At 41.8% G+C, this 288358-nt stretch overlaps 2 protein-coding genes and 1 pseudogene across 3 annotated transcripts; 2 read left to right on the forward strand and 1 right to left on the reverse strand.

The window, feature by feature from the left end:
- Positions 1-35576: 35576 nt before the first annotated feature.
- SLC44A3 (solute carrier family 44 member 3) lies at positions 35577-216591 on the forward strand. 2 transcript variants are annotated; one of them, XM_063428333.1, is made up of 16 exons: positions 35577-35815; positions 59684-59779; positions 88474-88616; positions 93123-93259; positions 96077-96170; positions 102755-102924; positions 108713-108802; positions 109612-109736; positions 149390-149576; positions 150748-150913; positions 153307-153460; positions 173645-173728; positions 204360-204497; positions 204629-204865; positions 215046-215120; positions 215758-216591. In XM_063428333.1, exons 1-16 carry the CDS (start codon positions 35792-35794, stop codon positions 215857-215859), a joined length of 2022 nt encoding a protein of 673 aa, XP_063284403.1. In that variant the 5' UTR covers positions 35577-35791; the 3' UTR covers positions 215860-216591. The 2 variants fall into 2 exon arrangements, with proteins under 2 accessions (XP_063284403.1, XP_063284404.1); XM_063428334.1 differs by lacking the exon at positions 215046-215120 and having other exon boundaries at positions 215758-216588.
- Positions 216592-220601: 4010 nt separating this feature from the next.
- CNN3 (calponin 3) lies at positions 220602-250146 on the reverse strand. The gene is made up of 7 exons (XM_063428335.1): positions 249975-250146; positions 234099-234220; positions 230239-230305; positions 228779-228916; positions 228077-228193; positions 227106-227252; positions 220602-221214 (listed from the first exon to the last, which is right to left on the reverse strand). Exons 1-7 carry the CDS (start codon positions 250029-250031, stop codon positions 220867-220869), a joined length of 996 nt encoding a protein of 331 aa, XP_063284405.1. The 5' UTR covers positions 250032-250146; the 3' UTR covers positions 220602-220866.
- A 31912-nt stretch (positions 250147-282058) lies between these two features.
- On the forward strand, positions 282059-283667 carry LOC134569144 (F-box only protein 28-like; annotated as a pseudogene).
- The last annotated feature ends 4691 nt before the right edge of the window (positions 283668-288358 follow it).

The raw sequence follows: 288358 nt of genomic DNA on the forward strand, positions 1-288358 counted from the left end.
CACGTTCACTGATCCACTCAACCAAGATTGCCTACACTGCTTATTTAAAACACATAAAATATTTGTTTTTATAAGAGAAATTAAAATTGTTTTTATTATTAGATTGGTGATTAAATGTCTTATACCTTTTTAGAACTTTTCTTTAGCAAATCAGGCCAGAAACTGTGACTCACTGTTCCTAGAACAAATGGCACTCATCTTTGTAGGCAATTATTAGGCCTCTTATAAAAATGTCATCTGTGGTTGAGCACCTCTCACTACAGGTAACTTAGTGGCTCACAGATTCCACACTGACAGTTTTTATCCAGCTGGCTAGTAGAGCACACTTGTTAGTTAGTGTCTCCAGTCGGATCAGCTAAGCACTAAAACATTTTTGTATTTTATTGTTAAATGTATTGCTTTTCATTCACAGTGTTTGAAAGTGTTTTCTTTTCACTTTGCTGCCTCCTGCTGATGATAAAATGAAAGGCCGTTTCCACATCGTATCTTTTTGTTCTGTGTATTGGAAAGCTCTTTCAAACTGTGCAGCAAAGATCCAAAAGGCCCAGCAGTGCCCCCTTGCAATGTGTTGAATACAGCCAACCGAGAAGGCCTCCTTGACCGAAGAAAATATATTATCAGTTGTACTTTGGTTGTAAAAAGTCCACAAATATCAGGATTTGGGCAAATGCCCAGGAGTCCCACCCCAGAATCAGCCATTGGTATTTTGCTAAGTAATTTTATACTTTTACCTCTATGCATGCCATAGAGTGTGACGGAGCTCCTGTACTCCGACCGTGTACCTTCGCCCAGTCCGCTTCCTATCCGCTTGCACAGTGGCGTACACATGACCCATGGGGCCCCGGTGCGAAAATTGATCCGTGGGCCCCCCCCCTCGCGCTTACTCTGCGCGGGCCGGGGCAGCAGCACATGGCGGCGGGCACCTGGTCGCAGGGGTTGCAGGGCTGCGATCGCGGTATGTACGCCAGTGCATGCAGATGCACACACACTTAAAGGACTACTACAGACACCCAGATCACATCAGCTCAATGAAGTGGTCTAGGTGTCAGGTCCCTCTAGTTTTAACCCTGCAGCTGAAAGCATAGCAGTTTCAGAGAAACTGTTATGTTTCACTGAGGGTTAATCCAGCATCTAGTGGCTGTCTCACTGACAGCCGCTAGAGGCACTTCCGCCATTTTAAGACACTGAATGTCCATAGGAAAGCATTGAGTAATGCTTTCCTATGGGCGGTTTGAATGCGTGCGCGGCTCTTGCCGTGCATGCACATTCGGAGCTGAGAGGCGGAGGGATCCCCAGCGCCATGGGAGTCCGGCACTGGAGAAAGGTAAGTGCTGAAGACACACACACACACTCTCACGAACAAATGCATACACACTAGCTAACAGACACACACATTTACTGACAGAGACACACTCAGCGGCAGACATACATACACACTCACTTACAAAACATACACTCTCACTGACAAACACACACTCACTAACAGACATCAAACAGACTCACTAACACACACACAAACACACTCAGTAACAGACACACACAGTAACACACTCACTGACACTCACTAGCAGACACACACACTCTAACACAAACACCAACACTCACACTAACACACACACACACACACTCACACTAACACTCACACACACTCACACACTCACACACACACTAACACTCACTCACACACACTAACACTCACTCACACACACTAACACTCACTCACACACACTAACACTCACACTCACTCACACACACTAACACTCACTCACTCACACACACTAACACTCACTCACACACACACACTCACTAACACTCACTCACACACACACTCACTAACACACACTAACACTCACTCACACACACTAAAACTCACTCACACACACTAACACTCACTCACACACACTAAAACTCACTCACACACACTAACATTCACTCACACACACTAACACTCACACACACTAACACACACACACACACACTAACACTCACACTAACTCACACACACTAACACTCACACACACTCACTCACACACACTAACACTCACACTAACTCACACACACTAACACTCACACACACACTCACACACACTAACACTCACTCACACACACTAACACTCACTCACACACACTAACACACACACACACACTAACACTCACTCACACACACACACACACTAACACTCACTCACACACACTAAAACTCACTCACACACACTAACATTCACTCACACACACTAACACTCACACACACTAACACACACACACACACACACACACACTAACACTCACACTAACTCACACACACTAACACTCACCCACACTCACTCACTCACACACACTAACACTCACACTAACTCACACACACTAACACTCACACTCACACTAACTCACACACACTAACACTCACACACACTAACACTCACACACACACACACTCACACACACTAACACTCACACACACTTACACATGTTTTTTTTTTATTTAATCCCCCAGCCTCCCTACCTTTTGGAGTGCTGAGGGGATTCCCTGGGGTCCAGTGGTGCTGCTGGGCTCCTGGGGGGCGGTCACCCAGCGGGCAGTCAGGCTGGCCGGTGCGCGAGGGAGCACTCTCCCCTGAGTGCTTCCTCTTCAGCTCCCTCGCGCGCCGCGTAGGGATACCGGCGCCGGAAGATGACGTCATCTTCCGGCGCCGGCATCCCTACGCGGCGCGCGAGGGAGCTGAAGAGGAAGCACTCAGGGGAGAGTGCTCCCTCGCGCACCGGCCAGCCTGACTGCCCGCCGGGTGTAAGCAGGGCCAGCCTCGGGGGGGCCCGGAGGTGGCTGGCTTCAGGGCCCCCCAGGAGAAGAGGCTGGCCCCCTGGTGGGCCCGGTCGCAGCCGCGACCCCTGCGACCCTGGTATGTACGCCTCTGCGCTTGCAAGGACCCTGGAGAGCTTCAACCCCGGTTGCCAAGGCTTGACTGGGGTCTCTCTCGAGCTCTTTCACCTGACCAGGCTGCAGTTCTCTTTCCAGGCAGGTATCGTCCCTTCTGCCTATTCTGCTGCAACCCTTCTTCCAAGCAGGTACCATCCCCTCTGCAGATTTCCTTCCAGGCAGGTATCGTCCCCTCTGCCTATACCTCTGCAGCGCTGCTTACAGTGATTACTATTGCCCTTACAAAGGCAGTTGCGGTTCTAAGACCTAGCTCTTTTGATGTATCCCAGGACTCGAGGAATTGTGCAGTCAGCCAACAGGTCTGAAGACTGTCACTGATCCCATAAAATCCACACAGGACACCCAGTTCCAAATAGAACATACAATACTTTATTTTACAACAACATGTTTATAAAGGGATGGGGAAGAAAATAATAAACACATAACATCTCTCCTGCCTGCAGAATTTGCAATATGCAAATATACCTGAAAATGTAACTTGGAAATCCTTGCTATTCAGGTAGTGTATACAGCATCCTTGCAACCAACAGGTGACGCTGTACAGGCTCTACCGACAAATCCACCTAGCTGATTGCAAGCTTTAGCAAGACAGGAGAGCACACTAACATTTAACACTAAATAATTTACACACACCCTACACCTATATTGGGCACAGGGTGACTAAAACAAAAGAATAGTCCAAGGACCTACATAAATAGTCTGCCTGACGCTCCAGGTGATGGTGACTACCGTCACACAGAGCAAATGCGATATCACTCTAGTTGTGCCACGAGCAGAATCTTCGAGGTTCTCCTTAACACAGCTGTAAAAAAAGCCTTTTCCCTGTGCATATTTGCCTTATTACAGAGCACTGAGCTGAGTGGAGTCGAGTAGAATGTCTTGTTTGCCTCAGTGACTCATAGTGTAGTTCAAGCAGTGATCAAATATCATTTTGGCTTCCCTTCCGATAAAAGGTTGGATAATATGCTTTGGTTATATGCTGCAATATGTGACTTTGACCCATTACTCCCATCTTGTTAATGATTAACTTTTTTTTACTTCGTCACTACTGAGTATCCGGTGCAGGATTTCCTTTAAGGATAAAATTATTGTGGAGTACACACAAACATTCTCACTTCATTACATTATTCAGACGGATGATAGTCTGGCCTTAACAAAACCATGTTATTATATGTGGAGGAATTTATAGGTACTAGTGCTGCAACGTGCAATAGCTAACAAAAAAATAAAAAAAAGTAAGAATTTTTATAAAAAAAAAACAAGCAGATTTAATACTTGTGTGTGTAACCTTTCTAAAAAATACACCATAAGAACTTAAAATGATAACAAAAAATAGTGTAGTGCTTATATAAAGTGCAGATAATATCAACGTAGCTGTACCTTTAACAGATCAACAGATATTCATTCCAAATCCAGGTAACCTAAAAATATGAATAATATGCTATAGTGCAAACCTATCAAGAAAATAGGGAAAAAAACGAATAAAATGGAACACTCACAAGTCAAGAGTTAGAAAACCTAGGTTTGGTTGGTATAGCAGCTGGGTCGGATAAGATGACCCACCCCTGATGAATGTAGGTAGCTTTCTTCACCAATCCTTATTAGATAAAATAAATACTGAAGTCCTTCTCTCAGTCCCCAGAACGCGCTTCACCACCGTACAGTGGCTTCCTCAGTTGGGTAGAAATTAATAGTCCTCAGCCAGGTAGAAATCAATAATCAATAGACTTTTGATTTCTACCCAGCTGAGGAAGTCACTTTACGGTGGTGAAGCGCGTTCTGGGGACTGAAAGAAGGACTTCAGTATTTATTTTGGACAGTATTCCTTTGGTTTTATTTTATTGATAATATTTTGGTGTAATACGAAAAATTATGCATGTATATTTTGGTTTCCGGTTTCCTGCGAATCTAAGGAAAGGGAGTGTAGTCCCATACTAAACAGCATGCTGAGATAAATATCTATTGATCAATTAAAGGTACAGATATTTTCTGCACTTTAAAAAAGTGCTACACAATTTTTTTGGGTTACTATGTGATTATATGATTATATCCCATATTAGAGACACAAGCCACACCAGTAGATTCCATTATTACCCACCCATCCACACCTGTAAGTATGAATTAAAGGGAATCCATAATGCTAAAAATTCAAAGTTGTATTCTTATAACTATAGTACCCTATAGTGCCACCCTCGCTCACACAATGCAGATAGGGGTTTAAAAAAACCTTCTGTGACTTACCTGGATCCAGGGAGGATCCCTAAATGCTGTACTCTTGCGCATACTGAAGCACCAGGAGTTGAAGAGGATCCCCTGGCAGAAGATGGTAGCCCCCACAAGAGACTTCTGAAAAAAAAACTATTTGGTGACAGTGTCGCATTAATTTAAATTCTTCAGGTGCTCAGGTGTCCGTTCAAAAAGTGCCACTGATAGTACTAGAACAGCTATTTGGCATCTGTTAACTTCACTCAGCTCTAGAGTCAACATGGGTTTGCATCTCTGTAAAACTCTTTAGATACCTTATGACATAAATTAGGCTGTTGTTCCTAATATTTTGTTTACTTGGTGCTGCATTCACTGGATTGCCAGAATACTTAGCAAATGATTTTAAATAGAAGAGTAAACATAAATAGTAAAAGATAAAACATTTTTCGACTTATTTAGGTGTAGATCTGTCATTCCCTTTGCCTTTTCTTTGCCTTTTCTTTATAAAATTCCTGGTTTAGTGCATGGACTGCTTTGCGTACACTAGTATATCAGTCCTATTTTTACTTGCAATGTGAAGTTGCTTAAGGCTTGAGGAATGTCACACGCAAATGGGAAACAGTGAAGAGGCAGGCAGTACAAATCAGAGAGACAGACAGAAGAAAAACTAACAAGGCTAAAAAAAACTAGTAACGAGAATATAGTTCCTTTAATAGAGCTCATCTTAAATTAACTTGACTTAAAGTATCATAGCAGAAGTATTGAAAAAAGGAAAGAATACAATTTGAAATAGAAAAAAACCCTAGAAATTGGCATGACATTTGGGATGTATTATAAAGCAAGCCAGTTGATTCTGTATATCACATCATGGTACAGTAACATGGTAATAATAATGTTACATAATGTCTCCCACTGGTTCCAAAAATAGGACCAAATGTCAATGGTGAGTGGGAACATAGGAGAAGCACAAGGAAAAAGATGTAACAGAGTAAAAGTAGTGTGTGTACTAAACCGAGACCCGTGGACAAGAGAATTGGAAATTGTTGTAAGCCAAAGCTACCGAGATAGAAAATCTTTGCTATTTAAATGCCTACTGACACGTGGCATGGCTAAACGAGAATAGGAAAATGAAAGCTTGGCTGAATGTAGCAAGCTTGTACTGACACAATCTGAAAATGTAGCTGAACAAAGGTCGAATGTTGTGAACCACCGTGACTATATGGCGTAGCTGAAAATAAGCCGAATGTACCAAACCAAAGTGAATATGAAGTGTGACCGAACAAAGGCTGAATGTACCAAACCAAAATGATTATGAAGTGTGACCAAATATAGGCTGAATGTACTGAACCAAAATGATTATGAAGTGTGACTGAACATAGGCTGAATGTACTGAACCAAAATGATTATGTAGTGTGACCAAATATAGGTAAAAAAAAAAAAAGTACTGAAATAAAGTGAATATATAGCATGACCGATCACACTAAATCAAAACATGAATATGTAATGTGGCCAAGCAAAGGGCGAACGTACAATGTGAAAAGGGAGAAGAAGAAAAAGGGAACAGAAGAGAACTGCGAGTCAGGCTTCCTACTTACGAACACAAATAGATTCTCCTCCACCAATGCCAGAATGCCATCCTAAGTTGGATAGCTGGCGAACTGGAAGCCAAGAGCGATGACCTAGAAATGAGTTTCCAAGACATCAGCAGAATGGCAAGAGGAAGCTGGAAGGAGGCTAGAGATGGGTCGGCAAAACACCACAACTTCAGGCATACTGCCTTTACATATAGATTGAGAGATTTTAAATGTATAGTGCATTAAAATTTGGATATTGTTGATCAGCAAAAAGAGACATTTTGAATCAACAGTTATTTGGGGGGGCAGGGGGGTTTGGAGAGAGAACATGATCTATGTATGTTGTTGTTGACTGACAAAAGTATATTTTGAGTTCAAACGTAGAGTTTTTCTCTTTTTTCACCTTAACATGATGATCTCAGCCATGGAAGCAAGAAAGATGTTGCAAGGGAGAAAATAGGAGTATAACTGCAGTTTTACTCATTACAGGGGGCAGACACCCTGACACACACACACACACACACACACACATTCACTGACAGACACACACATTAACAGACACACACACAGACATACAATGACAGACACAGGCACTCACTCACCAGACATACACTGACAGACAAGCACATTTACTCACAGACATACACTGACACACACTCACAGATATGTACTGACAGACACACACACCAACAGACATACACTGGCAAACACACACACCTTCACTGACAGACACACACATTCACTGACACACACCCTGATACTGACAGACACACACACCAACAGACATACACTGGCAAACACACACACCTTCACTGACAGACACACACATTCACTGACACACACCCTGATACTGACAGATTCACACTCAAACTATTTCTTTATTGTATTAATTTAAATCCACCCAGCCTTCTTACTTTTGGGAGAGCTGGAGTGGATTCTTTCCTAGGGATCCAGTTGGGCTGCTGCTGCCTCCTGGGCTGGCTGCTGCTGACTCCTAGGCTGTCTGGAAGCTGCTAGGCTCCTGTGCAGCAGAGTGGATGGGCGGCTGGTCACTGCAGGCAGAGAGGGAGCTGTAATCCTCCTGCTCAGCTCCCTCGCACGCCACTGAGTGATGCTTGGAGTTGGAATTCCATCATATTCCGGCTCCAGCAACACCTCTGAGTGCGTGAGTGAGCTGAGCAGGAAGAGCTCAGAGAATGGCTCTCCTCAGCCACCCGCCTGCAATATTGGCAGCACCACACCACTGGGGGACCCTGAGGTGGCCAGCCGGCCAGCATTTAGGTCCCCCATGAAACAGGCTAACAAGGCATGTGCCAGGGCACTTAAGGGGGCAGTGTTTTTGGCCGCCCTCCTTAAAGTGCCGCCCAAGGCAAATGCCTTGTTAACAACGCTGTAAATACAGCACTGTGTATATGTGTGAGTGTATATCTAGCGCAGAAATTCGAGCGCTAGAGCCACAAAAATTAACTAATGTTATGAACAACTCAATCGAATGAGCCAGACTTTGCAAGGCGGCCAATGGCTCATTTAAAACATGTCATCTTCAGTACCTAATCAGACAAATCTCCGTACGTTAAGTAGTCAATGTATGTAATATCGTTGAAATTAGTTAATTAATAAAAAAGTTACTGACTCCTCAAACTCTACTCTGAATTGTTGCCCAAGCTGTATATGTTGGGTTGGGTTAGTTGTATTACATGGAGCAATTGGAGTGGATGTATATATAACAGGTTAGTTAGCTGTGTTATATATAGATACCTGCCATTGGAGTAGATGTGTATATATAACAGGTTAGTTAGTTGTGTTATATATAGATACCTGCCATTGGAGTAGATGTATATATGACAAGTTAGTTAGCTGTGTTATATATAGATACCTGCCATTGGAGTAGATGTGTATATATATCAGGTTAGTTAGCTGTGTTATATATAGATACCTGCCATTGGAGTAGATGTGTATATATAACAGGTTAGTTAGTTGTGTTATATATAGATAGCTGCCATTGGAGTAGATGTATATATAACAAGTTAGTTAGCTGTGTTATATATAGACACCTGCCATTGGAGTAGATGTGTATATATATCAGGTTAGTTAGCTGTGTTATATATAGATACCTGCCATTGGAGTAGATGTGTATATATAACAGGTTAGTTAGCTGTGTTATATATAGATACCTGCCATTGGAGTAGATGTGTATATATACCAGGTTAGTTAGCTGTGTTATATATAGATACCTGCCATTGGAGTAGATGTGTATATATACCAGGTTAGTTAGCTGTGTTATATATAGATACCTGCCATTGGAGTAGATGTGTATATATATCAGGTTAGTTAGCTGTGTTATATATAGATACCTGCCATTGGAGTAGATGTGTTTATAACAGGTTATTTAGCTGTGTTATATATAGATACCTGCCATTGGAGTAGATGTATATATAACAGGATAGTTAGCTGTGTTATATATAGATACCTGCCATTGGAGTAGATGTATATACAACAAGTTAGTTAGCTGTGTTATATATAGATACCTGCCTTTGGTGTAGATGTGTATATATAACAGGTTAGTTAGCTGTGTTATATATAGATAGCTGCCATTGGAGTAGATGTGTATATATACCAGGTTAGTTAGCTGTGTTATATATAGATACCTGCCATTGGAGTAGATGTATATATAACAGGTTAGTTAGCTGTGTTATATATAGATACCTGCCATTGGAGTAGATGTGTATATATAACAGGTTAGTTAGCGGTGTTATATATAGATACCTGCCATTGGAGTAGATGTGTTTGTAGCGGAATGCAGTGAGCCTGTCCTGCAAAATGCCTGTGTGACTATGTTTGTATATGTTTTCCCTATGTTGAAATTGCTATTCGTGTGTGTATTATGTGAATTGTATGGTATTCGGTAGTTTCCATCCGTACTATATACTTATGGAAACTACCGAACGGAGGGACCACCCCAGAGAGAAGTGTGCCGGCTATTAAAGTTCACATTCCTTCCAACCGCAAGTTAACCGGCTCATTAGCATTGTATCTGGGTGGCCGCCATTCGGCATGCGTACACGTGGCGGCGGCCATCTTACGCATGAAAATCCCAGCGGTGTTTGGTCGTCGAGTGCCTGGAACTCCAATCGGACACTCAAACAACCAAACACCGCTGAGACCTCCAGAGCTCCGTAACTGCCGAACGGAGAAACATAACGAATCCCCATTCGGTAGTAATAAAGTACCGAATGAGGGAATCACTATCTAGGTGAATGTAAATGTGGATGGCAATTATAAATGCCTGTTTTAACTGCCGAACGGAGACCGACCGCAGGGCCCATTCTCGTGGAACCCTTTTCGGATACCAACTCGTGTGCGGTCGGTCAAACTTCCCCTGCCTGTAACTACCGAACCCCTGGTCCGATCTGGGTGAATTTTGAATATTATATTCACCCAGATCAGGGCTACCTAGCGGTACCCTGATATTAAGGATATGTGATGGTTTAGGGGTACATCCAAGTTTGGGGTAAAGTACTGTACAACTTAAGGGGATTATGACTCACTCTGAGGGGAGGAGATGTGTGGGAGGTAACAAGAATGGTATTGGTTACTGTCATAATTACTGTAGTTCCCTCCCTTGCATGGGAGCAGGCTTTATAAGAAACCTTGGAATAAACGATTGTCAGTTCTACTCCTGAAACTGTGTGTCGTCCAGTTATTGGGAGTGCTGTGGGGATTTCGCTGAACCTTTTTACCTGCTGGAAACTCTGCTGTGGATTTACTAATGACTTGTTCCTGAGCCTCCCTTGGATCTAAAGTGGAGAATAGCTGCGAGAAATCAGCTCTCCGCTACAGTGTTTATAACAGGTTATTTAGCTGTGTTATATATAGATACCTGCCATTGGAGTAGATGTATATATAACAGGTTAGTTAGCTGTGTTATATATAGATAGCTGCCATTGGAGTAGATGTGTTTATAACAGGTTATTTAGCTGTGTTATATATAGATACCTGCCATTGGAGTAGATGTGTATATATAACAGGTTAGTTAGCTGTGTTATATATAGATACCTGCCATTGGAGTAGATGTGTATATATAACAGGTTAGTTAGCTGTGTTATATATAGATACCTGCCATTGGAGTAGATGTATATATAACAGGTTAGTTAGCTGTGTTATATATAGATACCTGCCATTGGAGTGGATGTGTATATATACCAGGTTAGTTAGCTGTGTTATATATAGATACCTGCCATTGGAGTAGATGTATATACAACAAGTTAGTTAGCTGTGTTATATATAGATGCCTGCCATTGGAGTAGATATGTAGATATACCAGGTTAGTTAGCTGTGGTATATATAGATAGCTGCCATTGGAGTAGATGTGTATACATACCAGGTTAGTTAGTTGTGTTATATATAGATACCTGCCATTGGAGTAGATGTATATATATACCAGGTTAGTTAGCTGTGTTATGTATAGATACCTGCCATTGGAGTAGATGTATATATAACAAGTTAGTTAGCTGTGTTATATATAGATACCTGCCATTGGAGTAGATGTGTATATATAACAGGTTAGTTAGCTGTGTTATATATAGATACCTGCCATATGAGTAGATGTTTATATATAACAGGTTATTTAGCTGTGTTATATATAGATACCTGCCATTGGAGTAGATGTGTATATATACCAGGTTAGTTAGCTGTGTTATATATAGATACCTGCCATTGGAGTAGATGTGTATATATACCAGGTTAGTTAGCTGTGTTATATATAGATACCTGCCATTGGAGTAGATGTGTATATATATCAGGTTAGTTAGCTGTGTTATATATAGATACCTGCCATTGGAGTAGATGTGTTTATAACAGGTTATTTAGCTGTGTTATATATAGATACCTGCCATTGGAGTAGATGTATATATAACAGGATAGTTAGCTGTGTTATATATAGATACCTGCCATTGGAGTAGATGTATATACAACAAGTTAGTTAGCTGTGTTATATATAGATACCTGCCTTTGGTGTAGATGTGTATATATAACAGGTTAGTTAGCTGTGTTATATATAGATAGCTGCCATTGGAGTAGATGTGTATATATACCAGGTTAGTTAGCTGTGTTATATATAGATACCTGCCATTGGAGTAGATGTATATATAACAGGTTAGTTAGCTGTGTTATATATAGATACCTGCCATTGGAGTAGATGTGTATATATAACAGGTTAGTTAGCGGTGTTATATATAGATACCTGCCATTGGAGTAGATGTGTTTGTAGCGGAATGCAGTGAGCCTGTCCTGCAAAATGCCTGTGTGACTATGTTTGTATATGTTTTCCCTATGTTGAAATTGCTATTCGTGTGTGTATTATGTGAATTGTATGGTATTCGGTAGTTTCCATCCGTACTATATACTTATGGAAACTACCGAACGGAGGGACCACCCCAGAGAGAAGTGTGCCGGCTATTAAAGTTCACATTCCTTCCAACCGCAAGTTAACCGGCTCATTAGCATTGTATCTGGGTGGCCGCCATTCGGCATGCGTACACGTGGCGGCGGCCATCTTACGCATGAAAATCCCAGCGGTGTTTGGTCGTCGAGTGCCTGGAACTCCAATCGGACACTCAAACAACCAAACACCGCTGAGACCTCCAGAGCTCCGTAACTGCCGAACGGAGAAACATAACGAATCCCCATTCGGTAGTAATAAAGTACCGAATGAGGGAATCACTATCTAGGTGAATGTAAATGTGGATGGCAATTATAAATGCCTGTTTTAACTGCCGAACGGAGACCGACCGCAGGGCCCATTCTCGTGGAACCCTTTTCGGATACCAACTCGTGTGCGGTCGGTCAAACTTCCCCTGCCTGTAACTACCGAACCCCTGGTCCGATCTGGGTGAATTTTGAATATTATATTCACCCAGATCAGGGCTACCTAGCGGTACCCTGATATTAAGGATATGTGATGGTTTAGGGGTACATCCAAGTTTGGGGTAAAGTACTGTACAACTTAAGGGGATTATGACTCACTCTGAGGGGAGGAGATGTGTGGGAGGTAACAAGAATGGTATTGGTTACTGTCATAATTACTGTAGTTCCCTCCCTTGCATGGGAGCAGGCTTTATAAGAAACCTTGGAATAAACGATTGTCAGTTCTACTCCTGAAACTGTGTGTCGTCCAGTTATTGGGAGTGCTGTGGGGATTTCGCTGAACCTTTTTACCTGCTGGAAACTCTGCTGTGGATTTACTAATGACTTGTTCCTGAGCCTCCCTTGGATCTAAAGTGGAGAATAGCTGCGAGAAATCAGCTCTCCGCTACATTGGTTGGCAGCGGTGGGATCCAGACTCACAGAGGAACAAGGATTAATGGAGATTGACCTTTCTACGCTAAAAAGAACCACATTGAAAGACCTTCTGGAAGCGAAAGGTGTGTCTGCCAGCAGCAAATCCAAAGCAACGCTTATCACCGAAGTAATGGCAGAATACAGAGCAGAGGAGGTCCAGGCCACGGAACAAAGACCTGAAACAGAACAGGAGGAGTTCCAAAGGCAGTTACAATACAGACTGGCCTTTTATGGGGAAAACCCACCCACAGAGATCATCTCTAAAACCATGACAGAGGTGCAGGAGTTTGTGAAGAGAAATAGGAGACCACAAACACCAGAAAGAAGTACAGCAGGAGCTGTGGCACAAGAGGGTAAGCCCAAAATTCCCTATCAAGCTTTTAAAACGTATGTGGAAGCAGAGGAGGATATAGATGCCTTCCTCCAGGACTTTGAGAGACTGTGTACACTGCATAACATACCAAGGGAAGAGTGGGTACCCATATTAGCAGGACGGCTGTCAGGAAGGGCAGCGGAAGCCTACCGCACTGTACCAGATGTGGAAATTAGGAACTATAACCGGGTGAAAGAGATTATCCTGGCCCGGTATGCAATAACAGCAGAGGCATACCGGAGACGTTTCAGGGAATTGAAAAAGGTGGACAAAGATTCACATGCAGAGTGGGCTTGCCGACTAGAAAGGGCAGCTCTTGGGTGGATGCAGTCGAGTAAAGCGAGGTCCATGGAGGACTTGTTACAAATGCTGCTGTTGGAGCAGTTTTATGAGGGTATATCCTCAGAACTACAGGAATGGGTGAGGGATCGTAACCCCACCACCCTCACCGAGGCTGCCAAAAAGGCAGATGACTTTATGGATGCTCGCAGACAAACCAAGGCAGTGGGTACCAAACCGGCCATGCGGCCACTAGGGGTAAATTCATTTTCTCCTAACCCTCAACCCCCACCAAGACCCCTTCCTCCACCAGCACCAGCAGCAGCGCAGCAGAGATACCGCACACCTGCTTCTGTGCAATGCCACCGATGCCAGAGGTGGGGACATTACCAGCGAGATTGTCCGCAGTCCAGGGAACGCAACACCTGGATCCGACCAGGGCCTCCACCACCACCACCAAGAGCAGCAGCACATCATTACCAGGACGAGGTACCACTTCCCTACAGCTCTGCCGTTCCAGTCACGACTGTGGAACAGTGGGAAGTGCTGCATGAGGCCAACCCCTTACAGGCACATGCGGATAACCGCCAGCACCATAGGCAGACCGTATATCTGGAAGGGAAGCCTATGCAGGGGCTCCGAGACTCGGGAGCCACTATCACCCTGGTGCAAAGCCATTTGGTTTCGGACAAGGCCAAGCTGAATAAGACTGTGGCTGTCAGGGTTGCAGGGGGAGCCGTGTATCGGCTAGACACAGCCAGGGTACATTTGCATTGGGGTGCGGGGTTCGGGAATGTGGAAGTGGGACTAATGCCGCAATTACCTGCTGAGGTGGTCCTGGGGAATGATCTGGGCAAACTCACCTCCGCATTTGAACCACAAACTACTGAAGAAGCACACCCAGTAGTCACCAGGCAACAGGCCCGCACCCAACAAAACAACGCACTGCCGGAGGTCCAGGTAAGAAATTCCTCCCCTTCCCTAGACTGTATCCCTTGGGCCCCTCCTGACGAGTTTGTAGCCGAGGTAATCACTGACCCTACCTTACAGGTATACCGAGACAAGGTCACCTCTATCCAACCGGGGGCAGAGGGGGAAAGATTTGTATGGGACAGACAGCTATTGTACCGGGAAACAAGTAAACAGATAGATGGGTCAGACCCCATTGCTACAAGGCAGCTGGTGGTACCTCAGAGGTACCGAACCGAATTACTCCGGATAGCGCACGATATTCCGCTATCCGGACATTTGGGGGTCAGCCGTACCAGATATCGATTGACCCAAAGTTTCTTCTGGCCAGGGATTAGCCAGGAGGTACGCAGGTACTGTAATACCTGCGACACGTGCCAGAGGGTGGGAAAGAGGGGGGATAAGCGTAAGGCGAGGCTGCACCCCCTACCCATAATTGAAGAACCCTTTCATAGGGTTGCCGTAGATATTGTAGGCCCCTTCCGGAAACCTAGCCCCTCGGGCAAACGGTACATCCTGACCGTAGTGGACTATGCCACTCGCTACCCCGAGGCGGTAGCTTTAACAAATATACATGCAGAGACGGTGGCTGAGGCGCTGATGCAGATTTTCTCCCGGATGGGGTTACCCAGGGAGATCATCTCGGATCAGGGCACTCAGTTCACGGCAGAGGTTACCCAACAACTCTGGAAGTTCTGCAAAATTAAGCCTATAATTAGTGCTCCGTACCACCCCCAGACTAATGGGCTCTGCGAACGGTTCAATGGCACCTTAAAACAGATGCTCCGAACCTTCGCCGAGACTCACCGAGACTGGGAAAAATTCCTGCCGCACTTACTGTTTGCTTACAGGGAGGTGCCGCAGGAATCTACAGGATTTTCCCCCTTTGAACTGCTGTTTGGGAGGAGGGTAAGGGGACCCCTAGACTTGATTAGAGAGCACTGGGAGGGAGACCGTAGCGTGGACGGTACCCCTATTGTACCATATGTGTTGGCCCTCCGAGATCGCCTGGAAGCACTCACCAAGACGGTAAAGGAAAACCTACAGGCAGCTCAGACGCGTCAGCGCACCTGGTACGATAGGGGCGCCAGGGACCGCAGCTTTCAGGTCGGACAGAAAGTTTTAATTTTAAAACCTGTCCGACACGATAAGCTACAGGCCGCCTGGCAAGGCCCTTATAAAGTGGTAGAACAACGATGTGACACCACGTATATAATTGGCCACTGCGCAGGGAATGGGGGGCGACGCATGATCCATGTGAACATGCTGAAACCTTACCAGGAGCGTTCAGAGGAGGTGACAGCTATCTGCGCCCCCACCTCTGAAGAGAGCGACAGCCTACCCCTCCCCGATCTGTTAGAAGATGGACAGCTGGCTGGGGATTTAGGAGCAGTTGTATTGGGGGATCGGTTGAGCCCACAGGAGCGTATCGAGGTACAACAACTCCTGCAGGAAAAGCAGGAGACCTTTTCTAATGTACCTGGATACACCCCTCTGGCCACCCACCGAGTAGACACCCCCGGTCAACTTCCCATGCGCCAGACCCCATACCGCATCCCTGAAGCGGTCCGGGAGAATATGCGCAAAGAGATTGAGGAGATGATACAGTTAGGAGTGATTGAGCCCTCAGATAGTCCCTGGGCATCTCCAGTGGTCCTCGTACCAAAGCGGGACGGCACGACCCGCTTTTGCGTGGACTACAGGAGACTGAATGAGAAGACCGTATCCGACGCATACCCGATGCCTAGGATCGATGAATTACTAGACCGGATGGCCAGGGGACAATACCTTACCACAATTGATCTGTGCAAAGGGTATTGGCAGATTCCCTTAGCCCCGGAAGCCATCCCTAAGTCCGCCTTTGTCACCCCATTCGGCCTGTACCAATTTAAGGTCATGCCGTTTGGGATGAAAAACGCGCCGGCTACCTTCCAGCGGATGGTGGACCGCCTCCTAGATGGGTTCCAAGACTATACCTGCGCATATCTCGATGATATTGCCATATTTAGCGATACCTGGCAGGAACACTTGGCCCATATAGGAGCGGTTCTAGACAGGATCCGGGAGGCTGGTTTGACCCTAAAACCAGCTAAATGTAGTATTGGGATGGCCGAGGTACAGTACCTGGGCCACAGAGTGGGCTGTGGTAAGCAGAAGCCGGAACCCGCCAAAGTAGAGGCAGTATCACAGTGGCCTACCCCGACAACTAAAACCCAGGTGTTAGCCTTCCTAGGGACAGCAGGGTATTACCGGAAATTTGTCCCCAATTATAGTGCCCTGGCCAAACCCCTCACGGACCTGACACGTAAAAACCTTCCCCGCCAAGTAACCTGGACCCCGGAGTGTGAGCAGGCATTCCAACACTTGAAAGATGCACTTGTTAATGCCCCTGTCTTGGCCGCTCCCAATCCAACTAAACGTTTTCTTGTTCACACAGACGCTTCTATGTTTGGATTGGGGGCAGTATTGAGCCAAGTCGGGGCCGATGGCGGAGAACATCCCGTGGCTTACATCAGTCGCAAACTTTTACCCCGGGAAGTAAGCTACGCCGCCATCGAGAAGGAATGCCTGGCTGTGGTGTGGGCCTTGAAGAAATTGCAACCCTACTTGTACGGACAGGCTTTTTCGCTGCTCACGGATCACAACCCGTTAGTCTGGCTGAACCGGGTGGCTGGGGACAATGCCAGGCTGCTGCGCTGGAGTTTGGCGCTGCAGCCTTTTGACTTTAACATTCAATACCGCCCGGGTAAGCAAAATGGAAACGCCGACGGGTTGTCGCGACAAACTGATCTGGAGAAATGATCCGTGAGCACCCCGGTCATCCCCAAGCCGATCCGTGTGGGATCAGACTGTGTATGCCGGCTTGTGGGCAAGGGGGAGCAGTGTAGCGGAATGCAGTGAGCCTGTCCTGCAAAATGCCTGTGTGACTATGTTTGTATATGTTTTCCCTATGTTGAAATTGCTATTCGTGTGTGTATTATGTGAATTGTATGGTATTCGGTAGTTTCCATCCGTACTATATACTTATGGAAACTACCGAACGGAGGGACCACCCCAGAGAGAAGTGTGCCGGCTATTAAAGTTCACATTCCTTCCAACCGCAAGTTAACCGGCTCATTAGCATTGTATCTGGGTGGCCGCCATTCGGCATGCATACACGTGGCGGCGACCATCTTACGCATGAAAATCCCAGCGGTGTTTGGTCGTCGAGTGCCTGGAACTCCAATCGGACACTCAAACAACCAAACACCGCTGAGACCTCCAGAGCTCCGTAACTGCCGAACGGAGAAACATAACGAATCCCCATTCGGTAGTAATAAAGTACCGAATGAGGGAATCACTATCTAGGTGAATGTAAATGTGGATGGCAATTATAAATGCCTGTTTTAACTGCCGAACGGAGACCGACCGCAGGGCCCATTCTCGTGGAACCCTTTTCGGATACCAACTCGTGTGCGGTCGGTCAAACTTCCCCTGCCTGTAACTACCGAACCCCTGGTCCGATCTGGGTGAATTTTGAATATTATATTCACCCAGATCAGGGCTACCTAGCGGTACCCTGATATTAAGGATATGTGATGGTTTAGGGGTACATCCAAGTTTGGGGTAAAGTACTGTACAACTTAAGGGGATTATGACTCACTCTGAGGGGAGGAGATGTGTGGGAGGTAACAAGAATGGTATTGGTTACTGTCATAATTACTGTAGTTCCCTCCCTTGCATGGGAGCAGGCTTTATAAGAAACCTTGGAATAAACGATTGTCAGTTCTACTCCTGAAACTGTGTGTCGTCCAGTTATTGGGAGTGCTGTGGGGATTTCGCTGAACCTTTTTACCTGCTGGAAACTCTGCTGTGGATTTACTAATGACTTGTTCCTGAGCCTCCCTTGGATCTAAAGTGGAGAATAGCTGCGAGAAATCAGCTCTCCGCTACAGTGTTTATAACAGGTTATTTAGCTGTGTTATATATAGATACCTGCCATTGGAGTAGATGTATATATAACAGGTTAGTTAGCTGTGTTATATATAGATAGCTGCCATTGGAGTAGATGTGTTTATAACAGGTTATTTAGCTGTGTTATATATAGATACCTGCCATTGGAGTAGATGTGTATATATAACAGGTTAGTTAGCTGTGTTATATATAGATACCTGCCATTGGAGTAGATGTGTATATATAACAGGTTAGTTAGCTGTGTTATATATAGATACCTGCCATTGGAGTAGATGTATATATAACAGGTTAGTTAGCTGTGTTATATATAGATACCTGCCATTGGAGTGGATGTGTATATATACCAGGTTAGTTAGCTGTGTTATATATAGATACCTGCCATTGGAGTAGATGTATATACAACAAGTTAGTTAGCTGTGTTATATATAGATGCCTGCCATTGGAGTAGATATGTAGATATACCAGGTTAGTTAGCTGTGGTATATATAGATAGCTGCCATTGGAGTAGATGTGTATACATACCAGGTTAGTTAGTTGTGTTATATATAGATACCTGCCATTGGAGTAGATGTATATATATACCAGGTTAGTTAGCTGTGTTATGTATAGATACCTGCCATTGGAGTAGATGTATATATAACAAGTTAGTTAGCTGTGTTATATATAGATACCTGCCATTGGAGTAGATGTGTATATATAACAGGTTAGTTAGCTGTGTTATATATAGATACCTGCCATATGAGTAGATGTTTATATATAACAGGTTATTTAGCTGTGTTATATATAGATACCTGCCATTGGAGTAGATGTATATATAACAGGTTAGTTAGCTGTGTTATATATAGATAGCTGCCATTGGAGTAGATGTGTTTATAACAGGTTATTTAGCTGTGTTATATATAGATACCTGCCATTGGAGTAGATGTGTATATATAACAGGTTAGTTAGCTGTGTTATATATAGATACCTGCCATTGGAGTAGATGTGTATATATAACAGGTTAGTTAGCTGTGTTATATATAGATACCTGCCATTGGAGTAGATGTATATATAACAGGTTAGTTAGCTGTGTTATATATAGATACCTGCCATTGGAGTGGATGTGTATATATACCAGGTTAGTTAGCTGTGTTATATATAGATACCTGCAATTGGAGTAGATGTATATACAACAAGTTAGTTAGCTGTGTTATATATAGATGCCTGCCATTGGAGTAGATATGTAGATATACCAGGTTAGTTAGCTGTGGTATATAGAGATAGCTGCCATTGGAGTAGATGTGTATATATACCAGGTTAGTTAGTTGTGTTATATATAGATACCTGCCATTGGAGTAGATGTGTATATATAACAGGTTAGTTAGCGGTGTTATATATAGATACCTGCCATTGGAGTAGATGCGTTTATAACAGGTTATTTAGCTGTGTTATATATAGATACCTGCCATTGGAGTAGATGTATATATAACAGGTTAGTTAGCTGTGTTATATATAGATACCTGCCATTGGAGTAGATGTTTATATATAACAGGTTAGTTAGTTGTGTTATATATAGATACCTGCCATTGGAGTAGATGTGTATATATACCAGGTTAGTTAGCTGTGTTATATATAGATACCTGCCATTGGAATAGATGTGTTTATAACAGGTTATTTAGCTGTGTTATATATAGATACCTGCCATTGGAGTAGATGTGTATATATAACAGGTTAGTTAGCTGTGTTATATATAGATACCTGCCATTGGGGTAGATGTATATATAACAGGTTAGTTAGCTGTGTTATATATAGATACCTGCCATTGGAGTGGATGTGTATATATACCAGGTTAGTTAGCTGTGTTATATATAGATACCTGCCATTGGAGTAGATGTATATACAACAAGTTAGTTAGCTTTGTTATATATAGATGCCTGCCATTGGAGTAGATATGTAGATATACCAGGTTAGTTAGCTGTGGTATATAGAGATAGCTGCCATTGGAGTAGATGTGTATATATACCAGGTTAGTTAGTTGTGTTATATATAGATACCTGCCATTGGAGTAGATGTATATATATACCAGGTTAGTTAGCTGTGTTATATATAGATACCTGCCATTGGAGTAGATGTATATATAACAAGTTAGTTAGCTGTGTTATATATAGATACCTGCCATTGGAGTAGATGTGTATATATACCAGGTTAGTTAGCTGTGTTATATATAGATTCCTGCCATTGGAATAGATGTGTATATATATCAGGTTAGTTAGCTGTGTTATATATAGATACCTGCCATTGGAGTAGATGTGTATATATATCAGGTTAGTTAGCTGTGTTATATATAGATACCTGCCATTGGAGTAGATGTGTTTATAACAGGTTATTTAGCTGTGTTATATATAGATACCTGCCATTGGAGTGGATGTGTATATATACCAGGTTAGTTAGCTGTGTTATATATATATATATATATATATATAACTGCCTTTGGTGTAGATGTGTATATATAACAGGTTAGTTAGCTGTGTTATATATAGATACCTGCCAATGGAGTAGATGTATATATAACAGGTTAGTTAGCTGTGTTATATATAGATAGCTGCCATTGGAGTAGATGTGTATATATAACAGGTTAGTTAGCGGTGTTATATATAGATACCTGCCATTGGAGTAGATGTATATATATACCAGGTTAGTTAGCTGTGTTATATATAGATACCTGCCATTGGAGTAGATGTATATATAACAAGTTAGTTAGCTGTGTTATATATAGATACCTGCCATTGGAGTAGATGTGTATATATACCAGGTTAGTTAGCTGTGTTATATATAGATTCCTGCCATTGGAATAGATGTGTATATATATCAGGTTAGTTAGCTGTGTTATATATAGATACCTGCCATTGGAGTAGATGTGTATATATATCAGGTTAGTTAGCTGTGTTATATATAGATACCTGCCATTGGAGTAGATGTGTTTATAACAGGTTATTTAGCTGTGTTATATATAGATACCTGCCATTGGAGTGGATGTGTATATATACCAGGTTAGTTAGCTGTGTTATATATATATATATATATATATATAACTGCCTTTGGTGTAGATGTGTATATATAACAGGTTAGTTAGCTGTGTTATATATAGATACCTGCCAATGGAGTAGATGTATATATAACAGGTTAGTTAGCTGTGTTATATATAGATAGCTGCCATTGGAGTAGATGTGTATATATAACAGGTTAGTTAGCTGTGTTATATATAGATACCTGCCATTGGGGTAGATGTATATATAACAGGTTAGTTAGCTGTGTTATATATAGATACCTGCCATTGGAGTGGATGTGTATATATACCAGGTTAGTTAGCTGTGTTATATATAGATACCTGCCATTGGAGTAGATGTATATACAACAAGTTAGTTAGCTTTGTTATATATAGATGCCTGCCATTGGAGTAGATATGTAGATATACCAGGTTAGTTAGCTGTGGTATATAGAGATACCTGCCATTGGAGTAGATGTATATATAACAGGTTAGTTAGCTGTGTTATATATAGATACCTGCCATTGGAGTGGATGTGTATATATACCAGGTTAGTTAGCTGTGTTATATATAGATACCTGCAATTGGAGTAGATGTATATACAACAAGTTAGTTAGCTGTGTTATATATAGATGCCTGCCATTGGAGTAGATATGTAGATATACCAGGTTAGTTAGCTGTGGTATATAGAGATAGCTGCCATTGGAGTAGATGTGTATATATACCAGGTTAGTTAGCTGTGTTATATATAGATACCTGCCATTGGAGTAGATGTGTATATATAACAGGTTAGTTAGCGGTGTTATATATAGATACCTGCCATTGGAGTAGATGCGTTTATAACAGGTTATTTAGCTGTGTTATATATAGATACCTGCCATTGGAGTAGATGTATATATAACAGGTTAGTTAGCTGTGTTATATATAGATACCTGCCATTGGAGTAGATGTTTATATATAACAGGTTAGTTAGTTGTGTTATATATAGATACCTGCCATTGGAGTAGATGTGTATATATACCAGGTTAGTTAGCTGTGTTATATATAGATACCTGCCATTGGAATAGATGTGTTTATAACAGGTTATTTAGCTATGTTATATATAGATACCTGCCATTGGAGTAGATGTGTATATATACCAGGTTAGTTAGCTGTGTTATATATAGATACCTGCCATTGGAGTAGATGTGTATATATATCAGGTTAGTTAGCTGTGTTATATATAGATACCTGCCATTGGAGTAGATGTGTTTATAACAGGTTATTTAGCTGTGTTATATATAGATACCTGCCATTGGAGTGGATGTGTATATATACCAGGTTAGTTAGCTGTGTTATATATATATATATATATATATATATAACTGCCTTTGGTGTAGATGTGTATATATAACAGGTTAGTTAGCTGTGTTATATATAGATACCTGCCAATGGAGTAGATGTATATATAACAGGTTAGTTAGCTGTGTTATATATAGATAGCTGCCATTGGAGTAGATGTGTATATATAACAGGTTAGTTAGCGGTGTTATATATAGATACCTGCCATTGGAGTACATGTGTTTATAACAGGTTATTTAGCTGTGTTATATATAGATACCTGCCATTGGAGTAGATGTATATATAACAGGTTAGTTAGCTGTGTTATATATAGATACCTGCCATTGGAGTAGATGTATATATAACAGGTTAGTTAGCTGTGTTATATATAGATAGCTGCCATTGGAGTAGATGTGTATATATAACAGGTTAGTTAGCGGTGTTATATATAGATACCTGCCATTGGAGTAGATGTGTTTATAACAGGTTATTTAGCTGTGTTATATATAGATACCTGCCATTGGAGTAGATGTATATATAACAGGTTAGTTAGCTGTGTTATATATAGATAGCTGCCATTGGAGTAGATGTGTATATATAACAGGTTAGTTAGCGGTGTTATATATAGATACCTGCCATTGGAGTAGATGTGTTTATAACAGGTTATTTAGCTGTGTTATATATAGATACCTGCCATTGGAGTAGATGTATATATAACAGGTTAGTTAGCTGTGTTATATATAGATAGCTGCCATTGGGGTAGATGTGTTTATAACAGGTTATTTAGCTGTGTTATATATAGATACCTGCCATTGGAGTAGATGTGTATATATAACAGGTTAGTTAGCTGTGTTTTAGATATAGATAGCTGCCATTGGAGTAGATGTGTATATATACCAGGTTAGTTAGCTGTGTTATATATAGATACCTGCCATTGGAGTAGATGTATATATAACAGGTTAGTTAGCTGTGTTATATATAGATACCTGCCATTGGAGTAGATGTATATATAACAGGTTATTTAGCTGTGTTATATATAGATACCTGCCATTGGAGTAGATGTGTATATATAACAGGTTAGTTAGCTGTGTTATATATAGATACCTGCCATTGGAGTAGATGTGTATATATAACAGGTTAGTTAGCTGTGTTATATATAGATATCTGCCATTGGGGTAGATGTATATATAACAGGTTAGTTAGCTGTGTTATATATAGATACCTGCCATTGGAGTGGATGTGTATATATACCAGGTTAGTTAGCTGTGTTATATATAGATACCTGCCATTGGAGTAGATGTATATACAACAAGTTAGTTAGCTTTGTTATATATAGATGCCTGCCATTGGAGTAGATATGTAGATATACCAGGTTAGTTAGCTGTGGTATATAGAGATAGCTGCCATTGGAGTAGATGTGTATATATACCAGGTTAGTTAGTTGTGTTATATATAGATACCTGCCATTGGAGTAGATGTATATATATACCAGGTTAGTTAGCTGTGTTATATATAGATACCTGCCATTGGAGTAGATGTATATATAACAAGTTAGTTAGCTGTGTTATATATAGATACCTGCCATTGGAGTAGATGTGTATATATAACAGGTTAGTTAGCTGTGTTATATATAGATACCTGCCATTGGAGTAGATGTTTATATATAACAGGTTACTTAGTTGTGTTATATATAGATACCTGCCATTGGAGTAGATGTGTATATATACCAGGTTAGTTAGCTGTGTTATATATAGATACCTGCCATTGGAATAGATGTGTTTATAACAGGTTATTTAGCTGTGTTATATATAGATACCTGCCATTGGAGTAGATGTGTATATATACCAGGTTAGTTAGCTGTGTTATATATAGATACCTGCCATTGGAGTAGATGTGTATATATATCAGGTTAGTTAGCTGTGTTATATATAGATACCTGCCATTGGAGTAGATGTGTTTATAACAGGTTATTTAGCTGTGTTATATATAGATACCTGCCATTGGAGTGGATGTGTATATATACCAGGTTAGTTAGCTGTGTTATATATATATATATATATATATATATATATATATATATATATATATATATATATATATATATATATATATAACTGCCTTTGGTGTAGATGTGTATATATAACAGGTTAGTTAGCGGTGTTATATATAGATACCTGCCATTGGAGTAGATGCGTTTATAACAGGTTATTTAGCTGTGTTAAATATAGATACCTGCCATTGGAGTAGATGTATATATAACAGGTTAGTTAGCTGTGTTATATATAGATACCTGCCATTGGAGTAGATGTATATATAACAGGTTATTTAGCTGTGTTATATATAGATACCTGCCATTGGAGTAGATGTGTATATATAACAGGTTAGTTAGCTGTGTTATATATAGATACCTGCCATTGGAGTAGATGTGTATATATAACAGGTTAGTTAGCTGTGTTATATATAGATACCTGCCATTGGGGTAGATGTATATATAACAGGTTAGTTAGCTGTGTTATATATAGATACCTGCCATTGGAGTGGATGTGTATATATACCAGGTTAGTTAGCTGTGTTATATATAGATACCTGCCATTGGAGTAGATGTATATACAACAAGTTAGTTAGCTTTGTTATATATAGATGCCTGCCATTGGAGTAGATATGTAGATATACCAGGTTAGTTAGCTGTGGTATATAGAGATAGCTGCCATTGGAGTAGATGTGTATATATACCAGGTTAGTTAGTTGTGTTATATATAGATACCTGCCATTGGAGTAGATGTATATATATACCAGGTTAGTTAGCTGTGTTATATATAGATACCTGCCATTGGAGTAGATGTATATATAACAAGTTAGTTAGCTGTGTTATATATAGATACCTGCCATTGGAGTAGATGTGTATATATACCAGGTTAGTTAGCTGTGTTATATATAGATTCCTGCCATTGGAATAGATGTGTATATATATCAGGTTAGTTAGCTGTGTTATATATAGATACCTGCCATTGGAGTAGATGTGTATATATATCAGGTTAGTTAGCTGTGTTATATATAGATACCTGCCATTGGAGTAGATGTGTTTATAACAGGTTATTTAGCTGTGTTATATATAGATACCTGCCATTGGAGTATATGTATATATAACAGGTTAGTTAGCTGTGTTATATATAGATACCTGCCATTGGAGTAGATGTGTATATATAACAGGTTAGTTAGCGGTGTTATATATAGATACCTGCCATTGGAGTAGATGCGTTTATAACAGGTTATTTAGCTGTGTTATATATAGATACCTGCCATTGGAGTAGATGTATATATAACAGGTTAGTTAGCTGTGTTATATATAGATACCTGCCATTGGAGTAGATGTATATATAACAGGTTAGTTAGCTGTGTTATATATAGATACCTGCCATTGGAGTAGATGTGTATATATAACAGGTTAGTTAGCTGTGTTATATATAGATACCTGCCATTGGAGTAGATGTATATATAACAGGTTAGTTAGCTGTGTTATATATAGATACCTGCCATTGGAGTAGATGTATATATAACAGGTTAGTTAGCTGTGTTATATATAGATACCTGCCATTGGAGTAGATGTATATATAACAGGTTAGTTAGCTGTGTTATATATAGATACCTGCCATTGGAGTAGATGTATATATAACAGGTTAGTTAGCTGTGTTATATATAGATACCTGCCATTGGAGTGGATGTGTATATATACCAGGTTAGTTAGCTGTGTTATATATAGATACCTGCCATTGGAGTAGATGTATATACAACAAGTTAGTTAGCTTTGTTATATATAGATGCCTGCCATTGGAGTAGATATGTAGATATACCAGGTTAGTTAGCTGTGGTATATAGAGATAGCTGCCATTGGAGTAGATGTGTATATATACCAGGTTAGTTAGTTGTGTTATATAGAGATACCTGACATTGGAGTAGATGTATATATATACCAGGTTAGTTAGCTGTGTTATATATAGATACCTGCCATTGGAGTAGATGTATATATAACAAGTTAGTTAGCTGTGTTATATATAGATACCTGCCATTGGAGTAGATGTGTATATATAACAGGTTAGTTAGCTATGTTATATATAGATACCTGCCATTGGAGTAGATGTGTATATATAACAGGTTAGTTAGTTGTGTTATATATAGATACCTGCCATTGGAGTAGATGTGTATATATACCAGGTTAGTTAGCTGTGTTATATATAGATACCTGCCATTGGAGTGGATGTGTATATATACCAGGTTAGTTAGCTGTGTTATATATAGATACCTGCCATTGGAGTAGATGTATATACAACAAGTTAGTTAGCTTTGTTATATATAGATGCCTGCCATTGGAGTAGATATGTAGATATACCAGGTTAGTTAGCTGTGGTATATAGAGATAGCTGCCATTGGAGTAGATGTGTATATATACCAGGTTAGTTAGTTGTGTTATATATAGATACCTGCCATTGGAGTAGATGTATATATATACCAGGTTAGTTAGCTGTGTTATATATAGATACCTGCCATTGGAGTAGATGTATATATAACAAGTTAGTTAGCTGTGTTATATATAGATACCTGCCATTGGAGTAGATGTGTATATATACCAGGTTAGTTAGCTGTGTTATATATAGATACCTGCCATTGGAATAGATGTGTATATATATCAGGTTAGTTAGCTGTGTTATATATAGATACCTGCCATTGGAGTAGATGTGTATATATATCAGGTTAGTTAGCTGTGTTATATATAGATACCTGCCATTGGAGTAGATGTGTTTATAACAGGTTATTTAGCTGTGTTATATATAGATACCTGCCATTGGAGTAGATGTATATATAACAGGTTAGTTAGCTGTGTTATATATAGATACCTGCCATTGGAGTAGATGTGTATATATAACAGGTTAGTTAGCGGTGTTATATATAGATACCTGCCATTGGAGTAGATGCGTTTATAACAGGTTATTTAGCTGTGTTATATATAGATACCTGCCATTGGAGTAGATGTATATATAACAGGTTAGTTAGCTGTGTTATATATAGATACCTGCCATTGGAGTAGATGTATATATAACAGGTTATTTAGCTGTGTTATATATAGATACCTGCCATTGGAGTAGATGTGTATATATAACAGGTTAGTTAGCTGTGTTATATATAGATACCTGCCATTGGAGTAGATGTGTATATATAACAGGTTAGTTAGCTGTGTTATATATAGATACCTGCCATTGGAGTAGATGTATATATAACAGGTTAGTTAGCTGTGTTATATATAGATACCTGCCATTGGAGTGGATGTGTATATATACCAGGTTAGTTAGCTGTGTTATATATAGATACCTGCCATTGGAGTAGATGTATATACAACAAGTTAGTTAGCTTTGTTATATATAGATGCCTGCCATTGGAGTAGATATGTAGATATACCAGGTTAGTTAGCTGTGGTATATAGAGATAGCTGCCATTGGAGTAGATGTGTATATATACCAGGTTAGTTAGTTGTGTTATATAGAGATACCTGACATTGGAGTAGATGTATATATATACCAGGTTAGTTAGCTGTGTTATATATAGATACCTGCCATTGGAGTAGATGTATATATAACAAGTTAGTTAGCTGTGTTATATATAGATACCTGCCATTGGAGTAGATGTGTATATATAACAGGTTAGTTAGCTATGTTATATATAGATACCTGCCATTGGAGTAGATGTGTATATATAACAGGTTAGTTAGTTGTGTTATATATAGATACCTGCCATTGGAGTAGATGTGTATATATACCAGGTTAGTTAGCTGTGTTATATATAGATACCTGCCATTGGAATAGATGTGTATATATATCAGGTTAGTTAGCTGTGTTATATATAGATACCTGCCATTGGAGTAGATGTGTATATATATCAGGTTAGTTAGCTGTGTTATATATAGATACCTGCCATTGGAGTAGATGTGTTTATAACAGGTTATTTAGCTGTGTTATATATAGATACCTGCCATTGGAGTAGATGTATATATAACAGGATAGTTAGCTGTGTTATATATAGATACCTGCCATTGGAGTAGATGTATATACAACAAGTTAGTTAGCTGTGTTATATATAGATACCTGCCTTTGGTGTAGATGTGTATATATAACAGGTTAGTTAGCTGTGTTATATATAGATAGCTGCCATTGGAGTAGATGTGTATATATACCAGGTTAGTTAGCTGTGTTATATATAGATACCTGCCATTGGAGTAGATGTATATATAACAGGTTAGTTAGCTGTGTTATATATAGATACCTGCCATTGGAGTAGATGTGTATATATAACAGGTTAGTTAGCGGTGTTATATATAGATACCTGCCATTGGAGTAGATGTGTTTATAACAGGTTATTTAGCTGTGTTATATATAGATACCTGCCATTGGAGTAGATGTATATATAACAGGTTAGTTAGCTGTGTTATATATAGATAGCTGCCATTGGAGTAGATGTGTTTATAACAGGTTATTTAGCTGTGTTATATATAGATACCTGCCATTGGAGTAGATGTGTATATATAACAGGTTAGTTAGCTGTGTTATATATAGATACCTGCCATTGGAGTAGATGTGTATATATAACAGGTTAGTTAGCTGTGTTATATATAGATACCTGCCATTGGAGTAGATGTATATATAACAGGTTAGTTAGCTGTGTTATATATAGATACCTGCCATTGGAGTGGATGTGTATATATACCAGGTTAGTTAGCTGTGTTATATATAGATACCTGCCATTGGAGTAGATGTATATATAACAGGTTAGTTAGCTGTGTTATATATAGATACCTGCCATTGGAGTAGATGTATATATAACAGGTTAGTTAGCTGTGTTATATATAGATACCTGCCATTGGAGTAGATGTATATACAACAAGTTAGTTAGCTGTGTTATATATAGATGCCTGCCATTGGAGTAGATATGTAGATATACCAGGTTAGTTAGCTGTGGTATATATAGATAGCTGCCATTGGAGTAGATGTGTATATATACCAGGTTAGTTAGTTGTGTTATATATAGATACCTGCCATTGGAGTAGATGTGTATATATACCAGGTTAGTTAGCTGTGTTATGTATAGATACCTGCCATTGGAGTAGATGTATATATAACAAGTTAGTTAGCTGTGTTATATATAGATACCTGCCATTGGAGTAGATGTGTATATATAACAGGTTAGTTAGCTGTGTTATATATAGATACCTGCCATTGGAGTAGATGTTTATATATAACAGGTTATTTAGCTGTGTTATATATAGATACCTGCCATTGGAGTAGATGTATATATAACAGGTTAGTTAGCTGTGTTATATATAGATAGCTGCCATTGGAGTAGATGTGTTTATAACAGGTTATTTAGCTGTGTTATATATAGATACCTGCCATTGGAGTAGATGTGTATATATAACAGGTTAGTTAGCTGTGTTATATATAGATACCTGCCATTGGAGTAGATGTGTATATATAACAGGTTAGTTAGCTGTGTTATATATAGATACCTGCCATTGGAGTAGATGTATATATAACAGGTTAGTTAGCTGTGTTATATATAGATACCTGCCATTGGAGTGGATGTGTATATATACCAGGTTAGTTAGCTGTGTTATATATAGATACCTGCAATTGGAGTAGATGTATATACAACAAGTTAGTTAGCTGTGTTATATATAGATGCCTGCCATTGGAGTAGATATGTAGATATACCAGGTTAGTTAGCTGTGGTATATAGAGATAGCTGCCATTGGAGTAGATGTGTATATATACCAGGTTAGTTAGTTGTGTTATATATAGATACCTGCCATTGGAGTAGATGTATATATATACCAGGTTAGTTAGCTGTGTTATATATAGATACCTGCCATTGGAGTAGATGTATATATAACAAGTTAGTTAGCTGTGTTATATATAGATACCTGCCATTGGAGTAGATGTGTATATATAACAGGTTAGTTAGCTGTGTTATATATAGATACCTGCCATTGGAGTAGATGTTTATATATAACAGGTTAGTTAGTTGTGTTATATATAGATACCTGCCATTGGAGTAGATGTGTATATATACCAGGTTAGTTAGCTGTGTTATATATAGATACCTGCCATTGGAATAGATGTGTTTATAACAGGTTATTTAGCTGTGTTATATATAGATACCTGCCATTGGAGTAGATGTGTATATATACCAGGTTAGTTAGCTGTGTTATATATAGATACCTGCCATTGGAGTAGATGTGTATATATATCAGGTTAGTTAGCTGTGTTATATATAGATACCTGCCATTGGAGTAGATGTGTTTATAACAGGTTATTTAGCTGTGTTATATATAGATACCTGCCATTGGAGTGGATGTGTATATATACCAGGTTAGTTAGCTGTGTTTTATATATATATATATATATATATATATATATATTAATGCCTTTGGTGTAGATGTGTATATATAACAGGTTAGTTAGCTTTGTTATATATAGATACCTGCCAATGGAGTAGATGTATATATAACAGGTTAGTTAGCTGTGTTATATATAGATAGCTGCCATTGGAGTAGATGTGTATATATAACAGGTTAGTTAGCGGTGTTATATATAGATACCTGCCATTGGAGTACATGTGTTTATAACAGGTTATTTAGCTGTGTTATATATAGATACCTGCCATTGGAGTAGATGTATATATAACAGGTTAGTTAGCTGTGTTATATATAGATACCTGCCATTGGAGTAGATGTATATATAACAGGTTAGTTAGCTGTGTTATATATAGATAGCTGCCATTGGAGTAGATGTGTATATATAACAGGTTAGTTAGCGGTGTTATATATAGATACCTGCCATTGGAGTAGATGTGTTTATAACAGGTTATTTAGCTGTGTTATATATAGATACCTGCCATTGGAGTAGATGTATATATAACAGGTTAGTTAGCTGTGTTATATATAGATAGCTGCCATTGGAGTAGATGTGTATATATAACAGGTTAGTTAGCGGTGTTATATATAGATACCTGCCATTGGAGTAGATGTGTTTATAACAGGTTATTTAGCTGTGTTATATATAGATACCTGCCATTGGAGTAGATGTATATATAACAGGTTAGTTAGCTGTGTTATATATAGATAGCTGCCATTGGAGTAGATGTGTTTATAACAGGTTATTTAGCTGTGTTATATATAGATACCTGCCATTGGAGTAGATGTGTATATATAACAGGTTAGTTAGCTGTGTTTTAGATATAGATAGCTGCCATTGGAGTAGATGTGTATATATACCAGGTTAGTTAGCTGTGTTATATATAGATACCTGCCATTGGAGTAGATGTATATATAACAGGTTAGTTAGCTGTGTTATATATAGATACCTGCCATTGGAGTAGATGTGTATATATAACAGGTTAGTTAGCGGTGTTATATATAGATACCTGCCATTGGAGTAGATGCGTTTATAACAGGTTATTTAGCTGTGTTATATATAGATACCTGCCATTGGAGTAGATGTATATAGAACAGGTTAGTTAGCTGTGTTATATATAGATACCTGCCATTGGAGTAGATGTATATATAACAGGTTATTTAGCTGTGTTATATATAGATACCTGCCATTGGAGTAGATGTGTATATATAACAGGTTAGTTAGCTGTGTTATATATAGATACCTGCCATTGGAGTAGATGTGTATATATAACAGGTTAGTTAGCTGTGTTATATATAGATACCTGCCATTGGGGTAGATGTATATATAACAGGTTAGTTAGCTGTGTTATATATAGATACCTGCCATTGGAGTGGATGTGTATATATACCAGGTTAGTTAGCTGTGTTATATATAGATACCTGCCATTGGAGTAGATGTATATACAACAAGTTAGTTAGCTTTGTTATATATAGATGCCTGCCATTGGAGTAGATATGTAGATATACCAGGTTAGTTAGCTGTGGTATATAGAGATAGCTGCCATTGGAGTAGATGTGTATATATACCAGGTTAGTTAGTTGTGTTATATATAGATACCTGCCATTGGAGTAGATGTATATATATACCAGGTTAGTTAGCTGTGTTATATATAGATACCTGCCATTGGAGTAGATGTATATATAACAAGTTAGTTAGCTGTGTTATATATAGATACCTGCCATTGGAGTAGATGTGTATATATACCAGGTTAGTTAGCTGTGTTATATATAGATACCTGCCATTGGAATAGATGTGTATATATATCAGGTTAGTTAGCTGTGTTATATATAGATACCTGCCATTGGAGTAGATGTGTATATATATCAGGTTAGTTAGCTGTGTTATATATAGATACCTGCCATTGGAGTAGATGTGTTTATAACAGGTTATTTAGCTGTGTTATATATAGATACCTGCCATTGGAGTAGATGTATATATAACAGGTTAGTTAGCTGTGTTATATATAGATACCTGCCATTGGAGTGGATGTGTATATATACCAGGTTAGTTAGCTGTGTTATATATATATATATATATATATATATATATATATATACCTGCCTTTGGTGTAGATGTGTATATATAACAGGTTAGTTAGCTGTGTTATATATAGATACCTGCCATTGGAGTAGATGTGTATATATAACAGGTTATTTAGCTGTGTTATATATAGATACCTGCCATTGGAGTAGATGTATATATAACAGGTTAGTTAGCTGTGTTATATATAGATAGCTGCCATTGGAGTAGATGTGTATATATAACAGGTTAGTTAGCGGTTTTATATATAGATACCTGCCATTGGAGTAGATGTGTTTATAACAGGTTATTTAGCTGTGTTATATATAGATACCTGCCATTGGAGTAGATGTATATATAACAGGTTAGTTAGCTGTGTTATATATAGATAGCTGCCATTGGAGTAGATGTGTTTATAACAGGTTATTTAGCTGTGTTATATATAGATACCTGCCATTGGAGTAGATGTATATATAACAGGTTAGTTAGCTGTGTTATATTTAGATACCTGCCATTGGAGTAGATGTGTATATATAACAGGTTAGTTAGCTGTGTTTTAGATATAGATACCTGCCATTGGAGTAGATGTGTATATATAACAGGTTAGTTAGCTGTGTTATATATAGATACCCGCCATTGGAGTAGATGTATATATAACAGGTTAGTTAGCTGTGTTATATATAGATACCTGCCATTGGAGTGGATGTGTATATATACCAGGTTAGTTAGCTGTGTTATATATAGATACCTGCCATTGGAGTAGATGTATATATAACAAGTTAGTTAGCTGTGTTATATATAGATACCTGCCATTGGAGTGGATGTGTATATATACCAGGTTAGTTAGCTGTGTTATATATAGATACCTGCCATTGGAGTAGATGTATATACAACAAGTTAGTTAGCTTTGTTATATATAGATGCCTGCCATTGGAGTAGATGTGTATATATAACAGGTTAGTTAGCTGTGTTATATATAGATACCTGCCATTGGAGTAGATGTATATATAACAGGTTAGTTAGCTGTGTTATATATAGATAGCTGCCATTGGAGTAGATGTATATATATACCAGGTTAGTTAGCTGTGTTATATATAGATACCTGCCATTGGAGTAGATGTATATATAACAGGTTAGTTAGCTGTGTTATATATAGATAGCTGCCATTGGAGTAGATGTATATATACCAGGTTAGTTAGCTGTGTTATATATATATACCTGCCATTGGAGTAGATGTATATATAACAGGTTAGTTAGCGGTGTTATATATAGATAGCTGCCATTGGAGTAGATGTATATATATACCAGGTTAGTTAGCTGTGTTATATATATATACCTGCCATTGGAGTAGATGTATATATAACAGGTTAGTTAGCTGTGTTATATATAGATAGCTGCCATTGGAGTAGATGTATATATATACCAGGTTAGTTAGCTGTGTTATATATAGATACCTGCCATTGGAGTAGATGTGTATATAACAGGTTAGTTAGCTGTGTTATATATAGATACCTGCCATTTGAGTAGATGTGTATATATACCAGGTTAGTTAGCTGTGTTATATATAGATAGCTGCCATTGGAGTAGATGTGTATATATAACAAGTTAGTTAGCGGTGTTATATACAGATACCTGCCATTGGAGTAGATGTTTGTATATATACCAGGTTAGTTAGCTGTGTTATATATAGATACCTGCCATTGGAGTAGATGTGTATATAACAGGTTAGTTAGCTGTGTTATATATAGATACCTGCCATTGGAGTAGATGTGTATATAACAGGTTAGTTAGCTGTGTTATATATAGATACCTGCCATTGGAGTAGAGTGTGTATATATACCAGGTTAGTTAGCTGTGTTATATATAGATACCTGCCATTGGAGTAGATGTGTATATATAACAGGTTAGTTAGTTGTGTTATACACACCCTTGCAGTGGATGGGTGTAACTATAAGTGTACTATCAGACAGTAATACCATGCAGTGAGCAGTGTTTATATTTATTTATTATGAATCGATGGCTGGTGCCCAGTGAGGTGCCCTCCCCGCCCAGGTCCCAGCCAGCAGCGCGCGCTCCGGGGAGGTGCGCGTGCCAGGAATCAGCCAGCCCGTGACAGGACTCTCTCACCTGAGGAGCGAAACGGCCACCAACCGCCCTGACCGGGACCCACTCACCGCCCGCCCCAACGGCGGACACCGCCCACACCTGCAGCCAACTCACTGACACCGGAAACTTCCCGGAGTAACCGAGCACTAACCGGACACCGAGCCTGGGACTCAGCCCCCACCGAGAGCCGCCATGCCCTGCTGTGGGGAGTATCAGGTAACACGTGTCCCCACGCACCCCCATATAGTGCACATTAACCCCCTCACTGCCGGCAGCCAGGGGAGTACCGGGTAACACAGGGACATTAACCCCCTCACTGCCGGCAGCCAGGGGGGAGTACCGGGTAACACAGGGACATTAACCCCCTCACTGCCGGCAGCCATGGGGGAGTAACGGGTAACACAGGGACATTAACCCCCTCACTGCCGGCAACCAGGGGGGAGTAACGGGTAACACAGGGACATTAACCCCCTCACTGCCGGCAACCAGGGGGGGAGTAACCGGTAACACGGAACATTAACCCCACTCACTGCCGGCAACCAGGGGGGGGAGTACCGGGTAACACAGGGACATTAACCCCCTCACTGCCGGCAACCAGGAGAGAATATCAGGTAACACAGGGACATGAACCCCCTCACTGCCGGCAACCAGGATAGACTATAATTTTTACTGTATTGTGGGAGGTCCATGAATAGTGCTGCCCAGGATCATGTAGGATTCAATGCTGTCAGAGGAAATCCGTGCAATCCCTGCATTGATTTCATATCCATTTGACAAGTGCTGGGCAGCACTATTCATGTACCTGCTAACATGGTGTGCAGCTTAGTACTGCTCAAGCTGTCTTCAAATGTAGCTGTAAGTGACATGAAGTACAGTTAGGGTGTAATTTTTGTCAGTTTCATGTACAGTTGACAATCTATGGGATATTATGTCAATCAGTGCTGGAAGGTAGCGTGAATGTAGTGGTTTTATTTTGGAACACTTGTAAAAACAAATACATTTTTGTAAGGAAAACTTCAACCAACAGAGCCCTGATGTACTAATTTTATATAGGCATAGTTCTCTGGTGAGGTGTGTTTTATTTGACATATATAATTGCCACCTGATGTTGGCAGGTGCACAAATGTTACTGCCCAGGGGCACATATAAATCACATGCATACTGGTTGACAGGGAAAATGAATATATATATATATATCATACAATACAATGATTTTACAAAAAATGAATAATCAGATTTAAATCTTCCATACGCAAGGAAATGTATTTACTTTTTTTTTTTTTTTTTTTTTTTTTTGTGTGTGCAGAGTAATACAAATAGCTTTGCAAGGCCACAATAGCATTAGCAAGCATACAATAAGACATGCATAAAAGATTCATGGTCTTGATAAGTAAGCACATTTTTGTTAATAAGATGATTGGTACAGTCTAGATAGCATATGTCCAGATTGCTATATTGCAGTAAATTCTCAATTTTGTTTACCAACTCTACTGTAAGAGTAGATTAAGGAACTGTATAATACAACTATTATCAAAGAGAAATGGTCCTCAGTGCACATAGATTGGGTGGTCCTACCAGGCTATCAGGTGTATGTCACGTAGAGTATAGGCTGGCTAGAGGACACATAAATCAGACTTAACTCTCTGAGCAGGGTGGGGGCCATTTAAGTGGGACTGTCATTTATGCGTGAAAACCTGTCATTTTTGCCAGTAGGCAAGTTACACCGAGGTTATTGATTGGAGACACATGTTAAGACTACACAGAATACCAAGAACCAGTCTCAAATAAAAGGGAGAGTTCTAACAGAGTAGTGTAGCAGGGAAAAGTTAGGGTAAAGTAAGGGTGGAAAGAATAGAAACCGTTAGGGTCCCCAAAACAACATGGAACTTTCAGCAGCTTAAATACACAAGCCGAGATACAAATGTCCCATAGCCAGTCAGTTTCAGCCCACACCAACCCGATAGAGGTTAGGTGAGAGTTCCAGAGTCCCCAGAAGGGGTTTGAGCAGGGTCTGCCAGGCTCACCTGTTTTTTTGGGTTTCCCTTCATTCCATACCCAGCAGAGGGAAGAGCCATGTGTCTCTGATTGGGATGCTCAGCTTCCGCAAGAGTGTTATGGGTGGTCGGCTGTGGTAGAGGGTTCGGCAACAGTTGAGGAGCGCCGGTCTTGGGGGGCCAGAGAGTCAGCCAATGCCCTTAATGGGCCACGTTTTGCAGGCTCTGTCCAGGTCAGCTATGGAGCGTGCGTGGTGGATCAAGCCTCTGAGGGCTCCAGGTCTCACTGCCGAGTGGAGTTGAGGCGAGGAGGCTCCCTGGTCCCAAGCCCGTGCCACGGTCTGCCTCTGTGTGCTGCTGAATGGGGGCCCTGCAAAGTCCAAGTCTGGCCTCACCAAGGGAGAGCAGGGTCGGGTCGCGGTCTTTCTGCGCCTTGCGAGTAATTTGCTCCGCTTGCGTGGTCGCTGCCGGGGAGCCGGTTTGTTGGTGATTCCCTGCCCTGGAAGGCGGTTGCCGTTTTTGGCGGGTGCTGGACGCTGTTGGGTGCCGTTTTGTGATCTGCAACCCTTTCTTTCCTCCTGTCTCTGGTCTGTCGCTTGGGGGTCCCGGTTGGGATTTGCTGCTCTTGCCGCCAGCTTCGCCCAGAAGGCCCCTAGTATAGCATTGAGTTTTACCTCTAGGCTCTCCTGGGCCTCCGGTCTGCATTGCGTGTTTAATAGCCTTGTGTGGCTATGGCAGGGGAGTACGTCCGCCATCTTGTGTGTCGAGTTTCTTTTCGCAAGTTTCGCTGTGTGAGTTGTCCGGGCCCATCCACTCCGTAGGCATTGGAGTGTGGACCGGGATATCCCTCCCGGCCCAGAGGGGGGGGAACGGGATTCTGTGTGGTCCCGCCGGGGGAAGAGACAGGGGAGGGGAGATCGGCCGCTTCGCCCGCCCGACGTCCCCTCTAGGCCGCAACCGCTCTGTCTGGTTTTTGGTGGCTGGCATCCCGGTTTTCCGGACCGGAGCGCTCCAGCCGTCGTCTGTGGTAATTAAGTCCCTTTGTGGGTCCAGTTGTGAGCGGCAGGAGTCTCGCTTCGATGCTTGGTCGGGTTTTTGCTCGGGAGCTCCTGCTAGTTGCGACCATCCACCGTGCTGGTCAGGCCCCGCCCCCTCGTATTTTCTTTTTAATATTAAAGATTATTAAACAAAATCTGTGGGTCTTTGTATTTGAGAAACTGTTTTACTAAGTATTTGAAAGTTCTTGACATGCTCCATGGAAGCAAACATAACTTCATTGAAACAAATTGTGTGAACAGTGATACTTTCCAAATTTTGCAAAACAAATACATTTTATTCACTATACCAGGATTTGTGGAGCATTAACAAGGCAATAGTCCTTTTTTTGTCACAGTAAGTGTAGGATGGGCTCTCACTTGATTGTTCTAGTCCTTGAGGTATGGGCTCCAGGACTAGAACAAATTCTAAATCAAGATGCTCTGCATTGAGGGTTCACTGGTATTTTATTAAACCAAGCCATAACATGTGGAACTGGCAAGGCAACACATCCGTAACATAGTACATTGATCACTACGGTACCACAATGTTGTCCGGTCCACCTGTTGTGGCTTGGTTCAAAATACATCACTGAACCCTGAGTGCAGAGCAACTTAAGTTTGAATTGCAACTTTAGGGCAAAATTAACAAATTAGAAAAATTGCTCATCTCTAGCTTTTGCCTAAAATTTGCAATAAATTGATAATTCTGCACAATTCCCAATTTACAGAATTAACCCGTAAAGTTTCTAGCTTTTTTAAATACTCACTGCTCAAACACTAGATCAGGGGTGGCTAACTAGACTGTTTTATATGTTAGCCTATCGTTGCCCCCTCAGCTTATCTTTGCAATTAAAGGCTGAACAGACATATTTGGAAATCCAGCAACAGCCACAGACAAGGGGCCGAATTGTAGATTCCAGAATCCTGTTTTATTTTCCCCTTCACTTATCTTGAAAATGGATCAGGCACAATGGCTCTTTAAACCATAAACACTAAAATTCTTGTATCCAAATATGTTATATATATTTCTTGAGCTGCAGATGTACATAATGTTTCTCACAGGATAATAACTTATGAAGAAAAAAAAGTTTGGACCAAGGAACATCATTTGTTAAAAAGTGTTAACAAATGGTTTAACCCAAAATATTCAATGTGCCTGACCTCTCACTTCCATTCCAGTCTGGGGCTTCAAACAGGAAGGATTGGACAATGCATTGCTGATAGTTTCAGATAATCAGCAGCTCCCAGTTCACAAAATTGAGTGAAAAGATACGTACGTACCTTTCACTCCTTTTTGTGAATGGGTAGCTACATATAGGTGAATGGGTGACTACTGATATCAGCGGTGCCAAAACTGAGGATTACTGTTTGAAGCCTTGGACTGGAACAGAAGAGAAAGGGCAGAGATTATGGATGCTGGATTGAAGACTTTGGAGTTAAACTATTCCTTAAAGTGGCACTGTCACTACCCTGAGAAATGAGTATGTCATAAAGATAAAATCTTTATGAAATACTCTTTTTGACTGTGTTGGCATTTCACTGACTACTTTGTCTCTGTATATTTCCTATGCCTGACACTTCTAGACACTCGACAGGGCTACCGCCATCTTGAAGTGTCAGTCCTCAGCCATTACCAGTGATTGCTGCTGGGAATTGGCTTTATCTATGGAGGATGCTGAGGTGCCAGAAGCTGAAGCGAACTCGCTGGAAGAAGATAGTGGTGACAGGGCTGCTTTTAAAGTTTAACTCCTGAAGATAAACTATCACCCAGGACCTCTTTACACCAAAACTATATAATTCTGCTGAAGTTATTATGGTGCCCTGTGTAGTCTTGCTGAAAGCTTTTGTTTTTTTTTGTTTTTGTTTTTTTTATGAAACCACACACAGCCATATCTGCACATTATGTTATCTTGCAGAAATCCATAAGAGAGCCTATACAAGTTATTTAGAAATTGAAGATTATATTAGCTTTAGTGTACTAATAATCTTAATTTTAGTAATGACAGGAGGCGAATATTTGCATATCTTTCTTTACTCAAAACTCCAGCAGCATAGAAACAGTAACAACCAATCATAAAAAAGATATGCTGCCCATAAAAGGGCCTGTCTATGACATCACTTCCTCTTTCTTTGAGGCGGAAAAAATATAAATAACAATCAAATTACAAACAAGTCATATTAACCAAAAGACAACATATTAGAACAACGGAAAAACTCTGCTATGTCCATGATGCAGTAGTAAGGACGACGAAACTTCATCCCATAGGGAAACGTTCACGCTGAAAGAAAAAAAGTGAAAGGACTCTGGCGTGGTAACCTGTCCGCATATCATCAACAAATAGAACCTGAAGTACCAATGACTATTATGATATCTTTAACCTGAGTATAAACCTATGACTTCTAAGGTAGTAACAATTAACACAAATAAACATAACATAAGTGAGGAAAAACTTGTTCCGATATACACTCTATACATAACCCGACCCGAATCTTAGTAGTAAACTATAATACAAACCTGCATGCTTACCTGAGCTCTAAATGTAATTTGGATAACGTGAGGAAACCTGGGTGGGAAACCTATAGGGCGGGAAATATTCGCCTCCTGTCATTACTAAAATTAAGATTATTAGTACACTAAAGCTAATATAATCTTCAATTTTACCACATGACAGGAGGCTTCATATTTGCATTTTTAAAGCTTCGAATTGACTAGAGTAAAGGAAGCATGGGCGGATTGTCGAAAGTAGAAAGTCCTAAAGGTACTCTCTCGCGACCAATCCGCGCAGCGCATAATGTCAGCCAGGGAGGCGCCGGCCGTTAAGGCTTGGGACGCCGCCGCCCCTCTGACTGAGTGTGCTCCGAAACAAGGTTCGACACCTGCTAAAGATAGTATCCATCTGGCCAGCGTTGTAGTGGACACCGGTCTGTGCGGTTTCACGTAGGAGATTAGGAGTTGGCCCCTCGGGGCAAGTACGCAGAGGGTTTGTGATCTCCGTGTATCTCATTAGAGCTCTGACTACACATAATTTGGGGTCCGATCTAAAATATGGGTATGACACCGATGTTGAGTCAGATTTGGTGCGTCTCAATATGTTGAAGGTAACCCCTTCCGGAGTGAGGGAGAAACCGTCCACATCGAACGCCCTGACGTCTGCCACTCTTCTGAAAGAAATGAGGCATAATAGGAGGGCCAACTTCGCTGAGAGTTGCTTCAGTTATAGGTAGAGGTTGTCCGGCCATTCCCTAAGGAATTTTAACACCACTTCCACCTGCCAGAGGCGTGAGTACTTGGGTGCTGGGGGTCTCGATAATTTGGCGCCCCGCAGCAACCGGCAAACCAGCGGGTCCTGTCCGACAGGTCTGCCTTGTACTGGAATGTGTGCTGCCGAAATGGCGGATCTGATCACATTGAGGGATCTATATGATCGTCCCTGCGTGAACAGATGTGATAGGTAGTTAAGGATCAGCGGGACAGGTGCTGTAAAGGGATCTGAATCCCTTTCCACGCACCAATCGTTCCAGGCTGTCCAAGCGGAAATATAGCATTTCCTGGTGCCGGGAGCCCATGAGTCCCAGAGAAGATCCTTAGCTGGTTGCGATAGGCCGTGGACTGTCCAGGAGCCCCTGAAACCGTCCAGGCCACTAGTTCCAATAGTCCTTCCAGGATGAGGGGGTGAGGCTCTCCCCGAGGTCCCGTCAGGGTTAGTGGAGAGTTGGGGAGCAGAAGCGGGTTCCCGCACGACATTTCCAGGAGGTCTGGGAACCACGGTTGGCTCTGCCAGAGGGGTGCGATGAGCAGTAGTAATATCTTGTGAGTGCGTGTGTATCGTAGCACCCGTGGAATCATGGAGAACGGTGGGAACGCATACGCCCCTTGACTGGGCCAATTCTGTAGGAACGCGTCCGTGGCTTCGCTTTCCGGGTCTGGGAGCCAGCTGTAGTACCTCGGTAACTGGTGGTTGGTCCTGGATGCGAACAGGTCTATTGTGAGTGGGTGTTTCCACCGTCGCAGTTCTTGGAATATCTCCCTGTTGAGTGTCCAATCGCTGGTGTCTTGCCAGTGGCGCGAGAACCAGTCTGCTGTCAGGTTGGAGACTCCCGGTAGATACTCCGCTTGTAGCGTGATGTTCCGCGAGATGCAGAACTTGTAAATGTCTTTCGTGGCTTCCGTCAGAGCTCGAGACCTGGCCCCGCCTAGGCGGTTGATGTACTGAACTGCCGACACATTGTCCATGCGGAGCAGGATGCAGCAGTTCGATTTGTTCTTGGCTAAACTGCGGATGGCGAAGGACCCCGCTATCAGTTCCAGGCAGTTTATGTGGAGTTCGGTCTCGTCCCCTCGCCACGGGCCCCCCGTGGAGGCGTCTGTGCAGTGTGCGCCCCATCCCCATAAGCTGGCGTCCGACTCCACAACGAAGTCTGGGGAAGCGCCAAAGATCGCCTTGCCATTCCATGCTTGAATGTGCAGTAACCACCATCGGAGTTCCGTTCTCACCTCCGTCGACAGTGGGATCCAGCTGTCGTATGAATGTCCGGTGCGTAAGTATTCCGCTTTCAACCTTTGCATGGCTCTGTAGTGCAAAGGGCCCGGGAATATTGCCTGAATAGATGAGGAGAGAAGTCCCACAATCCGGGCGAGCATCCTGAGTGATATGGTGTCCATTTTCAGTGTCCGTCTGATTTCCTTCCGTATCGAGGCCACTTTCGTCTGGGGTAATCGAAGCACGCATTCCTTCGAGTCGATATCGAACCCGAGGAATTGGACTGATTGTGAGGGGGAGAGAGCCGACTTTTGTCTGTTCACCATGAAACCCAAAGATTCCAGCAAGCGAACGACAAATTTCGTCTGCAATCTCAGTCTGGTAGCCGATTCGCAGAAGATCAGCAAATCGTCCAGATATATCAGGCAACGGACGCCCGAGGACCGAATGTGGGCCATCACCGGCTTCAGCAGCTTCGTGAAGCACCACGGCGCCGAGCTGAGGCCGAATGGCAGGCACGTGAACTGACAGAGATTTCCGCGCCACAGGAAACGTAGGAACCGGCGGCTGTGTATGTCCATGGGCACTGACAGGTACGCGTCTTTGAGGTCCAGGCGCGTGAACCAGTCGTTTTTGATGAGAAGATCTTGGAGGAGGTGGATTCCTTCCATTTTGAAGTGCCTGTATGTCACGTAGGAATTCAGTTGTCGGAGATTGATAACTGGCCTGTACTCGCCAGTTTTCTTTTTGACCAGGAAGATGTTGCTTATGAAGCCCTCCCCTCCTGTCGTGTACTGAACCGCGCCCTTCTTGAAGAGTGATTGGATCTCTTTGTCTACCAGGCGCCTTTGTTCCGCCGACGTGTATAGGAGGGGGAAAAGTGGTCTGAAAAGGTGTCGTTGAGAACTCTATGACGAACCCTCTCACCGTCTGGAGTACCCAGGCGTCTTTGGTAATAAGCTTCCAGTTCTGTAAGAAAAGAGACAGGTTGCCTGCAGCAAAATTGGAAACGTTCTGGTATGTAGGTGTACTCACCATTAGAGAAACGGCCGCGGCCTCGGCCCCTGAAACCTCTCGCTCTTCCAGCCCCTCGGTACGAGGATGTTCTTTGCATCGTGGAAGGGAAGAAACTTGGGGCTTGCGTAAAAGGTCTGGAACCTGACGCCCAGAAACGGCTGGTGGCTCGGTTCCTCTGCCGACCAGCCCTCCCAAAAACACCTTGTCCCGGTGTATTGAAAACCTGTTTAAGCGAAGTCTGTGCTTTGTTTAGGGTAGTGAAGAGATTCACATGCTTTTTTAACTCCGAGATAAAGGCGTCACCAAACAAGAGCCCTTGTGCCTTCGGTCCAAATTCTTTGGCCCCTAGATCCAGGAGCTTACTATCGATTCGGATCAATGCCGACCGACGTCTTTCTGTGCATAGAGCAGCATTGGCGTTGCCTAGAAGGCAAACTGATTGTTGGGCCCATTCCCGTATAATATTCGGGTCTAGTTGAGACCCCTGGCTGAGTGCCAGGTCTGCAAAATACAAAATCTTTGCGATGGGGCCGAGTAGGTCTAGCACCTTGTCCTGTGCCGCCTTCATGCCCTTCTCCACGCCCTTACGCGGGTCACGTCCGGAACGAGGCCATCTTCGTCTAGGAACGTCTCCTTGACGAATCTGGAGGATGTGGGGGGTAAATCCTGCCACTCGTCCTCCTCTGATGGCGAGCCGTCCCCGTGCCATTCGTCCACTACGTCTAGAGTGTGTGGTACATAGGAATCCTCCTCGTCTGAGGAATGTAGTGTCCGGGGTGCCGGTGGTCTTCTTTCCGTGCTCTTACTCCGCTTAGCGGGTAGATTGCTTTTTGCTTTTGAGGACGGGGGTGAACCCTTCCTCTGCCTCTTCGGTTTGGAGGGATCGGATCCCGAGGCTTCCATCGGTTCCGGGGGGCTTGCGCCACCCTGGCTCTGGGGTAGTGCCCTCAGTAGGGCTTTTTCTACCGAGGCCGCCACAGCGGCGTTAATCATCGCTTGAAAGTCTTGGCTGGACTGAGTGTCTTCCATGACTCGTAACCTTTCTCTCGTCCTGTAGGGCGAAAGGGAGAGTCAGTGGGGATAGTGTAATACTTATGTATAGTCACAGCCCTCTGGTACAACTGGGGGTCGTCCGCCAGTCAGTAGAGAAGAGGGGAGATGTGAGCCTGAAGTGTAGCGCGTGAGAAAAGGTGTCTGGGTGTATCCAGATTCGCCACAGTTGTATCAGAGTTCGGTGCACAACAACAGGCAAACGTTATGTGATCAGGTCTGGGCCTCTGTGCTTGTAATCGGGGTGTACCCCGGGTGGTGTGCCGTGGAGGACCAGAGGACACCCACATCAATCATATAGGTCAGTGCTTGACCGAGCATGCATGTCTGGGGGGTCGCCCCAGGTGGTGTGCCGTGAAAAATACCCAGAGGACACCCACATACAATGTACGGCAATGTACAGTAATACAGTAAGAACCTGTGTAGGGTGTACGAGTAAACTTTTCCCTGGGCAGGGAGAGTGATAGCAAAAAATCCCGTGAGGGATATGGCAGATATGTTTAGACCCTGCAGGTCTGACAGTATATTCTTGAAGGGTATGGCAGTGTACCATATATTGCCCTAGGTAGGGTAAAGAACTGCCTCTATGTAAAGCACGGAGCCTGTATGACCCTGTGGGTCTGGAGACAGGGAAAAAATAGAAAATTCGTGACTGTCTCTTTAAATGCATGCATGTGGTACCGTTTAGGCAGGGGGGTATAGCAATGTCGTGTGTAGGCAGGTCTGAGCCTTATAATCAGTGACACATCGTTCCTAAGGCTGAAAAGAAAAACACCAAAAAAAACTGTTTGACTTTTTAATCCTCTCCCAAAGTAACCTGCAGGGAGAGGATGTAACCTGGAGAGCCCGGCGGTCGGGTGAGTAACCGATCCGCCGAGCGAGCGGGGAAGGCGGCCGCCCGGTATCTCGCGAGCCGCGAGATCCAAGATGGCCGCCGCCCGCGTGTGGAAACAATAAGTTCCGCGGACCGCGCGAAAACTAGGAAAGCAAGGCAATAAAAAATAATGCAGACTCCTTCTACCCGTACCCTACTAGCCCCCCGAAGACAGAGATAGATGAGCCGGTCTGCGAGGTGCGTGCGATGTTGGAAATCGCCGCGATCGCGGGAACCGGCCGCAGGGGGGAAAGTAAATAAACAAAACTAAAATTTGCAGGGCACAAAAGGAACACAGAAAGGGTGATAGGGAGTCAGATAGGAAAAGGAACAATCCGAAAACATTAAATCCAATTCAAATACAGTAAAGTTTGCCAGAGAGGCAAAATACTCTGACCTGATGTTGGCTGGAGCAGCAAAGAAAGAGGAAGTGATGTCATAGACAGGCCCTTTTATGGGCAGCATATCTTTTTTATGATTGGTTGTTACTGTTTCTATGCTGCTGGAGTTTTGAGTAAAGAAAGATATGCAAATATGAAGCCTCCTGTCATGTGGTAAAATTGTACTGCATGTTCATCCTTGTAGGATTTCTTTATATCACTGCAGCTGCAATAAAAAAAGGATAAAAGCAGGATTGACCTATTTCAATTTTGTTATTTATCGGAATGGTTAATATGCATTGATAGTAACATATTAACTACATGGGCCGAACCACATGGAAATCGGCTTCAGCATCTCATTCTGTGGGTGTAAATATACGGTTAGAATGAATTACCGGTATGTGTGATGTTATCGTTGTTGCCGTAACAGTCTCCACATTCAGGATCTCACTAGATGTTGGACATTGTTGCAGTAAATTGATTTCATGCAGCCACAAGAGCCAAGTTCAATTAGACATTATTAAAGCAGTTCTGTCACCTCACCAAACATTTTGAGCATTTCATTTAATTTCTACATTACTCATGTTGACTGTGTTGGAATTTCATTGGCAAACTATTTTACTATTTCTTTATATATTACAATTTGTATATAGGGACATTGTCATACTGAAACAGGAAAGTGTCTTAAATTGCAGCCCCCATACTGTCAGTACATAATTATCAAGGGTTAATTCTACATTGCTAGACTTCCATTGGAACTATGATCCAAATGATGAAAACCAGTACCAATTATTTCTTGTCAAATAAGCATTGCAATTATTCTCATGGCATCTGCCAAACCCGGGTCACCCGTCAGATCGTAAAGTGTGATCTATCACTCCAAATGCTTGGCATTGCACATGGTGATCTTAGGCTACACTTGGCAATGGAAATCCATCTCCCAAAGCCCAGCAGTCCTAAAGCTGATATTGCTTCCATGTTGGATTTGTAATTCATTAGTGAGCTTTAACCCCTTAAGGACACATGACATGTGTGACATGTCATGATTCCCTTTTATTCCAGAAGTTTGGTCCTTAAGGGGTTAAATAAAGGGCAGATTAAAAATATAATACCACAAACTTTGGAACCAAGTGGTAGTGTTCTGTGACCTTATGAGGTGTTCCATTTGGAGGCTTAGTAATTGTTGTTCCTAGTCTGATTGTTCCCATCTCAAAAGAACTGCTCCTATAGTTTATAAGGGCGGCTCTAGCAGGTATAAGTAGAAGCAACTGACTTGATTGTTGATATTGGACAATTGGCATCATATAATGGCTACTTTTTGAAAGCTTCAGAGTTCTCCTGGTATAGGCAGTTCTACTTCCAAAAAGTGTGTTCAAATAACCCAATCATTTCAATAAAAGAGAAGACTACCTACTTTTGATCATGTAGTGTACTTGTCCTAAGTTGAAAAAGGATTGAAAAATAACATAGGAACTTTGCCCATTACAATAAATTGTTATTACAGTGCCCCGAAAAATTAGTATTTCATAAAGATAGAATCTTTATGAAATACTTATACTAACTGTTTTGGAATTTCATTGAAATTCCAACTTAGTGAAAACATATACTGAGACAAAGTAGGAACATTACTACACACCTGTGCGAAGTTACCACAATCATAAAGTGTCTCTAAATGGCTGCGGAAATATTATCTATATCTATTGAGGATTCCCCAGTCTCGAGGAATCCTTCAAAGAGCATAATGCAGCAGTGAGGTCGGCTCCTGTCACAGAAGCACCAGGAGCTGAAGATGACCCGCCTTCCTCTGCCCCCAGGCCATCGGACCCCCATCGGCGATGTCACCATCGGCCCTTGTATGCAAAGTGTGATAGATACAGAAATAGTAAAATACTTTGCCAATGAAACTCCAACACAATCAACATGAGTATTGTAAAAATTGAATGAAATGCTCAAAATGTTTGGTGAGATGACAGAGCTGCTTTAATAATTGCTAATTGAACTGTATGTATGGAATCAATGTACTGCAAATTATGGTGGTGACAGTTCTACTTTGAAAACCTATCTCATAATAATAGAATGGAGAGTACAAGCGCTTATATGTCTAGGATAAGATCTAGGTTATACCAAATAAATATGCGTGAGCTGCTGTATCACCGTGCTTATCTTTATATCAGAAATAATGGAAAAGAAAGGAATATCCGGTGTAGCGCTCTAATGGCAGTGGATATATAGGAGTAGTGAAGGAAAAACCTTGCTATACCTTAATGGGTCATATATTTATGAGTAGTCCCAATGTTTTCAGGTTTACCTTAAATAAAAAACACAAATGAACATTTTTTCCAGCTGAGGAAGCCAATTTGGTGAAACGCGTCCTGGATGAACAGTGAGCAGACAGAATTGTCTTTTGGACTATAGCCACAAGTGTTATTTTATTTATATACTATTTACTTTTTACATACAATAAATTACATATATACATTTTTTTACACTTACGGCTTTTATTCTTACCTGCTATTATAAAGAAGGAATGTGGTCCTTAACCACATACGTCCTATGAAGCGAGCCGAGATACTGGCTCTGGGTTTGTGAGTATATTGGTATTATTCCATAATATACATCCTATATACACAGACTGTACTACGCTATATGTTCCCTCCTGTACCTATCATCTAGGATACTGCACCTGGAGAAAATTTGGACCAAAAGGAGGGTGAGGGTCGCCTCTACGGACCCTAAGGCGCATATACCTGAGCTAGTGTATTAGCTCAGTAAAGTGTGAGTTAGTTATTGATGCACTTTATTTCTATTTATTCTTTGTATACAGGTTACACTATGTTTTGTACATTTGTGTTTTTTATTTAAGGTAAACCTGAAAACATTGGGACTACTCATAAATATATGACCCATTAAGGTATAGCAAGGTTTTTCCTTCACTACTCCTATATATCCACTGCCATTAGAGCGCTACACCGGATATTCCTTTCTTATCTCATAATAATGCCTATGCCAGGTGAACAATTACATGCCTTAAATTCAGCTTTTGCACTAGTGAATAGAATGTGCATCTCTAGTTTACTAACACAAAACATAGATCCCTCTTCGTTTCCACATTGCAGAATAGGGTAATTGAAATCTCCTGGATGCACACAAAAGAAGGAATCAAGGTTATTTTGCATGTGGCCTTTTGCCTCAAAACAAGTGGAACACTGGAGTTATATATTGTGCCAACTCTTAATAAAATATTGGGTCATTTTTTAAATTCTGTATATTTGTTCCTAAATGCATATCATGCTAAATGGCTTATGCAGAAGCTGAGATTTACTAGCTTGGTATTCTAATACAATTCATGTGACTGAATCACTGCCCTTCTATTCCCAGGATACATTTTTCATTCATAACTGAAGGTATTGCCTTTGGAGAACTTTTGAGAAATGTTGTAGATGTTAATGGATGTAATCAATTTGAAACCCATTAAAAGCCAAAAGACTGGCCTTTTATCGTTCTTATAATATCATTGTTTTGTCTCATTTAAGTGGTTATGGTGCCTGGTGCCAGCATTAGTGAACAACATGGGGGGAATACAAGAAAAGAGGGAGACATACATCTATATAAAGAGCATAAGTGGTTATAGCTATTGCAGTGACCTTTAAGTCAGCCGATCTTACTTGGGTTGGAACCAAATATTGGATCCCATGCTTTTTTTGTGGGTTCATAGGCTACAAACTACTGCTCTTAGTAAAGTATTAATTATTATATTAAGTTATTGTATTAGCACTGTCCTTCTAAATGCAGAGACTGGGATGAGTCTTTGCATAAATCATGTTGCTATTTGTTACATAACAGTCGAATAGTCAGCCACTAATAAAATGTAAAATATGGTCACAAAAATATGCTATGTAATGAGTTTGTAACCTGTCAAAAAAGAGGCACAACGTTAAGGGAAATAGGCAGGTTTGACTGACCGTGTAGGAAACCAGATTGTTGGGGGACATTTAGAACTTGTGTGTGTGTGTGTGGTCTAAATTCTGACCCATTGTTTCTAGACCATTCTCCGACGCGGGACGGAGGAGGTGGCGGAGCTTTGACCCAGCACAGAGGGACATCGGCACTGGGATAAGGTAAGTAAATAAAGGGTTTTTAACCCTTTATTTACTGGGGGTGTGAGTGACGTGAGGAAGGGGGGAGGCAGAGGGATCGTTAGTGCCAGGAATACAGCTTTGTATTCCTGGCACTACAGTATCCCTTTAACTCGGGTAAATAAAGAGCATTTTTTTCATTGAAACTTATGGGAAAATTGCTATTCAATTATCAGAGATAAGCTTATCTCCTATAATAGAATCTTGCCTTTATTGTGTTTGTACTGTGCAAACTGAACTCTAGGCTTTTCTGAATATGTGCTGCTGTAGTCCTCTGGACTTGGGTAACCCTAAGTTGTCTAGAGTCTAAGTTGTCTAGTGCAAGGCATGGATGGTCTGCTCCCACCTCATCTTCAGTGACATACCATGCATTACAGACTCCCTACCAACTCTATTTTCCCTGTCTCTCTTGCATACATCCCAATATAGGGGGATATGCCTTATGTAGACTATTAGTCTGTGCAAAATAGTAAAATGTAAAATATAATAATTTCTAGCCAATAAAACAGCACAGTAAGAAAGCCTATTGCAGAGTTATGTCCTGAGTAAATAAACTTTTCTTTGCAATCAGGGCTGGGCTTCTCTTTGCTTGTGTGATTTTCCTAATCTGGCAGTAAAGAAGGAGCAAGCACACACAAACAATCCGCAAGCTTTAAATATTTCTATTCTGGCAGTACAGCAACTAGTGTGTCTGCCCTGGCAGTTTCCCCAATGTGCTCTCCTGTAAAATACATCCTGAATTGTATCTCTATTTCTGGACTAACCAAAAAAAGCAAGTGGTTTGTTTTTAGGTTCACCAACCTGTGGAGCCAACTCTGGAATCCACTGTAGATATAGGTTTAAATAGCTGTTTCAGTAATTTTCCATCGTGTATAATGGGATGTGTGAGAAAATCTGTCATTGAAAAATGCCTTCTACCTCCTCAAATGTAGTATTGTGACATTCAGCGTTCTTCTAAATTGAACAATTTTCAAATGAATGCTGTTCAGAAAGATGGAGCATGCGCTCTTTGTTGAGTTGTGATATCCCATTATATTTTAAAAGAACACTATAGCCCCTGTAACCGCTTCATAACATCACAGAGGTTATAGTGTCTGAAGTCCTCTGGTGCTATTCTTCCGTTCAGTGTTGTTATTATTGCCATTTATATAGCGACAACAGATTCCGTAGCGCTTTACAATATTATAGTGTTAAACTGTTTTTAATGGTTTAATGCTAAACTAGGGTGTCTCCAGTACCCCATCTCACCTGTGCTGCTCGGATTAATGAAGAAGGATTAGCATGAGCAGCAGTGGACTGCCGCAGTTTTCTAAAAGTGTCAGTTGATCACTCTTCCTATCACAGTCGCCCATATGACTTAGAATTTAGTCCCTGTTTCCCCCACGCCTCTCATGGCAATAAAAGGGTTAAAACACTTTAAAAACACTCACCTTATTTCGATGCTGAGGTCAGTGCCAAGGGGGAACTTGGCGCATATGCGCAGTTTGCTCATTGGGCCTTCCCATCACTGACTCTGTGCTTTCCTATGGGGGACTTGAAAGACACTGGATGTCCTCTGGCACAGCGCGAGGACTTCCAGCATCGTTTCACAGAGTTAAACTCTGTAAAACAACAGAAAGCATCTCTAGTGGTCACCTCAACGTTGCACCCAGGTCACTTCAATGAGATGAGGTGGTCTGGGTGCTAATAGTGTCCCTTTAAACCTACGATGTAAACCTTGCAGTTAGAGATGTCGCGAACATAAAATTTTCCGTTCGCGAATGGCGAACGCGAATTTCCGCAAATGTTTGCGAACGGGCGAACCGCCATAGACTTCAATAGGCAGGCAAATTTTAAAACCCACAGGGACTCTTTCTGGCCACAATAGTGATGGAAAAGTTGTTTCTAGGGGACTAACACCTGGACTGTGGCATGCCGGAGGGGGATCCATGGCTGAACTCCCATGGAAAATTACATAGTTGATGCAGAGTCTGGTTTTAATCCATAAAGGGCATAAATCACCTAACATTCCTAAATTGTTTGGAATAACGTGCTTTAAAACATCAGGTATGAGGTTGTATCGATCAGGTAGTGTAAAGGTTACGCCCGCTTCACAGTGACAGACCAAACTCCCCATTTAACGCACTGCAAACAACCGCAAACAGTCCATTTGCACAACAGCAAACTCCCCATTTGCACAAGGTTGGATACCAAGCTAGCCATGTCCCGTTCCTTGTCCTCACTGATGTCATTGAAGGTCTCTTCCTTCACCCAGCCACGTACAACACCAAGGGTCCCGAAAGGTGACAACAAGCCCCCTGGGACGCCTGCTGTGTTTGGTCTTCCACCTCCTCAAAGCCACCTTCCTCCTCTGACTCCTCTTCTTCAGACTCCTCTCTCTGCGTTATTATAAGGTGTGTTAAGTAGTACTATTCCCATCAGTTTAATCCCTGTTACGTCCCCTATCAGGGGACGTGTATATGGCATTGATTTTAGGAACCGGGAGATGGAAAAAGATGCTTGGTTGGTCCTCCTACTTCAAATTTGGGGCACTGCGCGTGTAATCTAATGTGCCACCAGATAGGAGTGGTGTGTTAAGTAGTACTATTCTTATCAGTTTAATCCCTGTTACGTCCTCCTCATCAGGCCTTTTTTAGTCCAATGTATCGCCCACTGTCAGTCCCTTCGGGATCCATCCCTCATTCATCTTAATAAAGGTGAGGTAATCTAGACTTTTTTGACCTAGGCGACTTCTCTTCTCAGTGGCAATACCTCCTGCTGCACTGAAGGTCCTTTCTGACAGGACACTTGAAGCGGGGCAGGCCAGAAGTTCTATCGCAAATTGGGATAGCTCAGGCCACAGGTCAAGCCTGCACACCCAGTAGTCAAGGGGTTCATCGCTCCTCAGAGTGTCGATAACTGCAGTTAAGGCGAGGTAGTCTGCTAGCTGTCGGTCGAGTCGTTCTCTGAGGGTGGACCCCGAAGGGGTGTGGCGATGCGTAAGACTTAAAAAGCTCCGCATGTCCTCCATCAACAACACGTCTTTAAAGCGTCCTGTCCTTGCCGGCGTGGTCGTGGGAGGAGGAGGATTACTTTCACCTCTTCCCCTGTTAGATTCCCGTTGTGCTGTGACATCACCGTTGTATGCTGTGTAAAGCATACTTTTTAATTTATTTTGGAACTGCTGCATCCTTTCCGACTTGCGGTAATTCGGTAACATTTCAGGCACTTTCTGCTTATACCAGGGGTCTAGTAGCATGGACACCCAGTACAGGTCGTTCGCCTTCAGCCTTTTTATACGAAGGTCCCTCAACAGGCACGACCGCATGAAAGACCCCATTTGCACAAGGTTGGATGCCGAGCTACTCATTTCCCATTCCTCCTCCTCGGTGATCTCAATGAAGGTGTGTTCTTCCCCCCAGCCACGTACAACACCACGGGTACCAGATAGGTGACAACGAGCACCCTGGGATGCCTGTTGTGGTTGGTCTTCCTCCTCCTCCTCAAAGCCACATTCCTCCTCTGACTCCTCTTCCTCACAATCCTCTTCCAGCGTTGCCGCAGGTCCAGCAAGCGATTCTGATAAGGCTGTTTCTGGTGGTGATGGTGACCACAACTCCTCCTCTTCCTCTTCACGCTCATCTACGGCCTGTTCCAGCACTCTTCGCAGGGCACGCTCCAGGAAGAAAACAAATGGTATGATGTCGCTGATGGTGCCTTTGGTGCGACTGACTAGGTTTGTCACCTCCTCAAAAGGACGCATGAGCCTACAGGCATTGCGCATGAGCGTCCAGTAATGTGGCAAAAAAAATCCCAGCAGAGGCTGTCCTAGCACCCCGGTCATACAAATATTCATTAACAGCTTTTTCTTGTTGGAGCAGGCGCTCGAACATTAGGAGTGTTGAATTCCAACGTGTCGGGCTGTCGCAAATCAAGCTCCTCACTGGCATGTTGTTTCGCCGCTGGATATCTGAAAAGTGCGCCATGGCCGTGTAGGAACGCCTGAAATGGCCACACACCTTCCTGGCTTCCTGCTTCAGGACGTCCTGTAAGCCTGGGTACTTATGCACAAAGCGTTGTACGATCAGATTACACACATGTGCCATGCACGGCACATGTGTCAACTTGCCCAAATTCAATGCCGCCAACAAATTTGTTCCGTTGTCACAAACCACTTTGCCGATCTCCAGTTGGTGCGGAGTCAGCCACTGATCCACCTGTGCGTTCAGGGCGGACAGGAGTGCTGGTCCGGTGTGACTCTCTGCTTTCAGGCAAGTCAACCCCAAGACGGCGTGACACTGCCGTATCCGGGATGTGGAATAGTACCTGGGGAGCTGGGGGGGTGCCGTTGATGTGGAGCAAGACACAGCAGCAGAAGAGGACTCAGCCGAGGAGGTTATGGAAGAGTATGGAGTAGGAGGAGTAGAGGAGGTGGCAGCAGGCCTGCCTGCAAGTCGTGGCAGTGTCACCAACTCCTCTGCAGAGCCACGCATTCCATGCTTGGCAGCCGTCAGCAGGTTTACCCAATGCGCAGTGTAGGTGATATACCTGCCATGACCATGCTTTGCAGACCAGTGGTCAGATGGACCCTTGCCCCAACACTGTGTGCCAGACATGCCATTACTTCCTTTTGCACAATTGAGTACAGGTTGGGGATTGCCTTTTGTGCAAAGAAATTTCGGCCGGGTACCTTCCACTGTGGTGTCCCAATAGCTACACATTTTTGGAACGCATCAGACTCCACCAGCTTGTATGGTAAAAGCTGGCGGGCTAAGAGTTCAGACAAGCCAGCTGTCAGATGCCGGGCAAGGGGGTGACTTTGTGACATTGGCTTCTTACGCTCAAACATGTCCTTGACAGACACCTGACTGTGCTCAAGGCGAGAGACGGAGTGGCGGATGGTTGAGAGGGGGCAAGGAGGACAGCAGTGGTTGACGTGGCTGAAGATGCTGGACCAGGAGAAGGATGGCGGCTTTGAGTTTGCGTGCTGCTTGTACTCATGTGTTGATCCCATAGGTGTTTGTGATGTGCGATCATGTGCCTTCGCAAAGCAGTTGTACCTAGGTGGGTGTTGGCACAGGTTGCAAATGGCATCGCTGTTGTCAGAGGCAGACACACAAAAAAATGCCACACTGCTGAGCTCTGCAATGACGGCATTCTGGGTGTGGCAACAACATGCGTTGATTGGCATGCTGTCTGGCTGACCCCGGGTGCCGATGCATGCTGGCTGACTGTGCCACTAGCTCCTTGCGACAACCTCCCCCTGCTTCCAACTCGTCTCCTCCTCCTCTCTGTCTCCCCATCTGAACTTTACCCCTGTTCTTTTTCTCTTCTAGCGGGCATCCACGGACGCATCGTCATCATCAGCCGCTTCACTTGTGTCTGACAACTCAGCAAAGGAAGCAGCAGCGGGTACAACATCATCATCATCACACTGTACGTCCATGTGTGTAATGCTGCCTGACTGAGACATATCCCTGTTATCTACATCCTCTGGCAATAATGGTTGCGCATCACTCATTTCTTCCAACTGATGTGTAAATAACTCCTCTGACAGATCAAGTGAAGCGGCTGTGGGGCTAATGTTGGTGGTGGCGGCAGGCGGGCGAGTGGTAACTTGAGAGGTGCCTGAAGCTAAGCTGGAGGAGGATAGTGCATCAAGGTTCTGAGCGGAAGCTGTAGAAGATTGGGTGTCCTGTGTTAGCCAGTCAACTATGTCCTCAGAACTTTTCGAGTTCAGGGTACGTGACCTCTGAACACTGGGCATTATTCTAGGGCCAAAGGGAATCACAGCACCATGACCACGACGGCCCCTGCGGGGTGGCTTGCCTCTGCCTGTCATTTTTTTTCAATTAGTGGTACTATGCGTGCAAGCTACTGTGGCAACAGATATGAGTGGCACTGTGCACTGGCAGAAGTTGGCAGAGTAGACGCTGTAGGCCTGACACACACGCTTGCAGACAACTAACTGCTATTCAACCTATTACAGTCAAAATTGTATTTTTTTTTTTTTATGTACGCTACTGTTACACCAGATATGAGTTGCACTGGTGTGACACTGTGCCCTGGCAGGCCCTGAAATGCACACGCACGAAGGAAACTGACTGCTATTATTTCACAGTCAAATTTCTAGTTTTTTTTTTTTTAATGTACACTACTGTTACTGCTATTATATTACAGTCAAAACATTTTTTTTTCTTAAATGCAAGCTATTGTGACACCAGATATGAGTGGTGGCACTGGGCAAGTGGGCACAGTATACGCTGTGAGCCTGACACACATGCTGGCAGGCAGGCAACTGCAATTAGATTACACAGAAAAAAAAAAGCAGACTGATGTTCTAGCCCTAAAAAGGGCTTTTTGGGGTGCTGTCCTTACAGCAGAGATCAGATGAGTCCTTCAGGACTGTAGTGGACACTGAATACACTAGCCTAGCTATCGATTTCCCTATTAAATCAGCAGCAGCTACACTGTCCCTCCTCTCACTAAGAATGCAGCTTCCGAATGAATCTAAAATGGATGCTGTCCAGGAGGTGGGAGGGTCTGGGAGGGAGGGTCTGCTGCTGATTGGCTGGAATGTATCTGCTGACTGTGAGAAACAGGGTCAAAGTTTACTCAATGATGACGAATAGGGGGCGGACCGAACTCGCATATGTTCTCCCGCCGTGTCGAACGCGAACAAGCTATGTTCGCCAGGAATTATTCGCCAGCGAACTATTCGGGACATCTCTACTTGCAGTTTCTAGAAAACTGCAATGTTTTTCTTTACAGTGTTAAGAGTACAGGGACACTGCACCCAGACCAAGTGATCTGGGTGACTATAGTGTTCCTTTAAGTTAAAGGGTCATTTCTGTATGGTTTTACTAACCATTTTTAATGCAGAGTATATAGATTATGGAAAAAATGCTTTTACTAATGTAAAAGAAGTTACATTTCTCTGAAAGTCTCTTTCTATGGCTAATCTGTGAACTGTGGGTCCTTAGTAACATCTAGTGAAACTAGGAACTGTCTGTGATCTACAGCTAATTTCCGTCTTTTATTAATTAGTATAGGAAACTTAGTGAGCATGTGTGATGTTATACTCTTCAGTAATTTGCCATAAAAGAGAATGGAAAAATGTGTATAATACATGTGCCCCACTTTTTCTTCTTAAAAGATATTTTGTGAATTATATGTGTGCTATCTTTTTCCATTCACTTGCATGGAAAATTATGTGTGTATTTTATAAGATCTGCAGCTTGAGATTAACTTCAGGGTATTTTAACTAAACACCAAATTGAACTGAAAACAGATTTGTAGGATTCAGATTAATCAGGTTATACATAACCCCCATTCCATTTTTGGCCTATATTTTGAAATTATGTTTTTCAGTATAGTACTTTTCATTGTTTATTGAATATTCAATTAAATTTATTATTAATTAGATAAAGAGATTGTCTTCCAGAATGTAAACAAAGCGGTTTGCATAAAATTCAGTGTTGGAGGTATGGGATCAGGAGCAGAGGTGGGCAGAGAAAATAGGGGCAGTTATGAGGATGGTCAGCATGCAAGCCAGGATTACTGACAGTCTCTTAGGATAGTCCGTACACAGCTTGCTCCTGAAACACTCGAGCATAGGTTGATAGCGAGTTAAATCTTTATGAAATATCACATTGGCTATAACAACAAAGGCCCCTACAGGAGAAAGCGTGTTCTGTTTTCATGTACTTGGTGTATATCCCTGCTATATCCCAGATATACGGGTAAGCAAATTGCATGTGTATGATTATAGCGCTCTACTTTTATATATAGGTTTAGCACTTCTATCACATTTTTACTTATCACATTGACTGTGTTGGGATTTCAGTGAAATTCAAACCCAGTTAAATGATATACTTAGACAAAATAGGGACTACTTTTTCTTACGCTTGAAAAAAGGCAGAGTTACTTTTGACAAGTTTTTTACATTTCCCCCAGCTGTGACTAATGACAGCTGTAGGGAAAGGGCTATTTCTATGAAGGATCCTGTGATCTCACTGGATCCTCCATGAATCTCAGTGTTGCACTATTGAACTGGCAGGAAGACCATGGTGGTGGCCACAAGAGACTGGTTCTGTTAAGCATAACTCCTCTTCCCCTGCACCCCATGGCCACAGAATACCCAGCCCAGTCATCATTGGGGATCTTTGCATATTATGCAAATACCATTGACTGTGAAAGAGCTGGTTTAATCCCATGACCTACCCACTATACACAGCACAAGTATGTATGGTGATGCGCATGCATTGGGTTGATTGGAACTTCAAATTTGTGACATTCCTGCAAAACCTGGGACATTTAGGAGGTATAGCAATGCTTCCTATTAGTCTGGCAAGTTTGTCAATTATCCAATTGGCATGATTGTGTCAATGGAATCTGTTTTTTTTGTTTTGTTTTTACTTGACTTACTTTACTTTTTTAGACCTTGATTTAAAAGTTAACTCTCTCCCCCCCCCCCCCCCCCCAAGATTATTAAATCATTTGAAAAATGCATGCAAAAATAAGTCAAAGCCTACATTAGTTGGCAATCTTTAAATTGTGTTGTATAAATAAGACAAATTGTCCCTTAAATATGAAAAGTATTATCCTATTTTAAAGTTTTTTACTGTATCACTGTCCTGAAAGAGTTAATAACATCCAACCAGCATTAACTAGAGAGTTTCAACTGATATTTGTTTATGCTGTTCTGTAGTTTCCATTTTAATAAAAAAAACATATTCTTACTTTTAATTAAAAGTTACAAATATCATTATTCCATTTTTGAATTTTTATGATTAGCTGTCATATACTGTCAATAACTGTCATAAACTGTCAATAACTGTCACCAGGGTATTGGTTAATCTTAACGGTCATCACTTGTTTCTGCCAGTAACTTAAATTTACAGCTACTTTATTTAGTCAGGCACAAATATTCTGAGTTATATTTTTGTAACACGTGTTAAAAACAATTACAATTTGCTTGACTAGGCATGGTAAGATGGGAGGCAGAGCTTGCAAAATGCTTATTTCAAGTTGATACTTGTATAAATATAATATAACTCTTATTGTGGAATGCAGGACCATATTACATAAGTTTATTTTTACATTGTGGTTAAAATTTTGAATATTATTCATTTAGGTGTCTGAAATACAAAGGCAATGGAGACCACTGATATACCGGAGGTGTACAGATATTGCATGGTTGGTTGTATTTTTCATCTTCTGGTGTGGTTTGGTAAGTATTCAGTCCTGGCTTTCCCCAACATTTATGTTCCTCTTCAATGTAAATGGATTCATGTGTTTTAATATGACAGCCTGGAAAATGTGGAAATCCTTACTGTTTACAAGTAATGTGAAGCTTGTACTTGTTACAAGGTTATGTATCAAGGAGGCCCATTTATCTACATTTGCTTTGATGCTTAACCTGCCCTGGCTGTTCAGCATGGGCAAATGCCATAGATATAGACAAAGCAGTGACTGAGACATTCTAACCAAATTGTTCTATAGTTTGATAGGGTAAAACAAGAATAAATGTGTGTTTTTTTTTTTTTATCTTTTGCTCACTGGTGATGCTTCTCTGAAGGACTTTAGAAGGACATCTCGGAAGAGCACTAAATAAAAGAAAAACACTGCCCTTTGTGCTTTGTTTTCTAAGTAGATGTTTGTGAGAAGTACAAATAAAATATAAAATATACAAATATTTGCTTTTGTTAAACTGCAAACCTATAATGTGCTGACAGTGCTTAGATGATCAGTAAACTATTCTATTTAAAAAAAAAAAATACATTTACTTGTAAGTAATATGTTTTAGTTCAGTTTGGAGATGCTAGGTCACTGATTATCCTGCCCTCACAGTGATGTCACACTCCAGGCTGTTGGCATTGGTTATGGCTTTTGCAGCTGTCATACATGCTCTAGAGGCCAGTACTCGGAACAAGTGTGTGAATTTGTGCCTGTGACCCATGCTCACAGCATACACTGCATTTTCCTTCATAGCTAGTAATGAGTAATAACAGTAACTCTGCATCCCTCACACATATATGTTAAACAAAAACAAAACTCAAAAATATTAAAACAAAGAAGGCTCACTACGTAACACTCAATTCCTGGCCAATCTATGGCAGCATCAATTGGGTAGCTCTCCCCACTGGGCTTTTTAGGACAGGAAATTAAAACTATATATATATATATATATATATATAATATATATATATATATATTACTCCAAACAGGTTCTCCATTTTGTTTCGTCTATGACTGTGGACAGTTTGTCCTTTTTCAAGGTTTTATTGTTTTATTTTATGCTTACCAGACCACTTTCAGAAAAGATCCAGCAAGGAAAGGTCAGTTTCTCTTTTCCTGGAGACTCCATATATGCAGACCTGTTAAAGGGGACTCCATAGATCTACCCCTTTTAGTGATTGGGGGTCTGACCTTACTTCTCTCTTAAGAGATGATAATGGTACATGGGAAAGCCTCTAGTTTAAACATGGTCTGTCTGTAAGTCCACATTGACCCTTGTGTATAAAATGATCTATATCATTGATAATCAGCACCGGGGCATAAACAGGTCTTCCTTGAGGAAAATCTAAGATATACTAGGTTCTGGATATTCAACTATGTGTCTGTAACAGCACAAAAAAATGAGAAAAACGCATCTCTAGTTTATGACAGGAACCTTCAGCCATATATATATACACCATGGGTCAGACAGTGTTTCCTGTGGCCAGTGACGACATCCAGTTCTGTGGAACCCAGAATTCTGTCATGGCAGCTGCAGAAGCTGGAAGTGAATCTCACAGGCCATTCATTGGCTAAGAGCGTCAGCATAGAATTATTAGCCCCAATGATAAGGCCGTAGGTGGAGTTACACCTCTGACTTACTCCATATGTGCAGAGTTTCAAAGCAAAATGGTGCATATACAGACTACAATTACCATGACAACTTAAAATCACATTAGTGGTCATAATGCTTGGAGTAACCCTTTAACTATATTAACCCCTTAAGGACACATGACATGTGTGACATGTCATGATTCCCTTTTATTCCAGAAGTTTGGTCCTTAAGGGGTTAACAGGCATTATTAAGAGAGTGGTATGATATAATATTATATTATTAGCTCTCGTGGCCTTCATCATGCAAACATGCCTCTTTAAGAGAGTGGGAAAGGATTTGTGGCATTGATTCCTGCAAATTTACCTTGTCTATCTTGTCTTCATAAGAGATTGGAAGGTAATCATTGGGTATTGTCTGTTTCTGCATATGTATTTAGTTTAATCTTTGTATATAAACTGGTGTAAATGGTGCCCGGTCCCTAATGAAGAAAAAGATAAGTAAATAAACAGTAGTACTTGGGTTTACAAATAAAAATCCATTGAAAATAATTTCTTGGTTTACAATTTTTTCGCAATACAAAGCAAGTTTCCCCAGGATGCATTGCGCCTGGGAGGTTTATAGCATGTTGCAGTCTGTTGGTAGCATGTGGCGTAGAGTGTGGTGGTGTTGGAGCGGCTTTTGCATCGAGTTTTGAAGCCATTCTGGAAATTTTTTTGCAGTGCTTTTGAGGCTTTTTAGAACTTTCGGTGCATTTCTCATGAGAAACCATGTTTCGATTTACAAATTTTTTGCAATAAGAAGCGTCCTGGAGAACGCACTAAATTCGTAAACCGAGGTAACACTGTATTATGTAATGGGAAGTCTCTACTCCTAGAACATTTTTTTAATGAATATAAATAAACGTGGCCTTTTTTGACAGACAAGAAAATATTGCATTGCAAACCACACTCTGTTAACAGGGCGAATTATTGCAGATCTAATTAGCCACTTCAGATGTGCCGCAACTGTTACTGGGCCTTGTGAATTGATGTCCCATTGAGAAAGACATTTTGAAATCAAAATGGAAGTTTGTAGTTTTCTGTTTTCTCTAAATGTAAAACAATTTAACCTTTCTGCACAATTCTCTGGATTTACATGAAGAAAGATGCTACCAGAGAGCTGGATTTCCATGTAAAGTCCTCTTGGATCAGTAGAGTGTATTAGATACATACTGTTTAGTTAAAAAGTAACCTGTTTTACACAGATTGAAGGTCGATAATTTGTTGGCGAATATTTGTTGAGTGTCACGAATATTTGTTGATTGCATGTTAGAAATATAGCTGAGTCAAAAGAGTGGTCCACAAACTTAAGAGAAAAGATCATTGCCCTTCACAAACTAGGAGCAGGATACAAAAAGATAGTGAAGGCACTGAATGTTTCTAGAGACACTGTTGGAAGCATAGTTCACAAGTGCAAAGTTGGAGGAACAGTGGCTATACTACCTGGACAAGACAGAAAAATGAAGCTATCAATAGTTGCACCCAGATTTCTGAGAAGGCAGGTTGTGAAAAACCCTTGAGTGACTGCAAAAGACCTGCTGCAAGACGTGGTGGCAACAGGCATTGAGGTTGAGTGAGCACGGTAAGACATGTACTAAACGCATAAGATTCCCATGCCAGAACTCAAAGACGTACACCACTACTGACCAAAAAGCACAAGAAAAGTCGGTACCAATATGCTCAAAATCATATAAATAAGCCACAGAAGTTTTGTGATTCTGTTCTGTGGAGCTATGAAACAGAACTGCGGTTACAGCACACAATCCCAAGAATATTACTGAGCAATGGGCCAGGATTCCCTAGGAATGCTGCCAGAAGCTGGTGTATGGCTTTGAATCTCGTTTGCAGCAAGTCATAACAGCAAAAGGGTGTTCTACCGAAGTACTAAATACGCTTGCCATGAAGGGGTTTAATAATTTTGAAAGTCATTATAAGTAGCATTTTCAGATGAATTTGGGGAAACCAAACAGCTGAAAGTCTTTACATTTTGACAATAAGCCTAATTTTGATTACAACTGTAAGTCTGTACAGGATTTGCTACTATATAAAAGCAACCTCATATTTAAAATAAGTCATGCCTGTTTTGTCATATTGTTTTCTAATCTGCTTATGGTATTGTCCTGTTATCATGGTAGATGTCATACAAATGTTTGTATTCCACGTGGAGGCGATCCGGTGTCACAATATCTTTGCTGTAATATCAGGAGACATTGTCAGTGAAATCTTGTTGATGTCTACAGTATTTGATATGACTGTATTTCCTTTGTCTCTGCACTTGTTGCCACTTTTCAGCTACTTTTACTACCGTTGTCTGGCACTGACTGGTAATGGTATATCGCCATATTACTCATAGTTTTTTTGACACAGTCTAACTGTAGTATAATAAGAATATCTGGGTATTTACCCCATCTGTTTAGTTATCCTTTGTAATAATGAGATTTCTTGTGCATTAAACATTACATTGTTATGTAATGTTGTGATCTATACCATACTATATTTCTGTTACCTACAGTGGCGTACATGCAAACCATGGGGCCCCGGTGCAAAAATAATCCGTGCCCCCCATTTCCCCCTGCCCCCCTGACAGACACACACACACACATAGAGAGACACACACATAGACACAAACACATACAAACAGACAGGCACACATATATACATGCAGACAGACACACACAGACACATACATGCAGACAGACACATACATACAGACCGACACACAGACACATACATACAAACAGACAGGCACACATACAGACACACACACACAGACAGACAGGCACACATACAGACACACACACATACAAAGACACATACATAAAAAAAATAGACAGGCGCACATACACACAGGCAGACAGACATACACACATACAAACAGACAGACTCACACACACACAAGATGCACATACATAGATACATACAGACAAGCACATACACATACATACAGCCAGACAGACACACACACAGACAGACATACATACACACACGACGCACATACAAGCACACACACATACATACAGACAGACATACACACATACATACAAACACACAAAATGTTTAAGTCACCCTCCTGTTTTCTACCTTTTAGGTGCAGGAGGGTGACTTTCCCTGGGGTCCAGTGGTGGCTCAGATGGATGGGAGTCAGAGTTCCCACTCTGACTCCCTGGTCTTTCTCCCGTGCAGTCTGTGTGTTAGCTGGGAGGAGTGACGTGCGGTCACTTCCTCCCACCTTGTGATGTAATCACAGGTGGCCCTGTCGCGCTGTTAAAGCGCCCAGCGCTGACCGGGCCCCCTGACAATCCACATCCATCCCGATGGACCCCTTGGACGGCGGCCCCGGCGGTTTGCCGCGTGGGCCGGGGCCGCAGAAGATGATGGCGGCGGATACCCAGTCTCAGGGGTCTGCAGGGCGGCCGGGCCCCCTGTAGTGGCGGGCCCAGTCGCAGCTGCGACCCCTGCGACCGCAGTATGTACGCCGCTGGTTACCTAATTGTTTCATTACTCTATAATAGCTACCAGTCAGTGGCTCACTGGGTCAAATCAAGAGAGAAGGTTTATCTGAACCAGACCTAATAATTTAGGAAAGTTATGTCACAGTCTTTGGACTCTGAGAAACCTGGAGATTTAACAACTTCATAGTGTTTTCAGCTTGCCCCAGCCTGCTATTCAAACATGCAAGGTTTGAATCTAACCCTATTTCACCTTTCCTCCTTGCTCCCTGTTGGTCTACTCTAGGCTACACGGCTCTAATACTAGGTGCTACCTGTATATTTCTATTTACACACAAGTTGCACTTTTAAGGATTGTTTTTATTGTTAAATATTTCCTTTTGGTTCGAGGATCAATTCTCCTATTATCATCCAGTGTTGCACAGTGTGCAGCACCTAAGTTCAGCATCTCCATACTCTGCATGGAAACATTGAAAGTTCCCCATAAAGATGCATTGATTCAATGCATCTGTAAGGGAGATGCTGATTGGCGCAGGATTTTGCCTCCCATGCACACTTTGTCAGTTCAGCAGTGCCAAAAAGGTTAACAGCTTTCTAGAATGGCCCATTGATCTTTGCCTTTAACCCTTTAAGACCGGAGGGCGTACTATTACGCCCTATTTTAAGCGTCTCTAAACGCCGCCGGGCATAATAGTACGCCCTCCGGTCTTTTTTTACTTACCCGGTCGCCGGCGATCACAGTTGGGGGGACCTCCCAGGGAGCCCCCCGCGGCACATCCGACATCCTGGGAGCCCGCCCGGCCATGTGAGAGTGAGGTCCTTGCGAGGACCTCACAATCACATGGCCGGGTTAACTGGCTCAGGCATTGCCAGCAGGGAGACTAACTGTAATGACAGTTAGTCCCCCTGCTGGCTGGAAATAAAATTAATTAATTTTAAAATAAGTGTAAAAATAAATAAATATATACTTAGATCATATATATATATAGTGTATATATATATATATATATATATATATATATATGATCTAAGTGTGTATATATATATATATATTGTATATGTATATATATATATATATATATATATATATACAAATACATACACACACATACACTATCTAGGTGTATTGTAGTATTAATATATATATAATTATATATATATATATATATTAATATCAAATTACACGTAGACTGATACTGATTAAAAATATATATATATATATATAATTTATATTTATATATAATATAAAAAAAAATGTAAATACGTTAAAAAATAATATTACAAAAATAATTAAAAATAAATAATTAAAAAATATATAGATGTGTGTTATTTCATTCTAACTGTATTGTGATATTAATATATATATATATATATTTATATCAAAATACACGTAGAATGAAATAATATATATATATATATATATATATATATATATCTATATACATAAATATATACGTATATATCACTATATATTTATGTAATAATTTTACATAATTAGGTATCTTAATTAATTACAATTAGCGGGACCTGCCTGACAACCCATGCCGAAAGTAAGGGGAATTTAATTTGCTAGCACTATATTTAACTCTATAACTTTCCAAGACACCATAAAACCTGTACATGGGGGGTACTGTTCTACTCGGGAGACTTTGCTGAACACAAATATTAGTTTTTAAAAACAGTAAAATGTATTACAACAATGATATCGCCAGTAAAAGTGACATTTTTTGCATTTTTCACGCACAAACAGCACTTACACGGACGATATTATTGCTGCAATACTTTTTACTGTTTTGAAACACAAATATTTTTTTTTTTGTAAATCTTTCTTTTATTATGGCATATGCATTATGGGGTACAAAAGAGAAAGAGGAGGCATTGTGGGGTAACATGAGTTAATAGTATCAAGATGGTGTGCAATGCACCTCAAAGAAAGATTGCCTTTTTCTTTTTGTGAAACAGTCATGTAAACAGAGTGATACAAGCTTGGTTGAGAAACAAAAGTAATAAAGATAGGCTTCATAGACAGGTCTGGTGTTCATGGCTAAACAAGATATAACAAAATGGTCTAAAGTGTGATAATGCTTATGCCTATACTTTAAATTGAAGCGTATATTAAACATGTTATGTTAAGGAGCAATCTAAAATAACGATTCCGTGAGTCACATTAACTAGGCTAAACATCGCTAACGGTGCGTTTGCTTAAGTTAGTGTTAGAAGTAGGTTACATGCTAAGCGGGGTTCAACCGCGAATATGTGTGACAATTCTGTCTAGGTACACGCTGGGTAACATATAGCAGGCCCCTTGTGAAAGTTAAATTAACTGTACAGGCTAGGTACACGTTATGACTACAGCTTTCATAATAAATCGCTTAAGTGAGTAGTAACAGTCGCTGTAGGTTACTAGACATTTTGATTTTGGCAGGAGTCAACGCTTGCTCATCTACGCCTATCTGTTCCATTCAGGCGGTGCTTAGTTACATTTAAGGTAATACAATTACTTGCCGAACAGGCTGGGAGGCACGCAAACTAATAGGGGCTGGTTAGGCTAGGCATAGGCTTAAAAAAGAGAAAAAAGAAGAACAACATCACTAAGACAAAATAGGAAGAACAGTGTGCAGGGTCTGTAAGGCATAGTGGCAGCAGGGTTGTGTAGCAGACCTGCAATTCAAATGCAGTCCAAGCATTAAGTAGCTCAGTCAATGCCCCGGGAGGGGGGGTTGCCAGCAGGTGGATGCTTCCAACCTGGTGTAAATAAACCAGTGGTGACAGATTATAGGAATGCAGGTTCGTTCTTGGGCTTGGGTCGTCCGCCAGTGTCACCTACTATTATACCAGTTCCAGTCCCGGGTCAGCCGACCCCGCACAAGGGCCAAGTGGGAGAGACAGTCTCTGCAACTGGGGAGGGCCAGAGCTCCGCTCCGGTTTGATCGCGTGCTGCAAGAAGCTGTACTGTGGCCTGGTAGGTTTCTGTGTTCCAGGATTTCAGAGCATAGGCTTGCTGGTCAAAGGTGCTGCATATGTTGGCCCCCACAGTCAGGGGATCGCCTCCGGTGGCAATAGGTTGCGGACATGTGGCGGCCACCTGCCGGCCCCAGGCTTTCGAAACACAAATATTTGTGTTCAGCGAAGTCTCCAGAGTACAACAGTACCCCTCATGTACAGGTTTTATGGTGTTATCAAAAGTTACAGTGTTAAATATAAGGCTTGTGTTTCATTTTTTTCACATTAAAATTTGCCAGATTGGTCACGTTGCCTTTGAGACCCTATGGTAGCCCAAGAATGAAAATTACCCTATGATGGCATACCATTAGCAATAGTAGACAACCCAAGGTATTGCAAACGGGGTATGTCCAGTCTTTTTTAGTAGCCACAAAGGCAACGTAACCAATCTGGCGAATTTCAATTTCAAATGTAACGTGCTATATTTGACCCTGTAACTTCCCAAAACACCATAAAACCTGTACGTAGGGGGTACTGTTTTACACGTGAGACTTTGCTGAATACAAATATGTGTATTTTATGGCAGTAAAAGCAAACAGTATTATGACATTGACCGTTAAAATGTCACGTAGAACTAAAAAAATAACAATGTCTTATTTTCTCCCATTTTTTTCATATTAAATTATGTTTCATATCTAAATATTTGATATTAAATGAAAGCCCTGAATAAAATGATATATAATAAGGGTGGATGCATTTAATATGAAAGAGGTGAATTACGGTTGGACAGACATATAGCGCAAATGCCAGGTTTTGTTTACGTTTTGTTTTGTTCACAACGTATACATTTGACTCAGTCCTTAAGGGGTTAATTGCATGTTGTGAGCAATGAATGATTATGCCATACAAATATTTTGGATGGATAATATAAAGGCTGTGATCTTCCTCATGATGATGTCTCCAACAGAAAGAGTAGGCTTAGGGTGCATGGGAAGCCTTTTTCTTAAATAGGTTAAAAATTGTCAAAAGCCGTGTGAATTTACTACTGCATTAAGCTGTAGTAGTTATGGTGTTTGGAATTTAAAGGGACACTATAGTCACCTGAACAACTTCAGCTTAATGAGGTTGTTTAGGTGAGAACTATAGCTCACTGCAGCCTTTCTCATGAGAAGCTAGGAACACCTCCAGTTGCAGTCACTCAGAGTGAACTAGAGGGACATACTATGCCTCCATCCACTCAGATCTGCTGTCAGCATAGCACAGGGCAGCACTGTGCACAGCATCCTGTGATTCAGTATCTCCTCCCTCTGCATGCAGACACTGAACTTTCCTCATAGAGATTCATTGATTCAATTCATCTCTACGAGGAGATGCTGTTTGAATCATGCTGGCTCTGCCCCTGATCTGCCACTTTGTCAGTCTCAGCCAATCTTATGGGGAAGCACTGTGATTGGATTAGACTACCACTTCTGATGTCAGCAGACTGCTTGTTTTTCTGAGTCTAACAGCATGCAGATTTACAGCTTCTGGCTTGAATACAGTAAGAATTTTACTATATTTATGGGGGCATGAGGGGCCCATGGGGGCTAGATGGTGGTGTTAACACTATAGGGTCAGGAATACATGTTTGTGTTCCTGACCCTTTAGTGATCCTTTAACAATGATTTGCACCTTACTTACTGCACAGTATACAGTTCATGTTACAACTATTATATTTTGGCATATCTGGCATTGCTCAGTTCAGAATATATTTTACCAAGTTGTATGTGCTGGATTGAGATTATTTTTGAAATCTAACTCTGCCACTAAAAGTAAACATTGAATTAACATAGAATTGCAGGAAATCAAAAACATTAAAATTTATTTTTAGCAAATAAAACCTTACAAAGGTGCACAAAATGCCACGTTGGAATAGGTCTACAGATCTATTATACCAAATGCCTATTTGTGTCTCAATTATATTTCAATTCGCTGTTTAAGGAATAAACTCTTTTGAATATTGTCCATACTCTATAGTTTAGCTGCTTAATTAGAAAGCTAAAATCCGGCTCAGCTTGACACATACAGTGTAATCAATATTTGTCCACAGGATAAATAAATCTCAACATGTATGTACTGTATGTTTGCAGTCTATTAAGATACTCTGTGCTGTACAAGTGTACTCTTTATTTTGGGACATTCTCAATGATTTTGTATGATTGTATGTTTTCCTGAATGCTTATGACCAGTTAGAATTATGTGGTTTGAGGTGAGCACTGTTTTTCATTTGCTATCCTGAAAAAAGCAAAGCCTGTCATTAACGCATTTTTAAGACACTCCCTGGAGCTAGGTTCATTTAAAAATATGTCATACAATTATACAAAGAATATATCCTTTCCTGGACTAGCATTTAAAAAAAAAATATATATATATATATATTTTTATATACTGTAACAGTTATATTTGAGCAGAGCTTATCACTTGTGTACATGTCTAGGAACTATTGAGATTTTAGTTACATCGATTTCTATTTTACAAATTGATTTAGACCACTTAAAGGTACACTATAGTGTCAGGAAAACCGCTTGGTTTGACGTCATCGGCCCCGAATGCGCATGCGCGTCAGTGCCGCGCGCGCATTCAAAGTGTCCGTAGGAAAGCATTTTTATGCCTCAATCATAATATGCCTCAATCATTGCCGATGTGCCTCTAGTGGCTGTCCAGAAGACAGCCACTAAGGCTGGCTTAACCCCAGATGTAAACATAGCAGTTTCTCAGAAACTGCTCAGGCAGGGTTAACTCTATAGGGACCTGACACCCAGACCACTTCATTGAGCTGAAGTGGTCTGTGTGACTATAGTGTCCCTTTAACATTTTAAATGGCTAAAACAAACTCTGCCTTTTTATCGGGTGAGGTTGGAGTTAAAGCCAGATTGATGGGCTATTCTGGAATATGTCATTTGACATTAAAACCGATTACTGATAATTATATGTGTAAAATCAATTTTTTTTTTTTTTTTTAATTCTTTATTTTTGAAGTGCATGAAGGTATAACAAGAGGGCTCGTCATGCCCCAACAGCAGTGACAAGTATATAATCAGACATTCGTTAACAGTTGGTCAGCATGAGGAAAGATCAGCACAATTTTATTTTTTTTGTAACATAAACAGATTTAGCGGTCCTGTCTAAGCGATCTATGTATAACATGTTTGTAGGCAGGAATTTTACTAAAAATGCTTGAAAATCACTGAATTAAAAGGTCAGTAGAATAATAGAATAATGATTCAAACAGGCTTATATTTAAGCAGGTTAGGTTCACAGAGTGCTATGATGCTCAGTAAGTTATTTGGAGGCTATTGGAGCTGCACTATGCGCGCATGTTGTATCATGTTTTGTTTTTTTAAGCTACCCAGGTTTGAGACTAGTCATACTGTGCACATTGTTTAAGTAAAATAAGTAAACTACAGGTTGATTCACGGTGTGTGTGTCCGTAGCTGAAAACGCATGAGGATTGATGTAGTTATGTGTTATAGTCGGACACTGAGTGACTAACACATTAATAGGACATGCATTGCGATTTATATGCATGTTGGTCAGTACACTTAGCTTAGCCCTAGTGATGAAAGGGGTATGCCCTGTGTGTGCTCATAGTGGATTAGTGTAGGCTAGGGTAGCATAGTGCCTATCAGTCAGGGCTAACAGCTTGACAATTGTGGCATAGATCTCACCTACAGTGTTGTGACGGGTTAATGATATTAAAGGTTTGCACCAGACATTAATAGTGATCATATGTCTTGGCTCAGAGCTACTAGCTACCAACAGGACTACATGGGTATTTAACTGAATCTGCAAAGCAGCATAAACGGTCCAGGCAAGGGTTGTCTGCGGTCAGCCAACTCAAAAAAAGAAAAAAAGGAGTAAATTGAGCAAGCTGGGATTTTAAAATAAATTTTGTCCCTTTTCTTTCTTGGAGAAGGATATAAAAAAGCTCCATTGGAACAAAACCGGGTCAGCTGTATTTTTATCCGACGCCATGGATGTGCTTCAGGAGATAGTCTGTGAGGTGTCTCAATTTGGTGTCTCCGTTCATCCTCTGGCTGTTCTGCACCCGGTGCCGGTCCTCATGATGGGCTCCCCTGCCTGATGTGTGTGCGCGGGTCCGTGATATGCGGTCATTTGCTGCGCTCGCCCGGTGGTGTTGTGCTTTCTGTCGCTGGTAGTTGGCTGCCTCCGAGCTCCGTGTCAGGTGTCCGTCACCTCGGCTTCCACACGTGTTTGCAGGTGAGTGAGGCCCTGTGGGCCATCTGTCATGTGGCCGCCTTTTATGGTTACGGGTTCTCCGCCAACGAGGAGGTACCTTTGTATTTGCTGCGGGCTTCCGACTTGTCAGGCCGGGCTTAAGGTTCCCGGTAGCCTGTAAGGTTGGTCGGCTCCGAGGAGGTCTAGGCCTTTTGCGGGTCGCCGCATCGCTTTTGCTCGTTTGGTGTTGGGCCTGCAACGCCTGCATCCAACCCGACAGCCTTCGCCTGAACGCTCTGTCTATGCGGTGTTGCGGCGAGTTTAGGTGTACCGGCTCCGATCCGTGCAGTTCGCACCTCCGCATGGAGAAGTCGTCCGCCATCTTGGCCTCCTCTGCCGGGAGAGCCTCGTGGGTTGCTTGGTTGGCAGGTGAGTTCACCGGTTGGGTCCGGCGGGACCGGGATGACCCCCACCGGTCCAGAGGGGGGGGGTTGCAGGGCGACAGATTTGCCCACGATCACAGCAGGCCTTGCGCTAGGAGATCGGCCGTCTCCCCCAGGTGCTTGGCCGCCATGTCTGCTAGGCCGCATGTTTGGACGGTGGATTGCTGCGGTGCTGAGACTTGAAAGGGACACCCGCGGGTGCCCACACGCTGTGCTTTCCATCCACTATCTGCTCCTCTCTGAGTTTCAGTCGTTTAGGTTATGATATTCTGTAGTTTAGGCTCAGATGTGCAGGAGCTGTTAACAAACACGTCCAGCCATCTTGGCTGTCAGGCCCCGCCCCCCGTAAAATCAAATTTTTAAAGACTGGTTGACTTTTTAAATAAAATAATTTCCAAAGACACTGTGGAAATGAGTGTAACAATGCCTTCCATGGTTACACTCATTTATGTTATAAGGAAATATTATAAAATATGCCAGCAAATGTATACCTTTTAAGAAAAATAATTATTAAAAAATATAGTCCTCACAGACTCAATTCTTAACATTGCGGTCAAAGTACTCTATGTTGAAAAATTACTGATTGGGAGAACAAAAGAACCCTCTCACAGGCAGTTCTCCTATAGTCCATTACATGTGCTGTAGTTTTTTTTAATATTACTCTTACAAGTGCATCTTTGCTAAAGGAATATAAAAATGGAGAAAGATATGTCAATGTGTTTGGCATCATAGGTCAGGTGCATCCTACTTAAGTGTTCCCAACCTGGGCAAATTACATAGCAGGGGAGTGGATGTAAACATTAGCGTAACTCCCATTGATATAGCATGATATTGCAGCACTAGATATAATGTACGGTATATAGTGCATTGGAGATACATTATATATTTAATTGCTAATTCAGGTATTAATGATTAATTAAATTATATATGCATTTCTTTACCCGGCTCTGTCAGTCAGTCAAAATTGGCAAAGACCCCCTGACGGTGACTGCTCCACTGCCAGTGCAGTAGCCGAGGGGTCTAGGCAAAGGTGAGTTATACTACCACCATGTGTCTCTAGACAGTCCTCTTCAGCTCCTGGAGCTCTAGCTGACTGGAACCCATCTCAGCATTGTAATCTTGCGTATGCACAAGAGTGCAGCACTGAGGTCTATAGACTGCAGGATCTTGACAAAGCTTAACCAAAGCTAGCTCTGCCTTTTTGTCATGTGTAGGAAAATACTAAGAAAAGTAGTCTTAGACAGTGTTGGACTTTCACTGAAATTCCAACACTGTCAATGTGAGTAGTTCGTAAACATGGTTGGTGCTTTTGGCTTGAATGAAAAGGTTGGTTTTTCTGTAAAGGAGAGATAATACAAGGGAATTTTAATGTACCTTACAATGTTTGTAATCCATTGGTTTATTTTATTTTACTTTTTTTGAAGGGACAAACAATACTTTATGGAAAAGAAGCCCCTGAACTTGCATTTCAAAGTATAAAATATATAGTTTGCTTGTGAAATATCTTAAAATGAAATGAGCACACAAGTGTTTATTATTTTATTCCTGTAAAGCATGGAGAACTAAAGGCATGTTTCAGCTGGTTGTGAGCAATTTACTGGAATAAAGCTAGTGATTTCTCAGCCACCCCTACTGGGCCAGCTTTGTTTCTGGACTGTGTATCACTGAATTATTTGACGGTCAACTAGCAAACAATTGTGGGCGATGCAGACCAAAACAACACCTTTTCATGCAATGTAAAGAAATTTCAGGCATCACAGACACAGACAACCAAGGATAAAGTGACTCTTTAAGAATCATAATCATCACAGTTCATAATACTTATTATTGTTCAAAGATTATTTTGATGCCATCCCTTCAATTTTTTTGCAAGCAAACAGTTTGACAAAAGTCAGGGCCTGCTATGACTCCAGCTTAGCCCCGCTCTTAATGTAGAACTTAAATCTAACAATAGTAGGCAGTGAGTGCTGGGCTAAATGAAGGAAGGAGAGAACAATGGCAGTAGATTGCCATGGGAATAGAGGACTATTGTATACACTCAACATTACTGTGCTGCTCTCTAATACACTCACACACTCTACATGACCTGCTGCTCTCTAATACACTCACCCACTTGGTATAACTTTGTTGCTTTCCTTTCCTATAGCCTTGCCCCATGCAAGTGATGGAGTAGCCTGGTGGCACCACATATTTCCCACTAACAATCCTGCTGCCATCGAAAGTGATCTGCATTTCCAGTGTATGCAGACTGCTTTAAGTGCTTCATCACACTCCCAGAGCTACCTGCGAGCGCAGGCTACGTTTCCAAGCCCTTTTTCTGAAAGAACATGGGGACTGGAAGAGCCATTAGTGTGATCTACACCATGCAGACTATATGCTCCCACGCTGGTTCACTGGGGTTTAACCCCTTAAGGACCAAACTTCTGGAATAAAAGGGAATCATGACATGTCACACATGTCATGTGTCCTTAAGGGGTTAAGGAACTCTGCTGGTAGAGGTTGGGGGGCACAAAAAATACACAAAGCAAGGACACGTGCACATTACTCACAGCCAATCCAACACACACAGACATTATACACAGCCAGGGCACACACTATTGGTGGAAAGAGGGCAGTATTGTGGGGGCAAAGAGTGAAACATACCCTGTGCTATTGGCAGGGGCCTAATTACAATTATTTTGTGTGCAGGACAAGTAGATTTTTACATTCACCAAATGTTGCATGGCAGAAAGATATGATAGTGTATTATCATAAGCAATGCAAGCATCTTACAGATGATGAAATGTTTTGTGTAAACACCAATAAGCCTATGGACACAGTGGCACTGTATTTATCATGATTTTTTTTTACTTATTTTTGACAATCTTTCTTTGAAATTTTCTACAGCAGTGACAATAGAGAACATTAATATGACAGTAAAAGAAACCTGAACCAGTCTCTGCCCAACCCAGAGGCACAATTAATTTTGAGGATATAGATAACGTACATTAAATACATTGCTTGAGAAGATAGGGGTGGTAAGGGACACTTAATGAAATCCGTAGGGGAGAGCTGAATAATTTGAGTTGTCCTTGTGTTATGGTACTTTTTTGAAAGTAAACCAAAATGTTCAAAGTCTATCTGTTCCTGTCCAAATCAATAAAATTAAATTGCGTATATACGCTGAAGTAATTAAGTCTGACACACGAGGTTCAGGTTAAAATAACTTCGAGAAAGTTTATTGGCAAGTGAAGTAAAAGCGGGCGCGCAGGCCCTTTTAAGAGGCATTTTGCGTCATCATTGATTATTAGAATATCAGCAAATAAACATCATCAATTGGATTAATTGTTAAGTGACGGGGTTAGTGTCTTACCTATTGGTTCGTAAAATTAAGAGGTTAGTCCCGTGCCCACCCATCAGAGGTGGGATTATTCTGGACACGGGTGGGGGACAAGGGGGTCCTAAGCGTCATTTTACACTGTCAATGATATCAGGCTTTATGTCCAGGTGCAAGGTCTCTTATGAATAGAACATTTCATTACTACTGTGTTCTGTGGCCTTCAAACTGTACTATCTTACAAGCTCTAAGGAGTAGCCAGCAAGTCTTAAGGAGTAGCCAGCACCTCCTGGTACTTGTCCTTGAAGGAAACACGGTCTTTGTCTACTGTATTAATTGGGTTGAGAAGTTCAGTCACGTAAGGTAGTTTTAAAATGAACAAGTTAAGTCATGAGGACAAAATGGAGGATTTGAAGAAGTCAGGTTAGGAGGACAAAATGGAGGATTGTCACAATATAAGGTTAAAATGGAGTTAGTACAATAATTCAATACAAGTACAATAATAATTTTTAATAATTCCACATCAGTCCCCCCTATGAAATGTTAGATTCTAAGAGATAAAACTTTATTATATTAGTATCAGAAGACGTGTTAACCCAAAGGCACAGAAACCCCGTGGCCGCTAGCTAGGTGTTAATGCAAAGTGCAAGGCTGTCCCTAGATCTGACCCTAATAGGCTAACCATCCGTCAGTATGGCTCTCGAACGCTTCACACCCAAGGGTATCCCATGGCAGCTAACCCACCACTTCTCCACATGGGGCCTTTACCATTCACTGACAGATGCTGTCCCTGAGCTAGTCCCTTCCTAGAATTCCTGCACTTTATCAACAAAAGGGAATGTTTGCAGCGGCAGACAGGGTGAGTTGATGTCTTGGAATTCTTGGTCATCAACTTCGAGATGGGTCAAAGTGGGTGCTGCTTGGTCAACAGTCTTCATGAGGGATTTTCTCAGACATGGGAGGACACAACAAAAGAGAAGAGCAAAAATAAAAAGAAAAATTAGTATAGCCATACCAATCTGCATTAAAGCCTTTTGCCATCCTGTCATCCAACCAAACCATCTTTCCCAGGGATCTTTTATCCCAGAATTCCTTTTTAACTCTTCAGACAGGTCATTTAATTTTTCTATAGCTAGTGTGACTTTACCATTAGGGCCTGTGTTTTCTGGGATGTAGGTACAACATGTCATAGTGTCGGGCAAAATCTTACAAACCCCTCCTTTTTCGGCTAAGATCATATCTAGGGCCATTCTATTCTGGAAAGTCATTTGGGATGTGGCCTGCAACTGTTCGGCCAATCCCTGGAGGGCGTCTCTGGTGTAATTGACAAAACGCTGTTGATTATAATAAATGTAATTTATCCAATTTAGATTCTTGTTTGCGGTAACTATGGTAAAAATTGATTCAAATCCTGCAGCAACTTCATCCCTAGCTTTAAACTCATTGGGCACCCCCCTGGGCACTCCAATGGCATCAATATATACATGAGGATCAAAACTTCCTTTCACTGGGGCGTCACGTTTAACCTTAGTGTGGCTGAACTCATGGGTGTTGAGGTGTGTGTCAGAAATAATATGTATAGGCATAATGGCCTTAGTCAAAGTACACTCTCCCCACCATTCTGTGTCCATTCTGGATCTTAGCTGTAAATCCCCACACAACCAATAAATGTCTCCTAGTGACCTAGTGTGATGTTGCAGCAAACGTACAGGGACAGTTCTGTATGTAGCACAATAGCCTTTGGAAAAGTTACCTACAAATTTACCAATACCATCGTACATGGCATAGCAAGTGTAATTACCTTTATATACGGTAATACCATCAGGGGGTTTGACGTCTTTGGCTAGAAGAGGATACTCCTTTGTCCATGCAATACATATGGACCTGTTAAAATTATAGTGATAGGCAAAAAGGCTTAAAACACATTCTTCTATATCTACGGGTAGGATTAAAGGTACGGTACCCAGGTGAGGCCGGGCACCTCCACACACATAACATGCGGTTCTATTATGCTTATTAGCATTATATTTCATCCATTCTAACCATAAATTTACATCATTAAAACCTGTTTCAGCGGCCATGGTATCTTCAAAAGTGGGGTTAGCAATGGCCATCATGTCCTGAAAGGTCTGGATATGGGGTTTTAATGGGTTAGGGACCATATGGGTGGCCCCTTGCCACTCAGAAGAGTTGCACATATCTTTGAGGTAGAAATGCCCTAATTTCTGGTAGGAACCCTTTTTCCAGTACATTCCCATCACATACTGGTCTGCATCTGTTGGGCTTGGGCGCTCAATGTTAAGGATTAATTTCATTGGTGTGCTCCCCCCAGGCTTTCTCAAAGTCATTCTCTGGAGAAGCGATCTACCATGATCATCTACTTTAGCTACGGCACTTTTTGGTTTGTAACCCCAGGCAGGCCCGGCATTCCACCCCGCCGCCCCCCAATGGTCACAATTGTGCCCCCATTGCTTGTCAACTACACAAACATATGGGTCTTTCGAATGAGGGATATCTCTATAGATGCTCTGGATTTGTGGTGTGGGAAATGGGCATTCTACAATATCACAGTAGTCAAAGGTATAAGTAGCCACCTGGGTGCATGATGAATTATACCAGAAGGTGTACCCACTAATGTCTTTGGTAATGGCTACTTGCTGGGCCTTCATAAGGCTGATTAAGGAGAAGATGTACCAGAGATACATGTTTGTGCGATATTCGCCTCCTCTGGGGCAGGAGATTTCTTGCAGTGGGAAGCGTGGATCCAATTTGGCCTACCGGCCAATTTGACGGAGGTTGCGGTAATCAGGAGAACTTGGAATGGACCGTCAAATCTCGGTTCTAGGGTATTTTTCCGCACAAACTTCTTAACCAGGACCCAATCTCCGGGGAGTAGGTTATGGGAACCTGTATCCAATTCGGGATCTGGAATTGAAGAGAAAACTTGGGCATGTATTTTGTTTAGGACATTTGCAAGTTCAGTTACATAGTCTACTAAAACATCTGATTGGAGTTGCAACTGCTGCGGATAATAACAACCTAGTCTGGGTGCTGTCCCAAATAGAACCTCATATGGGGACAGTGAATGCTTCCCTCTAGGTGTGTGCCTAACACTAAATAGAGCTATTGGTAGGCTTTCTGGCCAGGGCATCTTTGTTTCTTGTGACATTTTTAACATTCTGATTTTTAGAGTGCCATTCATGCGCTCCACTTTACCACTACTTTGTGGGTGGTAAGGGGTATGGAAGGCTAGAGTCACCCCTAGAGCAGTCCAAATTTCTTTAGTCACAGTTGCTGTAAAGGCTGGGCCTTGATCACTCTCAATAACTTCTGGGAGTCCGAATCTACATACAATATCTGTAAGTAGGCGCTTTGCGGTTGTTTTTGCAGTGATATTGGCCACTGGGTAGGCTTCTGGCCAGCCTGAGAACATGTCCACTATTACTAGTGCATATTCATGGGGCCCACTCTTGGGCATTTGGATGTGGTCAATTTGAATCCGCTGGAAGGGGTACATGGGCTTTGCCAGGTGTTTCGTAGGTACTTTAACTGGTCTTCCTGGATTGCATTTTGCACAGATGACACAGGCCTTGCAGAAGCTATTGATCAATGTTGTGATTCCAGGTGCTTCATAATACTTCTGTATGAGGGCGGCCATCAATTCTTTTGACAGGTGTGCAGGCCCATGTGCCCATTGGACAACTGCTGGATACAAATTTCTGGGAAGACAAAATTTGAAGTTGTTGTAATATATTCCGTCCTTTTGGACAGCTCCTTTCTTTTTCCATTTCTGGATTTCTTCAGGAGTGACTGCAGCTTGTTGTTCTTGTAAAATTCGCAAATCAGTAGGAAGAGTTTGCAGAGCAAAAATAGGGACTTCTTCTTCTTCTTGTCCGGACACTTCTTCATCCACTTCCTGCAGATCCCTGGCCGCTAACTTAGCAGCCTGATCAGCCAAATGGTTGCCCTTTGCTTCATCTGTATCCAATTTCCCATGGGCTTTGACTTTCAGAACGGCCACCTCTTCGGGAAGTAGGAGGGCATCCATTAGCTCCTTGATTGCAGTGCTGTGTTTGACTGGTGTACCGGCGGTGGTAAGAAATCCTCTTGTCTTCCAAATTAGGCCGAAGTCATGTGCCACACCCAGAGCATATCTTGAATCTGTATAGATGTTGGCACGTTTTCCTTCGGAAATTTTGCAGGCTGAAGTCAGAGCCTGTAATTCAGCTTCTTGTGCAGACATTGCTGGTGGTAAGGATGATGATTTAATAACTTCATCTGTTGTGGTTACGGCATATCCTGTATGATATGTTCCTCCTTCATCGGCATATCTTGATCCATCCACAAACAGGGTAAAATCCGGATCTGGTAATGGATTCTCATGCACAGTTGGTAAGTGTACTGTTTCCATTTTCATCTGTTCAAAACAGTCATGAGGTGTTTCTGGGTCATAATCATTCTTTATGACCAGGTCTTGAAATTCCTTTTCCAGGAAATGGCGTGGCCATGCTTCCAGAAGGTCAGTTGTTGGGTATTTGACAATACCATTTTCCTGTAGCTGTTCTTCATTCATGGTGGCCCATAGTTTTGCCATGGGCCCAAGATCATTCCATGACTTTGTCTTCAACTTGGTAACAGGAATATGTGGGATAGCGGTATCCCAATGGCGGTAGAGGTAGTTAAGTTGTTGAGGTAGCTGGACCAAGACCATGCTATTACCTTCAGAGTCACAATAAAAGTCTTGTGCAGTGAGCTTTACATCGGTCCAGTGGTAAAGCTCATCTTCATAGCAAGGTTCGGGAGTAATATTTGGCTTGTACCACATGGTACAGAAGGCGTAATCCGGGCCTTCACAAAGAGGTGTCTCATCTTCATGAAATGACAAATGTGGATGCATGACTTTCTTGATACATCCACAGAGCAGGTAGAGGTAGGTTTCATCTGTGATAAATCCATAATAGATACCCCCCTCAGGGAGTGGAAGAAGAGTGGACGGATTAAGCACTTGACATCTTTGGATGGAAATGTTGTCAGGCAAAAGAAGATGACACTGTAGGCGCAGGTGTCTGGCTGGAGACACGTGCTTGAGCTGGACTTGGTTGACGATGGCAGAGATGTCATGAGGGGCCAAAACAACCAGAGGGTGGCCAAGGACCAGGTCTGAGGTCCTCTCTATGAGTTCTCTCGCAGCAAAAACAGCCCTGAGACAGGAAGGAGTCCCTCTGGCCACAATATCCAGTTGACATGAGAAATATCCAATAGGCCTCTGGCGGCCTCTTAAGTCATTAGTTTGGGTGAGCACTCCTGTTGCGTGGCCTTGTCTTTCAGAGACAAACAATTTGAAGGGTTTGGAGTAGTCAGGTAGGCCCAAGGCAGGAGCAGAAGCAATGGCCCGTTTTAAAGCATCGAAATTGGCCAGGGCTTCATTGGTCAGACAGAACGGGTCAGACTTAAGAGCATCATAGAGAGGTTGCATAAGCAGAGAGGCTTCTGGGATCCATGCTCTGCAGTAGGAAATGAGGCCTAGGAAGGCATGAAGAGACTTTGAAGTCCTTGGAGGTGGAATGTCCAAAACAGCTCTTACCCGGTCCCGAGTAAGATGTCTGGTACCTTGAGATAGGCAATGTCCAAGGAAGATCACTGAAGATTGACAGAATTGTAGCTTGATGAGTGAAGCTTTGCATCCTTGTTCTGCCAAATAGCAAAGGAGACTAAGGGAACACCTTTTAGTAGTGGGTACATTATCTCCACATAGCAATAGATCATCCACATACTGAAGCAGGACAACTTCTGGGTGCTCAGCTTGCCATGGGTCAAGGATGGTGCCCATGGCCTTAGCAAATTGACTTGGAGAATTTTGTGCCCCTTGGGGCATGACAGTCCAGGTATACTGTTGCATTTCATGAGTGAAAGCAAACAGGTATTGACAGGATGGGTCCAGTGGGACACTGAAAAAGGCATTGGCCAGGTCAATAACTGTGAAGAATTTTGCAGATGGTGGGACTCCAGAGAGCAGAGTATGAGGATTTGGTACAAGAGGGGTGTCCAGGACGGTAGCTTCATTAACAGCACGGAGGTCCTGGACCATCCTGTACTTCTCTGGTTCACCCTTTGGAGTTTTCTTTTTCACAGGAAATAACGGGGTATTGCATTCAGATTTACATTTTACCAGGGCACCCTTCTCCAAGAGTGCCTTGATGTGGACAGAAATTGCAGAGGACTGTGCTGGTTTTAATGGATATTGTGGTTTTCTTGGTAACTTAGCCCCTGGAATAAGCTTTACCACCACAGGGGGAACATTTAGGTGACCTATGTCCTCTGGGCCTGAGGACCATAACTTAGCGGGCACCTGTGTTTTTAATTCCTCTGGGAAATTGGACCTTAATTCTGCTGCCCCCTCACGGGGCTTTTCTAAATGCAGCATCAGAGGCAAAGAGCATAGGGCTGAAGTGTCTGATACAGACAGAGGTGTAAACATTTCTACCTGCCCATCCGGGGTAAAAGTGATGGATGCTTGCAGGCGTGAGAGGACATCAGCACCTAACAGGTTAATGGGGCATGTGGAGGATACTACAAAGCGAGCGAGCAGGCTAGAACCAACTCGCAGCGGAGTTGTTAGGGGGCTATGTCTCGGCTGGCCATCCACTCCAACACAAGAGACGTCGATATTTGACAGAAAAGATGGGTCTGGCAGGTCTTGTTCTCGCAGAACACTACGGGCTGCACCTGTGTCAACAAGGAATGTGGTAGGGTGGCCTTCAATAGGTAAAGTCACTGTGGCGAGTGGCCCCCCCTTATCTCCTGTAGACACTGCCATTACAGGGGTTACAGACACAGGCTTGCCAGTCTCCTAATCGTCCGGTTCTTCAACAATTGGAACCTTTGTCTCGGTCCTGGGGCCTGGGGCAGGCTTAGAGAACTTCTTGGGTGCCCCTGGTTCCTTTTTAGGTTCCGGACAGTCGCCTCTGTAGTGTCCCTGAGCCCCACAATTGAAACAGGTTACATCTTCTAACCTGACTTTCTTGGTGCCAGAGGTGACGGGAGTAGCGCGAGCTACCATGAGGGGAGCTGGATTGGATCTTCTTGGGGTCTGAACAGATTCCAACCCTCTAGCAACTAAAAGCAGGGTATCCAGGGGAACAACCTTGTATTCAGGACGTGCAGCAATAATTCCCTTGCGTATAGAGTCTTTAACACCTTGGACAAACGCACCTGACAGCATTTGTGAATGAATCTTGTCAGTAAGATCAAACCCCAAATCTGTGAACATTTGATACAGCCTTGCATGAAACCTTTCCACTGATTCTCCTTTATCTTGAATAACATCAGTAAGGCCAGCAGCCTGATCCGCAAGTTTGTCCTTAGCCCATTCTCTTAATTGGGTGCAAAAAGTTACTCCGGAGGGGTAATCAACGTCACTGCCGAGCAGATCCGTACTGAGGTGTCGGGCCATGCTTGGCCAATATGCATCCCCTGCTTTTATAGCACAAATGCTCAGTAGATCACGCCATGCTGCGGAATAAGTCTTTTGAATTTGAACTATCCCTCGATAGAAGGGCATAGGCTGTTTTTCTGGGTCAGGGAGTGATTTCATTAGAGCACTAGCTTGAGTGGGATTGAAAGCAACATATTTAGGAGGGGCCTGTTCTCCCCGACCCTTGTGGCCAAAGGGGTCATCGATAGAACGATGAGTTGGGGCTCCCGCGGCAAGCTCCGATGAGACATGGGACACCCTGTCCATCTCGTCATCATCGAATTCTATGATATTGGCTCTTTTGCGTGGTGCAGGGCCTGAATGAGGTGAAAGGATCGGTGGTTGGGAACGAGCCCCAGATGCAGGGGTGGCTAGCGAGTCATAACCTGGGGATAGGTAGTCACCGGGAATTACCGGCATCAGGGCCGAACTGGGGGCCGCCATATTGGTGGCCGGAGAAGGTACTACATTAGGGTTAAGGGAAGAAGTGGCGGCCATGTTGGAAGAGGGCACATCCGGGGCAGACTGTGCCGGACTGGGCATGACCGGAATCTGGGGCGTGGCTTGGGGAGTGGGGAGTGGATATCCGGGGTAGGGCAGGGCCATGGGATATGGGAAGGGGTAGGGCCAGGCTGGGGAGGGGAAGGAGGTGGGGTATTGAGCTGGGGTGGAGATGGGAGGGAACGGAGAGGGATTGGTAGGGGTGGGTGTAGAGGGAGGAGCCGGGGCAAGGGCGGAGGAGGTGGTTAGTTGGGCGGAAGAAGAGGGGAGGGGGTCATGAACAGAGAGAGAGTGTAGGGCAGGAATGGCAGATGAAATGTTAGGGGAAGGTATAGCAGGTAGCGTAGGGATGGATGAGGATGATGGGAATGTTAAAGATGGGGCAGGGGAAAAGAAAGATCCATCAGAATTCAGGACCGGGCAGACAGGGGAGGTGATGGGATGGGTATTGGGAGTGGGGAATATAGTCAGCTGGCTTTCATTTATTGCTGACTGAACCTTGGGGATAGACATTCCCTGGGCGCCGGTTTTGGGCGCTGGCTGAGGATAGACCCCAGTAACACAATTATTATGATACACAAACAATTTCACACCTTTGTGATTTATCTCTTCCTCAACCCAACCTTCTAGCTGAATAGCCTTCGCTACTCTATACCATGCTTCAGCAGTCTTTAATAAACCATTATCTGTAAGTTTGCCTTTCTTTTCTGTCAGTAACCTACGCCAACTTTCTGGTTGCAATCTTCCACATGTCGGTACAGCAATTCTACATACTTTTGCAATTTTTTCAACACCTTTAACCATTTCCTCACCCTCTCTATCTTCGACTAAATCACATGCTAACCAGCCCTTACTGGGCTTGCTTAAATCCTGTCCCATAATCCCTTTACCCCTATACCAGCGTCCTAGATATAGGGAGAGAGAAGGAAAACTGAACAAGAACGTCTACAATGCTCGACTGCCACCCGAGAATCGTGGGACTTTCTCAGGTGCGTCTTCCCAAAACGTAGACTAGTCACTGAATCCGCCTACCCGGGGTGGTAGACACGGATTGGAGCGAGGTGAGAAGTGTGTGACCAATCACTTCTCTTTCAAGAGAAATGGGAGTGGATAGTATAATAATATAGGAAGTTTAGAAAAGATGAAAGACAAGGAAAAATCCTTAGAGACAGACACAGGAGCTCATGAGACTCCCAATTAAACAGACAAGACAACAATACAATTGAAATACAGTGCATGCATTACAGTTCAAATAAAATCAACAATAATCCCTTTCCTTCTACATGTGCTTACTCCAAAGTCACCTTCCTCAATCTCGTAGTGTCCCCGCTCGGAGAACGACTTTCATAAGTCTCACTACCAGCGGCCAAGGATAACAGCTAACACCGGTCCGAAATCCTTTCCAGCCTCCCTCTACTCTGCAGTCCACGAGAATGTGGCCACGTCTATCCTCACTCCCGTAGTGCCCCTATAAAACCCACTTTATAAGTCTCACTACCACGTGATGCGAAAAACAAGCAATACCTGCCTGAATCCCCCCCGGAAACTGAGTCCCCTGCCACAAGGCTCAGTCTCCTACCACAATTAAATAACCAGTGGATCTCCGGCTCAACTAGAGCCGAAAGGTCCGGGCCAGGACGTCCCCAACTCAACTAGAGCTGGATGGTCCGAACGTGCACAGTGAAGCTAGCTAGGCTATCAAAGTGACACACCATTGGATCACAGAAACCTATGATTCTACACAGATCCCACAGTTCCACCAACTTCTTTTTCCTTACAGCCACAGCCACGAGGCTCCTAAAAGAAGTAAACAGGCAACAGAAGACCCCCAGGAACACATCCACAGGTCAACCCCCCTTTTTCCTTACAACCACAGCACAGTGGTTCCTAAAAGAGGTAAAACAGGCAACAGAAGACCAAGGCAAATCCCCTCAGATCCACCCCCCTTTATCCCAAAAGAGGGAAAATACAAACAGATAGACAGTCACACCGAAGACCCAGGCAAATCCCCTCAGGTCCACCCCCCTTTATCCCAAAAAGGGGAAAACAAGCAAGACAGAGAACCCCAGGCAAAACCCCTGCAGGTCCCCACCCCCCCTTTATCTCAAAATGGGGAAACAGGCAAACAATTCAAACACAATTCAAACACACCCAGGCAACAGATAGACTAAAATGCAGGTAAACAAGTGAGTAACGAGACACCGGGCAAGATATTACCTGTCTTTGATGTCCTCCCGGGAAGCAGTCACAGACACGTGGACGGGTCAATCAAAGGGGCCGGAACGTACCGGTGGCTCTGCAGAAGTCTCTACCGTGTATCTGGAGGTGATCAATCTCCCTTCCTTCCCCCTGGATTCCTCCGTCCACCCTTGTCTTCCTTAGGACGGCTCACCGGCCGGACATAGCCCGATGCCCCACGTTGGGCGCCAAGTTGTTATGGTACTTTTTTGAAAGTAAACCAAAATGTTCAAAGTCTATCTGTTCCTGTCCAAATCAATAAAATTAAATTGCGTATATACGCTGAAGTAATTAAGTCTGACACACGAGGTTCAGGTTAAAATAACTTCGAGAAAGTTTATTGGCAAGTGAAGTAAAAGCGGGCGCGCAGGCCCTTTTAAGAGGCATTTTGCGTCATCATTGATTATTAGAATATCAGCAAATAAACATCATCAATTGGATTAATTGTTAAGTGACGGGGTTAGTGTCTTACCTATTGGTTCGTAAAATTAAGAGGTTAGTCCCGTGCCCACCCATCAGAGGTGGGATTATTCTGGACACGGGTGGGGGACAAGGGGGTCCTAAGCGTCATTTTACACTGTCAATGATATCAGGCTTTATGTCCAGGTGCAAGGTCTCTTATGAATAGAACATTTCATTACTACTGTGTTCTGTGGCCTTCAAACTGTACTATCTTACAAGCTCTAAGGAGTAGCCAGCAAGTCTTAAGGAGTAGCCAGCACCTCCTGGTACTTGTCCTTGAAGGAAACACGGTCTTTGTCTACTGTATTAATTGGGTTGAGAAGTTCAGTCACGTAAGGTAGTTTTAAAATGAACAAGTTAAGTCATGAGGACAAAATGGAGGATTTGAAGAAGTCAGGTTAGGAGGACAAAATGGAGGATTGTCACAATATAAGGTTAAAATGGAGTTAGTACAATAATTCAATACAAGTACAATAATAATTTTTAATAATTCCACATCACTTGTATAGTTTGATCCCATGCTAGCTAGTTCTCCTGGGAACCCAGCATTCTATGCACCATCTACTCATAGATCTGTTCCATTGAAGAGACTGGAAGATGGAGAACCAGTTTATTCATTCAAGCTACTGCAATGATGTGTAGCAAAAAACGATTTTGTAGTACCCTGGCCTGAACCAATTGAGGGAGCATATCCAAAAGAGAGCATCGTGGAGAAAGTGGGAACTTTATATGGATAAATTACAGAGTGTGTATACAGGACCAATATGAGCATATGTATGAACATTCCTAGTGTATTTTGCATGGCAAGTTACTATGATCATTTAAACTTGACACATATTGTAATTGTTACATCAACCTGGGTTTAAGTTTATTAGTACCGTATATGCCAAACGGTACTGTGCTGCAGATGCCTCACACCTTAAATTACATCTATTTTAATAAGCACAGTTGTACACAAGTTGGTCTTAAATTGTAATTGCCTTCTCTTCTTTTTTGTTTCTAATATGCTGTGTTTGGGAACTGTGTATACTCTCTGCACTTATCTACTCTTCTTAATTGTTTGTCTTTCTCACAAAAAATATGTTTAACAAATAAAGATTTACAAAATAAACTTGTGGGGACCAAATACCAACAAGCATTTTCCTGCTTTCTTACCAGTGGAACATGCATTAGAGATACCCCTTATGATTATAAACGCTTATGCCCAAGTCTCTGTTGGAAATGATCGAGTTCAGACTCCCAATGCACATAGGAGGATTTCTCTCAGGTTGCTACATCCAATATCCAGTATTTGTACCCAAAACAGAATTTGTAGAAAGATGGATTCTCTTGGGATATTGTGGCGGAAAGTCTGGGGTACAATGAATTTTTCCTTTGGCCAAGTAAGATAATGTCCTGGTGGGAGAACAACTGAATAACTGAGGTACAGTCATGCAGTGGGAGATAATGAGAGAGCAAACAGAGATTTGAGTGTAGCAAAAAGGAGCACAGGGGTAGTAAGCAGTAGCTTCAGTAGGCAGCGCTTCCATATTTTCATTTTGTGGAGTCAGCAATAGAACTTGAGAGGAAGGGTGACACCTGAATAATGACATTCAAAGGAGCTGGTTTACAGAGTGTGGTTTTACATATGCGTCTTCCAGTTGAGCTCATATGGGAAATGGGGGAATAAAAATGTTTTATAGCCTTTTTATATCTTTTTTTAATTCTTTTCAACAAGGGCTCAGTAATGTAAAGTCATAAAAAGGAACAACCTAATGATTCTATTGGTACATATGCATAAATTGGGTAGGGAATAAAATATTTATAGTTTATTTTTATTTTTCCTGGCCTATACATTTTGATGTAATCTGTAGCTCAGTGGGTAAATTAGAAGGAAAATGTTATTACGATTGACTTAGCTGATTATTTTCCAAGGTGTACAAACTTGTTCCACTGTTTGCTGTATAAATATTAACCATTGTAAAAATGTGCCTCATGATTTGTTGTTTTTTTTTGTTTGTTTTTTTGCAGATGTTTATAAATGGATATGCTTTAACAGCGGGAGCTGCAGAGAGATTAGTTTTTGGTTACGATAGCTATGGCAACATATGTGGCAGAAAAAACCATCCGATACCTACTGCTCGATATTCTGGACAAGACATGACTAACAGAAAGTGAGTTTGATAAATATTTAATTCACATTTACTCCCTTGTTACTCAATAGCTTATAACCTACTAGATATGTCCTATTTACAAACCTCATATATTCTATGTCTTAAGACAAACTGTCAAATGAACAAAACTAAAATATAAATATTTACACAGATTCATGTGATAGGGTCTTTAGAATGGCATAGTTACTGGTATTTCTATAAATAAATAGTAGTTGTTCACAGGCATCACAACCATAGGGTGAAGGCAAGAAGTAGTATTTATTTAGATCAAATAGGACATAAAAAGGATACAACGTTTCGGTTGTGAGTCCTTAATCATGTACGTATTCCTTTCAAATTAAAACCGCAAAAATATCCCCTTTCTTGTTCACTGCCCCCCAATTTTATTCCAGCCACTCAATCTATAAAAATATGGGGAGAGGAAGGCATACATTGCTTATTTTGCCATACCTGAGGTATTCTAAAATTAAATATTGGATAGTTCCCATATTGAATGTATTCGAATTTAAAATGAATAGGAGACTGTCGTCTTTACTTTTGTGGAATTTGTGTCTGTGAACAGTGTACGTGTTTACAGCATTTTCTTACGGTCACTAAATGGACAATTTAGCTTGACAAACTATTATATTTAGTGTTTCCTTCATATAATTTACATATGATGATTCTCTGCAGCCCTTGGAGATTCCCAGATACTGTGCTTTTGTGTGGATTTCTTCTTGCCTCCCCACACCCCATCACCCTATATTGAAATTCCAGCCCAGTCAAAAGATAAACTGAGACAAAGTAGGCACTACTTTGTCTCCGTATTTATCCTATACCTAACACTGGGCGGAGCTACTGCCATCAATGTGCAAGAGTACAACGGTGACGTCGGCTCTTAGTGCTGAAGCGTCAGGAGCAGAAGAGGAAGAAGATGGTGCGAAGGACAGGTTGTAAGTCTTGCCAAGTCCACAGACGGTAACAGTGCCACTTTAAATTCTTTTTGATTTGTGATGTTTCCCTTTTGAAATTCAGCACTTGAAGTACATGATCAGCAGGTGATGGGCATGACCTGTCAGGAAGATACAAAATACTTGAAATACAGTATATCAAGGCACCCAGATCAAAATAAATTCTTGTACCAGGTGCCAGTGGACAGCACCAGGACTGTCTAGGGCTTAAATGAACACTATAGCTTATAAAAAACATTGACCGGGAGGAAAAAAGGTCTTTAACTTACCTTTTCTCCCTCTCACTGTCAATCTGGGAGACTAGAGCGCATACACAGCAAAGCGCTACACTGCACCAGTCAGATGATCTCTATGACACCATCTTTTAGAAATAACAGAGTACCTATAGTGTTCCATTAACTCATAAACCGTTTTGTGAAATTTAGGAGACAACCTGTGCTGTATACAGGGAGTGCAGAATTATTAGGCAAGTTGTATTTTTGAGGATTAATTTTATTATTGAACAACAACCATGTTCTCAATGAACCCAAAAAACTCATTAATATCAAAGCTGAATATTTTTGGAAGTAGTTTTTAGTTTGTTTTTAGTTATAGCTATTTTAGGGGGATATCTGTGTGTGCAGGTGACTATTACTGTGCATAATTATTAGGCAACTTAACAAAAAACAAATATATACCCATTTCAATTATTTATTTTTACCAGTGAAACCAATATAACATCTCAACATTCACAAATATACATTTCTGACATTCAAAAACATAACAAAAACAAATCAGTGACCAATATAGCCACCTTTCTTTGCAAGGACACTCAAAAGCCTGCCATCCATGGATTCTGTCAGTGTTTTGATCTGTTCACCATCAACATTGCGTGCAGCAGCAACCGCAGCCTCCCAGACACTGTTCAGAGAGGTGTACTGTTTTCCCTCCTTGTAAATCTCACATTTGATGATGGACCACAGGTTCTCAATGGGGTTCAGATCAGGTGAACAAGGAGGCCATGTCATTAGATTTTCTTCTTTTATACCCTTTCTTGCCAGCCACGCTGTGGAGTACTTGGACGCGTGTGATGGAGCATTGTCCTGCATGAAAATCATGTTTTTCTTGAAGGATGCAGACTTCTTCCTGTACCACTGCTTGAAGAAGGTGTCTTCCAGAAACTGGGAGTTGAGCTTGACTCCATCCTCAACCCGAAAAGGCCCCACAAGCTCATCTTTGATGATACCAGCCCAAACCAGTACTCCACCTCCACCTTGCTGGCGTCTGAGTCGGACTGGAGCTCTCTGCCCTTTACCAATCCATCCATCTGGCCCATCAAGACTCACTCTCATTTCATCAGTCCATAAAACCTTAGAAAAATCAGTCTTGAGATATTTCTTGGCCCAGTCTTGATGTTTCAGCTTGTGTGTCTTGTTCAGTGGTGGTCGTCTTTCAGCCTTTCTTACCTTGGCCATGTCTCTGAGTATTGCACACCTTGTGCTTTCGGGCACTCCAGTGATGTTGCAGCTCTGAAATATGGCCAAACTGGTGGCAAGTGACATCTTGGCAGCTGCACGCTTGACTTTTCTCAGTTCATGGGCAGTTATTTTGCGCCTTGGTTTCTCCACACGCCTCTTGCGACCCTGTTGACTATTTTGAATGAAACGCTTGATTGTTCGATGATCACGCTTCAGAAGCTTTGCAATTTTAAGAGTGCTGCATCCCTCTGCAAGATATCTCACTATTTTTAACTTTCCTGAGCCTGTCAAGTCCTTCTTTTGACCCATTTTTCCAAAGGAAAGGAGGTTGCCTAATAATTATGCACACCTGATATAGGGTGTTGATGTCATTAGACCACACCCCTTCTCATTACAGAGATGCACATCACCTAATATGCTTAATTGGTAGTAGGCTTTCGAGCCTATACAGCTTGGAGTAAGACAACATGCATAAAGAGGATGATGTGGTCAAAATACTCATTTGCCTAATAATTCTGCACGCAGTGTAGTATGAAGTCAACCTGGTTAATAAATGATATACTTCCAGAGAGAAAGCTGAAACAACATGAAAAAAAAAAAACTATTTAAAATGTAACTTATTGTTTCCCAAGTGCACCACTAACTATTCTATACAGTGGGAACTGCAATTTGCAAACTAACAAGTATATGTGTTTCTGTAGAGACCTTGTATCATCTGCAGTGGGCCTTATTGCAGCATCCCAAATGCTGGCCTGAAAAACATCTTGGTTAATTTTGCACTATGTATTGTGTCTTTCCACCAGTAGCAGGAAAGGACCAGAAACGAAAGAGGAAGTGTCCGAGTAAAATGACAGCCTATTAGTACTAAAAGATCTACATTAAGATTTAGTGGAATTGATGATTAAAGGGATTTTTTACCTGAAAAGCATAAACTAACCAGGTCAGAGTAGTAGCGATAAGAGGGTTTAGAAAACAGCCCAGGACACAAAACAAAACTAGGCAAGAAACACACTGTTAGGATACACATATAAATAAAAGAACACCCAGGGTAGGAATCACAATCTACATTGCTAGAGCTTTGGTGCGTGTCAATGAATTATTTGGTGTGTGATGTCAGAAATCACCTCTGAATCTCTAGTGAATGATTGTTGATGCATTGACACACACATCACACAACTGAGCCGAGTAGTACATTTTCTAATCGTTTTTTGGCCCGTTATATATGGCTGTGTTCCCCTCCTCTTCTCACCCTTTTTATTCCTCTCACTGTACTATAGGAACCACTATAGGAACCCAGACCACTTCAGCTCAGTGCCAGGTCCCTCTAGGGTTAACCCTGCCTGCTGTAAACAAAGCAGTTTCAGAGAAACTGCTAAGTTTACATTAGGGTTAATCCAGCCTCTAGTGGCTGTCTCATTGACAGCCGCTAGAGGCGCTTCCGCACTTCTCACTGTGATTTTCACAGTGAGAAGACGCCAGCGTCCATAGGAATTCAGCTGATGACATTGGAAGGAGGAAGAGAGTCCCCAGCGCCAAGGGAGCCCGGCGCTGGAGAAAGGTAAGCCTTTAACCCTTTCCTCCCCCTAGAGCCCGGCGGGAGGGGGGCCATGAGGGTGGGGGGTGGGGGGGTGGGGACCTATTAACTCTATAGTGCCAGGAAAATGAGTTTGTGTTCCTAGCACTATAGTGGTCCTTTAAACATTTACATTTTATGAGTATATTGTCATTTTTTTTTATTTTTGGGTACTCATCTTTTCAATAAAGAATTAAAAAAATAAAATATAGTATAATTCATGGATCACAATTTATGGATGCAGAAACTCCAAAATAAAGCTGTGGCTACACATGATTTACTCTTATTTTCAAATTCAATGAGCAGAGCACAGTCAGCACAAACATAAAATCAGTATCCAAATCTTTGTAGACTACTATAATAGACTTGAAGCATAGAAAATATTACAGCAAACCATGTGCACATCTTTATAAGCCATATTTTTTAAAAGAAAACAGCTTCTTGTCCTGCCTTGGCCACAAGTCACCAGTAGCACTAAGGAATTAAAGGGACAATGCTGTAGTAAATAATATATTCATTTCAACAGGTATGTTTTCTTTTTGGATTCCTGCAATCTGGAGATCAGAAATCTGAAAATTAATTCCATTGCTTTGTGCGTATCAAGTTGTCCTCAAGAACCGCTTAAATCATTAGAAGACCTACAGTTATTTGCAAAGAACAATGGTGAGTATTAGAAAAAGGTACCTATTATATCATAGAACTAAATATGTAAAGGTGGTGCTATGCATCTCCTTGGTGTCACTGGTGTGTGAAATGTGTAACTATACAATTTTAAGATTTATATCATAAAATACAACTGTCATACATTTGACTTGTTTTTGAGGTTTAATATATATGCCTGAAAGGGTTTTGCATGCCAATAAAATAAAATTGTATTCCCAAATGGGCTTTTGACACTGTTCTGTGCAACATATTCTGAAAAGAACAATGGTCACCCCTTTTCCTCTTTTTATATAAACTATTTTGTTTCTGGAAACATTAACTTTGTTAATATAGTTTTATTTACACAGTTCATATGACTTTTGTATTTGCTGATTTATGTATTGGTTGGAGTCCATCACGGTTAATTCCCCGTTTACATGAAGGATTGAGGGTAAAGAGAGGAAAGCAGGAGGGATTTATAATGCAAAATAAGGACCAATTTATTTTTTATTTTTAAATGCTTGTCCATTGTAACACATGGAAATGTGATACAAATTCTATCTCTGGCAGAAAAGGCCAACTCCTTTGTGTGTATCCTCAAGGGGTATTTGGTTTATCATGTATTGCAAGATTTTAATTTGGCAGTGTTAACTTGGTGGATCTGCATGGGCTCTTAATATACAATAAATACCAATCTGCAAATTTTAGGCCAAAATAGAGCTAGGTAAAAAAAGAAAAACCTTGGCCAAATTAGATATTTTCTTACGTCAGCCTATATTTTCCAACTACAATCTTGATATTTATTTTTTTATTAACAAGTAAAAGTGCTTGCATCACTAGTGCTACGCATTCGCTTTATTAGCATATTAAGGCCCATCCCTTGTTCAGGGGCCCAGTCAAGTTGGGAACATAAAAATATCCCTCAAACCAAATTCACAAGCCACACCAGAGCAGGCTATTCACCAGAACTTGTTTATATGCATATCTGGAATTGTATACTGAGAGCCCTACAATATGGTTATGTAAGAGGCCCCATGATTTCTGATGGCAGCTTTTTAGGTTTTATTTAATAAGCCAGGAATAGTAGCAAATGAATAAGGGAATTATTATTTTTTAGAACAAATGGCTGAATAATTCTCCAAGTCTGCATTTATTCATCTCAGCTGTTCAGTTGTAAAACAAATTTCCCCTTTGCATGATCCATAATTGGTGAATAAACCCCTGAATGTTTTTTTACATCTTATATGATCATTTGTATACATTCTGCATCTTGCCGTTTTTGCATTTTTTTATCTGCACTCTATAATTTTGTATTAAATGTGTTCCTTATTTTTACCTCTCCTGGGGTTTTTTCTCTTTTGTTTTTCTTTGTCATTAACATTGCTATAAAAATGGACAATATCAGGTGAAAATGACCTAATTCTGACTGCATTGGCAATTCTCACATTTACAGAAGCCAGATGGATTTGGCATGTCCAACCATTTCTGTAACATTCGTTTGGATGAGTTTGGAAAATCAGTGATTTTTGCAGCCAGACCAATTTACAATTTAGCAACCAAAGAGAACGCGAATGCATCTGGGAGGGTGCATTTTCACAAATCATCATTCAGCTGCTTATTCCCTATATGCCCCACAAAGCATGGGAAATTGCTTTGCAATTCTTCTCTCGAGAGTTGACTGTCAGAGTGCTCTGATTGGTTTACTAGCCAGCTAATCAGAGCACTCTTGGTCATATTGTGTGGGAAATTTTCACACACTTTATGATAGCTGTAATCGAGTGGGAAAGCCTATAAAAGGGCTTTTCCTGCCGTGAGCACTCATTCTTTGGCGAGCTCTCCATGGGCAAAGACGGATTATTGTTTTGCTGCTCTGTGGTTTTATTTTTGGTTGTTGTTGTTTTTGTTTTTGTTTTTTTGCGATCAAGCCATTTTATTTTCGTTTATGGCGTTGGTGATTATGGATTTTCATTTGCCCTTTTTTGGAGATGATGATAAGAAGCATTAGAAGAAACAAGACTTCTTATGGTAAGTATAATTTATCTTTTTTTTTTCATTTTTTTTTTTTTTTACAGGTTTTACATTTTTTGCACCCGACTCACTATCATTATGGTGAAGGGGGTAGGTAGGGATTTTATTTTTAAGTGGGTGGCCTCAGTTTTGGGGACCTACTGCCACCAGGAGGTCTTACTATTATTTGGGCTGGTGGACCATGTCCAACCCCCTATAATATAATTAAGGCTCCCACCCACTGCCAATGGATGTGGGCTGGGGGGAGGGGACAGTGGGTGCCTCCCTTTATTGTTAATATTGGGTCCCTCACCCACTGCCCACTGGTCGGGGCCAGGGAAGGGGATAATAGGTCCTTACCCCTTTATTCTAAATATTAGGGCCTGTACCTGTCGCCTTTGGATGAGGTCCAGGGGAGGAGGTACAGCAGGTCCCCCCTTCAAATTTAAAGTAACCCCCACACAATACCCAGGTAGGGGTGGGGAGGGACTACATACCCACAGTTATTTCAAATGCCCCATTCATATCACTAGGTTTAGATATTTAGTATATATGCCACCGCCTGCCACATGGATTACAAAATCCAGACATTGGTGAATTCTATCAACAATGTTGAGGTTTTGCAGTCCGAATGGCCCTGTATGCTGCCAGATGGACATTAAAATAAGCTTTAAAGTTGATATTTATTAATTTGGTAATGCTATATAATTGGTCTATTACCTTTAAAATTTTCAATGGCTGCTTTTATTTCTAATTATTTTAATAAAATATTTGTTGGAGATTAATTTCCCCAAACAATTAAATTGCAAATTAATTTTATCTTTTGCATAGGTTCATATCTCTGTAATTACAGACTGAACTTTACAGAATACACAAGGCATCCACTGGCTTCTAAATGGTGTCCTGTGCTTCCAGTCCCATCAAGGTAGGGAAAACCGTCTATAATTCTCTACACATTTTATAAAAAAACAATTGTACTGTATAATAAAAAAAATATATATTTTATTCTTTTCTGTTTGAACTATACAATGTTCAGATTGTTTTGTGTGTAAAATAGTAAAAATAAGAAAACGTGACTCTTGTTTATAGATAATTGTAGATTATGCTAACGTAGTGTACCTATAATCTTAATTTTAATAATGACAGGAGGCGAATATTCTGCATAACTTTCTTTACTTTATGCCTCCAGCAGCACAAGTCAATCAGAAAAAACTTTAAACCAATCAGTAACAGGCAACACATCCATATATAAAGCCCTGACAGATACATGACTTCCTCTTTCTTTGATGCGAAAAAACAGTCTATTATAACGTCAGGGAATTCAAATAACAGTCCTGAGTAACGTGTAGCACATAACTTGAAACAAAACTTGAAACCTTCCAGCTTTATCTTGTCGAATCCATCTATGATGATTCGCTGAAAAGAACAGAAATACGTGAAAGGTGATGGAAACCAACTGTTGTCCACATTAAATCCAACACTATACGTATCTATATTTATATTAAGTTAATATACTGAAACATTAAACAACCATAGTATACTTAATAATCAACACGGATCTAACACATGTCAACGAGATAAACATCCCATAAATTTACTGAAATACCAAAACATTATTATTATACTGAGAAAATGACAAACCAGAATATTTGAATTTTCCAGAGTATAGGGAGGGAAACAGGGAGGGAAAATATTCGCCTCCTGTCATTATTAAAATTAAGATTATAGGTACACTACGTTAGCATAATCTACAATTTTATCACATGACAGGACGGTTCATATTTTGCATTTTTAAAGCTATGGTATGAGTGAGAAGGATGCGTGTGTGGTTTGATGAAAATAAAAAAACGGAAGTAGTCTATCCGTGTCCAATTCGTCGCTGTAAAATATAGAGGCCCCCCCGTGAAGGCCTGAGAAGCAGCCGTGCCTCGTACCGAATGAGTACCCAAAACAGGTCTCCACCCCCGCTAGCGATAACAACCAATGAACCCATCTAGACAGAGTGTTCATGGTAACTGGCTTGTATGGTTGGTATAAGACCAGCAGATGTCCTGAATGTGACATTTTAAGTGTTGTAGTGATCTCCATGTAACGAAGTACCGCTTTAACTGTACAAACACTGGGAAACCGCCGGGAACAGGGTAAGATATGGACGCGGATAAGATTTAGTTCTACGAGACACCGTATAAATCATTCCTTCCGGTGAAACCAAAAAGACTGTCTACGTCCAACTCCAGAACATCTGATACCCGACGAAAAGACTATGGCTGACGGCTGACGGAGGGATAGGTCCATGTTATTTGACTAGTTCCAAAAGAACCAAATTAAAGTCCTACAACAGTGATACTTTGAGGCATGGTTCTGGACAGTTTGATACCCCGCAGAAAGCGGCATATCAAAGGCTCCTGATCGACCGGAGAGTCGTGAATCGTACTATGCGCCGTCGAAATCGCGGAATGTATCCCGTTAATGGAACGTTCTGATCGGCTCGTAGCGAAAAGGTATGATAAAGATTCAGCATCAAGGAGATAGGGGTAATAAAGGGGTTGCAGTCCCTTCCCATACACCAGCGACTCCAGGTGTTCCATGCGGATAAGTTATTTCGGGGAAAACCTGGTGTCCATGAGTCCCATAATAGGTCTCTAGTTGGTTGCGATAGTCCCTTGACGTACCAGTCTCCCTTGAAAGACACCAATCCACCAACTCCAGACGCTCCTGCATTATCCATGGATGATGTTCTCCTTTTGGATCTGCCCGCAAGTTAAAACTGAAGGAGCAGAGGATGATCCCGATTAAGGACAACCATTCTGGGTGCCACGCTTGTCTCCTTTACCACTGTAATGAGTACTATCGAAGTCTTCGCTATTCTGATCCCAATTTCATAGGTGTGTCTGGATCTCGGGTAGTGAGCTTTCAGCCGCTGTCTAGCCCGGTAGTGAGGCGGTCCTGGGAAATAGTCAAAGGGTTATGGTGCCTTTCCGCCGTACCCGTCGAATTTCCTTACGAATCGTTGCCATCAATGATGTGGGAAGGTGTAATCTGCCCAAGGTGGAATCTCTTCCGAAGTAGAGGAACTGAATCACTCGGAACTGGGATCGAACCGACTCCTCTCTGTTCACTATGAATCCCAACAATTCCCAAAACTGTAAACATAAATCTCGTCTGTAAACGTAGTCAGGAATTGGATTAGCAAAAAGTCAGTAAGTCGTCTAGGTATGCGACAGCGGATACCCTTTGCTCTTCAGTGCGCCTTGACCGGCTTCAGAAACTTCATGAGGCACCATGTGAACCAGTAGGTAAGTGCCCTTCAAATCCAACCTTGCAAACCCCTTTCGAGGAGTAGATCCCCTAAGAGATGGATACCTTCCTTCTTGAGGTGTTGGTACGCCCCAAAACCATTGGGTTGGCGTAGGTTGATGACTGGGCGATAGTCTCCTGTCTTCTTCCTTACTACCAAACTGTTGCTGAGATAAATGGTTCTACAAACAATAGTCCGTCCGCCTGAGGTCCTCGCTCTTTCGTCCCTAACTTCAATAGTTTGAAATCCATCTTTAATCGGGCTGCTTTGCGCCGTTCTGTGCACCTGTCTGCCTTGCGTTCCCCAACCTACATATTGCCTGTTGCACCCATTCCCTCACATTGTGAGCTTCTAGAGGTGAGTCATGGGTGGGGGTCAGGTCCGCAAAGTATAGAATTTTTTCCTGGGGCTGATCATGTCCAGTATTTTATCCTAACTCGTTTTGAGTCCTTCTCCTACACCTTTACATGGACCCCGGCCTGATCGGGACATAAATATCACCACGGTGATACCGAACTCCAGAGTGAGGACTATCTTGTTTGGTAATAGAGGGCGAGCTTGTGAGCTTGTCTCGGACTTCTTTTCCCATAGGCCTCCTGAGCAAGAAGTGGGCAAAGTGTGCCCGGTGCTCCAGTAAACCCCATTCGGGTGACCCTGGGTGTCGGATGGTGCGTGAGTCAAAACAAGAGTGTCCAGTGTGCCAAAGAAAAGCCTTTCTTGCTAGGCGGGTCTGGTCACTTTACCTCTTCAGATGGAGACCCTTCTGCTCTCCATTCTTTCATGATCTCCAGAGAAGGGGGAGGGATAAAGTTCTCGCCCCCTGATGATGGAGCCTGAGATGATTAATGGACAGGACGTTCTGAGAGACGGCTCCACTAAAACGGGGTGTTCCCTTTCCCCTTTGGAGAAGCCGCATTGGAGCCCTTCCAATGGTGCTTAGAGGATAAGGTGTCCGACCTAACGTTGTCAGTATCGCTAGCTTCCATTGGTGTAGTTGCAACCGCCTTGTGTGATGGGTTGTTAGTCAGCATATTGGCAAGGACTTCTTCCCCCGAAGCTGCCATGGCGGCATTAATCCTCGCCTGAAAATCAGTTGGGGATATTGAGGGAGGTCTGACATGTTGGTTCACACCCTTTCGGTCTGTGGGAGACAGGATCGTACAACAGTACACTTATTGCCACTCAGTGGGTCTCCGCGTATAACTGGGGTCACCCAGAATTTCGATCAATCAGTACCACTTTCGCAGGATCCGGGTAGTGGTCTGAGAATGAGGTCACCCTTAGTAAGACCGGGATGAGCGGCCTGCAATGTCAGGACGTAGCCAGAGTATGGGAGACATGAAAGCCTCAATATGTATAATCCAAGGGGTCATCCTTATATGGCCTAGAATTGTGGAGTTTTGGCAGCACTGTGAGTTCTCCTTGTCGGTTAAGGGAAGGGCGTATGGATCCCCCAGTTGAAGCATAGAGGTGCCGCAATACATGGATCTAGTGCGCCCTGGTCTGTGCATACGATGACAGAGCGTACTCTGAAGGTAGAAGCACTAGAAAGGGGAGGGGGCTCACCCCTTTGTACGTATGCCACTAGCACCGGAGTAAGACACGATTGGGGTTCACCCAGCGTAGGGGGGGGTCACCCCTGTATGTATGTCTCTTATGGCATGTTGGGACACTCGGTCTGTGGGGTACCGAACAGGTGTCAGGTACGGTAGTACACTTATTGACACTTAGTGGGCCTCCACGTACGACTGGGAATTGTTTCACTCAGTACCACTTAGAGATTTCCTGGGAGTGGTCTGAGGAGGGGGTCACCCTCAATAAGACCGGTATGAGCGGTCAGTAATGTTGGGACGTAGCCCGTGTATGGGGAGGTATGGTAGCCTCCAAATTATCCAAGGGGTCACCCTTATGGGATATAGTACTGTGGAGATTTGGCAGCACAGTGAGCTCTCCTTCCTGGCTCTGTCGATATACATGTATCCAGTGTGTCCCGGTCTGTGCATACAGTAACAGATCGTACTCCAAGGATATGAGCTCATCCTAGGGCGTGGGGGTTCCCCCCAGTATATGTATGTCACTAGTACCGGAATATGATTCGCTTGGGGTTCACTCAGCGTATGGGGTTCACCCCAGTATATGTATGTCACTAGGACAGGAACCAGATTTGCTTGGGGGTCACCCAGCGTAAGGGGGGGTCTCACCCCTGTACCACAATGTCACTTTGGAGAGGTGTCTGCCATGATTGGGGGTCCCCCAGCGTAAGGAGGGGTCAATCACTCCGTTATGTGCCTCCACTACTGTGTCCTGGGAGGTGTATCCCTGTGGAGAAGGAGTGTATCCAGTGGTTATGAGGTCCAGTGGGAGTAGGGAGCTGAGTAAGTTATCAGCTCTGTTTAATTTCCCTGCCAGCAGATAGAGTAATGCATCCACTATATGCCCACAGCAGGGAACAGTCCATTCATAATCCTCCAGACGTACAATAAAACTGGTATTCAACATGACAATTGTATAGAACAGAATAGAGCAAACTGCCAGCAGACATGAGTACTGCATCCACTATATGCACACAGCAGGGATCAGTCCTACATATTCATGCAGAGTTACATATACAACTTTTATTTCACATGCCAATGAAATATGACAGTATAGAGCTCAGCAGTGAACAGTCTATTCATAATCTTCCAGAAAAGGTACATATAAAACCTTTATTCCACATGCCCATAATATGTATTAGTATGGAGCTCAAAATTAATAAAACTTTTATTTCGCAGGTATATTATATTAAAAAGTACAGGTCTAGCTGCCAGTCCGTGGGAATCACGAACTGGCTAAACGACATGGCCAACGTGAATCTCGCGAGTCCATACAAGTCCAAATGGAAGGCAAGTGCGAAATAATGAAAAACGTTTAGGCCAAAAATGCAGGACAAGCTAATAAAGTTTAACTAAAGTGGCCATTCATAGCCAGAAACAGGTTGAAGCAAAACTGTATGTCTAGCATTAAAAATCTAACCAAAGTGACCATAGTAATATTAATAAAAACAGTTGGAGCAAACTGAAAGTCAAGTAATAAAGTTTAATTAAAGTGACCATTGCAATATCCAGAAAACCAGTTTGGATTAAAACTGAATGTCTAGCATAAGTTGTCTAACTAAAGGGACCATAGCAATATTAATTAAAAACTGTTTGGAGCAAACTGAATGTTAAGCAATACATGTTTAACTAATGACAATTTGCAATATCAGTAAAACAGTTTGGAGCAAAATACTCTGACCTGTGCCTTGGCTGGTAAGCAGCAAAGAAAGAGGAAGTCATGTGTCTGTCAGGGCTTTATATATGGATATGATGCCTGTTACTGATTGGTTTAAAGTTTTTTCTGATTGACTTGTGCTGCTGTAAAGTAAAGTAAGTTATGCAAAATATGAAGCCTCCTGTCATGTGATAAAATGTGTTAATATCAGTTTCATATAAAAATATATGAAGGACAAAATGCATTGAGAAAGGGCTAGTTTGTATAGATGCTTGTTCTTCAATTAAAGCTGTAGCACTTGTTGCACACACTTGTGGTTGCGCTTCCCTCCTTTTTTCTAATTTTTTTGAAAAATATATTTGTAATAGTCTGCGCATGTACCTAAAGCTTAAACATGAAAACAAAACCATATCCCTAGTGGGCCATTGTATTATTTTTTTTAAATGCAATTATAATTCAGATGGTTACATTTTAAAGGGAAATTATAGTGCTAGGAATACTCCCTCCCCCCCCCCCCACCCACACCCTATAAAGGGTTAAAAATCCATTTGTCACTTACCTGGTTCTAGTGGCGATGTCCCTCGGTGTTGGGTTAGGCTCCTTATACGCCAACAGCAGCCTGCAGTGAACGAATCAAATTCCTGTTAATCTACACCCAAACGAATAAAACTAATTATGTAATTTAAATCCCAGACTGATCAATTTGTTCAAGCGTGGATTAATAGGAATTGGATTTGATTGTCACAGGTGACAAGTCTACAAGTCAACAAGTCTAGTTGTTGTTGATAATACTGATTTCAAGTGTAGCATAAATAGTGGCTCAGAGAAAGACAAAAGATATATCTATTGGAAATGTGTGGTTGGTGTCTTGTATTAAGGCTTGTGCCCAAAACCATGCATTTTAATTCCAGTAGTTAAAGATGCACTCTGTTTAACTTTTCACCTTCTGTTTGGTTTTATAGCAAATCCATTCCACTGTTTAATCGATGTGTTCCTCAGAGTCCTGACTGTTACTCCCGCTTTGCTTCTGTTCTAATAAATGTGGTTAATGAAGTAGACTTTTTTCATCGGATTCTCAGTGGAATTATGGCCGGCAGAGAAAATGTAATAGGACTAAGCATTCTTGCAGTAGGTAATAAAAGGATAATTCATTGAACATACATTTCTATAGTAACTTGGTAATATAGGTTAAAAATGTCTTTGGTTGTTCTTCAAAAGAAGGCAAAAAATAACTTGAGCAATTTATAATTGAACCCTGAAAAAGGAAAACAATTTTTATCTCCAAAACCCAATTTAATTTACTGGGGACATGAACAGCTGTAAAGGAGCAAGGTAGTCATCCAGAGGAAAAATGATCTGGAATCATCTAGAATTTTTAAACACATGTGAGCTGCATTTTATGGGACTGTTTCCTGGTGTCCAGAGAGCAAAGTGTAAATAATGAGAATGGCAAGGCAGGATCTACAAATCATTGCTGCCCTGTCAAATTCCTGACACGTATGCCATATAATATTATGCTTTGTGAAATAAGCAAACACCATTTTAATTTTAATAAACTTTGTTAACCATCAAACATAAACAAGGCCCATGGACAAATAACAACCATACATATGTGTGCCTGTACTGACTCCTACCACCTCTCACAGAGAAGTAACCCCTATACCAGGAATATGCAACATTCTCCAGATGTTTTGGACTACATCTCCCATAATGCTCTTACAGCCACAATTATTTGCATAGCATCAGGGGAGATGTAGTCCACAACATGTGGGGTGTCAAAGGTTGCCTACCCATGCCCCTATACCCACTCCAAGCATCCTATTCCAACCATAATGACAAGACTTTCTAAAACGAAACTAGTGAATCTCTAAGTCTAAGTGCATAGAAGAGGCACTATTCAAGTTCCAAGATTTTTGGTACATGTGCTGTGAGTAAAGGTCCCTGCTCCAAGGATCCAAAGATATTTAGGAGACCTAAAGCTCCAGCACTCTGTAATTTCAGGTGCAATGTTTGTTTTATTCAGCCATTCCAAATGACAGGCAACGTTTTGTCACAATGAGTGCCTTTATCAAGCCATTGTTTATTTTTATAACTGCTATACATAATTTTACATGTATCTCCATTTGTAGTTTTATATATACAGTGGGACCTCGGTTTACGAATTTAATGCGTTCTCTGGGACGTTTCGTATTGCGAAAAATTCGTAAACCGAAACACGCTTTCCCATAGGAATGCATTGAAAACCAATTAATGCGTTCCGGAGGTGAGAAAAAAGTCAAATAAAGTATTTTATCTGTTCAAAACTCTTTATAAAGTGCACTTTAAAGGCATAAATACTGTACAGGGACATGGTTAATCAAGAAATAACATTTCAAACATCCAACTTTATGTTTTAAAACATCACACATCAACTTTTAAAACATGGCAGACTGTTGGTAACATGGTACAGTACACTTTAACTGTACATAAATCACACGTCAACAGGGAAAACATGGAAAATAGCAAAACAATTTCAACACTGTTTGGAAGATGAGGAGGACGAGGGCAATTGGGCAGCACTAACACAAGCAGGTTCTTCATGTCTAGGCTGTTTTTGTAGGAACCTTTCCATTGTCTGCTGCCTCTGGCGCCTTTTAAGCATCCCTCGGAAAGGGGACATGATGTCTGTGTCAAAACTGCTCACAAATCTGTGGGCTAGAGCCTTATCTGGGTGGTGCTGCTGTACAAAAGTCTGTAGGTTTACCCACATTTGGCATGCCTCCTTGAGTTCCGTGGAAGAGAGCTGTTCCTCACTCATTTCCTCCTCCTCCTCAAATGCGATCTGCTCCTCCATCGACTCCTTCTGCAATTCCACCAGCTCCTCGGTGGTTAGGTCACGGTTGTGTTCCTCCACCAGCTCGTAGACATCCTCCTCAGTCACCTCCAGGCCCATGGTCCTCCCCAAGGAAACAATTTCCTCCAACACTGTTGACTCTGGTGCAGGTGCAGAAGCACTGGAGGCAGGTTTTACAACACAGTCTGGCCAAAGGTTGCGCCAAGCAGAATTTAGGTTTGTCTGGCTGACCCCGGCCCAGGCAATGGTGATAATCTGCAGACAGCTCACAATGTCAAAATGCTCTCTCCAAAATTCATGGAGGGTGAGGCTTGAGCGATCTGTCATCTCAAAGCATCGCCGGAAAAGCTCCCTTGTGTAGAGTTTTTTAAAATTGGAGATGACCTGCTGGTCCATTGGCTGGAGTAGTGGGGTGGTGTTAGGCGGAAGGAACATGACCTTGATGAAATTAAAGTCCTCCAGCAAGTCTTCCTCGAGGCCTGGAGGATGGGCAGGAGCATTGTCCATGAGCAGCATGGCCTTGAGTGGCAGGTTATTGTCCAGAAGGTACTTCTTCACAGCAGGACCAAAAACCGCATTGACCCACTTCACAAACAAGAGGCGTGTGACCCAAGCCTTTGCGTTAGACTGCCACAAAACGCTCAACTGCTCCTTGTTCACCTTGTGTTTCTTGAAGGCCCGTGGGTTCTTTGAATGGTAGACAAGCAGAGGCTTGATCTTAAGGTCCCCACTGGCGTTGGCGCAGAACAGGAGGGTAAGACGGTCCTTCATCGGCTTGTGGCCAGGCAATGAGGTCTCCTCTTCTGTGATGAAGGTACGCTTTGGCATCCTCTTCCAGAAGAGTCCAGTCTCGTCGCAGTTGAAGACCTGCTGAGGAAGGTAGCCCTCTGAAACTATGACCTCCAGGAACTCCGTAGCAAATTCTTCAGCTGCAGCAACATCGGAACTTGCAGCCTCTCCATGCCTGACCACACTGTGGATGCCAGATCTGTTCTTGAACCTTTCGAACCACCCCCTGCTGGCCTTGAAGCCTTCTGCATCTGCTGACGTTCCTGGCTGTTGTTTGAGGAGGTCAGCGTGCAAGGCCTTGGCTTTTTCGCAGATGATCGCCTTGGTCACGGAGTCCCCTGCACGCTGCTTCTGTTCAATCCAGAGCAGGAGCAACTTCTCGACCTCGTCCAGAACAGGTGGGCGTTGCTTGGAGACCCTGGTGACTCCCTTGGCTGCATCTCTCCCAGTAATCTTCTCTTTCATTTTTAGGATTGTACCGATTGTGGATGCACTCCTTCCATACTCTTTGGCAAGGTCGGTCAATCGCATTCCTCCTTCATGCTTCCTGATGATTTCCTTCTTGTCCTCAAGCAGAATCATCACCTTCTTCCTCTTCCCAGCTTCCGCTGCTTTCTTGGGTGCCATGACACCACCGTCCCTAAGTATGCAAAAAAAAATTAAAGATGCTTTACACCCATATGAGCTGGCATGGAAAACAACCCCACAATGCAAAACACACAGTAAAAGGCATGCACAGCACATGAGCTGGCATGGAAACCACAGTAAAAGCCATGCACAGCACATGAGCTGTAACAGACATGCACAGCACATGAGCTGTAACAGGCATGCACAGCACATGAGCTGTAACAGGCATGCACAGCACATGAGCTGTAACAGGCATGCACAGCACATGAGCTGTAACAGGCATGCACAGCACATGAGCTGTAACAGGCATGCACAGCACATGAGCTGTAACAGGCATGCACAGCACATGAGCTGGCACAGGCATGCACAGCACATGAGCTGGCATGGAAACCACAGTAAAAGCCATGCACAGCACATGAGCTGTAACAGGCATGCACAGCACATGAGCTGTAACAGGCATGCACAGCACATGAGCTGTAACAGGCATGCACAGCACATGAGCTGTAACAGGCATGCACAGCACATGAGCTGTAACAGGCATGCACAGCACATGAGCTGTAACAGGCATGCACAGCACATGAGCTGTAACAGGCATGCACAGCACATGAGCTGTAACAGGCATGCACAGCACATGAGCTGGCACAGGCATGCACAGCACATGAGCTGGCACAGGCATGCACAGCACATGAGCTGGCACAGGCATGCACAGCAGATGAGCTGTAACAGGCATGCACAGCACATGAGCTGTAACAGGCATGCACAGCACATGAGCTGTAACAGGCATGCACAGCACATGAGCTGTAACAGGCATGCACAGCACATGAGCTGTAACAGGCATGCACAGCACATGAGCTGGCACAGGCATGCACAGCACATGAGCTGGCACAGGCATGCACAGCACATGAGCTGGCATGGAAACCACAGTAAAAGCCATGCACAGCACATGAGCTGTAACAGGCATGCACAGCACATGAGCTGTAACAGGCATGCACAGCACATGAGCTGGCATGGAAACCACAGTAAAAGCCATGCACAGCACATGAGCTGTAACAGGCATGCACAGCACATGAGCTGTAACAGGCATGCACAGCACATGAGCTGGCATGGAAACCACAGTAACAGGCATGCACAGCACATGAGCTGTAACAGGCATGCACAGCACATGAGCTGGCACAGGCATGCACAGCACATGAGCTGGCACAGGCATGCACAGCAGATGAGCTGTAACAGGCATGCACAGCACATGAGCTGTAACAGGCATGCACAGCACATGAGCTGTAACAGGCATGCACAGCACATGAGCTGTAACAGGCATGCACAGCACATGAGCTGTAACAGGCATGCACAGCACATGAGCTGGCACAGGCATGCACAGCACATGAGCTGGCACAGGCATGCACAGCACATGAGCTGGCATGGAAACCACAGTAAAAGCCATGCACAGCACATGAGCTGTAACAGGCATGCACAGCACATGAGCTGTAACAGGCATGCACAGCACATGAGCTGTAACAGGCATGCACAGCACATGAGCTGTAACAGGCATGCACAGCACATGAGCTGTAACAGGCATGCACAGCACATGAGCTGGCACAGGCATGCACAGCACATGAGCTGGCATGGAAACCACAGTAAAAGCCATGCACAGCACATGAGCTGTAACAGGCATGCACAGCACATGAGCTGGCATGAAAAGCAACCCCACAATGCAAAACACACAGTAACAGGCATGCACAGCACATGAGCTGTAACAGGCATGCACAGCACATGAGCTGTAACAGGCATGCACAGCACATGAGCTGTAACAGGCATGCACAGCACATGAGCTGTAACAGGCATGCACAGCACATGAGCTGTAACAGGCATGCACAGCACATGAGCTGTAACAGGCATGCACAGCACATGAGCTGTAACAGGCATGCACAGCACATGAGCTGGCACAGGCATGCACAGCACATGAGCTGGCATGGAAACCACAGTAAAAGCCATGCACAGCACATGAGCTGTAACAGGCATGCACAGCACATGAGCTGGCATGAAAAGCAACCCCACAGTGCAAAACACACAGTAACAGGCATGCACAGCACATGAGCTGGCATGGAAATCACCCCCAGAATGCAGAACACACAGTAAAAGGCATGCAAACAACCAAGCTCAGCTCCCTACCTTTCCACTTCTTGAGATGCACCAAAAAGGCTCCAAACCCTGCTGCAAAAGGCTCCGAAAGGCTCCACAACTTGCTGCAAATGGCTCCAAAAGGCTCCACAACTTGCTGCAAATGGCTCCAAAAGGCTCCACAACTTGCTGCAAATGGCTCCAAAAGACTCAACAACTTGCTGCAAATGGCTCCAAAAGGCTCAACAACTTGCTGCAAATGGCTCCAAAAGGCTCAACAATTTGCTGCAAATGGCTCCAAAACCTCTCCAACACCTCCACACTACACACTCACGTGCTACCCACACTTCAGTATGCAGGGGGCGGAGCTATAAACCGGGACACTTGTTTCGTATTGCGAAAAAAATTCGTAAACCGAGGCATTTTTTTTTTACGAATTTTCATTCGTAAACCGAATTTTTCGTTTACCGAGGCGTTCGTTAACCGAGGTTCCACTGTACATATAAATTGTTGTTAACTTATTATGAATTCTAAATCCATTATTTTCATTCTGCAGCTTTATCGATATTGATGGTTTTAGCATTTCGATATATCAGCGCTCTACTCGTTCACATGTTTGTTACCCTGGTTGTTTTTGGACTTCTATGTAAGTATGTTGTTAATTAAACTATCTCTAATAATCTCCATACTGTGATTAAAACATTTTAAGAATATTGTATAAGCAGTGGCAGTGAATGGATTACTTACCCGATACCAGCTCCATTGTCCCTTGGCGCTGGGTTGTGCTCCTCTGTCAGCCGATGGGTGGGACCTAATGCTAAAGCACATGAAGCTTCGCACGCACATTGTGTACCTTTCCCTACTACAGTGGCAGTATAAGTACTTGCATTAGGGAAATGTAAAAAAAAGTATAAATAAAAGAAAATTAGTGACATATATGATTACACTTACTATGTGTTTTTCTGGGCTGTCCTTCCCTCTATGTAGCCTGCAGCATATCAGTGTCTGTCCCTTCAGGTCTGCTGTGGCTGAGATCTGTACATACCATAGAGCAGAGGGCCAATCAGTTTATATATAAAATGAGTTGTGGCTAAGGGTCCTAAGATTATGATGACAAAAGCTGCAACAATTTAGTGTATTTTAAAGCTAAATGACTAGGAATTTACAAGCAAGAAATTGCTATTGCTATGCCTGGCTCTGGGTGTCACATAGGTTTTTCTCTTTCATATACACTATGTGTAGTAAAGTGAATACAATACAGTATACATTTGATTAATATGTTGATGTATGACAGGACCTAAGAAAAATTAACACTAAATGTAATGCGTAAAATATAATGTAAATAATTCAGAAAGTAGTAATTTTGTTAATCACTTTACACACTCAATAACAAGGATTTACAAGATTTGTTTAAACCCCATGTTTGACCTACACTTTATTATTTTATTTTTTTAGTTGTGTCTGGAATCCTTTGGTGGCTATATTATGATCATAAGAATGATCCAAGTTACCTACTTGAAACTGGAAAGGAGAATGCAAGGTTATTACTTGTATTTTCAATAGTTTCTACAATCATAACCGTAAGTAATTCTCTTTTTTGTGTTTTTGGAATCTAAATCTATTACTGCTATATCATAAAACAATATATTGCTCAACCTAAAGAAACCATTATATGCTCATGTATGGGTGTAAGCGCTAGATAATGTAAGGTAAGATTAAAATGTGCACCAATTTAGTTTCACTACTACCTGCTACTGGACATACAGGGCTTAATAGCACTAAGGTTATAGTATTTTATAATGGAACAAATTCCAGAGATCGTTTTGGGATCTAACAATATTCCAGAGATAGTGTTTTAAAAATTAACATAATTGTAATAAAGACAGACTTGAGCCATAATGGGGCTTAAACCCTTAAGGACACATGACGTGTGTGACACGTCATGATTCCCTTTTATTCCAGAAGTTTGGTCCTTAAGGGGTTAAAGTGATAGGTCATTTTATTTTTTACTTTTTTCAGTTTCTCTCCTTATGCCCCTTTTTAAAATGATTATACCATTCCGGTCCCACACACACATACCACTTCCTTTGTTTATTTTTATTTTTTTGTGCATGAAGAATTATAAACATGTATCAAGTGCCACAACAGCACACATAGATTAGTCTCCAGAAATATCAATGTGGCATTTACAAACTGCACATTTTTGTTATTATGGTGGAACAAGCTGGCTACTTTTTTGCATATAATTAAATTAATACATGATAAACATATGTCAGTGAAACAATGCTAAAGTAACAGGCGCAGTTTTAATAACACTAACTAACAGCATGGGTGGGCTTGGCCTAGGTTTTGGTTGTGGCGCTGTTTGTTAATCTGTGAGGGCATGCGCTAGTACTGCCCTAGATGGGTAGGAGTTGCACTATGGTGTAGAGTAGGCTACACTGAGAGTTGCGTTGCTCTGTGGTTCGGCGCTTAGTGCGAGGGTGTTGAGCCTTTGCAGTAAAACCTGCGCCCGAAGTATAATAGAATAAACCTAGCTGTTAAGACTGTCAGGTAAGCTGGCAGCTGGTGCTCTAGGTCTGCTTGTGTTTGGTTTGGGATTGGTTCTTTAGTGCCTTATTCTAGCGCTGCTTCAGTAGACCCTGTTACCCCAGGTGGGGGGGGACCTAAGGGAGCCGTAAAATGTTTGGCTTAGGGGTGCCGTAAGTGGTTAGTAACAGTGTGGGTACCCCATAACAAGGAGCCTCTGCAAATATTGACATTTCAAACATGGTTTTGAAAACCAAATCTCCATTAGATTCTTCTAACAGGAGTTAGTTTAGGGATTACTGTTTTAGTCTGTTTTAGTGTAAAAAAAAAAAATTGTGTTTAGTATTTTGTTAGTTTAGTCTGTTAGTGTGAAACATGCAGCGCATGTACAGCTTGGAGGAGGCATATGCCTTCTTGGCGTCAGACTCTGACGCCACTGACACTGCGTCTGATTTTGACCCAGGTCAGTTTAGCGGCACGTCTAGTGACATGTCATCTGTGTGTGAGCCAGCTGCTAAAAGAAGCTATGATTCCCCTGCTACGCCGAATGTGGAGGAGGACTGGGTACCTCCACAGTCAGCTGAGCCCAACATCCCCCCTTTTAGTGCCAACACAGGCATTAATGTCAATGTGGATGACTTCTCCCCTATGCAATATATGGAGCTATTTTTAGGGGATACCATCTGGGAGGAGATTGCTCCCCAGACTAATTTATATACTACCCAATTTATTGATACCAATCCAGATAGCTATGCAGTCAGGGAGGAGCATGCTTGGCATCCCACAGATGTCGCTGAACTTAAAAAATTCTGGTCTCTTACAATTCTCATGGGGATTATAAAGAAGCCATCAATTCGCTCTTACTGGAGCACCAACCCAATCTGTTCTAGTCCAGTGTACTCTCAAACCATGTCTAGAACAAGATATGAGCTGCTGCTGAGATACTTACATTTCAATGCCAATACCCTCTGTCACCCTAGAGATCACTCTTAATATGATAGGTTTCATAAAATACGCCCACTGGTAGACCATCTTCAGCACAAATTTACTGAAGTTTATACTCCTCAATTTTTTTTTATCTATTGATGAATCGTTATTGAAAAATAAAGGGAGATTAGGATTCAAACAATACATCCTCTCAAAGCGCTTTAGGTATGGCGTAAAATTCTACGAACTGTGCGAGAGCGAAAGTGGCTATACATTTGCCTTTCGTATATATGAGGGGAAAGATGGTCAACTGGACCCTCCTGGCTGTACTGACTCTCTGGGGACAAGTGGTGTGGGGATATTTATGGGATAATAGAAAACAGAATTACCCACTAATTTAATTCTCAGATCCCAAAGAACGTATCGTATAAGTGAAATGTATATCATATCAATTAGTCACAAATTGTTATAAAAATAGATAATTTTTATTTCTTAACAATTTAAATAATAATAATGAGTAACATGCATGAAAATAATCAATGGAAATTCAGTATAACATGAATATGCAATACAATATGGTGATATAAAAACATTTCCTAACGGTGTAGAATCTACTACATAGCTGTCAAGACTGATTTACGACTTTCTTCACAGAAAAGGAATGTGAAAGTTTCACACACAGAGCTGCAGCGTCAGTCCAACAATAAAAACTTTCAGCTGGCAGTTAGAAATAACCCTTTCAGTCCTGGCTAGACCTCTTCTAGACAATTAAGATCTACTCTTATGTAATTTTAAATAAAATCACATTTAAACCAGTCATAGTCATTAGTCATTTCCTTGAATTCATCCAATTAAGAGAAAATCTTACTATGTTATATAAGCTGATATTTTAATTTGCCTAACAGATATTTTATCTTATTTTAGAGCAAATCAATACAGCTGGATAAATGTCACGATATGCTAACATGATATGTCACATAAATACAAAATTAGGGTTTTATCTGCAGAATAAAAGTGTAATAATGTATTTCTTATTAATAAGATTTCTAAATATGGAAATCTGAACGTGCTTTTATCCAGTCATATATCATGCTATTAATTTTAATTAATTTTAATTAATTAATGGAAGCCAGTATACTTACCAGTTAAGTAGATATTTTCTCATCAGATATTCTCAGGTAGCTAAGTGTCAAGGAATGTTTCTCTCTTGCTCTGCATGGAGTGTCTTGCCCCCGACCGCTTTCTCCCTCCTGATTTTCTTGATTACTCTGATTGCCCGATTCTGCCTCCTCTCTTCCCTTGTCTTAACTTTTTAAAGGGAAAATTCCTTAGGTGATAACCATGTCAGGATCGGGACAAGGATCCAACACGCAAAGTACAAACAGGTACAGGGTACGTATACCGGACCTTAGAATGGCCGGACTAACGTACGGAGAGTATAGAGAATGGTCAGAGACAAGCCGAGGTCGAGGGAACGAGAGGACAGGTAAGCGAGGAACAAGCCGGGTCAAGGATAACAGAGGTAAACAGAGTAAGACAAACGAGCCGGGTCGGAACCAAAAGGATAACTGAAAAACACCAGAGCACTGTGTGACTAGACAGGCTAGAACCACGACAGGGCAATGAGCAACAGGGCGAAGTATGTTTAAATACCCTGGCTAGAGGGGATAGACACGCCTCCGATGAGTCCTGATTAGTCTCCAATGGATTGAGTGACAGGTCGTTCCGGATTGGCGTCATGACGTCGGTCTCCGGGCGCCATGCTACATAAGGAAGTGACTCCCTCGCGGCCGGCGTTTATGTGACCGGGTCGACCGCGAGGAACAGGAGAAACCTGGCGTCCGGACGGATAAACGTTTAAGTCTCTACCTCTCTCGGAGGCAGAGACTTCAGGTACCCTGACAAACCAATAGCATCACTGTGGGTGTGGTTCCTTTCTAGGTAACCATTTTAGTATTTGGACTGTAGATGGCAGTCTTGTCCCACTAAACATACCTATCCAGGAAAGAGTTAACTTTTCCTGGTGGCTATTTTGACGTCATTTACGTTATCTATATGGTGGCTATAATTTTAAGTATCCTTTCACTTCAAAGGGTCTTTCTCAGACTATGTGACTGCATTTTCTGTAGTAATTCCTAATATGACAGTTTGTAATACTACAAATGACCCCTAAATACAATGGGAATCTGTTAGGTATAGAAAGTAAAATAATTATTTAATCTTCTCTGTGTCAGGATCGGGTCAGGGATCCAACACGCAAAGTACAAACAGGTACAGGGTACGTATACCGGACCTTAGAATGGCCGGACTAACGTACAGAGAGTATAGAGAATGGTCAGAGACAAGCCGAGGTCGAGGGAACGAGAGGACAGGTAAGCGAGTAACAAGCCGGGTCAAGGATAACAGAGGTAAACAGAGTAAGTCAAACAAGCCGGGTCGTAACCAAAAGGATAACTGAAAAACACCAGAGCACTGTGTGACTAGACAGGCTAGAACCACGACAGGGCAATGAGCAACAGGGCGAAGTATGTTTAAATACCCTGGCTAGAGAGGATAGACACGCCTCCGACGAGTCCTGATTGGTCTCCAACGGATTGAGTGACAGGTCGTTCCGGATTGGCGTCATGACGTCGGTCTCCGGGCACCATGCTACATAAGGAAGTAACTCCCTCGCGGCCGGCGTCTATGTGAACGGGTCGACCGCGAGGAACAGGAGAAACATGGCGTCCGGACGGATAAACGTCTAAGTCTCTACCTCTCTCGGAGGTAGAGACCTCAGGTACCCTGACAGTACCCCCCCTCTCAGATACGCCCACCGGAAGGAACCGGGACGAGATGGGAAGCGGGAGTGATACGCCCTGCGGAGACGAGGAGCATGAACATCCTCTTGAGGTACCCAACTCCTCTCTTCAGGACCATAACCCTTCCAATCGACCAGATATTGAACCTTCCCCCGTGAGATTCGAGAATCAATAATAGAGTTAACCTCATACTCCTCCTGACCCTTCACCTGAACAGAGCGAGGAGGGGCTGTTGTGGAGGAAAATCTGTTGCATATAAGTGGTTTCAGCAATGAAACATGAAACGAGTTAGGGATGCGTAAGGTAGCAGGAAGAGCTAGACGGTACGCAACTGGATTGATCCGAGTCAGTACCCTGTAAGGACCAATATAACGGGTAGCGAACTTCATGGAGGGCACTTTTAAACGGATGTTCCTTGTGCTCAGCCATACCCTATCACCTGGAACAAAGACCGGAGCCGCCCTTCTACGTTTATCAGCGTGTTTCTTAACCAGCATAGAGTTGTGCATAAGGATTTGTCGAGTTTGGTCCCACAACTTCCTCAAATTGGCCACATGAACATCAACCGACGGCACCCCCTGGGAAGGAGAAGCCGAAGGAAGAATAGACGGATGAAAGCCATAATTCATGAAGAAGGGGCTTGAATGAGTAGAATCGCAGACGAGATTGTTGTGTGCAAACTCCGCCCAAGGAATCAAACCGACCCAATCGTCCTAGTGTTCGGAAACATAACATCGTAAATATTGTTCAATTTTCTGGTTGGTACGTTCAGCAGCTCCGTTAGACTGAGGATGATAGGCAGAAGAAAAGTTCAACTTGATACCTAGTTGTGAACAGAAGGCCCTCCAAAATCGGGAAATAAATTGAGAGCCTCTGTCAGATACAATTTGGGAGGGTATCCCATGTAGACGAAAAATCTCCCTAGCGAATATCTCTGCCAATTCGGGAGAAGACGGTAGTTTAGGCATAGGAATGAAGTGAGCCATCTTAGTGAATCTGTCAACCACGGTGAGAATAACAGTCTGTTTTTTAGAGATAGGTAGATCGACAATAAAGTCCATGGCCAAACAGGACCATGGTTTCTCTGGAACCTCTAAGGGATGCAGGAATCCACAAGGGAGTGTATGGGGTTGTTTGGTTTTAGTACAAACCTCACAAGCAGCGATGAAATCTTTAGTATCTTTACGTAAAGCAGGCCACCAGAAGTCTTTGGAGATCAAAGCAAATGTTTTGCGAATACCAGGATGTCCCGCCATCTTGCTGTTATGGAGACACTGCAACAGTTCCAGTTGAAGAGCAGGAGGAACGAAATGTCGACCCGCAGGAGTCTGTTTAGGTGCTAGATGTTGCAGCTTAATGATCTTGGCCAGTAACGGGGAGTGAATCCTGAGATTCGTATTAGCAACAATATTGCATTTCGGAACTATAGAAGAAAGAACCGGTTCCGGTATAGTAGAAGGTTCATATTGGCGAGATAAAGCATCGGCTTTAGAGTTCTTAGAACCAGGTCTGTAAGTCAGCACATAATTAAAGTGAGTCAGGAATAAGGACCAACGCGCTTGCCTAGAAGACAGACGCTTGGCCTCCCCAATATAGGACAAGTTTTTGTGGTCCGTCAAAATAGTAATAGGGTGTAAGGTCCCCTCCAATAAATGTCTCCACTCCTTTAAGGCTTTAATGACCGCTAACAGTTCCCTGTCTCCGATGTCATATCTGCTCTCAGGCCCAGAAAGTTTCCTGGAAAAAAAAACCACACGGGTGTAGTGGTTTATCCACCCCTAACCTTTGTGACAGAACCGCACCTACTCCTGTCTCAGAGGCATCGACCTCGAGTAGAAACGGCAAAGTCTTATCAGGATGGACTAAAATTGGAGCAGAGGCAAAAAGTTCTTTGAGATTCTTGAAAGCAACGAGAGCTTCAGTAGACCATGTCTTAGTATCCGCCCCCTGTTTGGTCATATTGGTAATGGGCGCAATAATAGACGAGTAACCCTTAATGAAGCGCCTATAATAATTGGAGAACCCAATAAACCTCTGAATAGCCTTGAGTCCCTTAGGCAATGGCCAATCTAGAATAGACTGGAGTTTGTCAGGATCCATCTTAAAGCCTTCCCCAGAAATCACGTATCCCAGAAAGTCTATCTGGGTCTGGTCAAAACTGCATTTCTCCAACTTACAGTATAAACCGTGTTGCAGAAGTTTGTGTAACACCTTTCTGACTTGTCTATGGTGAGTCTCAATCTCTCTAGAGTGTATGAGTATGTCATCCAGGTAGACAATAACACAATCATGTTGGAATCCCCTAAGAACTTCGTTAATCAAATCTTGAAAAACTGCAGGTGCGTTGCAAAGACCAAAGGGCATGACCGTGTACTCATAATGACCATAGCGGGTATTAAACGCTGTCTTCCACTCGTGGCCTTGCTGGATTCTCACCAAGTTATATGCCCCTCTGAGATCCAACTTGGTGAAAATTTTAGAATCCTTTAACCGGTCAAAGAGCTCGGTAATCAGGGGAATAGGATAGGCATTTCTTTTTTCATTGTTAATTTTTTATTTCTTACACACACAGAAAAAACAACACAAGCCATAAACAACACAAAACACAATAACATAAAACTAAATAAAATAAAAATAAAAATACATAAACAAAATAAATTCAATTTTACTTTTCTTTGCTATTACCTTGATTTAATTTATAATCCTTATATTCAACTTATACCAGTATGCAAAGTAAACATAATTGACATTGACAATTAGTTCTTACTCACAAGCGGAATGCTCAGCATATTCGTCCTGTTTTAACAGTTTTAACACTCTTTTACCTAAATCTTTCAGCTTTGCAGTCATACCCTATCAATTATTCTTTAATATGCAATAATGTACATGCTTTAACCTCATATCTGTTTTAGGCTATTCCTCCTTTTGCTATAACCTCTATTTATACCTTACACCTATATGCTAACCAATCTTGCCATGCTTTTTCATGGCCACCTTCTCTTCCTTCTATTTTATTTACTATTCTCTCATATTCATACGTCTTGTCTACTCTTTCCTGCACTTCCAAAATATATGGTGGGATTGTTTTTTTCCAATTTTGAGCAATGCTTATTTTTGCAGCGATTAATATATGAATAATAACTACCTTATTTTTTATTCGACTCCACTCTTGGTATATATGTAAAAGATAGAACTCAGGGAAATTTGGTATCACTGTATCCATTAAAATTTGAATTACTAATTTAACATCGTTCCAAAACTGTACAAGACGAGAGCATCCCCAAAAAATATGTAATAAAGTTCCCTTCTCCCTTTGACACCTCCAGCACCTGTCAGAGGCAGCTTCATACATTCGAGACACTTTTGCGGGAACTAAGTACCAACGCATTAATATTTTGCTATAAGCTTCCCAATATGTAAGGCTGTGAGATATTTGTTTAGTAATTTTTATAGTTTGATACCAATGGGATAGATCAAAGGTTTTTGATAGGTCTCGTTCCCATAATATCATATAAGGCAACTTTTCTTCCCCATTTACATATAAAAGGCTTTTGTAGCATATTGAAAGAGGTTTACTCTCCATATTAGGGTTCAAACAGAATTTACCCAACCAAGTCACTAAGGCCATATCTAATTTTAACAGCTTATTTTCTAACAAAAAATTCTTGATCCTTAAATACGAAAATACCTCTTTATTCGGAAGGGCAAACTCTGCCTGCAAACTAGGATATGATTTGAGCCCTGCCTCATTATATAACATATGCACTTTACTAATGCCATTAGTTTCCCAAGTATTCAAATTTAAATCTTGTATAAAGTACTTTATTACATATAATGGTGCTAAGACTAATAGCTTTACACCTTTTAGCAATTTAGGAGTCCATTTTGACCAATGATAGAGCATTAATTTTGTCGTAGAAAGCATGTTTTTGCCTATTGACCCATTCATTAAGGTCTCCCATAAAAGCTTTTCTATTAAATAGGGTTTAGCGCAAGCTTGTTCCAGTTTTAACCATACTGGTGAATTTAAACGGAAAAGTACTGCCAAAGCATAGGACAACATAGATGCCTGATAATATTTAATAATGTTAGGAATACCCAATCCGCCTTGTAAGCCTAGCTGCCACCCTTGGCGGTTTTTTTTTCCATATGTATGAGTTAAACATAAGTTGAAATTTTTTTAATAATTTTTTTGGCACAGCCATAGGAATAGTTCGAAAAAGATAACAATATATGGGGTAAGGCCATCATTTTAATTGTATGTACACGCCCTAACCAAGATGTCCCCAAATTCCCCCAATTTTCTAACTGATCTTTTAATTTATGTAATACAGGAATATGATTATGCTTAATTAAAAGAGAGCTCGTTTTAGTAAGTTTTATGCCCAGGTATGTTAGAAAATCTTTGCGCCAATCGAACGAGTAAGTACCTGCTAATTGATTTATCTCCGTTTTAGGTACACCCAACGGTAACGCCTGGGTTTTTTTAACATTATTTTTATAATAGGAGATCATACTAAATCTTTCCAACAGTTTAACTAAATACGGTAATGATTCTTTAGGTTTTGATACAAATAAAAGCGCATCATCAGCAAAAAGAGCTAATTTTTGTTCCCCAACCGGGGTATTTAACCCACATATACCAGCATGTTGTTTTATGTGTCTAATCAAGGGCTCTAAGGTTATTATAAAAATTATTGGGGAAAGTGGGCACCCCTGGCGTGTTCCATTTGAGATCTCAAATTTAGAGGATATAAAGCCAGTATTCATAACCTTCGCTGATGGTTTTGAGTATAATGCCATAATATTGTTCACAAAGGATTGTGGAAAATTGTATTTCTGGAGGACATGCTCCATATAACCCCAATTCAAACGATCAAACGCTTTTTCAGCGTCCAAAGCAAGCAAAATCCCCTGATAATTATTAATACTTGCCCATTCTATAAGATTAATATAATGTCTTGTATTGTCCTCTACTTGTCTACCTGAAACAAAACCAGCTTGCTCCTCTGAAATAAGCCCCAATAGGATCGGTTTTATTCTAGATGCCAATACTTTAGCATATATTTTTATATCTACATTTAAGAGTGAAATGGGCCTGAGGTTAGCGCATTCTGTTAGTGGTTTACCAGGCTTAGGAAGGGTTACTATAAATGCCTCTAACATTTCCGGCGGTATCGCATTTGGTGTTTTAAAGCTATTAAAAAGCTTCGTAAGAAATGGTGTCAAGATCGGTTCCATTTTGATATAATAATAGTTAGAAAAACCATCTGGCCCTGGTGCTTTATGTTTGGGAAGAGCCAATATATCTTTGCTTATTTCATCTTCTATAAATGGCTCCACCAACATCTGTTGTTGACTCACTGAAATTTTAGGAAGATCTATTTCCTCCAAAAATTTCTCTATTTCAGAGCCAGAAGGCTGTAATATATTTGAGTCTTCCGTTAAATTATACAGTTTCCTATAATAACCTGCTATTTCAGCTACAATATCTTTTGGGTTAAATAATTTACAATTATTCGTCGAGATCATATAGGGGATTTTTGTTTGAAGATACTTTGTTTTTAGCATATTAGCTAACATTTTTCCTGCTTTATTGCCATGAATATAAAATTTAAATTTTAATGCTCTCATATATTTTTCTGTTTCTGCTAATGCCAATACATAGAGTTCCTTTCTTACTTTAGCTATTTGACTACCATACAATCTATTTGGTTTAATTTTATTTTCCTCTTCCAATTTGGATAGTACCTGAAGTAATCTTAAACGTTCAGCATCCATTTTCTTTTTACTACTAGCCCCTGATTTTATAAAAAAGCCCCTCATTACAGCCTTTTGTGCCAACCATAACGGCTGCTATATCATCCTTGTCATTTTCCTGAAAATATTTAATGAGAGCCTCCTTAGCTTCTAAAAAAAATTTTTCATCGTCCAACACTGCCTCATTCATTCTCCACGACCCCATTCCCCGTCCCGGGTATTTAGCTTGAAATGTAACTATAACCGGTGAATGGTCTGACCAAGTTCTAAGGCCGATGTGCACTTCTAATATATTATTCAAAGTAGGTTTATCTACTATGCACATATCTAACCTTGAGTATGTCATATGTGCAGAAGAATAAAACGTATAATCTTTACCCGATGGATACAGACATCGCCAGGTGTCATATAGGTCGTAATTATTGATCAATTTCCTTAATTTCTCACTATTACTAACGGCCAAGGGATGAGGGCTTTTTTCTTCTGTTCTAGAGATATCCAGTGTTGGATCAAGGGTTGTGTTATAATCGCCACATATTATCAAATGGCCCACACGCAACTCCAAAAAATTTTTTAATGCTGCCTTTATAAATTTTATCTGGAAAGTATTTGGGGCATATAAAGAGACCAATGTAATTTCAATCCCGTTCAAGGAGCCTACTAATATTAATAACCGTCCCGCCTCATCTGTATATTGTATATTCACTTGAAAACCCCAATCTGCATGAACTAAAATTGCTACTCCTTTAGTTTTATTGGCTGAATATGCATGAAATTCCTGTGGGTATTGTCTTATTTTTAATCTAAAGGCCTCTTGAGATCTGAAGTGTGTTTCCTGTAAACATATTACAGCTGCCTTAGATTTCCTCAATTCCTGATGCACCAACCGTCTCTTATGTGGACTATTTAATCCATTAACATTCATGGTAAATATTCTAAATCTTGTATCCATAGTTACTTTTTATGTGTTTTTATTTTTCAATTACATCTTTATAACCCTTAAAAATGTTGCCATATTTGGGCCTAAGTCACTATTAATTACCTGTGTATTCCTAATATTTATGCTGTGCTTCCGTTTGAGAGAAAGAAAACTAAAATAACCAGCAATACTCTCTAACTTCAAATAATAAAAAAAAATGAAAAATAAAACACAATAAATAAAAAAATAAAAAGAATCACAACCAAGAAAGAAAAACCACCAAAAAAAAACACATCAAATACATATACACCCTTATTGAAAAGGATAAATTAATGGCCTGTTCAGGAATACCCATATTTCCTGTAACGGCCAGGGGGCGTGAGTAAAACGACCCACTCAATGCGAGGCCAAGCTAATAGCAAATGGCAAAACCAAAAACAAGCTATCATACTCATTCCCCTCTCCCCCCCCCCCTTCCCTCTCTCACTTTTTTAATTATAATTAATCTATTACTAAATATACCTAATTTTTATTTTTTCCATTTTGTTTTACCCAAGCTATTGTTTTAGATTTGTATTTGTAACTGTTACCCAAGGGTTACCCAAGGTTTACTATAAATCTACATTTGTAACTGTTACATTTATTTACATCAATCTTAATAACGGAGAGAAAGAAGAAAAAAAAAAAAAAGACGGGAAGGAGAGAGAAAAACAAAAAACAAAAACATGAATAGTTATTGTGCTATCCCTCTTACCCTGGGCATCCGACTACTACATTTACGCTAAGCACAACCCTAATTCGTGTACTATAATATATTGCAGACTATTATTTCTTATTATTCTTTTCAAGCGCTAGTATTTTGTTGAAACCCTTAAAGACCCACCACCACCACTTAAAGGGAGCAAAAGGCCACTAATTTTATACACATTAAACTGGTGTTGGCATACTACTTAATTTGCTATAGTCAACTTTAATTAAAGCAACATGAGAACATAGATATCTATTAAAAAAAAATAATAATAATAATTTTTTAAAGCCCTGAACCTCACTTTACAGTTTCTGCAACATCTAAGTTTTTATAACCAGGTGTGCCAGCAACCGTCCATTCTGCTTGTATTTTCTTTTCTGCTTTATTTGAATTTCCATTCTGTGTTGTTAACATTCCCCATTCTTTTAATTTATTCCTCGCTTCTTCTGGTTCTTTTATTGCATGTAATGCACCGTTCCTCCAAATCAACAGTTTAGTCGGGTAGCCCCAACGGTATGATATTTTTTGGTCTCGCAGTACTTTTGTGAACTCCGCAAATTCTCTTCTCCTTGCTATAGTTAATACAGACAAATCAGCAAAAATCAGTACATCTTTGTAAGGAGCAGGGAGGCTAGGCTCCTTTCTTGCTGACTGCAGCAGCAACTCTTTAGATTTTGGATAATGGAATTTTGCTATTACATCCCGTGGTTTATCTACTGAAAGGAACTGAGGTCTTGGTAGGCGATGCACTTGATCCAGCTCCCATGCAGATTCCTCACAGTTTTTTACAATTTTCCCACATAGGCCTTTAATATATTCTGACAGTTCCTCCACACTGACTGACTCCGCTATTCCTCTTAAACGTACATTGCTGCGACGTGATAGGATAGGCATTTCTGATGGTGATTTTATTCAAACCTCGGTAATCGATGCAAGGTCTGAGTGAACCATCCTTCTTTTTAACAAAAAAAAATCCAGCCCCGGCAGGAGAGGAAGATCTCCTAATGAATCCCTTGTCTAAATTCTCCTGAATATACTCCTCTAAAACAGCATTCTCTTTAGTGGATAGAGGGTATACATGACCCCTGGGCGGCATGGTACCAGGTAATAGATTAATTTTACAATCAAATGTCCTGTGTGGGGGTAGCGTATCAGCGTTCTTTTTGTCGAACACTGCTTTTAAATCCAGGTATAGAGGGGGTATCTGTATCCCCTTAGACTGGGTAGAACTGTCTGGTGTGTTAATTACAGCCAATGGGGATACCCTGCGTAAACACCTCTCCTGACAACCCTGACCCCATGAGAGTATTTCCCCTAACTCCCAATCGATAATAGGATTATGTCTCCTTAACCATGGGTACCCCAGAACTATGGGAACAGAGGGAGACGAAATGAGCATAAGTGATAAGTTCTCCTCGTGTAAGATACCAACAGTCAAGTTAATAGGTATAGTCTGTAGCGGAGAGCTGATTTCTCGCAGCTATTCTCCACTTTAGATCCAAGGGAGGCTCAGGAACAAGTCATTAGTAAATCCACAGCAGAGTTTCCAGCAGGTAAAAAGGTTCAGCGAAATCCCCACAGCACTCCCAATAACTGGACGACACACAGTTTCAGGAGTAGAACTGACAATCGTTTATTCCAAGGTTTCTTATAAAGCCTGCTCCCATGCAAGGGAGGGAACTACAGTAATTATGACAGTAACCAATACCATTCTTGTTACCTCCCACACATCTCCTCCCCTCAGAGTGAGTCATAATCCCCTTAAGTTGTACAGTACTTTACCCCAAACTTGGATGTACCCCTAAACCATCACATATCCTTAATATCAGGGTACCGCTAGGTAGCCCTGATCTGGGTGAATATAATATCCAAAATTCACCCAGATCGGACCAGGGGTTCGGTAGTTACAGGCAGGGGAAGTTTGACCGACCGCACACGAGTTGGTATCCGAAAAGGGTTCCACGAGAATGGGCCCTGCGGTCGGTCTCCGTTCGGCAGTTAAAACAGGCATTTATAATTGCCATCCACATTTACATTCACCTAGATAGTGATTCCCTCATTCGGTACTTTATTACTACCGAATGGGGATTCGTTATGTTTCTCCGTTCGGCAGTTACGGAGCTCTGGAGGTCTCAGCGGTGTTTGGTTGTTTGAGTGTCCGATTGGAGTTCCAGGCACTCGACGACCAAACACCGCTGGGATTTTCATGCGTAAGATGGCCGCCGCCACGTGTACGCATGCCGAATGGCGGCCACCCAGATACAATGCTAATGAGCCGGTTAACTTGCGGTTGGAAGGAATGTGAACTTTAATAGCCGGCACACTTCTCTCTGGGGTGGTCCCTCCGTTCGGTAGTTTCCATAAGTATATAGTACGGATGGAAACTACCGAATACCATACAATTCACATAATACACACACGAATAGCAATTTCAACATAGGGAAAACATATACAAACATAGTCACACAGGCATTTTGCAGGACAGGCTCACTGCATTCCGCTACACTGCTCCCCCTTGCCCACAAGCCGGCATACACAGTCTGATCCCACACGGATCGGCTTGGGGATGACCGGGGTGCTCACGGATCATTTCTCCAGATCAGTTTGTCGCGACAACCCGTCGGCGTTTCCATTTTGCTTACCCGGGCGGTATTGAATGTTAAAGTCAAAAGGCTGCAGCGCCAAACTCCAGCGCAGCAGCCTGGCATTGTCCCCAGCCACCCGGTTCAGCCAGACTAACGGGTTGTGATCCGTGAGCAGCGAAAAAGCCTGTCCGTACAAGTAGGGTTGCAATTTCTTCAAGGCCCACACCACAGCCAGGCATTCCTTCTCGCTGGCGGCGTAGCTTACTTCCCGGGGTAAAAGTTTGCGACTGATGTAAGCCACGGGATGTTCTCCGCCATCGGCCCCGACTTGGCTCAATACTGCCCCCAATCCAAACATAGAAGCGTCTGTGTGAACAAGAAAACGTTTAGTTGGATTGGGAGCGGCCAAGACAGGGGCATTAACAAGTGCATCTTTCAAGTGTTGGAATGCCTGCTCACACTCCGGGGTCCAGGTTACTTGGCGGGGAAGGTTTTTACGTGTCAGGTCCGTGAGGGGTTTGGCCAGGGCACTATAATTGGGGACAAATTTCCGGTAATACCCTGCTGTCCCTAGGAAGGCTAACACCTGGGTTTTAGTTGTCGGGGTAGGCCACTGTGATACTGCCTCTACTTTGGCGGGTTCCGGCTTCTGCTTACCACAGCCCACTCTGTGGCCCAGGTACTGTACCTCGGCCATCCCAATACTACATTTAGCTGGTTTTAGGGTCAAACCAGCCTCCCGGATCCTGTCTAGAACCGCTCCTATATGGGCCAAGTGTTCCTGCCAGGTATCGCTAAATATGGCAATATCATCGAGATATGCGCAGGTATAGTCTTGGAACCCATCTAGGAGGCGGTCCACCATCCGCTGGAAGGTAGCCGGCGCGTTTTTCATCCCAAACGGCATGACCTTAAATTGGTACAGGCCGAATGGGGTGACAAAGGCGGACTTAGGGATGGCTTCCGGGGCTAAGGGAATCTGCCAATACCCTTTGCACAGATCAATCGTGGTAAGGTATTGTCCCCTGGCCATCCGGTCTAGTAATTCATCGATCCTAGGCATCGGGTATGCGTCGGATACGGTCTTCTCATTCAGTCTCCTGTAGTCCACGCAAAAGCGGGTCGTGCCGTCCCGCTTTGGTACGAGGACCACTGGAGATGCCCAGGGACTATCTGAGGGCTCAATCACTCCTAACTGTATCATCTCCTCAATCTCTTTGCGCATATTCTCCCGGACCGCTTCAGGGATGCGGTATGGGGTCTGGCGCATGGGAAGTTGACCGGGGGTGTCTACTCGGTGGGTGGCCAGAGGGGTGTATCCAGGTACATTAGAAAAGGTCTCCTGCTTTTCCTGCAGGAGTTGTTGTACCTCGATACGCTCCTGTGGGCTCAACCGATCCCCCAATACAACTGCTCCTAAATCCCCAGCCAGCTGTCCATCTTCTAACAGATCGGGGAGGGGTAGGCTGTCGCTCTCTTCAGAGGTGGGGGCGCAGATAGCTGTCACCTCCTCTGAACGCTCCTGGTAAAGTTTCAGCATGTTCACATGGATCATGCGTCGCCCCCCATTCCCTGCGCAGTGGCCAATTATATACGTGGTGTCACATCGTTGTTCTACCACTTTATAAGGGCCTTGCCAGGCGGCCTGTAGCTTATCGTGTCGGACAGGTTTTAAAATTAAAACTTTCTGTCCGACCTGAAAGCTGCGGTCCCTGGCGCCCCTATCGTACCAGGTGCGCTGACGCGTCTGAGCTGCCTGTAGGTTTTCCTTTACCGTCTTGGTGAGTGCTTCCAGGCGATCTCGGAGGGCCAACACATATGGTACAATAGGGGTACCGTCCACGCTACGGTCTCCCTCCCAGTGCTCTCTAATCAAGTCTAGGGGTCCCCTTACCCTCCTCCCAAACAGCAGTTCAAAGGGGGAAAATCCTGTAGATTCCTGCGGCACCTCCCTGTAAGCAAACAGTAAGTGCGGCAGGAATTTTTCCCAGTCTCGGTGAGTCTCGGCGAAGGTTCGGAGCATCTGTTTTAAGGTGCCATTGAACCGTTCGCAGAGCCCATTAGTCTGGGGGTGGTACGGAGCACTAATTATAGGCTTAATTTTGCAGAACTTCCAGAGTTGTTGGGTAACCTCTGCCGTGAACTGAGTGCCCTGATCCGAGATGATCTCCCTGGGTAACCCCATCCGGGAGAAAATCTGCATCAGCGCCTCAGCCACCGTCTCTGCATGTATATTTGTTAAAGCTACCGCCTCGGGGTAGCGAGTGGCATAGTCCACTACGGTCAGGATGTACCGTTTGCCCGAGGGGCTAGGTTTCCGGAAGGGGCCTACAATATCTACGGCAACCCTATGAAAGGGTTCTTCAATTATGGGTAGGGGGTGCAGCCTCGCCTTACGCTTATCCCCCCTCTTTCCCACCCTCTGGCACGTGTCGCAGGTATTACAGTACCTGCGTACCTCCTGGCTAATCCCTGGCCAGAAGAAACTTTGGGTCAATCGATATCTGGTACGGCTGACCCCCAAATGTCCGGATAGCGGAATATCGTGCGCTATCCGGAGTAATTCGGTTCGGTACCTCTGAGGTACCACCAGCTGCCTTGTAGCAATGGGGTCTGACCCATCTATCTGTTTACTTGTTTCCCGGTACAATAGCTGTCTGTCCCATACAAATCTTTCCCCCTCTGCCCCCGGTTGGATAGAGGTGACCTTGTCTCGGTATACCTGTAAGGTAGGGTCAGTGATTACCTCGGCTACAAACTCGTCAGGAGGGGCCCAAGGGATACAGTCTAGGGAAGGGGAGGAATTTCTTACCTGGACCTCCGGCAGTGCGTTGTTTTGTTGGGTGCGGGCCTGTTGCCTGGTGACTACTGGGTGTGCTTCTTCAGTAGTTTGTGGTTCAAATGCGGAGGTGAGTTTGCCCAGATCATTCCCCAGGACCACCTCAGCAGGTAATTGCGGCATTAGTCCCACTTCCACATTCCCGAACCCCGCACCCCAATGCAAATGTACCCTGGCTGTGTCTAGCCGATACACGGCTCCCCCTGCAACCCTGACAGCCACAGTCTTATTCAGCTTGGCCTTGTCCGAAACCAAATGGCTTTGCACCAGGGTGATAGTGGCTCCCGAGTCTCGGAGCCCCTGCATAGGCTTCCCTTCCAGATATACGGTCTGCCTATGGTGCTGGCGGTTATCCGCATGTGCCTGTAAGGGGTTGGCCTCATGCAGCACTTCCCACTGTTCCACAGTCGTGACTGGAACGGCAGAGCTGTAGGGAAGTGGTACCTCGTCCTGGTAATGATGTGCTGCTGCTCTTGGTGGTGGTGGTGGAGGCCCTGGTCGGATCCAGGTGTTGCGTTCCCTGGACTGCGGACAATCTCGCTGGTAATGTCCCCACCTCTGGCATCGGTGGCATTGCACAGAAGCAGGTGTGCGGTATCTCTGCTGCGCTGCTGCTGGTGCTGGTGGAGGAAGGGGTCTTGGTGGGGGTTGAGGGTTAGGAGAAAATGAATTTACCCCTAGTGGCCGCATGGCCGGTTTGGTACCCACTGCCTTGGTTTGTCTGCGAGCATCCATAAAGTCATCTGCCTTTTTGGCAGCCTCGGTGAGGGTGGTGGGGTTACGATCCCTCACCCATTCCTGTAGTTCTGAGGATATACCCTCATAAAACTGCTCCAACAGCAGCATTTGTAACAAGTCCTCCATGGACCTCGCTTTACTCGACTGCATCCACCCAAGAGCTGCCCTTTCTAGTCGGCAAGCCCACTCTGCATGTGAATCTTTGTCCACCTTTTTCAATTCCCTGAAACGTCTCCGGTATGCCTCTGCTGTTATTGCATACCGGGCCAGGATAATCTCTTTCACCCGGTTATAGTTCCTAATTTCCACATCTGGTACAGTGCGGTAGGCTTCCGCTGCCCTTCCTGACAGCCGTCCTGCTAATATGGGTACCCACTCTTCCCTTGGTATGTTATGCAGTGTACACAGTCTCTCAAAGTCCTGGAGGAAGGCATCTATATCCTCCTCTGCTTCCACATACGTTTTAAAAGCTTGATAGGGAATTTTGGGCTTACCCTCTTGTGCCACAGCTCCTGCTGTACTTCTTTCTGGTGTTTGTGGTCTCCTATTTCTCTTCACAAACTCCTGCACCTCTGTCATGGTTTTAGAGATGATCTCTGTGGGTGGGTTTTCCCCATAAAAGGCCAGTCTGTATTGTAACTGCCTTTGGAACTCCTCCTGTTCTGTTTCAGGTCTTTGTTCCGTGGCCTGGACCTCCTCTGCTCTGTATTCTGCCATTACTTCGGTGATAAGCGTTGCTTTGGATTTGCTGCTGGCAGAAACACCTTTCGCTTCCAGAAGGTCTTTCAATGTGGTTCTTTTTAGCGTAGAAAGGTCAATCTCCATTAATCCTTGTTCCTCTGTGAGTCTGGATCCCAGCGCTGCCAACCAATGTAGCGGAGAGCTGATTTCTCGCAGCTATTCTCCACTTTAGATCCAAGGGAGGCTCAGGAACAAGTCATTAGTAAATCCACAGCAGAGTTTCCAGCAGGTAAAAAGGTTCAGCGAAATCCCCACAGCACTCCCAATAACTGGACGACACACAGTTTCAGGAGTAGAACTGACAATCGTTTATTCCAAGGTTTCTTATAAAGCCTGCTCCCATGCAAGGGAGGGAACTACAGTAATTATGACAGTAACCAATACCATTCTTGTTACCTCCCACACATCTCCTCCCCTCAGAGTGAGTCATAATCCCCTTAAGTTGTACAGTACTTTACCCCAAACTTGGATGTACCCCTAAACCATCACATATCCTTAATATCAGGGTACCGCTAGGTAGCCCTGATCTGGGTGAATATAATATCCAAAATTCACCCAGATCGGACCAGGGGTTCGGTAGTTACAGGCAGGGAAAGTTTGACCGACCGCACACGAGTTGGTATCCGAAAAGGGTTCCACGAGAATGGGCCCTGCGGTCGGTCTCCGTTCGGCAGTTAAAACAGGCATTTATAATTGCCATCCACATTTACATTCACCTAGATAGTGATTCCCTCATTCGGTACTTTATTACTACCGAATGGGGATTCGTTATGTTTCTCCGTTCGGCAGTTACGGAGCTCTGGAGGTCTCAGCGGTGTTTGGTTGTTTGAGTGTCCGATTGGAGTTCCAGGCACTCGACGACCAAACACCGCTGGGATTTTCATGCGTAAGATGGCCGCCGCCACGTGTACGCATGCCGAATGGCGGCCACCCAGATACAATGCTAATGAGCCGGTTAACTTGCGGTTGGAAGGAATGTGAACTTTAATAGCCGGCACACTTCTCTCTGGGGTGGTCCCTCCGTTCGGTAGTTTCCATAAGTATATAGTACGGATGGAAACTACCGAATACCATACAATTCACATAATACACACACGAATAGCAATTTCAACATAGGGAAAACATATACAAACATAGTCACACAGGCATTTTGCAGGACAGGCTCACTGCATTCCGCTACATAGTCTCACGCGAGATAACAGGCTCGAGTAGCGGTCTACCATCTATGGCCTCAACGGCCAAAGGTATCTTTCTTAACTGGGATGGGATAGTGTGTTTAGTAGCAAAGGCTTGGTCGATAAAATTCTCAGCAGCACCGGAATCTATCAAGGCCATGGTCTTTAGCACTCCCTTCTCCCACGTTAAAGAAACTGGTAACAGCAACCTGTGATTTTTATAATCATGAGTAGAGGACAAAATAGAAACACCCAAGGCCTGTCCTCTAGAGAAACTTAGGTGCGGGCGTTTCCCGAGCGAATAGGACAATTCAGGCGCAAGTGACCTCTAACTCCACAATACATACATAATCCCTCCCTTCTCCTGTACTGTCTCTCCTCCTCTGAAAGGCGAGTATTGCCTATCTGCATAGGTTCAGGAAACAGTGAGGTATTGGAATCAGGACTTTGAAATGCGGGTGCTAACTTAAAGGTAGGTCTAAGATTCCTCTCTCGAGTGTTCTGTCTCTCTCTTAAACGCTCATCAATGCGAGAAATGAACGAAATTAAGTCCTCTAAATTCTCAGGCAGCTCCCTAGTAGCAACTTCGTCAAGGATAACATCTGATAACCCGTTCAAAAATACATCTATATAAGCCTGCTCATTCCACTTGACTTCTGCCGCCAGAGACCTGAACTCTAGTGCATAATCCACAAGTGTTCGGTTCTCCTGTCTCAGGCGCAACAGTAATCTGGCTGCATTGACCTTCCTGCCAGGCGGGTCAAAAGTTCTTCTAAAGGCAGCTACAAAGGCATTATAATTATATACCAACGGGTTATCGTTCTCCCATAATGGGTTGGCCCATCTCAGAGCTTTCTCAATGAGTAAGGTGATAATAAATCCAACCTTTGCCCTATCAGTAGGATAGGAGCGAGGTTGTAATTCAAAATGAATACTGATCTGGTTTAAAAAACCACGACACTTCTCCGGTGAACCACCATAACGTACTGGTGGGGTAATACGGGAAGAGGCACCTACAGTGGCTACCTCTAGGCCTGAATTTACAGAGGAAATTGGAGTAGTACGCGTCTCCTCTGGTGGGTTATTAGCACGAGATAATAACGCCTGTAGTGCTAAGGCCATTTGGTCCATTCTGTGTTCCATGGCATCAAACCTGGAATCAGAGGGGCAAACCTGACTGTTTGTACCTGCAGGATCCATTGGCCCTGTCGTAATGTCAGGATCGGGTCAGGGATCCAACACGCAAAGTACAAACAGGTACAGGGTACGTATACCGGACCTTAGAATGGCCGGACTAACGTACAGAGAGTATAGAGAATGGTCAGAGACAAGCCGAGGTCGAGGGAACGAGAGGACAGGTAAGCGAGTAACAAGCCGGGTCAAGGATAACAGAGGTAAACAGAGTAAGTCAAACAAGCCGGGTCGTAACCAAAAGGATAACTGAAAAACACCAGAGCACTGTGTGACTAGACAGGCTAGAACCACGACAGGGCAATGAGCAACAGGGTGAAGTATGTTTAAATACCCTGGCTAGAGAGGATAGACACGCCTCCGACGAGTCCTGATTGGTCTCCAACGGATTGAGTGACAGGTCGTTCCGGATTGGCGTCATGACGTCGGTCTCCGGGCACCATGCTACATAAGGAAGTAACTCCCTCGCGACCGGCGTCTATGTGAACGGGTCGACCGCGAGGAACAGGAGAAACATGGCGTCCGGACGGATAAACGTCTAAGTCTCTACCTCTCTCGGAGGTAGAGACCTCAGGTACCCTGACACTCTGTCACCTATGTCTGGGTTTAGAATTTATTCTATTCCATTAGCATTTAGACAGTCTATCCATCCCCCGTTCTCATTTCTTTATCTGTTTGGTTTGTTTATACTACACATTCCATTCAGCTCGGGCAAAGCGGTCAGTTTTAGAGAAAGGATAGAAATTCTGTGTCTCTTTGTTAACTTGAAACTTGAAAATAACAAAATGGAGTCTGGTCTGTTCAACAATGACTTCAGAATATACACTTTGTATTTCTATCATAGCACAAAATGTCTGCCGATATAAATACCCTGACATAACCCCCCTTTAGTGCATATCATAGCCAAGTAATTTAGCTTATGAGTAGGCACTATGGAAGTCACATCATTTCTAACATAGGCCCTTGCGTGGAATGAACATTTTTGTATATATTTGTACCTGTAAGAGTTTTGGACTTTACACTTAGTACAATCAACCATAATATCATTATTATCACAACACACCCAATAACAATCGTAACATGGATGAACCGGTCAACACGATCAATAAGGTCAGTATCTAACTCATAGTATTTAAATGTGTCCACAGAAATGTTATCTTTCCTGATTGACATTTGGATAGTGTGGTTGGGCTTATGGTCCAGCAAGAACTTTAGATTAGGATCTAGAGGGATATCTAGATTCTGGAAGGGATCCACCATCTCAATAGCACTTTCGAGGACGTCAGTGTACACTGGGTATAGCGTAACGTCACCGGTGGTGATACGAGAGTCGTGGGGTACCTTGATCAGTGATACAGGTGCTGGTAAGGCAATTACTTTATTAGTCACCTGGTCCCTGCGAAAAACACTCATGTTTTTAAGACACGTGCTTACCAACCATTTATCTTTTACTAAGATAGCATGTACTAACGCATTACTGTCGGTTTTTGACATAGTTACTTGACATGTTTCAGAGCCATGTTTAAGGTATTCTATCCCACACAAAGCATTGGTAGAATTGGTAGAATCGTACACAAAAGGTTTTCCATCACATTAGAAATTATTGTCTTTGAATTTTTCACAGTCATTCAAAATGGGTATTACCAATCTGGTATCCACGGTTGAAAAGCCAAAACATCTGGGGTTTGGACTTTTACATGGATATTTTCCTTCCATGTACCAACGTTGTAAATTGTTTTCATTTCAAAAATGTTTGTTGGAGTTACATTTGGGATGGCCAATAAAAAGCAAATCTCCATACGTTCTGGATCAATTAAGAGAGGTATAGCGCTCCCCATCTCAAAGGCCAGATTTAATTGCATAGGCTCAATTGTTTCTCCATCCACATTGGCAAGCATCGCATGAACAATATCCTTGGATACAAAATACAGAGGTATGCGTCCCCCTGCCAATTCGATCATTCCAGTTTGCACTTCGTCGAGAAAAGCAAGTGTGTGGAACAATATTGGGTCATACAGAAATAAAAGTTCACGCTTAAATAAGTCATGACTTTGGTGCAACTCAGTGGATTTGGCAATTAACTCCGAATGCAAATTTGTTGTAACAACTGTGTCTTGCACAATAGTTAACACGTCTTGGAGAAGTGTTCTTTGCTGTTTTATCACCTGATGAATATCGTTAATGTGTTGCTTTAGCGCATAGATTTCCATATCCAGTTTTTGGACAGTAATAGAGTTGGCTGCAGATATTCCAGTTGCGACAACTGCACCGACAGTGGCACAAACTAATGCAACAATTCTAGCGGTGAGGAACCTTTTGGGTCGGTTGTTCATCGAAATAGAACTGGATACAAATGGTTTCCGGGCTTGCTCCAAGATGTTATGTACACGGTCCTGTGCTCTTTGGAGGTGCATCTGGTACCAAGTCTGTAACTCAGGAAGCTGCATCGATGAAATGTTCGCCTTCTCGATGGAAATCTTGGGGTCCAAGCTGACGAACACACGTCGGGTAAGGATCCTCTTCTCTGTCAAGATGAACCCTGGTGTCTCTTGAATCAGGATGCCAGAGGATGGTCCCATCTCTGCGATCGGGTCGGTCCGTAGCTCTTGGCACAGGAGCAGTGCGATCCAGAAACACGCCACATCCTTCTTGGACATCTTTCGACAGTCACGGATCAGGAACTCGTTTCAGACTTATCTACTAATGATCCAAGGTTTGTTAAGTATACAAACTTATAACAGTGTGACATCACTTGGCCTAGGACAACACATAATTACGATTCATCAACATATGTATTCTTTCTAATTCTATTTTTATAACTTCATCCCTCACTACATTTATTACTGACTCCTCAGCAATATGCATATAGCAGTTAAACAGGCTAGTAACCTGCTTAGAAAATGTAGTTATTGGATGGCAAGGAAATGGTTAATGACATGAATGTACATGAGATCATGGCACATCACAACATTTCACATCATACGATACCACGTGAATCAAGCATTCATCCAGGTTAGTCGTTCACCCTTCTGCATCCGAATCCACACCTATAATCCTTAATTGAGATTTAGGATGACAAGCACGCAACTAGTTAATGTGAACCCACTTTTCAATAAAATCACCATCCTTAGGAATTTTTATCTTGTACGCTACTGGGGAAATTTTGTCAATGATGACATATGGCCCTTTCCAAGAAGGTAAAAATTTATTTTCCTTGACTTGATTTCGCGCAAAGTTATACAGATAGACTTGATCTGTGATCTCATATTCCTTTTTCGTGGTTTTTAAATCGTAATAGGTCTTAACCCCTGTCGCTGCTTTTTCTAGATTCTTTTGGGCAAAAGCAAACGCATGCTGTAAATGCTTGCGCAAATCTTCGATATTCTGATGCGTAGTGGCAGCATTGATCAAATTATGATCTGAAGTACGATATAGTAAATGCTGTGGTAAAACCATCTTTCTTCCTGTCATCAATTCAAAAGGTGACAATTTGGTAGCAGTGCTAGGTGTAGCTCTAATCGCCATTAAAACTAGGGGCAATTTAATGTCCCAGTCTTTACCAGACTCCTTAACGTACTTCTTTAGAATATTAACGATAGACTGGTTATATCGCTCTACCCCCCCGCTAGACGCAGCGCGGTATGCAATATGTAGCTTTCGTTTAACACCTAGAATATTCCACATCTTAGCCATTACTTCGCTGGTAAAGTGACTACCTCTGTCTGACTCAATTCTTTGAGGCAGACCGAACCTGGAAAAGACATGGTTAATCAACAAAGTGGCGCACACGGTACTCGTGTTCTCTTTACAAGGCAAACATTCTATCCACTTTGTGTACATACATGTAACGGTTAACATGTATTTGTTACCTCTTGAAGATCTTGTTACAGGACCTGTAAAGTCAATTTGAATATCAGACCAGGGTAATGACACCCCCCTCTTCTGAAGTGGTGCACGATGGGTTGGACCATGGGGTTGATATTGCGGACAAATCAAGCATCCCTGACAGTATGTCTTAACATCTCTTAACATGTGTTGCCAATATGCATAATCACGCAATATCTCATATGTGATCTTACCACCACGATGCCCAGATGTAGGTGCATCATGTGCGTGTTGGAGCATTAACCCTCGGTATACAGTTGGGACTACCCATTGTTGAATACCATGTTTAGAACTTCTGACCAGCAACCCATCCATGATACATAAATTGGACTTTATATCTCATCAAGATTCGTAAATCTTCATTATCTTTGCAATCCTCATCTGTGATGGGATTGGCAGTAGGGTCTTCTATATGTTTATAGAATATGCCTATGACGGGATCATTCTTCTGACCGGTAATCAGGTCCTCACTAGGAGCTTCTTGACTCCATTGCACGACATTTAAGTTGGCATTATCTCTAGCCTGTCGTCTAGTTATGGCTTCAACATGAATTGAACCCATAAGATCATCAATGTTTAGGGTTTCACCATTGATGGCTGCTTGTTTTGCCAGTGAATCGGCTAAGTCATTACCATCCTTGTCAATACCTTCTATTTTAGAATGGCCTTTGGTTTTCTTCCAATATATGGTTAAACCATGTTCCTTAACCAACTCATCGATTTTACAAAACAATTTCCCATGTTCAACAGGTTTGTTATTGCTTTTCAGCATTTGGTTACGTTTCCAGCTAGGCAGATATTCAACGAAACTGTTGCGAACATAGTTGGAATCAGTTATAATAACAAATTCTGTGATACCATATTCTATTGCCATTTGAATGGTCTTATATACTGCATACTGTTATTATGTTTATAACGGACTTCTAACGGCCATCCCTGTAAGGATAGGGTCCACGCAGTAATCCGACTGTTAGAGAGATTACCGTCTCTAATTCTTTCACTCTGCAGATACTGTAGAGGTTGGTGAGCTGTTTCTACAATTATTTTCTCACCTTGGATATAGCTACGAAAATTTTGTAGTGCCCAGACAGTCGACAAGAACGCCTTCTCACACGTGTTGAATTTAACTTCAACAGGTGACAAAGTCTTGCTAGCATATGCAATAACTTTGTTTAAACTATCCTGCTTCTGATACAGAACAGCACTTATGCTTAAATCGGTATATTCTGTCTCCAGATAGAAGGGTTTACCCCCCTCTGGGTATGCTAAACAGGGTGCCTGAGTGAGCTTCCTCCTCAGTTCACTTACCGCTAGGTCCTGAGGCTCCCCCCAGTTCCAGGTAGTTTCCTTTTTAAGCAGGTGTAAGAGTGGTTTCGTTATTTCTGCATAGTTATCTATGAACTTACGGGAGTAGTTAGTCATACCAAGGAACGATCTTAATTCCCTGATGTTTGAAGGTGTTTTAGCCTTTAGTATGGCTTCAACCTTCTTCCTCTGGCGATTTAATCCTTCAGAGGTTACCTCATGTCCGAGGAAATTGACATGGGTGCGACACCATTGCGCCTTTTGTAAAGACAGTTTAATCCCTGCCTCTCTTAACTCAGTGAGAACATGTCTAATCTCTATGATATGCTTATCAAAGGAAGTGCTTTTCAGCAAGACATCGTCGACATATGATAACGTTCCTCTCTCGAGTGCGTCAGGCATAGCTTTATGCATGAACACAGCGAATTCATGACCAGAGTTTATGTAACCGAAAGGCATACGGGTCCAGGTATTCTGCTGCTTTCCAAATGTGAAGGCCAATTTGTATTGGTCTTCATTATGGACTGGTACAGTCCATTATCCCTGCGCACAGTCAATGGCAGTGAATATTTTGGATCCCTGCATTTGTACCAAACATTGGTCTATGTATGTCACTGGCCAACCAGACATATAGACGCGTTTATTTAGCTGTCGTAAGTCAGCGCATAAATGCCATTGTCCATTAGGTTTCAGAATCCCCAAGATCGGATTATTATACGAACTGTGCACTGGACGTATAATGCCCCTTTCCTTTAAATTCTGAATGATGTCTTGTAGACCATCGTATGACGCTAATGGGAGTCTATATTGTTTGATAACTACGGGTGGTAAATTTGGATCAGTTTGTATTCTGGCTACGTGGAGGTTAGTTAACCCACAGTCGTAGGAATCTTTGGCAAAAATATCTTGGAATTCCATAAGGATTTCCTTTAGCTGCTGCTGCTCAGCATTGTTGGAGCAACCGTCAGCTAAAGATATTTGCTCTTCTAGCCTTTCCTGAAATCCTGGAAAGATTTCAGGCTGGCCTATCTCATAAGCTTCTTCAAGCCTAGAAGTTAGGTCAGTTCGGTGGTGACTTACTTTTTCTCTTTGGTCGTGATACTCTTGTGATTCCTGCTCATTGAGCGGATGATCGAAGGTGATTGATGCTTCTTCGATTTTACACGAGCCGTCTTCGACGTTGAAGGAATACACAGATAGGATAGTGAATAATCCTTCTGGGGAGGAATGGAATATTTGATCGACAATTTCGTCCTCAGTTAAGTATTCTTCAGGGATGAGGCCTATAATTTGGTTTTGGAAACCAAATGTATAGTACTCAGCATCCAATGCTAGACCTAATAACGTTCCTTTTGGTAAAGTAACATTATTGGGTGTAACATTGTTGACCATTATAAAGGTGGGATTCTTACCAATACTTACCATTGGTGTATGCGTTACCACCATCCCTAATTGTTGTATCCTGTTGGATAAACAGATTAGGGCATCAGAGTTTTCTAATCTCTGACCCTCCTTGACCTGTAGGGGTAAAAGAAAGTTACTTGTCCCTTGTGGAATGGTTATGTCATCAGGTACTTTGATACTTACCGCATATGGGAGTATTTGTCCTGATTTCAGGGCGTTTTCCTCGTGTAGGTATCCACAAGGATTACCTTTTAACCTTGTCCACAAGTTGGAATTAATCAGATCAAGGTGTATGGCAAAGCGATGTATGACCTCATTGCCAATGTAGACCTGATAGCGAGGTTCGTCTATCACTAGGAATAAATGTTTAACTGTCTTATTTCCGATGGAAATAGATAGTAAACATTTTGCTATCACATTGTGACTCTCTGATTCGCCATCCAGGTTCTGGATCCACCTGTCATGTGGGGAAGCGTACCTGATTATTTTAGGATTAGCAATCTGCTTTAACAGACTTCTGCTAATATAGCTGTTCTCACTCTGTAAGACCAGCTTTGCATTCCTATTTCTTCCCAAGTCATTTATCTGAATAGGAAAGAATAAGTTGTCATTAACCCTTTCAATTCTGGCAAGGAATTGAGCATGACCTGCCAGATCTACAGATTCAACATAGTCCCTGTGGAGAGAAATGGTTAAAACATCACCTTCCAGAGAGACATTCTGGATCCTCTCTGGAGCAATTCTTATGGAATGCTCATCTACAGGTGCGATTGCATCATTCACCTGCAGGATAGTCACGTCAGGTGACTGACTATTCCTAAAATGTACCTCTATCGAGTCAGGTCTTTCTTCTATTACATGGCAGTTACGATCAGATTGTACATGTGATTTCTCATAGGTTATAGGAACCTTAGCTTGTGACCATACAATTCCATTCACACAGTCAATAATTGTGTTAAGTCTTCTGAGTATGTCTATACCCAGAATCAGTCGGTTATAGGGGAGATCTACCACTATCACCGGGTGTCTAAAGGTTTTGTTACCTATTTTAAACTTTAACCAAGTATTGCCAATAACATTAAGTGCATTTCCTCCAACGCTCAACAAAGCATTGGGGAAATCTCTTAGCTTCGGCTTATCCGTTGCTAAGTCCATTACCTGCTGGAAGTAGGTATTGGATAAGATCGTGGCTTGTGAACTAGTATCTATTAACCCTTTGAAAGGCTGGGGTAGCGAATCCTGTATTTCTACAGACATGTAGTACCTTCCTTCATGTTCTTCTAATTCACCTAAGAATTTAGAATGTGTCAACATATTACTTGTTTTCCATACATTACCGGTCACAGCAGTAGTTTCTATCTGTACTGAGGAATGCTCAGTCTTACCCACAGGCCCATCCTTTTTAGGAATATCTTGAACTGTCAAGCGGGAACTAGTGGTCGGCATCTCATCAGTTAACCCTTTCAGGGCTGGATCCTTGAAACTAGTGGTTGCTGGGGCTATTTTAGCCTTTGGCTGAAATGAAAAAACAGAGGAACACGTTGCGCCTCCTTCACCCGAAAGTGAAGTGACGGAATAGGCAATAGGTTTCCTAACACAACTATTGTTTATTTGACTGTTAGTACCTGTAAAGGAAACAGGGTTAGGTATTACATCTATTGACAACCTAGCCTGTTTAGTCACTGTAGCTATATTTGCTGCGGCACTTGTTGTTGCTGCTGCAGTTGCACAGGTGGCTCTGCAACTGGAGCTGTCCCTAAAAAAGGATGGATAGCAAAGACTTGGTTAATCTTTGTTATTTGCTCCATTAATTTGCCCATCTGGTCTGTCAATTGACTTTGGTGTTTTCAAAACCTCAGAATAGGTCCTCTTTTTCTGTTGGGTTTCATTTTAGTTTCCTTCCCCCAAATTTCCAGTTAGATTCTTTTTGCAGGAGTTAGTTTAGAGAATGCTGCTAAAGGTGCATTTGATACCTGCACATTTGGTTAAAAAAGTTTTATGGTAGTAACATATAACTGGCTGGCCAAAACCAGATGACGTGTGCATAAAAAGCAGAATTTGGGACAGCAAAGATGGCCAGTCGCACTTTTTCAGTGCTCCTGTGACTACGGACAAACTTATGAGGTTACCGACTGACAAAGGGGCATTAGCGGCACACGGAGACCGGGATCAAGCGTAGCAAAGCATGCTGAACACACCGGTACCACTCCTCAACCGATGCGCCACGGAAAACCTCCAAACGATCATGAGGCCTAACTCTGAGCTGAGCCCGCGGACTGGGGGAGGCGGCCGATTCCCCGGTTCGGGACGCGCTCTTGAGCAGAAACCTACCGCAGCCCTGCTACCCCCCCCTGTGGACCGGCGGGGGTCATCCCGGTCCCCGCAGGGGACGGTTACCCCCACACTAATATCTGTACAAGCGGCGAAATTAACAGCCACGAGGAGCTCACGAGCATCAGCCAAGATGGCGGCGCAACCGCGGCCTGCGATTAAGCGACCATGCCTCACACCACCCAAGCATACAGGGGACTTCGTGGACCTGCTGCGCACCCATCTCTGGGCAAAACATAAGGCCCGGAGACAAACTTACCGGATGGCGATGAAAACGGTGGCGGCGTGGATCCGTCCGACCACTCGGCGCACCCTATCTTTATGTCCCCCTCATACCTTCAGAGTAACCTTTACACCAAGCAGGACCCAAAGCAGCACCACGCGGGAAACCACTAAAACTTATGCTGCAACGCCTGCGGAATCTTGCGACCCCGCGCCACTGAGGGCGCCAACTCCTCGCTCAGCGATCCCGGAAACCGGCAACAAGCAAAGCATGAAACCCCACGCTGACGACCACAAAGCCCAATGTGAAGCGGAACCAGCTGCAGCGAAGCTGAATCCAGAGAAACCAAGCTGTCGGGAAGCTCACACACGGCCCACTGGGGAGGAAACCCAGAAGAGAAAAAGGAGAACACTACAGCCCTCAACGGCCTATACATGGATCTCTTCCACACACCGGGAGACTGACCCCCCCTGTGGCGGGCAGGCAGGCCTACACGGCGACACAAGGGGTGACAACCATATACCAGCAGCTGGCGTTGGTTAAGTGACTTTACTGTTCGTTACGTTAGCTGCCTTAATTATGCCGACCTACTCATTATTAGTCAGCTTAGCACAGTTATTTTTGCCTTATTGATGCAACTTATCACACACTTAAGTGTAACTAAAACTGACGTATTCACTACTAGCCTAGCAAGCTTAATGTAACTTGTTAATGATACACACGTTGTTGTTTTCATGTGGTTTTTTTTTTCTATGAAAGGAAAAACAAATTGTGTTGCTTAATTTAATGTTGGCAGCGACTGATAATTCTATGGCAAAGCTATTTTTTTTTCTTTCTTTTTCTTTTCCTTTTTCTTTTTTTTTTAATTTTTTTTGCATTTTATTTTATTTTAATTCTTGCATCATCGTCCCCCAATGTATAAATACGTGCACACTGAATCAGCCTTCATGGCATAATACGTAAAACTGTGCAGTATGTTTTTCAAAGATGTATAGGCTCCGCGTCAGACTTATGTTATAGCAACCGAGCTCCTTACCGACGCTGGCCTACTATACCTAATGTCGTTAAAAGCCTGATTTAAACGTCTGTTTTCTATGCCTGATTTATGAGCCTGTTTTCTCAGCCTGATTTATATGCCTGTCTTTTAAGCCTGTTTTCTACGCCTGTTTTTTATGCATATTTCGTCTTTACAATTAACAAAAAAAAGTGCATTGTCTATTTACCCCCTACTGTAACTAATGTCTTGAAACCTGCATATGGAATGCCGTTGGGGTACCATATGTATGCATGTGACTAATATACGCACTACAAAAATAAAGAATTTAAAAAAAAAAAAAAAAAAAAGCAGAATTTGAAAATTACCACCATGCACGTTCTCTGAAATTTTTTTAGCACAATGGTTGGGGGAAGGATGTGAAAACACCTCATATACAATACCCTGGAATGTCTTCTTTATAAAAATATAAACTTTCATGATGTTAACATTAACTGGGGGATGCAAAAATATGCCAAACTGAACATAGGCCAAGCATACCTATATATCAAGTTGAAAAACTGATATGTACAAGTCTCGATTGTGGCCTTTTAGCCCCCAAACAACCCAGCAAACCTATGCATGGGTTATATCACTGTACTCAGGAGATGTTGCTGAACACATATTGGGGTGTTGTTTGGTAGTGATACATAACAGGACCTGTTAATTCATGCCTAAAGTACAATGTATGTGTAAAAAAACACGAAGAAAATTACTACCCAAAAGTTTGCTAAAGGCTGGTGGTAGAATTATTGCATGAAAAGTATTAAACTACCACCATTTAAAATACCCTGAGTTGTCTACTTTTCAAAAATATATGGTTTGATGGGGTTAAAATAAATTGGCCCGGGGCGGGGCCTGACAATCATGGCGACTGGTTGTGTTTCTTGGGAGCTCCCAGGAACACACTAAGGAAATCTCCTATTTTGACTGAAATAGCCAAAACCGGGCATCAAGCGACTTACCCCTAACTATATGTGAAGAAGACCCGACTTGCGAATGCTTCCACCAGTCACTTCGAGCACTCCAGACACCGAGCTTCACTGAGGCCTAGTGAGCGCTGAGGAGGGGAGAGGCGGCCGCTCTCCCAGCCTGGCGCGACCGGAGTGCGGAATATGCGCCTGGAGCCCTGCTACCCCCCCCTTTGGACCGGTGGGGGTTATCCCGGTCCCTACCCTGATGGCTCCCAAACCCTATCTAAGAGCAGCACCAGAGCCGCAAACACCCGCGAACATGGCGGAGCACCATCCAAGATGGCGGACGACACGTGTCCCCACACTCCTGGAGGGGAGATACCTGATCCATGCTGGCGCCTAGAGGCAATCTTCGACGCCTTCTGGAGAAAGCTGGAAAGCAGGCTGAAACCCAAGGAGACCACCGAAGCACCTCCTGAACCACCCCGCTACTCCCCGAAGCGTCCTACTGCACACACCACGAGTCCGACATACCGGAGACAGCGACGACGACCTAAGCGACGTAAGGCAGTAAAATCAGCCGGCTGGCAAACTGCAAAGCTTCCTAACCCCAGCAACATGCAGCAGGAAAAGCACAGGGTCAGGGAGAGGAGTAGAATTCAAGTGCAGCTTCACGTTATGCAGGAGTCTCCCCTGGCTGACAGTCTAAGGAGACAAGCACCCTGGGACACTAAATTCCCTATAAGAGGGATAGGATGATCACCAAGATGGGCCTCTGACCCCAGCGCCTACCCAGCCTGGGGTACCTGGGCAGTACTGGACTTCATACTTGTATAATCTACTAGAGTTGTGCCTCACACTTTCTTTGCTTTACCAGGTCCAGAGGGTAATGCAATCTATTCTGCTGCCATTCCTGCAACCTATTCTGATGGGGGGGTTGGGGCTGTCTGGGGTGGTAAACTCTACTGTATCCCTTACCTTACCATGTCTATCTACACCCAGTACCTCTCTCTTATCAGTAAGGGGATATGTTATGTCATGTCATGCTTGTTACTTAATCTACTTTTACTACTCTCATGTTTCACCAACGTTACTGCTACCATATAATATAAAATTGTGCATTGCCTAGCGATTACCCTACTTGTTACTTATGCTAAGCAGCTCGAGGATTGCCTTTGGGGTACCTCAAGCCAGTTTGTGTCCATAATATGCACTGCAAAAATAAAGAATTAAAAAAAAAAAAAAAAAAATTGGCCCAAATAGGACAGGGGCGCCGGTTTACTACATGTCAAAATTCCAAGTTGAAAAATGGATATGCGCACCTGCCAAATTGGGCCTTTTAGCCCCCAAACAATCTGACAAGCCTCTGCATGGGTGGTATAACTGTACTCAGGAGATGTTGCTGAACACATATTGGCATGTTGTTTGGCAGTGACACATAATACGATCTGTTAATTCATGCCTAAAGTACAATGTGTGTGAAAAAAAACACACAAAAAATGACTACCTAAAAGTTTGACAAAGTCTGGTGGTAGAAGTAGTGCATCGAAAGTGTTTATACCTGAATTGCACGTGTATGTGAAAAAAAAAAAAATACCTATGTGAAGTTTGGCAAAGACTGGTGGTAAAATGGATGCATAGAAAGTGTCAAAATATCCTTAGATGAATACCCTGGGTTGTCTACATTAAAAAATATATATACATGTGGAGTGTTTTCCAGAGATTTATGACAGATAATAGTGTTACAATGTCACTATTGATACATTTTTAAAATGTATGTTTTGAAACCGCCATATCCTTCTTGTACCTATAGCCCTATAACTTGCAAAAAAAAAGCATGTAAACACTTAGTATTTTTAAACTCAGGACAAAATGTTGAATCTATTTAGCAATTTTTTTCATTCGCTTTTGTAGATGAGTAAAAGTTTTTCCAAATAAAAGTAAAAAAACTGGTATTTTTTTCAATTTTTCATCAAATTTAAAAAAAAATGTAAGATTAAATTACATGAGATTATATAAATAATGGTATGTAAAGAAAACCCATTTTGTCCTGACAAAAACAATATATAATTTGTATGGGAACAGTAAATGAGAGAGTGGAAAATTACAGCTAAACACAAACACCACAAAAGTGTAAAAAGAGGCCTGGTTAGCAAATGTACAACATCGCAAAAACAGTCCAGTCCTTAAGGGGTTAAATATCTGTACAAACTCTGATTAAACCACCTCTTCAGGCTAAAAATATAAAATACCCTTTAATTTGCCTTAGACTAAATCTCCTTTCTTCCAGTCTAAATGCTTAATCTCGTGTCCTATGTATAGTCCTGTTTCTGAACAGATTTCCAGACAATGGTTTGTATTGGTTTGCATTGGGCCCAAATAGTTTTGTATACTGATATCCCCTTTGCGGCATTGTTTTTTTTTAGATAAACTAAACAGATTTAAATATTGTTAACCTTTTTTCAAACCAAAATGTTCCATTCCTTTTATTCATTTTGTAGCCCGCCTCTGCACTTTTTATAGTGCCATAATATCCTTCTTTAGAACAGATGCCCAAAATTGCACAGCATATTCAAGATGTGGTCTTACCTTTGATTTATAAATAGTCAAAATTATATTTTCACCCTTGGAATTAATGTCCCTATTTATACATAACTACCTTACTGGTCTTAGCAACTTCTAATTGACATTGCACATTTTTGCCTAGTTTGTTGTCTATAACTATTCCCAAATCCTTGTTATATTGTTATCCCTAATTCACTACCATTCAGGTTTTTAAGTTGCTTGTGCATTCTTTACCCAGAAGTGCACAACATAAATTAAATGTCATCTGCCATCTAAATCCCTTTGCAGTGAAGTAATATCCTGCTCACATTGTATCACTATGTATGTTTAAATACAAGCTGTCCCAGAACAGAGCCATAAGGAACACACTCCACTTACCACTTTTGCCCAGCCTGGAAAATTACCATTATTGACAACTCTCAGTACGCTGTCTTTAACCCCTTAAGGACTGAGCCAAATGTACACGTTGTGAACAGAACGTAAAAACGGAAACAAAACCTGGCATTTGCGCTATGTCTGTCCAACCGTAATTCACCTCTTTCATATTAAATGCACCCCCCTTATTATATATCATTTTATTCAGGGGAAGCAGGGCTTTCATTTAATATCAAATATTTAGCTATAAAACATAATTTAATATGAAAAAAAATGGGAGAAAATAAGAAATTTTGTTATTTTTTTAGTTCTACATGACATTTTAACTGTCAATGTCATAATACTGTTTGCTTTTACTGCCATAAAATACACATATTTGTATTCAGCAAATTCTCACGTGTAAAACAGTGCCCCCTACGTACAGGTTTTATGGTGTTTTGGGAAGTTACAGGGTCAAATATAGCACGTTACATTTGAAATTGAAATTCGCCAGATTGGTTACGTTGCCTTTGAGACTGTATAGTAGCCCAGGAATTAAATTTACACCCATAATGGCATACCATTTGCAATAGTAGACAACTCAAGGTATTGCAAATGATGTACCGTATTTTTCGCTCCATAAGACGCACTTTTTTTCCCCTCAAAAGTGAGGGGAAATGTCTGTGCGTCTTATGGAGCGAATATGAAGCTTTACTTACCTGTCTTGCAGCGTTGGCCGGCAGCACAGGGCGCACCGCGGTAGTGGAACTTGAATTTCATGTTCCGGTTTCCGGCGGGACTGAAAGGAAGTGCGCACAAGCTGAGTGCGCACTTCCTTTCCGTCCCGCCGGAAACCGGAACATGAAATTCAAGTTCCACTACCGCGGTGCGCCCTGTGCTGCCGGCCAACGCTACAAGACAGGTAAGTAATTATGGGACAAGGGGAGGGGGACAGTATGGGAGATAAGTCTATGGGGAGGGGGAGGGGGGGGGAGGAGATGAAGTCTATGGGGAGGGGGGGGAGGAGATGAAGTCTATGGGGAGGGGGGGGAGGAGATGAAGTCTATGGGGGGGGGGGGAGGAGATGAAGTCTATGGGGAGGGGGGGGAGGAGATGAAGTCTATGGGGAGGGGGGGGAGGAGATGAAGTCTATGGGGAGGGGGGGGAGGAGATGAAGTCTATGGGGAGGGGGGGGAGGAGATGAAGTCTATGGGGAGGGGGGGGAGGAGATGAAGTCTATGGGGAGGGGGGGGAGGAGATGAAGTCTATGGGGAGGGGGGGGAGGAGATGAAGTCTATGGGGAGGGGGGGGAGGAGATGAAGTCTATGGGGAGGGGGGGGAGGAGATGAAGTCTATGGGGAGGGGGGGGAGGAGATGAAGTCTATGGGGAGGGGGGGGAGGAGATGAAGTCTATGGGGAGGGGGGGGAGGAGATGAAGTCTATGGGGAGGGGGGGGAGGAGATGAAGTCTATGGGGAGGGGGGGGAGGAGATGAAGTCTATGGGGAGGGGGGGAGGAGATGAAGTCTATGGGGAGGGGGGAGGAGATGAAGTCTATGGGGAGGGGGGGAGGAGATGAAGTCTATGGGGAGGGGGGGAGGAGATGAAGTCTATGGGGAGGGGGGGAGGAGATGAAGTCTATGGGGAGGGGGGGAGGAGATGAAGTCTATGGGGAGGGGGGGAGGAGATGAAGTCTATGGGGAGGGGGGAGGAGATGAAGTCTATGGGGAGGGGGGAGGAGATGAAGTCTATGGGGAGGGGGGAGGAGATGAAGTCTATGGGGAGGGGGGGGAGGAGATGAAGTCTATGGGGAGGGGGGGGAGGAGATGAAGTCTATGGGGAGGGGGGGGAGGAGATGAAGTCTATGGGGAGGGGGGGAGGAGATGAAGTCTATGGGGAGGGGGGGGAGGAGATGAAGTCTATGGGGAGGGGGGGGAGGAGATGAAGTCTATGGGGAGGGGGGGGAGGAGATGAAGTCTATGGGGAGGGGGGGGAGGAGATGAAGTCTATGGGGAGGGGGGGGAGGAGATGAAGTCTATGGGGAGGGGGGGAGATGAAATCTATGGGGAGGGGGGGGAGATGATGAAGTTTATGGGGAGGGGGGGGAGATGATGAAGTTTATAGAGAGGAAGGGAGATGAGATGAAGTTTATAGGGAGGGGGGGAGATGAAGTTTATGGGGAGGGGGGGGAGTTGAAGTCTATGGGGAGGGGTGGATGAAGACAATGGGGGAGAGGAGAGGGAGGGGGGGACACTATGGGACAGGGGAGAAAAAAAATATTCTGTACAAACTGTCCCATAGTATGAAACACTATGGGACAGTTTGTTCAGAATATTTTTTTTCTGGGTTTCTTCCTCTAAAAACTAGGTGCGTCTTATGGTGAGGTGCGTCTTATGGAGCGAAAAATACGGTATGTCCAGTCTTTTTTAGTAGCCATTTGGTCACAAACACTGGCATCCGTATTTTGAATTTCTTGGTTTACCTTCCCATCAAGCCGCATTGGTTTCAATTTGTTTCTTTCACTAGAGAGTTTATGTCAGTCAGTATTTTGTGAAGCTGCCATTGTCTTATTGAAATTGGCTGTTTTAAAATTATATGTTTTAGTATACCCTATGTGCTTTTTTTTAAGTTTATTTCAAAAGACACCATATTGTGATCACTATTTCCCAAGTGCTACCCTACTTGAATGTTATATCCTATTGAATAACCTGCCTACCACCATCAGACTCTCCCCTATTCTTCAATCTTTTAAGAAGTGCCTTAAAACCTCTTCAGAAAAGTTTATGGCCTCCCAGAGTAACCTCTACCTCACATACTGTCCCTTGCTTTCTCCTAAAGGGAGAAACACTCCCACCCTTTTTGATTGTGTTTTTTGCCCTACCCCTTTAGACTGTAAGCTCGTTTGAGCAGGGCCCTCTTATCATTCCTGTTTTTGTAATTTTCTTATTTATTGTTAAATCTCCCCCTTTTATAATACAGTGGGACTTCGGTTTACAAACGCCTCCGTTAACATAATTTTCGGTTTACAAATGAAAATCCATAGAAAATAATGCCTCTGTTTACAAAAATATTTCGCAATACAAAGCAAGTTTCCCTAGGATGCATTGCACCTGGGATGTTTATAGCACCGTCCCCTGCATGCTGGAGCCTGTGGGTAGCATGTGGTGTCGAGTGTGGAAGTGTTGGAGCGTCTTTTGCATCGAGTTTTGGAGCCATTCTGGAAATTGTTTGCAGTTGTTTTGGGACTTTTTGGTGCATTTCTCAAGCTGTGGAAAGGTAGGGAGCTGAGCTTCGTCGTTTGCATGCCTTTTATTGTGTGTTCTGCATTGTGGGTTGGTTTCCATGCCAGCTCATTTTGACTTTTTTCTGACCTCCAGAACGGATTAATTGGTTTTCAATGCATTCCTATGGGAAACTGCGTTTCGGTTTACAAATGTTTGGCAAAAGGAAATGCCCCATAGAACGCATTAAGTTCGTAAACCGAGGTCCCACTGTATTGTATAGCACTACGGAATCTGTTGACACTATATAAATGCCAATAATAATAATAATGAACATTGTTTGTTATAACCAGACCCACATAAGTATAATTTCTAGTTGGTGCTTCTACCAGTTGTGACATGAAGGTGTCCTTTAATACGTTCAAAAGCCTTGCTGAAATACTGGTCCCTCTGCCCCAATTTATTCCCAGGTGATTAAAATCTCCCGTAATGAACATGTTACCCAGATGTGCAGTTTTACCAATTTCCTTAAGGGGGTTTATAATATATCCCAGCCAATACATGATTGCCCTTCTTTTGTCCCGTGTAAATATCTACCTATAGATTCCACATGTCCCCCATTACTTTCCACTTGCTTAAGATCTGGCTTTAACTTATAGTTGACATACAAACATACCCCACCACCTTTCCTGTTTTTTTTCTATCCTTCCTAAATAATGTGTACCGTAATCAGTGCCCAGTATAAGGTCTGTACAGCAACACATGCTTCTGCAACCTTGCGTGCTGACTGTATCCGTTCACTGTTTTATCTCTCTCTCTTTTATATGAATATAATGCTGCAAGTAAAAAGAATAAGTGTGCATTGCATTCTTTTGTTCATTTTTACTTATCAATATATGGCAGGATAAGATGTTATGAATGATCTATATTGATTGTGCCTGCACTGTTCATTTTACTGGAATTTCCTCTTATTATAATAGTTTTGAGTCTGAAATGCTCTTTTTCATAAATTGAAGGCTTCTGCCATTCTCCTACTTCTATTTCTAGGTCATTCTACTGAGTTTAATATTTATACTAAAGAAACGGATCAGTATGACCATACAGCTCTTTGAAGTTGCAAGCAAATTTATTAGCTGTGTTCCACTCCTCATTCTGCAGCCACTTTGGACATTCATCATCCTTATGTTCTACTGGGTGTTTTGGGTGGCAGTGCTCCTTGGTTTGGGGACTTCAGGTAAGTTAAACATTTGAATTTCCTTATTCTCATAGCGTAAGGAAAAAATATGGTAGTGGCAAATATATATATATTTTTTTACACTTATAAAATAAATAAACAATGTGCCAACTGAGATATCCGTATTAAGGAAAAAGATTTGTAGAAAGTGTACTGTCATTAGCCCTTAATTGGATTTGTGCTAGCTCCAACAGTTATAAATTACCGATGTTCTTTGGGAGTCTATTACTATTCCATTTTTTGTAACAACCTTGAGATGCAGAGATATATGACAAATCAGACTCTTATTTTATCAATTTTGTCTCTGAAGGTCTGTGAAAGGGCTCTGTTTGCATCCACCTTCATCGACTCTACAACTGCTTTTATAATGACAGTTAAGCTACAGACTTTTCAATTATTTAGACTATTTTTAAAAAGGCAGTGTTTAAAATTGAATGATAGAGAAACAGGCACTTTACAACAAAACCACTACATTAAGCTGTTGTAGTTTGGATGTTTAAGAGTGTCTCTTTAAATCCATTATGAATAGCATTGACACAGCAGAAGCTAGTTAAACATTATGGCTAATGCAATTCTTATAATAACCATTACTGCCCAATATGAAAACTCACTATAATGATTGCATCAATGCTGTTTTCTACCACACAGTGGCAGTATAGTCATGGTGTATTTCCTTTACATTTCTGTAGTGTTCTATGTAACTGACTTTCCAAAGAACTTGAATGGGATCTGTCACATCCCAAGACTGCTAAACCTCAAGTCTGGAAATGAGTGCCACCATCGTGGATCACTGTGGATCATTGAGCCCCTTGTGCCTGTCAGTCAACATAGAGAGAGGGGAGGAGAAACCATGTTTCTATATCTCCTGCTCCAATGAAATGTGCCCCCTGTCTGTGCCGAACTGGATTGTGATATAATTTGCAAAAAAAATGTGTGTGTGTGTGTGTATATGTATGTATATAATCTAAATATACATTTTTAGAAAATAGAGAATCACATGAAAAGGTTAACCCAACTTGTCAGTGATTTCTAAAGACCTATTCAATGGTTTAGTTTCTGGAGAAGTGATGTTTCCCCTTTCATAATGTGAACGATTTTCAGTGAAGTTAGTTTGTTTTTAGAAAATGCTTCCTACTGTACAGCCTTCTAAACTGGATGATCCTTTCCTTAGGTAGTGCCCGTGTCTTATTTGAGGGAGAAGTGGAATACAAAGCACTTTCTGGGATTCGGTATATGTGGTGGTACCATTTAATTGGTCTTATATGGACAAGTGAATTTTTTCTTGCCTGTCAGCAAATGGTTATTGCTGGAGTGACTGTTACTTGGTATTTACAGAGGTAAGTGAGCAAAACAATTTAATTTACTATTGAAGTACACACGTAGTATTTGCAGATAGGCTATAGGCAAACATATGCTTTTGTAGACTATTAAAGGAAAACTATAGTCACCAGAACAACTACAGATTATGTAATGTATTTCTTCTGGTGAGTATAGTCAGTCCTTGCAGGCGTTTTGCACTAAACACTGTTTAGCAGTGTTTACATTACAACCTAGGGATAACTCCACTGACCACTCCTCAGATGGCTACTAGAGATGCTTCCTGGGGCAGTGCTGCACACTGATATTCAGTGTCTCCACCCTCTGCATGGAGGCATTGAACTTTCGTCATAGAGATGCATTGATTGTGCATTGAGGAGATGCTGCTTGGGAAAGTATTGTGATTGACTTTTGATCAACACTTCTGATGTGTCAGCCAAGGAGGTAGATCAGGGACAGTGCCAGCACCAGCAGACTGGAATTTTTTTTTTAAGTATAGGGTCAGGAATGCATGTGAGACCTCACTGGTTGGAGTACTGTACGCAGTACTGGAGAAGGATATTGATACTTAAGCAAGAGTTCAGAGAAGGGCTACTAAACTGGTTCATGGATTGCAGGATAAAACTTACCAGGAAAGGTTAAAGGATCTTAACATGTATATCTTGGAGGAAAGACAGGACAGGGGGAATATGATAGAAACATTTAAATACATAAAGGGAATCAACACAGTAAAGGAGGAGACTATATTTAAAAGAAGAAAAACTACCACAACAAGAGGACATTGTCTTAAATTAGAGGGGCAAAAGTTTAAAAACAATATCGGGAAGTATTACTTTACTGAGAGGGTAGTGGAAGCATGGAATAGCCTTCCACTTGAAGTGGTAGAAGTTAACACAGTTATGGAGTTTAAGCATGCTTGGGATATGCATAAGGCTATCCTAGCCATAAGATAAAGTCAAGGAACAATGAAAGTATTTTAAAAAATTGGGCAGGCTAGATGAGCCGAATGGTTCTTATCTGCCGTCACTTTAGTTTTAGCATGATTTTGCACTCCATATGTTTGGTGCATATATTTTTAATTGTAAAAGATAAGCTAAAATACCTCTAAACATGTATCTGACTGAAGTGGGTGCTTTAAAGGAACACTCCAAACACCTAAAGCATTTCAGAAATATTATGTTGGGCTGCACCCTCCTAGTGTTTCTTCTAATAAATGTATTTTTTTATTTTTACATATATAAGCACATAATCACATCTTTAGTCACATAGACACAATCAGACTCATACATGTATAGACCCATATACATACACACTGCTACATACTTTCATTAGTCACATATACACTATGATCAAGCATCCCTTACCTCATGTTCAACTTTTGTCAGCAGACTCCGCACCAGCAGTGAGAAGTGTAGGCTCAAGTAACCCTGCAGTCACTGAATGCTTGTAAATATCTACACATCCTGGCACACAGGGCCTCCTCTGTACTGCATCACTAGGCCCTGGGCTAATTGGCCTAGGCAAAAATATGTCCCTGAGTTTCATTTGTCATGAACAGAACTATTCACTGCTGTCTGTGACACATATTTGAGGCTACTGGAAGAAAATCTGGCTTTTTCACTAAAGTGAGACATACGTGCAATTCAAAGTGAATTTCAAAATTTAGGTTAAAATAGCCAAATTAGTGAAAATATTTAATTCTGTTCTATTTTCAGCTTGGCTATTTTGATCTTAAATTCAATTTGAATTCCCAGCAATTTCCACTTTAGTGAATAACCCTTTATGTGAGATCTGTAAGTAAACCATAAACTTCTGTTTTTTTTTCCTTCTTGCAAGCTAAGTACATCATAGTGTAAATGTGTTTTGTTTTTGGTTTTTATGGGAAACTATATATTGAAGTGGTCTGTGTGCAGTGTCCTGTCTTCTTAAAGTTTTATAGAAACTGCATTGTTTAGTTTGCAGGGTTAAGACTACCACTAGTGACTGTTTACTAAAAGTCCCTCCTGCAGTTTCATGGAGTTTAACTCTGTGAAACGAACATGGATGTCCTCACGCTTTGAATAATAACGTTCAGCGTTTTGACAAACTCCATAAGTAAGCATTGATTAAATGCTTTTCTATGGGGTAGGCCTGATGTGTGTGCAGCGCTCATCGTGAATTTGCATTAGGTTCCCAAATCGAAGTGCTGTTGGCAGAGGAGGAGCACTTATTTGCACTTAGAACCCCATTGCCATCAAATCCTATTTTATGATAATGTGTGTTATATCTAACAGACAACCTGTATTTCACAAGCACTAAGTCTATCCAAAGCCTAAGAATGTTGTCGAAATGGTAATTTTTCTTTAAGAAATTTACTACATGATACAGGTGTAATTTTGCTTTTTGTAGCATTATATTTTCTTTTCATTTTCAGAGATAAAAAGAATGTTCGGCACCCAATACTGTCATCTATGTCTCTTCTGGTGTGGTATTATCTTGGGACAGCGATTGCAGGATCCTTCTTGCTAACTCTTCTGAGAATACCCAGAATGATTTTGTTATATATCTCTCAATTGCTAAAGCAAAGGGTAAGCCATTCTCCGTCAATGCCTTAAGGATGATGACTCTGTTAGTGACAGAGGAGGTAGTAATGCATTTTGGCGGCTGACACTTTCAGTCATTAAGTTACTGAACTGATATTTTTAATACTGAACTGAAAGTTCCGCTTTAGAAATATCTCCATTGAGGGGCCTGGACACACTTGCCAATAGGGCCCTCAGTTATAGTCAAACCACTCAAAAAATGTTTGACACAAAACTATGGGTCCACCCCAGGGGCTCCTGGTACTGCAACCACTACTGTAGTAATTACTATGCTTAGAGTACACACTTCTGGATTACTATTCAAGCAATCAGTGTTAATTTTGATGGCACATTTCAATTTAGTTTAGTCTTTTGACTAAAACGCCATTATAGTTTTAGTCATATTTTAGTCATCTGAATTATTTTAGTTTTAGTCTAGTTTTAGTCGACTAAATCTCACAAATGACTAAAATTGTTAGTCGACAAAATTAACACTGCATGCAGTGTAAAACATTTGAGTGTTTAATGAATGATTTGTGCGATAACATCTTTGCTAGGTTATGTATAACAAAAATGTGGGCATGGGCAAAATAATTACATGTGGGATTCCTCAATAGTTTTATTTTTTTACATTTTTTTTTTTTTATCTTCTTGCTTCAGTTACTGGAACATGTAGCACCTTGGCTGCTCTAAAGGTTGGATCTAGCTAGTAAAGATATCAGATTTGCTACAAGTCCAAGAACTGCTACGTGGCAATCCAGATGGACAGCCATGTAAAAATAGCCACCAAAACAGCATACTTTAAACAAAAATTTCAAAGCTGAATCCGGGTCTGCTTATGCCGGACGTTTCTTTATCTGTTTGAAAAGCAGTATCCAGTGTTATTTTTAGATGTTGTAAAAGTTGAAAACAAATCCTCTGGGATTTGGGATATTCCTAACTCAAATGTGTCTGAACATTCATATCTTTCAGGAAATAGAGAAAATTCAGTTTTATCAAATAATCAGTGTGATATTTCCTCTGACTGTAGTAAAAAGAGAACTAGATTTTACTAGTTATTTTCTTTTCCTGTGTAGCACAGACATATTAAATCTACTGTACACTTTATAATATTTACCAGGTTTATGATGGATAGTAACATTCTTTCATTACAGCAGATCAATCACTTTTTTCTTTGCTGTCTCTGCAAATAAACACACACATAAGACCTATCCAAGAGTTAAAACCTGTAAGGAACGTGGAAAAAGTTTTCCAATTTTTGGGTGGAGGGCCTGCTGTGAAATGCCACACTCCAGGTGATATTATACATGAAGAAGCTATTGATCAGTCCTCAGCTAGGTACAATACAGAGGGGGGAGATGATCAAAAGTGTTTGTTTCACACAGGTAGATCTTTACTAAGTTGCTTATAGGTAAGCGTTTATTGGTGTGAAACATATAAGGCAACCTTTTGCCCATTTAGCCTTCTGTGTTGTACCTGACCAAAAACTTTCTTTTCATTATGTATCATGACGATAGACGATAGTTTCCTCATGTATCACGTTGTCCAGAGTTGTGCATGCCATTGGCATCTTCATTCAGGTCTGACAAGAAGCAGTATTGTTTTATGGTTTCAGGTGGAGTGCTAAAGCCTTTCATGAGTTCTGGCACAGATAGTATACAAACCTGTTTGGTGTGTTGTTGTTTTTTTTGTTTTTTTGTTACCAAAATATGCAGTGTGCTAATCCAGTCCCTGGTTGGTTCATTCTAAGTAGCAGATAAGTCCTGGCATAGATAGGATACAAACTGGGTTCCTTGTTACTAGCATACACTGTGCTATTCCAGTCCCTGATTGGTTCATTCTTATTACCAGATCTCTGCTTTGAATTATCACCTTCATCATTCATATCTCTTTGCAACTCCCAGCAACTTTGCTTGCAGAGAATAGCATAACCACTGTGGTCTAAGCAAAGACAAAAACCCCAGTGAGCCCTTAAAAAATGAAAAGTCCTCAATACTCTAATCAGCCCCTAAAGAATTTAACTAAATAAAAAAAAACTATTAAACCTACCTTTACTCCAGCACTGGAACAAACCGCTTACTGCAGCCTGATCCTTCTACTGTGAACGCCTCAATCCTGACGTTTGTCCAATAAGATTTTTCACACAAAGAAATATTGAGGAAACATGGCATTGGTGTGATCTGCCACCGTCCAGTCTACTGATTCTCTACAGTGCGTCCAGTTTGACACATACACTTTCTGACCTTGCAAAATGGAAACTAAGCTGTTTATTAGAAAAAAATAATTGAGTTCCCCTGCTGTTTAACATGATTAATGACTGACATTCAACACTCACGTTACACATAGTGAGTTGTTTGCAAAAACAGGTTTAAAGGGACACTATAGGCACTCAGACCACTTCATCTCATTGAAGGGCCTGGGCAGGGCCGGACTGGGGATACAAAGCAGCCCTGGGAAAAAAAATCTATGCCAGCCCCATAAGTCATTGCGCCATATATTGTCGCATGTAATATGTAAGGCTTGCCACCCCAGATGATTGAGTAATTATATATATACACACACACACATATATATATATATATATATATATATATATATATATATATATTGCTTTTTCTAATATAATATATTGGTCCTTTCAGAGTAAAACATTTAATTATACAGTAAGCATACTCACATGCAGACACAGACAATCTCACTGACACACACAAGCTCATTGATACACAGCCTCATAGACAAACAATTTCACTAATATACACAAGCTCATTGACATAAAAACACAAGCTCACTCACTAGCAGACACACACACACATGCAAGCAAGCAAACTCACTAGCAGGCGCACACACACACAGCTTAATGTAGTGGTTCTGGTGTCTATAGCCTGTCCCTGCATGCTTTTGAATGTAAACACAATGTAAACACTGTAAACACTGACTTTTCAGAGAAAAGGCAGTGTTTACATTGCTTCCTAGTGACACCTCTAGTGACAGACACTCAGACGGTCACTAGAGGCGCTTCCTGTGTCAGTGCGGATTGGCTGAGATCATCAAGCTTGATGATCTCAGTCATAGAGGCAGAGACCAGCATGACGTTGGAAAAAAAAAAGTGAGTAAAACACTATTTTTACAAACACACACAGACACTACGACTGACACACACACACCATGACAGACATACACACACCATGACACAGACAGACACACACCATGATACAGACACACAGTGACACAGAGACACACACACGACACAGACACACACACCATGACACAGACAGACACACACACACACACAGCATGACACAGACACACACACAGCATGACACAGACACACACACAGCATGACACACACACACACACACAGCATGACACAGAAACACACACAGCGTGACACAGACAGACACACACACAGCATGACACAGACAGACACACACACAGCATGACACAGACAGACACACTCCCACTGACATACATACTTGTTGTTACCTGTGTGGGTGGGTGGGCAGACTGATAGGTGCCCCTCCCCTTCTGTGCCCTATTTTGCCCCCTGTCCTCCTGTGTGCTTTTTAGCCCCTTCCCCTCCTGTGCCCTTATGTAGCACCCTCCCTTCCTGTGCCCTCTTTAGCCCCCTCCCGTGCCCTCTTTAGCCACCTCCCCTTCCTGTGACCTCTTAGCCCCCTCCCCTCCTGTGCCCTTTGTTACCCCCCCTCCCCTTCCTGTGACCTCTTAGCCCCCTCCCCTCCTGTGCCCTTTGTTACCCCCCTCCCCTTCCTGTGACCTCTTTGCCCCCTCCCCTCCTGTGCCCTTTGTTACCCCCCTCCCCTCCTGTGCCCTTTGTTACCCCCCACCCTCCCCTTCCTGTGACCTTTGTTACCCCCCCACCCCATCCCCTCCCCTCCTGTGACCTTTGTTACCCCCCCACCCCCTCCCCTCCTGTGCCCTTTGTTACCCCCCACCCCCTCCCCTCCCCTCCTGTGCCCTTTGTTACCCCCCTCCCCTCCTGTGCCCTTTGTAACCCCCCCTCCCCTCCTGTGCCCTTTGTTACCCCCCCTCCCCTCCTGTGCCCTTTGTTACCCCCCACCCTCCCCTTCCTGTGACCTTTGTTACTCCCCCACCCCCTCCCCTCCCCTGCTCACCTTCCAGCCCAGCCAGCCTTCCTGAAGCTCTCCTTGCGGCCGCAGGGGAAGCTCTTCTGGCGGCCGCTGGGGGAGCAGGCTGTTCTGTCTCTGCTCCCCCTCCCTCGCGCGCAGCTTAATGAGACCGGGGCCGGAATATGACGTCATATTCCGGCGCCGGTCTCTTTCTAGCGCGCGAGGGAGGGGGAGCAGAGACAGAACAGCCTGCTCCCCCAGCGGCCGCCAGAAGAGCTTCCCCTGCGGCCGCAAGGAGAGCTTCCCCTGCGGCCGCCATCCAGCCGCAGGACACCCACATTTCTCCCCGGCCCCAGGTGCCGACGGCCCACCGGGAAATTTCCCGGTATCCCGGTGGGCCAGTCCGGCCCTGGGCCTGGGTGCAGTGTCCTCATCCCCTTAACCCCTTAAGGACACATGACATGTGTGACATGTCATGATTCCTTTTTATTCCAGAAGTTTGGTCCTTAAGGGGTTAAACTTGCAATGAAGAACATTGCCGTTTTAGAGAGACTGTTTCAGGCAATCTTTACATTGCAGGATTAAGACTACCTGTAGCGACTATCTATCTACCAGACAGCAATTAGAGGCACTTTATTGAGTTTAACAATGCTGGTTAATCTTAGGCTGTGCTTGAGGACCTCCGCGTCTTGCGAAACCCCACAGGAAAGCATTGAGTCAATGCTTTCCTGCGGGGAACGCTTAATATGCGCTTGGCACTCGCAGCACATGAGCTGTAGACAAAAACTGCTTCATTAAGCTAAAGTTGTTGTGTTGCCTATATTATCCCTTTAAGTGAATCCATGCAACTTCCCACATGTGAAAAGTATGTGTTTAGCACATTTTGTTAAATGAGAGGAATGCAGATTAAATAGATGGATACCGATAATGAGAAGCTAACTCACATTCCCATACAACATTGTTTCCAATAAAAACAGATGAGTAAAGCAATATAGTATTATAAGAAAAGCCAATGTCACCCTTGATGGAACATCCAGTATAGGTACCTTATACAGGTAAAGTAAATGTAGATGAAGTAAAAGTAGAATTTAGCATGTGATAGTAGAGAAGAGTTCAAATCTATTAATATAAATCTAGAAAACACACAAAAAACATTTTATCATATTAATAACACAGCCCCTTTATTAAAATGTAAATATTTTAAAATGTGATAAAGATAACTAACCCATTTACAACATGTTTAAGAGAGTTAAGCCTGCTATGAATCTCTGTTAGTACTGTTTTACATAGCAAAAAGGCCAAAACATTTTGATCAGAACCTGTGCTTTAGTTTAAAAAGCTGTGTTCGAAACAGGGCTCTATTGCAAGGGTGCAAGGAGAAATGCAAGGTGAAGTATGAAACATGATGCCTGTCTGTGGGGATTTGCATTTCAAGCTCGGAATTCTGGGTGAATTGTGGCAACATGACTTCTCAGAATTACTTTACCTAAGACATACTTTCCCAAGGTCTTGACTTGAGAATATGTTTATTGTATCATGATTGCTTATAAATGAAGATCTAATTATATTATCACTGATGTAGACTGAATCACTGCTGAATATGTCCATTAAAAAAATAAGCAATTTCCCCAACCAGAATTTTAAAATAATAGCAGGATATGTCACAGCAGGACTTCTTCAGTTACAAAAAAAATGCCTTCACTGGGTAAAAACATATTCATACAAGGAGAATAATAGAAGGATGTGTCACAGCAGGGCTTGTTTAGGCATTACTGAAGAACATACTTACATGGATTGAACATAGAACAAGTTAGGTAAAGTGGGGTGTTATATGTGAAGGTAGAAAAGATCAGTGATAGCTACAGGAGAGGTAATTTATGTTTATACATGGAGTCTGATTAGCACCCTCATCCCCTCTATCGTGCATGGTTGTAGGCCAGAGAGCTTGCACCGTTGCGAAACTATTGTGCTACAGATCAAATCTGTATTCCTAGCACTAGAGTTCCCTCTGGGAAACCTCCACTCCCGGGTTAAAAAAAAACAACAACCTTGTAACACTTACCCGATTCCAACGCCAATGTCCCTCAGTGCTGGGTCAGCGCAGCTAATGCCTATGTGCGGGAAGCACAGCAAGCACATTAGCCCCTCTCCACAGGAAAGCATTGACTTAATCCCCCTATGGGGATATTCCAGACACTGGCTGCCCCAATACAAAGCTTAGACAGCCACTAGAGGCTGTCTTTGTGCTGCAATGTAAATATTTCTCTAAAACTGCAATATTTTACATTGCAGGACTAAGTGTGACAGGGACACAGACCCCAGACCACTTCAATGAGATGAAGTGGTTTGGGTTCCTATAATGTCCCTTTAACTAGAGTGTCAAGATTGTGCTTAAAATTATTTTTTTATTTATATAGTGCCAGCAAATTCCGTAGCGCTGTACAATGGGTTGACTAACAGACTTGTAATTGTAACCAGACAAATGGATGCACAGGAACAAAGGGGCTGAGGCCCCTGCTCAATGAGCTTACATGCTAGAGGGAGTAAAGTGACACAAAGAGTTAAGTAGGGGTAATGAAATAGGTTGCTAGCAAAGTAATCACTGAGAACTTAGTAGGTTAATTTTGACAGTTGCAGGAGAGAAGTCATGGGGGGAGGGGGAGGAAAACCTGCTAACAGTTTAGATGATATGCTTTCCTGAAGAAGTGTGTTTTCAAATATTTTTTTAAGTTGTGCAGACTGGGTGAAAGTCTAACAGAGAAGGGAAAGGAGTTCCACAGAAAAGGTGCAGCCCTGGAGAAGTCTTGGAGGCGAGCATCAGATGTGGGAATACGGACAAAGGGTATGCGTAGGTCTTCGACAGTGACAGGGGCCTCGACGGGACATATTTGTGTATTAGGGAGGATAGGTAGGTTGGAGCAGCATTATGTAGGGACGTGTAAGCAAGCACCAGAAACCTAAATTGAACCCTATATCTAACTGGAAGCCAATGTAGGGACTGACAGAGAGGGAGGCGTGGGAAGTACGGGCGGACAGGAAAATGGACCTCGCCACCACATTCATTATAGATTGCAGCGGTGCAATCTGGGAACACGTAAGACCACTGAGAAGGGGATTGCAGTAGTCAAGGCGAGAGAACAACGGCACCTTAGCTGCGTCTGGTGTTGAATAAGGGTGGATGCAAGCTATGTTTTTGAGATGGAAGCGGCAGGATTTGGCGATTGATTGGACATGAGGGGTGAAGGAAAGGTCGGAGTCAAAGAGAACACCCAGGCAGCGAGCCTGTGAGGTAGAGGTGATGGTGGCGCCGTTGACTTGGAGGGAGACCGACATGGAAGTAGCAACACTTGAGGGAGGAAAGACCAGAAGTTCTGTTTTTGGGCGAATAGTATAAAAGAGGTGTATACGAAAGAAGCTGAAAAAACATAATTTGTATCCATGCCCAAAGAACTTTTTTTAAATACTTTTTTGATATGTTACTGAAACCATTTACGTAAACCCAATGCATCATATTTCTCTGTTTAATAAAGAAATTCCAAAGAATATGATGTGCAATAAATTAACAGAATTTATGTACAAAGCATATATTCCAACCATCCTGTACCATCCTGGCAGGACAGTGCTGGTTTTTGTGTTCGGTCCCACCCTTCTGATTTTGTTATCTCATGTGCCACTTCTTTGGCACATGAGTTGTGCTTGTGCTATGCAAACTATATTAAGAGCATTTAGCCTAGGTAACAAAATTTCAGCAGCATTTTGCACAAGGCTTCCCTGTGTTAAGCTGGCCAGTGTGGCTGCCTGGCGTGTAAATGTACAGACTGCCATACCGCTAAAACCTCCCTCTTCCAGGTGAACCCACACCCTATGGTGTTTGGCAATAAGTCACATGCATGGCATTACCGTCTGTCCTGCCCTACCCTCAGTTCTGCAGGCAAACTTCTCAGTATTTGGAATAATGCAAAGAGTTATTTTTTTTAAAGAATTAATTTATTTGCGGCATAAGGACTCTATGACTCTATACAGACTAATATAAATTGTTTCAATCTAGCCTTCATCCTAAATTAGATGTAAGAGTAACTGAGCAACAGCAGTATTTTTATGTCTTCCATGGCATTATGTAACTTAGCCCAAGGAAAGTATGAATTGGTAATGGAATGAGGTTTTGTATGTAGATAATCATTTTACCTTTTGGCCTTATCTGCTTGTGACACATTTCTCATGAATAATCTTGCTACTAAATAAATAATAATATTTTTTTTTTTTTTTAATTCTTTATTTTTGAGTGCAGGTGAGATTACAGGCTTAAGCGGTGACATGTTCAATACACAATATCGTTACTAACAATTGGCATATATAATCAAGAGGTGCTGCACTTTTTTTTTTATAAAGTCAAGTAAAAACATGAATAAAACAAGATGTAATATAAAATCAGTAGTTTGCTTATAGAATAGAGTGTCGTGGTGTGAACAGCTAGGCATGTGTGGGTAGGTACATAACATTTGCAACTGTCCCAACAGCATATATAGGTATTCATACAAGCTTGGTGTCGGCGTGAATGTTTGCACAGTGTTATAGCGTAAACAAGCTCAGTTACAGGCTAGACATTGTTTTACTGCAGTGTGGTGGTGTGTAAGTAGCTTGGAGATGCTCTGCTGTATATTATTGACATGTGATTCGAAGCAAAGGATCGACAGACAAGAGGATTGGTAGTTAACTGCAGTAAATGAGTAAATAAACTATCCGAACTGATAGGTTAGCACAGTGAGCCCCCACGGCTGTATTCCTTTAACCATATTTGTGGTATATAGATTGTCCCTGTTTGTGGGTGAGTAAAGGCTGTCTATGTGTTGAGCATTGCAGCCCTGTGGCCCGTGCATATTATACATTCTTTAGTTTTTGTATTTTAAGTGCCTGTGAAAGAGATACAGTCCTATATGCGTGTGTCATGACTCAACAGCATGCACCGCTACATAATGCTGGTGCATCGCCGTAGTGAGGCTTGACATGTGTATACCGTGCACAATAAGTTTAAAAGATAACATGGGTTGCCATTAACGCCTATACATGGATTCATATTTTTATAGAACAGTAAACAACGGCAATATCTTGCTTCCAATGTGGGGTAACCTTATTACACAGTCCAGGGTGTCGTGGGGCTTTAAGAATCCGTCAAGTAGACATATCGATGCTGGACTATGAGAGTGAGAGTCACTGGATCTCTAAGTAAGTGAGTGCGGTGGCGCTCTCTTGCGCAAGTTGGCCAGCAGGTGAGTTACCAGTCAGGTTGCACATAGTAAAAGTAAAAGAAAAAAAAAGCACAAAAATCATAAACATACGTGGCAGGTCAAAATGCTTGTTAGTTTCATAGGCCATACGGGACCAGGTGTCCACAGCCGTGGAACGGTAAGTCCATGGTGCGCATGGTGAAACTGCCCTGCTACGCAAGTGAACAGTCAACCTATACCCCGGTTCATGAAGCTTAGGGTGGGCAGGTGTATATTGCAGGTGGTGCTGTCTCTGTGGGCGTTGGCGTGTGCTTGCATCGTTGTTGGGATTGCTGTCAGGTTGTGTGATGTCTCCTGCATGGATGGTTGCGCAAGCCGGCATCCCTGTTTATCAACGCCTGCCTTGTGTGACCCGTTCTTTTGAAGCGGAGGGTGCCGCTGGGAGTATCTGTTGGGGCTCTGTTGAGCTAGTTTTACCGTGGGTGTCTGCGGTGCAGTCTGCTGGGGTGGGTTCACATCCGTGGTGTGCGGCATGCAGTCTCGTGGGCGGGTTCGGTAGTGCGGGGTGCGTGGACCTGTCCACCTTCGGGTACCCTTGCGGCGAACCTGCTGGGGCCTGCCTTTCCCGCTTTTCCCCCTAGCGGAGGTGTTGCCGAGGTCTCTTTGCTTGCTGGGGCTCCCATGGTCAGTAGTGTGTGCGTGTCTCTCAGATGCAGTGGCTTGTTGCAGGTATGTTACCTGTTTTTTGGTGCCGGTCGTGGGATGTCCAGGGTGTACGGCCCTGGCTGGTTGTCGTGCCATAGGTGGACTTCTTCCCAGCGTTTGGTGGCTGAGGTAGCCGGTGCTTGTGTGCTAGTTTGGCCCAGAACTGCTCCCACATGGCTTCGAACCGTGCGTTGGAGGCCGCCTCCCAGTTGCTGGGAGTCTGTTGTTGTGCTTGGGCAATGGAGCCATCGGCCATTTTAATCGGGCCTCGTGGCTCTCGCTTGTCTGCCGTGCGCCCAGATGCAGCGCTCTGTTGGGTGTTCTCTGCTCTGGTGTGTGGACCGGGATAACCCCCACCGGTCCTGAGGGGGGGGGGGGAAGACTGTTCCCGGGGGTTCCATTCCCCGCTCTTGTCTCCTCGTGGCTCAGTCGTAAGTAGGCCGCAGGCCTCGATATATTCAGTCGGCTGCGCCGGTGTTCGGAAGAGGTACCGTTCTGTGCAGCAGCCCCTCCCGGTTGTAAAACTCTTGGTCTGCGGCTTGTGGTTAGTGGTAGCTGGGTGTAATTCCACTTATTTTGTCCCCAGACGCGGGAGCTCTCTCCTAACACGTCTGGGCTGCTTGGTTGCTTGGCTCCGCCCCCCTAAATAAATAATAATAATTTTCTAATCTGACAAGGGTCTCAGTTTAATATTTTTGGATAAACTTTTAAAATTATTTTTTTTCATTTATTATGTTTTTATTGAATATCGTACTCAAAGCATGTTACAGACAGTTAATAGAACAGTACAACTTTCGGTATAACTGTAAACCGCGTAGGTATAAGTAAACATTATATAAGTAGTAACACAGGTACCGTAATTTGGTTTTCAGCCCATTCGTGCGTAAGCAGTGTGTTCCTAAAATGTGCCTACTTGGATGGGGTTCGTCTTTTGGCCGGTTGGTAACCCTCCGGGTGTAATATGGTAGTGCCTAGGTACTTAAATATTTTTCGGATTTATAGCTCCTGGGTACTTGCTAGCAAGCAGTTTACTGGAGAATTAATTACTTTAGTATTCATGTCAGTGTAACGTGTGGATGTACGTGGCATGAAGAAGGGGGAAAAAAGTATCTGAGCCTTGACCTAGCAGTGTGTAGTTAGTTTCTACAAGAGTAGCAAGTACAGAGTCTGAGCTTGTGTGGTTGGTCATTGGTTCCTGTTTTCGGTAGGTCTCCTGCCATTGTCTGTCGGTCTGCTCTGTGTGTCAGTTGGACGTCTCCAAAGTGTTATTTAAGGTTAGGTGGGGTCCCCGTATTCATCTCTCCTGTCGTGTCGCCCCTCCCTCTGTAGACCTCTCCACCCAGTGTCCTATGCTGCTGTTGCCGAGAGTGTAGTTACGCTGCCCTCTAGCGCTAATCGAGCTATTGTCGTTTGGGTTATGGTCGTCTTGCTTATGTTGAGGTGTTTGACAATTTTACGTATCTCTCGTCTCTCTCTACCTATTGCCTTCAGCGTTTGGGTGTTTGTCCCCATATGGGTATATATGGTCTGTTCGAGGTTGGGGCGCTGCGCTGCAATCTACCTTGGTGGGTAGCCGTCCTCTGTATGTGGGAGTCGGGGAGTGCTGCTGTGTAGGAGCTGCATGTGTAGCCCTGCCCGTGAGTGATGTGTGCGTCGTCCCAGTGTAGTATATGCTGTAGGTTCGTAGGTTTAGTTGTGTGCAGTAGTGTGAGTATCGTCCAGCTCTCCGCAGGTCGGGAGGGAATTCCCTCTTTTTTGTCTTATAAGGTCTGTGCCCTCAGTCTTTTTCTCTAGCTAATCGCTCTGCTCCTGTCGGGTCTTACTGGGTTGGATTGTCGCGCCCTCCGTCTCCTCCGCCCGGCTCGCTCTTTGTTGGGTGGGTGAGGGAAGAAGAGAGAGGGGGGAAAAACAAGGGGGGGGAGGCTGGTAGGGGACAGGTGGGTGGGGAAATCTGTGGGGAGAGCCCACCCGCCCCGCCGTCACGCTGGGGGGAAGCTGAGGGGGAGAGGGGTGCTGGGGGAGCGGGAAGGAAAGAGGAGGAGGGGAGGAGGGCAGGCCAGAGGAAGAGCGGCCCGTAGCGGATAGTGCGTCGGTAGGCATCCACATCAGACTCAGCAGTTTTGGTCGGTCAGGCTCGTAAAGCTTCCCCTATGTGGACCCTATGGGGACCCTCTCATGTGGGGGGGGGGGGGGGGGGGTGGTCGACAGTTGGCGTCCCCCCCCCCTCCAGAGGTGGGAGTTTCTGTGACTTGGCGCCTGTGGCCGTGTAGTGCACGTTGCCCCCCCAAGTCGCACTTCCCGAACCAGTGTAAGTTAGGCACCCTGTCACTTGGGGTGCGCGCTGTCCGGCACAGCACAGCATAGTTGATGCTCTCTGGCACATGTCCCTGAATTGGCAACTATCCAGGAACAATGTGCCAAACTAAGTTAAATCGTAAGGTATGAATTAGTATAAAGTATATAACCAGGTTATTTCCCTACTCGCCTCTCCGGCCTGGGTGGCATGTGTTGCACTACAGTGTGATGGTCATTAGAGCTCGTGTGAGAATCAAACGTGTTGCGGTGTGCTCACGAGGATATGGGTTTGAGGCCTCTTCGGCGAGCGGCTTGTCATCCACTGTGAGGCATGCGTGTGTGGGTCTGTCTGGGTCCGTCAAGGGGGTCGGGACTCTAGCATCCGCCTTAGTGTTTGGTGCAAGGGTCTGAGTGTCATCCGTGTACCTCCCTGCAGTGCGTCGGGGTCGGTTAGTAATCCGGTCCGGCGTCATTGGGCCCCTGGGTCGTCAGGTTGCGTTGTGGGTGGTCCCCCTGGCTCTGGGAGGGGCTCTAGTGTCTAGCTCTGATTCCCCGTGTTCTGTGCCCAGCGTCCGCCCTGGATACCCATGTCCCGTGGGCTTGTGGTGAGCCGGAGGGGGACCTCAGTCCATCCAGGGTCTCAATATCTATGCGTTGCTATGTCATGCCTACCCTTCTACCTTGTACCAGCATCTGCCATAGCCGTTTATGCGTGTGGGGTGTGCATTGCCATCAGATGAGGGCGGTCCCCCCTATGAGGGATCTCCCATTACCCATATCTGCGGATTCTGATACCTCCTCCCCCTCCTCAGCAGTGAGTCCCATGGTAGGGTGTACCCCTCCGTCATCAGCTTGGCATGCAGTCACAGAGAGCTTCCTATTCCTTATTTCCCTCTATTGACCCCATAACTCAGTGCCCCTGTGCCCCTCACCCCTCACAAATTGTGTCCAGCGTGCGGCCCCAGGTACCCTCCAACCCCTGTCGGATAGTGGGTATGTGCCCCATTGGCGTAGTGATCTCCGGGAGCCCCATTAATCCCCCACCCAAAGTGTCCGTTTCCCTCTCCCATAGTCCCTAACCCTCTGAGTCCTCCTGTATGCCTCTGGCAGGTTACTCACCGCTCGCCTGTGCTCCTCCTAACTCCATTAGCCGTCTATTCCTCTACGCCCGCTGGGCCTCCCCATCTTTGCTGTTGTTGGGTCGACCTGTTCGGTTGCATGCTCGGTGGGTGCGTTGGTGCCAATGGGTCTCTTCTCGCTGCCAGTGCCTCTTCAGTGATCCAATTTCGTATTCGAATCGGTGGCAGGCCCAGTGCTCTCAGGAAGCCTGGGATATCCTCCGGCCACCGTGCCGTCACCCAGTTGTGCCTTTTTTTGCTTGAAGGCTGAAAGGGAAACCCCAGTGGTAGACAATTTGCTTGTCTCGAAGTGCGCTTGTGAGTGGGCGCAGGGCCCTCCGGGCATCCAGCGTCAGAGGGGACAGGTCCTGGAACAGGGAGACATCCGCATCGCGGAATCTAACCACCGCCGTGCCTCTGGCGGCTGCCATGATTTGCTCCTTGATCTCTCAGTCACCTAGGCAGCAGATGACGTCCCTCGGGTACCCGTCCTGTCGCGGGAGGCCCAGCGCTCTGTGTGCCCGCAGAAGGCGGATCTCTGTAGGTGCCTCAGCTCCAAGTATTTGCCAGAACAGCGCTTCTAGTATGGCGGGTAGCAGGGCTGCGTCAGCCTCAGGTAAGTACCCGTATATTATTGTGCCTGCTGCGGTTTTCTAAGTCTTCGACCTGTCTCCTAAGTGTCATCAGCAGGGTGCCTTGGCGGGTGATCGCCACCTCCGTGGCATGATGTTGTTGCGAGGTCTCCAGCGCCGCCACTTCCACTTCGTCCATTCTGCCTTCTAGTGCAGTGAGATCCGTGCGCAGGCCCTTTAATTCCTCACGGAGGGCTGCACGTAGTTCCTGAGCCAGCCTGCCGGTGTCAGCTTTTGTCAGCATGCTGTTTGATATCCTGGCTAGCTCAGTCCGGATCAGTGCAAACTCATTGGGCTGGCCTCCCTCTAGCTGCGATGTTCCCGCGCTCCAGAGTGGAGGACGTGCTTCTCTCACCTCGGGCTGTGATGCCACATACCCGTCCATCGGGCCCGTTTGCCGACGTGGGGAGTCCGTCGCCAGGGTCCCGGGCACCGACTGCTTTCTATTGCGGACCATCGGAGTGAGGTAGTGCGCTATTTTGTAGCTGTATTTCTGCCAGGGACGCGGAGCTCGGAGTTTAAGCGTCTAGCTCCATGCTCGTCCAGGCCACGCCCCCTCTTTAAAATTAATTTGAAAAATATTTTTATATTTGGATAAATAATTTTAATAGTTCATCCAAACATATTAAATCATTGGAAAATCATTTCTAAATTTATTCACTGGAGATCGAGATGTTCACAAAAGCGATATTTTAGCTTCTCGTTTGATATAGAAGTAATCTAAGTACCACATCTACCTGTAGTGATTATGGTTCCAGCATCCCCATGGCATATTTGGTTACACTGATAAACAGCACATGGGAAATTTGCTGCCAACCTCTGTTTTACAAATATACTGTACAGTTAAAGGACCACTCTAGTGCCAGGAAAACATACTCGTTTTCCTGGCACTAGAGTGCCCTGAGGGTGCCCCCTCCCGCACGGCTCTGGAAAGGGGAAAGGGGTTAAATCTTACCTTTTTCCAGCGCTGGGCGGAGAGCTCTCCTCCTGCTCTCCTCCTCCGATCCGCCTCTTCTCCTCCCCATCGGCTGAATGCGCACGCGCGGCAAGAGCTGCGCGCGCATTCAGCCGGTCACATAGGAAAGCATTCATAATGCTTTCCTATGGACGCTGGCGTGCTCTCACTGTGAAAATCACAGTGAGAAGCACGCAAGCGCCTCTAGCGGCTGTCAATGAGACAGCCACTAGAGGACATAGGGGGAAGGCTTAACCCATTCATAAACATAGCAGTTTCTCTGAAACTGCTATGTTTATGAAAAAATGGGTTGACCCTAGAAGGACCTGGCACCCAGACCACCTCATTAAGCTGAAGTGGTCTGGGTGCCTAGAGTGGTCCTTTAATGATAATGAAGAAAATGACAGCTGATTATTTTTAAATGATTGAAGTGTAGGCATGGGCGTAGGAACCGGGGGGGATGGGGGGAAGCATCCCCCCCTCAGCAAATCATGCGGGGGGGACAGGTTATAAAGAAATCCCCCCCAGCTCCGCCTGCCGCGGGTGCCCTCGGGCTGCGTGCGGCTCCATCAGGGAACCGCACGCACTGCAGACTGGAAAGGGGAGCACCTCCCCCTCCGCGCCGGAGCGCCGGCCCCCCTCATGCTGCAGCCACCTGAGCGCTCTGTAGAGAGCCTCAGGCGGCTGCAGCTTTGCCCAGGCTGGTGCGTCCATGAGGCCGGACTAACAGGAAGTGTGCACTTCCTTTCAGTCCAGCCGGGTACAGGAAACAAAAGCTCCCTGTACCCGCGGACCATACAGGGCTCGGCCACGCTACAGCGGAGGTAGGGGAGGGGGGGGGGAAAGAAATTGAGAGGGGGGAGGAAGAAATTGACAGGGATGGGGGGGAGGAAGAAATTGACAGGGATATGGGGGGAGGAAGAAATTGACAGGGATGGGGGGGTAGGAAGAAATTGACAGGGATGGGGGGGTAGGAAGAAATTGGCAGGGATGGGGGGGTAGGAAGAAATTGACAGGGATGGAGGGAGGAGGAAGAAATTGACAGGGATGGGGGGGAGGAAGAAATTGACAGGGATGGGGGGAGGAAGAAATTGACAGGGATGGGGGGGAGGAAGAAATTGACAGGGATGGGGGGAGGAAGAAATTGACAGGCAATGGGGGAGGAAGAAAGAAATTGACAGGGAGGGGGAGAGAAAGAGAAGGTAATGAGAGTGGGGAGGGGGAGGGGGAATGAGAGTGGGGAGGGGGAGGGGAGAAGAAAGTGACAAGGGGGGAGAAGAGTGACAACGGGGGGGAGAGGGGGGAGAAGAGAGTGACAAGGGAGGGGGGAGAGATTGACATCCATCACACACACACAATCACACACAATGCACCCCTTACACACAAAGACAATGCACCCCTTGCACACAGAAAAACACACAATGCATTCCTTACACACACACTCAATGCACCCCTTACACACACACTGCATCCCGTACATACACAGAAACACACCTTGCAGCCCTTACACATACAAACACAGATTCACACAATGCAGTCCTTACACACATATCAGGACATCCCCTACACACTCCACCCCCTGTGAACAATTGGTGGAACATAAAGGTGGATCCTGGGACCCAGACCTTGAGCTGTGTAAAGGGCCCCAACAAATGGAGCTGCTTCCCGTTCTCCCAGAACATTGATTTTTGTGACCACAGTTACAAACAGCCTCCAGAGAGCCTGTTTTACACCAGACCAGTAGAGCCAAACTGCAGCTAAAGCCCATCATCATCCTCATCTGGTTGTAAGTAGGCAATCTAGCATATTATTCGTGGCACTAATCTCTAATTTACCTCACATTAAAGAAACACTATAGTCCCCAGAACCACTGCAGCTTAATGTAGTGGTTCTGGTGTCTATAGCCTGTCCCTGCAGGCACTGTCTGACACTGTCTGACACTGCGCCTGCCGGACGTCCAGAGGTCCCCCTGCTATGTCAGGTAAAAGGGGGGACAAAGGTAGAAAATTAATTGGAAGGGTTTAGGGGGGCTACTAATATGGATGGGGGGGAGAGGGGAAGGTAGAAAAATAATTGGAAGGGTTTAGGGGGGCTACTAATACGGATAGGGGGAGAGGGGAAGGTAGAAAAATAATTGGAAGGGTTTAGGGGGGCTACTAATATGGATGGGAGGAGGGGGGAGGTAGAAAAATAATTGGAAGGGGTTAGGGGAGTACTAATATGAATTGGAAGGGGTAGGGTGGGTTCTAATATGCATGGAAGGGGTTAGGGGGTACTAATATGCGTGGAAGGGGTAGGGGGGTTAATATGCGTGGAAGGGGTAGGTGGGGTTCTTTTGTGCATGGAAGGGGTAGGGGTGGTTCTAATATTCATGGAAGGGGTAGGTGGGGTTCTTTTTTTAATTATTATTCTTTTTGCAAATTTTACATATGTAACATCACAGACCAGAACAGTTCAGAATTAGACATATAGACTTTTATTTACAATAGAAGGATATATGAACTGTTGAGTAAACTTCACACACAGAAACACAAATATCACAATTTAAAAGGACTGAGCGGATTAGGCGGGCCTAAACTATAATAATTAAGTTACTTCATAACTTTCCTGAATACAGTACCATAGGGGAGAACTAGAGTGATCTTTATATATAAGGATATTCATAACAGAGAATGCCAAGGTATACAGTTATATCAGATTATCTAGCCAAGGTGACCATTTCTCATCACATTTTAAGTGGCTATTATATTGAAAAGATATTCCCCTTTCCATATCGTGTTGGTATTTTAGCTGAGTTAGCACTTGGGTCCAAGATGGAGTCTTTTTCTCTAGCCAATGTCTTGATATTTAATATTAAGTTAAAATGAAAAAGAGCAACCAATAAGTTATCGTCCAAATCTTCTCCCACTAAGTCTGATATAATGCTTTATTCCATATAGGTCTTAAAAGCTTACATCCCCACCAGATCTGTTTAGAGCTACCTTCAGCACAAGTACATCTCCAACAACGTTTGGAATTATCAGGGTTGATTCTATTAAGAATTTTTGGTACCCTTTGCCATTGATGAAGAATTTTATAATGAAGCTCTATGATATTTAAACAATGCAACGATTTTTTTAACTTCTTGAATTGATCTATACCACTGCTCTAACTCGATTGAAGACCCACTTTCTTGTTCCCAATTTTTCCATGCTTTTGGTTTAGACTCTTTTTCTTCCTCTCTCAATAATTCATACCAACTAGATATCGATTTACGATTAGTATTATTTTTAAATAGATCATTTAATTTTTTATTTATCCTAGTGTTGTCATAAAGCAAATGGTTGTCCAAATAATTTTTGATTCTTAGATATGTGAATAACTCTCTTGAATTAAGGTCAAGACTTAACTGAAGATGTAAAAAAGACCTTGGGTAGGTGGGGTTCTAATATAAATGGAAGGGGTAGAGACGGGTAGTAAAATGTATGGAATGCATTACTGACAGTGTCACTGAATGGCAGTTAGGAAATGTGGTCACCCTAAGTCAGGGGCAGTATTACACAATCTGTATATGTATAAAAAAATATAAAAAGTAATCTGCAAAGTACAAAATGTTTGTGTCATATGTCGTGCTAAAAATTAAGCTAGGAATGTGCATATTTTTTTATTTTTTTAAAATAATTTTTAGAATAATGATAGACATTTTATTTCTTACATTTGTGATGATTCTTTTTTCCTCTCTATATTCAAGGGACACTATAGTCACCAGAACCACAACAGCTAAACGTAGTAGTTCTGGTGTCTATAGCATGTAAGCACTGCCATTTCGTAAAAAGGCAGTATTTACATTACTGCTGAGGAATACCTCTAGTGGACACTCAGATGGCCACTAGAGGTGCTTCCTAGTCGAGACATGAATGCCGCCCTATGAAGTATCTGCGCATGTGCGGCAAAGCTGCGCACGCGCACCAGGGAGCAATGACGCTTCTGAATAGAAGCGTTTTATTGCTCCCTGCTCGCCCCCTTCTATTTCGTCATTTTGACGAAATAGGGGGCGCGGCATCAGGAGGATCCTGACGCTGTATCCGGGTAAGTAAAACCCCTTCCCTTAAGTGACCCTTTAATGTTATTATTTAATCATTTATATAGCGACTGCAAATTCCATAACGCTGTACAATGGGATAAACAACTCCTAGTTTACGGAATAAGAATATACCCAGCGAGTAAAAATGCTATCCCCCCCAGATTTTTGGGGGTTCCTACGCCCATGGCCATAATTGCTAAATGGGCACCCATGTCAAAGGACCTTTTTAATCATCAGTAATAGCAGGTACCTGTGTCTGCCTGATACCCAATCGTCTCCTGAAAATGCGTATCTCTGTCACTGGGACAGATATATTAAAGAGTAAAGAGGGTACCAGAAGGGGGAAAATCTTGGAAGGGAAGGAATTAACCATGAAGAATCGATCACTAGGATAGGATATACTGATCCATTTTGAGATATTTGATCTGGGAGGGGGGGAGAGGGGGGTGAGTGTGCAGTAGTTGTGATGAAACCACAGACCTACAGAATGGGTAAGGGAGAAATATTTCACAGCTTTTAAACAGGTATGGAAAATGATGATTGTGGCTGATATAGACCTAAAGCAATATACACACACAGTGATGGCTAACATTTGGAAATACAGCTGTTGTGGACTACATTTTCCATGATGCTCCGCTATAAACGCAGTAATCACATTATACAGGAGATGTGCCAGCTATTTTTTTTCCCAAAGTCACACTGACATTTCAGTCCAAACTCTTGTCTTAAGTAATCATCTTGACATTTTCTCAGTTTTGGTCATTCACATGAATTCAATTCCAAATAATTAAAAAGTGTGCGTACCATTTGAATTTCGCCTATAGTAAAAAGCAATGACAGTGCTATTTCCTGTTGGCGGGCTCACTGAGGTTATTGCTCCACAGATTCCTGCAGCTGTTCAACCATTTGTTTTCCTTCCAAAGCAACATGTTCTGCTTGGTGAGAAAAACATTCAGTTCATCAATCTTTGCTTCAAAAACAGTTGTGCATCACAAGAAAGGGTGTGATGGAAATTGTCTGTTCCATATGTGTCACAGGCCTGTCGTATTTGTATCTGTAGGGCTGAAATTAAATTATTTGCCTAATTTACAGTTGTATATGTTTTACAGGACAATGCGTGTGCCAAGTGTACGTCCCGATGCTGTTCCTGTGGTTTTTGGTGCCTTGAAAAGTGGCTGAGATGTTTAAATCAGGTATGATACATTCTTATTTAGTAATTTAAGGTCTGACTTGTGACTCTGATTTCATGTAAACTTTGAAAAAAACTAAATCTGAGCTAACTTGCACATAGAGACATTGTAGATTGTGATCATACAATAGTTTTTATTTTTGTATTTACCCAAATATCTGTTAGGTATGTATACTAATAGGTGTATCAATTAAACTGGGAATTGTGCACAATGAAATGGGCCATTTAAGTTTGTTATTATCTCTACCCCAAAACACTACTTAGCGCAAGCATTATGGAGTAAACTATTCACTGATGGGTTATAATCAAAACCACTTTTTAAAGTAAGTCCTAGAATGGAATGCACACTCTTGAATCCCAGTGAATAAAATAACCAGAAAACATTAATGGCAGAGACTACAGATTAACATAATCTAGTTAAGATATGTTGTCCGTAACAATGAGGCATGCAACAACAACCTGCATCTCAAAAATTATAAAAATATTAATTGCTCTATGATTGTGTGTCAATGACTGAAAGATACTTCAATAACATAGGTCAATTTGTGGAATCATATCAGACAAAAGATTAAACTCAGTGGCCAAGGACCTCTATCTTTGAGTTGATTGATTTTTTTAATTACATTTTTTGGATTTTTAAAATTCTTTATTTATGATGTGGAATAAATTAAGGTCAGCAATAACAGGTTATCCACACATTTTGAAAGTAAATAAGCTCTCATATTCCATCAATACAAAGCGAGTATGTCGTGGTTTATACAATTCTAACCGTTAATAACGCTGCCGTTATGCATCCTCACTTCTTTTTTTTTAATTCTTTTTTTTTCACATGGCATGTACAGCAGGGCAAAAATAACATTCTGGCTTACGCAGAAGCCTTCATTCCGAAATATACATCAAAATATTCTGCATTACTAAAACATGAATCTAGTACCAATTTGCTTATGGCAGTGCATTACTTTCTGCTGCCTACCGGGTATTTTACATTTTTTTGTCAGGCACTTCATAATACAAAACATATTGTATCAAAAAAAGGTTCTTCTAAATTCTCTATGGACTCATCCTTTCTGTTTTGATCTTGACCAGCCTGATCATAGATTAATCCCTTGAGTTCAATGGTAGAAAAAAAGAGATATAGGAGAAAGAGGAAAAAAGAGAAAGAGAAGGGCATGGGGGGGGGGGGGATGGAACCCCACTCCCATCCATCAGTGGGCTACTCCCCTACTCTTCTCCCGTGCTCCCTATTATTGTCCCATGGTTCCCATATCTTATGGAAGGAAGCTGAGGTACCCCGCACCCTAGCTGTCAGATCGTCCATCAATTTGCTTTCTCTAATCCTAGACTTTACTCCCGAGAACCTCTGGCCCTCCGACCTCAGCCAAGCGGCCGCTATCTCTCTTCTTGCGCTTAAAGTAACTTTATGTACCAATTTTTGTAATCATCTGGTCCATCCCTCTAGTGATCTATTTAAAAGGTACACCCATGGGTCCAGTTTTAGGGGACTATCATAGATCTGTTGCATTAGATTCTCCACCGACTTCCAGAAGCCGAGTATATTCAGGCATTCCCACCACATGTGGAGATATGTTCCCTTAGCTCCGCATCCCCTCCAACAGCTATCCGTATCCATTTTATGCATCCTAAACAGCTTAACGGGCGTAGTATACCACCTGAACATGGTCTTCCACTCCCGTTCCTGAAATGTTCCACATATCGAAACGTTTTTATTTGCTTCTCAAATCTCCTGCCATTCGCTGACCTCCAACGCCTCTCCCAGGTCCGCCTCCCACTAATCCGCAAATGCCAACCTACCACATTCCTTATTCTCAGCACAATGGTGAGAGTAAAGTATTGTGATGAGTCCCTTGGGTGCCGTGTCCGCCGAGCACAGCCATTCGTAGAAGGTAAGTGGTCCCAGAGCTGCTGCTTTAATATGCGGTCGTCTAGCAAAATCCCGCAGCTGGATATAACGGAAAAAATCGGCCAGTGTAAAGTGTTGATGTTGTTGAAGCTTGTCAAAGCCCTCTATCGTTCCGTTGCGGAACAAGTGGCAGAGTCTCTGTAAGCCAGTTTTCTTTATGTTACGGAAATTCCTCGCAGTCATACCTGGGGCAAATTCCCTGTTTCGAAACAGTGGGATTAAAAGGGAGGGCGATGAGGCCAGTCCGTATTTTGCCTTGGTCACATCCCAAAGTCTTAGAGAATTAAGAATCGCTGGACAGGTTGCCTGTATCTCGGATCTGTGTTCTCTAGGAACCCACATTATGAACTGAGGGATGTCGGCGCCCATCATCAGGGACTTGACCTCGACCCATCTCCTCTCATCCAGTGGGGAATGCCACATAACCACTTGTGCCAGTTGATCTGCGAGATAGTAAAAATATATATTCATGAGGCCCAAACCACCTCTGTCTTTGCGTCTATATAGCACCTGCCTGGAGATTCGGTTCTTTTGTTCTGCCAGATGAAGTTCCCTATTGTTCGTTGCAATGGTATCAATTGTGCTCTGGTGAGGCGGATGGGTAGAGCCTGAAACATAAACAATATACGTGGGAGGATGTTCATCTTAACAGTGTGTATTCGTCCAACCCACGATATTGGTTTGTCTGTCCACTTTTCGAGATCCTTCATTAACGTCTGTATAAGGGGGTTGTAATTAGCTGAATGTAAACATTCCAGATCTGCCATCAATTGTATTCCCAGGTACTTCAGGGTATCCTTTTCCAGTCTCACTTGGAAAGTGTCCCGTAACCGTTCTGTTTCTGCCCCCATCATGCCAACCGGCAATGCGCTGGATTTGTGGAGGTTCGCCTTATACCCGGACAGCTCCCTGTATTGTGTTATTAAGTCCTGGAGCGTGCCCATAGACTCAGTTGGGTTCGTGAGTGTCAGGAGGACATCTGCCGCGTATGACAAAACCGTAAATTCCTTGTCTCCTACCCTAACCCCATTAATGTCCGGGTGCCTTCTTTTCGCTTGCAAGAGGGGCTGTAATGCAAGCACAAACAGAAGGGGGGAGAGGGGGCACCCCTGTCTGGTGCCGTTGTACAGCCTAAATGGGCGTAGCGGGGCCCCTGTAAAACTAGTGCTCGCACGTTATGGTACATTGCCTTGTTAGGTGTAATACATTCATCTGGGAAGTCTAAATGTGTCAATATGCGAACAGGTACTGCCACCGGACCCTATCGAAAGCCTTTTCGGCATCTATCGAAAAGACCAATATGGAAGTGCCCATTGCTACTTGTCTCCATATTAGATCTACATTTCTCCTGGTGTTTTCGAACAACTGCCTCCCCTGGATGAAGCCAACCTGGTCCGCATGTATGAGAGAGAGTTAAGTAGCGGGTTGAGCCTATCCGTCTGTATCCTAGCTAAAATCGTCATATCATGGTTGATTAAAGATATAGGCCTATAGTTTTCAGGCAGGGCATCCTCACTTCTATACAACTCACCATTCATACCTAACATCACTCTCTTTCTCCTGGACACCCACACTGCACACCCTCTCGTACCTCTCCATTCACACTTGGGGGCCCTTTCTAGCACATTTACTCAGTCGCTATTCACCGTCAAACATCTTTGCTCTCTCGCTAAGAAACACCCATCTATCCATTCACCACCTCACAAGCCAAATATTGTCATTCTCGTCACACCTTCACACGGTAACAGCTACAATTTTTTTTATAAAAATAACATTTTAATTAAGAAAGGTTTGAGGGTCATACTTTTACTTCATCAATAGAGAAATTCCTAATTTTTAGTTGAAGAATGTCAGCTCTCCACATATAATGTAGAATTTGGATTTTCACATATAGCATCCTACACTGTTAACATTTATTACCATGTACAATCGCTTGCTTACCTCTTCATGAGCAAAGGCTTAGAGGCATATATATAATCTATTAAAGGATCAGGTGCTGCATGTATGTAACTTAAAACTTGATTTCTGACCTTGCTTTTCTCAGACATTCTAAAGACCTGTTTATGTAGCAAAAGCTATAGAAAACTGTCTACCTCCAATTTGAAGTGTTTCAGATATTTTTAGAATTGCAAAAGAAACATACTAGCTATTGTTTATGAAAGCAAAGTTACCTTGTTCACCATAAATATTAGATGTGCCACTAAATTACAGTTCTCAAACATGTGTGTACAGTGCTAGACTGAGAATGCAGTCAGACCCATTTAAAGGTGAAGCAGCACCCTTCATTTTTCTTTAGTTATTTGTAATGAAACCATACATCAGAAATTATGAATATCAGTGAATGTATATTATAAAGATATGAATAGGAACATAGGGGCACTCACAAATCACTACAAATGTTGGCCCACAAACAAGAGGCATATAGGCCACATAAATGAATAGCATTGGCACTGTAAATGTTTGTGTACATATCCCATTATTCTTATCCAGACTCAGATAGGCTCAGCATTATTGAAAAAAAAATGTAGTCTCCACCAAACTTCTGGAATAAAAGGGAATCATGACATGTCACACATGTCATGTGTCCTTAAGGGGTTAAAGGGACTCTATAGTCAACATATAGAAGCAAGAAAGACAGGTCCCCCAGCCTTCCTTCTTGCTTTTATATGAACTTTCATTTAATAAAAATAATTTTCGGAGCGTTTTTTATATTAAAAACTTACCTCCATTCCAGCGCCGAGCTCCCAGCCATGCCGCGCCCCCTTTTTCGTCAAAATGACGGAATCGCGGGGCCCAATAGGACACTTCTCTGAGAGAAGCGTCGTCGCGATGTGGTGCGCATGCACAGCTTCGCGCTGCACCAATCGCGTTCTTCATAGAGCGGCATTGACAGCCGCCCTATGAAGACACTCGGCGCTTTACCGCGCATGTGCGCGGAATGCGCGTTCGCGAGCTGAGCTGTCTGACTGACAGCTCAGCTCGCTTTCTATACCCGCCCCCCCCCCCCCTTATCCAAACACTATATATAGAGATTTCAAGCCATCCAATCACAGTGCTCTGTGTCATTTTACAAGCGTGGGAAAGTTCTTTGGAATTTCCCCACGCTGTGTAAAATGACAAAGAGCACTCTGATTGGCTTAAACCAGCCAATCAGAGTGTTCTTAGCCTAATTGCAGGGTGTGGCAAGGCTTTATAAGCCTTCCCCAGCCCTGCAGAGCTCAGTCTGCGCGGAGCCCTCCATGCGTGAAGATGGATTTTTTTTTTTGCGCTTGTTTTTTTTTAATTGCGTCGGTTATTATGGTTTTTTATTTGGCCTTTTTGGGGGCTGAAGAAAGAAGATTTTAGAAGAAAGAAAACATCGAATGGTAAGTTGTTTTTATCTCTCTTTTTTTTTTTTTTTTTTTTTAAAACAGGTTTTTAGTTAAAGGTCCCCCCCTCATTTTTTTTAGGGTGAGGGGGGTAGGTACGGAGATATTATTTTTTGTGGGAGGGGGGGGGGAGGGGTGACTAGGGTCCCCCCCTTTGTATTTAGGGCCCCCACCCACCGCTCAGGGGTGGGGGCCGGGGTGGGACAGTAGGTCCCCCCCCATTGTTATTTTTAGGGCCCCCACCCGCCGCACAGGGGTGGGGGCCGGGTTGGACAGTAGGTCCCCCCCTATTGTTATTTTTAGGGCCCCCACCCGCCGCATAGGGGTGGGAGCCGGGGGGGGGGACAGTAGGTCCCCCCCTATTGTTATTTTTAGGGCCCCCACCCGCCGCACAGGGGTGGGGGCCGGGGGGGGACAGTAGGTCCCCCTATTGTTATTTTTAGGGCCCCCACCCGCCGCACAGGGGTGGGGGCCGGGGGGACAGTAGGTCCCCCCCTTAGTTTTCATTTTAGGGCCCCCACCCACCGCTCATGGGTTGGGGGACAGTAGGTTCCCCCCAATTTTGTTATTTTTAGGGCCCCCACCTGCCGCACAGGGGTGGGGGCTGGAGAGGGGGAGTACAGTAGGTCCCCCCCTCATTATCTTCATGGCCCCCACCCGCCGCCCAGGGGTGGGAGCCGGTGGGGGGGGGGAGGAGAGTAGGTCTATAGTGGCCAGAAAGAGTCCCTGTGGGTCCTCCTCTTCGGGCTTCAGCTGTCAGCTCTAGCCACTTCCACAGCAGAGCTGACAGCCTCAGCACACAAAGCGCGTTCACAGTGCTTTGTGTGCTAATAGCCCGTCTGAAGTATTCACCCATGCATGAATACGTCAGACGTGAGGCCTTTTTAGGGCCTCTGAACTCGGAAGTCCCTCTGGTGGCCGTCTGATTGACTGCAACAAGAGGTGTTCCAAGCTTCCAATGTAAACACTGCATTTTCTCAGAAAATACAGTGCTTACAAGAAAAAGGCTGCAGGGAGCTGTAGCACTCACCTGAACAACCTCATTAAGCTGAAGTTGTTCAGGTGACTATAGTGTCCCTTTAAAAGATTTACCCACCATGCTTCTCTGCTAAATGTATACAAAACTTTATTTTTTGTTGTTACAACGATTTAGAAGATCATTTGAAATTCAAAATGATCACACAATACACTGTTACATATGTTTATTTGATATTCTGTCATTAACATAATACAATTAGAATAGGACAGTGCAGTGGCTAACCTTTGTCACTCCCACTGTTGTGGACTGCATTTTGGAAGAGGCTATGAAGAAGTCTATATCAGCTAGTTTGCTCTCTGTTCAAAATAAAAAAAAACAAAATGCACTTATTTAATGCTATAGAAGCTTATTTCCCATGTGGTAGCAACAAACCTAACACCCAATACACATAGAGTCCTGTTTTTTACTTAACTTTCCTTTCATCTGTTCTCACGGTCTACTACTGATCTGTCTCCAGTTCAGGCATTGTCGTAATGTGACTTGTTTTTGTTGATTGGATAATAATCCACGTGATAAATCTTTTTATGTGGTCTGGTGAAATAGACTGATTATATTTAGAGACATTGTGGTCATGGTGTAGGCATAAAAGTATATTTAATGAAGTCATAGATGTCTGATACTGACATCACAATATTAGCAATATTGCCCAAGGAAACAATGTTTAGAAGTGTTTCATTCAGTGCAAAAGTAGATATAGGCTAATTCAGTTGTTGTTGTGTGCCAGAGGTGCACAGATGAATAATTATAGAATTTTAGCATGTTTCTGCAAGACAGAGTGGGGTTCATGAGTTTACTTCATGTTTACAACTACAATACACCTCCAGTAGCTCAACACAACTCTTTCAATCTTTCACATTTCCATTTGTTATAGATTTGAAAATACATTTATTTTTGCTCGCTGTGCTTCCTGTTCTGCTTTGTATAACCCATTAATTCCTCCTGGGCATATCCTGTAAGTAATACAGACTCTAGCTTAAAGTTGGGCAAAACCTCTTACCCCCACCTATATAATTTTTTTAACTCTGCAAGTTAATATAGCCCAAATATTAATTTAACACAAGCTTCCTATTTGAGTACATTGTTTGGGTGAGTTAATATTGTTGCAAATAGCTTTACCTTACCATTCCAGCTGCTTGTGCAGTTTCTGGTCATTATGATGTAACTCACTATGACATGTGCATGATGTCACTGACTCCCTAAGCAATACGTGTGAAACACATGTACACACATATAAAGGGTTGGTCACTGAAGTGAGAACTGCTGGGAATTTAACACAGGGTGAAATCGTAACTTCAGAGGGTTCATTGTTACTGCAGCTTCTGCCCTCCACTTGCTGTGCATTTATTTGACTTAATGATTTAACTTAACCCGTTAATGCCGTTACGGCGTTCTATGCCGTCCCTCATTAAGTGGGCTTTAAAGCCGTTGCGGCGGCATAGAACGCAGTAACGGCTTTGAGCCCCTGGAGCTGAAATATACTCACCTCCGTCGTGATCCTCTTCTGGAGGGCTGCCTGACAGCCCAGGCAGCCCTCCCCCGGCAAATGAGGCCCCCGGGGGCCATGTGATCGCTCTCAAAGAGCGATCACATGGCCCCCTATAGCTGGCTGCTGATCTGCCAGCAGGGGGACTTTCTGAAATGTCAGGCAGTCCCCCTGCTGGTGGGAAAGTAAAAAAAAAAATTGTTAGACAAGTTTTAAAATAAAATAGAAATGTATTTATATATATATATATAATATATGTATATATATTATATACATATTATATATATGTAACATCATACAAAGTATATTTTAACCCCTTCAGAGAATTTAATTCACAAGCACTATATTTGACCCTGTAACTCTCCAAGACACCATAAAACCTGTACATAGGGGGTACTGTTTTACTCAGGAGACTTCCCTGAACTTAAATATTAGTGTTTCAAACTGGTGAATTGTATTACAACGATGATATTTTAAGTAAAAGTGAATTTTTTTGCATTTTTTGCAAACAAACGGCACTTTTATGAACTATATTATTGTTGTAATATGTTTTACTGTTTTAAAACACTAATATTTTTGTTTAGTAAAGTCTCCCGAGAATATCAGTACCCCCCATGTACAGGTTTTATGATGTTTTGGAAAGTTAGAGAGTCACATATAAGGCTTGCATTTCATTTTTTTGACATTGAAATTTGCCAGATTGGTTATGTTGCCTTTGAGAGCGTATGGTAGCCCAGGAATGAGAATTACCCCCATGATGGCATACCATTTGCAAAAGTAGACAACCCAAGGTATTGCAAGTGGGGTATGTCCAGTCTTTCTTAGTAGCCACTTAGTCACAAACACTGGCCAAATATTAGTTTTTTGCTTTTTTCACACAAAAACAAATATGAACGCTAAATTTGGCCAGTGTTGTGACTAAGTGGCTACTAAAAAAAGACTAAACATACCCCACTTTCATTACCTTGGGTTGTCTACTTTTTCAAATGGTATGCCATTATGGGGGTAATTCTCATTCCTGGGCTACCACACCGTCTCAAAGGTAACATTACTAATCTGGCAAATTTCAATTTGAAAATGGAACGTTCTATATTTGACCCTGTAACTTTCCAAAACACCATAAAACCTGTTAATGGGGGATACTGTTGTACTCGTGAGACATCGCTGTTTACAAATATGTGCATTTTTTTTTTTTGCAGTAAATCCTAACAGTATTATGACATTCACAGCAAAAATGTCAGACGGAAATACAAATTTAAAAAAAATCTTATTTTCGCACATTTTTTTAAATTGTATTCATAATAAATTATTTTCCATATATGAATAGTTAATGATAAATTAAAGCCCTGTTTCTCCTGAACAAAATTATATATAATAAATGTGGGTGCACTTAATGTGACAGCGGTGAATTACGGTTGAACAGACATATAGCGCAAATTCCAGTTTTTGTTTACGTTTTGTTTTGATCTGAACGTGCACTATTGACTCTGTCCTGAAGGGGTTAAATACAGTTTTCTGTAATCAAAAGAACATGAAAAGTTTTACATTTTTAAAATCATTTCATCACTCATATGTTTCAGGCCCCTTCACCACATCCTTAACCCCTTAAGGACCAAACTTCTGGAATAAAAGGGAATCATGACATGTCACACATGTCATGTGTCCTTAAGGGGTTAAAGGACCACTATAGGCACCCAGACCACTTCAGCTCAATGAAGTGGTCTGGGTGCCAGGTCCCCCTAGCTTTAACCCTGCAGCTGTAAACATAGCAGTTGCAGAGAAACTGCTATGTTTACATTGAGGGTTAATCCAGCCACTTGAGGACACGCTGACGTCCATAGGAAAGCATTGAGTAATGCTTTCCTATGGGTGGTTTGAATGTGCGCGCGGGTCTGGCCCCGCATGCGCATTCGGAGCTGACATCGGCAGTGGGAGGAGAGGTCACCAGCACCGAAGGAGCCCGGCACTGGATTAAGGTAAGTGGCTGAAGGGGTTTCATCCCCTTCAGTACAGCAGGAGGGGAGCCCTGAGGGGGGTGTAGGGCCTAATAACCCTATAGTGCCAGGTAAACAAGTTTGTTTTGTGGCACTATAGTGCTCCTTTAAGGCCCCATTCTTTCATACCTTATCCTCACTCAACCTATAGCATGGAAAACATTTTAGAAGTTGGAATTAGTACTGGCACACAGTGTCCCGTTACTCAGTCAAGCTTCTGCTGTGGGGCTTCATATTTTTTAGGACAGTTACAAATTCTTCATTATGCATGGCAAAGTTTGAAAGTGTTTTGGGAATATTTGGGAATAAGACTGTCATTTGCTGCTCTCCCAGACATGCTACAAAATGACCTATATTAGTAAAATATAAACTCTACAACGTGATAACTTTAACTCATGCAGTGTTAGATGTTTTACATTTGCCCAGGCTATAGAAATTACATATCATTGCTCAGAACGGCATTCATGCAGTTTAAATGTGTACTGCAGCATGCAGTGCTTAGCACATCCTCAGGCAGAGGAAATGAATATGCCCTCCAGTGCCAGACACTTACAAAAGGAACTCAGCTCTAGGGATATAGAAACATAGAATGTGACGTCAGATGAGAACCATTTCATAGGTTAAACAATTCATTTCCCATAACCAGGCATGCTTAAACTCCTTAACTGTGTTAACCTCCAGCACTTCAGCTGGAAGGCTATTTCACGCATCCACTACCCACTCTGTAAAGTAATACTTCCTGATATTATTTTTAACCCTTTGCCCCTCTAATTTAAGACTATGTCCTCTTGTTGGGGTTGTTTTTCTTCCTTTAAATATGGCCTCCTCCTTTACTGTGTTGATTCCCTTTATGTATTTAAATGTTTCTATCATATCCCCCTGTCTCTTCTTTCCTCCAAGCTATACATGTTAAGTTCCTTTAACCTTTCCTGGTAAGTTTTATCCTGCAACACGTGAACCAGTTTAGTGGTAAAAGTAATCTGTGAAGAGGATCTAGTGGCATGTAAGAACTGAGAGAGCCAAGTGAAATTAACAGCAACGGAAATGAGATATCGGTTGGTCCACCTCTTGATTTTGATACAGATTGTAAATGGTTTTTTTAAAATTCTGAAATTAGCACGTTTTGAAGATGTGCATGCAGAGAAATGTCTTCAACAAATAAGAGACAGTAAGCATGATGAATTATGGAGTTAAAACTGTCAAACTTCACATCTGTTAGGAAATATACAAGGCACCAAACCTCTCCCTAAGTTAAAAGGGTAGTTCAGAGGTGGGGTCCGTGCTCACTGTGCCAGCAGGCCAAGGAGCTTTAAGATCTTGGTACCGTTGCCTACCCCTGATCTAGATCATCACGAGAGGTTCTCCAGTCAATTCCAAGAAAAAATAGAATTCTTCTACTTAGCCATTGGTTATTTTTCAAGCTTTTGTTGCTATGGTTTTCATTTTCGACTCTGACTCATTTTGTTACAGTGGATCTTTAAACTGAGCAAGGAATTCAGCTGTCACACAAAGGAACAATTATTCTAGACCAGCAAGCTGTGTCAAAAAAAAATCCCTCTACTAGGAAAGTCTTAGTTGGCTGCTGCTAAGCCCTCAGCATTTCCTAAACTTCTGACATTTAATAAGTTCTAAGGTCAAGGGCGAAATGCTGTTTTACTAAACTATAATTGTATTTCATATGTGGAAAAAGGCATAACATAAAATAGGGATAAGCTTGTCTAGCTTAGCATGTCTAAACCAACTCATCGATGTTATGTAGTTAGTTACTCTCATGTTTTCCTAAAAGTAAAATGTGCTGTTTAATCTGCCACACTTTAAAATACTACAATATTATGAAAAAGCCTGTAGCAGCTGTTGTGGCTCTACAAGCCTGTTGTTACCTCATGCAGAATCAAAATAAAGAATTTAAAAAAAAAAAACATAAAATAGGGATGATAACCAGCCTATTGGTCAGCAGTTAACTAATCTTTTTTTTTTTTTTTTTTTTTTTAATACGTATTTCTTAAGTTAAACATACATGAAGCATAAATGAGGTGGCATAGATTAATGTTTTGCTTTTTGTATCTTTAGAAGTATGATTGTAGCGACAGCTTTATATTTCCTCTGAATGAGATCCATGGATTGCATGGCCAAAAGTAATGATGAGTTTCAAAGAAGTTACAAAGCCGTACACACACTGAATAAAAACTGTACATATTCAATAGTATTATTTTGGTGGTTTTTGTTTATTAATAAAAATGGTAAGTAAGGATTACGGTAGAAGTATAGATTAATCAAATGCAATATTGTAAATATGTTGATGGTTGAATTAGTTGAAAATCACAATATTTGGAAATAAACAAAGTATATTATTAATAATAGTAATCAAAAAGAAGCTTAAATCTTCTTCAATCAAGTTGACAATTTCATTAAAGGGACACAATTGGCACCCAGACCACTTCAGCTCACTGATGTGGTCTGGGTGCACTGTCCCAGGTCCTTTAACCCTGCAAATGTAATTATTGCAGTTTTTAAGAAACTGCAGTAATTACCTCTGAGAGTTAACTCCGCCTCTAGTGGCTGTCTACCAGACAGCAACTACAGGGACTTGCTTATAGCCTGCAACCACAGTAAAAAAAAAAAAAAAATGAACAGGTTATTACAGATAATGCAAGTGAAAATATCACATTATAATGGCAAATGCAGAAAGGGTAGATTTTGAGTGCCACTTTACAAGGGTTTCACAAAAGCAGAAGGGATTGCACTTAAAGCACCATAAGCACTACAAAACACTGTTGTGGTTATGGTGCTTACAGTGATCCTTTAAGTAGGTTCTTTAAAAAGTTAATGCCCAGGCCATTAGTCTTATATGAACATGCAGCAGTTGTAACAAAAATAGTTTAGCCAGTCGGTATCAGTACTGTCAGGATTCCTCCCTTTGTTTTTTAAATTAAATCTTTTATCCCAGAGCCTACATTGGAGTTATCTCTCAGGTGAGGTTATATAATTGCATATGTTCCTCTCCACATCAATTTTTAACTAATCTGTTTCAGTCATATGCCTCATAAATAAAACCTTGACATTCACAGAGTTGAATTGAGTTAGTGGGGGCCAGCTATATTACTGGAATGTGATTACATTTATTGCAGTTTATTCTATATTTTAAAACAATATTGTAAAGATTAGAACTGTGAAAAACTGGCTATATTTTTCTGCTGAGATGCATTGTCTACACAACAACCATTCAGGAGATAATACATTCTGCCTGGTTCTAGTTGTTAGCACTCTTATTTAGGGGCCAGACACTCTGCCACATGGCACTGAAATTGTTCCTATCATTTATTCACAAATCACATGCAGTAATTTTTGTATGTATGCATATAAATTACCCACATTACATGCATCACTCATGTGACACCCACCACATTTTCAGAACTCATATGACCCTTATATAACAGTGTTTACTTACATATGACCCCTACATCGACTTTTAAAATCAAAACAAAAAATGAACAGATTATATGTACCGATCCCTAGTATAATGATCCGTGAGTGAAAGACAGGTTTAGCCAGCATCTGACCCTAAACTCTTTAACCTTTAACCATAACCTGTATGTGTAGAAAAAATAAAAATACAGGGCTAGAGCTGATTTGTATTTTTCTTATTTACAGTATACTAGACAGGGCATTTTAGGTGACCTGTTTCCATGGGTTTACCAAGTCCTGCCTTTATTGTTATTTAAAGGAACACTATAGGGTCAGGAACACAGACATGTATTCCCGACCCTATAGTGTAAATATAAACATAATCTAGCCCCTTTTGCCCCCTTAAATATATTAAAAACTTACCTTTATTACAGTCTGCATTTCCTGACTTTGCCCCCGATCTGCCTACTTGGCTGCCATCATCAGAAGTGATTCTCTATGACAATCACAATGCTTTCCCATAGGAAAGCATTGGATTGGCTGAGACTGTCAAGAAGGCAGATCAGAGGCATTGCCAGAAAACCAAACACAGCCCTGACCAACAGCATCTCCTTGTAGAGATGCATTGAATCAATGCATCTATATGAGGAAGGTTCAGTGTCTCCATGTCCCCAGGAAGCAACTCTAGTAACAATCTAAGGAGTGGCCAGTGGAGTAGTCACTAGGCTGTAATGTAAACACTGCATTTTCTCTGAAAAGACAGTGGTAATTGCAAAAGGCCTGAAGGGACTGATTATACTCACCAGAACAAACTCAATAAGCTGTAGTATCCCTTTAAATTAAACTATAGTGACTATAGTGTCCCTTTAAATTAAAGAGGGTAGTCAACCGCGCACTAATGCATCTTTCTTGATGGTAAAATTTCCTTACCGCCCACCAGTGCTGCAGTAACTCGAACTTTTTAGCGCAGGTGTCTTCAGATACTCTGGTAAATAGCCACGAGCATATTTCTTTTTTTTCAGACGTGGGTTCTAAATTTGTTGCACAATTTAACAACTACTTTTACTCTTATCACGTTTTGATTTTCTCAGTGCTTTCCTCCCCCCCCCCCCCCCCCTTTTCCCTTTTCTTACAAACACCCAAAACAACGCTGTATTAGGTGCCAGTTTTTATTACGTGTCACCATAAAAAGAAATTCCCCTTTATTTTGCTACTTTTCCTGTCTTCTTCTTCTTTACCTTCCTTATATTATATCAATGTATCAGGGGTCTCTTTTTCCCTTTCTCTTTATTCTCTCCTCCTCCTTCCTTTACTTATTTTCCTTCTTTCTTTCTTTCTTTTATTTTATAAGATAACAAAACTTAACTTGCCAAAACATGAGCCACTCTAAACACTGCTTTCTGTCCTCCTTTATTTTATCCCCTTTTTCTATTTTTCTTCCCTTTTTTTTAATTTGTTTTTGATATTTTCCTTTTTATACCCTTTTTAATGCTTTTCTTTTACCTTCCTTATGACAATGTCCAAAAGTAAGGCTGAGCTAGTTAGCCCACTTATTATTATTAGCCAACAACAATTCTCTCCTTCTTCTGCCTTATTTTCTTTCTCCTATTTTACAAGTGCTCTGCTCTGCTTCTGCCTGTCCCTGCTATCGTGCATCAGCTCCCACTCCTCCCCTTCCTCTTCCCACATGTTACACTCGCTTGTGTTGGCACGCACGTTGGCATGCATGTGTTCTCTTGTTTGTGTGCACGCATTCTCTTGTGCTCACAAGTTCACAAGTGCACGTTTGTGCACTCGCGCCTGCCCGTCCACTCGATGGAAGGAGGATTCAGCTTGTTGGGCAGCTGAACACCCTACCGCCCACCTGGAATCCTAAACGCCCACTAGTGGGCGGTAGGGACCAGGTTGACGACCCATGGACTATACTAGGAAATCTAAAGATTTGGCGTTGTGATCTGTAAGCATTAAAGAGTACACACAGTTGTGTGCCATAGTTTTTTTTTTTTAACCTGGAAACATTGATTGAATCCAGTGACCGAATGTATATGGTTTAATCACTGAACAGTGAATTGTAGTGAATTAAAAAGTGATTTATATAATTTGGGACAAAATAGCTGATATGGCAAATTCTCCAATGCTATAGTATCAGCTTGGCTATTTTATCCTGAATTTTGCTTTCAGTTACCAGCTCACTGTAGAGCACTCTTTAGTGAAGAAACCTTTTTACAGTTAAAAGTATCTAACTATTATTATACTGCCCAGGCCTCTTTTCAAAACGCTGACCTGTATCTGTACCTTATTAAAGGAACATTGCAAACACCATAACTACTACAGTCTACAGTTTAGCTCCCTATTTAGTTTGCTGTTTAAATATATGTTACTTGCGCAGATATTTTGGTTGAAGCTACTGTGTGTACCTAGGGATGAGCCGTATCTGTTTTTTTATTACACTCTCCTTTTTTCCTTTCTTAAGACTTTACATATTAGAAGGCATATTTCCAGGATATTGAACCATAGAGATTGGGACCCTTTAAAGGACACTGCAGGCACTGCATCTACTTTAGTTTATTAAACTAAACTTTATTAAAATTAAAATAGTGTCTGGAATCTCCTGGTGCCATAATTGTATTCAGTATTAAACAGTTTGTAATATTTTTAAGATTTAATGCGAACTTGGAGTCCCCAGCAGCAAATCCCCTCTGTGCTGCTTTGTGTTAGCCTGAGCAGCAATGAGCAGCTGTGATTGGTTGAGAGTATCAACTGATTGTTTTCAGCCTGTCAGAGCTCCAAATGACAGTATAAATGAGTATGACTTCAAGAAAGAGTGAAATTTCTGTTTTAGCTACACCACTAGAAGGGGCCGGACTGTCGGTGGCCAGGGACCCTTATTGAGTGTTAAACTGTTTCAAAATGGTTTAACACTGAATGAAGGGACAGTGTCTCGGGACTCCAGGCACTTACCAGTTCAAAGAGATGAAATTGTTATAGTGCCTACACTGTCCTTTTAATGTCAAACAAAAGTTAGTATTGATGCAATCAAATTTACTAGTATTACCCTTTTATCGTTTTATGTTCTGGGACCTTGTAGAAGAGATATATTTATGTATTTATTGTATTGTTTACAGCTGTTGGAGCTTTGTTTTTTCCTGTTACTTGATTGCATTATGTTATTGTTTGATATAAGGTTTATGTTACACATTTTAACAGGACTTTTTTGAGTGTTATTTTATTTTTAGACACTTTAGATGTCATTTATATTTTCATATATTCATTATATACGACACCGTGTAGGAGATTCCTTTTTTTTCTGGTTTCTAAGTTTACGATTTTTGGTAATCCGCTGTTTTGCTAAAAGCCCTTGGGTCTAGTTTAGAGGTCAAAAGTATGGTCATATGTTCCAACACACTTCTTTTTGTTTTACAAGTTCAAATGGACACTATAGTCACCAGAACAACTACAGCTTAATGTAGTTGTTATGGTGAGTATAATAGTTTGCTTCAGGCTTTTTTTCATGCAAATACTGCATTTTCATAGAAAAGGCAGTGTTTACATTGCCTCTAAGGACACTTTTATAGTGGGGTGAGGGGGGGGGGGCAAGCCACCTAAATGGTGGGTTAAACACTATAGGGTCAGGAATACATGTTTGTGTTCCTGACCCTATAGTGTTCCTTTAACTAGATAGTCATCATACACAACATCCTCTCCTCCCCTCTGACACCTTGTTCTTTATCTTGTATTCATTATTATGTAAATATATTTGAATATATTTAATAATATAGTGAAGTTTTCAAAAACACATAGTGGTACAGACAGAAATAAGGTTTGGAATACACCTTTGAAACACTTGTTCTTGGGTGTAAACAAACAAGAGACACATTTACACTAGTCAGCCACAATATTAAAATCACTGACAGTTTAAATATATATATATATATATATATATATATATATATATAATGTCATTCTATGTATATCTCCTTAAGGACTGTGGACATACTGAGTACGTCTGACAAACGGTCGTTAAGGACCGCAGACGTACCTAGTATGTTCACTGCAAATAGGAGCCCTGGACTTACCTGGACCGGCGATCACATTCGGGGGGGAATGCCGGAGACCCCAGCAGTACTCCTGCAGCAGCTCTGGCCCTCCAAGGCCATTTGATCACCATGATCATATTGCTGCAATAAGACTCTAGGACTATCTGAGCTGTTAGGCAGTCCCCCAGGGTGCTAAATTAAATGTTATACATATATTATATATGTATCATATATTATAAAATAATTAACGCATTTTACAATATATTATACATATATAATGCATATATATGATTTCATTATAAGTGTACTTTGAGATATATACACATATATCTCAAATACACTTATAATGAAATCATATATATGTATAATATATTATAAAATGCTTTAATTATAATATATTATACATATATAGGAAATTAAATTGTGTGTATATATATACACACACACACGAATTATATAAACACATAATGGCCGGCTTTAAAAATGTCCCAAGTAGGACATGGGTTCACGATGAACAGCTGTGAAAATTCCAAGTTGGAAAACTAGAATGCGCACCCTCCAAATAAGGTCTTTTAGCCCCCAGAGAACCCAAGACACCTATACATGGGGGATATTATTGTACTCAGGAACACATATTGGGGTGCGGAACACACATTGGGGTGTTCTTTGGCAGTAACCCTCAAAGTTCTCCGTACATGTATTCTTAAGTTGCTATGTGTGTAAAAAAAAAAATCACCAATTATTATTATTCTTTTTTTTTATTTGGCATTGATTGGTGGTAAAATGGTTGCATGAAAAGAGTCAAAATACCCCAAGTTTAATACCTTAGGTTGTCTTCTTTTAAAAAATATATACATGTGAAGGGTTATTCAGGGATTCCTGACAGATATCAGTGTTACAATGTAACTTGCGTTAATTTTGAAAAAAAATGGTTTGGAAATAGCAAAATGCTACTTGTACTTATAGCCCTGTAACTTTCCAAGAAAAGCTAAGAACATGTTAACATTGGGTATTTCTAAACTCAGGACAAAATTTAGAAACTATTTAGCATGGGTGTTTTTTCGTGGTTGTAGATGCGCAACAGAGTTTGAGAGTGTTTTTTTAAAAAAATTTTTATAGTAAATTATGGTATCTTTAGAAAGACCATTTAATAGTGAGAAAAACAGTATTGATAATATGTGTGGGTACAGTAAATGAGTAATAGGAAAATTACAGCTTAACACAAACACTGCAGAAATGTAAAAAGAGCCTTGGTCCTAAATGGTAAGAAAATTGAAAAGTGGTCTGGTCACTAAGGGGTTAGAGGAAGTCACAGAGTGGACATCTTCCATGATCCTACTTTTAAATGGGCGTATTGTCTTTCCCACATATTTAAGAGGACACTCACAAGTTAGAAGATCTATAACTCTCGAAGTGTTGCAATTAGAAAAATTGCTTGACAGGAATTTTGAGTGTGTTCATAGAATCTGTGATCGTTTTCGATCCTTTTAGAATATATCGACATGCCACACAGTGACTGCACTGATAAGTGCCAGCTACAGAGATCCAGCTTTTCTTGACAGTTGGGGTCAATAGGTGATTAGGCACCAGCAAATCCCCATTTTAGCTGTCAAGGAAGATTTTGGGGAGATAACTTTGGATAGATGTGGGTCTTGAGTCAAGAGATGCCAGAAATTATCCATCACTCTCCTGGCTGCTTCCCAACCTGAATCAAAGAGTTGTGCTAATCTCAAACGTGTCAGTTACAGTCCATGAACAGTCTAGGAAGTTAAGGGAGGGGGTCCCTATTTCAATAATGAATTATAGTGATGCCATTCATAACACATTCTCTGTAACATTTTTTTTTTTTTTTTATAAATTCTTTATTTATGTCAAGGAAGAACATTACAATAATTGCATATCAAAACGAGCCGATACAGAATATTGTTACATTATATATGCATGGTTCACATCGTATTTGGAATGACCTTAAACTATCCCTCCTAGTAAACCTTCACTTCACCAACGTATCCTGGAATGCGGCTATCAGCTTTTAACCAGTCCTTCCCAGTTTTTTATTTTTAAATTTTTAAACTTATAACATAGATGAGAGATAAGCAAAGGCAGTAATAAGACAAAAACAGAAACCAATAAGGCAGGTCAAACAGTCTGTAACATTTTTTTGTAGTAGTCTGTTCTGAAACACGGTCACACTGGAAACGTTTGATTCATACAGTTTACCCATAATAGCGGTTTTGATCTATAGCGCTCTTCGATTGCCTTTTCTTATAGCCACAAATGGTTCACTGTAGGTGATATACAAATATATGTTTGGTTGACATTTTTTAAGGTAGCAGTTTGTGTTATTACACTGTTACATTTGATACATTTTATTCAACACAGTTTACTCATAATAGTTGTGTTGATTTATAGTTCTTTATACTGCCTTTTATTATAGCCACAAGAGGTCTACTGCAGTTGATATTCAAACCTTTTATAGGTTTTCTAACTCCCATCCCTATCATCCTCAGCCAACATCCCATCCAGTCTATTTCAGAGTCTGCCCCCACTTGTTATTATAGAGCATTTACTTGTTTGTGGCTCTTTTTAATGGGTTTATGTTATAACTTTTTCTCTAAATATAAAATAAAATGTATCTAATTGTATGTATTTTTCTAGTGCTATATTAGCTCTATATTTCACAAGGAACTCACAAGGAATTGTGTGTCCATTGGGTTTTAATCCTCTGGACATTCGTGTATTTTTCTTATGGTTTGACCAATGCAACAGAGCTAGTGTGGTGATTTTTTTTTCTTCTTAATTTAAATCTAATATTATATTATAAAGGCATTCGGTATATGACTTTAATAGAGCAGAACATTAGTGAATATATCGCAATATAGACATGAAGTGGGAAAGCCTGGGGTATGCTGAGAATACAGTATGACTAAAACCCAGTGGAGGCTTGTCCATTGGGGCACTTGTGGCAGCGCCTCACCAGTTTTTATGTGGGGGAAGAAAATTATTTGCAGTATTTTATAAACACTAAAATTATTTTTCTGGAGGAAGGGTGGTAAGCCACAAAAAATGGAAAAACGAGTGTCTCATTAATTCAGTAATAGGCTTCAGTTCTGCAGTGCCCCTCCCTCCTTGGTATCTGTTTGAAGAAGTATACTTGAAAGCATCTCGGCATGCCGAAAAAATTGTGCTGATTTGGAAGCTGCCATGTTTCAGCAGGTTTTGCACATGACTACAAAAACAACAATATATGTGAACACAACCCAGTGAAAAAATGAATAGTTCAAAACAAACCAGGACTTCCCTTAATATTTTTTAGGTGAAGTTTTCCCGGTAGATCCCCGAAGACTTCCTCTTGTCTTCAATAGATATATACACATAGAGTAGGGGAATATCTGCTAAATACAGACACAATGGAGAAACATAGCGTTTAACTGTGTGTGGGACAGATATTAGTATGTAATCACAAATGGTCACTCACAAATTCGTAGAATTAAAACAGCTTTAAGCAGTATCTTTTCTTTCAGTGTCCAATGTGGTGTTGTCCCTCCTCACACGTTCATCATAAAGTAGATGTATGTATCTCAAAAGAGAAAGATATATACAAAAATGTAGTGCACTTCCAGAGTAAAGTAAAAAAGTATTTAATGACTTACATTGAAATATAAAAACAAACAGCTTGTCACCATACGTCCTACGCGTTTCGTCCCGAATCTGGACTTCCTCAGGGACTTGGTGCAGTAAAGTGCAATGAAAAATAGCAGCATAAAATACAATCCCCCCTCCCAGTCCTTATATACACCCCTTTTGAGTTGTAAACGTCCATCAGCTGGCTTTCAATTCACTTTTTCGCGGCAATGAACCCGGTGACGTCATCGCGTACGTTACGCTGTTGAACCTGGTGACGTCATCGCGTCCGACGTGTGCGTTTCATTTTGCGTTCCACCGACCCGGAAATGGGTCCCGGCCGTTAGTTAGTCGTTCTTGCAATGATGTGTTAGCTCAAAACATATGGGTAAAGGAAATCGGGGGGAGAGGAGAACAATTAAAAAAACTCTGGATGGCACTACTTGCAAGAGATATGGAAATAACCTCTATATTTACAATATGGTCTATACTTATAATACAGTCGATATTTATAAATCTTACAGATACATTTGTCTTAATGATGAGATCTGTATAGGTACATGTGTTATCCGTTCTGCATACATTTCATACATGTTTCATTTAATGGAAAGAAATCAGTATTTACAAGATAGGGGAAAAGAGTGCAAAGCAGATGTCTATATTGCCACTATTAAATATAGTATCCATCTGTGATGCAGTATCCATACATACATATACATATTAATGTACATACATATAAATATTAATGTGGCTGGTGAAACCCATTTATATTGCACTTCTGTCTCTTTCTACTTAAAGGTGAATAAAATCCTTTTATATTTTCCGATCTGATGATTTATTGAATATCACATTACCTATATTTAGAATTTTATGGAGAAAAGGGGTTTTATTAAAATAAAAAAATATATAAAATATGAAAGAATATATAGAAATAAACTTAAAAATAAAAATAAAAATAAAAATGAAAAAAATGAATAAAAATAAAAATAAAAATGAAAATGAAAATGAAAATAAAAATAAAAATAAATATGAATAATAAATATGAAAAATAAAAATTAAAAAATGAATAAAGAAATAAAAAAATGAATAAAAAATATATTAAAATTAAAAATAAAATTGAAATGAAATATATATATATAATGGAAATAAAAATTAAAGATAGGGTTTGCACATGACTAGTCTCTTTTAAGAAGGAATTTCCATTGAGTTGCCATTCGGGCAGCAGAGCCAGCTGGCCATGAGTGGAGGCATGCTATTTAATGTTCAGGGGCCATCATTGGATGATTGCACCAGGGGGTGGGTTTACAATGCCTTCAGGAGAAAGAAGCAAGAGGCCATCTTGAAAGTAACACAGAGCACATCAGCAGCAGGTCCTGGCTCCTGCCAATTGTAAGTGTATAATAATATATTTTTCTCTCACCCAAGTAACTGCCTGATGGATGATTAAGCAAGGGCATTTACTCCAATACATAATTAATATATATAAAGCCATGGAAGCCAAAGGGTAACAAGGGGAATTGGAGCTTTCTGACACAGAGCACTGTGCTGTCTGTCACTAATATTTTTAATCTCCTTCTACCCATACCCACCATCTTGTTTATAGTGCTCAGCCACTCTACAGCTGAGACCTGAGACACTCATGCTGCAGCTAGTTTAAAAGTTGCGAAACTGCAGGACTGGGGCAGTGACTCTGAGAACTGATCTGATTCTGATTTTAATATTTCTTAAATCTTTAAAGATTGTTGCTTCTGTTAACCATGTAATCTAATTATTGGCTCCATATTACCACTGCAGATGAATTATATTGCCAGCTGCAAAGGTAATAAGGAGTCTATCAGTATCCTGCTGCTTTAACCATGTGTACACTCAGCGGTGTATCTACTGCGAGGCTGACAAGGCATTTGCCTTGGACGCACTTTCAGGGGGGCAGCTTTTTCTGTTGGCTGGGGGGGCCCTGGAGCTTGCCGGCTGGCATCTACCTTATGTGGGAGGCAGGCGGCAAGGGAGCACTTTCTCCTGAGCTCTTCCTTGCTCAGCTCCCTCGCGCGCACCGCAGTGATGCTGGAGCCGAAATATGACGGCACTCCTGCCCTGGCTTCACTAAGAGGCGCGCGAGGGAGCGGAGTAGGAGGATCAGAACTCCACTCTGAACTTGCCAGCCCGACTGCCCGCCGTGCTGCAGCCAGCCCCACTGGACATTATTACATTATTTATCCAAAAAAGAGCATTCAAATCATAGAAGTGTTGTTATTGTTCCCGAAGTTCAGTAAACAACCTGACTTGAACGTTTGTTAATCTAATCTAAACTGTAGAGAAATTATTGGCTTATTAAGAGAGTAGCTTTAATTGAATGTGACTTGGAAGGCAATGTGCTGGAATAAAAACCATACACACCCGGGATGTCATGGTAAGTGGACATGTACAAGCAGGAACTGACATTTGTGTTTGAAGATGTTTCCTAATTTGATAAGACTACAAGTCCATGCAGTACTGCTGGCAAGGCAACAAAATCATTGTATTGGGGATAATCAGGGGCAGGGGGGGAGGGGGGAGGGTAGAGACAGAGGGGGTGTTTGTTAAAGGCTGACTGAGCATCACAGAAAGTGTGGTACTTGGTTAGTTTGGCCCTTAAGTGATTAAGAGAATATGAATGCGTGAAATAAATAATCGCGGTTTATGAAAAGAGTCCCCTGTTCCAGGCTGTTATCACCCAAGCATGCTTTGTATTAGCCTGGTAAAATTTCACTCCGATAAATGATCAGTCTGGTCTTAGAATGTTCTCATTGTAATTATGAAAATCATTTAGAGGTTTCTTTAAAAAGGCTAGAATGGATTATGTAAGCTAAAATAGCAGAGCTGGAAAACACCCCAACTTGGTAAGTGGTATATTGTTTTCCAACTCTACTATTTCTGTTATTTCACTATAGCTTTCATTGTAAATTAATTCAAAGTGAATTTCAAATTTAAGGCCAAAATATCCAAACTCGGGGAGGAAAACAAGTCATAAAAAGCCAACCTTGCTACCAGTTGGGACACTTTGGCCTTTAAAAGAACATGCCATTTACATCATTTTAAACTATTTAGTAGATACACTACTAAAGAAAACATCCATGTATATTTTTTCCCTGAATGTTTTCTATGGGGTGAATGAAAAACAAGTCAGCAAAACTGCTGTATGCAACCTTTACAAGCCCTTCTATTTTCTGTGACACAAGGGGTTATTTGCTAAAGTGGGCAAAATAGTTAAGGCCAAAATAGATGAACTGGAGAAGAGAATCACTGTTTAGTAGACATACACCCCAATTAATACATCAATTTTTCATGCATGCGTTCATTGGGGGTACATCTTAAAAGAGCTTGCAAAGGCTACAGATATTATAAACTGCAACCTTAGCAATTCCCCCATCCACTTTTTTATTTTACCGGGAGAGACTTTCAGTGTCTCAATGAGAAGCCACGTCTGGTCTAGAAGTGCTATGCTGAGGTCTGTGTAGGACGAAGCAGCCACTTACATTGGCTCAGGGGAGCTAATGAAAGGAGGCTGCAAACCTCCCTGATTGTTTGATTGAGAGCCAGAGGAGTGTAATCAGCAGTTTTATAAACTGGTGTTAAGCTAGGATACTCCTCTCCCATAAGACACACACAGCAAACTGAGGTGCTTTCTGTGTCTGGAGTGTTCCTTTTATTTGAAAATCACCAGATTCCTAAAAATAAATTCACATTAGTTTATAGAATGTTGTATGTTATATCCACAGGTGATAATGCAAGTTGTTTGACTAAAATTCATCAAATCACATGTTTCTGCTGAGAAAAAAAAATCTGAATTTTGAAACATGATAATTGCTATATATTCAAAAGGACAAGGCTGCTTGCTGTATTTGCTGGAAGTTATAAGTCACTATGATGGAATTTTGCCTCTGGCGTTGCTAGAAGACCTTGCTAGTATCATTGCAGACCACACAGCAGCTGATCTTTAAACCCCAACACAAAATGCGTAACATTGAGTTCAGTTTCACTGTATAGCTATTTTGCGACCAACAAAACTTTTCATTTTTTACTTAGTAATTGGGAATTCTATGTGTAACACCACATGTGAAGTCGTCAGTAGTTGACAAATATCCAAATAGTTTCTCTTCATATGTGAAAGATATGAAACTGTGTTATGATTCACAAAACTATCCCACTGAGGTTAAAGGCTTTCTTGTTCATCCTGTGATTAATTTTACATTTTGACACCATAGACATGGTGATGTTTTAACAAGGGCTCTTCTACAGACTGTAACTTTTTTATTATTGCTATAATAGATCAGTATCTAGAAGCACCAGTTAAGCTATTCTGATTCAGAAATAGAAGAATATTTTCATGAAATAACTTTTGTTGGATGCATTGTTCTGTTGCCTAGGACACTGTGGATTCTGCTTTTAACACTGGTCTGCACGTATAGCATGCCCGATTCCAGCATAAGATTTCCTGCACTAATACAGTTATATGCCTTAATAGGGATTCATTTAGGAGATGGAATACTGATGAACCTACAAGTACTAAGGGACTTAAAGGAACACTATAGCACTAGGAATACAAATATGTATTCCTAACGCTATAGAGCCCTAGTCACCGTTCCGTGGTGAATAAATGCTTATTTAACCATTTATATGCTTACCTTAATCCACTCCCTCAGCACTGGTGACCTCTTCTCCATCATTGTCCGCTTCTGAGTGGAGCCGAATGCGCATGCATGGCCATAGGCTTGGGTGCGCATTCAAGCCCGCCCAATGCTTTCGTACGGGGACTCCAGCGTCAAATAAGTGCGGTTTACTCTGTGTAAATCGCGGAAGCGGCCTCTAGTGGCTGTCAGGGAGACAGCCACTAGAGGCTGGATTAACCCTGCAATGTAAACATAGCTGTGTCTCTGAAACTTCTGTTTACATCTGAAGGGCTAAAACCTGGGGGACCTGGCACCCAGACCACTTCATTGAGCTGAAGTGGTCTGGGGGACTATAGTGGACCTTTAATTGATATATTGGAAAATAAAATGTGTTTAAATCTGGAACTAAATTTAATAGACTGATGAAAACTAGAAAATTATCATGTCAGGAATTTGTGTGTGATGTGCAACAGTCATTTTAAAATTTGCATTAGAAACATATTAAAATAGTTTATTTGTAATGCCTTATTGCTTATTTTTATTTAAGATTAGACACTATATTTTTCCAGTATAAGTAATATCTGTACAAGAAGCAAGCAAGTGCCACCAACATACCGGTGGTTTCTAGCAAACCTTTCCTGATACCTTCTCTTAATCTTGAAAAGTTTGTTTTCTTCCGTTTGTGATGCACATTAGATGCTGGTCTGTGTATTCTATGTCTCTGGAATTTAACGTGCATGAGATATCGACTATTTGATTTTGCAAGTGGATGTTTTTGTTTGGTTCCTCTTATGCATACCAAGTCGGCTCTATGACTAGTGGTGCTCTAAATCTTTTTACTAAGGATTCTCTGCCTTAACAATTCAGCTACTAAAATGGACCTCGGTCTTCTACTTAAATTAAGCCCATTCCCTTTAATTTTTGGAGATTTGGCCCAGTGTCCTATACTGTGGTGGCTGCCTTGTGGTTGCACTGCATTAAATAACTAATTAGTAGTTGGTAATACTGACCACCAGCAATCACACCTAGATCAGATACGGATCAGGAACTATGGAACTGGTAGTTTTTAGAAAAATCTATGTGTTTTCTCTACTGAGGAGTATGGAATAAAATGGAAGAGATCTTGCCGTGGCACAAACCCAATAATTTGGCTTTTTTAATAATGTATTTCCATCTTGAACTGAGTCAAATTTTAAAAATGATTTTTGTAATGTTATACAGGTAGTTCTAGAGAAAAAGTTTAAATGGGCATCTCTTAAAAAAAACTAAAAAAATTGCATAATTTGTCCCTCTACAGAGAGGGTAAACAGAGAAACCAGCACATAGTAAGTCACAGTGATCTCAACAGCAATTTCCTATTCCTGGAAAATAATGTGATGTGATGTCATAAATCTGAAATTGGAGATTAGCAACAAAGATCATAAATCAGCACAATTACTGCTCTACTCTACAAAATAATAAAGAATGTGCTCATTCTACCATAGATATCAATCAACAATCTATAATAGCATGAGCTACGTTCCAAACTAATAATTTCAGAAGCAGACAGCTGAATAGAAGTAACCAGCTATCAATAAATGTTTTACAGTGTGTTCTTAGTAAACCAAGTTATAAATTAGCCTTTTTGTGTAAATGTTTAGTATTTCTTCTTGTAAATTAAAGTAGATTGGGCTGCTGTGATTGAGAATGTGAGCTGACCACTTTCAGCCCAATTTCAGCCTATTGAACGAATGTCCAAGGACTATTAATTAGTGTTAAATTGCGGAAAGGGTTTAACACTGAAAGCAAAGACAACACCAGGGGTCATGAAATGGTTATAGAGTCTACAATGTGCCTTTATTGTTAGAGATAGATTGTATGTAACTGGGTTTATATAACCACAAAACTCTCATAATCCTTTGTGTATGGTAGTTGCAATATGCCTGGGAATTTAAGCTGGACCTGCCTCATGTTAAGAAGGATCACATGACAATTTGAAATATGAAATTAGTGTATGACCTGACCGGACCTGATAATATTTAAACTCCATGTTGTGTAAATGCTACAGTGTTTGCGGTTGTATTTCTCTGAAAGTAAACTAACCATTTTAGTAACAGACTGCTGAATTGTTGTGGGAGACATTGGTTATGCGGGCCTAGTACTTAAAAAAAAAAAATTCAGTTAGATTTTAGCTTTTACAAGTATTATAGTCTAAAATGTGTCACTATCATACACATGCATCATTACCAAGTTATTTGCCCTTCCAAATGGCAACATTTCCATAATCCTTAACAGTAAAATACCGAAATTATATTTTTGAGATGGCCAACTGATTTGTTACCAAGTTAAAATTATATTTTAAGCAGCATATCCACTGCTGCAGCTGGAGCTAACCTGCTCTCAACCTATCGCCAGTCAATTTGAACGAAATTGTCACTGATAATGCAGAAGTGTACATTCTGTATTATAAATGCAGTGAGGGAGGTCTCTGGGTGCTGAGGAGAGCCCCAATGTGTTTAATACTAATCCTGAATAGTTGAATAACTGACAAAGAACCAGGCGGCAGTGCCCAGAGACAATTGGCAGCATAACCACTACACTGAGCTGTAATGGTTATGTTGCTTGTAATGCTTCTAATATTTTCAATGCCTTCATGAAAACAGTGTATGGAAAATATACATATCATATCACTCCTGGGATTTCACATGTTATAAAGGGAATATCTATGTTGTGTTTTTAATAATCAGAAATGTAAGTTTGTACAGTATCGGGTGTAGTGGCACTATGTTCTCCACTGTTTGATTGTCTTTTGTGAAGATTAGCACACGTGTATATTAGCACAGGTTTTAATTTGCCTAGCCAAGTCTGATATTAACAGAACAGTGAGGCTATTGTAACACATGCCCAGTTGGCTTCCATCACACATTTGTTCTCTTAGCTTCTTTAACCCCTTAAGGACCAAACTTCTGGAATAAAAGGGAATCATGACATGTCACACACGTCGTGTGTCCTTAAGGGGTTAAATGAGTAATTGTGATCTATTTATTTACGAGAGACAATTTATTGTTTAAACAAGATTTGGACACGTCATTTAATTAAATCCTTCACACAAAATATAAATCTTACGTTTTGCTCAAAGAATTATCCCAGAATTTGGCATGTTTATATATGTTGAATTTACAGGTTCAAAGAGTATAACAGAACAATGAGTGTAATCACAGAAACTGAGTAGTCTGTAACTCTGTGCAACATCGTACACGGGCAAATATTTAGATGAAAAGCATAATCAGAATCCAAAGTAATATTAACTATCTGCACTTTAACCTTTCCTCACGTCAAACGCAAATATTGATGGTCGGCCAGACAGAAATTATACTGTGGAACTTAGAGCATTTCCTGTGGTAAAAGCAGCGACTGCACAATCCGTACGGTTTGGTTACAGAGAAGTCATGGATTCATTTTTAGGGGGAGCTATGTCTTTCCCCAATATTTCATAGCACAATGCTAAGCATCCTCTAATTTTATTAAATAATATTGTTTTTCCCCAGTGCTAAAAATGTATTGAGTAATGTTGGCTTGATTGGTTCCCAATCCTACCCTCAACGCATACCAGGCCCAGGTTTTATCAGTACTCCCATAGGAACAAAACTGGGAAATGCATAATTCCTAAATGAGAAAATCCAATGTGTTCTTTGTACAGAAGACTATTTGCATGTAAAGACTTCCTCTCATTTTGCAATATGAGGTGGAAATTTCATGCAAGTAATATCAATGCAAATCGCCCTCAAATGTTGTCAACTTGGAAATTGCTGTTTGCTGTCCTCCACTTGATGCACAAATCTTGCAGGGTGACCAAGGAGGGGTGTGCCTATGATTTGGAGAATAAATATAATGGGGGTAGAGTTGTTAAAAGCTTTGTTTGTGAGTGATAGTAGCATGTACTAAATCTTGAAGGGTACACAAAGAAATGTCTAAATGTCCAAGAAGCACAAAACACATTTACAGAATGAAATGGCAACAGGAGCAGAGATGGGTTTGTACACATGGATTGAGTGAACTTTAAATGAGATGGTGAGGAGTAGTTTAAAAGAGCAGCGGGGCAAATAAGTAACCTACTGCCCTACCATTGCTGTTACATTAACTTGATGATGAGGCTGGGGTGGCTGTTTTAAAGCTAAAATTTTGCAAAATGTAGTATGCTGGGATAGTAAATGATTGGTGTTCAGAAAGTCCAACAAAAACACCCCAGGTTATTTACCTATAGGCATACCATTTTAGAAAGAAATCATTCTGTTTCACCCTCCATTTAACATTTTCCCATGCTTCAACTTTGAAATTTGCTGGGACAATTTTTGTTTTGAACAAATGCAAACGTGTGATCTGATAATATTTTACATCAAAGATAACATCTGAAATGTTTTTTGTTTTTTTTAGATAAATGCAATCTCTGTTTACATTGGGTTCCCTGAATTGTAAACTGTGTAATATTTAATGTATAATTAGCATGTGTAATATGATATTACAATGTCCTTCATGAAAGGGTATGCTCTCTGTTTGCAGTAAACCAAAAATAAATCTCATTATTTGTAGTAATATTTTTTTCAAAGACATTAGCTGTTTAAAAAAAAAAAAAAAAACACACACACATTTCAAAATCATTACATTGCAGTTTTATTTTTCTAAAAATGTCTTGGCAAAACATAATGCATTATCATTGCCAGCAGAGAGAGCTTAGATTATATTACTTACCATTGTTATTGATGAATAACAGTTTATCTATTCAAAATCGCCATTTTTTTTATTTTTGCTTTCACTAGTATACAGTTTCTTAGTAAAAACTGCAGCTGTAATTCCCTCTGTAAGTATGTAAACAATTAGCAATTTGAATTGTTTTAAATTCTAAAATGTTAAAATGCTTGTCCAAAATGTAAATTCAATATTCACAATAGTATCATATATTAACTAATTGTTCTGAAACATAAATATGTTTAAGGAATACATGATTTACTAAACTTAAGGATAGTACTATGTGAACCTCATGATATATATTTTAAAAAGTTAATGTAATTATTTTTTTATTTCTAAAGATTCTTACAGTTAAAACTAAATTTAAACCTGTTATGTTTCTCTCCTGTTAAGAATGCGTATGCTGCAACAATAATAAATGGAACACCATTCTGTGCCTCTGCAAAGGATAGCTACAACCTCATGATCAAAAATCCCCCCTTTGTATCATACCTGAACTGTGCTGGGGTATTCATGATTTTCCTCGGAAAGGTGAAGTATGAGCCCGCCTAAATTTATTTTGCTTCCACAGACCCATCAGAAACCAAGCAAATCTATTCATACAGTCTCTCAGGATTCAGAATTTTACTTACAATATTTCTATTTTTATTTTATTTTTTTAGGTATTTGTAGTGTGTTTTACGGTGTTTGGAGGACTTATGGCATTCAACTATCACCGTGAACTACATGTTTGGGTTGTACCTCTGCTGTTGGTTGCCTTTTTTGCTTATTTGGTTGCCCACAGTTTTCTGTCACTGTTCGAAACAGTTGTGCACAGTTTGTTTCTGTGTTATGCAGTGGACATCGAGACCAATGATGGAACTCCTGAAAGACCATACTTTATGGAACAAGATCTAATGGTAAGCACCTTTACAGATGTTACCTATACCAAATTACATTCTTAATTAATTCGTACAATGTGTTAAGAACTTACTGTCATTTTGACCTAGTTTTCACATGACTTTTAATTTAGTGCTGAACAATTTTGTACTAGGCATAGCGCTTTCCATGTCAATCCTTGAAAGGATAGGTCAGACTGGAGTTGACACCCTTTTTAATGCTTGAAGGAAGACATACCTGTATTCCTAACACTTTAGTGTCCCTGTTCTAGTTATTGTGGTTCCCCCACTGTGTGTGCAATAAAAATAATAAAGGATACTACTTTTCTATGTGGATTGCAACGTCATGTGACAGTTTTATTTGGTCATTGCAGCAGAAACTACTCCAGTAGCTGTCGGTGTAGCAGTGACTGGAGGTGTGTTTAACCCTTCAAGATAAATATTGCCATTTATGTTTTACTTTGGTTCACATGACAGAATCAGTGCACCTAGGCCACGTCATTGAGATGAAGTGACTTGGGCACTTGACCTTTATCATTGCATATTAGCCATGAGGTTAATTGCACTTCTCAAACCAGTCCTCAGGTGTTATTCAGTTTTATACTTCTATTCCATTTGGAATAAAATAAAGTATTCATTATTTTATGGATTGTTTTGGGAAGAACTGATCACCTGTCACATTGTTTGAATGCCATACAAGATATTCTATGGTCTGGGCAAAGCATATCTACAAATTGGTGCAGCTTTTCTGAATAGAATGAAGGGAAGGAGAAATCCTTATACAGCGTTACCCGTGTAAAATGTGTATATTTTGCTTGGAGTAGCACATTAATTAGTACATCACGTGAGTTGGTTATATATGTTGACCTCATGCCCTCTAGTCACTCACAGCAGTGGTGCTTTCTATAAATCAGTTCTTCCCAAAACAATCACTATTTTATGGAATACTCTGCTTTATTCCAAATGGAATAGAAATATAAAACGGAATAACACCTAAGGACTAATTTGAGAAGTACAACTACCTCATGGCAAAAGGGTTATTGCAGGTAGGAAATGTTTGTCACAGTACAGCCCAGTAATGAGACAACTGGAAAATAACTTCATGGCACATACTAACTGAATAAGCTGAAACACTGATCCAGGAAATTGCCTTGTGTACATTATGAGAAATGCATTCCTTTTTATTACTTTGCTTTTCTGGACAATTTTGTTCCAAGCACTAAAACTGATTTTATTTTGTGTTCATGGCCAAAAACAGAATTTTATGAGAACACGAAGAACGGGTTTCAGGTCTCATACATATTCCAGCTCACTTGAGCCATTACAGAGAGAACCATAGCCAGTTCCCTTTTAGAATTCTCCCACCTGCAAGGGCAGTCTAGATCCAAAATGCCCCCAGAATCCCAGCTAGCATGAGCATGAATCCTAGATGATCGATTTCACTAGGCACAGTGTGCAAGGGATCCACGTCTGGAATACCCTTTTAAGTTAGAGAGACCCTCGTCTAGAGATGTAAAATGTCCGGAAATGTTAAAGCTATGAGAAAAACAAATATTCTTTTAGGGACTGGAAGTTATGTTCTCACACTGGGGACATAAAATGCAATGTGTGTAAAATATTATGATGCTTGTATTAAACGTATTCAGTAACCAGTTTAAAGTTACTAGATAAGTATTTAGAAAGTCAAATTTATTTTGCCTGTATTTGAAAATACTGTGGTAATATTTTCAAATGGTAGCTGTTGGTGTCACCATTTAACTGGAATGGGGGGAGGGAGGAATGTAGTGGCCAGATTACTGTTTGACACTATACTGATTTGGTTGGGGGGGGGGGGGGTGTCTATAGCTTCCCTTTAAGGCTTAACTGAGAAGACAGAAACAATTCCACCAACTATACCAAAAAGATGAAGCACATAGGCAAAAGAAAGATTTTTTTTTTTCCTGCAGTGCCCCCTAAAGACAGAAATGCATTCTCTCTTTTATATTTGAGAATTGCAATTTCAATATTTTCACATTATTTGAATTGTATTCCAACATTTGGACATTTTCTCAGGATACAGGTTTGAAATCTGATTATTTGCATCATGTTATATCGTTTTTAGAAACCATATTGGAGGTTTAAAGATATCCCATTGTACAGCGCTACGGGATTTGCTGGCTCTATAATAATAATGAACATCTTCAGGGTTATTCATTAAAGTGAGAATTAAAAAAAATGTGGGCCATAATAGCCATATTAGGGAAAGTCTCCAAGATCAATTCTGTTTTCAGTTTGGCTCTATTGGCCCTAAATTAGCAATCCACTTTGTTCCCAGTAATTCTAAATTTGGTACAGAGATAGTTTGAATCAGCAGTAATAATTACAATTAGATTAGGAGTTTACAAGTAAATTTGGCTGCAACTAGGGAAAATGTATTCATACTTACCGTAATTTTCCTTTCCTGGCGATTTTTCATGGCAGCATTTAACATATGGGTTAGCTCGTCCCTCCGGCCAACAGGACAGGAAAAACAATTAAAGAATTAAATTACCCTGAGGTATAAGAGATCCCAGAAGACTAGGTTCCTCAGTCTAGTAGCAAACTGATCCGACATAATAAAAATGGGTGGGTAACCCAAATGCTGCCATGAAAAATAGCCAGGAAAAGAAAATTACGGTAAGTATGAATAAATTTCCCCTATTCCTGGCTAATCATGGCAGCATTTAACATATGGGGAATACCCAAGCAGTAAATACCACAGGGAGGGAATAGATGCTCAGAAATAATTATTTGCTTTGAGAAGCACAAGAGTTTAGGACCGAAAGGCCAAATTGCAGACTAGAATCTGAAGAAACATCCAGTTTGTAATGACTAATAAACGTCCCAATAGAAGACCAATTAGCAGCTCTGCAAATGCTCTCTGGTGATACTCCAGACTCTGCAGCCCATGAAGTGGCAAACGACCTGGTAGAGTGTGTCCTTATATTCTTGGGAACAGGAACTCCTCGGACCTTATAAGCCCTTGAAATAATGGAGACAGTCCAGGAATGGAGAGTAGAAACAGAGGCCGCTTCGCCCTTACGGGAGCCCCCAGGGACAATGAAGAGTTGAGGAGACTTCCTCCATGCCTTAGTCCGTTGAATGTAAATCAAAAGACACCTCTTAAGGTCCAGCATGTGACACTTTTCTTCCATCTCGTTCGATGGATCCTGAAAGTAGACTGGAAGAATGATCTCTTGGTTCAGGTGGAAAGGAGAGACCACCTTAGGCAGAAATTCCGGTCTGGGACAGAGAACGACCTTGTCATGATAGAAAGTGGTATAAGGTTCTTCTACCGAAAGACCTCTTATGTCCGCCATTCTTCTAGCTAAAACCAATGCCAATAGAAGCAGGGTCTTTTGAGTCAGGGATAACATAGGGATTTCGTCCAATGGTTCGAAAGGTTGTTCCTTCAAGGCCTGTAGGACCAAAGGTAAATCCCAAGGACACTTGAATGCCCGGATCGGTGGTCTGATCCTAAGAACTGCTTTCATGAAGCGCATTACCATGGGGTTTACAGCCCATCTGACACCTGTTATGGCAGAGATAGCGGAACAATGAACCTTGAGAGTGTTCAGACTTAGACCTCTATCCAACCCAGCCGGTAAGAATCCTAAAACCTGGGAAATAGATGGTGACTCTAAATCCTTCACGTCTTCATGAAGCCATTCCGCGAAGGCCCCCCATATTTTATAGTACGTAGAAGATGTAGAAATCTTCCTGGAACGTAACAAGTTGGAAACAGCATCTTCAGTAAACCCCTGTTCGCTTAAGGATTTCCTTTCAAGAGCCATGCATTAAGACACAGCTTGTGTGGCTCCGGGTGTACTAGAGGTCCTTGGGACAGAAGATTCCAGAAGACTGGAATTTCCCATGGATTGTCTATCAACAGACTCTTCAAGAGGGGAAACCATGGACGACGAGGCCAGAACAGGATGATAGCAATTATCTTGCATCGTTCTTTGGAGATTTTCTTCAGGAGGGTGGGAATGAGCTGGATCGGAGGGAATACATATGCCAGCTGAAACGGCCATCTTGATGAAAGGGCGTCTTGAGCATATGCCAGAGGGTGAAATCTCCTTGTCATGAAGCATGGAAGATGAGTATTCTGAGCAGTAGCCATTAAATCCACCTGTGGGAGCCCCCACTCCATTACCAGTTGTTGGAAGGCCGAATCGGATAGCTTCCATTCTGTCTCCTTCACTTGATGTCTGCTCAGGAAGTCCGCGATCGTATTCTCCTTCCCAGGAAGGTATAGGGCAGAGAGCCCGGCTAGAGTTTTCTGTGCCCAACTCATGATTGGCTTGATCTCCTTCATCAGTGCATAACTTCTGGTACCTCCCTGATGGTTGATGTATGCAACAGCAGCCCTGTTGTCTATCCTTAGTTTCACCCATTGATTCTGAATGAGAGGCTTGAAGTGTAGAAGAGCCAGGAAGGTTGCTCTCAATTCCCTTATATTGGAAGGAAGATGACGGGTGTGCAGGGGCCATAATGCCTGGACAAATTGGTCTTTCAGATGTGCACCCCAACCATCCTGACTGGCATCCGTGGTGATTATCATCCAGTCCACCTTCCTCAGAGGGAAACCCTTGGATATGTTTTACCAAGAAAGCCAGTAAAGAAATCAGTTGAGGGACAACTTTATGTGATCCGGAATGGACATCTTCATTTCACATTCCTGTGAGGCTGAATCGAACTCCTGAAGGAAGTATTCTTGTAGAGGGTGGAGGTTCCACTGAGCCCATCTCACTAAGCCAATCGTGGAGGAAAGGGAACCTATGATTCTCATACATTTTCTTGCTTTAGTCGTCTTTTCGATTTGAAATTCTTGAATGCATGACAGTATACTCAGTTTTCTGTCATGGGCCAGAGACACTACTGCTGACATGGTGTCGAATTCCGCTCCTAAAAACACCAACCTTCTGGCAGGCAGAAGTTGACTCTTCTGGTAGTTGATTAACCAGCCAAAGCGTTCTAGTGTCTGGGGTACCCTCAGTCGATGTTTTAGCAAAACCTTGCATGTTGGAGCGACTATCAGGATATCGTCGAGGTAAGGGAATACTGCTATTCCCTTCTTTCTGAGTAATGCGATAACCGTCACCAGGATCTTTGAAAAGGTCCTTGGGGCTGTGCTGATTCCAAACGGTAGAGCCCGGAACTGGAAATGTAGATTGTTCACGCAGAATCTGAGAAACCTCTGGTGATGAAGAACTATGTGCACATGGAAGTAAGCGTCCTTCAGATCTACTGAAATTAGCCAATCTCCTTGACGTACCATCGGTATGATAGAGCGAAGAGATTCCATCCTGAATTTTCTCACCCTCAAGTGAATATTGAGATGATGTAAGTCCAGAATGGGTCTCCACTTTCCTCCAGGTTTCTTCAATAGAAGCCCTGAAACATTTGTCTGTCTGGAACAGGAACAATCACCCTTTGATGTAGAAGATCTCCAGTGTACTGAATTAACGCTTCTCTTTTTTGTGAATTCAGGGGCAAACTGGTCCTTATGAAACTTGATCGGGGAATGTCCATAAACTCCAGAGAATAGCCTTCTGTAAATATGGACTTCACCCATAAGTCTGGGATCTCTGCCCAAACCCTTTGGAAATGGTCTTCCTCCTACCAAAGGTGCTTGGGCGTAGTAACCTTCAGAATTGCTTGGAAGGATGAAAGGAAGAGGTGTTCGGCTTTCCTCTGGCGGACTTGTTGGTTTGACCACTTCTCCAGGAGTTAGGTCTGTAGTATTCACGACCTGGCCTATAAGCCTTACTGTCTCTATAGGAAGGGTGTTCCCTATATGAACGACGTTCAAGTGGAGGTCTTCTTGGACGTCTATCTTGCGGAAGCAGAACCTGCTTGACATCGAGTGCTATCTTGATGGCGTCTTCAAGGGGTTTCCCAAACAATACCTCACCCGAAAAAGGAAGGGAACATAAGTTATGTTTTGAGGCCATATCAGCCCCCCATGATCTGAGCCACAGTGCACGTCTGGCTGCAACCGAGAATGCCATAACCTTCGACATGACTTTAATTATATCTGTAGAGGCTTCTAAGAGCCATTCACTGGCTAGTCTGACTTCCCTTAAGGAATCTGCAATGTGTTGTCTTCTGACCCCTTTGTCCAAATCCTCTTCTATGTCCAGGATCCATACTCTCATAGCTCTGGACATAGCAGAAATAGAAACCGCAGGGTGACATCCAGTACCTGCTGCTAAAAAACATTTTGAAATGTCAGCATCAATTCTTTTCTCCATAGGGTCTCTCAGCGAAGCATTGGAATCTATCGGGAGAATAGAACGTTTAGCCACCTTAATAACTGAGGCATCAACCTTTGGGTTAGAGGTCCAAAGTCTGGAATCCTCCTCACGTATGGGGTATCATTTTGGCAGACGGTTTTGCAGAGAAAGTCTCTTTTCTGGAGTCTTCCATTCATTACTTATAAGATCCTTAATGGACCTGTGTACCGGAAATGAAGGTTTCCTTTTACTGAGATCCCCAAAGTGTTTGTCCGCTGCTGAGGTTTCTAGCACCTCGTCAGGTAGTTCCAGTGTTCTTCTCACAAGAGAGATCAAACGCTCTATTGCTTTAGAGTCTAGGGGGCAGGAGTATTCCTCATCACTGGAAGACATCTGTTCAAAGTTCAGGGAACCTGAATCCTGTCCGAAATCTTCGTCTGAAGAGTCGTGATTTTCATGGGGATATTCACATCTAGGACGTTTGCCTTTGTGTGATTCAGCAATGCCTTCCGCCACTGCTTGTTTTATCCATGAGGCTATATCCTGGGCAGAGGTGGATGCTTGTGGAGGCTGCTGGAATTCAGATTCTCCTGCAACTCGAGTCAAACATCTTTTGCATAGCCTGCAGTTATCCAAGGGTCTGGAGCCACATCCAACGCAAGCTGCCAGTTTATCCCTTCTCCTAGAAGGAGATCTAGGGCCTGTCCGGTCTTGAGGGCTGAAATTACAGAAGTCAAGAGACTGTACCCTCTATTGCACTGTTTTTATTATGGGGAAAAAAATACATAAATCAATGCTCACCTATGACCTAGAATCGCTTATTTAGCTGAAGTGGGAGAGTGATCCCATTATAAGAACACAAGTTCAGGCTGAGAGAAAAAAAAAAAAAAATTGAGGAAAGGATATTTTAACAGAAAAAAAAACATTTATACCAAAGGTATCCTGAAAAGGGAAAAATTTAATAAATAAATACCTGCAGAGAGAGAGAGAGCTTGATTCCCAGAGAACAGTAAGTATTTCTTGAGGGATTTGAATTTCGCAGCAAAATTTAAACCGCACTTTTTCCCTTTAAATAGAAAAGGCGCACTGTGCCTTTAATCGCGCATGCGTGATACGCCGCGAGCGCCCGGAGCCGCCATTTTTGATACTGGCGAACAAAGGGCTACTCGCGTCCACTTACCATTGCGCATGTGCGGGTGTCCTGATCCGCCAAACCGGAAATCTGGCGCCAGAATATGAAGATTCACCTGCAGGAACAGGCATTTCAACAGCTCTCAGGAGGATGCCAGAGGAACACTAACTCCTCTGGCTACCAGGGGTCCCCAGCTACTAGGAGGTGGGTTGCATGTACCTGGTCTTCCTATAGAGGGAGGCTTACTTATTAGGGAGTAAGGCTGAAGGACAGGTGAGCATAAAAAAAAAAAATATCCTTGTAATAAATACAAGCTGTCCTGTCTGGCTAGGAGGACAGGAAAAAAAGACTGAGGAACCTAGTCTTCTGGGATCTCTTATACCTCCGGGATAATTGAATTCTTTAATTGTTTTTCCTGTCCTATTGGCTGGAGAGAGGAGCTAACCCATATTTTAAATGCTGCCATGATTAGCCAGGAAATGTCTATTAATTGTTAGCATGACACTTTTGGTAACACATGCACTTTAAAGAAACATTCCACATATATAGCACTAAACATGTTGTGTTAAAGGGTTACTACAGCCACCATGACCACTTATGCTTTTGGACGTAGTTATGGTGATAGGTATTTGTATATGCACTGCACATACCATAGATATTTGCACTTTTGTGCTGGGAGCTAGTTGTTTTAGGCAGCACAGTTCTCTGTTGTAATATAAAGCTGTTTATTTCCCAAATATTTTACAAAGGCGGAATTAATAAGTTAAAATAACATTGAGATAAAGTCATAGTAACCAGTGTATTCTTTTGAGGAGGGATTGTCTCTTCCTAGATTTTAGCTCAGCCACCAAGCTTACTAAAAGTTAGTTATTGTTTTAACAAATATAGATCTTTTTACCTAAATGTGCATGCCACAGTGGACCCACCAGCCCTGCACGGTTGTAAGTGTATACGGCACACACATGCTCTTGTATGGCATTTTTCAATTGGTGCCAGACGCACACTTTACTTACCTTTGCTGCTTCATTCATCCCAGTATATACCCCGTTTACTGGGGTGAGGGAACAAGGAATAAGGAATAAGGATTTCTCTGGAAGTGACAATTCCGCTGTAAGGAAGCAGCATGTATATGTTTATGGTGTTTTTCAGTATTGTTTTTTTTTTGTTTTTTTTTTTGAGAAACCGGGAATCAGTATCTCCTTAGAACAGAAAGCAAACTGCTGAGAGCTTCCTGCCCAACCAGTTCTGTAAAGAGGTCAAGTTGTATAATTGATCAAAATGACACGAAAGCTACTTACTGGAATAGTAACTTACCCACTGGCCGAGCACCAATGCCAGCTGAACATTTCAGTACCAGTGCAACACGCAGTACCTAGAGGCAAACCTTTGTAAGTTAGGGAAGTCTCATTGCACCTGGCATTTGTTGGGCATAACTGCAATAACTTTGGATTATGCTAAGGTATACTGAGAAATAAAGGGACGATCCACTGCCAAAATAGTAGATATACCCCCAGCAAGTAAATGTACAAACAAATGCATGCATTTTTTCATTTGGGGTACATCTAAAAATAGCTTGCAAAAGCTGCAGTTCTCTTGTCTGCTATCTTTGGAAACCTTACCCAGCCCAGACTTTCTGTGGCTGCCTAATCACAGACATCCCAGCTCAGTGAGAAGTCTTTGCAAAGCAGGTGCTCTAGGAAATTGCTGCCTCTTGTTTAGCTCCACTGCGCTAACCGAAGCAGGAAGTAACAGGATCTGTTGTCTGCTTGCAAGCCATGGAGTGTAACAAGGTTAACTTAGGAAAAGTGCCAATTTTCTATTGAAATCTTCACATTATTTTTAAACGGCAAGAGGCTGCACTATTCACACACAAAGCATTCCAGCAAGATTTGTGCCTTAGGGGTCCAGAATGTCCCTTTAAGGAAGTTGTAGTTCAGCTGCACCTTTGAGGCTTGGCTTAATGTACTTCTGCAAAGCCACATGAGAAGCTGCCGTTCTACAACAAAATGGTAAGACTAATAGGAAACTCAAGAACTATAAACACTGCAGCATACTTTGGTATTTACCGTGACACAAGTGCCCTAGCGCAATCCCACAGCAAGTAGTCAAACCTGTTTAAGTATATTTTGACAACTAAACTGGACTACACCAAATGCCTGTATCTGCCTCCCTTGCAGCTAGAATCTACACTTAAGTTCAACCCTGCTGGCTTACTTGCTGAGTTTGCTGCATACTCTCAATCAATGAGTGTCTCCCTACAATACAGGGTTAGACTCAGTGGAAAGCGTCTGACTTGCAAAAGAGAGCCATTGAAAATGGCATAGATCACTGAAATAAAACTAATGGTTAGGTTAAAAAAAAAAAAGAGGTAGGGATAAATAAATTGCATACAAATATGTATGCACTCTCCTTAATTCAAAAGAACATGTCCATAGTCCATATCTTTTTAAAGCATCGGATTACACACAGACTCAAGTGTGAATTTTGCATTAAACTCTTTCCACCAAGATATTTATCTTCCCATTCCGCCTATGCTGCAGCCATGCTTGACAGATTGTTCTGAAAAACGTATCTGAAGTGGTTCCTTCTGTCTTATTACTCTTTGTAAAGATTGAAAATGTTCTTTTGGTGATAACTATAAAGAGAATGCCACTTTTCTGATGTGCAGTTTCAATCAGAAATATGATGTTAAAATAGTCTACTTATTATGCAACTTGGAAGTCTCCCATAGAGCATTTACACACTGGCAGATTATTCACTGAAGCAAGAATGGTTGTGAATTCAATTAAAGATTTACTTAATTTTTTTTCAGCACGAGACTCTTAATGCTGCTTATCAGGGAGGAGACATGGCCTCCATAGTTGATTCAATCCAATGCTCCTCAGAGGCAAGTGTTGCGTTCATCCAAAACCTCCTCATAGTTAAGCATTGAATCAATGCTTTCCTATGGGGGCTTCTGTGTCATGTGACAGAGTCTTACATTGCAGTGTTAAAACGAAAGGACCATTGCACCCAGGCCACTATTTGAGATAAAGTGGCCTGGGTAATTTTAGTGGTCCTTTAAGGCCAAAACAGCCAGACTGGAAAATTTTAGATAAGTCTGCTATGCATTTCAAATTCACATTAGAGAATAATCCTGTGGAATCTTATTTACGACATATCCTACTAAGAACTAACGTGAAAAGTGACCTAAAATTCTATTGGTTTACAATTTCAAGAAGACCTCAAACATATCTCAGCAATGCAATTTTCAGATCATTTGTTCCTTTTACATCAGGACATGAAATCTCCTCCATACTCCCCTCCCCCCCATAAAAAGTTGCAATATAATACTGAAGATCACACCATACAACTTATTTAGTAAGCCTTTAATTGTAAGTAGACACTGTGTTTGATACCAGTTAATATGATCTAATTTCACTTTTACTGGAGTGTCTCCTACAGATATATTTATTTTTATAGCTGTTCTAAGCAAATCAGTCATGTAAATAAAATCACTGAAATAACTAAATCTTTTTTAAAAGGCATTAATTCACCGAAGTACCAGTGTACCTGAAAAACTGAACATACCAACACAGAATGGTGATGAAGGTACAGAACTACAGCCAATAGCCAGAGCAGAATGATCATCCTTTTTTACAAATGGAGCTTCCTGTCTGCTGATAAACTACAGCTCTGCAAATGTACAGTTAAGAGACAAGAGACTGGCTCGTTTGGAAGACTTAATGACTGGTTGCATCACAAAGCTTCCCTGCAGTACAAGAGCTTAGGAATTTGTTTCCAACACTATATGCTGTGTGACTACGGGCATGCACAAAGTACAACCCTACAGTTTACTTCTTTATAATGAAATCTGTTGCCAAAGTTCCCAGAAGGATTTCTACAACGTTTGCTGCACAGTGCAAGAACATAATGCATTGCGTTTGTATCCAGTGGTAACACAGACTGACATGGTGCTTTGCACAGCCTACCATAATGACTTTTTTTGGTTTTTTTTTTTTTTTTTAAAGCCATTCCTTTTGCATGGATGCCAATTCAAACTTGAAGTTGAGGATGAGAGATACTCTCCAATGTGTTTTTTTTTTTTTGTTTTTTTTACTACTCCCACCTTTGTTTGCATTATATAGACAACTTTTACTCTTCAGGCTTTCTCAACTCTGATCCTTCAGGCTAATCCCTACAAAAGAAGAACTGCAACTGTACACTTCTGTAGTATGTCTCATAAATTACAAAAAACAAAACACATTTTAGTAATTTAAAAGTAAAATTCAGCTTCACTTTTAAACTATTTAAAGGGACACTCCAGGCACCCAGACCACTTCTGCCCATTGGAGTGGTGTGGGTGCCAACTCCCACTACTCTTAACCCTGCAAGTGTAATTATTGCAGTTTTTTTTATAAACTGCAATAATTACCTTGCAGGGTTAACTCCACCTCTAGTGGCTGTCTATTAGCCAGCCACTAGAGGGAACTTCCTGATTTATAGCAAAGATTTTCTTTGCTAGAGCGTCACTGGACGTCCTCACGCTGTGTGAGGACCTCCAGCGTCGCTCATTTCCCCATAGGAAAGCATTGAAATTCTTTTTCAATGCTTTCCTATGGGGAGCACTAATGCGCATGCGCGGCATTGCCGTGCATGCGCTTTAGGTCTCCTCGGCCGGTGGGCGGGATCAGTCCGACAGAGTCAGAAGGAGGAGCGGTGCGGAGGAGGAGACAGTGACGAGGGACATCGTTGCTGCCTCAGGTAAGTGACTGAAGGGGTTTTCACCCCTTCAGCAATTGGGGGTGGGAGGGAGAGGGATTGTTTTCCTGGCACTGGAGTTTCCCTTTAATGAAAATGTTTTAATGTTTATTCCCCCTCTTCTCCACTTTTTTTTTTTTTTTTTTTTTATTTGGCTGAGCAGCCATGTTCGTTATATGACCAATTGCAGCTGCTCAATCAACATGCCTGCTGCATTGTTAAACTACAGCAACATGTTAGTTAGGTTATACAGCATTTAATCAGAGAATATTCTCAACCAACATGGCTGCTCATCGAGATAAAGTAAATAAAAAAAAAAATAAAGTGAAAATTTGATGAGCTGCCATTTCACTACACATGTAAGTAGCTCCCTTAATGTACTACAGTATGCATGAGTTTTAGTGTGGCTAGTAAAAAAATATTTCTCTTTACATTTTACATGCAAGTGTCTTAAGTGCCCAACATACTTTGTGAATCACAGCATTTCTTCACAATTGCATATAAGGATTTGAAAAATCTGTACTATCAAACATAACAGGTGTAGCAACCCTGTGATCGTCCAGCAGTTGGAACAACATCTCCCTAGATCAGGGGTTCCCAATTTTTTTCCATGGAACCCTTTGACATAGTGCATTAACATACACAAACCTTGACACTCAGATACCCACATACACTTTGACAAACACACATACAAACTCCTTAACAGACACTTAAAACTTCACTCTACCCAGCCTCTCTACCTTGGGAGTGCTGGCATGGAGTCTATTCCCTGTGGTCCAGTGGGGCTGAGCGGCTGACGTGCAGTCCCTGGGGTCCAGTGGGGCTGCTGGGCTGAACAACTTGCGCGTGGGCGGGCAGCAAGGGAACATTGATCTTCCTGCTCAGCTTCCTCATGCGCCTCTTAGTGAGGCCAGAGTGAAGTCATATTCCGGCTCCAGCATCACTGCTGTGAGCGCTGCTATGATGGCTGCCCTGATAGAGGCGGGCGGCGAGGGAGCACTTGCCCCTGCTCAGCTCCTTCGCCGCCCACCTCAATTATCGCAGCGGCCATTTTGTTTGCCAAATAGTGGCAGAACCCAATTTGTGTTCTCACAGAACCCCAACTGGAAAACGCTGTCCTAGATACCTAAACTTGTGTGCCATAACTAGTTCTGGAAGGACATCGTGGAGCTCTCCAAAGGCCAATTCACATTTTAGAGTTTATCCTGGTTACCCTTATAGGCACACTGGTTTACTTCACTCAACATTTACATTCTCTTACATGAATACCTGCTGGCGTATAAGGATTAAATCCTGAAAGACTTCAAAATATGGAAAGTCTATTTTATTGATGTAGAGTTACTATTTTTATACAGTGTAGAAGTATTTATGAACCATTACTTTGAAACCATTTATACTTGCAGTATGGAATAAAATGGATACTTTAGATCACGTGTTAATGTTTTATTTCACAGTACTAGTGTTTTTTATGCAATCAAAAATCCATTAAAAAACCCACAACTGAACAAATTGATTTGTCCAGGATTTACATGTGGAGTCTTATCAATGACCCGCTCTTTACTCGTAGAAACTGCACATATTGGAATATTTTTGTGGTATGCCTGTTAAATTTAAGGTGTACTTTGTATGCAGACTTCAAGTTGCACCTATTACTTGGTGCATCCATCCAAGATTTAAAGGACCAATTGATGGGCAATTTTTTTTGTTTTTTTAAATGGATATACCCCCCAACGAAAGCATGCATGTTTATGTATGCAGTTTGTTTTTCATTTGAAATGTACCTAAAATTAGCTTGCTCATGCTGCAGATCTCTTATTTGCAGCCTTTGTAAAAATGTTCACTTCCTTGTCACAGACTGAACAGAGGTTCACTGAGAAGCCTCTGATTTTAAACTGTGACCATGCGTAACTCAGAGTGAGACCTGGGGACTTGTGCGCATGCTTGTAGGAAAACGGACTTGGAGGTGAAGGCAAGCACGCTAAGAAAACATACACTAGTTTTATAATTTGCAATTAACATGAGATGCCCTTGACACAAAGCACTTCACGTTGCCGAGTGCTTTGTGTGTAGTACTGCTTTAGTTAACTCTTGGCACTTTGCATTTACTTCTAAACAAATCACTCTAGATCTAGATGCAGGGTTAGGCAAACAGTAGATCCTCAGATGAACACCTGCCATGATGCTTTATCAGCCTTTAGAAAGGCAAAGCATAATGGAAGTTACAGTTTTACAACATTTGGGGGATCTACCAATTGCCCACCCCTAATCTAGAGTAAGTTTACCATTTAAAATCCCTGGTTTAATATATAACCTTTTGTAAATGGCCTCAATAGAAAAAAAGTTGCCAATTTTCAGAAATACAGTTTGGTGAATAATCTAAACTTTAGCATAATTCGCTGACCACCACAGCTGCACACCAATTTCATCTTTTGTATTAGACAAAGCATACCAAGAATAAAACTGTAAATAAATTCCAGTGCAAACCCAAATCTATATAATAAACACACGCAGGTGGCAAAACAATGCAAACGAAAAAAAAAATATCAAAATTTATTTATAAAAAAATACATTGGGATCAGTTTATGCTGAGAAATGTGGCAATAAATATACATAAAAGAAATTAAGCACATACTACATGAGTACAATATGGCACAGACATAATGTAAATGCAAATTTTTAAATTAACTCTCAGTGATCAGAATGGCTGCAGCAAATCTGGCTTGTTTTTGCAGTTCATTTTGACATAGGAGTCAACATTTGCATAGTCCTAAAAACTTTATACAGCCTTCCTTTATTGGAAAAGGCAAGGAATGTAGAGCAGGTTACACGTTCTCTGGCTTTCTAAATCATGCTCGCTCAGCAGCAACAAAGCACATTATTTTTAGCATAATACAATTCTTGGTCCTTCACCTACAATAAAAACCTTGTTATCCTATGTGGCACGTCATAGACAACTTTTAAAACAGGCAAGATCCATAGTCAGTTGGAATTCGCAATATAGACTATCTAAACCAAACCCATTTGCTTGTTTAAAAACAAGAACTGGCTTCTTTAAAATTATGAACCCAAACAAATCCCTTTAGATTTCAAAGCTATACTAAATGTGTATCACAATGATGCAGCACAACTAAACCACAAAAGATCTACAGCTATTTCTACATGCCCATATTAAGTCTTAAAATGTTACAAGCAGCAAAGTCTACCATACAATGTAGCTCTGGAGTAACACTGAAATAGTGAAGTGCTTGTAACGAATTACTCACAGTGAGAGGTGCATGCAAAATTAAGATGCTGCCTGTCACCACAAGGTTATTTGTTAAATAGTGAGCTGCCAAGATAGTAACATGTTCCCGACTAATCAGTTTAGTTAAAAGCCGCTATATTCCTTCGGTCAAGAAGCAAAAGTGCCATCTACCTCGAGAAAGCCAGAGAATCAGCAGACAATATATTGCTTGAAACCAAAGCAGTAAAAAAAAAAAACACTTATTTATGGAATCAACTTAAATTTAAAAAATAAAATTACATAAGACATTACTTTACCGTCACTTTTTACTACTGCTGCAAGAAGTAAAAAGGGAAAACAGGTGTGGATTTTGTTTGTAGCATGCACTCCATGATATCAATAGCATAACTGAACAAATGTTCCCTTCATTATTCACAGTATTCCTTTTACTTCATATGCAATTATTCGTAATGCTGTAGAAAATAAAATCAGTCTCAGCACTAGAAGGCAACTAGGGATAGAAGGCAGAAATAAAAAAAATAAAGGAATGTAAGGCAATAATTTGTTTCCATATTAAAGCAGAGTGTATTAGGAAGACTGGTAAAATTACACAAGGCTAGCTTGGTCTCCATGGAATAAAATAAACGAATACAGAGTACATTGTATACATCTAATAATCTATGCCCTGATCGCTGTACTGCCCGTGGTAATCTCTGGGATACTCTTCAGGATACTCTCCCTGGTACTCATCGGGATATTCTGCTTGGTAGTCGCTGTCACTGATTTCAGATCCATTTGTTCCAGTCCCTTGGCTTCCATTGTGTATGATGGGCTCTGTTGGGGCAGCACAGTATTTGGGATCGTATACTTGTCGCCCAAGACCATACACGCTCATGCCTTTTTGAGAGGCCACTTTATTGGTTCCCATTTGTAATGAAATTGTAGAATTGTCAATTGGCTGTAAGATTCCTTTCTGATCATAGATGTCTCTTCTTGTTCCCGGGGCAGGCATACCAGCCTGGTAAAAAAGACAAAGTTAATGTTAGCTGAATTGCTGGAATAACTGCTTACGCTGCTGTTCATTTATTAGTACATTTTATTATGATTCTAGTCTAGATACAGTACCCCTTTTGGTCATAGACAGTGAAAATAAAATCTTAAAAATTAAAAAAACATAAATTTTACTTACCGTAAATTTCTTTTTCCTGAAGATTAGAGGCAGTGCTTATACCACAGGGATATCCAATCTGGAGGGAAAAAACAGGCAGGCAAATCTCCAAACATTTAAACCCTCCCCTAATTACCTCCTTTCCCATAAGTAGCAGCTCCTCCTGATCATACCCAGAAAATACATAAGCCAAATAGCTGCAAAATTACTGAGTTTATTAGAAAAAAGGGGCGGGAATGTAGCACTGCCTCTAATCTTCAGGAAAAAGAAATTTACGGTAAGTAAAATTTATGTTTTTCCCTTCAGATTAGAGGCAGTGCTTATACCACAGGGATATAATAAAGCAGATCCTGAGGGCGGGTTCATTTCACTACAGCTTGAAGCACCTTGCGCCCAAAAGCAGCATCCTCCGAGGCCAGTATGTCCAACTTGTAGTGTCTTGAGAAAGTATGGAGAGAGGACCAAGTAGCAGCCGAACAAATCTGAGAGGGAGATGCAGCTGCTCGGAGAGCCCAAGACGTTGAAACCGCTCTAGTAGAGTGGGCCTTTATAGGGCCTGGATGTTCCATGCCATTCTTGGAATAAGCCAACAGAATACAATCCTTCAGCCATCTAGCCAGAGAACTCTTCGAAACCTTCATGCCTTTCCTAGTGCCTCTGAATAGGACAAAAAGACTATTATCCTTCCTGAAGGATTCCGTAGATTTTAGGTATTGTAAAAGACATCTCTTTACGTCTAGGCAGTGAAATTTGCTTTCCAAGGCATTAGATGGATTCTGACAAAAAGTCGGTAAGACCACTTCCTGGTTGACGTTCGAAACCGAAAAAACTTTAGGTATAAAAGAAGGATCGAGCTTTAGAACCACCTTGTCCTGATGGAAAACTAAAAAAGGAAAATTCGCCCGAAGAGCTTGAATCTCACAAATTCTTTTAGCTGATGTAATAGCCACCAAAAAGACAGTTTTTAACGAAATAATCTTCAGGGAAGCTTCCTCCAATGGTTCAAAGGGCGGCTCACAAAGCGCTGAAAGAACCAAGTTAAGATCCCAGGGAGGATAGGTTTCCCTAACATAGGGCACCAAACGAGTTAGAGCTCTGAAGAACCTCGAAATCAGAATATTAGAGGCCAAGCATCTGAGGGAGAAGAAACTGATAGCAGAAACCTGCAATTTCAATGAAGCAGGTTTAAGACCTTTAGCAAATCCCATCTGAAGGAAACTTAGAATCTTCTGGATGGATGCGGAAACAGGGTTGACTTTAAATCTACAACACCACTGACAGAATATCTTCCAAATTCTAGCGTAGATCTTTGAAGTAGATTCCTTGTTAGTTGCCAACAGGATCTTTATCACTTCAGTATCCAGACCGTTGCTCTCTAGAATCTGGCGTTCAGAAACCAGGCCGTCAAATGGAATCTTCGAAGGGTCGGCAGAGGCACCATGGCGTCCTCTAGTATTTCTCTTGAAAGTGGGAGCTTCCAAAATGTGGCCCCTGGAAAATTCAGGAGAACCGAGAACCAACTTCTTCTTGGCCACCATGGAAGGATAAGGATAATACGTACACTTTCCAGTCTTACTTTTTGAAGTATTCTGGGAATAAGCACTACTGGCGGAAAGGCATAAGCCAGGTTGAACTTCCATGGAACTGACAGGGCATCTATGATATCCGGCCTGTCTGTTGGATTTAGGGATGCAAAACGTCCTGTCTTCCTGTTCATTCTGGAAGCCATCAGATCTATCTCCGGAACACCGAAGCGGTCTGTGATGAACTTGAAAGTTCTGCATGACAGGGACCAATCTGCTTGTTTCAAATGATGCCTGCTCAGGGCATCTGCCACCACATTGAATTTCCCTGAAATGTGAACTGCTGAAATTGACATCAGGTGCACTTCTGACCACAGCATGATCATTGAACAAAGGCTTTCTAACTTTGTTGATCTCGTACCTCCCTGTCTGTTCAAATATGCCACTGTCGTTCGATTGTCTGAGCGGATTTGAATATGTCGATCTTTGATAAGCATCTGAAATGCCAAGAGTGCCATCCACACGGCCTTTAATTCCCTGAAGTTCGAGGAATTTTTCATATCCTTCTCTTGCCAGGACCCCTGCTTCTTGATGTCTCCCAGATGGGCCCCCCAGCCCAGGGCAGAGGCGTCTGTCGTAATTATAGTGAAGGACTTCATCCGGAATGACAGACCCTCGTGCAGGAATCGAGAAGATGTCCACCACTGCAGACTTCTCAAAGTTAGCTTGTTGAACCTCATAAGCCCATCCAGGCAGAGTTCCTGTCGATTCCAGACTTGCAGAATGTTTCTTTGTAGAGGTCTCATTCTGGATTTTGCCCCACCGACTGCCGGGATTGAGGCTGTAAACAGACCCAGTAAGCCCATGGCTTCTCTGATTGAAAACACAATTTTTCTTCTGAGATTCCGAATTAATCGCTTGATTTTTAGTTTCTTCTCTTCTGGCAGGAATATCTTCATTGCGATAGAATCCAAAATCAGACCCAGGAACTGGATCCTTTGAACTGGCACTAGTTCCGATTTGTTGAAATTTATTAGCCAGCCATGCTTTTCTAGCGATTCTATCGCTGTCCCCAGGTCTAGCTGTAGTTGACCTTGGGACTCTGCAATCAACAGCCAGTCGTCCAAATACGGAATGACAGAGATGCCCATACCTAGCAGCTTTGTGAATACCCTGGGTGCTGATGACAGGCCGAAAGGTAATGCTCTGAACTGGTAATGTTTGATTACTGATCGGCAGCACACAGCGAACCTTAGAAGACTTTTGCTGGATTCTGCTATGGGCACATGAAGATAGGCATCTTTTAAATCCAGGGACGCAAACCAACTTTTTGGATGAATAAGCAGAGTAGCGGACTTTATTGTTTCCATGAGGAACTTCTTTTTGATAATCCACCTGTTTACGGCTTTTAGATCTAAAATGGGTCTGAACGAACCATCTGGCTTTGGAACCAAGAAAAGTCTTGAATAGGTGCCCCGAAAACTTTCCTTGAGAGGAACTTCTTCCACCACTCTTTTCAGTAATAGAGTCGATACTTCTCGCATCAGAGAGAGTTCCATCTCTAGAGAATGAACCTCGGAACATAGAAACATTTCCATTGGGGCTTGTGATAATTCTAGAGCGTATCAGTGTTTTATCACTGTGAGAACCCAGCGATCTGATGTTGTTCCTTTCCAGTGCTCTAGGAAGTGACTCAGCCTTCCACCCACAGGCCTGGCGTCATAACTTTTTATTTCTTCTGTCAGAAAATCTTTCCTTCTTCCTATAATCAAAGGCTTTTTTATGCTGACCCCTGAAATAGTTTCTACGAAAGGAACTTCTAAATGAGGGAAGCGACTCCGCTTTACGTCTTCTAAACTGCTTCTTAAATGATTCTGGTAAAGCTTTCCTTCCTTCCTTCATCTGTTTTAACAATTCATCCAGTTTTGAACCAAAAAGTCTTCCTGGTTCAAAGGATAGGTCACACAGTGAATTCTTAGATGCTGTATCTGCTGACCAATTTTTGAGCCAAAGCGCTCTTCTGGCGACTGTTGAAGTACCTATACTCTTGGCCGAAATTTTTAGGCTTTCTGCAGACGCATCTACCAAAAAATCAGATGCCATCCTGATATTCTTTAATAGCTTTACCGGGTCTTCCTTAGTTTCTCCCGTATAAACTTTTTCTAGTTCTTCCAACCAAAGTCTTTGGGCCTTGGCAACAGATGACCCCGTAATCAAAGCTTTAGCTTGGGCTGCAGAAGATATGAACAACTTTTTTAAGGAGGAGTCAATGCGTTTGTCCATGACATCCTTGAGCCCGCTTGTGTCTCCAATCGGTAAAGTAGTTTTCTTAGAGATTTGAGCAATAGGAACGTCCACTACAGGGACCGTATCCAGCTTACAGTCTTGTTCCGATGCTAAGGAAAAAGAGTTTTAAAATGTCTAGACAGAAACGGCTTGTGACTAGGGAATTTCCACTCTTCTAAAATCAATTCCTTAATCTGTGGGAGAAAAGGAAACACTTTGGACTTTTTCCCTGTTTCCTCAATTCCAAAAATGCACTGCACTTCTTTAATCAATTTCCCAATTGCTTCATCTGGGAAGGCAAACTCCTCATCTGAAGAATCACCACCTGAAATTTCCTCATACTCAGAACCACTAGTTACTGAACTAGTATCAGAAGCTTCCGAAGATCTCAGTCTTTTCTTAGCATGTTTTACAACTTGCGAATCTTGGGCAACCGAGGCCTGGACTGACTGTAATGCAGCCGACTGCATATCCACAAATGTTTGCTGCATACTATGTTGCAACCAGCTGAGGAAAGTAGACATTTCTGTTCTTTTTGCTTCCTCTGAAGCTTCTTTAGAACACACTGAGCAAAGTTTCTTTTTATAACCATCTGGCATAGGTTGGCTACACACAGAGCAGATTAAATGCTTGGCTTTAGATGAACATTTCCCCTTTTCAGCAACTTTATCCAAATTTTCCGGATTAGACATACTGAAAAGAGAAAACAAAAAAGGGAAAACAATCAAATTTTTCTCCTTATCGATTCAGGCTAGGACCCATTTAATTAAAAACTTAATCAGTCTTACCTTAAATGGCCTGAGAGTGTGTTGGGGGGCAGGTGAGATAACACTCTTTACAACCGATCTGAGAGCTCCTGGCAAACAGAGGTTGCTGCTGGTAAATGCTCATATAAGTCCTGAAACCAAAGAGAACGCCCAGTTCAAATTTGGCGCCTGAATCAAGGTTCGCATTGCGCATGCGCATAGCGCTCCGCGACTCCCTAGTGGAACGCAACGCAACCTGTGTGTGCGTTCCACCGCAGGACTTCCCAGCCGACGCACGCCTGCGTCCTTCGTCAGACCGGCACCTGGCACGGCATTAGACGGCAACATAAAACTTGAGGGACCACGCCGTCCGGCGTGTTAAAGGCTACTTACCCGGACATGAAGGAAGCAGTGCCCCCAGAGCCTCAGCCCTTCTCACCTGCTTCCTGGAGAACCTCCTGTCTAACCTCCCCTGCCGGAGGCAGGCAAAGAACTGGGTATGATCAGGAGGAGCTGCTACTTATGGGAAAGGAGGTAATTAGGGGAGGGTTTAAATGTTTGGAGATTTGCCTGCCTGTTTTTTCCCTCCAGATTGGATATCCCTGTGGTATAAGCACTGCCTCTAATCTGAAGGGAAAAAATTGCTATATTATATTATAAATTGTTAAGCAGTTTGTAAAGCACTTTATTCCTAGAATCTCTCAAGCATGCATACTGTGTTGGCAATTCCCAATTGTTATTTACAAAGAGTTTAGACAATACCCAATATAATCACTTACATAACCACTATCATTAGAAAACCCTAAACCCTTAATTTCATTTCTCCTGTTTACATCACCCCAAAACCCCACCCCCAAAAAAACAAGTAATATGATGGGCCTACGCTTCAACTAAAAATAAATCAGCAGCTGCAAACATCTCTAGAGATCTAACAATTGTGTCCATTATGTAGCCAGGCCACATCAAGTGGCCAGACATTTTAACTTGCTTTGAAATAAGCAAAGTTCCATCGGTCATTGAGAAGATTCAGATGTACTGAAGACCAGCAGCGAAGCAGAACAACCCCTGCTTGTTTTGTAGATTTTAAGAGAGGCTTGATGACCATTGGAACTTGAAAACCAAATGCAATAAGGCAAGGGCGCCAAGTGTGATTTTGGTTTGAAAAGAACATTTTAGCATTTCTTACCTGACTAGCACCTTTGTTTGTGCCCATCTGTAAACTTATTGTTGTCTGATCATAAGGCTTGTCTGTTTGCATCTTTGGGTCATACAGATGTCGCCTGGTTCCATAGGCAGTCATCCCAGCTTGACTTGCACATTTGTTGGTTCCCATCTGGAATAATTAAAAAAAAACAAAAAAACACGAAAACAGGTGAGATCTGAAATGTACAAATGCTGACATTTATAAAATAGAAAACATTTACAATTAGTTTAATATAAATGGGCAAATAACTATCCTGGAAACCTGTAAATTTAAATACATTTAGTCTGAGATTAAAAAGTCCAGCTTCAAAACCTTAAAATCTTCTAGAATGCAAAACAGTACAAAATTAAAGGGACAACTTTAGCTTAATGACGCTGTTTTGCTGTATAGATCATGCCCGTGCAGTCTAACTGCTCAATTCGTGGCAATTTAGGAGTTAAATCACTGTTTATACAACCCTAGACACCCCTCCCTGCATGTGACTTGCACAGCCTTCCTAAACACTTCCTGTAAAGAGTCAGCTAATGTGTACACTTCCTTTATTTTAAATTCTGTTTAACATAAAATTGCTCAGCTCCTGCTCTGTTAATAACTTGCTAGATCCAGCAGGAGCCTATTGTATTTAATTAAAGTTCAATTTACAAATCTGGAGATAAAAACGTTTAAAGTTAGTTACATCGGATTGAAAATGAAACTTTTTTTTTTTTTATTCACGTTGTGACAAGCACAGCCATGGGAGGTGTAGCTACAGCTGCATAAACAGAAACAAAAAAGTGATTTAACTCCTAAATGGCAGTGAATTGAGCAGTAAAATACAGTGGTATGATCTATATACCCAAACTGCTTCAGTAATCTAAAGTTGTTTTGGTGACTAGAATGTCCCTTTAAATACAAATTTAAGCTTATGCTGTATACATTGTCAAAATCCTGAAATTATAAATTCAGAAATGTACCTGTAAGCCGATTACACTCTGTCCTGCTTTTAGTTTATTGTCATCAAATTGTCTCTTCTGCTTTTCAGCGTACTTTACACCAATATCTACTGTAGTGTGAAATCCTTTTGTTTTTGCCTACAAAAAGCAAACATCTAAAATGAGCTTAAAAATGAATTCATAAAAAAAAAAACAAAAAAAAAACTATTTTGGTTAATGGTGGCCTAATAAAATAAATCACATATAAACGTAACAGATTTCTATTCTTTAATGGAACATTCGATGCAATGGAATGGTCAGTGGAATGCCATAATTTTATTCAGACGTTTTCTTTATGTTTTAGCAAGTTACGCTCCTGACTAGCAGGGGATGTGCTGTGCGTGTGCTGCACACAGCAGTTTCCTACCAAACTTAGAGCACTGTGCTTGCATACAATCTGATAAAGAGCAAAACAGACAAAATAAACAAGGGAGGAGATTGGAGTCTGAGGGGCATAAATCAGAAGTAACAATTAAAAGGCAGATTGCGCTACATTCATGAAGGTGTACTTGCACGCAGTTAGCCTGTCTTGCTGGACTTCGATAAGATTGTTCAGTGAGATTTTAGGCAAATAAAAATTAATAGATGAGATCGGATTCTTTTTTTATTTAAGAACAAGACTAGGAGAGCAGCCATTAATATAAGGACTAGGTTCTGTATGGCAAACAGTCTGCATGTGCTTACCAGACCAGCTAGAGCCGCCAGAGAAGTCTGTACTTGGGTCATGTTTCCATTCTCAAAGAGATCATTAGCTTCAAAGATATCATGAGGCTTCATTCCATATTCCTGTATAGCCTTAATAAAATTTCCAATATTCTCCAACTGCAGAAAAGGAATAAAACAAAATCAAGAAAATTATATACAGAATGGAAAAAAAAAAAAAAAAACACGTAAGAAGGCCTGTGAAACTCTTTACCGTTACATAATTTATGATATTGTGCACAATGTAACACATTTACTGAATACACAAAAGAAAATCCAATGCAAAAACCTCAAATATAGCTTTGTAATAGTTTTGAAGCATTGCACTGAACATCGTAAAAGATTTGTTTTGACTTGGCAGCTGCAACTTGAGAATGAAATGATTAAGATATTTCCAACTCTCTCCTGGGCTTCAAACTTTATTTTTTTCAGTATTTGGAATGTATTGAAAAGTAATTCTTTGCACACCCATCCCCGTATATCTGCAGGAGAACGAAGTTAAAAAAAAATAATAATACATATAACACTGGACATGGGGTTATCATTAATGCAAATTAATGCATTTTGGTTTGTAACAGGATTGCAAGTGTCCTGCGTTATACTCTAAGCAGACATACACATGTGTAGTTTGTTCGATCGATCTGTGCAACAGATCTCAGTAGCAAGAACAAATTAAAAAATATATATATATTTTAAGTGTTGTCCAAAGTTTGCTTCCTTCTTTAAAAAGACACGTTACTGCCCAAATACAAAACTAAATCCACTGCTTAGTAGATATACTCCCTTAGAAAACCTACATTTACATATATTCTTTTTTCATTGGGGATATATCTTAAAACAGCTTGCAAAAGCTGCACTTCTCATGTCTGCTGCCTTTAGCCCTCCTCAAATTAAAGCCAGAAATTAAGTTAAAGCCTTTCTGTGGCTGTCAAATCACAGACTTTCCAATAGTTCAACGAGAAGTCTTTGCAAGGCAGGTGGCTCCGAGCAGTTGATGCCTGTTAAACATGGCTCAACTGAGATAAACTACCTGTAAGTAACAGGACTTGTCTGACAGTCAGGGATGTGGAACAAGGTCAATTTATAAAAGCTCCATATAAAAAAAAAAAAAAAAAACTACTAAAATCTGCACTTTTTGTTCAATGAAAGCAGGGAGGAGGGGGGACATCTATGGAATAGCTTCTCTAACAAAGATGTAGCAGTAGCTGTGCACATATCCACAAATAAATACCTCAATGGAATTGCATAATTTTAAAATTAGCATAAAGCCACAAAGGCATCGTGGGATGCTGTACATACGATACAATTGTAATAGACACCACTGTAAAAATCCAGAGTAAAGTCTAAAAAGCACACCAAGTTGAGTAAAATAAAAAAATAAAAAAAACACTCACATTCTCATTATATTCAGGGACAATCCCCATTACCCCAATCCTACTTACCTTATGCCAGTTTAATTTTGCTTCGTTTATTTTTCTTACTGCACCAGGATGGAGTATATTTATAAGACTGAAGAAAAAAAAAAAATAAACATTTTATTTTACAAACAATTTTAAACCAGACGAAAGGGTGTTCGCAGTGAACACCCACTATACCAAGAATTACACACAGGAAGCAAGTGTTTGCATCCATAACACAACCCCTTGTATACATGTCAATAACTTGCATATAAAAAGACTTGGCAGCTGCAATGCTAGTTTTCATCTCCATATTCTGGAATTTCGACAATAGGGGGCTCAAGATATGATTTTGTCATTAACCCCTTAAAGACTGAGCCAAATGTACACTTTGTGATCAAAACAAACCTTAAATAAAAACTTGAATTTGCGCTATATGTCTGTTAAGGAGTAATTCGCCTCTTTCATATTATGTGCACCCACACTTATTATACATCATTTTAATCAGGGGAAACTGGGCTTTCAGTTAACATCAAATATTTAGTTATGAAACATAATTTAATATGAATAAAATATTAAAAAAAATGGGAGAAAATAAGTGTTTTTTAAAAAAAGTTTTAGTTCTATGTGAAATTTTAACTGTGAATGTCATAATACGGTTTGCTTTTACTGCAATAAAATACACATTTATATTCAGCCATGTCTCACGTGTAAAACCGTGTGCCCTATGTACAGGTTTTATGGTGTTTTGGGAAGTTAAAGGGTCAAATGTAGCATGTAAAATTTTTCAGTTTTTTCACATTGAAATTTGCCAAATTGGTTACGTTGCCTTTGAGACCGTTGGTAGCCGAGGAATAAGAGGTACTCCCGTGATGGCATACCATTTGCAAAAGTAGACAACCCAAGGTATTGCAAATTGGGTATGTCCAGTCTTTTTTAGTAGCCACTTGGTCACAAACACTGGTCAAAGTTAGTGTTAATATTTGTTTGTGTGTGAAAAATGCAAAAAACGTAGTCTGAACGGCAATTTTGGCCAGTGTTTGTGACTAAGTGGCTACTAAAAAAAGACTGGACATACCCCATTTGCAATACCTTGGGTTGTCTACTATTGCAAATGATATGCCATCATGGAGTAATTTTCATTTCTAGGCTACCGTGCGGTCTCAAAGGCAACATAACCAACCAGGCGAATTTCAATGTGAAAAAAAACTGAAACACGGGGGCGGAGCCTGACAGCAAAGATGGCCAGTCGCACATGTTAAGAGCTCCTGCAACAACGGACGAACGTGTGAGGCTACCGACTGACATAGTGGCATTAACGGCACATGGAGATCGGGACCAAACGCAGTAAAGCATTCTGAACACTCCGATACCTGTCCAACACCGATACACCACGGAAAATCTCCAACCGACCATGAGGCCTAACTCAGAGCAGAGCCTGAGGACTAGGGGAGATGGCCGATCCCCCGGTACGGGACGTGCTCCTAAGCAGAAGCCAACCGCAGCCCTGCTACCCCCCCTATGGACCGGCGGGGGTCATCCCGGTCCTCGCTGGGGACGGTTACCCCCACATTTATACCTGTACAAGCGGCGAAATTAGCAACCACACAGAGCTTACAAGACTCAGCCAAGATGGTGGCGCGGCCGCGGCCTAAGACCAAGCAACCATGCATCACACCACCCAAGCATACAAGGGACTTCAGAGACCTGCGGCGCACCCACCTCTGGGCAAAGCTTAAAGCCCGGAGACAATCTTACCAGCTGGCGAGAGAGGTGGCGGCGTGGATCCGTCTGACCACCTGGCGCACCCTGCTATGGTGTCCCCCTCACAACTCCAGAGCGACCTTTAAACTGAGTAGGAGCCGAAGCTCCATCAAGCGGGAAACGGTGCCAGGCCCCTCAAACGCTGAAACTTACGATCCCGCGCCACTGAAGAAGACCCGGCCAATCCCTCACTCAGCAGTCCCAGAAACCAACAACCAGCACAGCTCAAACCCCCACACTGATGACCACAAAGCCCAACGCGATGCAGAAATAGATGCAGCGAAGCTAGATCCAGGGAAACAAAACCGGCGGAGAGCCCACACACGGCCCACTGTGGAGGGAACCCAGAAGGGACCACCACTCAAGCAAAGCTGCCAGAACGGGCATCGGGTGAAGCAACCTGGACTTATGCAATCCACGGCTCACGGCCAACAACCCTGCCTTTAAAGCAGAGACTGACACACTCAGCAGCTGAAAGTAATGTATAAGACCCCCCTATCCAGGGAGAACATTCACCCTGCACAACCAGCCATAGGCACTACACACACAGTAATGGTGCGCTTATAACTTAACACTTACCTGGGCTACTTTAAATGTAATACAATGTCTTGCTTTGTTCTGGTCCGTGTCCGTGACCCTTACATTTACTTATAAGATAGACCCAGCATACTGTATTGTATAATGGCCACGTAGCCCAACCAGGTTATTAACACGCTGTGGTCTTAAGCACCACAACTTTAATTCTATATTGAAATAAGCTGCAGCAGTTCAGGCATAGTGAATGTAACCACTAGTTGGACTGACTATTCACCTTAGCCATGCTAGCATTGTACGATAGAGAAGCAACATTTTCACTTAACCTATAGCATTAACCTTTTATTGTTTCAAGTTGTCATGTTTGATCTAACCTTGTATCACACCTTTTCCGATAAGCTGAACTGAAAAACTACTTGATAAGCGACAATTATACATAAAAATGTGCAGTAACCTCTAATGCCTGACTACTGTAACACGATGTCTATATAACTGTTTCCCTTGCTGTTGTGGCATTGTAAGCATGATGTGTTGAACCCTTGCACAAATAAAATAAAGAATAAAGGGCGGAGCCCTGGACCGGTGGGGGTTATCCCGGTCCTCTCTGGCAAGCGGGACGCAACCGGGCAACCGGGGCCTGCCACATGCAACCAGCATCCACAAGACATATGGGCACCCAAAACGAGGGCAGCTCACTCACCTCAACGTACTCCACAGAGGGGACGCTCCAACGCCTGGACGAACTGTTCGCCAGATTCTGGGCCAAGCGGGCGACAGGTACCAGCGCGCAGCGAGTGCCGCAAAGAGGAGCCCAGCGGGGTGCCGACCAAAGAATGGAGGGCCCACAAGGTGGCGCAAAACGCACCCGGCAAGCCAACAAACTTAAGCCTCACTCGCACAGACCAGGGGCCTTAGGAGTATCCAACCCGCAGTGCACACAGCACAGACGGAGAATAGCCTGCCGCAGGCGGCGACCAAGCACCAGGACCCTCCATCGCCCACACGGCGGACAGGACCCAGACTCCCCAAGCACCACGGCTCAGGTCTTGGAAAGTTACAGGGTTAAATATAGTGCTAGCAAATTAAAATTGATATTGAATATCAATTGAAACGTTGATATTGCCACAACCAGCACCGGGCACTACAAAAGTCTTCTTGGAGTGCAAGCTACTACGATAGATATAGATAGATAGATATAGATAGATAGATATAGATAGATAGATAGATATAGATAGATAGATATAGATAGATATAGATAGATAGATATAGATAGATAGATATAGATAGATATAGATATAGATATAGATATAGATAGATATAGATATAGATAGATATAGATATAGATAGATATATAGATAGGGGGGGGGGGGGGGGGAAGCTGGTGAATATGATTTATATGGGGGCACCGTTCTAACCAGTGTCCTATTCCCTAGGAATGCAGGAAAGGTACATTGGGCACTGCTGACAGATTTACACATGTGCAGTTGATAGATCTCTTCATTTTGCAACATAAAGGTTTATGAACATTGGATTTTTCATGCCATCCGAGTTTTCACTGTAAAGGAAACATACATGCACCAAACAGCATAATAATATACTATGCTTACTTGCACAGAATTTTGCCATCCCTCAAACCAAGTTGGAAATTATCACCAATACTCAAGCCGGTCACTTCCTCGATCCAAAGACGCAGATCCTCTTCTACTTGTGGATCATATTTCAGTGCAATCTAGCAGGGAGAAAAGATAAATCATAAATATGATATGTACTACTCAGCTATGAAGCCTAACTGGTTGTAGAATTCACAGCAATTATCAAAGAGTTTGCATCCAGTCAGCTCTCAGGGGCTCTTTAACATTGTAAATGTACCGTAATCTATTCACATCCTTACCTTATCTACTGCCAGCAAACATACTTTAGGTCCATGCTGCGGTTATACACAGTCAGATACACAATTCCAAGGAAATGTTTGAATCACAGAAAACATAATGTATTTTAGTATTACAGCCTCCCGAAAATGTGCAAATTCACATCAGGTATTATTCGCATGTAATGTATACTCGTTTATATCGATTAGAGAGAGTTTGAATGTAAACTATATAGCAGTCCCAATCAAGCCCAAGTTACGTGATTATTTGATATGCTCAGGAGTGCTCTGGCAGCCCCCCTACTGTAAGAAGCCAATGTTTTAACTTTTTACCTAGAGTCTAGGCAAATGCTGCCACGCCTCCACTTCTAACCCCGGAGAGGCTCAAACTCCTGAGATAAGCCCTGGATAACTCGCTTAGTCAATGAGGTATGCGCTGCACTGCAAAGCTTAGCTCGGAAGAGCTATCAGAAAGCCTGCTTTAGTATCAGCTCTATGGCCACAGTAGTGGAGGCTGGGAGCGGTTGCCCACATACTCCAGGTAAAAAGCCAGCGAAAATGGTTATACCATTTGACAACTTACTATGAGGGGATGCCAGGACACCATACCCACTACAGCAAGCTATAGTGGTTATTGCGCTTAGAATGTTCCTTCAATCCTTGGGTTTGTAGAATTCAGGATACCACAATGAATGCTTTTAGACCTTTGAGTCAATAAAGGATAAGATATGACAAGTGCTACATGGCACAATCACCCAGTACTGGACCATGGAAGAATGTGATTTGACACATGTACATGTAATACAAGAATAGAGCAAGCAGATCATTTTTAGCATTTTTTCAGCCATTACTAGATTTAAAAAGATCTGTGTTTAACAGCGTGACACCAAAGGCAAAACTGTATTTATTCAGCTAGACTAACAAACAGCAGTTGAGATGGCAGATAAGCAGTTGCATAACCAGACTGAGTCAATAGGTTTCTATAACGAAAGTGCATGTTCATCGTAAGCCAATGTTTTTGACAATGGACAAGGGAAAGTAAAGATAAAGGGAAGGTTAACCGATGGGGCACTGAACACCTTACACAGGTAGCACGGGACAGGTCTGATTGAGAGCCAGCAAGAACAGAAAGAATTGTTAACAGAGATCGATATGCAGACAGGAATGCAAAGGATACCATATCCTAAATCTGTATTGCTCAACATTTATTGCTTAAAAAAAAAAAAAAAACTTTCATGAATTTAGCAAGCTGTTTAACAAAGTGGTCTCTTCCCTTTCATATGCAGGCACCCAGAATACCCCACCAGCCATTTACCTGGGGCACTGACCTATCATGGGCTCCCACCCTGAAGTTTTCTGTGGGCTGCCCCTGCCTGGGGCCGAAGTTCTTTGCGAGCAGCTCTTTAACCACCCAGAGCGCAGCCATTTAATCTGCTGTGTTCCCTCCCTGCCTTGATGCAGACTGTTTTCTGCTCAGGGATCGTGGTATGATGTAACCCCGACAGAACTTCCTGCAGGCAGGGGAAGCCATGACGTGACCTGGTATCCCGTCTGCCTCCTGCCTGTGAACACCAGAAACCCTCTGAAGGGAGCGGGAAGCAGCCTGTGCTCACAGTGTATGACTCTCCTACTACCCATTACTAACAAAGGACACTTCCTGCAGGCTGGTCCTCTTCTACAATCATAACACTTGGTTATGGTCTCCCTGGAGGATAAGGAGGGCTGATTATTGTGAGCATGGTTGTAAATGGGGTGTGTGTGTGTATATATAGGTCAGTAAAAGTATGCGTTTATGGATGCATGTAATGGGTAGTGTGTTTGTATGGTTGATTGTATGTATTAGGCAGCGTGCGTGCGTGCATGGATGCTTATATTGGGCAGTCTCTTTGCCTAAATGTATTCACAGTGTCGCTCTCCTAAAAAGGTCTCCCTGGTCTGTTATGGTTTCCAAAATACCTCAATCTCTCCCTAAATGTTTCTGTTGGTCTGTTTCCTTACCCTGGATGTCTCTCTGGGTCTGTTTCCTTTACCTGGATGTCTTCCCAATCTCACGGTTCCATCTTTGTTCCCTAAAGATCTCCCCAGTCTGTTTCCTAAATGTCTTCCCAGTTTCCAAGACATTTTCCACTAAAGGTCTTGGCCTCTCTTTAAACAAGAAGGCAGTTAGACACTTAGGGAAAAACTCCAAAATAGCAGAATTGAGATAGTTACTTTAGATCACTTCTGTTTTGTCCTAAATGTTGCCAGTCATATTTCAACTCTAATGAATAGACCGGGAAGAGAAAATAAGAGAAAGTGACAAAAGACAAGGTTATTCACGGTAAGAATTTGTTTGGGATTCAAAATGAATTAAAAGTTAATGCCAAATGAAAGGTCAAAGTAGTCAAATCTGAAGAATGTTTCCAGGTTTGTTGGTTTTTGGCATTAACCCTTTAAATGGACACTATAGGCACCCAGACCTAATCAGCTCATTGAGGTGGTCTGGGTGTACTTTCCCTATCCCCTTAATCCTGCATTTGAGCTATATGTCAATTCAACCATAATTTACCCCTTTCATATTAAAAAGGCACCCACGCTTATTTATCATTTTGTTCATGAGAAATAAAACACACCGCTGTATGCTGTGATGGTGCACAAGTACAATGCCCCCAATGTGCAGGTTTTATGGGGGTTTTGAAAAGTTACAGGATCAAATATAGGGCTTGTAAATTAAATTCTCTGGGCCATTATGAATTACAGCTCTTTGTAGACTCTTGTCAAGCAAAGTCAGATTAATGAAACGGATAGGAAAATGTAATAGAGTTAGACTTGGCTGTCACCTTTAGATCATTCCTGCTACATTCTATTAATATCAAAATACTCTTGGAATGAAGATAAATTAAATTGATATATATTTATATTAACATCATATAGAAAAATTAGATATATTGGAAGGCTTATGTTGGATATGATTATATTTCATGGACCTGCTTCACACAGGCAGTCCCCCTGCAGCCAAACCAAATCACTAGATCGCAGTGTCGAAAAATCACTTGGAATTCCCAACGATTGTCACCTAGTGAATAATCCCTATAAGAATAAAGAGAGAGGCTGGAGAGAATCAGTGGCAGTGAGAGGTAAGATGGAGATAAAAGCTGATGAGAGAAAATGCACAGGTTGTGTAGAGAGAGGAATGGGCACTGCCGAGGAAATGGACAACTGATCAGATCTAAATGGAAACCAAATGGCAGAAATTAGGTTAAAATAGCCGATTTAGAAGATTTCGCCAACTCTGCTACAGTTCAGCTGTTTTTGTTTAATCTTTGGAATTTAGTGAATAAACCTCAGAGAATGTAACTGCATTCATGAAGGCGGCAGGAACCCTTGCATCAGCCCTGCCAATAGCCCTGATGTGTTTAAACCACATTCACATAATTTGAGTACTGTATGAAATGCACTTGGGAAACATCTGATGTGCCACATTTTTGGAGACCAGTCTTAGAATGGTCGAGTTCCACTAATTGCAGAATAATCTTTCCAAGTTTTAGAATTCCGGATATAAAAATTATATTTTAACACGGTCTCAATACCATGTAGCAGTGCAGACTATACAGTTGAAATGGACATACTACATGTGATGCAGGTCATGCTCTCACATGCAGTAATCTCAATAGCTCATTGACAAGGACGCTCTACTTCTCAAAAAAGTACTTTTAGCTTTCTGCATGGAGCACCCAAAAAAACTTTCACATGACCTAACTGGAGAAAAATCTGTTTCAAATTTCCCCACAAGTCTCTGGCTCTTTGCCAGTGCTAAACTTTTACTGTATGATTGCATGAGTGGGAATATCAGAAGCTCTCCTTAAAAGGACGTGACAGACACGTAAGATCTGGTCCATTTGTAAAACTCATTTGACCCGATACTGTGAAAGGTCAAAAGGCATGAAAATGGGATTTAGATCTACATCAATATTCCATAAACCTTGCCAGAATATTACGCTCGTTACCAGAAATAAGAACTTCCTGAAAAGGTCTGCTTTTTGAGAAGAGCATCAGCACAGAATATGACATTTATATTAAATAGCTCTAGTCTTACACATTAGTTTCATGTAAAAATGACATCAATAGAACATTTCCCTGTATAGCTGGAACATCTAAAAGGCAAAATAACTTTTTTTAAAAGCGTTTTCATGCCAATTTAAAAAGGGGGTTGCACATTTAGCATCACAACTACTGTAGCCTGCTGTAGTGATTATGGTTCCAAGAATTCCCAGGAGCTCTGCCAGTGCAAGCTGTATCTGAAAGTCTTCATACTCGCCTGTCTCTGTGAGAAGCCCACAGTACTTCTAGTCTACACATATTATAATAATCATTTCATCAGGTTTAGAAATGAAATAGAATTATTTTTCTTTTTTTCCCCAATGAAGTATCAAGAATTAAAACAAAAGCAGATAAGACAATACAGACTGTTGGTTATCAAACTGTGTCTGACCCAAGGTCCATGTATTTGTTTGAAGGATCCTAATCATTATCAAAATGTAGGGATGAGTTTCTCATGTATTATTTTTACAGAGTTCATTTAAAAAAAAATTATTTTTTTTTTTTTTTAAATTGAATTTTATTTTGGAAACGTGCTGAATGGTTGTTTTATTTAAAAAAAAATAAAATAACGTTTTTAGGTGACAGTTGTCTTTTTGCATTATCAGTTTTGTGCAACTATAGACATTTCTCAACAGCCGAGTGTGACGACTTATTAAAAGGCCAATGCTGGGGACTCTTGGCACCATAACCACTTTAAACACACTGGAACTGGTTCTTAGAGAACATATTCAAAGTAATTTTGTAAGTGAAAAACCACCAACCTGGTACATTATTTATAAGATAGGGAAAATGGCATGAATGAGTCTTTCTAAATGGAATCAAGAGCTATGGCAGCCACAGAGACATTAAAGTAAAAATAAACCACACAGAAACCAGTTTTATACATCCAAGCGCTGCGGAATTTGTTGGCGCTATAAAAAAAAAAATTATAATATTTCTCTCTCCCCTCCCCCCCCCCCCCCCCCCAAGATAAAAGTACAAAACAACATTTGAAAATAGATGTGATGTGACCAGATAATTTCCTATACAAAGATATGAATATGATATGGTTTGGTAGAGGGCCTGGGCTCCTGAGAACTCTAATGGTTTTTAATGGTTTAATGCTTAAACTCTAAATGAAAGGAAAAATTCCAGACACTATAATCCCTTCAATGAGATAAAAGCAGTTACAGTACCTACAGTGTCTCTTTAAGATCACACCCCTTAGTGGTCCTGACATTAAGACCTAACACTATTTCCACACAATCGCTGTGTCCAGAAGTATGATCTACACATGGCGTATTCACACAGTATCAAACTGTAGTAACCTGAAATCCACATTTCAAAGTGTAGGGAAAAATCTGTTTCAAATTTCCCCACAAGTCTCTGGCTCTTTGCCAGTGCTAAACTTTTACTGTATGATTGCATGAGTGGGAATATCAGAAGCTCTCCTTAAAAGGACGTGACAGACACGTAAGATCTGGTCCATTTGTAAAACTCATTTGACCCGATACTGTGAAAGGTCAAAAGGCATGAAAATGGGATTTAGATCTACATCAATATTCCATAAACCTTGCCAGAATATTACGCTCGTTACCAGAAATAAGAACTTCCTGAAAAGGTCTGCTTTTTGAGAAGAGCATCAGCACAGAATATGACATTTATATTAAATAGCTCTAGTCTTACACATTAGTTTCATGTAAAAATGACATCAATAGAACATTTCCCTGTATAGCTGGAACATCTAAAAGGCAAAATAACTTTTTATATAAAAATAAAGAAAGAAAGAAATCGGACAATGTACTATGGTCACAGCAAAGCTATTTTAACCTACATGCTGCAATGTTTTCCATTCACTATAGGCGGTTTACTCCATACCACTTTATTACAAATAACTACCATGGAATTTAATTGATTTTTTTTGTAGTGCTACACACACACACAAAAAGAAGAAAGAAAAAAAAACAGTAGCAAAGCAGAATGAAATTACAGAATTGCTTGCAAATTTAGTTGCACATCTGTTTCATGAAATGCTGTGATCTATACTATAACTAAAAGGTAAATAGGAGAAGGGCGACCAGATGGCTGCGTTGAGGAGTTGTGCCTAATTATCTCAAGCAATAGAAGGTGGAGGCGCTTGAACGATAACCACCACAGGCCATCTCAGTTTTAATATGGTTTGACATCTTAACTATGTCCCACATCCAGTCTCTTGCAGTACACTTGCAGTAGAAGCTGGAGAAAAGCAGAGCCAATGTGGGACCATGGCCGGAGCCATCGCTGGCAGACCCGAGCTGCGCTGGCAATAAGGAGACTTTGAAACCTTTATAGGGGGGGCAAGCCACCTAAATGGTGGGCTTAACACTGTATGATCAGGAATACAGGTTTGTGTTCCTTTAATTTAGTGATCACTTACGTTAGAGACCACCATATATGCTAAAGATTCAGACAATTTTAACATTTGTCAGGTCTTGAGATGTATTTTCATGTAAAAGACAGACCTTCCCACCCAGAGATGCCACATGAGATGTCCAGAAAAAAACAAGTTGGATTCCAAATACTAGTTTACAGGGATCAGATCATACTTGTGAAAAGTGGAACTTCAAATCAATCATTGCCTTACACATTCATGAAAGGCTATAAGCAATGGGCTGTTAGAGGGTTTGCACATGGAGGAAAAACAGCTCCCCGAAATCCAGTCAGCGGTTAGTCTGCCAGCGACGCATGACATCACCTGTGCTAAAATAAAGTAATCTGCGCTAGGTTTTTATCTCAAGTCATCCACAAAGCAGCAGAGCTCTTTTGGACATTTCTTGACGGATTCACTTGTGTGTGAAGATTATAATGTGGATACAAAGTGGATTTCTTCAATTAACTTTTGCAAGTCACTTTCTTTCATGCCACAGCTGAACGTTTGTTTGCTGCCAGTCACCAGCTAGCAGGAATTTCTTGGCAATGAAGATCACTATAGTTTGCTTTCATTGATAAGCAACGAGTAGGGCTAGGATGCAGACTTGTCACATTAGGTGTTGGATCGGTCTCTTCAAAAAGACAATCCAAATATAAGGGGGCTTTCCAAACCACTTCAAGTCCATGAAATACCCAACTGCTTAACCCCTTCTGTACAAACCACTTGAGGGGCGATATATTCATAGCATTAGTAGGCATGTGGGTCAGAGATTCATCTAGGATCAGGGGTGCCCAAAAGGGGGATCTACCTTTTGGGAACTCCTGATCTAGATTGAATGAAATCCTTTATCTAGGATTGAAAACACAAAGAAACAAAGATGTTGGTTTCTGTCACTGTATCTAAACAATACAGCTTCAACATACAAGCCACAGCAGAGGGGCCAGGACACCCCATTTACTGTCAAATGACTCAAAAATGGTTTAAAGATAGGGAGACAAATTAAAACCACTCATTGGGACACTGCAATAAGCAGTTGTGTTTTAGTTACTTACAGTGCCCCTTTAAAAGAGTCTCTTAAAACCTGGGTACGGGTCTTACTTATCAGGTCTCCCTTTTACAAATTATCTGTCAAATAAACTGAGCAGAGGACGTTTTATTCATTTGAGGTTTCTAGCTCCAGATTTGCAAAAATGTTTGTGCTTTATTTATAAATAAATATCCAGACGTAACTGCCAAAGTACTGTTATTGAAACATTTTCAAACCTTAAATCAGGGCAGAAATGGTTATATAGAATTGTGACGATATTGAAAACAAAAGGGATAACAAAAACCTGAACAATTTTACACAATGCCAACAAAACATTTCTGCAACATTCTTCAGAGTAAAAACCTGTATGCTGTTATTTCATGTCACTTTAAGGAACAGGCACAAAGGCAACCAGAGACGATTTATACAAAAAGGAGCAGCCTAGTATTCGAATGCAGTTCACTGAAGATCTTAGAAAACATTTGAGACCTTGCAATAAAACTTCACCAATGAATCAAAGTCAACCGTCTTGAGTTTTACAATGTATCATACATAGGTGCGCATGCAGTGTTATTTCAGGAGGAGAAACACACCCCTACAGACTGCAGAAATTCCACCAGACGCATTAGCAGTGGGGAGATAGTATTTGTCAAACAGCTTTTTATAGATTTAAAAACAAATATTTTAGCAAACACACTAAAGAGATTTGGGGGGGGGGGGGGGGAGTTGAGTGTTTTAAAGTTCAGCATTTTTCATCAAAACAGCACAGACCACATTCCAGGAATCAACGGGTTACTACAAGTGGTCATTGTGCAGCGTTTTGCAGAGATTAACCCCTCTGCTGCTGGAGGTGTGACATTATATCCAGCAGCGTCACAGAGGTATCAGCCGCCAGCCTGGAACTAGGACCTTTTGGTTGACTAATGTCAATCCAAAAGGCCACTACTCCATACTATTTCCTTTTGACCGCTCTGCTACCTTTGACACTGTTAATCATGGCCTCCTTCTCCTAACTCTACAATCTCTTGGTCTCTGTGACACAGCCCTCTCATGGTTCTCCTATGTTCCAAACGCTCCTTCAGTGTCTCTTTTTCCCCCAACGATACCTCTCCTCGTCCTGTCTCAGTCAGAGTCCCTCAAGGTTCAGTTCTTGGTCCCCTTGTGTGCTCTCTCTATACCGCCTCTCTTGGCAAACTCATTAATTCATATGGATTCCACTACAAACTGTACGGGGACGACACCCAGATATACCTGTCTCCTCCCCTGCTGTCCTACAACGTGTCACCAATTGCCTTTCTTCCATCTCTGATTGGATGTCCTCCCGCTTTTTGAAACTTAATCTCTCTGAGACCGAGTTTCTTATTTTTCTTCCTCATAACACTAATCCTCCTTCACTCTCCCTGCAGGTTGACGGTACCTGCCTCACGCCATCCTTTCATGCTTGCGGTTTTGGTGTAATATTTTGTCCTGGCCTCACCTTTGCACCTCATGTCCGTCTGTGGCTAAAACCGGTCTATTCCAACTTAAAAACACTGCCCGAATGCGCCCCTTTCTTACTCAAGATGCTGCCAAGGAGCTTGTTCACGCTCTAGTAATCTCTCGCATGGATTACTGTAATTCCCTCCTAATTGGTCTCCTCAGAAGCCGTACTGCCCCCTACAATCTGTCATGAATGCTGCTGCCAGGCTGATCTTTCTTTCCTGTCACTCCTCTCACACCTCACCCCTCTGTCAAGCCTTACACTGGCTTCCTGTACCCTACGGGTGTCAATTTAAAATACTAACTCTTGCCTATAAAGCCCTAACCAACTCTAGCCCCTCTTACATTTCTTCACCCGTTGATAGGTATGTCCCAATTTTGGTCTCTCCGCTCTACTGGTGACCTTCTCCTGTCTGCTGCTCGCACCCTTACTGCAAATTCACGCCTGCAAGAATTCTCACGGCGGCTCCTTTCTTTTGGAACAGCCTGCCTACCCGTCAGACGCTTCTCTAGTCTTCAATCCTTTAAGAAGTCCCTCAAAACCCACCTTTTCAGAAATGCTTATGGCCTCCAAGAGTAACGGCTATCTCTCAAACCTTCCTTTTGCTCTCTCCTAAAGGGCCAAACTCCACTCACCTCCAGTTCTGCTACTTTCTCACCATGTCTATTTGCAGTCTCACCATGTCTATTTGCAGTCAATACCCATTCATTTGAGGAAATGTAAGTGGTTAAAAGAAATGACATTTACAATAATTCCAACTATGTATATAGATCATATAACAGCAACATGCTTTATAGTATGTTTTGGGGGGGGGGGGGGGGGAAGGATGGAGTAATAAAGGTTATTGCCCAAATCAACATTGATAGTGCTTGTACTGTCAGTATGACAGGCTTGGCTGACTGTCAGGAATTTTGCAAGCAGCACTGATGTTTCAAAGGAAAACCATAGGGACTTTATGGGATTTAATCCCTACAAATATTGCATAATGTAAATAAAGTGTACGTTTATTAAGCTTCAAAATCAAGAGGTTCCACCTTGCAGCTCTCTACATGCATTTGGGGATAAGTCAGAACATACAAACAAAGGTATTGACCTGCAGCTAGCATACATGGCTTCCCGTTAGCTTAAAAGGGACTCTACAGACACCCAGACCACGTTAGCACTCAGACAGCAAATAGAGGCACTTTATCTTAAATGGAGTTAAACTCCGCTATTTCAATCAGAATGACCCCCTGGTTGACACAGCATTTTGTTGCTTGTGTGCACTAGTAATGCCACCAATATAAAGAGAGAACATAATCTGTCCTAATTAACTGGGATCCTAAAGAAATTAAAACACTTAAAATCTAACGTTTAATAGATATGGTTAAAAAGGGTAAAGTAACCTTAAATCTCAGGGATACAGGGGATAAAGATATATACAAACAAGAGATAATATAAAGTAGTGAATGCCTTTCACGGAGCTAGTTAAACAAAAAGATAGTCATGAAGTAATGACTTCAAAAAAGTAACAATCTGAAAGTATCTAATGTGATAGTAGCTGTTATAGGAAAGGTAAAGATATCTTTAGTAGCAAAGATTTAGATCATTGAGGGAGAGGGGGGAGATCACCTAAAGGTCTAGTTCAGTGAAACTGAACTTGCAGTGAATTCCTATCTCAAACCTCTAATAGCAAATGAAATAAAAGAAATGTAGTGCATATAGTTATAGCATAAGATCTATAGTATACACTTATAGTGTCAAAGTTTAGAGTTATGAGTGTTTGCAAGAGAAAATCACTTGTTCTGGTCAGTAAGTGACATCCAATTAAATGGTTGATTGCTTAATACTAGAAGTTTAGCATAAATCTATTCCAAGTCTAACCGTATTGGCTATAACCTTACAACTGTGCCTTCAAGGGCACCTAATTCTAAACTGAGCGAAGAGTTAACAAAAATACCGATAACTAAGATGCACCATCTGAAGAGAACCCTTGCATAACCTCTGCAATCAAGACTGCCTGACCCCACAGAAAGAAATATCGTCAGCAAATTCAAGGTAAGTATGTGGACAAAGGTAGGAGTCGAGGAGGAATAGTTTGAAGCCAAGGGTGAGTTGAAGAGCCGCCTTACCGGCAAAACGCATGTTGGGGCTCAGCTGAACTACTCACCCTTAGCTTCAAACTACAGAAGAAGCAAGGTGTTACAATGGCCCAGTCCAAAGTCCAGACCTCAACCCGATTGAAATGCTGTGGTGGTACCTTAAGTCAGCCATGCATTAAGAAAAGCCAGCAAACCTCAACGAACTGAAGCAACGTTGTAAAGAACAACATTGTGAGAGACTGATCAAGTGAACCAAATAGAGCTTAACATAGATAGCCATGCATGTGCAGCAATGTTTCTAGTCAAGATGCAATGCGACCCAGTAAGCTCCATTCCTTTGGATGCAAGATGGAGCAGAAACAGTGGAATAAGGCCTACAGCTTGTGTTTCACTTACAGGTATGCAACCAACTAGAACCGAAGACACTGGATCAGCTGGCTATACAGTTAGTAAAGCTAGTCCAATCCCAAAACATCTTATGAAACTTGCATACTGCATTCATGTTACCACAGCAAGCCTAGAGGTGATCCAGCATCCTCTAGATGTCCAGTAATAAGCAATACAGAAGCTACTTATCCTGGCCCTGTTCACGGACAGGCAAACATTGGGGACTTCATGCCCAGTTGTTGCTATTTCGGTCAGGGGAGAGATAGGAAGAAGTATCTCAACATTAAGTATATCCATGTGTCTAAACTGATTATTTAATACCGACATTTTGGACCTCAATGACCAGTTTTAAGTTTACTAAAATAGTGTTATATAGTGAATCATTGACAGGTATCTTACAATCCCAGCAAGGTTATGGCCACTAAAGACACTGGACTGTGCCACCAATGGCCATGTAAATGCTTTTAAATCTAAAATTTACAATTAGTCGAACACAGAAGTTCTTTGAAGTAACCGTAAACCCTCTACTGATGAAGCATGACTGTCCTGGAATGTTAAATATCTTATGGAAACAGTGTCAGAGAGCCAGCCATTGCTTCCTGTGACATCTCTGGTTTATTGATATGAGCTGTTAATACTAAATGCACACACCCACAAGGCATGAACAGGCTCTCAGACCATTTTCCTCTCCATGATATGAGCAAGCTGATTTTATCCATTGATTTTAAATACAATATTGTTGAGCAACACTGACATGTATCCATGGTGACCCCCATTTAGAGGTAGCAGGTTACGTTCTCTGCCCCCTAGTGTAATAGCAGAACTTTGATTTGTAGGCAATGCACAAAGGGTGTCCCAAACACACACATTAGGCATCATTGAATAACTGACCAACAAAGTCTGAATGCTTCACACTGACACTTCACAGGTCCAGTGCAGGGTTTAAAGCGATATACATCTCTAAAAGCCCATCCCATAATTATTGTATCCATGTACAATTGTATCCAGGAATTTTTTTCTAATTTCTGCAGTCGCAGAAGAGCCATTGGTTCAAAATTAAATTAATTTTAATACGATGGAGTGCAGTTAATTGCACACTGGAAAGGTCATTAACATCAGCGACCTGTGAAGGGGCAAAGATGAATTTAAAATAAATTTTAAAAGCTCCTTACTCGTCTTAGAATGTATTTTCCCCCAAGCAGCACCACCATTTATAAATACACTGCAGAGGTAACAAGTGCTCACCAAGTTAACTTTTTCCAACATCTGTTATGCCTCTAGAGCAGGCATAGGCAACCTTCGACACTCCAGATGTTTTAGACTACACCTCCCATGATGCTTTACCAGCATTATGGGTGTAAGAGCATTATGGGGGATGTAGTCCACAACATCTGGAGTGCTGAAGGTTGCCTATTCCCTGCTCTAGAGCCTTCAACAACGAAATGGCTGTGACTACCAACCTATGGTAAGATTGCAGAGTATGCACATGTATGTCACATGCAAGCTTAGTGACGTGTATGTGCACAAACGTCACAGCTTCTCCACTGACTTTGCGGGAAATCAAAAATGAAAGGAAAATAATCCTCCTTAGAAAGTGAATTGAAACTGCCGGAAGCCTTTATTGAATTGCATTCAACATAGAAAAGCCTGGGGGCAGACCCATACTTTGTGCAGTTTATCAATTTACATTAGAAAAAGCTGCACAGGGGTTACTGGAAAATATAAAGCTAGCACAGTTTCATTGTTGGTTTCGGTCTTTTGGAATGAGGGGTGGATATGGCATTGCGTTCTTACATTTCCCAAAAATAAAACCCTAGTATCAAAAAAAAAAAAAAAAAGGGAGGAGGGCCAGAAGCCTACAATATTTCACTGCGTAGCTTGAAGCAGCTTTGAGGCTTTGTTCATATTGCATCCATTGCAAAGTCTGTGAAGCTGGTTTAATCTAATCTAAACAGCACTGAAGCAGTGTGAACAAACAGCAAAAGATTAAAAAAATAAAATGTATAATATATATATATATATATATATATATATTTTTTTTTTTTTTATTATTATTATTTTTTTCCTCTTTACAAAATTTTTTTTTTTTTTTTAAAAACACTACAATAGACATTAACTCCTGAATGGATTCAGTTTTCCAAACAAACAGTCATGAATGCATCATTTTAACAGACCTTCAGAATTAAGCCAAGGAAGTTAATCTTTGTTCATGCAACAAACCAGTTAAACCGGACAATATGATCTTGCAAATAACTGGAAATAGACGAGTGAATGGCTGACAGCAGCCTATGCTTTAAACTTTTTTTCCACAATTGAGTGTGAAGAAACTTAAAGAAAAAAATAAACTAAAAAAAAACAAAAAAAAAACCTAAAGGGGTTATTGAAATGTAAAAACCAGCAGCAAGTCTTTGTGCCTCTGTAGCTTGGCTGGAGAATTTGGAAGCAGACAATGGGTATTCTGTAAGCGGAGCCCACACCATTGGATGTTCCCCTTCCCAGAAGCCATGAGGTAATGCCCCTGGAATGTGGTGGGGGAAGGGGCGGAGAGCCATGAGAAGAGATTTTTTTTCCCCCATATGAATTTTCCCAGACCATGGAGGCAAGGCTAATTAACATCCACCAGACAGGGCAATAACACCATGCTCCTGGGTTTCCTTGTACAAAGCTTTCAAAGCACAGATTAAATTAAATGGAAGATGCGGGTCCATCAGTGATTTAGAAGGAGAGTTCCGATGAAGAGTCAATAAAGTGACGCACACACAGCTGTTTAATTGACGAATTGCAGGTTTTGCATTAAGCAATATCCTGATGTGCATTTCTGTAACAACCTACTGTGCAGCTCAGCTCCGCAGGCCACCTGGGGGTCACGATATTCATTGTTCGCAATCCTTGCCAGAGGCAACCACTTATTTAGAGCCATCTTCACTGTTCCAGGATCCGCACTGCTGAATATTATACACTCTGAAATTGTAATGTCCAGTGGGTACCACACACACACAATGTAACCGTGGTTGTATACAGTGACAGTAGTATTATTATTTATAAAGCGTCAAATTCTGTAGCGCTGTACAATGCCTTAATTTGCTTAAATAGTGCGGGATATGACTTATGGGTTTTTATAAGAGTACATATTATCTGAATTACAATATGACAGCCAAATAGCTATGGACAAACTCCTTAAATAGGCTTTGGCATATAAAAAAATAAAATAAAAAAAATATTCTGAGGACACAATAAAAGTCATTCCTCAAAGTACTTTCACTGTTATAGCTCTCTTGGCAGAATACTGGTCAGCAGTTTCTGTAGCTATCAGTAAAAAGGAAAACAATACCAAACAATCTATTGTGAACAAAATAACACGAATTATTAAAGCAGAAACAAGCAGCACTGCCACATCAGCTAAATGATGGCATGTAACCCAGCATGAGGAAAGGGTCCAGTCCAAAGAGGGCCTTCCCAGAAAAGGCAAAAAAATACAAATAAATGGGGTGTGGGTGATCAAACAGAATGTGTGTAAAATAAATTATTTTAAATTGCACAGAGAAAAAGCATAAAACCAATAATGTAATTTTTGGGGTAAAAAAAAAAAATATAAACATTGGTGTATATGGAGTATTCTAGATATTTTACTCAAACTATAAAACAAAGATACATTCTATCTATATTTTATACATATGTAAGCATGGGGGGGGGGGATAATTCACTTATGGAAGTTGCATTGATGACAATATTGCTCATTTATGTCTACTTAGGGAATGAAAACACTAATAGAAGCAAATATCTAAACTCAGGATTGGATAAAAAAGAACACTGGGTTCAGGATTCTAAGACTCTATAGACAGACTGCTAGAACCCTCTGGAGTGATGGATACATCCACCGAGTTCTAATACTATTTGCAGAGTCATTTAGCAGTCTGATAGAACTATCTGGATAAATTCTGTCTCCAGCTAGAATAGGAAGTGGGTCCTTCCATAGACACTCCATATGGACACACAATTGTCCCTGTACCTACCTATAGTACTACCAGAGACAGCCATAGGAGAGAATTGATGTTACTGTACCATATGTTTCCATACCGCCCCCCTTCCTCTATGGCGAGATGGAGGCGAAGTCTATGACCCAATGTACTAAGGCTGCGAGATGCCCTGAGTAACGGTTCCAGTGAGCTCACCTTGTTCTTGACCTCGGCGGAGAGCCCGTAGGCCGGTCCCTTGTTAAAGTTGGCCATGTCGCTCCGGTTTGTTCCCTGTGTGTATTGCTGGACCAGTTACCGTATCCGCTCCTTAGTATCGACTGAACCGGCGCCAACAGAACCTTCTAGTCTCAACTCCCAACAAGGGGATTCGAAGTGGGCGTGGCCCACACGCGGACCGAGAAGAACGGCGCGCCTCAGCCAATGGGGAAAGAGCGCAGGGTGCCCAGAGGGGATGGGCTAAAGTGAAAGCGACCGCTGATTGGCTGGCGACGCTCTCGGGTTTATTGGAATGAATCTGGGAATTAACCTTCTCAGTGCCGCTCGGCATAAACTGACCGTCACGTGACCTACAAGCTTTCCATGGCTGATCTAGGCACCCAGATATTATATATATATATTTTTATTTTATTTTATTTATTATTCTTTTATTTTTTTTTGTCTGAGCTGCATTTCCTTTGATGAAGGTTGGGTGTACATCATGGGAAATGCTTTTCAGCAAACATCTGTGTTGCAAAGGTTAGCTTTCCCTGAAGGAAGTCTCTGTGTCAGTAATGTGAGCCCCTGCTAAGTATGGTGGAAGCTGAATGTGCAGCATCTGGTTAGTTACTCACCCAGGCAGTGTCAGGGCTGGACCAGGGGGTTGCAAATATTGGGACAAAATAAACAATATAAGAGGGAGAGTTCTCTACATTCAACTATTTAGGTTTAAAAAGTTCAATTCCCCTTAGTGTGTTGGTGTATACATCGAATCAGAAATGGGGTGAGTAGTATGTGTATAGGGTCTAGCTAAGAATGGACACACATATTTATTTGTGTGTTGTGCGTGCCTCTGTGTGTAAAAGTAGGTTTTTATTCCTCATGTGATTTGTTAGTAATTGTGAAGGCAGGATTTATCTGTGTGGTCTGCCAGTGAGTGGAAATACAAGGTTTTATTTGTATTGTTTGTCAGTGGCTGTGAATGTAATCTGCTGGTTGTCAGTGTGTGAATGCATTGTTGTACTGTTGTGTAGTGTCAGTGTGTGAATGCATTGCTGTACTGGTGTGGAGTGTCAGTGTGTGAATGCATTGTTGTACTGTTGTGTAGTGTCAGTGTGTGAATGCATTGCTGAACTGGTGTGGAGTGTTAGTGTGTGAATATATTGTTGTATTTGTGTGGAGTGTCAGTGTGTGAATATATTGTTGTACTTGTGTGGAGTGTCAGTGTGTGAATACATTGTTGTACTGTTGTGTAGTGTCAGTGTGTGAATACATTGCTGAACTGGTGTGGAGTGTCAGTGTGTGTGAATGCATTGCTGTACTGGTGTGGAGTGTTAGTGTGTGAATATATTGTTGTATTTGTGTGGAGTGTCAGTGTGTGAATACATTGTTGTACTTGTGTGGAGTGTCAGTGTGTGAATACATTTTTGTACTGGTGTGGAGTGTCAGTGTGAGTGCACAGGTGGAGTTTGTGTGAAGTGTCAGTGAGTGTGTTTTTGTGGATTGTTGGCATTTAATATGGGGCTGTACATGTACTGTATGTAGTGTCAGCATTAGTAAATGCAGAAATGTATTTGTATATGGTTTCAATGTGTGAGAGTATATTTTACATGTGTGAATTCAGGAGATTTTGTGTGATGCATGTGTGCATTATTCCCACTATATTCCTGTCAATCTCCATTCCCTCCAACCCCTGCCTTTTAACACCCCACCCCATTCATTTAGCTCGCTTCATTTCATTGACCCATGTCTTTTGACATCACATACACCTCTCATTGCCCACACATCTATCTCTCTCAGTCACAACCTGTATCACTCTCCATCTCCCACTGTACACTTGTCTCCCTCCATCCTCACTCTGTATCTCATTCTTTCTGCATCTTCCTGCCACTGATATGTGTCTGTCTATCTCTCTTCCACTTCTATGTCTTCCTCGATTTTCCCAAGTGCCAACATGATTGTGGTTAGGCCAAACGTGGTACAACTACCAAGAAAGCGATCGTTTAACAACAGATAAAAGAAAAAAAAAACTATTGGTTGGTCAAATTTAAAGCCTAGTTATAAACGATTGTTGAGTGCCCGGATGGATTAGCATTGTGTAATGAGGTTTGCTACAGATAATGATTTCATTGGATTAATAAACCATACTGTGCAAAATCCCTACCTCTTTGTGGATAGTCTAAACATCAAGTCATGTTTTGTTAAAACAATAAACTTCTTCATTAAAAACTCCCGTTTCCACTACGATATCTTTATGTTCGCGATTATTCACTAAAGTGAGAATTTTCAAATTTAAGGCCAAAGTAGCCAAACTTGAAAAATACTGCTATGCTTCCAGTTTGGCTACATTTCCCGTAATTTGTGATTCTTTTTAAATTCCCTGTTTTTATCACATCTCCTCTTATCCACAGGGCAAATTACAGAGCATTGATCTTCCTCGAGCTGTGTTTTTCTTGTAGTTAATAAAACAAATCCCAAAGCATGTGATGAGCATAATCAGTGCATTGTGAGTTCTCACATATCAGCATATAAAATGCTTTTTACTTATTGGTAGGTAACATTCATGTCAACAAATCATCTTAGTGCAATGCTATAAATAATGCTGACTAAAGGGATAGAAGCGTTGAATAATAATCAGGAGTTAATATGGTATTTAAAGTTTCCTGGTGTCCACAGATATGTTGGATGAGCCACAATATTTACCCGTGGATTGACGCCCCTTATATTTTTGTGACTCCAATTCCTGGGATCTCAGCTGTGTAAAAATCAGCCAGACTGTAGGTAGCAATGATTGGCCCTAGGTGATCATGACTGAACTTATTAGAACTTGTTTAAACCATTTGTTTACATGTGTTTCTCAACATATATGTCGACTAGGCTAGTTCTCAGACTAAACATTTCCTTTTGCCTTTATGAATACTCAATAAATAAGTTTAATGTATTTTTAAAGTAACACATCAAACATCGAAGCACCAGAGTTTCAGGAGTGCCCTCCCCCATCCCTTCCCCTTTAAGTAGTCAAACTCCTCCTCCTCTCTTTAACTCTGAGATCCGGAAGCTCCGGCTTAGGAGTCTCTCTATTAGCTCTCATGAGCTAAGGAAGATAGTGCAGGGATAGCTCATTAACTGAGATTGTCAGCTGATTGCTGTTAGCCAATGAGCTAAGCCGTGCGTTGTCGTGCTCATCTCAGGTAGAGAGCTTTTGGTGGAATCCCAGGTGAGACGTAAAACTGTTGTGGTTATGATACTTGGAGTGTTTCTTTGAAGAGCAAAGATTTGCTCTGATTTAAATAGCTCTTTCAACATAGATTTTGTATGTTTATATAGAGTGTAAACAAGGCATATCCTGGTTTAAAGTACTCCGAGCCCTTAACCCCTTAAGGACACACGACATGTCATGATTCCCTTTTATTCCAGAAGTTTGGTCCTTAAGGGGTTAAGCAAAATACATTTAAATACAGAAGTGTTTCATATGAAATCCAAGTAGGTTGAGAGGTATAGGTGAAGCAAGAGAGAACAGAATAATATCATATACATTGCTATGTAGCTCCGAAAATTAATTCATAATAATAATAACGTGTTCAATGGTTGTGTATATGGGGGAAGGGAGAATTCATTACTAAAAGCTGTTAGTAGACAGTTACTTGTGGCAAAATAGTTTGAAAGTGTGGCCTGGCTGATAGCAGTCACGGTATGGCTGGTCATGGGCGTCCGCGGGGGGTCACTATTTTGCTTGTGCCAAGAATCTTTATATACACTTCATCACCTGGCATTTTATACTTCTGGACTCCAAGTAATCCTTGGTGGGGATTTTTCCACCTACGCTGTCATCAAGGAGCAGTTAGCCTGCTCCACCTTTGTGAGTACCATTTCATTTATTTATTTTATTTTCCTACTGCTTTTATACAGAGAACACTATTGGTTTTTTATTTTCTCTTTGAGTGGCTGTACGCTTTCTACATTAGAGCTGGTTATAGCTCTATCAAATGTGAGTGCTGTATCATTCTCTTTTTATATATTATATTTTAGAGAACATATTACACTATTTTGGATATCTGTTTTATCTTTTCATATTATTGGATTTACCTGAGGAAGGACTACGAGGATACCACCATTGTAGAACTTATCTTATTTAAAGAAGATTCACCCAGCCAAGACTGACTTTTACCTTATTTTATTTGGATTTCTCCTACTTGGACTATTTTATTTATTTTTTTTATTTCTATTTTTATTGATTTGTCTGGCGCAGCTTTTACTTTTATTTTACATACACAGGTAAACTGTGCATCAATGTGTGTATTTGACAGTGTGCATGTATTGCAACTCTATTATTTTCACTTTTTTGTTAATGGGGCCTCATGTTTGAGTTTCGCCTAAGGCCTCATAAAGTCTAGAGCCGCCTCTGCAGAAGGAGCCTCAGAAGAAAAAGAAGACTGTGTCAAATGAAGGAGAAGAAAATGAGATTGGAGCATTTCATTCTGGACACCACATCATAAGGCTTTGGTACCTGGGCCTAGCAGGGAAACTTTTGACCTTCTCATCTCCCCAGGTAAAAAAAAAAAAATATCAGTGTTAATGTGTTTACTTTTATTTACTGAGTGTCAGGAAGCACAGAGGGCCGCTGGGTAGGGGTGCCGCTGATTGGCTAGAGGGTCAGCTGGCACTCTAAGCCAATAAGTAGCTCCCCATTCATGAAAACGTAAAAATGTTTATGAATCGGGTACTAGCGATTGGATTAGAGCATCAGCTGACCATTCTAGCCAATCAGCTGCACCCATGCCTGACCTCAATCTGCACTTCCTTTACTAAGTAGGGGCCTTATAAATTAGCATATATTATAAAATATCACTGCCAGTTAGCGAACTAGGCCGACGTACGTCTAGTTCCTTGCACCACAACTAATGCAGGGAAGGAGCATAGCTTTTATATTGCAGGCAATGCACTATATACACATCATTTTGTCTTCACATTAAATTCTTTAACAACAGTTTCTAAAAGTGTTACGCTAGTTATTGTATGGATTAAATATTTGTTTTAGAAATCTCCAAAGCTCAAGAGAAAACTAGTTAATATGTGCAGAGGGAGCATGGTGCTTTACAGTGTTAAGCCAACACCTACTGTTCACTCCTTTGCCAGAAAACGATATGTTCACCTGATTCTGTTTGCATCTGTCACTGTTATTGGGCAACCGTGTCTGCCACAGCAGACAATGCAATGTGCACCCACACAAAGCAACATTGTATCAACTTCAACTACCGGGGAGTGAATGAGATGCTCCAGAAAATGCATTTAGGGCCTAGGCAGATACAGATGTTATGACAGTGGGAAACATTTTTTTAAAACATTAGAGGAACATGGTTAAATTTGTTTTTTACTACTGCTTTGGAAATATAACAGTTAATGCTTTATATCTCTGATATAGTCCATTTGTCAGATTAATACAGTGGTTTAGTAAGGGGAGGTGGTTCACGCAGGAGACAGTCAGGTAATCATACATTTCAGGATTTTTTGCTAAAGTGAGAATTGAAAATTAATTTGAAATTTCAGGCCAGAGTAGTCGATTTGAACGCATAGTTGACTTAAAGGGACACTATAGTCACCAAAACAACTTTAGCTTATTGAAGCAGTTTTGCGGTATAAATCATTTCCCTGCTGTGTCACTGCTCAATTCTCTGCCATTTAGGAGTTAAATCACTTTGTTAATGCTGGACTAAAACATGAGGGGGATAGGTAAAATTAAGTAATTAGGTGAAAACAAAGGTCAAAAACAAATTAAATTCCATGGAGGTTCTTTAATCACACTTTTTTAAGGTTATTGTAGCACAGAGAGTCTTCAGTTTATAACTCACATACATTGTGTTATTATACACTACATCTAGAGCTACTTCATGGCACAATAAGAATTAGAACACTCTTCCTAGTATCAACTATAAACACTGCAGATGGGACTTTTGTCACTTCAGACCTGGTGACAGGTGGCCTCTGGAATGTAGTTCACATTATCAGTGTTAAAAGGTGATAAAATGAATATATAATATACAGTTGGGCCTTCTGACGTGGTCCAGTCAGAGTCCTGACCTCAACCCGATTGAGATGCTGTGGCATGACCTCAAGAAAGCGATTCACACCAGACATCCCAAGAATATTGCTGAACTGAAACAGTTCTGTAAAGAGGAATGGTCAAGAATTACTCCTGACCGTTGTGCGCGTCTGATTTGCAACTACAGGAAACGTTTGGTTGAAGTTATTGCTGCCAAAGGTGGTTCAACCAGTTATTAAATCCAAGGGTTCACATACTTTTTCCACCTGCACTGTGAATGTTTTCGTGGTGTGTTCAATAAAAACATGGCAACATTTCATTCTTTGTGTGTTATTAGTTTAAGCAGACTGTGATTGTCTATTGTTGTGACTTAGATGATGATCAGATCACATTTTATGAACAATTTGTGCAAAAATCCATATCATTCCAAAGGGTTCACATACTTTTTCTTGCAACTGTAATTTAGAGAAACTCTCTCAGCAGATATTATGTTTATTGCTATAGTACAGGGGTAGGAGACTTTCGACACTCCAGCTGCTGTGGACTACATCTGCTCTGATTCTTAACCTGCATGATGGCTGTAAAAGCATTATGGGACATGTAGTCCACATCTGGCATGTTAAAGGACTGTCTACCCCTGCTATAGTATATAGCACTCTTAGTATAGTCAGCTCTGTATTCACCAATGTTTTTTCAGACCACGCTCTATACCTGCTACACATAGGGTTTTGAGGTTGACTACATGTTACTGCGTTCATAATATAGGGCATTGTGTTAAAAGATTATGTAAAGTATGTAGAATTTATATGCTGTAATAGTGAAATCGATTTGCGCAATAAGGCACCTGCTTATATATGCACATACTTTACCATAGTATTATCTACAGCAACTGGATGATCCCAGCAAATCACCTCCAGCTCTTTAGCTGTGATACAAACTCTGGGACCACCCATGTTACAGCAGTTTAAAATTGAACGGCTAGTGTAATAATCTGTATTATTTAGTAAATAGATCAAGAGTATGTTCCTGAGCATTTCCTGAGCTAGTCGGGGGCTATTTTGAGTTGAGTGGGATTGAAATTTGCCAGTTATTAATTCTCACACACACACAAACCACAAACACACACACACACAAGCAACTCATTATTTCAAGAATTTGGGACCCCTGATGCATAAGGCCATCAGGGCATCAAGTGGTGGAGTCAGACCTCCAACAGGTTGAGGTTGTTTTCCTATTTATGATAATATATACACTTCACTGTATTTTTTAAACTAGCTTTTCATTCTTTGGCGTTAAGTCACCAACACTCCTGTCACAAAGGGTTAACACCTGTGCGACCTGTGACATTGAAAGCGGGTACATGTGACACAGAAACTATGAGAGGAATGCACCTGTAGTTCCTTGGTTAGATTAGATTAGTTTACCATTTCTTATTTACTGAATAGCTCAAAGTATCTACAATTACCAGAGGCTTCTATGCAGCATCACTTTGTTATTTGCAAAAAGAGGATTTTGTATTGTGGTGTTTCCTTCCAATTATTGGTCTGAAAATGATTGAGTACAGAGACTGAATAGAGATCCTCACTCATTAATAAAAATGCCAGTTATTAACAACTTTATTACCTACCTGGAAGTATGTTTTTTTAAAGGAATCAAGTTAAAAAGGCTTTGCTCCAAAGATTGCCCCCCACCCCCAACCCCACCGGCCTCTAATTGTTGTTGTTTTTTTTCTACATATAATAAACTAAACTGAAATTAATTGAAAAGAAATGCAAAAAGTGAGAATTTAAAGTGAACTTGACATGAATTTCAAATTCAAAACATTCTATAAATCGGCTATGCTTCAAGTTTGGATACTTCAGCCTCAAATTTGAAATTCACTTTGAATTCTCACTTCAGTGAATAGCCGTGTAAGTAACATGCAAAGCATTGGCAGCTAATTAACAAAATGTATGCAAACACAGCCAAGTATGAACAAACCTCAAATTAACAACAACATGGAGCTCTTAGACATGAGAAATATTAGGATAGAAAAGAGGGACAGAGAGTTTTGGGCACAAAGTAGGGACTGTCCCTCCAAAATAGGGACACTTGGGAGGTATGGGTTAAGGGACTTTGCTCTTTACATTTTATGAGTTTAGTGTACCTTGAAATGGTTAAATCAGATTGAGTACTTTTCCCCCTTCTTTTCATGAAACCTTAAGATATTTCACGTGCTTTTTATTTCAAGCGAGTCTGGGAAACAACTAATTTTTGCAGATCCACAATCTCTCAAACCAGTTTAAAGCAGTCATGAAACTGAAGCGATTATTTTCTTTATCTTTTATTATTGAAATGGCTTGTTTATTCAAGTACTTGTAATATGAACTATAATTCTCAGGAGATGTGTGCTCAATGACGTATGCTTTCTGTTTTTATTCAAGCTATAATAAAATCAATTTTTTTTAGCATAATCATATTCCCTTACTTTTCAGGCAAACCAGACCCAATGTTGATGTAAAGTATCACTTCTTCTGAGGGAGTAGTAAATACAATGCAGAATAAAAGGAATAAAGCACGATTAACCCCTTAAGGACACATGACGTGTCTGACATGTCATGATTCCCTTTTATTCCAGAAGTTTGGTCCTTAAGGGGTTAAAGGGACCCTATAGTCACCAAAACAACTTTAGCTTAATGAAGCAGTTTTGGTGTATAGAGCATGCATCTGAAGTTTCACTGCTCAATTCTATCCCATTTAGGAGTTAAATCACGTTTAATTCAGTTTTTGCCTCACTTCCCCAGGCTATGACAGACAGTCTGCATGAAAACAAAATGGCTTCATTTTCATTCAGATGTAATGTACTTTAAAAGTTTTTATCCCCTGCTCTGTAAATTGAACTTTAATCACACACAAGAGGCTCCTACAGGATCTAGCAAGCTATTAACAGAGCAGTAAATAAGACATTTTAAATTATACAGAATTTGCACTAAAGGAAGTATAAACATTAGATGACTCTTGACAGGAAGTGTTTAGGAAGGCTGCGTAAGTCACATGCAGGTCGGTATGGCTAGGGCTGCATAAACAAAGTGATTTAACTCCTAAATTTCAGACAATTGAGCAGTCAGTGCAGAAGCATGATCTATACACCAAAACTGCTTCATTATGCTAAAGTTGTTTTAGTGTCCCTTTAACAACAACAGCTAACAAAAATCCAAAATGTGCAAATTCATTTGAATTCTCTCCGATGCTCATTTTAATAAATAACTCAGATGACTGTTTTAGTACACGTTCCAGTTTGGCTCTTTTGCCCTTAAAGGGACACTGTAGTCACCCAGACCACTTCAGCTCAATGAAGTGGTCTGGGTGCCAGGTCCCTCAGGTTTTAACCCTTCAGATGCAAACATAGCAGTTTCAGAGAAACTGCTATGTTTACATTTGGGGTTAAGCCAGCCTCTAGTGGCTGTTTTCCGGACAGCCACTAGAGGCGCATCTGCAATGCTGGAGGCATATTATGCCTCCATCGTGCAGAGCGTCTGTAGGAAAGCATTGAGAAATGCTTTCCTATGGACACTTTGAATGCGCGCGTGGCACTTGCCGCGCATGCGCATTCGGCTTCGCTGACGTCGGATGGGGGAGCTGACGTCAGCGGGGGAGGAGAGGTCACCAGCGCCGAGGGAGCCCTGCGCTGGAATAAGGTAAGCTGCTAAAGGGGTTTTAACCCCTTCAGCGACACGGGAGGAGGACCCTGAGGTTGGGTCACCCTCAGGACACTATAGTGTCAGGAAAACCGCTTTGTTTTCCTGACACTATAGTGATCCTTTAAATGTGAAATTTGCTTTTAATGCCTCACATTTGAAAGCAGATGTACTTTCTGTCAAACCAACAAGTTTGTTTACAATGTTTATGTATGTAATGCCAACTCGCCATGTCTCTTTCACCAGCCCCCTTTTAGTTAAATTCATCTCTTATACCACTTGACACATACTTCCAACCTGTTATGTAAGGTCACCCAGTCATATTACCTTCAACAAAAGATTCAGTACAACCTACTTCACACTTTCTACACTAACAGGGTTATTTACCAAAGTAAGAAGTCAAGGTAAATATCACATTTAAGGCCAGGGTAGCTGAATGTTTCCTCTTTATCTAATTTGCCATTAAATTTGAAATTCACTTTGAACTCAACTTGAATTCTTACCCTTCTGCAGGGGTAGGCAACCTTCGGCACCCCAGATGTTATGGACTTCATCCCCCTTAATGCTCTTACAGGTATAGTGCAATCTGGAGTGCCAAAGGTTGCCTATGCCCCCTGCCATAAGAACCTCACTCATCACTCCGGCCCTCCAGATGTTGCTGAACTACAACTCCCATGATTCTATGAATTAAATAGATAAGCTGAGAATCATGGGAGTTGTAGTTCAGCAACATCTGGAGGGCCGGAGTTTGGGGAAGCCTGACCTAGGTGCTTGTCCCAAAAAGGAGGTATGTTATAAGAGAACTGGACTGACATGAAGAATATTGGATGCAATGTTGTTTTGTTTAGAGACATACATTTATTGAACTTTAATGGACTTTGCCTTATTAACGTTAGCCGTTTAGTATTAGTAGAATATGCTTCCACGGTAGCACAGGTAACTGCTAGGGGGGAGTGAAAATGAGACCTAATCACTGACCCTTTAAATCATAACCAAGATTTATGGACCTAACCTTTGAACTACTATTCACAAAGCTTCCCATTGTTTGAAATCTTGGCAGCAGTGAAGATGGGAGCTAGTTTTGGTTCTTTCACTGATAAGCAACAATTATCTATCTTTCAAATCTCTTCTGGAAAGCTTTCCCGTAAACAGAGTGAAAAACACGCACAAGATCAGGAAAAAATATATATATATGTATCTTTATTAAATTATTGGAATACAGTTGCACTATACACAGAACTTTAACAGTGGTACATGGACAGCAAAGGTAGACATCATTAATCAGAATTCTAATTTAATCCATGTCCTTTGTTGTCAGAGTCCCACAGCGCATTCTGAGAGAATGGATAGAATACCAAGTGACTTTATTCCTGAATCTATGGATTAGATAGGGATTGCAGTAATACACACAAAGCCCTAGTACACAAGAACACATTAAAAACCTCAAAATATAGCCCTGCACTCAAACTCCTACTTCTCCTGGGCGACAGCAACGGCTATAGTATACATCAGTCCAGGGGTCAAGTCCTGGGGAATAAAGTGTGGGAACTCACCCAAAACCACTGACAGGTGCACACATACGTACACACACTCCCAGACACACAGATACACACACATACACATACACTCACAGACACACACACACACACACACACTTTCACAGACACACACACCCACATACACACAAATTATTATTATTTTTTTTTTTTTAAATGTCCACCCAGCCTCCCTACCTGGAGAGCTGTCGTGGACCTGTCCCTGGGGTCCAGTGCGGCGGGCACCTGTCTCGCTGTCAGACGCGGCGAGGGAGCTGTGTACTCTCTGCTTCCTCTCGCCGCACGGGCTGTCTACTGATGACGGGAGCCGGAATATGACATCATAATCTGGCTCCCAGCATCAGCAAACTGCGTGCGAGAGAGCAGAGCAGAGAGGACACAGCTCCCTCGCCGCGTCTGACAGCGAGACAGGCGCCCGCCATCAGGTCACCTCTTGGGGCCCCCCCATGACAGGGAGAACACGGGGGGCATTTGGGGGAAGCATTTTTTGCCGTCTGCGGAGTGCCTGCAGGACCACAAACATGAACGGCATTCCTGCTCTAAAAAAAGTGCAGGAACGCCATTCCCATGCGTTCCTGCAGCATTCGAGGCCTGCATCAGTCCAGATACATAGAACAAAACAAAAAAAAGTCACCTGCGAACTATCTCAAATCATTGTGCACATTTAGATAACTTGAGGTTTTTGTATCACTCCAATGGCCATTAAAAAACCCCTGCTTAGGGTCTAGATGGCCATTTCCATGGTTTTATATGCCAGGGAACCATATAATGAAAATGGCTTTTGTTTAGTGACCATTCATCAATATAAAAATTATTAATTCACTAGTTACTCATTCTTCAATTGTAATGAGCGCGGGAATCCGAATTACCTCCGATATTTAAAATGGCATCATTGATTGAGGAAAAAATTGCAGCTCCTCCGTCCCCTCATACTTGTTTGAGTAAGCAAAAAATGAAAGGGACAGGATTCAAAAAGCGGAATAGTGTGTTTCCCTCGTTTGAGCACCAGAAACACCTTCCAGAGAAAATGGACAAATCTCGATGGAGGTTAGATAGTCCTTCTCCTTTCTCTTCTAGAGCGTTTGCTCATTCTTCCTCCCAAAGCCGTTCCAGTTCTAGACATGGCTCTCCAGAAACAGACTGGGAATCTAAAGAAGTAGTACATTCAGCAGCTTCCACTGAGCAAGGGAAACTTGGCAAAGTTCAGATGGCTAGAGTGAGTCTCCTTGGAAAGACTTCACCATCAAAATGATTTCACTCCAGATGGGCTATGGAGCACGATTCTGAGGTTTGAGATTTTGCCAATAGATCCCCCTTGGTTAAGGAGGATGACATTCTCCTCAGGAACCACACTGGCTCCACACAGTAGGAATGTCTGACCTAGCCCCTAAATCACATGAGTTCCTAAATTTGGAGGATTCTTACCTTTTTGGTCCCTTGTTCATTCAGGAGGTTAAAGACCGTTAATAAGGCAAGGAGATTCTTTTCAGAGCTCAAAAATTCCTTTCCTGCCTACAAGAAGCCCCTATCGGGCTGCAGGAGCGTCCCGAGAAGCATCTCACCAGGTCCAGTACCGCCACTACAGTGGAAAACACAAGCTCCCAGGCAGTGGCAGAGGAGCTCATTCCAGAGGTGGTCCAGCTTCCAAGAGAAAACCCATGCATTCAAGTAAGTGTGCCTCCTCACACGCCACTAAATTGGAAGGCTATTTCTTCAGACAAATGGGTTGTAAACATTTTTCAAAGGGGTTTACAACTCCCCCTTTTAAGGTTACCAGTTCAGAGGTTTGCACCCTGCAGAGAGGTGAACCCAGTGTTAGATGCCTCACTTTCCCTAGCTTTAAATCAAGGGAAGATAGAGTTGGCACACATGTCTATTACAGTCTATTACAGGATGGGTCAGTCCGTTGTTCCCAATCCCAAAATCAGATAGAGACCAGTTCTAAATATGAGGTTTCAAAAAATGTTCAGAATGGAGGGTTTATCTGATCTTCCAGTCTTAGTAGAGAAAACATTTTTCTGCATAAAGTTATACCTAAAAGATGCCTTCCATTCAGTCCCTATAGCCAAGTAATACAGGCGTTTCCTCAGGCTTTGGTGGAAAGGAAAGGTGTGGCAGTGGACTGGCTGATCCAATGCACCATAAACATTCTCCAGAATAATGAAATCAGTGGTAGCCCATGTCAGACTAATAGGTTACACGTGTCTGTACTATCTAAATGGCATCCTGCTCATGCACCCAGATGGGCAAATCCTTGCGGGATTATCTTGCTTCCCTTTTTACAAGACCTAGGATTTGTAGTGAATTTACAGAAATCAGTCCTAATTCCCACTCAAAGCACTCTCTTTCTGGGTTTTTTACTGAACACCAGGACTGTCACTAGGAATCCCTCAAGACAAATGGGACAAATTATTGATACATCTGAACTCATCTCTCAGGCACCAGAGTTGGTCCTTGAGAGATCTGGCAAATATTATCGGGAAATTAATAGCCTACAATGATTCCCCTTTACTTTGCAGAAGAAGTCAGCTGTTTTTAGGGAATCGATTAAGACAGGGTGGCCATTGGGAATCAAAATTCTTTCTCCTCAAGAAGGTCAGAGAAGAGTTGAAGTCTATTCGGGGGTTAGAAATCCCACTTCCTCGTCCCCTGTTAGAGCAGCCGTTTGCAGTTACTCTGACGTCAGATGCCTCAAATCACGTTTGGGATGCGTTTACAGCCCAAATGCGATAAGAGGAATTTGGTCAGACCAAGAAATACACCTTCATATAAACATCTTGGAGTTAAGAGCAATAAAATTAGCTCTCCAGGGCCCAATTCCACTAAACCAGTTACCGACATTGGTAAAAGTCAAATCGGACAACAGGACAGCGGTGGCTTATATAAACCACAGAGGGGGCACAAGATCAAGGGGTCTTTGTTTGGAGGCTCTAGGGGTTTACGCAGAATACATTCCGGGAGAGGCAAACAAGCTTGCAGAGTCTCTGGCAACAATTCAATTAAAGATTTATCTATTCCTTTGTTAGATTTTACTGGAGGCCATCAGAAGTTGAACGCCTTCCGTTTCTTAGGACCACCACCAGGTGTGTGGTATTCTACCCACTAGCTTTGCTAGATGGTTATTCCATGTCAGAGTTTGTCTATTAACTGCAAACTTTCTTTGTCTTAGGGATGATCATAATCACCTAGCAATAGCGCCCGTCCCCCCTCCCCTAGTGTAACCCCTTAAGGACACATGACGGAAATATTCCGTCATGATTCCTTTTTATTCCAGAAGGTGTGCTCTTATGGGGTTAAGGGTTTGGCCTGCTGATGGTAGTTTGTTTTTCTTTTCATAAGGTTATCTTGTGGTTATTCAGCCTATTTCTAACTTATTTCTGTTTTTTAAAGACTATAACCGTACTCCAAGACAAGACCAACAAACCAAGGATCCATCTAAGTAGAAGATTGGATGCTAGTGGCATATGCAATAGGAAATTCTCATCGGCTTTCTGCATAAAGAATCTGCTTTCAGAGACTTGTTACAATGTTTCATTTTTCTTTACCGAACTTATTTTGTTGCAGTTTCGGATGTTCCAGTTTCAGTGTCTATTTGATACTTTATTAAGCTTATACATTGTTGCCTTTTTATCTGTTTATTTGTGTGCATTATACAAAAGTTTTCAAGTCCATCTCACGTCTTTACGACTTATTAAATATTTCCTTGTTCCTCTTTACTTTTGGGTTCTTGAATTCTATTTTTGTTTAGATGTTTATTAAGTTTCTCTACCCTTTGGGTAATATATATTCTCAGTGCTTCGTGGGATGAGCTAATATAAGCTGACCAAACTCACAGGACTAAAAAAGAAGTAATACTTACATTTTATTGATTCATCATAAAAAAAGTGGTCGACGTTTCAGTTCCATCAGGACAAGTAAACCAGCACCAGCCATCCAGAGCCTTGACATTACCTGGAGTGCAAACCCCTTTGGATTTCTATATATATATTATTGCAAAACAATGTAATAACACACATACACACCCCAAAGAAAGGCAAGTGGAATGCAACGTGTGCAAAGACTTCAGTAATATTTACCCTTGTACATCACTATTTGATAGGTAAGTCCAGGACTCCTCTATGTCCTCAAAATATAGCACAAACACAAAAATATCTACAAATATAGGAAACTAAAAGAATATCGGGAAATATAACATTTACACTAAAATATACTCAGGTGAATGGTTAAACTCACAAACTTATTTTGATTGTAGGCACTTCTCTTATTACAATGTCTCCAATTCACCAGACGTCTCCAAATAGTTTAAATGCATATAGAAACAAGAGGACAAATTCATATTGCAAAATATTGTGACACTACCTTAATACAAGTTGAACGTACAGAATAAAAGTTAATAAAAGCACATCAGCATGAACCCGGGAGTCAGGATCCCAAGTCCAAGGATCCATGTTATGGTACAGGACAAAAGTACTAAATTCTTTTCAGATAAAAATGCACGAATAGATAAACATAAAGCAAAATAACAAATTCAAAAATAAACAAATAAAAATAAAAAACATTCTCGCAGCCAAATGCATTTCCTTTCAATGCTCAAGCTTCTTCAGGGTTTTAAAATTCTAAATTCCAGAAAGTATGTAGCTATACTGTATGCTTACCGGAGTTTGGAGTTCTAGTGAATAACCCTGTAAGAGGGAGAAGCCACTTACCTCATGACATTCGTGTACTCGGTAATATTTCGTGTTCTGAAGTTACTACTACTATAAGGATATATTGAACTATGACTGAACCACAATATCAGCGTTAGTCACCAGGGAAACTATCAGAGTTTTTATTACTAAACAGAGAATTCAGAGTGAATTCAAAGTCAATTTCAAATGTAAGGCCAGAGTAGCTGAATTGCGAGCAAAGACCACTTAGATAATGTTTACAATTCGGCTATTGTGACCTTAAATTTTTAATTCTCTTTGAATTCCGTTTGGATTCTTAATTTATTGGCTAATCCTGTGTATTTGAAGTTTCTTGATGACATCTTGGGAACACTGTAGGACACTAGAATCTGAGAAACTTCAATTATTATGTTATTTACAAAATGCCAACATATTCTGCCGTCAATGTGATACCAAGGTTTATAATGTTATCAGCAATAAAATGTAGCTGCAGTTGAAGAAACAGTAATTCTTTCTAACCTTTGAATCCTTACATGGGATTCAGTTAAATATAACTATATATAGTCATGATACAATGGTGTTTTACATTTGACAGAGGATCTGACCCATATTAAAGTGAATTTCACATTTAAGGCCAAAGCAGCCAAACTAAAAGCACAGCTGATTTAGAGAACTGCTCTGGTTCAGCTACTTTGATCTTAAATTAAAATAAATTGCTTTGAATTCGCATTTTAGTGAAAAACCCGGGAAAGATGCAGAATGCTTCCCCATTATCTAAGTTAACCCCTTTTGACACCTGTGTCCAATAGCAATGACTGAAATGCTAGGCATCTCTTCAATCCTCGTGCAATAGATACTACAAATTTAACACAATAGTTCAGGGAGATTTGGGAATGATTCTGTTAATATCAGCTGTCTAGCAGGATCTTGCAGTGAGCACTACAATGCATTGGACATTACCCACGAGGTATTGTGACATGGACGGTAACAGGAGCCCGGTATGTAGGATATGACCTCTCATAAAGATAGGCAGAAAGGTAGCCACTCACAAAACCAATGACTGGTCATGGAACGAAAGGCCCAAATACACCAATAGAGCTGAACAAGGATCTAAGATAGTATAAGCGAATAGGACAAGGTCGTATGTATAAAAAAATATACTGCCTATGGGCTACACACACAAGGGGGAAGCTGTCCGGATATGTCCTAATACGTGAATAATGCCACCGAAAATAACACAAGGAACCTGTCAGCGTGCAAGACAGGTGCCACGGCATGTACAAGCACACCAATGCAAAGGAGAGAAGCAGAAAGCCCACACACATGCCCACCCAAGACAAAGGCCTATTTCAAATACATTTATAGCTCTTGCATTGTGTAGTGGAAAGCTAATAAAGTTGTCCACATATATTTAGGCGCAAAAGGCTGTGAGCAGGAACTTAATTTTCATTGCTATAGGTCACTTACGTGGGGACATTGGGCATCCGTCTCATAATACTAAAACAGGTTGGCACTTGTTGCTATAGGAACAGAGCATATTCAGAGACTGGCACTTCTCCTTGGGGTTTTCGTCACTATTGGAAGAACACCTCCTCCTGGCCACAGTATTTATAGTGGGAGTGACTTACTGAATTCGGGTATTATAAATTAGAATTAATTGCCATCGATAGTTATCGTAGTCTATACAACAGAGCGGCTATTATATTGGCCTGGATTCAGGATATGGTCAGTTTTCCCTATTACTAGAAGACCTGAGTTCCAAGCATAGCTTTGCATTCCTGATTGGCTATCTGATTGTAGCGGTACTTACCCTTTCCAGGGGCCGGCCGGGGTCCTCTGTTCAAGCCGCGCGCGGTCCTGCTGCTGCACGAGCCGCGCGCGGCTCATCCGACGGCTGCAACAGGAGGGCGGGCAGTGACCGCGAGAAGCGGTCACGTGTCCCGCCTGACTCTAAGAGCGCGCCGCGGGTCTCGGGCGCGATCTTAAAGGGACAGTGGGAGCCTAAATTGGCAAAGGCCTCCCATTGGCCCCTGTCACGCCACACTCCCCATACACTTACCTTTTGGGGGCGTGGATGTGACAGGGACCAATCAAAATAGAGGTTAAGACATATATACTCACCTTTTTCCATTAGTTTGTTGCCCTATCGTGGTTTCTGTTTCAGTTCCCTTAGGCGCTTGTTGTGTTCAGTTGTGTTCCTTCGTACTTGACCTTGGCTCTGTTTCTGACTACGTTATCTCTTTATCCTTCTCTGTTCTGTTTGCCGGCTTGCTGTTGACTGTGTAGCAGACCGCGGCTAGTCCTAGTTTACGCTGTCTCTTTGTGCCCTTGACCTCGGATCGCTCCTGACTCTGTACTCCTCTCATATACGTCGAGTCCGGCCATTCTAAGGTCCGGTAGACGTATCTCCCCTCTGTGTTGTCTTCTGTTGAGTTGAATCCTGCGTGTTGGGGGGGCGGAGCCTGACCGCCGTGCAGCTCAGTCGCACAACCCGAGAGCTCCGAGGGAAAAATCTTCAAAGCACCCTTAACCGACGGAAAAACAGTCCACAATTACTCACCGATAGCAGCAAAGCTACTCTGTAACCGAGTGGACCCCTCGTTTGATGTTCTGGTTGCAACTTGGGCGGAATTTGGAGGAACTTGTGGGGCACAAGCTTGCGGCCTACTACAGGCCTACTCACTCAGCTGGAGGGAAGCGGCCGATCCCTCTGCCTATCATCTGACGCCTCACACAGAGTCTACTCCACTCACTCTCCCCCCCTCCCCCCACCGGTGAGGGATATCCCGGTAATCATCACACGTGCCTGGGTGACAGCCCTCAAGCAGCACTCCATAGGTCACAGCCACTTTGCCCTCCACAAGATGGCGACCGCCACGTGTGAAACCACACCTCGAGTCCAGCAGCCCTGTATCCTGGACAGGTTGGACAAATTGTTTGCAGACTTTTGGTCTAAAATCACCCACCGCTTGGACACACCAGTGGCGATCCCGACGGCTACTATCGGGCCTCAGCCCACTCGACAAAGCACACCTCCAACGCCACGCAGCGGTTCCCATAAGGCAGCCTCTAAATGGAAGGCAGTCAAACGCCGCAAATCGAGGCAATTTAGATACCGCCTGCAGAAGCAAGTCGGGGACCGACTCTTTGCCCGTATTCACCATGGAATGCCAGGGACCTACCCGCGCTGGATGCCAACATCACACTTGCTGAGAAGACCATCACACGCACCTCTGAACCGCCTCTCACACTTACCAGGCTCGGGCACCCTCTCACTGTTTGGGCACGTGGACCACTGGCGAGCCGCTAACTTACTGGACTGTGATGTATACCCAGAGGGCATAGGCTAATGGGACAATGGGCAGACATCCATGGGGGGGTTCTGTCTCCACATGGATTCCCCTAGGGATCAGGGTCACTATAGGCACTCACCCACTCCTTGCTTAGGAAGTTTCATTCCTGCATGTGTCCAGATCTTCTTTACATTCTAATTCTACTGAGCACTTCTACCATGCTATACGCTATCCTGCTTTGAGCTTTTAACGTTATTGCCTACATGTGTTTACCTAAACCGTATTATGTTACTAGCTAGCCCTATCTAAACCTAAGCCCAACTAGCAATGTTTTATGCATATATAGCCTAGCATGAAGTACTCAAAAATACTGATGATAAGCATATCCTTTCACAGACAGTAAGAAAAGCTTACATTTTATCTATGTCTACCCACTGTCTATAGTTCCTCATAACAAAAACAAAAAAATGTGCTGATTATTCATATGCCACGTTATGTTTAATATGTCTGTTACTATACTACTTGCGACTGCTATTGTGGCTGAGCATGTCTATTGTTATACCATGCACAACAGAAAATAAAGAATTAAAAAAAAAAAAAGAATCCTGCGTGTTGGGGTATATTTTCATTACACTGATATGTCTACCACCTTTTATTAGCTTGTGCGGTATTTGCAAGGTATTTTTTTTAATTCAGCTGTTTTTTTTTTTTACATTCTTCAAAGTAGATCATGAATGTAGCAGGTGCTGGCAACAAGAAAAATGTAACAAATGGAGATTGCTGGACTCAATTTAGCTCAACAATGGCATGTGCTTGTGGTAGAGCGAACAGCTGTCACTTTAAGGGGGCCTTCTATGGGAGTTATATGTTCCAGTACTTCATAAAAACCTATGCTACTAAGTAAATGTCCAACCGTAAAGTAACAAACATCTTATATCAAATATAAAAAATGGCTTTTATTTTAAATAACACAATAAAACTGGTTTGTATGCAGGCACAAATTCTGGAATTTATGATCAGTTTGATTTCTGATTGGCTGAATGGTGCTTTGAATTAGTACAACTTTAATACAATTGATGATTTGTAATCAAAATACTTATGTAGGCAAAAAGTCATGGCAGCCACTGCTCTGCTTTAAAATGCAAACTTCGTGGGACAGTAAACCATTTTCTATGATTTATATATCTTACTAAATGTCTTTAAATATTTTCTTTTATATCAACTGAACGTTAAGCAAACCATTACTGTCACTTACAGCATGGTGTCCCTTTAAATGTTTTCTTCTGTCATTTTAAACTAGCGCTTCATTGGAGAACACTTAAAGCATATCAAATTATTGGGATCATGTTTTATAAACCAATCCTTTATTTTCATCAGAACTGGAACGTTGCAGCTGTATCCTGAGAGATGGCCAAAGCTAAACGCTGTTTTGATGTTCTCTGTTTAGCTTGGATATGTATTTTGGCTACACTGTGCCTTTTGCCGCTTATGTGCTGGATAACCTTAGATTCACCCTTGACTAGTGCTATTGTTTACCTTAGTTACCTGGTACTAACCTCAGCCTGTGATTTTTGCACCTCTGGCTTTATGGACATCGGGAAATATCAGCATGGTCTCTGCCGGTAGACACACAGAAAGCCATGGAGAAAATGTTTGAACTTCACTGGACCTCCAGAGTCAAAGTTGTTTTACAACTGGACCCCTGACTATCCCAGCACCTTGCAGTATTACAGCCATAGTGCTCTGCCTAAATACAGCCATTATCAAAAGTCTTCTCAACCAAATCCTGGACTAAGACCATGAGCGTTCGAGTTAACGTAGAGCTGAAGAAATACTGGTCAATTGTGCCTGTAATGACTAGTATGCTGAAATAAATTTTAGTCCGCATTAACCTGTTAGTCATTATTGCCCTAAGACATTAGACCTACGAAGAACGTATGACACATCATGAAGTCTAAGCACAGATAAGAATCTTTATTACCTTATGGCTGCCTTTGATAAAACATGTTTTACTAAGTCCTTCATAATAGGTCAAAAAAAAAGGAATTTTTCGTTCAACGATCAACTCACTATTTTTTTTTTTTGATACAGCTGTGCATCAATACTTCAGGAAATATTGGGTGGTATATGATGTCAGCTATTGTTTGCTGATAGCCAAGAGACTCTTACGCCCTAGTGTTGCACAGGCATGTAATAATGAGATAATCCGATGATTAGTCCGGGTAAGCAATAATGTATTTTAATATCATTTTTAGAAATGTGTCACACCTACTGCGCAGTATATAATAATGCTATATAATAATGTTTAAAGATCTAATAGTTAATAAGTTATTTACATCCTCCCGGAAAAGGAAAGTTCTGTGGGGTCCTAGGGCTTATTCAAACTTCTAGGCAGAACAAACGTCAGTGCACAGCTGGAGGGTCACATGACTAGTTCCGCATCAATTGACATAACTCAGGCGTGTAATTTATTTAGAGAAAGCTCTGTACAGTTCAGAATCACATGTGATAACTCTGTCCACATGCTACTGGCCCCATTGTCTTGTAAATAAAGGAAAATCCTAGATACAAGAAAAACAGACACCCGGGGAAGCTTTGCTGGGAATTAAAGTAAAACATTGCACCTTGGCCAAGCTTACACGGCCTTCTAAAAAAATATTACAAATATAGAAACATGGAATGTTACGGCAGATAAGAACCATTCGGCCCATCTAGTCTGCTTTACTGTGTTAATCTCTACCACTTCAGCTGGAAGGCTATTCCATGCATCCACTACCCTATCAGTAAAGTAATACTTCCTGAAACTATTTTTAAACCTTTGCCCCTCTAATAGATATCGTGCAATTGTGTTTTTCTATGCAGGGGCGGGCTGGGCCGGGGGGCAGGGAGGCAATTGCCCCCCAGGCCGCCCCAAACCATTTTAAGACCGGCCGCTGCAGGGCCGGCCCTTTAAATGCTGCAGCCGCTTGAGCGCTCTGTTAAGAGGCTCAGGCGGCTGCAGCACATCTTCTCCCCTCCCCTGTAGCGTGGCCGAGCTCCTCTCCGGTGCGGTGGCCGGCCGGAGTGATAGGAAAGTGCACACTCAGTGTGCACCTTCCTGTCAGTCCGGCCGGTTACAGGAAACAGAAACTCCTGTTCCGCGCGGAACAGGAGTTTCTGTTTCCTGTAACCGGCCGGACTGACAGGAAGGTGCACACTGAGTGTGCACCTTCCTATGACTCCGGCCGGCCACCGCACCGGAGGGGAGGTGAGGGGGGTTAAGAAGAAGGGGGAGGGGTGGGGAATTAAGAACAAGGAGGGAGGGTGGGGGATTAATAAGAAGAGGGGGGGAATTAAGAAGAAGGGGGAGGGGTGGGGAATTAAGAACAAGGAGGGAGGGTGGGGGATTAATAAGAAGAAGGGGGGAATTAAGAAGAAGGAGGGAGGGGTGGGGAATTAAGAACAAGGAGGGAGGGTGGGGGATTAATAAGAAGAGGGGGGAATTAAGAAGAAGGGGGGAGGGGTGGGGGATTAAGAAGAAGGGGGAGGGATTAAGAAGAAGGGGGAGGGGTGGGGAATTAAGAAGAAGGAGGGAGAGTGGGGGATTAATAAGAAGAGGGGGGAATTAAGAAGAAGGGGGGAGGGGGGAATTAAGAAGGGGAGGGGTGGGTGATTAAGAAGAAGGGGGAGAGGTGGGGGATTAAGAAGGGGGGAGGGGTGGGGGATTAATAAGAAGAGGGGGGAATTAAGAAGAAGGGGGAGAGGTGGGGGATTAAGAAGGGAGGAGGGTGGGGGATTTAGAAGAAGGGGGGGAATTAAGAAGAAGGGGAGGGGTGGGAGATTAATAAGAAGAGGGGTGATTAAGAAGGAGGGGTGTGTGGGATTAAGAAGAAGGAGGGTTGGGGGGATTAAGAAGAACAGGGGGTGGGGGATCAAGAAGAACGGGGGGTGATTAAGAAGAACAGGGAGGGGTGATTAAGAAGAACAGGGGGGTGGGGGGATTAAGACGAACAGGGGGGGTGGGGGGATTAAGAAGAACAGGGGGAGTGGGGAGATTAAGAATTAGAACAGGGGGTGGGGGATTAAGAAGAACAGGGGGGAATTAAGAAGAACAGGGGGATTAAGAAGAACAGGGGGATTAAGAAGAACGGGGGGAGTAAGAAGAACACAGAGAGGGTGGGGGAGTGAGAAGAACACAGGGAGGGTGGGGGAGTAGGAGGGAACACAGGGAGGTTGGGGGAGTGAGAAGAACACAGGGAGGGTGGGGGGAGTGAGTAGAAAACTGGGGGGGAGTGAGTAAGATCACATGGGGGGAGGTGAGGAGAACGGGAGGGGAGTGAGGAGAACACATGGAGGGGGGGAGTGAGAAGAACACAGGGAGGGAGGGGGTGAAAAGAACACCGGAGGTTTGGGGGGGGGTGAGAAGAGCACCGGGAGAGTGGATGAGTGTGAGAAGTGACTGCTAGGGGAGAGGGTGGGGGGTGGAGAGACCACTAAGGGGCAGGGGAGAGCTCTATAGGACAGGGGACAGGACAGGGAGCTCTTTCACACTACGCGCACACACACACAATGCATCCCTATACGTACACAGAAACACACAATGCATCCCTACACACACAAAAACACAACATGCTTCCCTTACACACAGAGAAACACAATGCATCCATTACACACAAAGACAATGCATCCTTTGCACACATACACAGAAACACACAATGCAAACCCTTACACACACATGCAAACACACACACTGCTTCTCTTACATATACACAGAAACACAATGCATTTCTTACACACACTCAATGCACACACTTACAGACACACACCTTGCATCCCTTATGCATACAAACACAGATTCACACAATACATCCCTTATACACAAACACACACTGCTTCCACTACAAACAAATACACTGCATTACCTACACAAACTGGTATCCCTATACACTACCTACCATAAGCACACACATTAGATCCTCTACAATAACACATAACACATCCCCTACACACTCCACTCCCTGTGAGCGAACTCATGGGTGGAACATGTAGGTGGGCCTTATGGGCATACTCATCGTCAGGCCCTGGGGCCCAGACCTTGAGCTGTGTAAGGGGCCCCAAAAAAATGGAGCTGCTTCCCATTCTACTAGAACTTTGAATTTTGTGACTACAGTTACAAGCAGCCTCCAGAGATCCTGTTCTACACCAGACCAGTGGAGCCAAACTGCAGCCCATCACCATCCTCATCTGATTGTAAGTAGGCAATCCAGGATATTATTAGTGACACTAATCTATAATTTACCTCACATTAAAGGGACACTATAGTCCCCAGAACCACTTCAGCTTAATGAAGTGGTTCTGGTGTCTATAGCCTGTCCCTGCAGGCTTTTTAATGTAAACACACACTGTGTGCAGCATTGGTATTAGTTCATATGGCAGATCATATAGGTGAAGCATTGTGATGTCACATGGGGGGGCGGCAAATTTTTCTTTTGTCTAGGGCGGCAAAAATCCTGGGCAGGTGCATCAGTCTACTGGTGACCCACAGGAGGGGAATGCACTGATTTCACAGCACTCTCCTCCTGCCCAGATCCGTTTTTACCGCAGTACAAGTGCCCTCTGCCCCTAATTTACAGTGGCTCACACTCACAGCAAGCAGTGCCTGGAGCCCTTTGCATAGACGGGAACAAAGAGGTTCTGCAGCAGCTGGCCGTCCTGCAAGCATTACATTAAACAGCTGTTCCCCATACAGCCACAGGTGACATTGTGCTGGGAGACTGTGATTACTCTTCACTTCCTCCCAGCCTACAGAGCAGCGCATGGGAGAGAGTGAGGAGGAGGCATGATTTAATCTTACAATAAATCCTCTAAGAAAAACCTTTATAAATTTGGAGGGACCAGCTCTGTTTCCACAGTTTATTGGTGTTTACTCTGATGTCTGTATTAATATTGAGGGAGGTCTAAGTAGTAACGTCAGTGTGTGTCAGCAGGGCCAGCCGTTGGGGTGGGCAAGCTGGGCGGTCACGCAGGGTGCCATGACAACAGAGGCGCCCGGTAGCCAACACAGCTCACAAGTTGGGGACACCAGCATATTCAATTGAAACGATTCGCTGGTGGTCCACTGGTGCGCACCAGCAGTAGGTGCAGTCAGATCATGTCCTCTCCCTCGTGGTTCCGGCGCTCAGTTAATAAGTCAGAGCACAGGCTCAGAGATTCTCAGCCTGTGCTCTGACAACATTGAAAGTCAGAGCCGTGAAGGAGTGGGTATGGCAAAGAGCTACTGATTAGCATAACATCAATATCCGTTATAAAACCAGGAAAAGGTGGGCATGGATGGTGAACTGATTTGGTGGTGCAATGGGCCACTTGACTGGTTTTGCCCCCCAGGTCTAAGGCTGCCAGCCCTCCCCTGTTTCTATGTGTGTGAGTATGTAGTGTATGGTTGAATGTATGTGTATATATGAGTGTAGTGTCAGTATGTGCGAATCTAGGGGGGTACATGAACAAGTTCAGATAAATACAGGGTGATACTTGTATGACTGTTGTGTAGTCTTGTATTGCACATCATTGTATGATTGTATTTGGGTGAAGTATGTTAACAGATATGTTGTGTATGTGAATGCAAGTTGGTATTTTTGTGTGTTGCAAATGTGTGTCTGTTTGGATTGCATTATCCCTTTTTTTTTTTTTTATCAAAAATAGGTTGTTAAGGCGCCTGGAGCTCCTGGGCACTGTCTTAAAAGACCACTTTAAACATAAATACAAGAAGATAGTACTATACAGCATTGTGCTACAATAAAAATGTTTACTGCCATATACTATGGTAACATTGATGGTATTTCAATTATAGTGTTACATGTTACGTCTATTCTTTCTTAAGCCCTTTTTCAGGAACAAAACTCGCCTGTGTGAATTTGCCTGTTTGAATTATTTTCTTTGAATTCACCAGTTAGAATTCGCTTGTCTGAAAATGTCAAATTTTGCCCCGAATGTAATGCGCCATCGAATCTAATGCGCATTCAAATTTAAGAAACTTTATTTTCCAAAAAAGGTGCGCATTAGATTAGATTAAATATTGGATTTTTAAGGATTTATGGCAAATAAATGTTTTTGTTAAACATTTATAAGTAAGTGTTGCTTTCCACTATTTTATTGTGTGTCCCTTTTGCGTGGGGTCTATATTGTAATTTTTCCAGTTCACTGTATAGAGCGAAATATATTAAAGGGACACTATAGTCACCCAGACCACTTCAGCTCAATGAAGTGGTCTGGGTGCCAGGTCCCTCAGGTTTTAACCCTTCAGATGCAAACATAGCAGTTTCAGTTTCTTACAGACAGCCACTAGAGGCGCATCTGTGACGCTGGAGGCATATTATCACCATCACGCAGAGCGTCCATAGGAAAGCATTGAGAAATGCTTTCCTATGGACACTTTTAATGCGCGCGCGGCACTTTCTGCGCATGCGCATTCGGATCCGCTGACGTCGGCGGGGGAGGAGAGGTCACCAGCGCCGAGTGAGCCCGGTGCTGAAATAAGGTAAGTGGCTGAATGGGTTTTAACCCCTTCAGCGCCACGGGAGGGGGACCCTGATGGTGGGGGTCCCCCAAGGATGCTATAGTGTCAGGAAAACGGGTTTGTTTTCCTGACACTATAGTGATCCTTTTAACCTACTGAGAATAAAAATAAATAAAAGCACAACCCATATCTAACTAAAAGTTATTCGCTGAACAAAAATCTCAGTAGTGGCGGTTGCACTTTAAACAAAGAGATGACACTGTGTGAGATTTTATTCTACATGTGCATCTAGTTTAGCTACTGACTGGTTATATAGACCTTCATGAGCTCTTCATCTCTTCTCTGGTTACATCGAAACAGGCGATGTTTATAAAGTACAAAGAGAATTCCTGCACAGATGAAGTCACCTCTGTCTGCTGCTCTCCTGTCTGTCAGAATAGTCTCAGCATTCTATTCAGGTGACAACTCACTGACTCAAACTTTCCATATGCGATTTCTTTTACAGTTCTTAACCATGAGTCAGGTCAGAGCAGGGGTGCCCAGACTTGGCCCTCCATCTGTTTTTGGATTACAAAGAGGATTCTAGGAAGTGTACTCCAATTATAGCTGGAGGGTTGTGGCTGACAAACCTTGGGTTAAAGGGATACCTTAAACCTGATCAAAAGAATTGAGAGAGAAAATAACAGCATGGTTTAATAGATGCGCTAAGCATAACATGATTTTATTCGCTGGTCACTTTTTTTTAAAGCTAGCACTTATATCCCAACCTCCTCTTGACATATGGGTTTGGTGGGCAATAAAGCTGCTCTCAATTAATGTCAGGATAGAAAGAGAGGAGAAAGAAGTAGTACATATTACCGGTACTTAGAGGTGGCCGGGCACACTATTATGTCCCTGTGCCCCCCTCCCCACCCCCCATGTCTCCTCCAGCCATGTAAAGGGTTAAAAAAAAACCTTTAAACATTTACCTGACTCCAGCACCCATGTCTTTCGATGCTGGGTTGGTCTTCTCCTGCTCTAACGTCAGCTGATGGGGAACCTAATGCACATTCATGGCGAGTGCTGCATTGCACATATAGCCTTCCCCATAATAAATCATTGACTCACAGGTGCTGGACATCCCCACCCTTTCCTCTCTGTGCCCCTTTTCCTCTATTATCTCCAAGTTGATTTATTTTGTGCCCTGCTCTGTATTACCAATGGTTCTATTTATTTTTACGTGTGATACATAACCATTTTTCTGGATAAAATATAAAATCTCCACTCAGTTTGAAACACTCTGCACAGCAGGGACCCACCCCGATAAGGCGGTCTCCAGGCTCTATGCACTTCTCCTAACGAGCGAAAACCAAACACACCCAAGATTCGTATCCAGGTGGGAGAGGGAGATGGGGACCACACTCACAGACCAGGAGTGGGAAAAGATCTTTACCCTAACCCACAAATGCTCCATCAGCTCCAAATACCAAGAGACAAACTTTAAAATCATAACTCACTGGTACCGAACCCCAGACACTCTGCACCGTATGGACGCAGAGACACCCGGAGACTGCTGGAGATCCGGTGCCGCCGATGGCTCCTACCTCTATATCTGGTGGTCCTGCCCCGGTATCATCCCCTTCTGGACAAGGATCAGAGACTCCATCCGACAAATCACGGATATTACCCTACCGTTCCAACCCCTATCCATGCTACTACACCACACAGACATGCCACTCTCTACTTATAAAACGTCCCTGCTAAAGCACTTACTGACAGCAGCCACCTCGTTGATCCCCACAAAGTGGAAGAGGCGGGATGCTCCCACGCTCCAGCAGTGGTTAGACAAAGTGGGAGAAATATACACCATGGAATCCCTTACGGCAGCACTACAGGATAGACAGGAGAAATGTACCCGTACCTGGACGCCCTGGCTGTGGTACCTCTCGGTCACTGGGCCGGGGGGCCGGAGGCCTCCAACTCTTCCTCCCCCACCCCCCACCCCTCTCTCTCTCCCCCCCCCTCCACCCGACAGTCCCAGACGGACGGACTAGCTGATGCCTGTGCATAGCCCATCCTACGGACATCTACATTCCGATACGCACTTGTGGCACCCGCTGCTAATCGATCTCCTACATACTAACGTACAAACCTGCACACATACTTGTAGGCCGTACCACCCATAGACACCCTAAAGATACAACAGGCCTCCGCCACCTTCAGCGGCACCTGTATAGGTATCCTCAAACACGACTTACATAGGCCCGGCCTAACAACCTCAGGACGCGCACCCAGAGACTTTACCCACCTATCTACCGGTGTCTTGGTCACAGGTCACGCAAGCCCCACCGCAGATGATTTGCAACAAAGCCTAGCATCTCAGTATGCCATCCTGTGAACCTCTCATCAACACCCAGTTCACCATTGGCCTCGCCTGATATCGCATCATAAATCAAAATCTAAAAACATTTTGGATCAGTTTATGCCTTTAAAGTTTGATGTAATTTGTAAGGTGTTTGTAAAAGGAATATCTTTAATAATATATTAGTCTATTATCCTGGACAAGCCATTGAAAACAGGCAGACTATGTACGGAATTATTGATATGCTTCACATATAGATATATATACAATAAATATTTTATTTACAAGTATTCCCAAACCAAACAAGCTAACCCATTTACTTCCACACTCTTTTTGAGTAAATAAAATTAGGTACAGCATTTATATCAAATATGGGGTGCTTAAATGTATGATAAAACACAAACTATGTGCAAGCTATTTTCTATAATGATATATGTAAACCCTCCCAAACAATATATTGAAGAATTACACATCATAGTGTGTGCACAAAGTTAGGGTGGTCCCAGCTCTCTGATACGATCAATGCCACTTAAAATTGGACAGGCTAGTGCAGACGTTCCAGGTTGCAGGTGTTGGGAGAGGGCAGTTTTTGTCAATTCATTTATTATTCATTTATAATTTGATAAAAATGAGAGGACAGCACTAAAAGACTCTTGCCCAATCTCTTTGTTTTTGGTGCCTATACTGTCCCTTTAATACAGTGATACTATAAGCATCAAAACAACGGTTTAAAAATGGTTTAAATTTCAAACAGTTCAGTGTGTCTACTTTACAGATGAATGTATGTTTGTTTATATGTTGCATAGAAATGGAACGTGATGACATCATCACGCACGCGCCTGACGATCCAGGAAGTCACTGGAAGTGCTGGAACTGCCAGGGACATAGAGAATTACCTCAGAGCTGATCTCTTTCTCTGTCTGATTAATTGGGGGCGGCACTTTGGGCTATGTAAGTAAGTAAATATAAAACTAACCAAGATCAGGATACCAGAAATACAGAAATATGATATAATTACCCAGGTCAGAAGAGTCAGTAAACAATCCAAAATCAAATAACCAGAAAATCAGGGAACATATAATACACTATACAAGGAACCAAGAGGAAACCACAACAGATCAATAACAATGGAGTCCATACTATATTTAAAGGAGCACTATAGGGTCAGGAACACAAACATATATTTCTGACCCTATAGTGTTAAAACCAGCATCTAGCCCCCCTGGCCCCCTCTTGCCTCCCTAAATATAGTTAAATATTACTTGTATTCAAGACTGCAGCTGCTGGCTCTGCCCCTGTCTGCCTCTGACCTGCCCCTGTCTGCCTCTGACCTTCCCCTGTCTGCTGACATCATCAGAAGTGGTGGTCTGAGCCAATCACAATGTTTCCCCATAGGATTGGCTGAGACTGTCAAGGAGGCAGATCAGGGGCAGAGCCAGCACAAGTCAAACACAGCCCTGGCCAATCAGCATCTCCTCATAGAGATGAATTGAGTCAATGCATCTCCATGAGGAAAGTCCAGTGTCATGCAGAGGGTGGAGACACTGAATGGAAGTGCTGCTTACTCTGCAACACTGAGATAGGAAGCACCTCTAGCAGCCATCTAAGGAGTGGCCATCAAGGTTGTAATGTAAACACTGTATATTCTCTGTAAAGACAGTGTTTACAGCAAAAAGTCTGAAGGGAATGATTTTACTCACCAGAACAAATGCAAAAAGCTGTAGTTGTTCTGGTGACTATAGTGTCCTTTAAAGACTGATTGGTCCACATCATCCCTGTGACCCCAAAAAGTGCAGTAATGGGGTCGCAGTGATGATGGCACTGCCAGAACAGAAAATGACACTAGGCCCCGTATCAATTTAAGTAGAGGAATACCGCGAGCAGGCAGCCTAAGAGCATTCCCCTCCAATCGGCAGAAAAATTAGCCAATCCATTGCTTCCCCGTAGGAAAGCAGGTAGGCTAGTGCACATGCGCAGTAAATTGCTGCACTGCTTCAATAAAATTCTGCTCTAGGAACAGCATTTGATTGCGAACCAAGTCTGGATCTGTCCTCTAGGATCCAAGTCTGGATCTGTTCTCATAGTGTAAGCGCCTATAGGTGTGTTTAACCCGGCCAAGGAAACATTGCAGGTTCTACAAAATGGCAGTGTTTTATATTTCTGTGTAAAACTAAAGGGACACTGCATCCAGATCACTTCATTAAGATTTCTACTACTTTCATAATCTAATTGTGTAATATATGCAATGAGAACCATCACGCTCAATATTTTCTATGGTCTCTTAGCCTCACTAACTTTGTGACCTTGCTAAGAAGATTGACAGAACTGGGCCATACCAAGAGAGGGTGGAATCTCTGTATGTCAGCATTTGCACACAGTGTTCTAATTTAGAATACTGAATACAGGGACTTGCCAATTAAATGAACGAGCCAGGCATATTTACAAAATTATAAAAAAAATCCCAAGGTTTTCTGAACAACGTTATTCATTAGAATGTTATTTTCTTTTGTCTGCTTATTTGCTTCTTTATGAAAAATCTGCTGATTAAACATATTACAAAGAACGACACAGCAATAATTAGCACCTAATGTGCATTAAGCATAGGAAAGCATTGACAGCCACTAGAGACTGTCTTAACCCTGCAATGTAAATTGCTTTGCTTCTGTAAAACTACAATGAGGTAAAGTGGTCTGGGTGCCTATAGTGTCCCTTTAACCCCTTAAGGACCAAACTTCTGGAATAAAAGGGAATCATGACGTGTCAGGCACGTCATGTGTCCTTAAGGGGTTAATCTCTACTTCAAGTTTGGAGTGGTCCTTTAAGAATACTACTTTAATTCTGAGCCGAGATAAAAAAAATGTGGGTTTTCGAAATTTCAAGTTCTATTTGGTTGAGTAAAAAGCAAGAGCCCATTTTATTGTGTAAAATCGTAAAACTTCAAATATTAGATATAATAAATCTAATTAGGAAAAATATGTCACCGGAGGCTGAGGACAGGGGGGATGAAGGAGATACGGGATGCAGAGAGCCCACTCAGCGTCTCCTTTCTCGGACCGGCTGCAGCAGAGCAACACCCTCCTCGGCCTGCTGATCGTCACCATTGAGGACATCCTCAACATCATGAACTACGATGAGATCAGCCAACTCTGGCTGGTTTGCAAGCGCAGGGATCTGGTGTGTCAATGTATGCTTCATCTCATCAAGGCTTCCTGCGAGTGGAAAGATACCACAACTTGTGTCAGAAACAGGTGAAGTCACAACTGCCAAGGAAGGAATTTGAATGGCGGACACGCAGATTATCTAGCTGTGGTGGAGACCATGCTATCCCTACTAAACATGACGTTTATAAAATATGCAAATAGGATAGGGGACAATCTGCTAAATACAAATAAAACAAAACAACATAGCGTATAACTGTGTGGAGACTGGCACTGTTATGTATTCATAATTGGTCACTCACAAATTTGTGGAGATAAAACAGCATGTCACCATAGGACGCTTTATGGTGACATGCTGTTTGTTTTAAACTTGAATGTAAGTTATTAAATACCTTTTTTATTCATACTCTGGAAGTGCACTACATTTTTTGTATATATTTTCCCTTTCTTGAGATATATACATCTATGGATTGATGAAATTGTGAGGAGGGACAACACTCTGGACACTGAAGGAAAAATATATCACACAAGGCTGTTTTATCTCCACAAATTTGTGAGTGACCAATTATGAATACATAACAGTGCCAGTCTCCACACAGTTATACGCTATGTTGTTTTGTTTTATTTGTATTTAGCAGATTGTCCCCTATCCTATTTGCATATACCTATTGAAGACAAGAGGAAGTCTTCGGGGATCTACCTGGATACTCCACCTATGATATAGGGGAAGTCCTGGTTTGCTTTCATTTATATTTTCTTTTCACTGGGTTGTGTTCACACATCTTGTTGTTTTCGTTTATAAAATATGTTGACTACAACTTGAGCTGCTTCTTCCCAGCAAAGGTTATAGATGAAATATTCAGAGTGCTTCAATATGTCATTTCTACAAGAGCTCTTCAGTGTGCCCATGAGGTCATACAGGAATTATCGGAAATTTCGTCCATGGCAATATAATACTTTGATGAGATTGTTACAATTCTGAAAAATGTGTCTCACTGGGTCTTTTCCAGTTCCAGGTCTATTTACTGCCCTGAGTACAATGCAGTTGTTATCTAAGCAAAAGCCTTCAAGGCAGGAGGTGACGAAACATGACGGTCCTGAGACAGGAGATGTCAGAGCTGTGTACCAAGGTTCAGGAGCAGCTGAAACCGCTTCAAAACCAAGACCAGAAACTTTTTGAACAGACCCAAATTATAGGTGAACAGAATGTATGGCTGACTGAGCTAGAGCATAAATTGTGTGAAGTCGCAGAGAGTGCTGTAGGCCCCTCACATTTGAGAAACTGCTTAGTAGCCAGAGGGGGGTTTAGCATGACCTTTATTGAGAGCACCAGTGAAGAGGTCAAGGTGCTCCTGAAAAAGTTCTGGTATTTACCTTCCTTGCCCAATTACAAACTGCCCCATGAAATGGGCTCCTGTAAGGTTCCTCTATTTGCCAGTTTAATGTTGAAGCCTTTGGGAGGTAGATAAGCAGTAGCCACTCTGTACATAAAGGTTGTATTTTAGAGAAGACTGCACAGTCCTTAAACAGTAGTTTGATACTACTACCACCACATGGTTTTTATATATTTAAACCGTTTGGAGAAAATGTTAATAGGCATGCAAAGTCCAAATGTTTCACTTATTAGGTCAGTTATTTTATTTAATAACTCCAGTTTAAGATATGCTCTCCCAGAATATTTATTCATTTTAGTGGCACCAGCTCTCTAACCTGGATGCAGTATTGATTCTGATGCTCTGTTGAAGCTGCTTGTATTTAAGGTAACCTAAACACTACTGTTTCTGTTCATTGGGTTCCCAACAATCCAAATAAATGCAGAGTCTGGTCACAGATCTTAATGACATTCAAAGTTCGGCAAACACAGGTTTGATTATTTGAAAATGCCAAGAACCGGAAAGAGGGTATTTAAAGGATGCTTGGACTCACCCTTCATTATCTTTGTTGCTTACAAGTCTGGGGTTAATGATGTGCTAAAGGAAGGTACACTTTGATAAACATAATGCCGAGTAAATAAAAATTAAATTAGAAGATTAAAAACTTTCTAAATTAATGTCATACCAACATCCATACTTTCTGATAAATCTGAGAAGAATGTGTTAAGTTAATGAGAAGAGGAAGGCGTGACACTAATACAGCTACTTAATATGGAGTGGATTGTTTATTTCTTTGTTATTACCATAGCAACCGCATTAATGTCATCTTAGGCTATTGTTTGTTGTGTTGTGGATTATTGGTCTAGTATAACATACGCCCTATTATTGCAGCTTAATACCTAATTATGTTTTTACATTCAAATCATACTACATTTACTTGGATTGCTACAATGTTAAAATGTAAAGTTTGTAGATTTTTCCATTAACTCAAATAAAGGTAGTTTGCGCATCAATTGGTAAGATATGTCTCACAATGTATATTCACAGGTAAATCCTGGAAGATAAAAAATACACACACTTCATAGTGCAGGTTGCCAAATATAGATGGTGACAAAATAACTTGGACAACTCACAAGTAAAGAGCCTATCAGAAACTGGCTCCGACTGTAATAACTTTTCTCTCAATATTGAGTAGATATGATGGTAATCAGGTCCCACCAGGAGCTATGGATCCTACTTCTACAGATGTAAAGGAACCAAATATTGGATACAGGAACCAGGTATCAGTAAAAACTACATTTATTTAACATTAAAAAAGTACTCTAACTGATATGCAAAGGTTAAGCCTTTATTAACCACCTATAACAACCTCCAGCACTCCAGATGTTGTGGACTACATCTCCCAGAATCCACTTACAGTCATAATGCTGACAGAGCATCATGGGTGTCCAAAACATTTGGAGTGTCGAAGGTTACCTATCCCTGACAATGGTCAATGTTTTAGCCCTCCTGGGACCTTTTAAGTAAGGCCTAACATTTTGCAGAATCATTTCTACAATGTCACCAGTCAGCAACGGGACCTTCACTATGGCTATTACAAAACATCATCTGTAAGCAACAACCACACTAAATGTCCAGTTCCTGGCATAATAGTCCATATGAAATAACAGGGCATGTAATAATGAATCATTAATAAATAAATGCTTTCACATTTCTATAAATCAATATATGCTTACAGGAGTGTTGGTTTTCCTCTTCCCGTTTAATTGCCTGGCTTTGTAAAAGTGCTGGGTGGTTATTTGGATGGATGGCTGGATGGATGAGACAAGTGGGGTAGCTGTACAACATCCTATACACATTTGACATTTCTTCTTTAAAGATGATTTAGTATAATACAAAATGAAATGGCATTATGCATTTCATTTACAGATGAAATTTAGGGGCACTGATAACGAGTCTTGATTGCTAAACCATTCAGCACCATGGAGAACGTGGCCATCTGAGTGACTCCCACTAGAGGTGTTCGAAGGCAGCGTTCGGAGGATATTGTGCATGCGCAGAAAAATGTTGTGCTGCACCAATTGGCATCTCCTCATAGAGATGCATTGATTCAATGCATCTCAAATGGGGAAAATACAGCATCTCCACGCAGAGCATGGGGAAGCTGAACGGCAGTGCAGCACATTGAGGAGCCATCTGAGGAGTGGACACTAAGGTTGTTCCTAAGCTGTAATGTAAACACACTGTCTTTTCTCTGAAAATACAGTGTTTACATTAAAAAACCTGCAGGGACAGGCTATAGACACCAGACCCAATACTTTACGCTGCATTGGTTTTGGTAACTATAGTGTCCCTTTAAGTACTGTATTCATTAATATCAAATAGTTCCACTTTTTATTACTATATAATGCAGTGTATATAATGCATTACAAACACAGTACACTCTAGCATGAAGTGCCCCATGTGAGGATGGATTTATTTAACCGCCTTTTTTCTGTAGGATTTCTAATGCTATTTCCATTAAGCCATATTTAGCCAGGCATTATCTTCAATGGGATTACACAAATCTGTTTATTTCTATTCCCAGTAGAGTGTTAGCTAATGGGTGTTGATCTGTATTCATGGCCAGGGTTTATGCTGGTATCAAATGCTTTTAGTGTTATTAAATTTATTCATCTACAGGATTGCTATCGTTTACGCATCATATTTTTCAGTTAGTGTAATTGTTCAAAGTCTCTCTCTCACTCTGTATTAAATTCAGCAGCACAAGCAATGCCTGGAACATATTGGAATCTATTTAAATTAACTTAAATAGATTCCGATATGCATTTTTGTCTTTTGTTTTTGGAATTATTTCTCTGTGGTATACAATTTTGGAGGTCTTTCCTTAAAACATAAAATACTTCTGGATTTCGATAACCAGGGAGATGTCTTATATATTTGTGTTGCAATCTCCTGTCCTGAATGTCACTGTATGCCTTATTTCAGGGAGGGGGAAGAAAAAGTCTGTTAATTTACGGCTAATGAATGATGACTATAGACTTGATGCACTACAGCAAATTCAGTATAACCTCCTGAGACCCAGCCCATTAACTTGTGTCCTCCGTACTGGACATTTCGTTCACATGCCCCTCCTTTTATTCTTTTGAGCTACTCTATCAATCCCTGCTGTATTGTAAAGAGGACATCCTGGGCTTTCCAGTGATGGGCTGGGATGCTGGGAACTTCCTCTTCCTTTTCATCAAAAATGGATGGAATATTGGAAGACAATTTTTTTCTCAGTTTCCAGGAGGTTATCTGTGTGTATTGTTGTTATAACGATAAATCTGGTCTCCTTGGTAGAACAGAAGTCATTGGTACTTGGTACACGGCTAGAGGAGTTATACTTTCCTTACGGTTTGGGTTAGACTAAGAGATCCGAGTAGTTGTATTTCTTGAGCTTTGTTGGGCATTATTGTTTAGGTCCTCCCTGCCAATCGTTTCATAAATAGATTTAAAAGAAGTTTTACTTAACTGAAATCCAGTGCTGGGTGAAGCTCCCGACTCTGCTTTCACAGCCTGTCCTGATGACATTACAGCTGACACGCATCCAATCAAAGCTCTGTCATCAAGGGGATAATCACATTACGTCTGTTGTCAGCGTGCAGTGATATACGCACAGAATGTCATGTGTGCCAGGGGTGTAACTAGCTCCTTGCACACAAGTAAAAATTACTCTGGATGTGCAATGTTTCAAGCTGAAACATTGCACATCCAGACTCCTGACACCATAACCACTTAAAAAAGCAGTAACTGCTTAGAGTAACCCTTTAATATCTTGCAGCCTTTCCATTGTCTAAGTGATAAACATCCTCACCTCAAGGTAAATGTAGCCAAGCAGACCAAAATCACCATGCACAAACGAGTGGGAGATACCTTTGCGGATTCAGACAAAGTGGAGAGGGAGTTACCGTGGAGGCATATTTAGAGATAAGGGGGAATTCAGTTATTTAAGAAACATAGAATGTGACGGCAGATAAGAACCATTTGGCCCATTTAGTCTGCCCAATATAGAAACATAGAATGTGAAAGAGGTTTGTAAAACTGCAAAGGGACCAGAAAGTAGTACGTGATACTTGGTTGTGGGTGGGTTGTTTTCAAACACTGAAAAGGTGAGAAAACGAGCCTGAGGAACAGAAGATGGGCACAAAAAGACAAGGGGTAATAAATAGAGGAGTGATGTAAATGATGACTAGTGATGTCCCGAACGGTTCGCTGGCGAATAGTTCCTAGCGAACATAGCTTGGTCGCGTTTGCCACGGACGGCGAACATATGCGATGTTCGGTCCGCACCTATTCGTCATCATTGAGTAAACTTTGACCCTGTACCTCACAGTCAGCAGACACATTCCGGCCAATCAGCAGCAGACCCTCCCTCCCAGACCATCCCACCTCCTAGACAGCATACAATTTAGATTAATTCTGAAGCTGCATTCATTTTTTTTTTGTGTTTATTATACATTATCCCCCATAGCCAGTAACCTGTGTTTATTATACAATACCCCCCCATAGCCAGTAACCTGTGTTTATTATACATTATCCTCCCATAGCCAGTAACCTGTGTTTATTATACATTATCCTCCCATAGCCAGTAACCTGTGTTTATTATACATTATCCTCCCCATAGCCAGTAACCTGTGTTTATTATACATTATCCTCCCCATAGCCAGTAACCTGTGTTTATTATACATTATCCTCCCCATAGCCAGTAACCTGTGTTTATTATACATTATCCTCCAATAGCCAGT

This window comes from Pelobates fuscus, chromosome 7, assembly GCF_036172605.1.
Source record: "Pelobates fuscus isolate aPelFus1 chromosome 7, aPelFus1.pri, whole genome shotgun sequence".
NCBI lineage: Eukaryota > Metazoa > Chordata > Amphibia > Anura > Pelobatidae > Pelobates > Pelobates fuscus.

Coding starts and splice junctions, on each gene's coding strand:
- CNN3 (XM_063428335.1), bottom strand. CDS start 250,031: ATGGCCAACTTTAACAAGGGACCGGCCTACGGGCTCTCCGCCGAGGTC. Junction 234,221..249,974: donor CCGCCGAGGTCAAGAACAAG/GTGAGCTCACTG, acceptor TCTCCCTGCTAG/ATTGCACTGAAATATGATCC. Junction 227,253..228,076: donor AGAGTGTAATCGGCTTACAG/GTACATTTCTGA, acceptor TAATTATTCCAG/ATGGGAACCAACAAATGTGC.
- SLC44A3 (XM_063428333.1), top strand. CDS start 35,792: ATGCCCTGCTGTGGGGAGTATCAG. Junction 102,925..108,712: donor ACTAAGCATTCTTGCAGTAG/GTAATAAAAGGA, acceptor TTCATTCTGCAG/CTTTATCGATATTGATGGTT. Junction 215,121..215,757: donor CAATCCAATGCTCCTCAGAG/GCAAGTGTTGCG, acceptor CTTTTTTAAAAG/GCATTAATTCACCGAAGTAC.